The sequence below is a fragment of the Molossus molossus genome, unplaced genomic scaffold (genome assembly GCF_014108415.1).
Source record: "Molossus molossus isolate mMolMol1 unplaced genomic scaffold, mMolMol1.p scaffold_m16_p_11, whole genome shotgun sequence".
Lineage (NCBI taxonomy): Eukaryota > Metazoa > Chordata > Mammalia > Chiroptera > Molossidae > Molossus > Molossus molossus.
Window position 1 is genome coordinate 77,267,475 of NW_023425346.1, and position 288,358 is coordinate 77,555,832.

The following is a 288,358-nucleotide window of genomic DNA, read 5'->3' on the forward strand; positions in this document are numbered from 1 at the left end:
TTTAAGGAGAAATGCCAGATTTCTGGGTGCTGCTTAAGCTCAGTGGACTGGAAGTGCACTTTTTTTTATTTTATTTTTTTATCCTCACCCGAGGACATTTTTCCATTTTTTTTTTTGTTCAGGTAGAGTGGGGGGGGGGCAGAGAGAGAGAGAGAGAAACATTGACGTGAAAGGGACACATCGAGTGGCTGCCACCTGCATAACCATCCAGGGCCGGGGACAAACTGCAACCAAGGTACGCGCCCTTAGCGGGAACCGAACCCGGGTCTCTCATGACCGCAGGCCGATGCTCTAACCGCTGAGCCAAACCGGCCAGGGCTGGAAGTGCACTTTTTGAGCAGCAACCTCTGGAGCGCCAGGCCTAGCTCAGTGCACCAGCGACCGCTCCCATGCTCCTGTCCTTCGGCTACTAGCCAGCCTGTCTCTCCACCATTTATTTACAGTTTCTGAGCAGAGGCAGATACGCATCCACTGTGTTCCCCAAATACGAAGAGCACATATCAAGCTGTCCAACTGGTCCCAAGAAACTTCCTTTAGATTGAGGTGCCCTCCCCAGACCCCATCTTGCCATGCACATTAATGCAAATGGCTCTCTATGAGAGAAAAATAGTAGAGTTAGGCTACTGAGAAACTAGGGAGGGAAGAGACTAAGGAAAAATGCCAGCGAGCCAAAAAGGGACATTTAATTCAGCCTAGGGCCAAATGCCACAATCCCTAGTCCAGCCACACAGCCGCAGCCCTCACTCACTCTGCTGCCCATGCCAGCTCCTCTCTCGCTATTCCAGTCCACTTACCTTGTTGACTAACCTTTCATAAACACTCAACACATATCTATCTGACCAACAGAGGTTGGTCCTAAGCTTAGCAGTTAATTTGCTACAGCAATATAGTATTATACTATATTAGTATAATATAATATAACAAATATAATAAATGTAATATAGAATTATATACTATGCAATAGTACTTTAGGTACAATGTGTACTTTATGAATTAATAAGTACAATGGGTACTTTATGAACCAATAAATACTATGCGTACTTTATGAACCAATAAGTACTATGCGTACTTTATGAACCAATAAGTACTATGTGTACTTTAGGAACGAAGAAGCAATGCTAGCTTTACAAAATCTTTTCTTTCTTTTCCCCCCTCTACTTTCACCATCTTTTTTTCCTGAAAGAGCACATGATTTCTGTACTGAATAGAAAAATTAACTTATCCCGAAGACATTATCTGGGACAAGATCTATATGCTTTTCTCAAATGGATTTTAGATGCTATTATGCAATTAATTTATTCTTAGAAGATACATACTGCAGTATCTGTGGGTGAAGTCTATACCTGCAACTTACCTTAAAAATTGGGGGAGGGGTTTGGGAGAGAAAGCAAATGTGAAAAATGTAAAGTGTGAATAATTATCGAATTGTTAGAGGGTATATGTGTTTATTATAGTATTTTTCAATTATTCTACAGTTCAAAGTAAAAAGATAAAATGTTGGGACAATGCAAATGGATTGCTCACTTGCAACAAAGCACTGAATTGGTCATCAGCAGATTCCTTTCCAAGTCCTGCCTTCGCGTGATGCTCACCGCCCCCTGTACTTGCCTTTTTATGTATGGGTTTTGCCTGTGTTTCCATCTCCAAGTGTCAAGCTGCCAGAATATGATCTCATACTTAGAATTTTTCTCTTTTCCAGTGACATAAACCTAGACACTCAGACATTTTTAAGTGATGATCACAATATTCCCTTATAATTCTTACCTTATAATGAAGGTTAGACTCTTACCTTTAATTGCAAAGTGTTTAAAGCCAGTATGTTTTGTACAGCATTTAATTAGGTGAGCAGTGAATCTACATGGATAATAAGCAAGGTCTGTACTTGGCGAGAAGTTGTAAGGGCAGCTTGAGAAAGGCAGTCCTTGGATCAGCTCTTCCAAAGCAAAGCAGTCACTCTGCAGCTGTTCCAGTAACACACACACACACACACCAAAAATAGCCACCCAAAAAACATGTCAAAATAAGTTAGTAAAGCATCATATTCTGTATCTTGAAGATGCACATTACATTTTAGCATTTAAAAGTTAGCATTGCCAAGTTCTGGCTCCTGGCAATGGACAAATAGCTTCTACTGGACAAACCTTTCCACAGTTAACCACCTATAATTCTGGAAAAAATATTTTTAAACAACGACCTGAAGACTCTGGAGTAGAAATTAGAGTAGAACTGTCATTTGAAAGAAGGGAACGGCACTGGATTACGTTTCCATTTATTAACTTTTTTTTTTTTTTCGCTGAGGGAAGACCCTGACTTCTCTAAAACCACTTGATTGTAACAAATTCCTTGAAAAATACAATTTACCAGGAAGAAACAGATAATTCGAATAGCTCTATATCTTTTGAAGAACTTAGGTTCCTTATCAAAAACTTCCTGGCAAAGGAAACTCCGGGTCCAGATGATCTGCTGGCGAAGTCCATGGAGCACTTGAAAGAAGAAACAGTAGCAGTGTTAAATTCTTTCAGAAAATAGAGGGGACACTTCCCAACAACCTCCTGTGCAGCTAGCTTTTCCCTGATAGTAAAACCTGACAAAACTATGAGAAAAGGAAACGTTCAGACCAATATCTCTTGCGGGCATAGAAACAGAAACCCTTAACAAAATTAGCGGGTCTAATCCAGCAATATATAAAAGGATAATGCATCATCACCCAGGGCAGTACATCCCAGGGGTGCAAAGTTGGTTCAATATTCACAAGTGAATCAATAATTTTATCAGTGGATGCAGAAAAATCATTTGACACAACTTAACAATTTCATTCATGAATTAGGAAGAAACTCAGCAAATTCAACTTCCTCAACCTGAGGAAGACCATATGTGATATATTTAATGATAACATAGTAAATGCGTTTTCTCTATAACAGTGAAAGAACTAAAAATGTGCACCCACACTAATTTACTGGTTTGCAACACTGTGAAATGTATCGAAAATTTAAGGTGCCCTGGCCGGTTTGGCTCAGTGGTTAGAACGTCGGCCTGTGGTCCAGAGAGACCCTGGTTCGGTTCCTGCTAAGGGCACGTACCTCGGTTGCAGTTTGTCCCTGGCCTGGCTGGGTTGTGCGGGTGGCAGCCACTCATTGTGTCCCTTTCATGTCAATGTTTCTCTCTCTCTCTCTCTCTCTCTCTCTCTCTCTCTCCCTCCCTCCCTCCCTCCCACTCTATCTGAACAAAAAAATAGGAAAATGTCCTCAGGTGAGGATAAAAAAAAAAAAAATTAAGGAGTATTTGATGAATTAAGGAATGGATAGATAGAAATGTGATAAAGCAAATATAACAAATTGTTAATTATTGACTCTAGGTGGTAGGTGCATGCATGTTCACTCCGTAATTCTTTCAACTTTTCTGTATGTTTGAAAATGTTCATAAGACCACACTGACGGGGCCCAAGTCCTTCTGATCGAGCCCCACCCCCGCCCCAAAAAAAAGATGACACTGGGGAAATGATATGCAAAGCCCTACATTAAAGAGAACTGTTTAATGTTAACTCTGTGTTTTCCAAACTTCTTTTTCAACAAACCAAAAAACAAAACATGCCCTGGCTGGTTTGGCTCAGTGGTTAGAGTGTCCGCCCATGGACCAAAGAGTCCTGGGTTCTATTCTAGCCGAGGGCACGTACCTTGGTTGCTGTTAGTCCCTGGCCCCAGTTGGGGTTGTGCGGGTGACAACCAATCGATGTGTCTCTCTTGCATAGATGTTTCTCTCTCTCTTCCTCCCTCTCTCCCTCCTGCTCTATCTGAAGATAAATGGAAAAATATCCTCAGGGGGTGATTTAAAACAAAAACAAAAACAATAACAACAACCCTAAGGAAAATGTAATAAACCCTGCAGAAATACTCTGGAAAACATTTCCTATTTAAGTTTTTGAAAAAGAAAGGTGTATTACATTCATTGCTGCATAACAAACCACTTCAAAACACACTGGCTTAAAAGAATGACCATGGCATTTCTCATTGTCTCTCTTCAGGTGGTCTTGCCTAGACTTCTGCCACTGCATAATGGCTAGACCCTGAGGGGAGAGGTCTCTTGAGGTGTGGGAAGATTCTCTGAATGTCACTTCTACATTCCACTGGTTCAAGGAAACCGAAAGGCCAGCCCAGAGTCAAGGAATGAGGAAGGAGACTTACTCTGCTCGTGTGAGGAGCAGCAGGGGCGTACAGGGAGAAGGGGTACCGATGACCCCTTGGAGATTATTTATCACAGAAGAGATTTGGTAGCAAAATTTCCATTTAAAGCGCAGATTGTATGCCTTTTTAAAGATGTTTAAAATTTACGAATGAATAGATGGTTGTTTATCTTACAAAAGCAAGCTTTGGGTTTTGGATTACAGAGCTCTTTGCTAAATAGCAAACCTTAAAGTGCACTGAAGTGTTGACTTGAGGTGGAAAGTATCCTGAATTTAAGAGTCAGAAGATCTAGGTGTGTACTTTGACTGCTATTTACCAGCTGGGGGACTTGGGCAAACACTTAACCTCTCTGAACCTGAATTTCCTTGTTTGTAAAGTAGCATTAATGGTATTTACCTTACTGGATTTTATTTAGAGCCAAAAATGAGACAGAGATCTTCCGTGAGTCCCAGAAGAGTAGTTTCAAGGGAAGGATTTCATGAGTCTTCACTCTAGTACCTGCCATGAATTTCAGTGGGCTGCCCTCCCCAAGACTGCTGCACTGTCCATGTTTCCTATCAACTACCAGTTCTTCCTCTCTACCATCGATATTTTCCCTTTGCCACACAGATCCTGATTTTTCATCATTTCAGCCTGCCAGTGTTGTAATGTGTCAGCGAGATAACCAGAGGCGCACAGCCGAATTGCAAAGGCACACTTCATTACACCGGTGGGCTGGCGGGTACAGCTTCCCCAGATCCTCAGCTCCAGACTCTTCTTGCTCATCTGATTTTAAAGACAGAAGCCCCATCCTCCCTTTGCCCCCCTCCCCCCCAGAGGACCAGTACAATAGTGGGTGTGACAGGGATTACAGAAATCAAAATTAGCATTATTTTATTTTATTTTTTTTTATCCTCACCCGAGGACATTTTTTTCCATTTTTTGTACAGACAGAGTGGGAGGGAGAGAGAGAGAGAGAAACATCGACGTGAAAGGGACACATCGAGTGGCCGCCACCCACACGACCCAACCAGGGCCGGGGACAAACTGCAACCGAGGTACGTGCCCTTAGCGGAACCGAACCCGGGTCTCTCTGGACCGCAGGCCGACGCTCTAACCGCTGAGCCAAACCGGCCAGGGCAAAATTAGCATTATTCACCAGGCTCACAAGTACCTGCAAATACCGATACCAGGAAGATACCAGGAAACTGCAAATGCCACCCAACACGTGGGGCAACTATAATCTTAGGCAAAATTCCTGTACTTCTAGGGGTAATTAACCTATTATTGGAAAAATATTGAGGAAGGTTTATTGATGATAAAAATGGAGTCATTTAGTTGCCTTAGCCAAGGGGCCTACACGAGAATGGAATCTAGTCCCTTAGCCTCGGGGCCCAGGTCATTCTCCACTGGTTTTTCTGACAAGTCAAATTCTTGACTTGACTTAGTTTTTTACGAGGCCATTTATTAAACATGGCCCAAAAGCTAGGAGTAAACATAATATATAGAGAGGGCTGCTGATGGCGGATAATAGAGTTGTAAACCATTTTTCAGATTGTCACCTTTTTCTTTCTTGTTTCTCAATATTTTTCCTAACTAATGATAAGCTTTCTTGAATAATCCCTGAATTATTTGCATAAAAACAGCATTTTTCTCCCAGTGCAACACATAATCCTCCTTCCTTAAGAAATAGGTCTAGCCCTGGCCGGTTTTGCTCAGCGGTTAGAGCGTCTGCCTGCGGTCAGAGAGACCCGGGTTCGGTTCCCGCTAAGGGCATGTACCTCGGTTGCAGTTTTTCCCCGGCCCTGGTCGGTCGTGTGGTGGCAGCCACTCGATGTGTCCCTTTCACGTTGATGTTTCTCTCTCTCTCTCTCTGTTCCTCTCTCTCCCTCCCACTCTGCCTGAACAAAAAAATGAGAAAATGTCCTTGGGTGAGGATAAAAAAAAATAATAATAAAATAAAAAAGAAATAGGTCTAATCCTCTCCTGTTCTGTAGGACCATTTCTAAGTTCCCAGTTCCACTGGGGCCCAGGTCTATAAGGATTTCCCTGAACAGTCATAACCAGAAAAATCAGAGTCCTGATAAGTGTAAGAGTCTTATCTGGAGGGGCCTGAACCGTCCATTTTGCTTTTTGCCCCTCAGCCGGGAATGGTGCTGCCAGATCGGATGCCGTTGACCTTGACAGCCGTCGGTGCAGGCAGGATGACAGTGTATGGTCCCTTGCAGGCTGGAGTTAGGCCCTGAGTGGTGAACTTCTTTACCCATATCGAGTCCCCGGGCTGGAAAGGGTGCACAGGGTCCGAGGTGGGCACAGGCAGGGCATCGCAGACGTGTTTATAGACAGCTGTCTGGGCAGACTGCAGGGCCTGGAAGAATTGTAGGAGGGCAAGGGGGAGCAGAGTGGTCCAGTTTTCACTGGTTTCTAAAGTAAATTTGGTTAAGTTTTCCTTTAAGGTCCTGTTCATGCACCCTATCTGCCCGAAACTCTGTGGGCGGTAAGAACAATTGAGCTTCCAATTTATATCTAACCTTTTAGAGATATCCTATGACCTCTTTGCTATAAAGGGGGGGCACTGTCTGATTCAAGGGTCAGGAGTAGCCTAAACCTGTTACTCCCTTTACTACATCCCAGACTGTTATTCCATTACCATGGGCAAGCTCTTCCTCTCTGTGTCCTGTCTTCCTAATAATATGTATGTTTCTTTCTTTTATCCTTTCTTACATTTTTATTTCCTCTGCGTAATCCTTCTCTTTTTATTTCTTCCCTCTACACAATCCTTCTTTAACTTGCATAGACCCTCTGCGACTTTCCTAGTTTCTCCCCCGACATAAACCTGAGAGCTTGCTCAACCTATCTGCAGTCTGCACATTCCCCAGTTTTTCTTCTCCTCCTCCCTACTCAGACCCACACATACCCTGCTTCCCTCTGCCTCTCCCTTTCCCTGTGACCACACTGGACATTACCTGCCTCTCAGGAGTTCAGTAAGCTTGGTGTAACCTAAATGGGTGGTCTGGTGTAGCTGCTTGACTAAAGTCTGACCTAGAGCCTCTGGGACCAACAACCTCCCATCAGGCAGTGTCCACCATGGCTTGTTTCTGCTCAGCTAAGTCATTTTCTGACCTAGTGTATCTGGAGAAGCCCCACTGGTTTTAGGGCTTCTTCTCAAGCTTCCTGGTGCAGCAGATTTTCCTGTGCCTCTATGAAGTTCCCTCTTTGATGTCCTTCCCAGCCGAGGTTAATAACCCGTATTCCCTGTAGATGGCGCTATGCATGTGTGCTGTAGCAAAGGCATATTAGCTGTCAGGGTAGATGATTACCCACTTTCCCTTGCCCCATTGGGAAGCCTGGATTAGGGCTATGAGTTCAGCCCATTGGGTTGAAGTTCCCCTAATCAAGGACTTTGACAAGACGACACAGTCCAGAGTTACTACTGCTGCCCCAGTTTACCCGATTTCTTCCTGGACATAGCTGCTCCCATTCTTTTCTTGGGAGCTCCTTCCAGGCCCTTAAAGCACAAAATTAATCGCAGCTGCAGCGGAAGACGGTGGGGGAGTCTCTAAGGACTCAGCCTTTCTCGGCTTTCCTGGGGTCTTTCACTACACCTGGCTTCCCCACCTCGTTAGCCTCCTGCACAGGATCAAGGCAGTCTCTAATTAGGGCCCAAAGAGTAGATGTTTGGGCCAGAAACTTGTTCGGGCCTTTAGCTGTATCTCTGCCTCTCAGGCACTGCCCTACCTTTGCCCAGTTTCTCTTGGGGCCCAGCTATGTGCCCTAATCAGAACCTTCCTCAGATCCTTCGCTAAGAATGTTTACTGTGCAACCCAGTGAGGTCTCTTGGGCACTAGGGCCGCTGTCCACGATTAGACTAACTGTAATAAAGTTGAGGGAGACACAGTAGGGAGGCAGATGAGGACAAAAACAAGGGAAGACACACAAGACAGAAACTTTTGCTTCATCCGCCTGGCTGCTCCGGTTCAGACCCTTTCCGAGGAGACCACCATGGCACGTTTGAAATACTCAGGGTCTGGTACTCAGAGAGAAATCGGACAGCATATTTAATAAAGACACTTAAAATCTTTTTTCCACAGGAAAGAAACTTTTAGAACAATGCCTACAGCTACTAGCCTAAATAAATTCATAACAGACAAATAGATTCCAAAATAAATTTATTACTATATAAAAACAAGTCAAGACAAAGAGATGCTACATTTTTCTACAAAATTTAAAAATATTCAGGTTATGTAATATTTTCCCATAAATGTACTGAGATAAAAAGACAAATTCAAATACAGAAATCTTTTCCAGGTACTATATAGGAATAAAGAATAATAGTTTTCTTTCTTCTAGACTTCCCTCTGTGTAGCTCTGAGACATAGCAGTTACAGTTTTCAGTTGTAAACCTGAAAAAGGACATGCCCAGATAGAAATTCTATCATACTGCAACAAAACTAGCATAAAGCTCTACTTCTTCGTTGAGCCTTCAGATTTGGCAGCTGTGGTCAATCAGTATTGCACTGGAATTTCCAACTTTAATTAGGCCGGGAAAAGAGCCTAATTAAAAACAAGGCATCCTCTTCATTTTGTCCTTTAGAAAACAGAAATCACCTGTCAGTATCCCTTCAAAAGTGCAATCGCTGCCTTTAGCATTTAATCGTAAGGTCTGAGATGCTGTTTCTCACCATCACAGCTTACACGAAACCACACAAGGGAAGGAAAGAAAGTACTTTGGAGGGTGGATTCAGTTTGACACAGGGAGCATAGGAAGCTGTACACTTTTGATAACGTTAAAACCAAAACATATACTCATTTGAGTTTCTCAATAAACCCTTTGAGAGAAAAGGCTTTATTGTTGATTTACATGAGTGTTAAATAAAACTCCCCCCCCCTGAAACTAGATTATGGGGTAAACCAAGCCAGATTATCTCTGCAGATGATATAAGCTATAATTATTTGTAGAGATTTCAGTCACGCTTTTGGAATTGATACCTAAGGCTTTCTTCTCCCCTATTCTTTCTGTGGGCTTTTTAATGAGATATTTTGCTGGGGAGATGCTTTAGGTAGGAAATGTTAGCTTTTGAAAGATAAAGGTACAATTATCATTAGAATAGAAAGCCCATTAAAAGAAGTCTCAAACAGAAAGTTTTCCTAGGTATATTTTACTATGCACTGTTTTTATAAAGGCTGAGAAAGAAAAGAAGAAGACCCTATAATATCTGTAAGATTACCCTCACATTAGCCCACAAGAAAGATGAAATAAAGGGCTGAGATGAGGGGTGCTCAAATACTTTGCAATGGAGCAGAATGTTCTAGCCCCAAACCCATTATTAACTTTTCACTAATAACCTCTTACTTGGCCTATATAAAATGGAATGGCAGTTTCAATTTTTGAGGCTGTTACAGATCTCTCCCGCCCAACTCCTGGAATTCTGTGTCCCTCCATGCAATGAAACATCCATTTAGTGTGTGTGTGTGTGTGTGTGAGTGACCATGGAGGTACTCCCAATTAGCACCACAATTGTACCGTGCTCTACTCATATTAAATTGAATTGTGCCACCCTGGCCAGTTTGGCTCAGCGGTTAGAGCGTCAGCTCGCGGACCAAAGAATCGCGGGTTCGATTCCGGCCAAGGTCATGTACCTCAGTTGTGGTTCATCCCCGGCCTTGGTCGGGGGTGTGCGGGAGGCAACCAATCAATGTGTCCCTCTCACATCAAAGTATCTCTCTCTCTCCCCCGCTCCCACTCTATCTGAAGATATTTGAGAAAATATCCTCGGGTGAGGATTAAAAATAATAATAATAATAACTGAATTGTTCTTACTACATGCCAGGCACTGAGCTAGGCACTGACAATCCTCCTGACACTATTGCCAATTTTGGAAATAAAATTACATAAGAAAACAGTGTTTTGGAGAGGGAATTTTGAATGGCTATCCGTGAAGCTTAAAGCATGTGATGAAGTATGTTTAATATTCAATCTATAGAAGTAATTATCAGTTATCCTAAAAGGAAATTCACTAAGCACCAAAAAATTCAGTGTAGTTGGTGTAAAACTGTAAGGTTTTTATCTACATTAAAATGCTCCAGTTTAACATTGACCCCGAAATGAAACCCAAGATTGACCCCAAAATGAAAAAAAAAAAAAAACATTTCAGCCTAGGCCCTACTCCAGGTTTTAATGCGAGCCAGCTCAGAGAGGTCTCCATGCACGAAAGCTGTCAGCTCTGAGTCTCAATTCACTACTGAGAACACAGAGCTCAAGATATCCCCTGAAATCCCACCCAAACCTGGCAGGACCAGAGCCATTGCCCCGAGAAGGGCAGACCACGAGGTGTCTCTCCTATCTTCAAACCCGAGACTGGTCAATAGCTAAGACCATAAAGAACAAAAATCTTAATCGATTATCTTGAAAACTACAAATGTTCTTGCCCAAAACTTTCTTAGTCATCAAGACACAATTTTAAGAACGAGGCATCAAGGTAGGCCACGGCTTGCTGGCCGTGGAAAGGGACCCATGATCTCTTTCCAGGCAGGGCTGGGCCCTTTTTTTTTTTTGGTTAGCTGAGGAATCTGCCTTGGAAGACAAAAGCCAGAAGGTAAACATTAACTACTCCACTGCACTCCAGCAATTGAAATTTATTTAGCGGAGGGTCAAGATAGGTGCAAATTAGTATAAAACAGAATAGAAAAGTGAAGTGGTTAGACTCATGGGCTGAGGAGTCAGACTGGCAGGTTTGGAATCTTAGATCCACCACTTATGACCTTGGGGACAAGTTACTAACCATTCCAAGCTTCAGATCTCTCCTCTACAAAACGAAGATAATAATAGTACCTACCTCATAAGGTTTGTCTGGGGATTGAATGAGCTAATATTTATAAAGTGCTTAGAATAAAGTGCCATCCAACTACTTAAAAAAAAAACACAGAAAGTTTAGAAAAAGTGCTCTTTGAGGTTTGGGAGCAGTTTATACTGCTTAAGAATTCAGGCATATTCTCATTTTAACTAAGTTTGGAATCCAGATCATAAAATATACCAAACCCCGGGAAGCCTGGTACTAAGTTGAGTTTTGGAGAAATTGCCAGGGCTGCTACTTTATCAGATTTACCAACCAACAGACACAGTTTGAGTATCTGTTCTCTGTAAGGCACAGGATGCTTTGGTCCTCAATAAGAGGTAACAGAACCACAGTTCATAGCTGCTATCATTGACCATCTCCTTTCCAATTCAGGTAAATTCACAGGCCTCGATCAATACATACTCTTTCAAGAAATTCTACATTATGATTAAAACAAATATAAACTCTAGGAAGCTCAATCATCTTGTGGCTAAACAGGAGAAGCTAAACCGTAGAACTACTTTTCAAAAGAAGTTACAGGGCTCCATCTCTACAACATCTTACATGGTGGACCTCTGACCGGTCTCATCAAGGGCAATGTTTCTTTTCCTGGCTGCGGCTTCGCTGTTTAACTCTGAATCTGATTTGTCCATGTTGCCAAAGTGTACTGCTGTGGGGCCGTCCACTCCCTCTGGAGCGCCTCCATTCGGCTGGAGAAGGATAGAATTTGGTTCTTTAGGACGTTTCCATTGTGGTCTGGTGACTATCCAAAAAATGAGGGCCCCAAACACCAGAATCAGAAGGCCAAGGGTATTTGTGAAAACACCTTCTGGTGGCAATGTATTGTAGGCAGGATTTTTCCTGAGAGAGAGAGAACGGGGGAGGGTTAGAGTTCAGTTACAAGTAGAGTGAGACAGCAACATGTCAAACAGTTTTGAATTCATCTGCTCAAAGTGCATGCCATTGCAGCTTCCATGCAAATTCCCTTAAAGCTTGATGTTAAGGAGACATTTATGCTGTAATTCACTCAATGGAATAGTATGATACTGTTTAAAAAAATCATTAGTATAAAAATAACATAACATCTACAGCACCTGTATCACTTAAAAAATGAAAAAAGGATGATATAAAACTGTATATACACCATAATTACAATTAATAAACACATGCCTATGAAAAAGATTGTAAAGGCATGCATAATTTCAATAGTTGTTTTAACAGCAGTACAATATGTTGGACTTTTTGGTCCTTCAAGCATTAGTAATGTTACATTGTATTATATAATAGATACAATGTCATATTGTATTTCTATACAATGCTATATTGTATATCATAATAAGTGTTTTAAGACTAAATATTAAAAAAAATTTTTTTCTTATTTTTATCTCTTTTTATCCTCACCCAAGGACATTTTTTGATATTTTGTTCAGATAAAGTGGGAGGGAGAGAGAGAGAGAGAGAAACATCGACATGAAAGGGACACATTGAGTGGCTGCCACCCACACGACTCAACCAGGGCTGGGGACAAACTGCAACCGAGGTACATGCCCTTAGCGGGAACTGAACCCGGGTCTCTCCAGGCCGCAGGCTGATGCTCCAACCACTGAGCCAAACCGACCAGGGCAGTATTTAAAATTTTTAAAGTTTAATATTTAAAAATTTTTATTACATTTTATTACCTCTTTCCAATGAACAAGTATTTAACATTTTATAGCTTCAGTATACAGTTAGGAAAACTATATAACTTACACGGAAAAGATCAGTTTCTCAGTCACTCCCATAAGGGCTGTTGCGATCACTGTTCCAAAGATGAGAAGTCCGGAATAGACGTGTATGGGCATGAGAAGCGCTCGGAGAGAAAGCGGAGCCAAAGGGAGCAGAAAAACGGAAACACCTAGGAGAAGCTAAACACCAAAAAGAGCAAAGGTTACATTTAATTTTAAGTTCTAACTGCAGTAATTTAAAAATTATTATTTTTAAAGCAATATGTGCAAAATGAGAAAACATTTCACATAGAACCAAGGGTGTAAAATGAAAAGTAAGTGTCCCCATTCCAGTTCCGCTACTTAAAGATCATACCTATCATCGCCTGCTGAAGCGTCCTTCCAGAAAATGTCTGTGCCTATATAAACAAATGTGTGTGTGTCTATACATATTTGTTTTGCATCTTGTGTTTTTGGATATCTTTTCATATCAACACATGATTATCTAGTTTTTCTTTGTAATGGCTAATATTCTATTTTAAGAATGTAATAGAATTGATTCAGTTCTTCATTTTTTAATGTTCTTGTTTCCAGTTTTTTGCTATCATTACATTAAGAAGGCTACAGTGAATATTCTGGTACTTACTTGTTTATTTTATTTTATTTTATTTTATTTTATTTTATTTTATTTTATTTATTTTTCCTCACCTGAGGACATTTTTGCATTTATCTTCTGATAGAGCGGAAGGGAGAGAGGGAGGAAGAGAGAGAGAGAAACATCGATGTGAGAGAGACACACAAAGTGGCTGCCACCCACACGACCCCAACCAGGGCCGGGGACAAACCGCAACCGAGGTACGTGCTATTAGCAAAAACAGAACCCGGGTCTCTCTGGTCCGCAGGCCGATGCTCTAACCGCTGAGCCAAACTGGCCAGGGCTTGTTTGTTTGTTTGTTTTTTAAATCAATTTCCTTAAGGTTGCGAAGTAGAAAGAGAAATTAAAAAAATCTTAAGTCACTAAAACCAATTACAATAGGACATGTTTAGTCAGGTCAACCTAAGAAGTTGACAATTTTGTTTATAAGGAAGAAAAGTTGCTTTCATTTCCTTGATAATTAAATCCCTAGCAGAATACTTCTCTGTAGAGAAGCCAGCAAGATTCCTATGTAAAGGGGTCGGTCCATTCATTTAATGTTAAAAATGCCTGAATATATTAGAAATGGTTCAAAAGCCCCCCCAATCCCCCCAACACACACACCCTTGGTGGTTCAGAATGTTCCTAATTCTCCTTTAGAGTCATCACTGGCTTTCAGGTCACTAAATCCAGTGGACAGTTTTCAAACCTTATTTTCCATGACACTCCTCAACCCACTCTTCCCCCTTTAATGTTTCCTTTCTCATCCACCCATTTGCTCAAGCCTGCAAGTAATTCTCTCTCTTACCCCTTATAGCACTGACTTTTCAAATCCCATTAATTCTACCCCCTAAATATCTTTAGAAACTATCCACTTTTCTCACTGCTGCTGTTACTTCTCCAGAACACTATCATTTTTCATCTGAACCTCTGTAAATGCCTTCAAGCTAGTCTCTCTGCATTTACTTTTGTCCAGCCTCCAATTCGTCTTCAGGCAGCCTGACCTCCTTCTTGTTCTTCAAATAAAGCGAACTTTTACCCACATACTATTCCATCCACCTAGAATACTGTTTCCTTTCACCACCAAGCTCACAACTTCAAGTCTTGGTCTGATTTCCTTTATCCCCTCTACCATTTGAGAGCTCTCCCAGAACACTTCATATACAAAATGTCTACCAAGTACTCAATTCCCTGTCTTCCCCTGTAAGCTTCATGAGGGCAGAGATCATATCTCTTTGGGCCCATCCTTGTCTTGTGAAACAATGTATCACCCACAACCTAACAAGGTATCCAATACATAATAGATAATTAACTCTGTTGAATAAGTGATTGGATTCATGAATAGAATTTCACTGACACAAAAGGCATGTTCTCAACCATGAAGGTGCCTATGGTGTATAGTGAAAATGAAAAATGCCATCTTCAGGTTATAAAGGAGCCTACCAAAGATTTATATTTCTAATAACAACAGCTGACCTGCAACATTCCAGTATCTTAAGCCCTAGGCTGAGCCTGTCTATGTATTAGTTAGCTTTCATTCTTATGATGTTGTGAAGAATGTATCAAAATACTTAATTTATAGGTGAGCAATCTATGTCCAGAAAAGCTTAGTAATTTGTCCAGTGCCACCAACTACAAATAGAGGAATTCAATTCAAACTGAGGTCACTCTGATTCCAAGTCTTGAGTTATTAAACACGACCTAATCTGCACCTGAGCAAGGAAAAAGGCAGGGGCCAAATTTCCATTTGCTAAACGACAATCATAAAGTTGTGCAATGACACTTATGAAAAACCCAGTTAGCACACAAATAAAACAGCAGAAGATAAAAATATGGATATTTCAGACAGTAAAAGAGAATCTTGAGACAACTAAAAATGTATTTCATTCACCCAAGTTTAACATTAGGAAGTCTATGAATGTGATTAACTACATTAATAAATTAAAAAAAAAAAAATACTCATCTCAACAGACACAGAAAAGCAGTCAATAAAATTATACATCCATTAATGATTTTAAAAGAAAAACAAAACCTTTTCACAAACTGCAACGGAAAGAAATGTGAAGCATCTCTACTCAGCAGTAAACTACTGAAATATTCTCTTCAAAATAAGAACAAATCAAGGTTCTTATGTCTTTCTATTGTGTACTTCTTAAATACTTCTATATACTTCAATTCCTCTATACTCTTCCATTCTATACTGCACAGAGGAAAATATATATGATAAAACTGGCATTGTAGGTAAGTGGCAGGGACAGGGACAGTTCAATAAGTGGTACTGGGGAAACAGTTTACCCACATGGGGAAAAAAAATGAAGTTGGATCACAATATCACATCATACACTGAAGAAATTCCAGAAGACAAAAGACAAAACTTCAATACTCTTCACAGAAAATCATAAGCGAAATTAAGATTTTCATTCATATTACTGTGATGTAGCCTTTTGGCCATTGGGGGGCGTTTGTCTTAGGCCAGCTCTCACACAGTAGTGCGCACCTAAATCACCTGCAGGGCCTGTGAAAACCCTCTTCTCTGGGCCCCGCCCACAGTTTCTGACCCAGCAGGTCTGGAGTAGAACCTGAGAACCTGTTTTGACTTCAGGGTAGAGAAGGTTTTCATAAACACGTCACCAACGCAAAACATAACACTAGAAGAAAACATGATTAATTTGTTTTAGTAAACTTGAGGACTTCTGTCCTGGCCAGTTTGGCTCAGCGGTTAGAGCGTCGGCCTGCGGTCCGCAGAGACCCGGGTTCGATTCCGCTAAGGGCGCGTACCTCGGTTGTAGTTTGTCCCCGGCCCTGGTTGGGTCATGTGGGAGGCAGCCACTCGACATGACCCTTTCACATCGATGTTTCCTTCTTTCTCCCTCCCTCCCACTCTATCTGAACAAAATATCGAAAAATGTCCTCGGGTGAGGATTAAAAAAAAAAAAAAAAAAGAGAACTTCTAAAAAAATACGAACAAAAGAGAAAACATACAAGCTTCAAACTGAAGATATATGAAAACATATAAATGAAAAGGAATTTTACACAGAGCTCCTCTGAATCTTTACGGAAAAGAAAAAGAAACTCGTATTTTAAATGGACAAAAGACAGGACAGGTGTTTCTCAGATGAGAAATATAAGTAATCAGTGAAATAAACATTAAAACCACAAGAAGACATCATTTTATATGCACTAGTTTGGCAATAATGAAAACGTTAGAAGATGCATGTTGGCAGGGATGTGCCAGATGGGAACTCTTACACAATGCTGGCAGGAACATAATTGGGATCAACCACTTTGGATAACAATTTAGCATTATTTTTTTAGACTGAATCTATAATTCCACTCCCAAGTATACATCCAGAGAAACCTTTGCACATGAGAACCAGGAAAAGTATCAAATAAGGAAATTTGTGGTATAGATATACAATGGAACACAAAAGTAAAAATTAATGAGCTAGCTCTAGCCGGTTTTGATCATCGGTTAGAGCGTCGGCCCGCGGACCGGAGAATCCCAGGTTCGGTTCCCGCTAAGGGCACGTACCTCGGTTGCAGTTTGTCTCGGCCCCGGCTGGGGTCGTGTGGGTGGCAACCACTCGCTGTATCTTTCTCACATTGATGTTTCTCTCTCTCTCTCTTCCCCCCCTCTCCCTTCCACTCTATCTGAAGATACATGCAAAAATGTCCTTGGGGGAGGATTAAAAAAAAAAGAATGAGCTAGATAAAACAATATAACTGAATCAGTACAATGATGAGAAAGGCTGCAAAAGAATTAAAATATAGTTGCATTAAAATGTATGTATTATAAGACTCTAAAAAGTTAAAGCAAAACTAAACAATATGCAGTTTAGAGATTCACAGTATGTGATAAAATTATAAAGAAAAACAGAGTGAGAAAAAAAAATTCAGGAAAATGGTTATTTCTAGGGGTTGAGATAAGTAGAGAGATGTGGGATCAGGGTGGGTAGGGGTTCTGTTTTCCAAATTAGGCTGAATGGTTGAATCATGGGAGTTAATTTTATTATAATACATAACTTCAATATATATATAATAGTTTGTTATTTTAAAAAGTGATCCAGAATCTAGATTGTACAAGTAGAAAAAATTCTACACTTGAAATGCTTTCTAATCCATAGATATACATGAGGACGTGTGAAGACCTTTTGCTCTTTTGGGATGTTTTGGTTTGCTGCTTGCCTCCCCTTCCCCTCCTTCATTTACTGAAACAACCTAGAAGCAGGCTTCGTTTGGCAGGTGAAATTCTGATTTTACACAGTGGCTAGAAACCAAACCCTGTAGCATTAAGGCGAGAGGATCTGATCTTGCCAACCTCTCCCATTCTCTTCGTACTCGGTGACAGGTTTGTTTCTGGGTTGTACCGCAGGGGGAGTGCAAACTGACCTCACCAAGCCGGACGAATGATCGGCACACAATTCGAATTTTGCAGTCGAAGTGCACAGCGGGCTGGTGCAGAGGCCCAAGCAGGCTGCTGCCCTTGCTCCACAGCTTCCTGCTCTCCACCCACAGGGCCAGTTAGGAGAAGCTCCATTTTGAACTCCTTTGGTTCAGAAAAACAAACCACTTCCTCTTTCTACTCTTAAGCTAAGAAATCTGATAAAACACATCCCTGTCAAAAGCATATTTTTATGGCTTGTGTTATTTTTGCAACTAAGAATATGGAGGCAGGAATCTTTGCACAGTAAATCATAAGGACGGGGCTTAGCTCCTAACAAAAGTGAAGAAAGAGAGCTTAGAATTGGTTTCTTCCCATTGGAAAGGGAATGTTTTTTCATTTAATTTCTTCCTGAGCACACCTGGGTGATCTGTTCTGTCACATCTATGGACAAGCAATGCAAATACTTAAAAACAAAGTATTTTATGCAACAACAACAAAAAATTAAAGCTAGAATGTAGTCATTTTCCAGGCATTCTTTCTGCACTAAATTGAATATCACTGTGTCATAGAAAAGGTCCTCATACACACTCGGATTCTTTCTGTTCTCTCTTCTCTTTCCATGAATGCATTTTGTTTTTCCTGTGTTAATAACTTGTTTTTACTAAGGCAGGTCTTCCTTCGCTCCTTTTCAAAATGTTCATGGTTATCCTTGATATCCTTGGATATTTGTTCTGCATAAAATTTAAGACTTCCACTGGGCTAAGAATTAGGGTCATATTAAACATAAATATTAATTGAAGAGGAAAAGATGCTTCTATATTAATTTTTCTCTTTCAGTAACATGGTATTTCTCTTGTCATACCATGCTTTTTTTCCAATAAGATTTTACAGTATTTTACATATTCTACACATAGATTTTATACTCTCATTGGATTCTACTTGTTATTCTAGTATTGGCAAAAGTTATTGGATTGTGCATGGCTATCTTATATCCAGACACCTTTCCAAATTCTCTTATCACTTGTAATCATCTCTTGGGTTTTTAGAAATACATTATATGATCTGCAGACAGAAAAAAATAGTCACAAATTTTTTATTATTTTTTTAAATGTTTAAACTTCAGCTTTAGTGAGGTGTAACTGACGTGAAATTATAAGGTATTTGTAGTGTACTTTATAATGGTTTGATATATGTACACAGTAAGAAGATTCCCTCCACTTGGTTAATTAACACATCTATCACCTCACATATTTATCTTATTTGTCACTGTTAACACAAGTTCTACTGTCTCAACATTTCAGTTATACAATATGGTGCTGTCACCACATTTGACATTAGATACTCAGGCCTTCTGTATCTTACAGCTCCGGTTTGTGTACTTTCCTAACCTCTTCCTGTTCCCTCCACGCCTGTAAGATTCTTACTCCTGCCCTGAAATCTGTTCCTCCCCCAGGCTTCCCACCTCAGAGAATGACTGTTTATCCATTTCACTCAGGCCAAAAAATTGTGTTTATCTCAGCTCTTCTATCCAATCTATATGTAAGTGAGTGATGTTAGTTTTATATCCAGTACTAACTTTGGACATAGGCAAATGGGGGGAATCAGGATTTTGTTTCAGGGGACCCCAATCAAAGTATTTGTTTGGGAAATTTTCTAAATCTCCTTGAAGTGCCTGAGACACACTGAGCTGGCAGTGCCATCTTTGTTGGGTACCACAGTCCCTGTTTCTCTCCTTTGGGGTCTTCTACGCTCCTTTAACTTTCAAACACATGTAGGTTCCATCAGTTGCCTCTAGGAGCTCTGGAACTTGCACCTGTGGAGTTATCCCAGCCCCCATGGCCAGGCCCTGAATCCAGTCTGCTGAGCAGGTCTGTCCATTGGCCTTTGTACTGGACCACCAGGACCAAGCTGCCACACTGACTTGGAGTGAACACCACTCGTGTTGTTCAAGGCTTGAGATATGTTGCAGTTTATGTGTAGGCTCTTGCCATCTGTGTTCTGACCAAGGTGACACCTCTGATCTATACCACCTGGAAATGACAGAGGTGGATGCATCCATCCCTAACCCTGTGTGTCCACACCACTGGGACCCAGGGTGATCACCCACTTCCTCTGCAGTCTCCATGATACACATCAGGCAGGCCTCCTCCAGAGGTGGCTGTACTTATCACTTTCTAGGGCCTTCAGGACTTGTCCTACAGTGCCAACAACTGATGTCCTTTCTTGCCTTCAATTAAGGTGAGGGATCTGTGCTTTCCTGGGCTGGTCTTCAGTCATGCTGGATGACCATTCTTTGCACAAATAAGACCACTTTTATGACTTGTCTTTTCACTTTCTCAACATTGTCTTCTGAAGAACTCAAGTTATTAAATTTAATTTAATAGAATATATTAAATTTTCATTCAAAACTGATTCTTTTCTGTCCTCTCTAAGAAACATTTGCCTTGCCCCAAAATCACGAAGACTATTTTGTTTCCCTCTGAAAGCTTGTTAGTTTCCCCCATAATATTTAGATCTACAGTCCATTTGGAAATGACATTAGTGTCAAGCCGGAGTCAAGATTCATGTTATTTTCATATGGATATGCAGTTGACATCATTTGTTGACATCCTTTCCCCATTGCTTTGCAATGCCCCCTTCACATCATAAACCAAGTCACCACACATATGTGTAGGTTTGGTTTTGGCCTCTATTTCATTGGGCTATTTCTCTATCTTAGCATCAACACCATCCTGTTTTAATTATAGTAGCTTTTCAATAAACCTTGATATATGGGAGTTTAAGTTCTTTGGTGTGCTATTTCAACAAATTTTCTACTATTTATACAGATTTTCTTTCATTATCTTGTACATCAGTGAAAACCTTTGAAACAAAGTTGAACGACAATGGGAGCAAGCATCTATGTCTTATTTATTTTTTAATGGAAATACCTTCAGTATTTCATCGTTTAAGCTGGTGGCTGCTGTTGGATGTCGGTCCAGGTGTTGCTCGTCAGAGCTGCCACTCGAGGTGTGAGAGTGCGCAGTGCACGGGGGCCCATCTAAGAGGAGCCTTTTTCTTCCAGTGTACAGTTTAAAGTATCTGTTCATTGAAGGTCAAAGGCTTAAATAATATGGACCTGATGTCTTTTTTTAGTGATATATTCCAAATGACCTTACTAATTTCTTCTAATGTTATTGGTCTGTTTAGGTTTTCTAAATCTTCTTGAGTCAAATTTGATAGTCTGTATTTGGCAGGAAAGTGACCCTTTTCTCTTTCTTTAAGATTTTAAAGTATATTACCATACATTAAAATTTAATCATCTATCCTAGTTTTTATATCTATGATTATATTTCTTTCTCATTCTGAATGCTGCATATTCCTTTTTTTTTAAACCAGGTTTACGATGGTTTATCTATTTTATTTTAGTTTTTTAAAGAGCCAGTTTTTGTTGTTGTTAATCCTCATTCAAGAATTTTTTTCCATTGATTTTTAGAGACAGGGGAAGGAAGGGAGGTGAGAGAGAGAGAGAGAAAAAGAGAGAAACACTGATGTGAGAGAGACATATCGATTGGTTGTCTCCCACATGCACCCTGACTGGAGCTGGGGATTGAACCTGCAACCCAGGTACACATGCCCTTGACCAGAACTCAAACCTGAGACCCTTTGGTTCACAGGCTGATATTCTAACCACTGAGCAACACCGGCCAGGGCTAAAAAACTAGCTTTTAATTTTATTTATAATTTCTTTTATTTTTTTATTTATAGTTGTGGTAGTCTGAATCAAGACCCTCAATTCCCCAAAAGATGTCTATGCCATAATCCTTGGAAGCTGTGAATATGTTATGTTACTAGCAAAAGACACTTTGCAAGTGTAATTAAGGTTAGAGATCTTATGATTGGGAGATAATCCTGGATTATCGGAGCAGCCCAGTCTAACCACACGAGCCCTTTTATTTTTATTTATTTATTTAAAAAAAATTTTTTTTCTTTCATTCATTTTAGAGAGAGAGGGAGAGAGAGGCAGAAACATCGATGAGAGAGAACATCGATTGGCTGCCTGCTGCACATCCCCCACTGGGGATTTGGCCCACAACCCGGGAATGTGCCCTTATCAGGAATCAAACCGGCAACCATGGGTCAATGCTCAATCACTGAGTCACACCAGCCGGGCCACACAAGCCCTTTTAAAAGCAAGGAACTTTCACACTGGCCGCTTTGGCTCAGTGATTAGAGCGTTGACCTGCGGTCCAGAGAGATGCGGGTTCAGTTCCAGCTAAGGGCGCGTACCTCGGTTGCAGTTTGTCCCCAGCCCTGGTTGGTCGTGCGGGTGGCAACCACTCGATGTATCCCTTTCATGTCGATGTTTCTCTCTCTCTCTCTCTCTCTCTCTCTCACGCCCACTCTATCTGAGCAAAAGGTGGAGGAATGTCCTTGGGTGAGGATAAAAAAAAAAAGAATGTCCTATGGAGATTAACTTCAACATTCAAAAAGTCTTAAGCAGAACAGTGATAAAATGTATGGTAAGAGGTCCTTTTGTAGAGAGGTCATGCATGCATATATTTTAAAATATGCTTTGTGGTTTTATCAATTCACTCCAGTTTTTTACTTCTATGTCTACAGGAAACTAAAGTTCACAGTGATGTCCCAAATAAGGCAGTTGAATATACACTGTACCAACTAAAGAAGGGAAATAACTCAACACAGTTTACAAAGATTTTTCAACAAAGTAGTGAACGCCATAAAGACTTTTAAAATTTAGCTTTACTTTAGTGACCTATAACAGCCAAATCCCCATTACTCTCCTAACTTATGTTTACATAGAGTCCTGTCAAAAGTATGTGTTTTTTGTAAGTGAAGACAGAAGAGAAATAAAATAAGCACTGAGTCTCCAAAATCTAACAAGGAAACAAAGAGATCTAAATTCATCTTTTCACTCATAAAGTTAAACCTAGAAAATAGAAGGGTACATTCCTGGGTTGTGGGCCAAATCCCCAGTGGGGGATGTGCAGCAGGCAGCCAATCGATGTTCTCTCTCATCGATGTTTCTATCTCTCTCTCCCTCTCCCTCCCTCTCTCTCTAAAATCAATGAAAGAAAAAAAAATTTTTTAAATAAAAAAAAAAAAGAAATCCATGGCTCTTGTCTGTGCTAGTTTATTTGGCAACATGACACTTGAAGTCCCAACAACAGCAGCCTAGAAGCTATCAGATGGCAATTTCCCTTTACACATACGCCCATATTTAGAATCTCACATTCAAGCTCAAAGATTGAATTCTGTAGTTCCTGAGCCCCTTCAGGGGAAAATACTTCTAATGGAAACACGAGGAACAAGGATTAGTGGGAATGAGAAGATGATTTCCAACAAAACATCTATGTATAGAAAACATGTACAGTATCTGAACTGCCTTACTTTTTATATCTTGTTTATAAATATACTGAGACACTGACCTGCAACATGTAGAGTATGACAGCTATCAGTCCAACCCAGCTATGCAGGCTGTACATATTGGGGATGTTCTTGCCATTGTGGAAATCAAAAACAGCCACCAGGGAAATAATCGCAAGAACGGCTGCAACGGCGTTCAGCCCTGCATGGATGCCTTTCATCAGGAGCTTGCTGCATTTCCAGGTCCATGGCAGTCTGTATACAATGATGGCTACAGAGAGACAAAAGGGGACACAATGTGGCTCGGGTGTTTTTTGTTTGTTTGTTTTAATCAACACAAGATAAACAGTTTGACACACTGAACACTCCCTTCCATGAAACCCTTTTCTCTTGGTTTCTGCTTCTCCCCTCTTCCCACCTCTCAATGGTTCCTTCTTGGACTCTTTTGCTGGCATCTTTGTTACTCCAAACTTTGAACAAACCCTGGGGCCCCTCGGGCTCAGTGCCAGGGCTTTTCTCCCTCTGCACTCTCCATGGCTGACCTCATTCACTTTCACCGAGACGCCACCTACATGGCAGGGACTCCGAAATATAATCTCCAGCCCAAAACTTGCTTCTGGGCTCCGAATCTACATCATCCAACAGTTTCTTGACATCTCCACATAGATGGCTCCCAGATATCTCAAACTTCACACATCCAAAACTAAATTCTTAATCTTATGACCCGGTTTCTTTATAGAGATGTTTTAGTTTGATAAGAAAAAGGCAGATTAAGGATTAGAAAAATATGCAAAAAGATTTAAATAGACAAAAGAGTATATCCAAGTGGCTAATAAACATAAGAAAGATAGGAACTTCATTATTCAACAGAAAAATGCATTTAACATCAAGTGGGAATACCTCTAACATATCTGAATGGCTGAACACGAAATATACTGACTACTGAGGCGGATGTGAAGCAATCAATACTCTGGTGTCATGCTGATGGGAGCTTAAATGAGAACAATTCGAAAAATGAGCAGTATCTACTTCAGCTAAACTTATGCATACCTTAGAATCCAGCAATTCCATTCCTGGGCATATACACCAAAGAAATATGTTCACCAAAACACATGTACTAGAATATTATTAGTAGCACTCCTTGTAATGATCCAACCTGGAAACTCCCAAAATGCCCATCATCAATAGAATGAATAGATAAATTGTGATATATTCATTAATACCAGGGGATAATATAATACAGCAAATAGAATCATTGATTTATAAATCATTGATTTATAAATAGAACTTCACCCAACCATATAGATCAACCTATAATGTCAATTCCAAGAAACAAGACATGAACAAGTATACAATGTATAATTCTATTTATATGAAGTATAAAAACAGTCAAAACTCATCTCTGCAATAGAAAAGTCAGGATAGTGGTTGCCCTTGTGAGGAAGGGGTATAGCAACCAAAAGAGAATGCACAAGGGATTTCCGCAAATTCTCTTTTCTCAGTGTGGGTGCTGGTTACCCACCTGGATTCATCAAGCTATACATTTATATGTATGCTTTTCTGCATGTAGATTAAACATCAACCAAAAAGATTTTTACAACAGTCTTTTTTTTAAGTGTCCTGGTTTAAACAATGGATGATATGGCCACCTGTACCGGCTTGCAACTGCTTTTTGTGCTGAAGACAATATCCTGCCTCTACCCACCCTCACCCCACCCCTCCAGTCCATGTCAGAGAAAATTCAGATATCTGAAAACATACGGCAGATTGGAAAAGTTTAAAGAATGCTTCCTTGGAAGATGGATTCTATTGTATCAGCAGTGTATTGTGTATATTTCTTAATTCCAAGAAGAAAAAGAAAAGCCTCTTCCCACCAAAGACATTTATAACGTAAACATATGAAACCTCATAAGGTCATAAAGGGGTTATTTAAAATAGTCCATTTTCAGACAGAAACACATCTAACTTACAAAGACAGACATGAGGTCAGCCTGTTTAAAGCTCTCAGCACAGGATGGCAATCTTCCTATTCTTTGTGTCCAACACTTGACAGCCCTCCCCACGAGGACAGTGTTCCTTTCATCTCATCTGAACTCTGAAGGATTGTTGCTTACTAATTTTAGTTCCCACATGCATATCTTATCAGTGTCGATTGATTATATTTCCTTGATGACGTGGAGACTTTTAGATACTCATTTTTATATTCAGTGAATCTTTTCCAACCATTTAATGAAACAGCTTAAAGAGTATACTTTTAAAAACTAGCAAAGCCCCTTCTCATCCCTATTTCATCCTCTCTGAGGGCAGGAAACTACGTCTTGCCGGTATCCTCAGAGCCTAGTATAGCCCTGGGCTCAAAGTATGTAGTTCTTTTTTTGTTTGTTTTTAGGGTTTTGTTTTCTTTATTGATATTAGAGAAAAGGAGGGAGAGGGAGAGAGAGAGAAACATCGATGAGAGAGACCATCAATTGGCTGCCTCCTGCATGCGCCCCACTGGGGATCTGGCCCACAACCTGGGCATGTATGTGCCCTGACCGGCGACCTCTTGGTGCATGAGTCGATGCTCAACCACTCAGCCACACTGGCTGGGCTTTTTTCAGTTTTTATTTATTTTAGAAAGAGAGAAGTGAGAGAGAGAAACAGAGACTAAGAAAGATTTTAGAAAGAGAGAAGTAAGAGAGAGAAATAGAGACAGAGAGGCAGAGAGAGAGAGAGAAACATCAATTTGTTGTTCCACTTATTTATGTATTCACCGGTTGATTCTTGTATGCAACCTGATCAGGGATCGAACCCGCAACCTTGGTGTATGGGGACAATTGTCTAACCAACTGAACTAGCCGACTAGGGCCTCAAAGTATGTAGTTCTGCAAGTAGTTTTTACTCCTACTTTGAGATCATTTTAGATTCAAATGAAGTTGTAAGAAATTGAATACAGCAATCCCATATATTCTGCACCCTGTATCTCCCAGTGGTAACATTTTACATAACTATGACAGAGTATCACCACCAGGAAACTGATATCAATATAATCCACTGAATTTATTCAATTTCACTAGTTTTATTTATGTGTGTGTGTGAGACCCTTAAGAATTTTTTAATCCTCACCTGAGGATATGTTTTTATTAATTTTTTAGAGAGAGAAGAAGGGGGAGAGAGAGAGAGAGAGAGGCATTGATTGGTTGCTGACTGGGAATGGTACTGAAACCTTTTGGTGTACAGACAATGCTCAACCAACTTAGCCACACTGGCTGGGATCCCTTAAGTATTTCTTAAAATGTAAAGCACTTTCTGCAAACGAATCAAAGTCTAGAAATAGAAGTGATGCTCATTCAAACCCCGTGGTTTCCCTTCCTCATGCTTTTTCTCCCTGATGGTTCAGGGGCACACCCTACATGATTGTCTAGTTTTCAGAGAAAGTAGATGCCTCTTCACCCACTGACTTATTCACACATTGGAGCCTTTTGCAATCTGTGTGATTAGGCAAAAAATATGCAATATATGAAGAGTTAATAACACGTCTCCCATGTCTTGGTTTAATTTCTTATTTTACACACACACACACATGCACACACACACAATTGAGCCCTAGCTAGGTGGGAGGCACCATACTAAGTGCTTACATGTTTACATTTTAATTCTCATCTCAATTCTGTGAGAGAGGTATGATTATGATAACAATTGTACAGAGGAGGAAGCTGAGGGACAGATAGGTTAAGAAGCTCAATTAGTGTTTTAAAATTAATATTATGGTCATCATCATTATCATCATCATATCATCCAAGCTCTACCCCTAGGGAGCTTGGAAGGAATCTTAGATGAAGGAACTTGAAAATCTTGTAGATAATACTCAGGATGTGTTTGCTCGAAAAGCAAGTTATGAACAGTAAATCACAACAGCTTTCTCACCAATCTGAATCATATTACATAAAAATTTCCAAAATCTAAACCAATCTCTGATGTTAGAGTCAGGAGTGATTATCATGACTGACAGGCATTACAAGGGTTACTGGTGCGCCTGGAATATTGTTTCATGATCTGGGTTCATGAGTGCGTTCATGTTATAAAAAGACATCACTTATGATTTAAGTACTTTTTTGCATGTATGTGGTTCTTTAATAAAAAGTTTACCTAAAAAATAGTTATTAAAAAATTCAAAGACAACTGTGTTCCCAGTGAAGACTTTTTAACTCTTCTCAAACCTACAGGCATCAGAGAGAAATGTGTCAAATTTCCTTTCCACTGAAATCTACCCCCACTGAGTGTGAAACTTGATTTTCAAATCTTTTGTTTACCCAAATGTTTTCAAATTTGTTGCACACTAGCTTTCCTTCTCCAACAGTAGCATGATGGAGCATAATTTAATCTTTTGTTTATAATTCGGAGTTATCAATTAAACACACTGTCCTATTACTATAAGAGTAAGGGATTCGGCAGGAGGAAAGCTGCCTGCCTCTGATCCAAATGCGTCCAGACGACCATGGATTTTTAGTCCCTGGGTCTAGTTTAGAGTTTTTCTATCTCTTCTTTTATTTATTTATTTGTTTATTTATTTATTTACTTATTTATTTATTTATTTTTAATGATTAGAAAATTCTGTTTTTATTATTTGTGGATAATGATAGTGTCAGTTGTATCATTTCAAACTGTAAAAGACAATGACTAAGTAATTACTAGTTTTTCTGCACAACCATGTCATTACAGATTAGTGAGGTTCATCTCAAATTGTCAGAATCAAGTTCCATTTATGTCTTAGTAAGTTTCTTTTTTTAAAAAAATTAATTATTTTTTTGTTAAAGATATTTCTCCTTTTTTACCCCAATGGCACCCCCTTGCCCACCCCACCCCCGCCCCGTCCCCAGCTTAGTTGTCCATGTCCATTGGTCATGCGTACATGCATATAAGTTCTGTGGTTTATCTTTTCCCACCCCACCCCCACCCCCTCTTCTGAGGGATGTCAGTCTGTGCCCTACTTCCATGTTTCTGGGTCTACTGTATTCCTCAGACTGTTATGTTCATTATATTCCATATATAAGTGAGATCATGTATTATTTGTTTTTTTCTGCTTGGCTTATTTCACTTAGGATAATACTTTCCAGGTCCCTCCATGTCATCTCAAAGGCTAAGAGATCTTTCTTTCTTACCGCTGCATAGTACTCCATGGTGTATATGTACCACTGCTTTTTTATCCATTCATCTACTGATGGACACTTGGGCTGTTTCCAGATCTTAGCTATTGTAAATAGTGCTGCTATGAACATGGGGGTACATATATTCTTCCTGATTGGTGTTTCAGGCTTCTTAGGGTATATTCCTAGAAGTGGGATCACTGAGTCAAATGGAAGTTCAATTTTTAATTTTTTGAGGTAACACCATATTGTTTTCCATAGTGGCTGCACCAGTCTGCATTCCCACCAGCAGTGTATTAGAGTCCTTTTTTCTCCACACCCTCGCCAACACTTGTTGTTTGATGATTTGTTGATGGCAGCCATTCTGACAGGTGTGAGGTGATACCTCATTGTTGTTTTAATTTGCATCTCTCTGATGATTAGTGATGTTGAGCATTTCTTCATATGTCTCTTGGCCATTTGTATGTTCTGTTTGGAAAGGTGTCTATTCAGTTCTTCTGCCCATTTTTTAATTGGGTTCTTTGTCTTCTATTGTTGAGTTGTATGAGCACTCTATATATATTGGAAATTAACCCCTTATCTGATACATCATTGGCAGTGATGTTCTCCCATACAGTGGGTTGCCTTTCCATTTTGATGATTGTTTCTTTTGCTGTGCAGAAACTTTTTAGTTTGATGTAGTCCCATGTGTTCATTTTTTCCTTTGTTTCTGTTGCCTTAGGTGATGTATCAGTGGAAATTCTGCTCCATATGATGTCTGAAATTTTGTTGCCTATATTTTCTTCTAGAATTTTTATGGATTCACGGGTCACATTTAAGTCTTTTATCCATTTTGAGTTTATTTTTGTGTATGGTGTAAGTTGATGGTCTAGTTTCATTTTTTTGCATGTAGCTGTCCAATTTTCCCACCACCATTTATTAAAGAAGCTGTCTTTACTCCACTGTATGCTCTTGCCACCTTTGTCAAATATTAATTGAGCATATTGCCTTGGGTCCATTTCTGGGTTTTCAGTTCTGTTCCACTGGTCTATATGCCTGTTCTTGTGCCAGTACCAGGCTGTTTTGATTACAGTTGCTTTGTAGTATAACCTGATATCTGGTATTGTGATCCCACCTTCTTTTTCAAGATTGCTGTGGGTATTCGGGGTCTTTTTTGGTTCCATATGAACTTTTGAAGTATTTGTTCTAGTTCTGTGAAATATGTCGTTGGTATTTTGATGGGGATTGCATTGAATCTATAGATTGCTTTGGGTAATATGGACATTTTAATGATGTTAATTCTTCCAATCCATGAACAAGGTATGTGCTTCCACTTTTTAATATCTTCCTCTATTTCTTTTTTCAATGTCCTGTAGTTTTCTGCAAATAGGTCCTTTACTTCTTTGGTTAAGTTTATTCCTAGGTATCTTAATTTTTTTGGCGCGATGGTAAATGGGATTGTTATACACAAGAATAAACTCAAAATGGATAAAAGACTTAAATGTGACTCATGAATCCATAAATATTCTAGAATAAAATGTAGGCAACAAAATTTCAGACATCACACGCAGCAGAATTTTCACTGATATAACACCTAAGGCAAGAGAAACAAAGGAAAAAATGAACACCTGGGACTACATCAAGCAAAAAGCTTCTACACAGCAAAAGAAACAACCATCAGAATGGCTTGTAAATTTTTATGTTGGCAAAAACCTTTACATTTGTTCCATCTGAGTGGTGAGCACATCTGTTTATTATTTTTTGTATGGCTGAAAGAACTCATAATAGTTCCAAAGTAAAAACAACAATTTGGTTAGCTTGAAAATCCACAGCAAATTACTCTCAACGACTACACAGATAGCTTATGGAAATCAGGGGCTCTCATGAGTGAGGCACGGAATTCTCAGCATCTATCCAGGCTACAGAAAAGCTCTGCTGGATAGCTGAATTTGCTTCAATGTTGCATTTGCATAAGGTGTTTACATGCTTTAAAAATGTATGAACAACCAAAATGTTGGGGACTTCAGGAGAAAAGGACAGCCTTAACAAATCAGACCAGGCTCTTCAACAAGACTCTCTTCTGAACACTGAGAAAAACTGCCTGGAGAGCAGAATTTAAATATTTCCTGCTTCTTTGGTTTGGCACTTACCTAGACACCATTCCTGAAGTCCAGTGGGAAGAAAGAAAAAGGTCTCATAAGCCCAGGAGGAGGGACATGCTATCAAACAGCTACTTGTGACTGAAACAAGAGTTTTCTGTTAGAGATCCTAGTTGGCAAGACCATTTCCTCCCAGCAAATGAAGGAAAATATGAACACATACAGATGCTCAACTTACGATGGGTTACATCTCAGCAAAGCCCTCATAAGATGAAAATATCGTAATGCATTTAATACATCTAACTTACCAAACATCAGAGCTTAGCCTAGCCTACCTTAAACATGCTCAGAACCCTTTCATTAGCCTACAGTTGGCCAAAATCATCTAACACAAAGCCTATTTTATAATAAAGTGTAGAATATCTCACGTAATTTATTATGTGTATCACTTTTTCATCATCATAAAGTGAAGAATCCTAAGCCAAATCACCACAAGTTTGGGGGCATCTGTATATGTGAGAAACACATTTAAAATCTTTTCAAAAGAAAAATTATGGGTAATGGGACATACTATTGTGAGACGTTTAAAAATATCTGAATGAAGAAAATAAAAATGAAATCAATACCTGTGTATAGTCTTTGGACAATGAAGAGAAAAATATTCAAGAGCAACTTGAATTTGAATTTAATCATTAAAAAATTGCTCAGCTTCTAGGGGCATAATCAACTCAGGAATCTGCGACAATATATATTCTCTAAGATGCAATCTCTGGTTTGACACCAGCTTTTAATCGCGTACCATTACAAAAGCATCTATACAAGCTTGTCTTATAGCAGGCAAGGCATATTCAGTATTTGTCCAAGAGTATGTAGGGAGAGGGCTGCTTGAAGGGAGAGAACTATCCCCAAACATAGAGAACAATTTAACTATGTTTTCTTCTTCTTTTTTTTATGTTTAAATCTTGTGATTCATGAAGGTACGAGCATGTCTGGCTTGTTCACCATCACATCCTGGCATTTAGCACCGGGTCTGGCGCATAGTAGGAATTCAGTGTGTGTTGAATAAATATAAAATGCACTAATTCATTCACTATTCTCCAGCAAATAAGCAGATTATCTTTTCAAATGCAACAATCAAAAACTCAAAGCAATTTGTACTGCTGACCCAAGTGTTAGCTCATAGATCGAATGGCCCTTTCAAATAAAAAGTATTCTGCACTTAGACTCACCTAACAGCTTTAGGTAAGCATTAAGTGAAGCCAAAAAATAAAATCAGAGTAAGTCATTGAGTTTTAAATACATTGGAACTTTAAAGCATTTATAAATTCTGCTTAAACATGGTATGCCCCCTACACTTTCCTTAGCTCTACGAATAAAGTATTATTTTGTCTTCCTTGGTAGAATGGTCAAAGCAGGATTATCAAGCTTTATAACTCATTTCTCTGTGCACCCAAGAGTCTATGACTCTATCCAAAGGACTTCAAGTTTCCATGGAAAAGCAGAGAACCATCTTAAAATAACCTTCCTGAAAAGATTCCTGCAGAGGCCATCAAAGACAAGCTTTGAAACATGCCTGTGCATTCAGCCTGCTTCATAACACGAATATCATGAAAACGAAAACCTTTGGAGAATTAAAATGAAGGAAATGATTTGGATGATTAAGAAGATTTATTTTAGCATCTTAGCATGAGAAGTATCTCTTTGAAGTGACTGAAATCCTCACAAAGATGACTGGTTGGTACCAAATAGTGTATGAAAAGAGAAACATTCAATTAATTGGCTAGACATTTACAAATGTCCACAGATTTTGTGCTTTCAGAAACATTAGATATATTTTCTTGTGCCTTATATCAAAATATTATGACTGATCAGAAATAGTACTGGCTCTGACATCACCTGGTTGTCTGGCATTTGATCTCTAAAATTAAGACTTGGACCTAAAATCCCAGTCAGCTCTAAATATTTAGGGTTCAGGTTTTCAAAAAGAAAATAAAAACTTCGATCTAACAAACTCACACAGGAATAGCTGGTAGACAGGGTTACACAGTGCAGTGTCTGGCATCCAGGAAGGTGCTACACACTCAGTCCTCTTCCTCTATTTAATTTACATGCTGTCCTTGTAGGTATGACCGTTGGTCGAAAGGACTGCCAAACTTTCGATGAATTAGTAAATGTTTATTGAATGCACATTCCGTGTTATGTGATGTTTTACACACCACGAGTACAGTAGTGAAGAAAGCAAAGTCCTTCCCCTCAGGGGGCTTGCATTCCAGTAGGAGAAGACAGACAATAAATAAATAAATAGTTTAATAAGTCAGTGGTCAGAATTTGCGTAGTATTTATTTTGAATTTGGAGTCTATATGATTTTCTGATGAATTGGATGAGAATTATAGAAGAGGAGGAGGAGGAAGAGGAGGAGGAGGAGGAGGAGGAGAGGCAGAGGGGGAGAGGTGGGGGAGGGGGGGAAGAAGAAGAGTCAAGGATGACTGTATAGTTTTGTCAGGAACATCAGATTCTAAATTTTCAACCCTTTTCATCTCATGACACATAAACTACTAAAAGTCTCTGGGGCACCAAAAAAATGTTACATTTTTAGCCAATCTGACAAAAAAATAGGTAGAATTCTGATTGATTTACAAAATAATAATAGACAGTAATTATCTACCGTTTTTGTTCCAAAGTGGCTTTTTAAAAAATCAAGTGCCTAGCCCTGGCCAGTTTGGCTCAGCGGTTAGAGCGTCGGCCTGCGGTACAGAGAGACCCGGGTTCGGTTCCCGCTAAGGGCACGTACCTCGGTTGCAGTTTGTCCCCGGCCCTGGTTGGTTGTGCGGGTGGCAGCCACTCAATGTGTCCCTTCACATTGATGTTTCTCTCTCTCTCTCTTCCTCTCTCTCCCTCCTGCTCTATCTGAACAAAAAATGGAGAAATGTCCTCGGGTGAGGATTAAAAATAAATAAATAAATCAAGTGCCTATACTTTCAAATGAGGATTTCTGGTATCAAGAATTAATCAATCAGATGCAGCCTTATTATGCAATGTGACCAATAAGATGCAACTCTAGTATATGACCTGTATATTTATGGTTCAAGTCAGGGCAGTCACACCGGACGACTATTGCTGTGTTGGCTGTTGTCATTTTTTATTTGACAATCTAAAAAAAAAAAAAAGTCAGTGCCCCTGACCAAATAGTCAGATACTGCATGCTTTAAAAATTATTGGGGGACACTGACTGAAAATGGCTGATCTAGAAGAATGAAGTTGCCATTTGCTGAGGTAGGAAAGCCCATGGGAGGAGTGGTTTTGGGTACATGAGGAAGATTGAGAGTTTAGATTTGGATATGTCTACTTGACATCCAAGTAGAGAGTTTAAGTAAACAGATGAATATTTGGGTCTGGAGTTCAGGGGAGAGGTCCAGGCTGAAGATGAAAATACAGGAGGGTTCAGTGAATAGATGGTATTTAAAGCCATGACCCTGGATGAGTGTATCAAGGAAGAAGTAGTCAAAAGACTGAGCCCTGGACACTCTAACTTTGAGCAATCAGAGAGATGAGAAGGAACTGAAGAGCGTAGCCATTGAGGAGAGAGGAGCCAAGAGAGTCAACTGTCCTGGAAATCAATTGAAGAAAGTGTCCCAAGGAGAACTAAGGGGTCAGTTATGTCAAATGCTGCCTTCTGGTCAAGCCAGATGAGACTGAGACTGACCACTGTAATTAGCAATGTGGAGGCCATTGGTTACTATGTTATGAGCAATTTTGGTGGAGCAGTAGAGTGAACTCCTGACTAGAGTGGGTTTGGGGGAGAATAGGAGAGGAATTGGACACTGCAGATATTGACAAAAAGTTCTGTGGTGAGCCCTGGCCGGTTTGGCTCAGCGGTTAGAGCACCGGCCTGCAGTCCAGAGAGACCCGAGTTCAGTTCCCGCTAAGGGCACGTACCTCGGTTGCAGTTTGTCCCCGGCCCTGGTTGGGTCATGCGGGTGGCAGCCACTCGATGTGTCCTTTTCACTTTGATGTTTCTCTCTCTCTCTCTCTCCCTCCCGCTCTGTCTGAACAAAAAAATGGAAAAATGTCCTCGGGTGAGGATTAAAAAAAAAAAAAAAAAGTTCTGTGGTGAGGCAAGCAGAGAATGGAGGCAGTAGCTGAAGGGGGAATATGGAGTCACAAGTGTGGTTGTTTTTTCAGATGATAGAAATGATAACATGTTGGAAATAATCCATTGGGGGAGAAACTTAATGACGCAGAAGAAAAAAGGACAATTGATGAAGTGATGTCCTTAGAGGAGGCACAGATAGCAATTTAGCAATATTATGAGCTTGAGGCCTTTAGAATAAAGATACATATGTAACATGCTGCCCATTTTTTTGTGATATTGACTTATCAGTGCTTCCCAACTGGCTCAACAGGAGAATGAATCACTGGGGGGAGAGAAGGAACTTTTACTTTAGATGCCACTATTATCATCACACTCGAGTGCTTGTAAAGTTGCATTTTGTTACTAACAGTTTAATGAGGGTACAGAAATAATCGCTCATTCCCTCAACAACCACTGACTGGCCTGCCACGTACCAGTTCTAGGTGTCATTGTAGGTGCTGGGGCTACAACAGTGAACAAAACAATCATGTCTAAAACATTTTTATTAGTCATACTATGAAGAGACCTGCATGCATTTATTTATAACAAAAATGTATTGCCTTGAATTGTCTCTTTATACTTTGTTAAAACCCTTATTTCCCTAATATTGAAAGGTTTTATTATCAATTGTGTCCCCAAGGCTGGTTTTGGAGCAGGTATTTGGGGCACTTTCTCCATTATCTTCTTTGCCAGGTTTTACCCAAGAGCCTTTTCAAGTATATTTAACTGGTCTTGAAATTCGGTCACTTTGAGATACTTTAGTAGGATATCCCAACTGCTTTTTAAGAACTACTCTTACTTTCTTTCTGTTAGTCTTTTAAATGTTCCTTAAGTGTAGTTACATTATCTCACGAAACCAATTTGATATCATTATACTATTCAATTTCTCTTCCTTCAGTTTACACAGTAAAAAGAGTTCTACAAGTGGAAAAGTAAGGAGTATAGAATTGCTGAGACTTCTTTTCGCTAAATTTATAAACTTGAATTTTCCAAGTTTTTCTAAAGAACACATTCCACCTGTTGAACCTTTTCAAAGGCCAACTGCCACTCTGAGAGGGTTCATTTGTGTCAGTCTTCTGTGGCCTTTTCAGGATCTGTTTCTCCGGTTTCCTGGCAGTGGACCGATTTCATGGGAAACATTCCTCCCTGAGAAGCACAAAGCGTCTTCTGAAGTGCTTGCTGAAACTCATCCTCATCTGTCCTCACCAGATTTCCTACTAGCTTACATTTTTATTTTGGTTTAGATATTCTATAGTCTGTCATACTTTATTTTAGAACACAAACATCTTCCAAAATATATGGAGAGAGAGAGAGAGAGAGAGAGAGAGAGGTTTTGTAACTCCAGGTGAGTCTTGCTTTCTTCAGACTTTATATCTGAAAGGTGTTTCAAAGGACTCGTGCTTATTCTCACAAAGTTTAAAATACTGTTTATTGCTTGTATATTGCATTTGTAAAGCATTTTATGCTGAGTGATAACTGTATGTACTCCAGCTTTCATTTCCTTGTCTCTAAATATCTGTGTATCACAGAACTCATTTACACCATGACCATTATTAGAGATCTGAAATATTTCATTTATTGATTTTTAGAGAGAGGAAGGGAAATAAAGGGTTTCACAAAGTATAAAGAGACAATTCAAGGCAACCCAAAACACATTTTTGTTATAAATATATGCATGCAGATCTTTTTATAACTTAAGTAATAAAAATGTTTTAGACATGATTGTTTTGTTCACTCTTGTAGCCCCAGCACTTACAATGACACCCAGAATTGGTACGTGGCAGGCTTGTCAGTGGTTGTTGAGAGAATGAGCTATTATTTCTGTACCCTCATTAAACTGTTAGTAACAAAATGCAACTTTACAAGCACTCATGTGTGATGATAATAGTGGCATCTAAAATAAAAGTTCCCTCTCTCCCCCCAGTAATTCATTCTCCTGTTGAGCCAGTTGGGAAGCACTGATAAGCCAATACCGCAAAAGAATGGGCAGCATATTACATTACAGATACATAGCCCAAACATTTTCTTCCTGAAGCAATGCCACACAGGAAAAAAAGTCTGCTATAACACAATTAGTCTGTAACATGTGTTTCCCTCCTGCCCATAAAGTCTGCTATTTATTCCTAGTCCCTCCACAGGAGCCCTCCTACTGTTGGATGTGAGGAGGTGCAAGTGAGCCAAGATTCCTGAGAACTCAAAAGTACTGTGCATGTGCCTACATGTGTGTAAAGGTTTATGTTCATGTTAGTGAAAAGTATTATGTGGTTAAATGCTTTGCAAATCTGGAATCTAAAGAGTAAACAGGATGGGTAATGTTGACAGTACAAACATTCCAGAACTGATACAAACACAGTAACTAAACTTCAAGAAAACAAGGTTTGCATAAAGCAGATGAAAATTTCCAAAATATCCACGTACACATTCTTCTCCAAAAGTGAGTATAAACACATTAAGTCCAAATTTCAGAGAACTAGAAATTCTTTTAGGAAAACTGTAATGAACTCTAATATGAATGAAGAGTTCCAAAGTATATTTTAGAAGAAGCCTTTTGCTTCTCTAAAAAGAAGTTTTGGCAGAAAATAAGGGTATTTCTATAAAAGCAGGGAAAAACCTTGAAAGTAGGGCCACAGAAAACACAGTATCCCAGTGGGTAAGTTACTTATATATGCCTCAGTTGACTCGTATACAAGAAATAATGCACTTAGTGGGCACACAGAAAGTACTGGATAAATGGAAACTTGTTTTTTACTTTGTTTTTTCTTTGGTAAGTCAGGATACAACTAATACCAATTATGAGGAGAAGCTATTCCACAACCTCTGGAAAGTTTCTTAGTATTAGGAACTGCTCTGAAGACTTGGCGGGAAGAGACGAAGAAACTGTTCCTCCCACTTGGAGCAAACAGAGGTGTTGACAGCTCTGGCCAAACTTAAGGGCTCCTTCAGGAAGAAAAGAGTGCTTCTGATGACAGCAGCTTTGGGACTTGAGTATGTGTTTCTCATTTTAGTTTAATGAGAAATAACTGGGACTTATACAATGCAACAACTCACACCCCAGTGCAAATCGCACACCATGGAAACACGCCGACCACAGCTAGGTTGTTAGTAACGTTGGCCACTACCTCTCAGAGTGGAAGAATGCCCGCTACACCTGCCAAAGGTTGCAGCACAAGTTTTAAACAAAAATCTTTTCTGTAGGAATCAGGTGGGCACTTTTGTTTGCTTGTTTGTGGAAAGTTAAATTTGGTGAAGAAAAGGCAGTCTGCTCAGAGACAAGGCTAGAGGTTCCAGCCGCTCCTCATCACCCCAGTCCACCATGTTCTACCTTTTTCTAAATACTTGCTCTGCCAAGGCCTTAACTTAGTGTTTGGAAAGTGGTTTCAAATAAATGGCACTTGTACCACAAGCTAGAGGTTCCTCCAGCCAAACAACAGCCAAAGGAAACTGTCAGGACCTGGTGAGAAGCACTGTGCTACAATATAAACTGCTACCTGTTGTTGGGTGCCAGGGGAGGATGGGGACCGGGTAGGCAGGCAAAATGGGTGAAGGGGGTCAAAAAGTACAGACTTCCAGTTATAAAATAAATAAGTCTTGGCATGTAATGTACAGCATGGTGACTATGGGTAATGATAACGTACTGTGTATTTGAAAGTTGCTAAGAGAACAGATCTTAAAAGTTCTCATTACAAGAAAAAAATATATAACTATGTGTGGTAATGGATAAGCAACTAGATTTATTGTGGTGATCACTTAGCTATACGTACACACATCGAATCATATTATACACTTAAAACTAAGATAATGTTATGTGTCAATTATGCATCCAAAAAGTAAATAAACGGCCAACCTGAGCCCTTCTTCCTCCGCTCCAGCCTCATGCAAGAGACTGCAGGCCGGGAGCTGGCTCACCGCGCACCGGCCAAACTCCAACGCAGCAAACTTCAGGGACATCCTGGGCAGAGGACTCGCAGCCCCGGACTCCTACGGGCATCTCTAGCCCAGAGGGAGCGATCAGAGCCCAGCAGGAAGTCCCGAAGGGGAACTCTGCGATCTGCAGCCACATAAACAAGTTGGGCTCCGGACTGAACAGCGCAGGCAGGGCCGCGAGAAGGTCTTCTGGAGTCCTGGCAACTCCCGGTTCGCCTGCGTTAATCCTCTAGGAGGAGTGAAACCGGAGCGGAAGCTTCCCTCAGCCCGCTGCCCAGGCCTTGGCGCAGGGCTGGACGTTCCAAGAGGCGGATTCTCACACCTCCCCTCCCGCCGCTGTCTCGCTATCCTCATCTGCAGCCCAGAAGCAAGTTTCGCAAGGGCCTCGCCTAACGGGCGGCTTCGCGCCCCCGACCGCGCAGGGTCGGTCCACAGGGAGCCATTTTCCCGGGGTGTGGACCGCCCATGGCACTCAGGCATCTCTCGTTTCTGATGTCTCCGGGACGCCTCAAGTGCGTCCCAGCCACTCCCGGGAAAGAGTTAACCAAGCGCGGCCGGCGCGCCCCGGGCCAGCTCAGCCTGGCGCCGCTCGCCCAGCCGTCCACCGACGAGCGTCTCGCAGCGAACCCCCCGCCCCGCGTGCCCTGCGCCAGCGCGGCCACTCCCGCGATCGCCCGCGTCTACCGCAGATTCGGCCCTGCACGAAGCCCACCCTCTTCCCTCCCACCGCCGCGGATCCGGAGAGCATTCCACACCCCGCTCCCCCGCCCCGGGACCCCCTGCATCCTCCCTCACTTCCTAGCTCGCTCTGGTCCACCCCACTCGGTGGGATCCGATCAAGGACCCCCGGCCAGCGCCTCCCTTCCAGCTGCCTCCCCGGAGGTGCCCAGTACCGATGCCCTGGATGAAGACGAAGCCAGTGACCACGAGCACCGGGTGCCAGTTAAACTCGGGTTCTCTCGCGTCCCAGCCGAGCCCCTCGCGGTAGTGGAGGACCCAGATGAGGGTGAAGATCACGGACAGGAAGCCGACCAGCAGCGCCGACACCAGCAGCCCCAGAAAGCCCCGGTAGCCTTCCATGGCCATCAGTGCCCCATACTCCGCGTCGCCGCAGCCGCAGGAACTCGGCGAGGCGGCAGCAGCCCCGGGATACTGGTTTCAGGGCGGATCGCGGGCGTCCACTGAGGGCAGTCTCCGCCCAGAAGGAGGGGCTTTCCTGAGGGCCTGCGGGGAATGTGGGGCCTCGAAGGGGTGGGTAGATGGCCCTCCCTCCGAAGAAGGTCCTTCCGCAGGGATCTCCGGCGGCGGCGGCGGAGAACCCTAGCTGCGCGCCGCTGCCCCCGACTCGGCGTCCCAGCTTGCAGAGGGCTCGAACAACCGATCCACTTAGTTTTGAAAGTGGGAGCTCCGATGATTCCATACCCGCCAGTTTCTTTTAACTCTTCCAGTGTCTCTTCCTTACTCGAGGGAGGCTGAACCAGAGCGCAATCCTGGTTAACAGACGAGGAGGGTCCGTTGGGTGGGGTTGTGTGTGTGTGATTTTGGTTTGTAAAGGCTTCTGAGCCCCAGTCCTAGAGGACTGGCCGTCTTTTTTTAAAATATTTTTTTCTTTATTGGTTTGAGAGAGAGGGAGGAAGGGAGAGAGAAAGGAACGTGGATAATTGGCCGCCTCCTGCATGCCCCCCACTGGGGATCTGGCCCACAACCAGGGCATGTGCCCTGACCAGGAATGGAACCGGAGACCTCTTGGTGCATGGGTGGATGCTCACCCCTGAGCCACACTGGCCAGGCTTTGGCCTGGTCGTCTTTGATGCCAAGAATACAAGGAGGAACCTGTGGGATGGAATGGGCTTGGCCCTACCTAGCAAGGAAACTGCTTGCAGTTTTCACTTTAGAGAGGGAAGACAGACAGACACCTCCCTAACCTTGGACTTGCCTATATAGCCTGATAAAAATGGATATGAAAAGTGCCTACCTGCCCAAACCAATCTGGACCAAAGCCCCACCCTGCCCTCCTTCCCAACATTATTATCATCCATTCTCCAATGGACAAGAGAAGCGTTAGTGTTATCTATTGCTAAGGGGGCTCTAGCTGCTAGGACTTGTATATTGCATTTCGGAACGTTCACTTCTAGCCCTCTCCTGCAGCTCATCTCCACGGACTAGTCTTGCCATTTCGAAGGACCTTAGAATGTGTAGAAAGTGTATGGGGCTGATTTTCAATAGAAAAAACAGGTTTTAGGTCAAGAAAGTAGGAGTGCAAAGCCCTGGTAGTGGGCAGGGTTAACAGCTAAGAGTAAGAGGCTGCAGATTTCCACTGTGTCATTATTTTTCCCTTGGTGGAGAGAGAATGAGAGGGAGAATAAGCACATGGAATAGAAGGACCCTTCCCCGCAGTACAAGGCTTTCTGTGGACTGAGCCAGCCTAGGCCTCCACTCTAATCCTTTATCACAACCTGACTGGCCCTGATGTCCAAGGCAGTAAACTTCTCTTCCAGCTCCTGACCACTCTCTACCACCTTCCTGCTTCTAAGTTTGCCTGACCCTATCTCCACCCGGAAACCTCCAGAGTCTGCTATGCCCCCATTTTACACCTCCCCCCACTTCTGTATCCAATGCATGTCTACATCACTTACTGAGATGTGGTATAACCATCTGTTCCTGTGGCTATCTCCACTTTCCAGACTGCCCCTTGAAGGTATTAACTAAGTTATCATTATATTCTCCTCAGGATATGGTAGTTACTCAGTACATGTTTGCTGGGAGATATTTATGGGCGTCAGGAAACTGATGGCACTTTTCAGCTAGGCAGTTTAATAACGAGCAGGACCTAGTATTTACAAAGTTGTGGGCAGGGTGTGGGAAACCACAAGGGTTTTTTCAGTGTCCAGACTTGAAGGGAAGAGAGCTACTGAAGTCCAGAGAGCTAGCACTGTGTAGAGAGGGCAGTCTGACTGGGGCGATGGCCTTGAGCTGAGGGATACAGCTAGCCTGCAGGGACCCCACAGAGAGGAAGGATGGGGTTCGGGAATATTCCAGCCTTACTCTCCTCCCCTCCAATCTCCTGCCCAGTCCGAATGGCTTAATTTAATCAGAAGCCAAAGAGCAGTTGATGTATTCCCAAAGGTCAACCTCCCAGGGCACACAGCAGAGTGGAGAAAGGTAAGAGTAGATCTGTAGGAATAAAAAGAAAGTCACTGAATCTTCCCATTTGATTTTTTCAGACATTTTTGTTTCCTGAGTGCTGCAAATATTTTGTTTAATTTTATGCTGTTTCTCTTCTTTTGGAACACTTAACTAGTAGTTAAAAAAAAAAAAAAAAAGAATAGTTCATTGCTTTTTAGAGAGAGAGAAAATGAGGAGAGAGAGAGCAACATATGAGAGCACATCAATTTGCTGCCTCCCAAACGCCCCCTACCAGGAATGGAGCCCAAAACCCGGGCATGTGCTCTGACCAGGAATCAAACCAGCAACCTCCTGGTGCATGGGATGACACCTAGCCAACTGAGGCACACCCGCCAGGGCTTAGCTAGTAATTTTTAACAACAGAGTCATTGTATCCCTATTCTTTTCTCTACAAGTATCTAGTTTTTGTCCTCAGTTAACTTCTTCATCCCCTTGACCTAACACCTTCACTCCACTCTTGAGTTGATTTCACTCTGCAGCAGCAGCAAATAAGAATCTCTGGCCCTGGCCAGTTTGGCTCAGCGGTTAGAGCGTCGGCCTGCGGTCCTGAGAGACCCGGGTTCGGTTCCCGCTAAGGGCACGTACCTCAGTTGCAGTTTGTCCCCGGCCCTGGTCGGTTGTGCGGGTGGCAGCCACTCGATGTGTTCCTTTCAAATCGATGTTTTTTTCTCTTTCTCTGTTCCTCTCTCTCCCTCCCACTCTACCTGAACAAAAAATGGAAAAATGTCCTTGGGTGAGGATAAAAAAAAAAAAAAAAAAGAATCTCTGGGATGCCAGACTCCATTTACTGAAAGCACGGCCAGATGGCATGATGGCGTTGAATCATCTTGAAGTTACAAGCTAAACTGAGAGAACTTCAACTTTTAAGTTGTCCTTTTAGGACTTAACTTTGATGAAACGTGTCACTTGAAACAGGAAAAATTTATTGTAATGTTAACAACTTTTTAAAAGAATTATTCAGTTAAGAAATTTTCCTTAGGAGATGGTAAACCATGTGTTACCAAAGTACTCAGCTAGACTAGGTAACCTGTCAGCAGTGCTCCCTACGGGATTCCCGATACGTGTGTAGAGGGAGGATGGGAGATGGGGTAGGGCATTGAACAACATAGCCCTCGGACAAAACTGTGATTCTGGAAACATGCACATGTTGACATAGATTTTTATTGTCCCTGATACAGACACTGAATGCAGAGTGAGGAGATGAGGTGCAAAGAGGTGGGAAAAGAATCCGCACCCCACTCATCACGAGACTTGGAACCAGGTGCCCTGTATGCCATCTGTCTGTTCAGCTTCCACACGGTAATGGCATGGATGGCATTGAATCATCTTGAAGTTACAAGCTAAACTGAGAGAACTTCAACTTTTGTAAATTTCTTTTGGTGCACACAGAAGTCCAGTATTCTAATTGTAAAGTATAGTGAGTTGTAAGTTGTACATAGTGGTTTGCTTTGTGGGGTAAATGGGCCATTTTTTTAAACTTCCAAATGTTGGCTGTGTTGGTTGCCCCTCCATTCTCCACCTTTCTCTGCCTTCCCTATACCCTGGCGAGCTCTTTGCCCACTGGTTTCCAGTCGGCTTTGGCCAAAGTGTGGTACTGGAAGGAGATCAGAGAACAGGAAGAAAGAGGGGCTGGCCTACGTCTCCCACTGTGCCTCCGTGCCAGGACAAGGTTTTGCACTGGTTACATCCTTTTAGCCACCGATTTCAAGTGTCCTCTCTTCCACAGCTTCAGCGCTCCCTGGGCCCCGGAACACTAGCGCCCTTGCTTCTACCGGCCTCTGTGAGGTACTGGCCACCTGCCCTTGCCTTGTTGGGTTCTCTTAAGTCTATTTGCACCTTTGTAAATCGTTCCTTTATTAAACTCTCTTCAGTTACAGCCTTTGTGCAAAACAGGTGTTTCCTATAAGACCCTGACAGAGAGAAGTGGAAAAAGACTCTTGCCGAATGCTGTTTCCCTAGCCCCACCTAACTGTGCCTTTTGAAAACACATTTTGAAAGGAGGAGCATAAGAAGTAAGGAAATTACCCTGGCCGATTTGGCTCAGTGGTTAGAGCATCGGCCCTCGGACCAGAGAGTCCCGGGGTTCGGTTCCCGCTAAGGGAACATACCTCAGTTGCAGTTTGTCCCTGGCCCTGGTTGGGGTCGTGTGGGTGGCAACCACTTGGTGTGTCTCTCTCACATCAATGTTTCTCTCTCTCTCTTCCTCTCTCTCTCCCTCCAGCTCTGTCTGAAGATAAATGCAAAAAAAAAAGTAAGGAAATTGCAAGCAGGAGGAATAAGCTCACACATCTTCCTGTCCTCACTTCTACTAGACAAGAGATTTGGGGATTAGAAAGTTGTCCCAGATGTCTAAAATAAAGCTACTTACAGCTGATCCCGGATGACTAAAATAAAATGACTCACAGCTGACACTGTGACTCACGACATAAGCCAAGCTCAAGCAGTGGTCCAAGGCTCCTTTGAAAGCGAGGGATGTGGTTTTGAAATGAACACAGTGGAACTGATGTTAATGGGAGGAACATACATTCTTCATGTGAAACTAGACGGTGCTGTCTTCAGGGACAAAACCCAGTGTCTGCTTGGCTGAGGTGTGCCTGCTCCGAGGGAACTGGCGGGGAGGGGAGCCCCGGCCCGGTGCGTGGAGACCGGCTGTGGAAGCAGCTCTCCCACCTCCCTAACTCAGGAGGCTCTCGGGGTCCGTCCACCCCAGGGGAGCAAGGCTGAAGCAAGGAAAGATTTCATTCGTATCTGGCTATAGCCCAAGGAATCCAGTTTGGACGGAGGCAGGAAGTAACTCTTTTCCTAAGGGAGCAAAATAGCACACAGACTGGGAAGCTGACCGAAGGAGAAGAGGACTCTGGGAGGACATGGGAGTGAGGACAGCACCTTCAGAGGTGGCCAAGCAAAATGCCTAACTCAGCGGAGTGTCTTTCCCGTGCTACCTGCAGGGCTGCAGGAGGGTGGGGGTGAGAACAGGTCAAACCAAGGCATTACTTCTATTCCTTCCATACTGTCGTGTGTTGTAAGATCTACCTGGCCCTTCATTTAATTTTTAACATTGCTTCCATCGCCAACCTGTTTGAGTTGGGTTTGGGGATAACGGGTGAGGCGAGAAGCACTTAGGAAAGCGATTGGTAACTCTTCCTACTCATCCTGCAGCTTCCCGATCATCTGGCATAATAAAGTCAAAGTGATTCATCCTTCCCTTACCGTCTCAGCCCAAACTAGGTGGAATCCAGTCTAGGCAAAGAGCCTGGTCTTTATCCAGGCAAAAAAGAAAGAGGGTTCAGCATGATCCCCCAGTTCCCATCTACCACCCTTACCCCATAGGTTAGCAGGAAACAACCAGGTGAGGAAAAAAATAATGGGGTTTGGTCACATCTAGGTTCTATATATTTTTACAGCCCTCCTGTCCATGCAAACTTATAAACCCTTGTGAAGAGTTGACATTCGTGGAGCCATTTTTACAAAGAGCCAGAACAACCATACCTGACTGTTTGCACGTCTTGCTCCTTGAACCTTTGGAATGCTTGTGCTGAGCAGAATAACCTTTGGACTGGGTCAAACCAACATTGTCTTCCAAACAACTATTAGTAAAACTAAAAGGAAAGCAGACGTGATGATTTTGTGCAGTCTTTCTGAAGATAAAGTCAGTAATTAGCCAAGTGTGGCTCAAGAGCAATTAATTGAGTTTGTTAACACCAATAGAAATTCCTTTCTTCTGTTTGTGTAATTATTTCTCCTCCTTCTTTTTAATTAAAACAAAACAAGACAAAAAAACTCTTGCCTTCACCCTGTAATTGGGACACAATTTGGGTTTCTGCCTGAATCTCTGTCCCCAAATTGCAGTTCTGTGATCTCAAATAAACATTTGTTGCCTCTCACTTTGGCTTTTTCTTCTGTTAACATCCTAGATTAAAATATAAGCTCCTTCAAGGTGAGAATTTGTTGTCTTATTTGCTGTTGTTCTTCCAGGGCCTATGTTCTTAAAATGTGCTGGAATTTGTTTTGAGCAGGTGTAGGATGACACACAGACATGAAAATGCTGGTCGTGAAGGAGGAGGTTATTTTTCAGTATTCACAGTACCCTAGTAACAGGGGACATGCATGCAACACACTGCCACACTGGGAAGGCCCGAAGCGAGGTGATCCTGCCGAGAGAGAGGGGACTGCAGGCAGGCGTCTTTACTGTAGTTTTTGAGGGAAGGAATGAGAGATGCAAGATAAGCATTCAGAACAAGTTTCTAATTGGATATTTTGACTAATTCCAGTGGGCTCTGGGTTATAGGGGTGGTCCTCATTGCTTGGTACCTGGCCATGTAGAGATTGGGGCAGGGGATGGTGTCCCAGACTGTAGAAGTCTCACAAATGGAGATAGGTCGGGGCATGGACTCAGAATTGGTTGGTCAGCATATCAAAGGCATTCTGGCAGGCAAGTTGTTGTCTCTAGGAATTAGTTAACCCTAAAAGGGGCAGTTTTCCCAGTCTACAGACCACAAAATACCAGAGCATCAAGAATATTTTAAAAAAGAAAAGAAAGAAAGAAAATATAGTTATTACAGCCCAGACCAAGTATTGACAGAGGAAAGACTTTTAAAAAACACATTCGTGGATTAACAGACTGACTAGAAGTTTAGATTGGAGAGCCTAAGAAAAAATTAGAGCATTAACAAGGGAAGGAATTCTCTGGAACACTCTCTCATAACCAAGCTTTCTTCTACGTAAACCAAATTTTATACATGTGCTGGACTATTTGGATGGGGCATTGTATTGTGTGAAGAACTGGGTTATACTGTAATTAACGAGTAGTCAAAAACATCATTCACGTTTGGGGAACTTTTATTGGATGATTTTTTGGCTTTGTAATGACAGGAATAAGTGCTTTAATTACAGTTCCCCGTCACTGATGCATCTTTTTAAAGTGCGTTCACAGGCAGAGTGCCTCAGAAATATATTTCCAAAATTTTGGCTCATGAATCTCAAGATTTTATTGCAATATGAAGGAATCATGCATGTCCAAAAGAAGAACTCTGAAAGTAGACCAGAGAGGCTTTTTTTTTTTTTAATAAAAAAATTTTTTAAATCTTTATTGTTGAATGTATTACAGATGTTCCTCATTTTTCCCCCATTGACCCCCTTCTCCCCACTCCCGCCCCCTCCTGCCTTTTCCCACACTGTTGTCTGTGTCCACTGGTTATGCATATAAGTTCTTTGGTTTATTTCTTCTCACCCCCAACCCCCTTCTCTTTGAGGTTTGTCAGTCTAGCAACCAATTTGTTCTTCTTAATCCCTTCACCCATTCCCCCAACCCCCCTCCCATCTGGCAACCAACAAAATGTTCTCTGTATCTATGAGAATGTTTCTCCTCTGCCTGTTCATTTTGTTTGTAGATTCCATTGTCAACAGATATGTATTCATTGCCATTTTGTTTGTTCATATGTTTTATCTTTTTCTTCAAAAAGACCCTTCAACATTTCATATAATAACAGTTTGGTGGTGGTGAACTCCTTTAACTTTTTCTTGTCTGAGAAACTCTTTATATGGCCATCGATTCTAAATGACAACTTTGCAGGATAGAGTAATCTTGGTTGTAGGTTCTTGCTTTTCATCACTCTGAATATTTCTTGCCACTCCCTTCTGGCCTGCAGAGTTTCTTTTGAGAAATCAGCTGACAGTCTTATGGAAATTCCCTTGTAGGTAACTAACTGCTTTTCTCTTGCTGCTTTCAAGATTCTCTCTTTGTCTTGAACCATTTGCATTTTGATGATGCTGTGTTTTGGTGTGGGCCTCTTGGGGTTCATCTTGTTTTGAACTCTCTGTGCTTCCTGGACTTGTATGTCTGTTTCCGTCACCAAGTTAGGGAAGTTTTCTGCCATTATTGTTTCAAATAGGTTTTCGATTTCTTGTTCTCTCTCTCCTCCTTCTGGCACCCCCAAGATGCGAATGTTGGCACGCTTGAAGTTGTCCCAGAGCTTCCTTACACTATCCTCATTTTTTGGATTCTTTTTTCTTTTTGCTGTTCTGATTGGGGATTTTTTGCTTCCTTATATTCCAAATCAATGGTTTGCTTCTTGGCTTTACCCACTCTACTATTGAATCTGTGTAAATTATTCTTTATTTCAGTTAGTGCCTCCTTCATTTCTGACTGTGCATCTTTCATTTCTGACTGGTCTTTTTTATGCTCTTGAGGCCCTCACTAAGTTTGCTGAGGTTCTAAGTTCGTTGGGCATCCTTATAAGCAGTATTTTGAACTCAGCATCTGTTAGGTTGCTTATCTCCATTTCGCTTAGTTCTTTTCCTGGAAATTTTTTCTGTTCTTTCATTATGGCTGCCTCCCTATGTTTGTTTCTATGTTTTACTTAACGAGAGATATGGGGCTAGCTGAGACCAGATGCTGCTCGTTTGAAAGAATTTAGGAAAACCTGAAGCAGGATCCAAGACAGACCAATCCTATGGTGAAGCAACTGGCAACAGCTTGGGTGGACCTGAAAGTTGGGTGGGGCGGGGCCTCAGGGAGTCAGCAGGGTGGGGCTACCAGTGTGAGCCAGGTTGCTGGAGTCCCAGATATGGCAACTGTCTGCCGCCCCAGGGAAGGGCTCACCAAAGGAACAAAGGCCTCTGACAGCACGTCTGTCCTGGAGAAAGCTCCCTCTTCAGCCCTGGCTCCAGTGCCAAACAGCTCAGTTCTTCCCTGTATGTCTCTGGTGCCCCTCAGGCTGCCTCCCCTCCAAGCTTAGAGGGAGAGAGTCCGATAAGTCCGTGTGTGGGCCATTTAAGGAGCTGCCTGGGGCTCCAGCCGCCTCGGCCTCCCTGAGCCTCAGTTCCCACTGGTTTTTCCAGCCAGAAGTGATGGGGATTCTCTTCCTGGCACTGGAACCCTGAGCGGAGCACCTGGTGTGGGACGGGGACCCCCCAGTCCTCAGGGAGGACCTTCCCAGTCGAGGTATCCTCCTGATTTTTATTCGCTACACATGGCAGAGAGGCTTTCTTAATTGGCTAAATAAATTTTATCTGCAAGTAGCTTACACAGACCTCACTAGATCTCAGGGAGCCTTGGTTATCATTTCTGTTAGTAGGTAAAGCTCTTTTTAAAGGGAGCACCCAATGGTATAAATCCAAGTTTTACATCTGTCTCAAAATAATTTAGCTTGGCTTCTGTTATTTTATATGTTGCCTCCAAGCCTAGATCCTTGAGATTTCAGTCAACAGGAAGCAGTTTGGAATAAGAGAATACATGTTGTTTTAGGCCTTCAATCTGCTACTAGCTTGCTGTGTAATTGGACAATTTATAGGGGCCAAAAAGTAGGTGACGGTTTGCTAATCTGTGACAGGATGGCTTCATACTAGATCAGGGTTCTTAACTTTGTCTGTGGCATAGAAACTGAACTGGAAAAAAATTGCACCATTATTTTATTAATTTATAACAGAAATTTCGCAATTTCTTTCATTATAAATGCAAGCCCCGCTAGTATTGCACTGGCTATGACTTTGTCACCAGTACAAACCACTGATATTTTCATCTCCCATTGAGAGTTGTAGCTCTCTCAACTTACCAGTCGTTCTCAGTGCTTCTTCAGAGCAGCAACAGTTATTAGACTGCAGCTAGATCTTAATGCATCAATAATGAAGCATGTGTATACTCTTATATCACAAATTTTCAATGGAATTGGTTTCCTTTGTAATCCTTTTATTTTCATTTTATGCATTTTAAAACAATATTTGGAGGAGAGGTCGATAGCCCTTATTAACCTGTTTTGTTGTTGTTTGCTTGTTTTTTGTTTTCCTTTTTATTGAAATATTTAGTCTGTCAAAGGAGCCCATACACACCATGACCTAAAAGCTAAGGCTTTTTTTTTCTGCCTTTGAATCTGTAGTTTGTACAGTTGAACCCAGAAACTCAGGGGAAGGCTATCAACTAAATCAAACTCACACATCTTACAAAGTACAGCCACCATCCTGTTGTGATAGGAATGTAAAAAACAACACTTGAAAAACTTGATATGTCTCTTGGAAAACCAACCTAGGAAAACCTTAATCTTCTTAATCCAGAGCTATTGCTAAATGCTGAGTTGTCCTGAGCATTGTGCTTCCTTGAGAATACAAAGCCTGTCTCTTGACTGTTTAATCTTCCTTTACTGATGGGCTGGTAGAGGTGTTACATCAGCACAGCCAGGCCAGGCAAGAGTGTCAAACAGATGCTGTTTGTCATGAGTATCCTGCTGCCCCTTCTTTTTATACCTTCCTCTCCTACCTTGGCTCTTCTTCTCAGCACCCATATTTTGTATAAGAATCCCCAACACTCACACTACCACCTACCACCATCAAGGCCTTAGATGGAAACTTACCTTCCTTCACCTTCCACCAATATGGAGTGTTACAGGTCTCTTTCATGCTAAGTATTGATGGTCAATGGTCATATTAACCAATGGACATATTATTATTTCTTAATAATAATTAAGAAAATTATTAATACTTATGGATCACTTGGGATGCACCAGGAATAGTTTTATGAACTCTTCATGTACTTATTAATATAATTCTTACAACAACCCCATTTTATAGATGAGGAGACTGAGCCACATAGAAGGTAGGCAACTTGACAAAAGAAGGAATAAAATTGGAATTCAAAATCTAGTAGTCTGGCTTCAGAGTCCTTACTCATAGACACTATACTAAACTGCCATGATTTAGTTAACAAATTCCTTATTTGTTGACATTGACATTTATGTTATTTAGAGTTTTTTGTTACTAAAAAATTGTCTTCATGAATGTCTTTACATATAAATAAATTTACACGTTTCTGGTTGTTTCTTTAGGACAAATTCCTAAAAGTAAAACTATTAAGTTACTTTTTTTTAAAAACAAATTGCTAAATTATGTCACAGAAGATTGTAGCAATTTGACCAGAATGACACAATCATCCCCTTCACACCACTGCCAATAAAGAATATAACTCTTCTATATTTTAAAAATGTCTGCCAGTCGGATGGACATCACATGATACCTCTTTATAATTTTCACTTTAGAATGCAACATTTTTCATGTATTATTAGTCATTTGTATTTCTACTTTTGTGGTTGTTTATTTCTTTCCTTGACTATTTTCTTTTTTTGTGTGTAATATTTCTTTCCTTATACATTCTTAACATGGTGTTTTGGAAAGATTTAACTCAAAATAATAAATGTTAGTGCTTCACTGAGCACGAAGAGAATGAGATTCCGTAATGTCTGACAATGTTGTAGTGCCATGGGCCCTAGGGAATTATTTGGGTTATTTCCAGTCATCAACAGCATTCTCAGCTCTTTCTACATACCTCTTGGTTTGAGCAGGGGGAACTCTTTCTGTTCTTGTATTTTGTTCTTGGGATTATCAAGCTGCTTTTCTTCTGATTTCAATCCTACTGCAATCAGAAAACGGAAAAAACAATTCCCTACTAAGCACATTTCTCCTCTCAACCTTTCTTTTGGTGTTACTTTTTAGCACACATACTGAGTACTATTACTCATTTTATCTTAAATTACTCTTTTCCACAGAACATCAAATTTGTACTCCGTGAGGGTCTAGTTTCCATGTTTTTCAGAAATCCCTGAGGAGAGGGACACCTACTTGTTTTTTGAAGTTCTCCCCACTTGATAGTTCCTCCATCCAGTTAACAGGTCTATTCCGCTCCCTTAGAAATCCATGCATTTCTCTCCATTTCTAGCCCTGCTACTTTGGCTCCAGCAACCCTCATGTCAAGCCTAGATTCGCGAACAACCTCCAGTTGGTTTTTTGCTTCCACCTCCTCCAGGCATTGCATTTCCTGTATTACATCAAAAGATAATCCTAGACTTTTCGGGTTGATCACTTCATAAATTATATAAATGTCTACTCACTATGTTGTACACCTGAAACTAATACAATATTGTATGTCAATTTTGTATCCAAGAATACAAAGCTGAGCACATGCCCCTGATTAAAAGTCTTTTAATGGCACCGGCTTTAAAAAAACAACCCTCCTTGGCGTGGCATGCTAGGCCGTTCTGATGAAGCCTCACTTATCACCCCAGTCTCTCTCTCTCCTCTCCTCCATCAGTCTCTGCCGCCACCATCCTGAACCAACTATTGTGTCCCCCAAAGGCCCTGCTCTCTTCTTTTTCTTTTTTAATAGGCATATAGTTTTCATATTTTATTACACTTACTTAAATTTCACCATTAAATACTCAGCATATATTGGCCTTATGTCCAGATTTTTGAAATGTAAATATAAATGGATGGATGGCTTTAAAAATGTGATATAATAGACATTGTAAGATACATTAAACAACAAGAAAATCTAGGGTGTGGTAGAATTCTGTCTATCCACATTTATACATTTAGTGGTACAAATAAACTCTATAGGGCCAGGAAAACAAATGTAAAACCATTGGTTGTAATTGGAAGAAAAACCCGTTTAGGACTGAACTGAATGGTCCTTGGTTGCTGACAAAACGATCTCCCTTTGACTTCAGACTTTAGACAACAGAATCTTTGTCAGTACACAAAAACCACTTCATTGTATAAAATCCCCTATTACTCAGGAGAAGCAGTAGCAACAGGATAGGGTAAGGAACTGGCTCATGCCAATTTGGATTGTGGGGTTTTCCAGTCTGAAGTAAGCGAGGCTGGCTAGAGGCTGGAAATCTAGTTGGATGTTGCAGTTTAAGTCTAGGACCTGTCGTTAAGGCAGACCAGCAGGCTAGAAACTCAGTCTAGAAGCAGAATGGTTAGTACATTCCTCAAAATTCCTTGTTTTCCAAACAAGTTCCTAGGATGCTTTCCTCAAACAGGGTCACTTATCGTCTGACCTTTCCTTTGTACACACTGTGGCTGCAGATAACAATTTGGTGGCCACATGACCCCCTTCTGCCTGATGACTTATTCCTGCCTGATTAAATAGTTATAAATCAGAAAAAGCAACTGAAATGGACTCATGAGTCTTTTGCAGGTATAATCATTTTTATTGCCACTCTGAACAAGACATACAGTTCTTAAGTCTATAGTAAAATAATTAAGAAAATGACTGTGGACCTGGCTGGTTTGGCTCAGCAGTTAGAGCATTGGCCTGTGGTCCCGAGAGAGCTGGGTTTGGTCTCCACTAAGGCAGGTGCCTTGGTTGCAGTTAGTCCCTGGCCCTGGTTGGTTGTGTGGGTGGCAGCCACTCGATGTGTCCCTTTCACATCAATGTTTTTCTCTCTCTCTTCGTCTCTCTCCCTCCTACTCTACTTGAACAAAAAATGAAAAAATGCCCTCTGGTGAGGATTAAAAAAAAAGAAAAAGAAAGAAAATGACTGTGAAATGAATGATGAGATTTTTTTTTTTTTGTGCCAAATAATAGTTAATTTATTAGCGAAAAAATTTATAAGAATAATAAAATAACATTGGGGGAGAAAAAGAGGATTGATTAAAATAGTGCAGAGAGAGGAAATCATCCTTTAATCTCAGATCATATTCCTTGCTTTAAATATGCAACGTGCTCACCCCAGCTATGCTGGGAACAAAGAAGTAACATTCCAGTCTCTTGTGGGTTTGGATCCTGTTATGTTTACACTGATGGAAATGTGGGATGCTTAAGTACATTAAGATTTCAAAATCAAGCATCTGCTGAAGGAACAGATTATTTTCTTTTAAATCACTCTGTTCCAGATGGTTGCTTAATATACATTGAATTGAGTATTTCTGAGTTAGATTTGTGGGTCATAGTTTGATCAGTCAAGTGCATCCTATGCATTTTCAGATTGATAGAGGGGAAATATTAATGTAGAAAAAAAGGCCACTTCATTACAATATAGTGATTATTTGAATCAGAAATCTTTCTGCATGCATGGAATGTACAATAAAAAAGTAAGTTAGCTCTGTCTCCCCTGGGCACTTAGCAGCCTACATGGTTAGGTCAGCATTGCTCTGCAGGTAGATTTGGTGTGGTGATTGGCAGCAGCCCAGTGGAAGACTGCAGTGCCCGAGACCACTGCTGCCAAGTGTCTGGCATGAGAGATTTGTGTACAAGGACCTGCGAGACACTGCCTGGGAACCCCCAGGGTGTGGGAGAATACACAATTTCAAAAGGGCCTAAATTCTGTGTGAATTGGGCATGAGCCAACAAAATTGAGCTGTTCCTCAAATGGTACATTGAAAAAGCCAGTCATGGAAATAGATGCTATAAGTAAAAACCCTCAAATTCTTTGTATTTTTCCGTTTCCCCCATTCTTTTAAGCATGTTCAACTCAAATTCATAATAAAGATTAAATAAGGTGCAGATGACTTTTGAATCCTATTTTTAACTTTTCTGTGTTGTTTTTATTTTTATATTGAGATATAATTGACATATATTAATTTTAGGTGTACAATATAATGATTCGATACATGTATATATTGGGAACTGGTTAACACAATAAGTTAGTTAACATCTAACACCTCACATAGTTACAAATTTCCGCATTGTTTTTATATATCTTTTTATAAAAGCTTGTAACTGGATTAAAATTCTTTGTTGATTTTCAGAGAGAGAGGAAGGGAGAGGGAGAGAGAGAGAGAAACATCGATGAGAGAGAACATTGATTGACCACCTCCTGCATGCCCTCCACTGGGGATTTGGCCGACAACCTGAGCATGTGTCCTGACCAGGAATTGAACTGGCGACCTCTTGGTGCATGGGTCGATGCTCTACCAGTGAGCCACATGGGCCTGCCTGTAACTGGATTTTTTAAAAAGTCAATATGTGGAGAGATAGGTGAAGCAAATATTAATTATAGAATCTAGGTGGTGGGTACATGGATTTTTACTGTACAATTCTTTCAGCTTTTCTGCATGTTTGAAAATTTCATAATAAAATATTAGAAAAAGTCAACCTGGTAGGCATTATCTCTTAAAAGGTGAGTTAATCTATATTGTGTTGATATTTTGGACTTGTTGCTAAGATTTTATTTTGTGATTTCTCTGTTTACTATGTAGGGTTGAGAGAAGTTCCTTATGTAGATAAGCTATTGAGACATTATTTATTTTATTTTTTATTTTTAGAGAGTGAGGAAGGGAGAGAGAGAGAGAGATAGGGAGGGAGAGAGGGAGAGAGAAACATCGATCGGTTGCCTCCCAGCTGGAGATCCAGCCCACAACCTAGGTATGTGCCCTGACCGGGAATCAAACCCTCAACCTTCTGGTGGATGGGACGATGCTCCAACTTACTGAGCCATACCTACTGAGACATTTAGAAGGCTAATTTCCTCCTGAAGAAAAGGACTTAACCTGTAATATTACTTTTATCAAAAAAGTGATGGAACGGACGCTGAAAGGTTAAATAACTTGACACTTTCAAAACCGACCTTTGCTCTACAAGCGTGGGGCAAAAGCGACTCCTGCTTGTGGAAAGAAGAGGGAGTCAAGTGTTCCAGCTCCCTGCTACTCCAAGTGTGGTCTGTGGACCAGCTTGTTAGAAATCCGAACTTCAGGCTCCACTGCAGTGCTACGGCATCCGAATCTACATTTTAATAAACTCTTAGGGGATTAGAAGCACATTAAAGTTTGAGATGCTTTATTCTAGGGGAAAAATCATCACATCGAGGAGACTTGCACCATCTAAAGACTACAACCTGGTCAACAGTGACTTTTTCAGATGCTTAGCTAGTACCAGGGACAGGGGTCTGTGCTTTCCCAAGACTCTGTATGACAAACCAGTGTGAGATTTCCTCAAGAACTCTCCTTTTCCCGTGCTTTCTTTGAAAGCTCTGTCCCTAGGAAACTCAGCCCAATCATTCCTGACTAAGCAATCATCATCATTCCCCTCCTAGGGGATGAGACAAGGGTGGAGCTTGAGGGACAAATTTGTCCTAATATTTAAAAATAAGGATTGTGTGATCTATGAGAGACTAAGTCCATTTCCTATACAGATGAAATTAGTTCAATATATTGAGAGTGTCAGGCATACTTTTAGGCCCTCGAGACCTAAAAGTATGCCTCACACAACAGTGAACAAAACAAAGACCAGCGCCCTCTTAAAGTTTATATCCTAGAGTTGGGGATTGAGGGAAAGTAGGCTTCCTCTGAAGAGTGAAGTTAGTATGTTAATCTCCAGGTTTCTGCCAAATACCTGGAGAGAAGGCCAATCTCTCAGAATGGAGCCCAGGTTTGGAGTTGTAAGGCAGTCCCAATATCATATTCGAAGATATAATGGAGTCCAGCTCCCATTCAGTAGGTCACCAGATAGCACTCTCCACGTGGGAACAGATGAGAGGCCAGAGAGGGAGAAATCTGGTCCAAGTCCCTAGTAAGTTATACCTGCTCTTTTGGGCTCAGGGTTTTTGACAGCATGTGATAGGGGACAAGGTTTGTGAACCCAAATTATAAGGTAGGTAGGGTCATTATTTTATAAACCTGGGTAATTTTTTTCTTGCTTGCTTTTTGTATTTTTAAGTTTTAAAAATTGTACAAGGAGTATTTGTTTATTTTGAGAAAACCAAAAAATAAAATATTTACCTATAATCTTACCTTCTATAGATAACTATTGCTATCATTTTACATTGTATATTTCCAGACTTTTTTTTAAATCTTCACCTGAGGAGATTTTTCCATTGACTTTTAGATAGAGTGGGAGGGAGGGAGAGAGAGAGAAACATCGATGTGAGAGAGACACACCGATTGGTTGCCTCCCACATGACCCCAACCAGAGCCAGGGACCAAACTGCATCCGAGGTACATGACCTTGACCGGAATTGAACCCGCCACTCTTTGGTTTGTGGGATGGTGCTCTAACCACTGAGCGAAACCAGCCAGGGCACCAAACATTTTTATGATGTGTATGTACACATATGTACACATATAAAATTTCCATTGAGTTACCTGACAGATTCCATTCACTGCAAATGTATGTTGAATGAGCACAATCAGCATTATAATCAAAATACAACTTTATATGTTATCCTTCACAAGGGTCACCTTTAGAAGTGTGGGAGAGTAATTTCCTGGCCCCTAAATAAAATTTCCAACAGGCCCCATGTCCCTCTTAGATAATACAGTGTCCTACCATCACTTTAAGTTGCAAATCTCAGTTTGGCATTTAGAAATGTTTAAGCCAATATATGAATCAACACTTCAATTTTCATTCAAAGGTAATATTTAATGCCTCCCAGTTGTGGACCTGAGATTGGTTAATGGCCTCACTTCTAAGGAGAAAAACAGTTAATTTTTCTTCCCTTTCTACTCACAGAGGGATGGAGGAGAGAAAAGTTCTTACTTGACAAATACTGTCATAAGCCGTCAACATGTAGAGCTGGATGAAACTCTCTCAAGGGTGCTTTCCTGGATTCTTTGGGGGCTCCCCTGTTGTATCTGTAATTCCCATGTTATTAGGATGCAGTCTGTTCCTTAGCTTCTCTTACCCCTCAGCTTGGGGTTTTCATTCACTTTTCTTGTCAAAGCTCCATCATCTGCCTCCTCTTCCCTGAGGGATGACTCCCTACAGGAATGACCCGCTTGCTCTTGGTCCTGACAAACCGTGGGAGGACAGACTGATTCCAATGCTATAGCAATAGCAGCTCTTTATCCTCTGAAACTAAAGCAGATTACCAGTCACCTCTCTCGAGTTTTAGCAGCAATCCTTTGTAGACAGACTCAGTCCTTTGTGACCCCAAATTCAAGGGGACACAAACCAAGCTCTTCAAGTCCTCCAAATAGATTGAAGTGACAGGCAGTCACCCCTTCTCTCTGGAAAAGGAGACAGCAAACTCTACACAGCTCTGCCCCCAAGAAAACCTCCTTACAAGTCTATCTCCACTTTCACAAACTTTTTTCTATCTGCCTTGTAGGTTTTAGAATTATATAACATATTCTATGCCACGTACTTTGATATTTCTGGCACCACCCTCTATATTTTCACATCTATTGTATCACAGTGCAGGTATTCATTTTCTATAGCGGCTGCAACAAATCAACACATGCTTAGCGGCTTAACCAACACAGATTTACTCATTTATAGTTCTGTGGGAAAGAAGTCTGACGTTGGTCTCGCAGGGCTAAAATCAAGGGGTTGCGGGGTCGTGTTTCTTTCTGGAGGTTCTAGGGAAGAATTCATTTCCCTTCCTTTGCTAGCTTCTATGGGCCACCCGCCTCCCTTGGTTCGTGCCCCTCCTCCATCTTCGTCTCTCTGTGCCTTTCTTCCATCGTCACAGCTCTTTCTCTGATGCTCTCCTTTCGCCTCCCTCTTCACTTTCAAGTGGCCTTAAATGTCTCACCTGGATAATCTGATAATCTTCCTATTTTAAAGTCAGCTGAATACCAACCTTTACTGTGTTTGCAAACTTAATTCTCCTTTGCTATGTAAGGTAACATACTCACAGGTTCTGGGGATTCGGATGTGGACATTTTGGGGAGGTTGTTAGTCTGCCACAATGTCTCATTAAAAACTTTGGCCCTGGCCGGTTTGGCTCAGTGGTTGAGCGTTGGCCTGCGGTACAGAGAGACCCGGGTTCGGTTCCCGCTAAGGGCACGTACCTCGGTTGCAGTTTGTCCCCGGCCCTGGTTAGTCGTGCAGGTGGCAGCCACTCGATGTGTCCCTTTCACATCGATGTTTCTCTCTCTCTTCCTCTCTCTCCCTCCCGCTCTATCTGAACAAAAAAATGGAAAAATGTCCTCGGGTGAGGATTAAAAAAAAAACACTTTGTATTTACACAACCAGGTGCAACAATGTTTGTGCTGTGGACATAGGTTCATGGACATAAACCTTCTTTTACATCCTTTGTAGTATACTATATTCTAATGTGTAGATATATATTTTCAATCATTTCTATATTGTCGGGCAGTTAGGTTGTGTCCTACTCTTCATCACTATTAATAACTGCAATGAAAATCTCGGTAGTTAATTTTTGGCATGCCTTCAATGATGACTTTGTGTTGTGTCAGACTGAGTAAACTGGACTTCCATTTCCCAGATCCTGTTCCCTGCCTGGTTCGGAGTTAATGAGACCTGTAAAATTGCTGTCACACTCACGCTTGGAAGACTGGTGTAGGGTCAGGCACTGTTGCAGCTCATGCGTATTGTCATGATTTACTGGTTTGTGTTGTTAGAGGGGCCAGCAGCCAGGCCTGTAGCAACACCAGTTGGTCCTTCATGGGATAATATCTGGGCCTAACAGATCCAGTTCTCACCAGATCTCCTCTTTCAACTCCTCCAAATCCTGGCCCAGGTGCACGTGCAGCTCTGTAGTAAATGCATTAGACCTGCTCGAGGTCTTCCAGGTCACTGCAGTTGGGTGTTTGGAAGCAGTGAGTAGCAGATGCATGTGCCGGCTCCATCTTATTGGTTTTAGCTCATCCATCCTGTGGGTTCCAGTCTGTCCCCAGTCTCTCCTAAATCACGTGCATCTTCACTTCTTAACTGCTGCCCTGCTGACTGTGCGCCAAAGGGCCACAGTCTTACGTAACCTGCACAAGAGGCTCCCACAGCCGTGTACAGTCTCATCTTTATCCGAATCCCTGTGTAGCACTCATAGTGGTTCTGCTTCTCTGACCAAGCCCTAACGGACACACATTCATAAGTATTTTCTGAGTAAAGATAGTTCATGTTTATGTTTCCTTAAATCGTTCTTTCTTTCTTTTGGGTAAAAATTCTAGTTTATTTTCTACTCTATTAAGAAAAATCAAAATGAGGTATTTTGACCACACTTGCTTTAATGGCAGAGCACTGGGCCACTGGGCCACTGAACAACAGTACCTCAGTGGCAAGAATCCAGGGTAGGTGAAATTCAAGAGAAGGTGGTCAGACCCATTTGCTGAATCACCCCTTGATGACACCCCAAAGTGACAAACCTTTAAATTCTGTTTTTTTTTAAAGGTAGAAATATTTCCTTTATGGTCCATCTTCTTCTTCTTCTTCTTTTTCTTTTATCCTCACCCAAGGACATTTTTTTCCATTTATTTGTTCAGATAGAGTGGGAGGAAGAGAGAGAGAGAGAGAAACATCGACGTGAAAGGGACACATCAAGTGGCTGCCACCTGCACGACCCAACCAGGGCCGGGGACAAACTGCAACCGAGGTATGTGCCCTTAGCGGGAACCGAACCTGGGTCTCTGGACCGCAGGCCGACGCTCTAACTGCTGAGCCAAACTGGCCAGGACAATGGTCCATCTTCTTAAACTAGAATCCCACCTCTGAATTCCTAATGGTTGGTAGACTTTCTCTATTCCAATTGTTTCCCTATACGTACTGGCCAGCCATTTATTTATTTTTTCTGCATTCCCCATGTCTATGTTTGGTCGGCCTGGTGGGACACGTCACCTATGTAAATGGCATCATCTAGGGTTGTACAGCGCATCTGAACAGGTATATGTGGTAGCCCAGAGCAGTTTTAAGTTACCCCAGGTTGCATCTTCCTGTTGCTGACTTGGTCTTTTTTTTTTTTTTTTAAATCCTCACCCAGGGATATTTCTCCATTTATATTCAGACAGAGTGGGAGGGAGGGACAGAGAGAGAGAGAGAGAGAGAGAGAGAGAGAGAGAGAGAGAGAGAGAGAGAAACATTGATGTGAGAGAGCCACATTGATTGGTTGCCTCCCACATGACCATGACCAGGGCCAGGGCCCAAACTGCAACCCACAGTTGTGCCCTTGACTAGAATCAAACCTGAGTCTCTTTGGTCTGTGGGCCAATGTTCCAACTGCTGAGCCAAACCGGCCAAGGCCTGATTTGGTCTTTTTAACTACTGTTTGTGGCCATAGCCTTTGGATACCATGTCCTGTCTGATGGCCAGAAGTCTATCCATCGGTTAGGTCAGTTTCCTCAGTGTATTTCCCTACCTGGTAGGAGATTAACTCTAGGAATCAGCAAATACAGGAATCAATGCATCCTAGACCATTGCAATTAACCTGCCAAGTCCAGGTACACCTGTCTTCCAAGCTACAGCAAAACAGAAATTGCTCCAGGCCCTTGTTCCCATCTCTAAGTAATAAATGTGCATTTAAGGTGTGTTAAGATAATTACTTAAGTCTAAAGTGCTAAAACAATGTTCTAGTAACCTCTTCGCTTCCCTCCTACAACACCATGAAAGCTTTTTTTCGTCTGTACAGTCATAAAAGCCACTGCATTGAGGACTTCACCATGTCTGTCTGTGTGGAAATAGTTTTTATTTGGTATAATCAAGAACTCATGACTTTTTTCTTTTAATTTACGTGACTCGCCCAGGTTACACTCATAAGAAATTCTTTTATGGAAATGTATAATTATCTGGAAGTCCAGCCTTAGCTCTCTGGTTTGGCATAGACGTTGAAAATGAGAATATATCTATGTACTCTGCCCTTAAATAGTTTTCCAAGATAAAACTTAGAGAACTTTACATTGACTCTAGGGTGGTATGGTTTTGGAGGCAAAGATATTTGCCATCACCCTAAAATTTAGGGTGGGAGCCTTTTAAGTAATGTCCTCACAGGCATCAGAATGACTATTTAGTCATCCAGAATTTCTTCTTTGTTACTAATATCCAGCTCCAAAGAATGAAAGGTTATTTTCATTGAATGGTGTCTATCACTGGCACCTTTTGTACATAAACAGTGAATCTTAGAACAGACTGATAATTCTAATATGGTGCTAGAAGCAGACTTACAACACCTTGTATGTCTGAGCTGCTTTTATCTGTTGGACAAGCCACAGTATCTCTTTACAATTCCTCCAATCCTAAAAGAATTTAATCTTTAAAAAATGGTATTCGCCTGTGGCCCAAGTGTTTAAAATGTCTATGAGGTTTTTGAAGGGCAAGTGATAAAGAATACATATATTGTAAATTCAGTAACTTGAGATTAACTGTCAGATTCTCTAATCATAGTGTTAAGGCTATATACTTAGTTTGGATGTATTGAGAAGGAGAATCGTCAAATCCATATGCAGTTTAATCATATATAATTCAACCAGTGGCTCAAGCATAGAAAGTGTAAGAATATATTCCACTGGTCAAATACTTGTAAGTTATCAAGTCCCCAAAGACATAAAAAGTCTTTAAAGTAAAGTGAGTGTGAACTAGCTTTACTTGAAGATATTCTACAGTAGATACTTCAGTGTCCTAAACCCGAAAACCTGGCTGACATTGTGGGAGACCATTTGCCTGGCATCCATCTTGTTAAAGTCTGCTCTGCTGTCTCCAGCCCCAGGGCGGGGTCTCTCTGCGTACAGTGTCTGCATTCCTCTAGATAATTGTTTACTCCATTCTTTGCTTATTTGTTCCACCTGGGGCATTTACTGGAATTTGCTTCAGGTGGGATACTCATTAACTGTTTCACCTGTTTTTCCCCTATATATTATGTGAACTCCCCCTGAATAAACAAGACTTGATCAGAATCCTGTCTTGTCTCCATTTCTCGTGTCTCTTGTCCCTCCTCATCCTCAGTCCCCCTCTAGAGTCCTCGTTGCTCGACCTGTGGGACGGGTCATGACATGAATGTCTTTTTCCCTTGTTTGCTTGCAAAGGAATATACTACTATAAGAAAACAAGACATAGAGTTCATTTCAATTAACAATGTAGTAAGTTAATGATTAGTATTTATATTAGTAATATTTAACTGCATTGAAATTTATGAATGCTAAAGAAGCTAATTTTCTACCATAAAAATATCATTGAAAAGTGCTATTAAATTTATTTATTTTTATCCTCATCCGAGGATATTTTTGCATTTATCTTCAGATAGAGCAAAAGGGAGAGAGGGAGAAAGAGAGAGAGAGAAATATTGATATGAGAGAGACACATCGAGTGGTTGCCACCCACACGACCCCAACCGGGGCCAGGAACAACCTGCAACTGAGGTACAGTGCCCTTAGTGGGAACCGAACCCAGGACTCTCTGGTCCACAGGTGGACGCTCTAACTGCTGAGCCAAACTGGTCAGGGCTTTATTTTTATTTTTTATTAATTAATTTTGTTGCAGATGTTTCTTCTTTTTTGCCCATTGACATCCTCCTACCAACCCTGCTCCCCCCTCCCCAGCATTGTTGTTTATGTCCACTGGTTACACAAAAATGCATATAAGTTCTGTGGTTTATCTCTTCCCTCTGCCCGTCCCCCTCTTCTGAGGTTTGTCAGTCTGTACCCTACTTCTATGTCTCTGGGTTTATTTTGTTCATCAGGTTGTTTTATTCATTATATTCCACAAATAAGTGAGATCATGTGATATTTGTCTTTCTCTGATTGGCTTGTTTCACTTAGGATAATTCTCTCCAGGTCCCTCCATATCTTCTCAAAGGATAAGAGATCTCTCTTTCTTACAGGTGCATGGTATTCCATTGTGTATATATACCACAGCTTTTTTATCCACTCATCTATTAATGGACACTTGAGCAGTTTCTGGATCTAACCAATTGTAAATAGTGCTGCTAACAACATAGGGGTACATATATTCTTTCATATTGGTGTTTCAGACTTCTTAGGGTATATCCTAGAAATGGGGTCACTGGGTCAAATAGCAGTTAAATTTTTAATTTTTTGAGGAAACACCATATTGTTTTCCTTAGTGGCTGCACCAGTCTGCATTCCCACCAGCAGTGTGCTAGAATCCCCTTTTCTCCACACCCTCACCAGCATTTGTTGTTTGATAATTTGTGGATGGCAACCATTCTGGCAGGTGTGAGGTGATACCTCATAGTCATTTTAATTTTCATCTCTGTGATGATTAGTGATGCTGAGCATTTTTTCATATGTCTTTTGGCCATTTGTTGTCCTATTTAGAGAGGTATCTATTTAGGTTCTCTGCTCATTTTTTAATTGGATTCTTTGTCTTCCTTTTGTTGAGTTGTATGAGTAGTTCTCTCTCTCTCTCTCTCTCTATATATATATATATATATATATGTGTATATATATATATATATATATTTCTATTTTGAAAATTACCTGATGTATCGTTTGCAATTATGCTCTCCCATAGAGTGGGTTCTATTTTGATGGTGGTTTCTTTTGCTGTGCAGAAGCTTTTTAGTTTGATGTAGTCCCATGTGTTCATTTTTTCTTTTGTTTCTCTTGCCTTAGGTGTTGTATTAGTGAAAATTCTACTGCTTGTGATGTCTGAAATTTTGTTGCCTACATTTTCTTCTAGGATTTTTATGAATTCACTCGTCACGTTTAAGTCTTTTATCCATTTTGAGTTTATTCTTGTGTATGATGTAAGTTGGTGGTCTAGCTTCATTTTTTTTGCATGTAGCTGTCCAATTTTCCCAACAGCATTTATTGAAGAGGCTGTCTTGACTCCACTGTATGCTCTTGCCACCTTTGTCAAATATTAATTGAGCATATTGTCTTGGGTCAATTCCTGGGTTTTCTGCTCTGTTCCATTGATCTATATGCCTGCTCTTATTCCAGTACCAGGCTGTTTTGATTACAATGGCTTTGTAGTATAACCTGATATACAGTATAGTGATCCCACCTACTTTGTCCTTCTTTTTCAAGACAGCTGTGGGTATTCGGGGTCTTTTTGGGTTCCAAATAAACTTTTGGAGTATTCTAGTTCTGTGACATATGTTGTTGGTATTTTGATGGGGTTGCATTGAATCTATAGATTGCTTTGGGTAGTATGGGTATTTTAATGATATTAATTCTTCCAATCCATGAACAAGGTATTTTTTATATCTTCCTCTATTTCTTTTTTCAATATCCTATAGTTTTCTGCAAATAGGTCCTTTTACTTCTTTGGTTAAGTTTCTTCCTAGGTATCTTAATTTTTTTTGCCACAATGGTAAATGGAATTGTTTTTTTTAGTTTGTCTTTCTGTGAGTTCATTATTGATGTATAAGAATGTCATCAAATTCTTGATGTTAATTTTGTAACCTCCTACTTTGCCTAATTTGTTTATTAAATCTAGTAGATTTTTGATGGAGTCTTTAGGGTTTTCTATGTACAGTATCATGTCATCTGCAAATAATGACAGTTTTACTTCCTCCTTTCCAATTTGGTTCCCTTTTATTTTTTAGTCATGTCTAATTGCTGTGGCTAAGACTTCCAGTACTATGTTAAATAAGAGTGGCAAAATTGGGCATTCCTCTCTTATTTCTGTTCTTAAGGGAAATGCGTTTCGTTTTTGCCTGTTGAGTATGATGTTGGCTATAGGGTTTTTTTGTTGTTTGTTTTTTATCCTCATCCAAGGATATTCTTACATTTATCTTCAGACAGAGCAGGAAGATGAGAGGGAGGAAGAGACAGAGAGAAACATTAATTCGAGAGAGACTCATAGAGTGACCACCCCCCACACAACCCAACCAGGGATGGGACAAACTGCAACTGAGGTATGTGTCCCTAGCGGGAACCAAACCCGGGACTCTCAGGTCTGCGGGCTGACACCCTAACTGCTGACCTAAATGGGCGGCTGTAGGGTTTTCATACATGACCTTTATTATGTTGAGATAGGATTCCTCTATTACCACATTGCTAAGCATTTTTATCAGAAACAGGTGCTGGATTTTGTCAAATGCTTTTTCAGCATCTATTGATATGATCATAAAGTTTTTACCTCTCATTTTGTTTATGTAGTGTATCACATTTATTGATTTGCAAATATTGTACCAGCCTTGCATCTCTGGGATGAATCCCACTGGTCATGAGGAATAATTTTTGTGATGTATTGCTGGATTCAATTTGCTAATATTTTGTTAAGGATTTTAGTATCTATGTTTATCAGGGATATTGGCCTGTAGTTTTCTTTCTTTGTAATGTCTTATTCTGGTTTTGGAATTAGAATTATTTTGGCCTCAAAAAATGAGTTTGGAAGTCTTCCTTATTCTTGGATTTTTTGGAATAGTTTGAAGAGAATGGGTATTAGAGATTCTTTGAATGTTTAATAAAACTCCCCCATGAAGCCATCTGGGCCTGAGATTTTGTTTGCTGGGTGTTTCTTGACTACATCTTCAATTTCCTTAGCTGTTATTGATCTGTTCAAGTTTTCTATCTCTTTCCGGTTCAGTTTTGGGAGACTGTGTGTTTCTAGAAATTTGTCCATTTCACCTAGATTGTCCAATTTGTGGGTGTATAATTGTTCGTAGTATTTTTTAATGATCCTTTGTATTTCTGTGGTGTCAGTTGTTACTTCTCCTCTTTTGTTTCTAATTTTGATTATTTCGGTCCTCTCTTTTTGTTTCTTGGTGAGTCTGGCTAAGGGTACATCACTCTTTTTTTTCTTTATCCTCATCCGAGGACATTTTTCCATTTTTTGTACAGATAGAGTGGGAGGGAGAGAGAGAAAGAGAGAGAGAGGGAAACATCGATGTGAAAGGGACACATCGAGTGGCTGCCACCCGCACCACCAGCCAGGGCCGGGACAAAGTGCAACCGAAGTACATGCCCTTAGCGGGAACCGAACCCGGGTCTCTCCTGACCGCAGACGCTCTGACCGCAGACGCTCTAACCGCTGAGCCAAACCGGCCAGGGCTACATCACTCTTGTTTATCTTTTCAAAGAACCAACTCTTTGTTTCATTGATCTTTTGAATTTTTGTTGTTGTTGTTTCTATGTCGTTTATTTCTGCTCTGACCTTTACTATTTCTTTCCTTCTACTAGCTCTGGGTTTTTCTTTTTGTTTACTTTCTAGTTCCTTAAGTTGTAGGGTTAGAAAGTCAATTAGGGATTTTTCTTGTTTATTGAGGTAGGCCTTTAGTGCTATGAACTTCCCTCTTAGGGCTGTTTTCGCTGCGCCCCATAGATTTTGTGTTACTGTGTGTTTATTTTCATTGGTTTCCAGAAAGTTTTTAATTTCTCCTTTGATCTTCTTGGTAACCCATTTGTTGTTTAATAACATGCTATTTAGCCTCTATGTGTTTGAACATTTTTGCTGTAATTGATTTCTAGTTTCATGCCATTGTGATCTGAGAAGATGCTTGATATGATTTCAATCTTCTTGAATTGTAGAGACTTAGTTTGTGTTCTAACAGTGGTCTATCTTTGAGAATGTCCCATGTGCACTTGAGAAGAATGTGAATTCTCTAGTTTTGGGGTGTAATTCTCTGTAGATATCTATTAAATCAATTTGATCTAGTGTATCATTTAAAGTCTCTGTTTCCTTGTTAATTTTTTCTCTAGAAGATCTATCCAGTGATGTCAGCGGGTTGTTAAAGTCACCTGCTATGATTGTATTGTCGTCGATTTCTTTTTTTGAAGTCCTCCAGAATATTTTTAATATATTTTGGTGCTCCTATATTGGGTTCATATATGTTTATCAAGGTTATATCTTTCTGTTGGATAGATCCTTTCAATATTATGTAGTGGCCTTCTTTGTATCTAGTTCTGGCCTTCATTTTGAAATCTATTTGATCAGATATGAGTATTGCTTTTTTTCCTTTCCGTTTGCTTGCAAAATGTTTTTCCATCCCTTCACTTTCAACCTATGTGAGTGTTTTGTTGTGAGGTGAGTCTCTTGTAAACAACATATATATGAATTATGCTTTCTTATTCATTTAGCTACTCTTTGTGTTTTGATAGGAGAGAGTGGAAGGAAGAGGGAGAGAGAAATAGAAACATTGGTGAGAGAGAATAGCGATTGGCCACCTCCTGCATGCCCCCACGGGGGATTTGGCCCACAACCTGGGCACAGTGCCCTGACTGGAAATTGAACCGGTGATCTCTTGGTGCATGAGTGGATGCTCAACCACTGATCCACACCAGCCAGGCTCCTTTGAACATTTCTTGGAATGTTTGTTTGGTGCTAATATATTCCCTTAGCCTTTTTTCCTTTGGTCTGGGAAGCTCTTTATTTCACCTTCTATTTTGAATGATAGCCTTGCTGGATAGTCTTGGATTCAGATCCCTATTTTTCATTACCTTGATTACTCCATTCTATTCCCTTCTGGCCTGTAGTGTTTCTGCTGAGAAGTCAGCTGATGGCCTTAGGGGGTTCCCTTGTAGGTAACCTGATACTTATCTCTTGCTGCCTTTAGGATTCTCTCTTTGTCTTTAATTTTTGTCATTTTAATTATTAAATGTCTTGGTGTGGGCCTTTTTGGGTTCTTCTTACTTAGGGCTCTCTGTGCTTCTTGAACTTGTATGCCTTTTTCCTTCACCAAGCTATTTTCTGTCACTATTTCTTCAAATATATTCTCTAATTCTTGCTCATTATCTTCTGTCACTCCTATGATGTGGATGTTATGTTTTATATTGTCCCACAGTTCTCTTAGGCTGTCTTTCTGTTTTTGTTTGTTTGTTTGTTTTGTTTTTGGTGGTACATACCCCTAGTGGGAACCAAATCTGGGACTCTCTGATCCACAGGCCGGCACTCAACCGCTGAGCCAAACTGGCCAGGGCTGTCTTTCTGTTTTTTAATTGTTTTGTTTATTTTTTTTAGTTCTGTGATTGGGTCATTTTTTTACCCTGTCTTCTAATTCACCAATCCAGTCCTCAGCTTTCTCTACTCGGCTGGTTATTCCTTCCAATGTGTTCTTTATTTCTGCTATGTCATTCTTCATATCCAATTGGTTGTTTTTCAATGTGTCTATATCTTTACTCACGCTGTTGAGCTTCCTTATGATTATTACTCTAAACTCTCCCTCTGACATCTTGTTCAATTCCTTTTCATTTATTTCATCTTCTGTCAAATTATCTTGTTCTTTCATTTGCAATTTGTTTCTTTATTTCACCATTTTGGCTGTCTCAGTGGGTTTTGGAGCCTGCCAAATTTTCCCTGTGGGTGTTGGTGTTCTGCTGGTTGTGGCTTCTTCTACTGGACATAAATGAATGTGGGAGGACCCACATTAAACGTCACTGTCAGGTCTTACATTCCTGGTAAGATTTGCAAGCCAAGGAATGTTTCAGTTATCCCCTAGTTTTTTGCTTGGAGGCTATTAGTCTCAGTTACTTGATGAGCCTCAATTTGTAGCTGTCAGGTGAATAAAAAAATCTCTCAGGTGTAAGGATTTCCAGTGAGTGGGGCACTTGCTCACTATCAGACACTAGCTGCTAATGGGCCTCAATTTGCATTTCTCTGGTTGGGCCTGGTGTTGTTGAATTCCTGTGGGAAGGGCCATTGCTTCTCCCCCAGGCTCTGAGAAGGGGCTCTTTGAATAATATGGCTACTCTCCTGTGAGGGAGTGCTTCAGTACAGAACCCCTGGCTTCCACCCCTCCAGCTCTCTCTCCAGCCAGGAGCCCTGGACCCTCTCTACACAGTTCCAGTCCAGTCTGTCCTCCCTCTGCTGGAGCCCAAGGTGAGTGGCTGTAGCTGATTTGGTGCTTAAAAAAAAAAACCCCACTTTCTCTGCAGGAAGCACACACAGCTCTCCACTGCTGTCTGTGGGCTCCCAGCCCACCCCCACATGCCTCCACAGTTCTTTGATTTGGCGTCCTCTCTCTGTCCCTGGTTATATGGGTTCTCTCCAGCTGCTCTTCAGTTGGTTTTTCCCAATTATTTGTCTTTATGTTAGTTATAATTCCAGTTTGGTTCTGGGAGATAGTCTGTGTAGCTTTCATTTACTCTGCTGTCATTTTTATCCTCTGTCTCAGGTTTTCCATTTAAAAATGGAGAACAGGCCCTGGCTGGTTTGGCACAGCAGTTAGAGCATTGGCCTGTGGACCAAAGGATCTCAGATTGGATTCCAGTCAAGGGCACGTACCGGGGTTGCAGGTTCGATTCCTGGCCCTGGTTGGGTGCATGTGGGAGGCAACCAGTCCATGTGTCTCTTTCACACCAATGTTCCTCTTTCTCTCCCTCCCTCCCTTCCACTCTATCTAAAAATCAATGGGGAAAATATCCTCAGGTGAGAATTAACAACAAAATTTCTCTTAAATATATGAAAAGGTACTGAATCTCATTCATAGTAAAAAAAAAATAAAATAAAAAGCAAATTAAAATGATGAAATATCATTTCCACCCATCAGATAGAAAAGTATCAGTTTTGTAATGCATTTGGTGAGAATTTGAGAATACAGGCAAGCTCCAATATTTCTGATGGGAGTATAAAGTGATACAACTTCTATTGGAGGGGGGAATGTGAACCAGTAATTCTATCTGTAGAAATTTATAATGCAGATATATTCACATAGGTGTGAAATGACACTGCAACACTGTAATAACAAATGATAAGACATTATCTAAAGGTTTAACACTGGGGAATTGGTTAAATAAATTTCATACAATAGATCATTATGCAGTCTTATAAAGAGGCTATGCCTGGCCAGTGTGGCTCACTGGTTGAGTGTTGACCCATGCACCAAGAGGTCACCAGTTCGATTCCTGGTCAGGGCAACCCAATCCCCAGTGGGGGGCATGCAGGAGGCAGCCAATCAATGTTCTCTCTCATTAATATTTCTATCTCTCTAAAATCCATAAAGAAAAAATTAAAACACAAAAAACAAGAGGCTCTATATGTAGTGATTTGGAGCAATATGCAAAATATATTATTAGAGACTTCTAAATATATTATGATTGATGGAGTGTACAGAGGTACCCTTCTGCTAAGAAACAAATAGATCTTAGATAGGACCCATTTCTTTGAGGCACTGTTGGTCTCTCATGAGATAGGGGAGATCTCTGAAAACTCTGCCCCTCCAAACACCAAAACAAAATCAGAGTTGTCCTGAGGGACATAATGATACTGGTAACACTGCTATCAGGATACTGAGGCTTTGGCCAACACATAGTTGGAAAGAAGGAACCAAGCCAAGAACAGTTTTGTGGTCCTGGGATGGTGTCATCGTTGGCTACAAGCAGAAGCAGAACTGAATCCTCTCTGAAGGAGAGCTTTTCCAGTTTGAGGCTATGGGATTCTCACACATTAAGATCAAGCAATGAGCTGACAATTAAAAAATCATCAAGCTCATGCAAGAGAAGGCAAGGCAAGCCACCTTTAGTGAGAATTTGCATAAAAAAACAAAATATAGCCCTGGCCAGTTTGGCTCAGGGGTTAGAGCGTCGGCCTGCGGTCCGGAGAGACCCGGGTTCGGTTCCTGCTAAGGGCACGTACTTTGGTTGCAGTTTGTCCCCCGGCCCTGGTTTGTCGTGCGGGTGGCAGCCACTCGATGTGTCCCTTCACATCGATGTTTCTCTCTCTCTCTCCCTCCCACTCTATCTATACAAAAAAAAAAGGAAAAATATCCTCGGGTGAGGATTAATATATATATATATATATATATATATATGTAGAATAGCACTGAATAAAATATTTAACAAATAAAGGAATACAACAGTCAGTTCCAGGTAGAATAAAGACCTAGGAAGGAAAGGCTAAACTATAATGTTCTTTAAAAAAATGTAGGAGAGTATCTTCATGGTCCCAGGACAGTTAAGAATTCATAAAAAAGATGTGAAGTATAACAACCATAAAAGATTGATCAATTTAACTACATTATAATTAAGAACTTCTGTTCCTCAAAAGACATTATTATTAGGTATTATTAGAATAAAAAAAGGAAAAGTATAAGAGAAGATATTTGCAATATATGTAATCTGCAAAGCCTAGTAAGCATTACTATTACAAACAGATGAAACAAAGAGCTAAAGAGAAAAATGAGTAAGAGACATTAACAGGTACTATACAAAAGGTGATCTCCAAATGACCAATACAGAGACAAAAAGGAGCTCTACCTTTAGTAATTAGGGAAGTGCAACTTAAAACCACTTATCAGAATGGACAAAAACAAAAACAAAAACAAAGTGTCTGACAATATTAAGTGTTGGAGAGACAATGGAGCAACAGAAACTCAAACACTGATGGTGGGGTTGTAAATTGGTATTTTTTTTCTGGAAAATCATGTGGCATTTAATAGAGTTGAACATGTACATACTCCCTCACTCAACAATTTAAATCTAGATACATACCTTAGAGAAATACATGAATATGTGCATCTGAATGTTTTACAAAAATATTCATGAGGACTTCCGGTCAAGATGGCGGCGTAGGTAAACAGGGTATCGCATCCTCCCACAACCACATCAAAGTTACAACTAAACTACAGAACAACCATCATTCAAAACCACCTAAAATCAAGCTGAATGGAAGTCCTACAACTACGAAATTAAATCAGCAGCCACATCCAGACTGGTAGGAAGGGCGACGGCGCGTCGGGCTGATCCCACACCCACGTGTGGCAGATAAAAATCAGGAGGCTCCCACGGCTGGGAAGGTCCTTCCTGAGGACTGAGGGGTCCCCGTCCCACACCAGGTGCCCCGCTCAGGGTTCCAGTGCCAGGAAGAGAATCCCCATAACTTCTGGCTGGGAAAACCAGCAGGAACTGAGGCTCAGGGAAGCTGAAGCGGCTGGAGCCCCAGGCAGCTCCCTAAAGGGCCCGTGCACGGACTTATCGGACTCTCTCCCTCTAAGCTTGGAGGGGAGGCAGATCCTTAAAGGGCCTGCGCACAGACTTATCGGACTCTCTCCCTCTAAGCTTGGAGGGGAGGCAGCTCAAGGGGCGCCAGAGACATACAGGGAAGAACTGAGCTGTTTGGCACTGGAGCGAGGGCTGGAGAGGGGGTTTTCTCAAGGACAAACGTGCTGTCAGAGGCCTTTGTTCCTTTGGTGAGCCCTTCCCAGGGGCGGCAGACAGTCTCCATATCTGGGACTCCAGCAACCTGGCTCACACTGGTAGCCCCGCCCTTCTGATTCCCTGAGGCCCCGCCCCACCCCACCCAACTTTCAAGCCCACCCAAGCTGTTGCCACTTGCTTAACCATAGGATTGGCCTGTCTTGGATCCTGCTTCAGGTTTTTCCTAAATTCTTTCAAACGAGCAGCATCTGGTCTCAGCGAGCCCCATACCTCTCATTAAGTAATACACTGAAACAAACACAGGGAGGCAGCCAAAATGAGGAGACAAAGAAACAGGTCCCAAATGAAAGAACAGAACAAAACCCCAAGAAAAGAACTAAGCGAAAGGGAGATAAGCAACCTAACAGATACTGAGTTCAAAATACTGCTTATAAGGATGCTCAATGAACTTAGTGAGAACCTCAGTGAACTTAGGGAGGGCCTCAAGAGCATTAAAAAGGACCAGTTAGAAATCCTGGATACACAGTTAGAATTGAAGGAGGCATTAACTGAAATAAAGAATAATTTACACAGCTTCAATAATAGAGTATGTAAATCCAAGGAGCAAACCATCGATTTGGAATATAAGGAAGCAAAAAATCCCCAATCAGAACAGTAAAAAGAAAAAAGAATCCAAAAAAATGAGGATAGTGTAAGGAGCCTCTGGGGCAACATTCGCATCTTGGGGGTGCCGGAAGGAGAAGAGCGAGAACAAGAAATCGAAAACCTGTTTGAAACGATAATGGCAGAAAACTTCCCTAACTTGGTGAAGAAAACAGACATACAAGTCCAGGAAGCACAGAGAGTCCCAAACAAGATGAACCCCAAGAGACCCACACCAAGACACATCATCATCAAAATGCAAAAGGTTCAAGACAAAGAGAGAATCTTAAAAGCAGCAAGAGAAAGGCAGCTAGTTATCTACAAGGGAGTTCCCATTAGGCTGTCAGCTGATTTCTCAAAAGGAACTTTGCAGGTCAGAAGGGAGTGGCAAGAAATATTCAGAGTGATGAAAACCAAGAACTTACAACCAAAATTACTCTATCCTGCAAAGCTGTCATTTAGAATCGATGGACATATAAAAACTTTCCCAGACAAGAAAAAGTTAAAGGAGTTCATCACTACCAAACCATTATTATATGAAATGATGAAGGGTCTTTTTGAAGAAAAATATAAAATGTATGAACAAACAAAATGGCAATGAATACATATCTATCAACAATGGAATCTACAAACAAAGTGAACAGGTAGAACAGAAACATTCTCATAGATACAGAGAACATTTTGTTGGTTGCCAGTTGGGAGGGGGGTTGGGGGAATGGGTGAAAAAGGTGAAGGGATTAAGAAGCACAAATTCATTGCTAGACTGACAAACCTCAAAGGGAAAGGGGTTGGGGTGGGGTGGGAAGAAATAAACCAAAGAACTTATATGCATAACCAATGGACACAGACAATAGTGTGGGAAAAGGTGGGGGGGGGGGGGCGGGAGTGGGGAGGAGGGAGTCAATGGGGGGAAAATGTGGAACATCTGTAATACATTTTACATCCAACAATAAAGATTTGAAAAAGAAAAAAGGAAAAAAAAAATTCATGATGGTACCATTAATAATTTACTTCAAACTGAAAACAATCCAAATGCCCACCAACTGTAGAATGGATAAATTTTTATACAATAATAACACTCACTAAAATGCAATAAAAGGAACAAGTTGGATATACATACAAAAACGTAAATGAATTTTACATACCTAATGTTGAGTAAAAAAGTAGGGCACAAAATAATGTATGCAATGTAATTATAGACAAAGTTCAAAAAGAGGCAAAAATAAGCCCTGTTGTATAGAGATGCATACAAAGGCAGCACATTCATTATAGAAAGCAGGGAAATTGTTGTAAGTCAGGATAATGGTTACATTGTAAGGGAGGGATAGAATTGTGATCAGAAATGCCTAGACATGTGGCTTCTAGGGTGCTGATAATATTCTATTTCTTGACCTGGAGGATGGGTTATGTGGTGTTTGTTTTGTGACTATTTTTAAAAGTATGCTTTTTCCTAAAATGCATGGTATATTTCACAGTTCAATTTTTTAATAAAGAAAACTAGCACTAAGATAAACAAACCATAGGAGACTACCAAGAATGAACAGGCAAATTTGGGAGCAAAGTAGAACTTTTCAAGTACAAATGGAAAATTAAACTAAATTGACCAAATGCTGGACTATAAAGCATGTCTCAACAAATTTCAAAGAATCCTTTTGATATTAAAAGATCATAAAAGGGTATTATAAACAACTTTATAATTATAACTTTGAAAAGTTAGGTGAAAGGGACAGTTTTCTAGCAAAACCCAATTCTCTAAAATTGACACAGGAAGAGAAACCAGATAATCCAATAACCTTTATTTCTTTTTTTATGAGTTCTTCAATAACTTTTAAATAAATTGAATCAGTAATTTTAAAGCCTTCTCAATGAAGAAGAGTTTGCTTCAATTAGTAGTATTTTCTCTTGGTTATTGGTCATTTTTTTTCTGTTTCTTTTACATGTCTAATAATATTTTGTTATATGACAAACCTTGTATGTGTAAAAGAAGAAGGCTCCAGCTAATACCTCTCGTTAATGATGGGTTCCCCCTTTTCTCAGTTAAGTAGACTGAATGAAGGACAGATCACCTCATTCCAATCCATGGTTGAGTTGGGTTTAATTGAGTTTATAAAGTCTTCATTTCTTCAGACTGAAAACCTGTAGTTTTGTCTTTCAGAGGTTTGAACTTAGCTCTTTAGCCTCCAACCACATTGTTATGGGCTAAGTTGTGTACCCCCAAAATTCATATGTTGAAGTCCTTGTTAAACTCACCTAATAATTCAAATATTAATCTGTAGATTTTATTTTCTAAGAATTCAAATAATTCAATGTTATTATTTCCTCTATCTTTAACCCTGTTATTCACTTTTCTTGCCGTATTGTATTGGCTAGGACCTCCAATATGTTCCTGATTTCAGAGTAAACAATTTTAACATTTTACCATTAAGTACTCTGTTTCTTGTAGTATTTTTCATAGATACCTTTTAACAAATTAAAGAAGTTTCCTTTTATCCATAGTTTGCTAAAAGTTTTTTTAGGACTTCATGTAGAGTTTGATCAATGTTTACATATTCAATTCTGATATAGATTCTAAGATGGAAAAAGTTAATAATTGCTCAAAGAGTCATACAAGCTTAGAACACAGTCACTATTTTGCTATCACCTATTATAGTCAATATATAAAACAACAGGTATTAATTTTATTGGATCATGGAGTGTGTATTCACTCATTGTAGGCGCATGTAAAAAATCACATCCCTCTGAACTGTGGGGAAACATGGAAAAGATTACCTCTGGACTGATATGTTGGCAGTACCTTAGTGTTTCCCCATGTCTCCTCTTAGGAGTAGATGAAATCTTACTCCTCCGGCTCTAAGTGAGGCCAGTGGCTGGGGTCTGTTTTTTTCACCAACTCCGACTGGGAATGGGATCCTCACAACACCCCTCATAGCTCTCATGCTCACCCCTCCCAAGGTAGTTGGAAGTCTCACACTTGGGAATAAACTTAGAATCAACTGCCACTTGTTTTCCTGAATATTAGAAGGAGGAATAAGGAATAAGAAAGTAAGTAGTGTTAACATTAAATTCCATTAATTCCAAGGGTACAGATTAAAATAATCAACAGAAATGTAAGAGTTAACCAATGATATGAAAAGATGCTCATCATTGGTCACCAGGGAAATAACAATCAAAACAGTAGTGAAATACCACTTCACACCCACAAGGATTGCTATAATAAAAATGGAAAACAACAATTGTTGATGAGGATATGGAGGAATTGGACCTCTTATACATTGCTATTGGGCATGTAAAATGGTGCAGCTACTGTGAAAAAATTTGGCAGTTCCTCAAAAAGTTAAACATAGAGCTACCACATGATCCAGTAATTCCATGCCTACGTATTTATCAGGAGAGTTGAAAACATGTATCTATACAATAACATGTATGCAAATACTTACAGCAGCATTATTGAGTATAGCTAGAAATTAGAATCAACCCGATATCCAATATCAAAAGATGAAAGAATAAATAAAATGTGTTACATTTAAACAATGAAATATTATTCAGCCATAAAAAGGAATGAAGTACTGATACATGCTACAGCATGGATGAAATTTATAAACATTATGCTGAGTGAGAGAAGCCAGACACAAACGGCCACATTTTGCATGATTCCACTCATACAAAATGTCCAGAATAGGCAAATCCATAGAGACAGAAAATAGATTAGTGGTTGCCAGGGGTTTGGATCAAGGGAGAATAAGAACATCTACTAACGTGCACAGGCTTTCTCTTCAGGGTGACCAATTTTCTCGAATTAGTGGTGATGGTTGCACAACTTTGTGGATATACTAAAAAATACTAAATTGTACACTTTGAGTGGGTGAATTTTATGGTATGTGAGTTATAGCCCAATAAAATTATTATAAAAAATCAATATCCTCCCAAGAACTATTAAAAAAATCAATAAAGCTTAATCTTTTAGAAAGATTAAATAAGTTCTATTATCTGACATTATTGAGATCGGTCAGATAATTGAAAAAGTTAATTAAAAATGAAATCGCTGTATAAAGACGAACATATCCCAGCTGGTGTGGCTCAATGGTTGAGCATTGACCCATGCACCAATAGGTTGCTGGTTCAATTCCTGGTCAGGGCCTATACCCAGGTTGCAGGCCTGATCCCCAGTGGGGGGCATGCAGGAGGCAGCCAGTCAGTGTTCTCTCATCAAATGTTTCTATCTCTCTCTCTCCCTCTCCCTTCCTCTCTCTCCAAAATCAATAAAGAAAAAAAACTATTTTAAAAAAATGTACACAAACTGTAAACATTCTATTCCAACTTAAAACACAAGAGGATACCTTTATTTAACTGTCTTTGACATAAGGCCAAAGCCTTTAATTTAGGTTTGAGTTTGCCGATTGGTGTTCTGTGCCATCTTTCTGGCATTAACCACATTCACTGGGTACAATTTCCAGAATTCGTATTTTTACTTTTATTTTTATTTATTTATTGGGTTAATCCTCACCCAAGGATATTTTTCTATTGATTTTAGATAGAGTGGAAGGGAGGGAGAGAGAGAGAGAGAACCACTGATGTGAGAGACACACATTGATTGGTTGCCTCCTGCATGACCCTGACCAGGGCCCAGGATTAACCTACAACCCAGGTATGTGCCCTTTACCAGGAATCAAACCCAACACACTTCAGTCTGTGGGCCAGTGCTCTAACCGCTGAGCCAAACTGGCCAGGGCCAGAATTAGTATTTTTAAAGCAGACCAGAATTCAAAGACACATATGAAGAAACCTGAGTCCAGAATCCTTCCAATTATTTTCAATTTCCCTCTTTATTGGCACTTGCACACATTCAGATGCTCTTGGCCTCCATCCTCTCTTGCCCCAGGCTAACTGGCCTAAGAGGACCTCATTCATAACATATTGCACTGAGTTCCCCTTGCTTCCTGCCTGTTGAAGTCAAGGTGAATTCTGCCTTGTGCAATCTGGAGATTGAGGAAGTTATGCTCCAGAGGTGAACCTTTGAAGTGGTAAATAGCTTTCTCCCCAACCTGTCCCTCACATACTGCCTAGAGGCACAGTTTATGTGGCTTCTCAGAGGTTGGCCCATGAGATAAAGCATTTTGTTGCACTTAGAGGTGGCCAGCTTGACACCGAATCCTCATATTGAATTTCCCTCTGGATGGACTTCATTCCCCCTGCCCCCGACTCCTGCTGAGATTTCACTCCTTATCAAAGAAGTAGCACATAAGCTTTTGCTTTAGGCTGTTTTGGGGGAGCCCAAAGATCTCTCAATCTTTCATAGCTATTTTGTCCACTCCTTATCGGACAGCGATTTTTAGTGATTTCGCAATTTTGGCATGCTTTGCATTTAATCTTAATAAAAAAGCATTTAATCTTTTGAGTAGGAAAAACAAACAAACAAACAAACAAGCTTCTCTCTCTTTGATATAACAGTATCTCTTGCAGTCTGATAAGCCAGAACTAAATTATCTTTAAGAAGGTCTTCTGTTCTTTTATGTACAGATGCACAAAGCAGGGTCCTCAGAAGCCTCTCCATTCAAAAGATGGTAATACTGAAAAACACTGCCCAGTGTCAGTGAATCCTTGGCATGTGAAGAAAGCTTTCAAAGTCATGAATGAGTCCTGGCTGGTTTGGCTCAGCGGTTAGAGTGTCGGCCTGCAGTCCGGAGAGACCTGGGTTCGGTTCCTGCTAAGGGCACGTACCTTGGTTGCAGTTTGTCCCGGGCCCTGGTTGGGTCGTGTGGGTGGCAACCACTCAATGTGGTCCTTTCACGTCGATGTTTCTCTCTCTCTCTCTTCCTCCTACTCTATCTGTTTTTTTTTTTTTTGTTTTTTTTTGTTTTTTTTTTATCCTCACCTGAGGACATTTTTCCATTTTTTGTACAGACAGAGTGGGAGGGAGAGAGAGGAAGGAGAGAGAGAGAGGGAAACATTGATGTGAAAGGGACACATCGAGTGGCCGCCACCCGCACGACCAACCAGGGCCGGGGACAAACTGCAACCGAGGTACATGCCCTTAGCGGGAACCGAACCCGGGCCTCTCGGGACCACAGGCGGACGCTCTAACCGCCGAGCCAAACCGGCCAGGGCCCTCCTACTCTATCTGAACAAATTATTGAAAAATGTCCTCAGGTGAGGATTTAAAAAAAATAAATAAAATAAAGTCATGAACGAATTAAAAAGGTATCATTACATTAAATATGTGTAAAACAACAGGCTTTTCTTTTTAAAAAGTGCTCACAGTTCATGGATTAATGTAATAAATAAATTATATGATGACAGTAGCACACATAACTGGCAAAAAGAGGTTTAGACAGAAACACAATGCAGGTATACCCATGTGTACGCAGGGAGCAGTCATGAACCTGCAGGCTAATTTTGTTTGGCTTATGCAATGTTTTGAAATCAGACTTAAGGGCCATCATTTATAAATTGGAATATATATTTTTTAAAGTGGAATATTTAACTCGAATTAAGATTTCCACCATTTAAAAAAATCATAAGACCTGGCAACATTGGACTCGTGTAGAAGTGGACCCCAGACAGGTATGAACGCTTGGCCTGCTGAGGGATGTTAAACCTAGGGAACTGACCTTTACGTTACCTTATCTCATAGTAACACTACAAGAATGTACTGGGATTGCTTTGTACTGGTTGTTCCTGCTACAAGGAGAAAGTCGGAGTCTGCAGAACAGGAAAGTATAAAACTCCCCTGACAAGGCAAAATTGAGCAGCTCACACCAGAGGAGCCTCATCCTGCATATGTGGCATCTGTGTGGTTTGCAAAGCCTGTCCTTGGCATGCTTTGCGTTTCTCTGCATGTTGAGGGTTGACTCTATAAATTTCCATACTTTCTGTTACAGAAACATTCCTATCTTGTTTGTTGGTGTTCTACCATCATTCATATTTTTATTTTTATTTGATAATACAGACTGATGCCAGAAGTGGACCTAACATAAAGACCCCAAACCTTAAAATGGTTAGGTTAATTAGAGGGAGACATAGGTAAACTGCAAGAAAAAATACCCTGGAATACCAGGGTAGCAGTAGGATCATCCTTGGCAAAGGGGCAATAAATGGTTGGTGGATGAAAATGAGAAATTGTTTCAATGGCTTGTGTCCATTGCCTCCTTGATTGTGAGAAGTTGGCATACTAATTGAAAAGAAATGACAATATGTAAATAGATTTATAACTTCCTGGCCACTTCTATTAGGGTGACCATGCTCAGAAGAAGCTTGGTTTATGCCTGTTGTCCAGGCATGATTACCAATGTTTTTCACTCTCAAAAGTGTCTGTGTTTGGACAATAAATTGTCTGATCACTCCAACTCTAGCCAAAGTCACAGAGGCACCCGAGACTTTGCAGCAGGAATTCAAATAGGAACCACTGGATCAGGAGTCCAGCTGGTAAGAGAAACTAAGACAAACTCTGGGAATGGGACGTTTGTGATGTTTTATTAGAGGTAGTGGGCCAAGGATCTCTTCAAGGCCACATGAGATTGTCAGTCAGCACACCTTCAAGCAGCTGTTGTGTAATAATTAAGGTTTTAGAAGTGGGAAAGGTTGGGGCTGGAAAATGCTTTAAGTCTCACTGGTCTTATACTCTCTAAAGAGAGGACAGATTACAGAGAGGAAAACGAACTGTGAGAATGGCTTTTAAACTAATTCTTTAACCATGCTTTAGCCAGCCTTTTTGCTCTTACAGAGCTTGAAAAGCTATGCCCTTGAAGCTCATTATTTTCCAAGGAAAAAAATGTTGTTAAAAATATAGGGATTAGCCCTGGCTGTTTTGCGCATTGGTTAGAGCACGGCCCATGGACCAAAGAGTCTCAGGTTCAATTCCAGACAAGAGCACGTACCTAAATAGAAAAATGTCCTCGGGTGAGGATAAAATAAATAAATAAATAAATAAATAAATAAATAAATAAATAAATAAGAGCATGTACCTGAGTTGCAGTTCATTCAGGGCCCTTGTGGGGTCGTGCAGGAGGCAACCAGTCAATGTGTCCTTCTCACGTCGATGTTTCTATTTCTCTCTCTCTCTCCCTCCTTCCCATTCTATCTGAAGATAAATGAAAAAATATTTTTGGGTGAAGATTAAAAGTAAAAAAAAAATAAAAATAAAAAAGCTAAATAAGAAATGATTATCTCCTTGAGCAAATGCCTAACAGAAAATAAAAAATACTTAATTAAACTATAAAACATTTATTGGTAAAAATAATCGGTAAAGAACTATTGGTAAATTTTTTTGGGAAAATTTCATTTGAGAGATCAATTTATAAATGCTTATCATCTGAGCAGATTAAATAGCCTTGTTATGAATCCTTTCACTGGTTGTATCTTTATGAATTTAGTTAACTATGTCATCACTTCTGTGATGGTTCAAGGTTTTAAAGTATATTGAACTAAAATGGGTTCAAAGAAGTAAGTGGGGTCATGCAGATTAATTGATGTTTCTACTTCAGGTATAATCTTTTTTTAAATGTAAGAACTGTGTGGACTGAGATAAGAGAGGGAGAGGCTGGCAACATGCCCAGAGTTCCTCCAAGGTTGGAAGTCCTAACTTGCTAGACTCTGTTTATGAGGATGAAACCTTTGGCAAAAAGCAAAAAAAAAAAAAAGCAAAAAGCAAAAAAAAAAAAAAAAAATCTGGAATTTATGTGTAAGGGCAGAAAGTCATCCAAATGTAATAAACTTGAAACTATTAGTGTGTACCAAAGTACAAATGTGATAAATTTTATGAATTCATTGTTTTTCAAACAATGTGAAAAGTGGAACTACAGAAATTGACTTGAAATTTGGTTGGAAATTTGGAGGTCTCAGGTGGGTTTACCTCAAGAATTCAAGGTTGGTTTAACACTAAAAAGCCAATCAAAGTAACTTACCACATGAACAGTCTGAAATAGAAAAACTACATGATTATCTCAAAATAGATGCAGAAAAAAGATGTGACAGACTCCAACATCGTACATTCAATAAAAACTCACGTAACTAGGACTAGAAGAGAACTTCCTCAAATCCATAAAGGGCATCAATGAACAACCTACAGCTAATATCGTACTTAATGGTGAAAGACTGAATGCTGTTCTCTCTGTGTTGGATACCCATATGCAAACAAAGGAACCAACCAAAACAAACTTTAATCCATGCTTTGCACCACCATACACAAAAATTAACAAAAATTGATTATAATCTAAATGTAAAACCTAAACTAAATGTGTAAAATTAAAAAGATTGACCATACCAAGTGTTGACAAAGATTTGGTGGCAACTGGAACCCTCATATACTGATAATGAGATATATAAAATGGTATAGCCATTTTGGAAAAACAATTTGGAAACTTTTAAAAATGTTAAGCATATACCTAACATATGGTTCAACCATCTCCTCCTTGGTTTTTACCAAACAGAAATAAAGCATAAGTCCATACAAATTTGTCTGCAAATGTTTGTAGGAGCTTTATTTGTAGCCAAAAAATGGAAACAACCTAAATGTACATTAACAGGTAAATGTGCCCAACCGGTGTGTCTCAGTGGTTGAATGTGGACTCATGCACCAAGAGGTTGCCGGTACAAATCTCGGTCAGGGCACCTGGCCAGGTTGTGAGCCTATCCCCAGTGCGGGGCATGCAGGAGTTGGCCAATCGATATTCTCTCATTGATGTTTCTCTCTCTCTCTCCCTCTCCCTTCCTCTCTCTCTGGAATCAATTAAAAAAAATTTAAAAAACAAGAAAAAACACAGGCAAATGTATTACATTGTGGTTATATACAAACAATGGAGTACTACTAAGAAATAAAAAGAAACGAACTATTGATACATCTAACACAGATGATCTCAAAATAAGTATATTGAGTGAAAGAAGCAAAAAAAAAGTACTTACTATGTGATTCCATTTATATAAAATTCTAGAAAACTCAAACTAACCTAAAGTGACTGAAACAGATCAGTGATTGCCTTAGAAAGGGGGGAAAGAGAGGCAGGAGGGAGAGATTATGAAAGAGCAAGGGAAAACTCTTTGGATGTGTTTATTATCTTGATTATGGTGATAGTTTCATGAATGTACACGTCAAAACTTATCAAAACTTTTCACTTTAAATATGTCCATTATACCTCAATAAATTTGTTAATAAAATGTAAAATTTATACATGGAAAATAAATGCATGAGAATGTGCTCACCATCAGTAGTTAATAGGGATATATAATTTAAAACCCCATTGGGATCCAATGTAGTTATCGGGGAAAGGATAAAACTTGTTTAATATGCTTTTATATTAGAGCAGAAACTCCCCTGACTTACAAATTACGTGAACACATAACTTTTAATGAAGATGGTCACATTCTTTTATTACAGTGTTTACTGGAGCCCCTTCTCTCGTGCCATCTCGTGCCGCAGCTCCCCCAGTCACACGGAACAGGCGAACACCTGCTCTTAGGAACCCAGGTTTGTTCTCTCATGTTTGTCTTCATGAAAGGAAACAGGTTCCTTGGTGAGCAATGTATTCCATGTTTGAAAAAGAATAATTCAAGCTGAGTTTTGAGTTATCTTAACTATTATCACATAAAAAGAAGGTTTTCAGCAGTTCTTGATGGGAGGCAGTGTTAAAAAAGGTAAAATGGGTGACCTGAAGGGAGGGCTGCTAGGCACAAGAAGAAACGATCTAAGTATCAACTAGAAAATATTATACACCCACTATAAACAGTAAGATAAAAAAGATAAACCACCACAAATGTTGGAGAAATATGGAGCAACTGGAAGTCTCAGACATTGTTGGAGAAAAGGTCTGGCAGTTTCTTATTAAACTAAACAAACACCTATACTCTAGGACCCAACAATTTCATCCTTAGATATTTACCTAAGAGGAACAAAGACATATGTTCACACACACACAAAAAATTGTACAAGAATATTCACAGCAGCTTTATTCATAATAGTTGTTTTTTTTTTAGTTTCAGCCCAGGTGTCCATCAACAGGAAAATGGAAAAAACAAACAGTGACATATTCATATAAAAGAATACTTGGCAATAAAAAGGAATGGACCACTGATACATGCAACATGAACTAATCTCAAAAACACACTGAGTAAAAGAAGCATTATGCTTTGTATGATATCATTTATATAAAGTTTTAGAATAGGCAAATTTAATCTGTGAGGCAAAATAATCAGAACAGTAGTTACACCTGACAGGTGGAGTGGGATTAACTGGAAAGGGGCATGAGGAAACTTCCTGGGATGACTGCAGTGTTCCAAAATTTTGTAAAGGGTTTGGTTTACACAGGTGTATGCATTTGCAAAAACTCAGCAAATTTATACTTAGCACTCATGCACTTCATTGCATGTAAGTAAACATCAAAAAATTTAAAAACTAAACAACATTAAATTATATTTGATAATGTGTTATTGAAGTATTAGGGAAAAGTATACCAGTGTCTGCAATTTATTTTGAAATGAATCATAAAAGTAGCATGAATAGATAAGTAATAAAATAATGTGGAGGGAAATGTAGAATCCATGTTGGAATTTGGGTATTTACCACAAAATTCTGTCAACTTTGCTATATGTTTGAAAAATTTTCATAATAAAATGATGAGGAAAAGCCCTCAGTCTTATTTTTCTGTAATATATCCTTTGCCTGAAATAAATTATTATTATTTTTTTACAAGCTAGAGATTCTACAGCAACAGAGTGATCAAAAATTAGCCCCTAAAATTCTAAAAGATAAATGATATATATAAATATGGTAAGAAAGGTAAAAAATATATAAAAATTGTTAAAAAGGAAGCCAAGCCGTGGACGGTATTTCCAGTGGTTAGAGCACTGGCTCTCAGACCGACAGGTCGCAGGCTTGATTTCCTGGTCAAGGGCACGTACCTGGGTTGCAGGTTCCATCCCTGGCCCTGGTAGGGGCACATGTGGGAGGCAAGCAATTGATGTGTCTCTCTCACATCAAAGTTTTTCTCTTTCTCTCTCCCTACCTCCCGTCCACTCTCTCTAAAGAAAAGCAATGGAGCCCTGACCAGTTTGGCTCAGTGGTTGGAGCATTGGCCTGCGGACCAGAGAGTCCCAGGTCTGGTTCCCACTAGGGGCACATACCAAAAACAAAAACAATAACAACAAAAAAGAATTTAGCCCTGGCCAGTTTGGCTCAGCGGTTAGAGCATCGGCCTACGGTCCAGAGAGACCTGGGTTCAGTTCCCACTAAGGGCATGTACCTTGGTTGCAGTTTGTCCCCGGCCCTGGTTGGGTTGTGGGGGTGGCAGCCACTCAATGTGCCCCTTTCATGTCGATGTTTCTCTCTCTCTCTCTCTTCCTCTCTCCCCCTCCCACTCTATCTGAACAAAAAATGGAAAAATGTCCTCAGGTGAGGATTAAAAAAAAAAAAAGCAATGTAAAAAATATCCTCAGGTGAAAATTAACAATAAATAAATAAATACATACATAAATAAATACATACATAAATAAAATTAAATTCAATAAAAACGAAGCCAGGTTACATTAAGAGTAATTATTAATACTGGTGTTTATTAATATCACAAACAGGATGAGAGTACCATTCCTTGTACCTTTTTAAAAAATGACTTTTAACCACTGAATGAAGAATCATCTCCTATGTCATTATGTGTGAATAGGCCAACTGTATCTTAGCCAAACTTTGTCCAAAATTTGGATTTCCATCCAATCACCATTAAAAAAAACCCCACTTCCTAAACATTTTTTAATGTATCCAACATTGTAATTGTCAGTATGCTATGTATGGGATAAAATAGCATCCTTTGCCTTTTGAGAGTTTGGGAGAAAATTTGGCATAAGTTTCTGTCTACCAAATCTGGATATTTCCCATCTCTGCACTACTATTTGTTGTGGGACCCTGGGCAAATTAATTTCTGTAATTCTCACTTTCCTCATTTGTATAATGTAGTTCATACCGCATATAGTTTTTTTGAATGTTGAGATTCATTTTGCATGTATCGCAATGGTAAATAGAAAGCACTCAATAAATATAACTTACCATTTTTTTTAAAGTATATACAAGACACAAAACATTCAATTGGTGGAAGAATGGGGAGTGCCTTAATTTGTTTAAATAGAACAATATCATCTGCTCCCTAGGTAGTTCAAATAGTAACTATGATAAGATTTCTTTTGTTTTCTCCTAGCGTTGCGAGAAATGTTTTAGAAAGTAAAAGAACAATAATCTTGCTGCACTGATATTGTGAGAATACAGAATCTTAGATCAAGGAGTGAAATGCTGAAATGCATCTCTGGACCTGTTGAAAGAAGCTACCCTGTTTCACTCAGTCTTGCAATAAACACTCAGAAATGTTACCCCATTATGTTTTATGCCTGGTGCTAGCACACAGCAGAAGTTTCTAACACAGTCAGGAGAGAGGAGGGTTAAGATGGGGCAGGAGGCTAACCACAACTTTCCTCCACCCTAAAAAGAATGACAGTCTCATGCCTGGCTGGTGGCAGAATGAGCAGCTATATGCCACTGGGGGGAGCTGGAAAGCCCCTATTTTCTGGGAAGCATGCTATATTATCTCCTGGTATGTGTGTTATAATTAATTTCCCATATTCTGCTACCTTCTGTATCTTTTGCAGTCTTTTTATCAACCATCCTGTTAACCATCGTGCAGCCGACATTCCCACATAATGTTGCAATTGCCTAAACTAAGTAGTAGCAGCTTGTCCTTGTCCTTTTTTAAAAAAATCCTCAACCAAGGATATTTTCCATTGATTTTTAGATAGAGTGGAAGGGAGGGAGGGAGAGAGAGAGAGATAAAAACATCAGTGAGAGAGACAGAAGTTGGTTGCCTCCAGCACGATCCAGATTAGTGAAGGGGATCGACCCTGCAGCACAAGTACATGCCCTTGACATGAAATCAAACCCAAGACCCTTTGGTCCTCAGGCTGACACTCTAACCGCTGAGCCAAAAACAGGTTAGGGCCATCCTTGTCCTTCCAACTGGGGCACAGCCCTCCCATTTGTTCTAAGGCCCACAATTCCCTACTGTCTTTTACAGTAGTTACATTTCCTGCCTGGCGCACGTGGCATTTGGATCCTGATCTAGTTTGAATTGGGCAGTGGTGAGACATTAGGGGTTTCTTAGTGGTCAGTTCACACCCCACAATAAAAGCAGACCGGAATTTCGGTTCTCAGATGCCTTTATGAGTAGGTGAGTTCCTTTCCAGCATTTCATCAAAAGAAGGCAATAATTTAAAGGAGAATGAGAAACTCAATAAACCTCTTTTTGAAAAAATCTGACAGTATTCAAGTCTTAGGACAGACATCCTTTCCTGACATTCCTGGAAACGAAGAATAGGCTTTATAACTACATCTTTGACCCCACATGGCTCTGCTCTCTTTGTTTTCTCTAATATTTTTAATCTAGTCCCTCTTTTTCAAAATTTAAATTAACTGGGCTGGACTATTTACCTAGTGTCTAATTGAAATTTGGGGCTATATCTAGCATATCGCAACTATTCAATTGCTTTGTAAGTGCATCATGTCTCTAAAATGCTCTGAAAGCTTCAAAAATTAAATGAAATAGTGCTATTAAATGTACATAAGATGAAAATGAGTTTTTCAATTAGTGAATATAAAAGTATTCAAATTTAATATATGAAGATAGTTTTATCATCTTGCTCATGAGGTAATCACTTCTACTTTCCCAAATGATTATAATACATAGGATCTGATTCAGAGGGATTATATTTTTAGCCCACATAAAAATGTTTTCTCTTATTCTAAAATGTTACCAATCTTGACTTCCAGTAAAGATGGTGGCGTAGGTAAATGCGGTATTGCGTCCTCTCACAACCACATCAACGTTACAACTAAACTACAGAACGACCATCATTCAAAACCACCTGAAATCCAGCTGAGTGGAAGTCCTACAACTATGGAATTAAAGAAGAAGCCGCATGGAGACTGGTAGGAGGGGCAGAGGCGGAGGGCTGGTCCCACACCCACGTGTGGCGGATAAAAATCAGGAGGACACCTCAGCTGGGAAAGTCCTTCCTGAGGACTGAGGGGTCCCGGTCCCATACCAGGTGCCCCGCTCAGGGTTCCAGTGCCAGGAAGAGAATCCCCGTAACTTCTGGCTGAAAAAACCAGCGGGAACTGAGGCTCAGGGAGGCTGAGGCTGCTGGAGCCCCAGGCAGCTCCTCCTAAAGGGCCCATGCGTGGACTTACTCAGACAGGTACCCTACAGGCTCCAGTGTGCGGGAGGCAGCTTGAAAGGCACCAGAGACAAGTGAGGAAGAACTGAGTTGTTTAGCATCAGGGTGAGAGCTGGAGGGGTAGCTTTCTACTGGAAAGACGTGCTGGCAGAGGCCATTGTTCCTTTGGAGAGTCCTTTCCCAGGGCAGCAGACAAGCAGCCATATCTGGGACTCCAGCAACCTGGCTCATACTGGTAGTCCCACCCTGGTGACTCCCTGAGGCCCCGCCCCACCCAATTTTCAGGCCCACCCAAGCTGTTGCCAGTTGCTTCACCATAGGATTGGTCTGTCTTGGATCCTGCTTCAGGTTTTCCTAAATTTCTTTCAAACAAGCAGCATCTGGTCTCAGCTAGCCCCATACCTCTCATTAAGTAATACATAGAAACAAACACAGGGAGGCAACCAAAATGAGGAGACAAAGAAACAGGTCCCAAATGAAAGAACAGAACAAAACCCCAATAAAAGAACTAAGCAAAATGGAGATAAGCAACCTAACAGATGCTAAGTTCAAATACTGCTTATTAGGATGCTCAATGAACTTAGTGAGAACCTCAGTGAACTTAGTGAAGGTCTCAAGAGCATAAAACAGGACCAGTCAGAAGTGATGGATACACAGTCAGAAATGAAGGAGGCATTAACTGAAATAAAGAACAATTTACACAGATTCAATAGTAGAGTACGTAAATCCAAGAAGCAAACCATCGACTTGGAATATAAGGAAGCAAAAAACACCCAATCAGAACAGAAAAATGAATCCAAAAAAATGAGGATAGTGTAAGAAGCCTCTGGGATAACTTCAAGCGTGCCAACATTCGCATCTTGGGGGTGCCAGAAGGAGAAGAGAGAGAACAAGAAATTGAAAACCTGTTTGAAACAATAATGGCAGAAAACGTTCCTAACTTGGTGAAGGAAACAGACATACAAGTCCAGGAAGCACAGAGAGTCCCAAACAAGATGAACCCCAAGAGGCCCACACCAAGACACATCATCATCAAAATGCAAAAGGTTCAAGACAAAGAGAGAATCTTAAAAGCAGCAAGAGAAAGGCAGCTAGTTACCTACAAGGGAGTTCCCATAAGACTGTCAGCTGATTTCTCAAAAGAAACTTTGCAGGCCAGAAGGGAGTGGCAAGAAATTTTCAGAGTAATGAAAAGTAAGAACCTACAACCAAGATTAGTCTATCCTGCAAAGCTGTCATTTAGAATCGATGGTCAGATAAAGAGTTTTCCAGAGAAGGAAAAGCTAAAGGAATTCATCACCACCAAACTGTTATTATATGAAATGTTGAAGGGCCTTCCTTTTTTTTTTTTTTTGGTATGTGCCCCTAGTGGGAACCAACCCTGGGACTCTCTGGTCCGCAGGCCAACGCTCCAACCGCTGAACCAAACTAGCCAGGGCTGAAGGGTCTTCTTGAAGAAAAAGATAAAAATATGAAAAACAAAATGGCAATAAATACATATCAATCGACAACTGAATCTACAAACAAAATAAATAAGCAGAACAGAAACATTATCATAGCCCTGGCTGGTTTGGCTCAGCGGTTACAGTGTCGGCTTGCGGTCCAGAGACTCGGGTTCTGTTCCCGCTAAGGGCGCGTACCTCGGTTGCAGTTTGTCCCCGGCCCTGGTTGGGTCATGCAGGTGGCACTTGATGTGTCCCTTTCGCCCTGGCCGGTTTGGCTCAGCGGTTGGAGCGTCGGCCTGAGGTACAGAGATGTGTCCCTTTCATGTCGATGTTTCTGTCTTTCACTCTCCCTCCCACTCTATCTGAACAAAATATTGAAAAATGTCCTCGGGTGAGGATAAAAAAAGAAAGAAAAAAGAAACATTATCATAGATACAGAGAACATTTTGTTGGTTGCCAGATGGGAGAGGGGTTGGGGGAATGGGTGAAAAAGGTGAAGGGATTAAGCAGTACAAATTGGTTGTTATAGTGACTAACCTCAAAAGGAAGAAGGGGCCCTGGCCAGTTTGGCTCAGCGGTTAGAGCGTCCGCCTGTGGTCTGGAGAGACCCGGGTTCGGTTCCCGCTAAGGGCATGTACCTCGGTTGCAGTTTGTCCCCAGCCCTGGTTGGTCGTGCGGGTGGCAGCCACTCGATGTGTCCCTTTCACATCGATGTTTCCCTCTCTCTCTCTTTCTCTCTCTCCCTCCCACTCTGTCTGTACAAAAAATGGAAAAATGTCCTCGGATGAGGATAAAAAAAAAAAAGGAAGAAGGGGTTGGGGGATGGGAATAAATAAACCAAAGAACACATGTATATATGTATATATAACCAATGGACACAGACAACAGTGTGGGGAAAGGCAGGAGGGGGGTGAGAGTGGGGAGGAGGAGGTCAATGGAGGAAAAATAAGGAACATCTGTAATACATTCAACAATAAAGATGAGTTAAAAAAATAAAAATAAAAAAAAATAAAAAAATAAAAAATAAAATGTTACCAATCTTGTTTTCCGTTGCACAAAGAATGGTTTTACGTTTACTCCCTTTATTGCTTTTAAATTTATGGTGCTACTAATTTCTTGCCTTTTATAATAGCTGATACTCCCCAGCCCTTTTGATTATGATTAGCTTGACATTTATCTGCAAACTTCAAGGGCAGAACAGAGCAGAATTTACAACATTCTTCATATGGGATCAAGCCGAAACCAAAGGAAAAACCAAAGGGTTTTTATGTGAATCATCCAAGCTAAAATCCCTTATTTTAACCTTAGATTGGAATCAGCAATGATTTTTACTGCTGTTTTCACTAGTCATTCCTTTGAGGCTGAATCACAAGTGTGCTGAGCATGTGCACTGCTGACAACTGGATTTCTCAAACAGGAAGCACCAAGAAATATTTTCTCCTCTTACTTAGGTTGCTTTTATTTAACATTCTCAAGAATGATTACCTGAGTTCAAGGATCATATTTAGATCAATTCTTACACAGAAGAAAAAATACTCATTTCACAACTAAGATAAAGCCAAAGTTTTTTCTAGCTAAGAAGTTAGTTCCCAAGCTACTCCTAAACTACCTACTCTCCTACAGGGAGCAGAACTGGTATGGCCCAGAATACCTGTTCCTTATTGTATAGGTATGAAAATATTGCCTAAGCAAAACTGGAGGACACACCAAATAAAGTGAACAGTGAAATGACAACATTCTTAATAATTAAGCGCTAAATAGGCTACATATTAGACCAAATTTCACTTAAAGTATACTTGGAATCTTGTACATGAACCTATGATAGAAACACAATCAATGGGAACATTAAGACAAGAGAATAAAACTATAGAAGAAAAATAATTTGTACAAATACAAAACACAGATATATATATAAGATTTTTTTTAAAAACTGTGATGACACATTTTTGGTTCAAAAGTATGCTTTCACATTACAGATCTCATTTCTCATCCTTAAGCAAAGTTTGGTATAGAGGACACAGGATTTCTTTATCTTTTGTATCTTTCTTTTGCTTTTCCCTCCTAGTCTTTTTTTTTTTTTTAATCCTTACTTTTTCCATTTATCTTCAGACAGTGTGGGAAGAAGGGAGAGAGAGGGAGAAAGACGGAGAGAGAGAAACATAGACATGAGAGAGACAAATCAACTGGTTGCCTCCCACATGAGCCCGACCAGGGCCGGGAATCAAACAGCAACCAAGGTATGTGCCCTTGACTGGAATCAAACCCGAGACTCTTTGGTCTGTGGGCTGACGCTCTAACTGCTGGGCCAAATTGGCCAGGGCCCTCCTAGTCTTACAAATTCCATACTATCCTTTAGGAGGCATGTTAAACACCTCCCCCTCAATGACCTTCTCCCCAGTGATTAAATTAAGCTGCTCTCAACATTTTATATTTATACCACCACCTAGCTAAAATCTCTAAAATGCTAGACTTCTTGGGAGAGCATTCTAAAAATCCCTTACATAAAATGAAGTCTTCACCACCCTGTATGTCAAGAGTTTAAAAAAAAAATCACAGTCACCTGAAGTCAATACAAGATCTTTTCTGGAAAATACTGGAAAACTTGGTATGCAGATAATTAAAAGGACAACTGACACAGTTGCTGGAAGTGTTTGGCTAAAAGTCTCATAAGTTACATCTCAAAATTTAAAATCATCTCACTCTTTTTCTCAACTTCTGTTTGTCGTTTCTTTTTCTTCACCAGGGTCACATACCATCTGGTAAACATAGCAGCTGAAGACCCTGCTGGGTTTCTGTTCGATGTGTAGGACCAAGTCTCTGTCAAAGTAGACTTCATGGTTATATGTCTGCAATACAAACACAGTCAAATGGAATCTCCTATTGGAACCATATTCACTACTTGTCACTAAAATGTCACAGCACCTATGCTAGGGATCTTCAAATACACACTTGGAGGCAAAATAGCTGCCAGAAATGGTTTATTTTTTATTACTTGTGGATATGCAGATTACTTATGAGAAAAGCATGACACAAAATGCTGAGAAAGAAAGAAGAGTCCTGGACTTAGATTCTAAGTCCTGAACACCCAGATTCTATTTCCAACATTGCAACTATTTTACCATGTGACAGTGAGCAAGTTGCTAAACCTCTCAAGTTCTCCACTGATAAAACAAGGATTAGATATAAAGTAAAGTCTACTATTTCTTATAACTTTTATATTCTGCAATACTCAGAAGGGTAGACAAATCCTTCCAAGAGTGCAAACCCTACATGCCTAGCTATGTATGGCCTCTGTTAAATAACTTGGGAATTCAATACAGTATACTTTTATTTTTTCAAATACTACCAAACTTTTAAAATAAGAGAAAAACAAAGACTATGGTAAGGAAATAGACAGCATGTCTCAGGAAAAAACAAGAAGCTTTATCTTTAAGACCACTGGTAAGGCGACATCCTCTACTCCCCAGGGGAGGAAGTCTTCAGAAGTACTCATCTTGTCCTGCATGTAGTCCAATAATCTCTTTCATGTGGTCATTGGTCTAGGTGAACTTGGACTGACACAAACATAGTAACAACTGTTTCAATAAACATCACCTATAAAGAAAACCCTTACAACTTTGTATTCCGTGAGCTATACTCACCACATCCCATGACTCCACTAGTGGAATGCTTTTAAGTAAAGTTCCATATTCATTACAGTGGAAATCCAGGTGAGCTTTCCCTTCGGCATCTATCTGAGTAACAGCCACCACAGAAAGCAAATCCAATTCATCTTCATAGTCCACAATTTTGAAAGTCTTGGGAAACAGATGGATAAGGCAGAGGAAAGGAAGGACAAACCCAGTTATTTAGTTAGGAGTATCTCTACATTTGTGGTTCAACTATTGTATTACTTATAAAAAATGTTAGAAAACAGGATGAATGCGTGAGAACATAGGGAGAATTGTGTCTCTACTTATGTGCCTAGTAAAACACCAGTCTCAAGATTTTCAAGACTTAAGCAGTATCCTACAGAATCTGACAAACAGAACCAAATCTATATACATCTCAGCCAAATTATAACTGAAATTCTCTACTATGACAGCAAACCAAATTCAAGAGGCATTCAACGGCTGTCTCTGACATGTGTGTTCGCTGGTTCCCAGACACAGCTAAATATACAGAGCTCAGTTCTGAAACCTGAAGACTGCCCACTGTGTTGGAAGGTTGTTACAACAGAAAAAGCACGTCATTTCAGTAAGAACTTAAAGCCCATCACATACTATTTATGACTCTATTTGTCATCCTTTTTTTTTGAAAAACCCTTCTTGGTTCCCTAAAGAAAGTAAAAATCCAGCCCACACATATGTATATGTACACATATAAAATTTCCATTGAGTTACCTGACAGATTCCATTCACTGCAAATGTATGTTGAATGAGCACAATCAGCATTATAATCAAAATACAACTTTATATGTTATCCTTCACAAGGGTCACCTTTAGAAGTGTGGGAGAGTAATTTCCTGGCCCCTAAATAAAATTTCCAACAGGCCCATGTCCCTCTTAGATAATACAGTGTCCTACTATCACTTTAAGTTGCAAATCTCAGTTTGGCATTTAGAAATGTTTAAGCCGCCCTGGCCAGTTTGGCTCAGCGGTTAGAGCGTCGGCGTGCGGTCCAAAGAGACCCGGGTTTGGTTCCCGCTAAGGGCACGTACTTCGGTTGCAGTTTGTCCCCGGCCCTGGTTGGTCGTGTGGGTGGCAGCCACTCGATGTGTCCCTTCACACTAGTTTGGTTTGTTATCTCTGGCTAAATTAATACTTTTTTTTTTTTTAAGAATAGTTTGATTTTTAGAGAAAGAGGGAGAGGCAGAGATGGAAACATCTATGTGAGAGGACAACATCGACTGGCTACCTCATGTATGCCCCCTACTAGATACTGAGCCTACAACTGAGGCATGTGTCTTTGACCCAGAATTGAACCAGCAACCTCCTGGTGCACGGGACGACGCCCAACCAAGCCACACTGGCCAGGGCTAAAGTAATACCTCTTGTTCTGGGTCGTCATCCAGAAGGTTAAATTTTTTTTTTACCACACGTCCAGAAGCAGTAACAGTGGGTAAGTTTTCATTCTATTAAATGGAGAGAAATAAAAAGATATGACAAGTCCTAGTATATGTAGTTAATAACAAAATTATATTAGCAAATTTGTAAAACTAACCAACCCTTCTTCAACATCCACAATTCTTTCCTCAACTAATAAAATCTGAATCAGATTTCTGATCCTCCAATTAGTAAAAATACTTGTTATAGTAAAGTTTTTAATGGATGAAATACTAAAATAGGCAAAAATAAATACAAAGGTTACAGATTTGCTACTTCACTTGCCCTTCTGATTCTGCTTTAGGAATCATCCCTCTGCATGATTTTCTTCATATTCTTAATTAGTATGCTAAAGGAAAAGACCCCACTGGAGTTAAAGCATGGTATATAGTTTTTAAAGAGTTATATCTACTCCAACTTACTCTAAGTCTGTGCAATTAATTAAACCCAAAGGTAGATAATTCATCAATAAAAACTTAAAGAGAAACCCAGAAAGGAAATAGAAGCAAAAAATAAACTCAATATAATCAACTCTCTTCAAATTTCATATGTACGTGAGGCTAAGACCACCTAGCTATATAGACAAAATGAACAGACTTTTACAAAATTGTGCTGCTCTTTTCAGCCAAACTGAAAGGCAAACACATTTGCATGAAATGTTCTTATATAGAAAGACAGTGATATACAAAGGGTTTTAAAGTACCCCTGACTTACTTTGTTTTCCCTGTTGGCCAAAATGACAAAATCTTCAGAGATCTGATGCTGGGCACTATTATTTTCTACTTCATTTAGCTTTAAAACTCTGAAAAGAGAAAAAAGGATTCCAAGAACCTAAGACTTCAACACACCATCAAAATGCCAAAGTTGAACTACTGAAATAAAACTCAACAAATGAAAATTATAGTAACTACTCCGAGTTAGTTATCCTCTCCTTTTGATTAGTGTAATATTAGCATCCAATCACTCAGGTGTTCATAATCTCTTTCAAATTCAGGGATTTTGTTAAACAGAAAAATGTAGGAACAGTGACAAGAGGTGCTACTGAGGTGGATAACGAAGTATAGTGCTCAGGCTTAAGCCATCTTCCAAATTGGTTTAACGAAAGTTACTTTTTAAAAATCTCATCTCTGCCATCCTACAACAGGCCTTTAACATTTCAACTTTACCAATGGCATTATAGTACTATAGGCATACCTCGTTTTATTGCTCTTCGCTTTATGTGCTTCTCAGATGTTGCATTTTTTAAAACAAACTGAAGGCAAGACCTTCTACCAGCAAAATTATTATGGCTCACTTTATTGCAGTACTTGCTTTATTGCTGTGGTCTGGAACCAAACATGCAACATCTCTGAGGTATGCCTGTAGACATTTGCATTTTTATTTCTGAAGACAGAATGAGATATCAATGAAAAATCCTTGGAGTTAACTATAAGACAGACTGGATTAGCAACTAAGCCTAAACTAAGAGTTTTCATGATAGAGTAATATTTACAAACTGCAACTGATTTAATACTTTCCTTTTTTCTTAGGATTATACTTAAAGATTTGGGTTTTCTGAGAGCAAATGGTCTCCCTGGATCAAGAGAAAACAAAATAATTTGTTCACCACCCACACAAATCTGTTCACAGCACTAACAAGCTTCAAAAGCACCATGTTCTCAAAGCTTGAAGTCTCAAATGCAGGCACAGAACAACAGCAGGGAGAAGCAACTCCTGTGGCTAGGAAGAGCCAGAGGCCTTAGAGTTTGCCCAAGACAGAGATCAGAATAATTTTAAATTACTCAATTAGTTATCTTAACCAGTGTCAATATTTTATGGTGCCTATCTTTAAAAACCTGGCAAAAGGGCACATACTCTTTGTGGACTTTTTCTTAAACTCAAACTGATATTAATAGATGGGTGGCAACGAACATTAAAAGTAAGGTATGAAAGCTGAGAATAGTTTTTAAGACGTTTTGTAAAAGCTCATAATCTTATTCATTAAGTCCAGTCTTCCTCCTTATACTCAATCTGGAAGTAGACCAATTAACATGAAGCATAAGGAATAAAGAAGGCAGACACTGTCCTTCTTATTCAATGAACACTCACTGAGCACCTGGGTCTGTGCTAAGCATTGTGCCCAGTGCTGGTATTACAGGTGTCAGAAAAACAGACTCTTCCCCTGTATTTATGGAGCTTGTGGTTCCAAAGCTAGATATTTAAACAGATATTCACACAAGTAATTAATTAAAATTTCTAAAAGTGCTACAGAGGGAAATTCCATAGTGGGTGCAATGAAAACATGATGGGAGAGCTAATCTAACAAAAATATCAGGAAAAGACTCTGTGAAAAGACATTTAAGCTGGGGCATTAAATATGAATAGAAATTAGGTAGAAGAACAGCTAAAGGAAACAGACTCCAAACAGAGGAAACAGGTCCTCAGCTTTCTGAAAAGAGAGCATGACTGAAGTAAACTGAGTTGGAGGAGGGTCTTTCAGTCCATGCCAAGAAGAACAAAAAGCCATAAAAAGATTAAAGCAGAATTCACACGGTTAATTTTTTGTTTGTTAACATTTCTAAAAAATCACTCTTAGCTGCTAAGAAGAAAACAGACTTAAAGAGTGGAAAAGTGGATTTTGGAGTCCTGTAAGTATGCTATTAAATTTCTGTGGTCCAGGCAACAGTCTGGCCAAGATGGTGACAGTGGCCAAGACCAGAAAGAGGCAGATATAAGAAATATTTAGTAGTAAAATAAACTGCACTGACAGGATAGATGGTATGTGTGTGTGTGTGCACGCGCGCGTGCACGTGTGCATGAACGAGAGAATATGGTTGTGAATTTTCAAGTATATAAACACTGATGAAAGACAAAAAGGTAAGAAAGTGCTTGCTCCACCAGTGTGGCTCAGTGGTTGAGCACCAACCCATGCACCAAGAGGTCGCTGGTTAGATTTCCAGTCAGGGCACATGCCCAGTTTGTGGGCCCAATCCCCAGTGGGGGGCATGTAGGAGGCAGTCAATCGATGTTTTCTCTCATTGATGTTTCTATCTCTCTCTCCCTCTCACCTTCCATTTCCCTCTCTAAAAAAAGAAATCAATAAAGGAAAAGAAAATTAAAAAGAAACTGCCAAGAAGGAGTCCAGATTTCTAACATGACCTTAGAGAGTGGTTTGGGGTAGGATGAACATTTTGGAATTTTGTATACATAATCTTTGAAGCCAAGGTAATATAGAATCCTGGAGAAGAAGAAATGAGTAAGAACAAGAGAGGGTCCAAGCCCTGAGGACATCTGACAAAGTCTAAGTAGAAGAGCATGCAAGTGTACCAAGAAGGGCAGATTACACAGAGAGAGGAACACATTTAGAACTGTGGCGTCAAAGACGCCAAATAAAAAGTATTTCAAGGAAGGAGAGGACAAGTCCTGGAAGATGTGGGTAAACAAAGCAAGACAAAGTTTACTTCAAACGATCTGCTACTTCTCCTGTGGTAAAGGCTCTCACTTAGAACAAAGTGATCCTGGAGAACTAAGACCTGATGAGGATGAGCCAAACTGTCATCTTTCACTTTTATATGATCCATCAAACAACTTATTCAAATGTAGTCTTTACAAACAGTAACGATGAAACTGAAAGGAGTCAAGTCCGGTTTTTGAGATGTCAGTCTCTGAGAAAGCATCCCACAAGCAGCTAAGTATGTCAATCATTGCTCAATAGTTAGCTGGCAAAAAATAAAGATGCCAATAAATGCTACCAAAGGCTACTTTTAATTTAATTTATTATTATTTTTTTTAAATCATTACCTGAGGATATTTTTCCATTTATCTTCAGAAAGAGTAGGAGGGAGGGAGAGAGAGAGAAACATTAATGTGATAGAGCCACACCAACTGGTTGCCTCCCACACGACCCCAACCAGGGCCAGGGACAAACCACAACCGAGGTACATGCCCTTGACCAGAATCGCACCTGTAACTCATAGGTCCATGGACTGACACTCTAACTACTGAGCCAAATCAGCCAGGGAACTACTTTTAATTTTAAAGTAATTAATGAAAATACTCACTTGACCTGATTTGGGCCAACGTGTATTATTCTTCCAGAAGCATCAGGATGAAAATAAATCCAGTCAGATTCTAGAGAACAACACTCCATTTCTTGGATCCCATTTTTAGCCTGAAGTTGGAAAAAAATATTGAAAATAAAGATTAAAATAAAATAAAATATTTTTTCAAATCTAACAGCAGTGATGGATCAGTAAGTCAAAGGTCAAGGAAGAGAAAATATAAACCAGTTGAATTGGGCTGTGTATAAGGGCTGAATTAGGACATTTAACTTGAGAAATCCAGAATATTTAAATTCAGAAATTTTATAGATTGACCCTGTACCATACATTATACCTCACAAATAATAACTTAGTCAAACATATCCCAAGCGCACCTAATTTGTGCCAGGCACTGAGTTAGATGTTTTACAATCATTATTTCATTTGATCTTAACAACATCCAAAGCATATATTGTTATCTTCACTTTCTGGAGGAAAAAACAAAGAGTATAAATCATTTGCTCAATGCTTTGCGCCTACTAAACAGCAGATCTGACTCCAAAGTCCATGGACTTTCCATTCTATAACTCTGCCACAATTATGCTCACAAACTTCTTCCTCACGCTCCCATCCCTAACAAACCGTTGCTCAGAAGAGTGGGTAGCATGAAAATAAACATGCAACCAAATCTAAAATCTCAGACACAGGTCACATGATCTCCTTGGATAAGTCAGATATTAAAATTGAATGCTGAGGAAATGGTCTAACACTGCTTAGCCTTTAATGCAAGCAGGGACATTTATTTCACAGTAATATATTTAGACATTAAAATAAAGATAAAGACACCTTCATGATATGTGACCATATATGTACATAAATGTTTTACCTATATACAGGAGCACTTGGGAACTAATACCAGCATGAATACATTAACTTCACTAGTTTTATCCAAGTCATTTATATTCTTTAATTTCTCCAATTTAAAATGAAATGATACCATCTTTCCTATTTGATATTCATAAACGTTTTTGAAATATTAGTGTATTTATTCCATTAGCACACATTGCCAGCACACTGTTTTAGGTATCACACTAGGCGTTTGTGCCTGACATGAATTTAACATAATCCTTGCCATTAGGAAGCCTGTAATCAAGAGGGGAGGCAGAAAATAAACAAAGAATAAGGCAGTGTAGATAATAAAATAATCAAGTCGTGCGCAGGATATTATCAAGCATCCAACCTAGGTGAGCAGAATTTCAGGACCTAAAAAAAAAAAAGGTTTTTAAACTGAGCCTTAAAGGATGAGCAAAAAATGGGTAGAAAGAAGAGACAGCAAATTTAAAAACACAGAAGTGTTCATCTCTACAGAATTAAATTGAGAAGTGTAGTGTCCAGCCATGAGATGGGAAACGTAGTCTAGGGTACATCACAAGTGCTTTGTACGCCATGCTTTTTAAAAAATTTGAATTTAACACATTTTTTATGTATCAAATTAGAGAATGGCTTTTAATTTTTCAGAACTTAATAAATATCCTAATAGAAATGATGGCATTATTACATTTTACAAGAAAGCCAATGCAATGAAACATCTTGGTTGCAACACTGAAATTAATGTGTCCATGATGGCATTAGCTCTAGATGCTCCTTTAATATGAAACACATACATACTATACACATCTTTCTTTAGGAGACTATTCTCTCTCTCTCTCTTTTTTTTTTTTTATCCTCACTCGAGGTCACTTTACCATTTTTTGTTCAGGGAGAGTGGGAGGGAGAGAGAGGAAGAGAGAGAGAGAAACATCAACATGAAAGGGACAAATCGAGCGGCTGCCACCCACACAACCAACCAGGGCCGGGGACAAACCACAACTGAGGTACACGCCCTTAGCGGGAACCAAACCCGGGTCTCTCTGGACCGCAGGCCGACGCTCCAACCGCTGAACCAAACCGGCCAGGGCTAGAAGACTATTCTCTTTATTGTAATATCTATGACACACAAAAGAAGCATCATCCCTCTGTGTTAAACACTAGGCAGCATTACCAACTTCATAATTTTTATTATTTGTTCAAATGCTACATTTTAAAGCTCAGTTTCATAAAAGGCTTTGAAACATTTTCTGAATTGTTCAGTTTGGATGCATATGTGTTTTTGGGTTATCTACTCTTCTGACTGACAGGTGGGGAGGTAATGGGCATATGCCTTGTTATGTCACTGCAATAAAGCTGGCTGTCAAAAGGATTAAAACTTCCCCTGGATTTGGCAATTATTATGAATATGTTAAAATACAGACTTGACTGACTATATAATCAATTATTATAGAAGGAGAGTATGTGACAGGCATGTTTGACATGGATATTGAAGGTCTCTCTCTCTATACACACACATGCACACAAAAGAATATGTAATATCAGTTCTTATATAAGAATATGTACTAAATGTATAGAATGTAAACTGTGTAAGGTTTGACTGGAAGGAAATGTTAAGTAAAAAGAGATATGAGCCCTGGCCGGTTTGGCTCAGCGGTTAGAGCATTGGCCTGCGGTCTGGAGAGACCCAGGTTCGGTTCCCGCTAAGGGCACGTATCTCGGTTGCAGTTTGTCCCTGGCCCTGGTTGGGTCGTGCAGGTGGCAGCCACTCGATGTGTCCCTTTCACATCGATGTTTCTCTCTCTCTCTCTCTCCCTCCCACTCTATCTGAACAAAATATTGAAAAATGTCCTCAGGTGAGGATAAAAAAAAAAAAAAAAGAGATATGAGAGGTCCTGTTGGCTGAAGGATGTCCTCTGGCTGGGAGGTGAACAATCAAACCAGACTTGTCGTGGCAGGAAACTGCCCCTCCAGAGTCTACTATGAAAGAGGATGTCACTGGGCTGGACCAATCAGGAGCCACCATATAAAATATGTAAATGAAAAAACAGAGGGAACAATGCTCCTGCAAAAAGAAAGCCAGGAGACACTATACCTAGTGTTCCCTGGTGGCCACAACATAAAGGGAAATAGATAAATGAACCCAAGACTGTGCTGATCTTCAGCATGGTAAAAGGTGACCCGTGACTCTAAAAGCCACTGAGTCCAACAGTGACTGATCAATATCCTGAAAGAGATATGAGTGGAATAAGCTGAGTCTGCTTCAGAAAAGTAAGTTCATTTGATATATCTAGAGGTTCCAGAAATAAATCAAACTAGATCAGCAATACGAAACAAAGATGGAATCCCCTGTTTGGTGCACTCATTCTTTTGCACTTACCTCAATCACTGTACTTAATAGACAGCATCTAACTTATCTACATATTTGCTTTCTTTTGAGAGTGTAAGCAACTTGAGGGAAGGAAATGTAGCCTGGCCATGTCTGGCACACAGTAGGCCCCAAATAATGTTTATTAAATGATAAATCAATGCCTAAATCACTTTTTTAAATGAAGAAAAATGGATTTAATGGGTAGACATTTTTATTGTTTTACCATGTACCATTTCTTCCTATTTTGCCATAAACAACTTAAGCAACTTAGAATAGCTTTGAAAGTTCAAAGTGTTTCATGGCTTACATTGTGAACATCAGAATTCTACCTGGTTCTGTTCTGGAAAGCAAACAGCAACAAACCATGAAAAAGCAGAAACAATAACACATTCCAGCAATTTCAGAAGCAGCCTGAAGATATTTCACCAACAATTCCCACCATGAAACTTCAGAGATGTTTTGCATGGGATCCCCTGCTGGGAGACTGGTAAGGAAAAAAAACCCTAAGTAATCTCTGGTACCCTAAGAATTTAAAAATGTTAAGGTTTTTAAATTCTAGGTAGTACATATGAGCCTTTGCTATATTCTTCTGTACTATACATTATTCACAAATTAATACAAACAAAAAAGTTACTCAGGAACGTGAACCTATTAGAGAAACAGAGAAGAAAGAATTTCTGATACTAATTTACTACTAAAAGGTCTGATCATTCATGATTTACCAAGGAATTGTCTTTAAGGGCACAAATATGGAAAACTCCTTTCTGTTTCTTCTTATTAGGTGTGATGATGTAGTGCCAAGGGTGGCCTCCAATCTGAAAGGCGTTCTCCAGGGAGGACACTTCAAAGAGCGGCGATGGCGCGTCTGTAGAGATGGGCAAAATAATTATTAGCTTTCTCTGTTCTGGTAGCCTTGGAATACTCATTAACTGAATTCAACCTTTCTTTGCATGTATCATTATGAGTTTCCATTAATGAAAAATTACTGTGTTCAAGAAAATAAAATACTATTAGGAAAAAGGCTTACTGCTAAGAAAAGAGAGAGCTGGTAGGAAACAATGTTAGGCTATGAGTCAACTTTCTAGACATCTGTTTTGGGGGTATGTATGACCTGCAGCTGAGTGGAGATAAAAAGTGGGCTTAAAGGTGCTTACAATGGCAAAAATGACAAAGTACACTCAATAAAAGCAGCTGCCATTTATTGCACATCTGTTGTGTGCAAGACTGGGTTAAATACTGTTTCCAACTCCCATAACAATCCTACAAGGTAGTTAGGTCTAATAATCCCTTCAAATGTGAGGAAGACATCTTCTATAATCTAGTCTAACGGGTTAAATTTATCAAACTTTACAACAGCAGTCTTGCTTAGGATTTCCAGTGTAGATGTGATATTAGTCACAATGAATGTAACCAGTTAAGATAGACCCTGTCACAATGGAAGGTCTTTTAAAGGATAGCCAATACTACTATATTATCATTAGACAAGTTAACTATGGTAGTTTCGATATATCCGTCAGTCACGGTCTTTTGGAGATTGATGCCATATAAGAAATACAGGTATACCTTGTTTTATTGTGCGTTGCTTTATTGCACTTCACAGGTGCTGTGTTTTTTACAAACTGAAGGCAGGACTCTCCACCAGCAAAAACATTCTGACTGGCTTTATTGTGATACTTGCTTTGATATGGTGGTCTGTAACTGAACTCGCAGTATCTCTGAGGTATGCCTGTACTTGCTTCATTGTGATGGTCTAGAACCAAACCCACAATATCTCTGAGGTGTGCCCATATCTGTGGTGTTTCTTAGCCTTCTTCTTTGATGACAATTAATTTTAGGTAGAGTGTAACAGATTTGCTCTCACAGGAACACATGAGTGGAAGGTACAGCAGTTTTAGAAGATCAGAATTCCTTTTGGGCAGCCTTGTGAAACACCACATGATCTGTTTGGGCACTTGGCCCATCTATGACTCTTCTGTTTACCCCTTTACTTGAGAGTTTAATTTTGGTTTATGAGGCCACTACTGTCAGTAAAGGGGCTTATCTTAGGGAGACCATTTACATGGGTCATGTAATTATAGAAATGTGTCCTTTATTAGGCCTCTTCATAAGCACAACTTACGACAACACACAGGAGGAGAAAGAAGAGACAAGTATAAACATATAAAATATATTTAAAGTGTTTTTTAACCTTTTAAGGGTAATGTTCTTAATAAAGAGGTCTTTTTAAGTAATAAGAAAAATATGAGCACCCCAATAGAAAAATGGACAAAGAATATCAGTAAGTAAAGTATAAAGGAAATCTAAACATATACAATAATATGGTGCCTACCAAATAATAGTGGATGAGGAAAAGAGGAATTATGAAAAGGAAAATATAGTAATGAGAATTTAAATTTGGCATTAAAATTTTAAGTAGATAAGTTGTAGAGAATATAAAAGAGGTTTTCAAAAAAAATTTTTTAATCAATGCAAAAAGATGTAGTTAAAAAGAAATATTTTCCCCAGCAGTTACTAAAAATGGTCCGAAAGTAGCAGGACTCTACTCACCACAGCTCTGATGGGTCCCCATGAACCCTAAGAGCCCAGATTTTGATCTTTAATACTATTCTCAATTTTTTTTTTAATTTATTTTTTTATTTTTTTTATCATCCTCACCCGAGGACATTTTTCCATTCTTTGCTCAGATAGAGTGGAAGGGAGAGAGAGGAACAGAGAGAGAGAGAAACATCGATGTGAAAGGGACACATCGAGTGGTCGCCACCCTCACAACCAACCAGGGCCGGGGACAAGCTGCAACCGAGGTACGCGCCCTTAGCGGGAACCGAACCCGGGTCTCTCCGGACCGCAGGCCGACGCTCTAACCGCTGAGCCAAACTGGCCAGGGCTATTCTCAATTTTTAAAAAGTATCCTAGAAATTTTCAGAGTGTAGCTGGTTCCATAGCTTGTGGTGAGGAAATTTTAGGATAGGTGTAAATCATCCAGTTGTCACAATAAATACTATGTAGAAGGATGTCTGGGTGGTGGTAAAAGAATAAAGAGCTAGCAAAAGAGGCTCCTACTGGCTCGACTGTGAAAATAGTAGTATTTAAAATAATTATGAATTAAAATACTTTGAGTCTGTGAAAGATCAAACAATGATACTTCAAAGGGGAGTTTTAACATAAAGTGTTCAAAATGATTGTTTTATTGTTTATAAAAAGAATAGTTATAAGAGATCATTTTTCTGTAATTTTTAAAATGGGACAGTTGTCACATTGTACACATATGAATATATCTGGGATAAATTCTTAGAAATGAAATTGCTCAAGGAGTAATTTAAAATTTTGATACACACTGACAAAATTGTCTTCCATAAAGGGCCCCAGCTATAAATAAAAGTGCCTCTTCTATACTTCCACCAATCCTGTTATCTAATTTTTTGATATTTCCAAATTTGAAAGCTGTATCTTATAATAATTTTAATTTGCATTCATCTTATCAGTGACATTGGGCTTTGTCCCCCCTCAATGAAAGACCATTTATACTTCCTTTTCTTTTGAACAATATCCTTTGCTCATTTTTTAAATCACTTTTTCTCATTGATCTGTAGAACTCATTACATATTGAGAAAATTAGCCCTTTATAGTATGTTTTGCAAATATGTCCTGTTTGTTGTTTGATTTTTGAGTTCGTTTGTGTTTGTTTTTGTTTTGCTATGTAGAACTTTATTTTTATATAACCAAACTTATCAATCCATTATTTTATGACTCTGAGTTCTGTGTTATACTTAGAAAGGTCTTCCCCGCACTGAAATAACAATCTCCCAAATTTTCTTATAGAACTTTTAAATCTTTGATCCATCTGTTATTTATTTTGGTGTAAAAAGACTACAACTTTGTTTTCACAAGACTACCTATTAAATAATATTATGGATAGGTGGATATTAATATTTATAATATATTAACATTTTAGAGTGAGTCTACAGGTATATGCAACAATAAAAAATAAATCTTGAAAATAATATGCTGGGTAAAAGAAGCCAGACCAAAAAAGTACACATCATATAATCCCATATATATGAGACTCTAGAATATATAAATTTAACCTGTAGTGAAAGAAAGCAGATCACTGATTACCTAATGCTGGAGTTGAGGAGGAAATTGACTGGGAAGGACACGGGAACATTTTGAAGTGAGAAAAGGATTCTAAATCTTGTTTGTAGTGGTTTCATGGTTATATACATTCGGCAGAACTCAAAATGTATAGTTAAAATGAGTGCATTAAAATTATACCTCAACAAAGTTGACTTTTTATTTTGTTTTATTATTTTTTATCCTCACCAGAGGACATTTTTCCATTTTTTTGTTCAGATAGAGTGGGAGGGAGAGAGAGGAAGAGAAAGGAAGAGAGAGAGAGAGAGGGAGAAACATCGAGTGGCTGCCACCCGCACAACCAACCAGGGCCGGGGACTAACTGCCACCGAGGTATGCGCCCTTAGTGGGAACCAAACCCGGGTCTCTTTGGACCACAGGCCAACGCTCTAACCACTGAGACAAATCAGCCAGGGCCAGAGTTGACTTTTTAAAAAGCAAGTTATGAAAGAGTATTTACAGTACGATTTTTGGTTTTTAAACATATAGACATTATATGTCTATAGAAAACACACACTAAGGTGATAACAGTTAACGCTATACAGGACTACGAGTATTTAAATGTTCTATATTTCATTTTCTATTTTTTCTGTAATAAAAATGAACCGCTTTGCATTAAACATGCAAATTTTCTAATAGAACATGCTACTTTTCTTAGCCAGATGTCTGAAAATTATCAATTTTTATGTTTTACAATGACAATTGATTTGATAGATCATGTTTTCAAACATTGTTTTAAAGTTGAGAAAAGTGAGGCCCAGAGAGGTTAGGTAATTTTTCCACTCTCACACCACCAGTTAGTAGCCAGGTTTCACTGTTACTAGGAGCAGACCAGATTCTGACCCCAAATCCAGCCCTCTTTCTACAAACAGGGACCTCTAGCCCACAGCAGTCCTTCACACTCCCTGCTTTGTCTTTGTCTCCTGTTCTTTGTTTTACTAATTTACTGCATTTCAATGAGAACAATGCCACCATTTTAGGAAATTCTTTTCAAAATAACATTTAGCCCTGGCCAGTGTGGCTTAGTATTTAGAGCGGAGGCCCATGCACCCAAGGGTTGAAGGTTCGATTCGCAGTCAAGGGCACGTACTTGGGTTGCAGGTTCAATCCCTAGCCCCTGTCGGGCACGTGTGGGAGGCAACCAATTGATGTGTCTCTCTCTCAGCAATGTTTCTCTCTCCCTCTAACTCCCCCTCTTTCTTTCCTTTTCCCTCCTACTCCCTTCCACTCCCTCTAAAAATCAATAAAAAAATATTCTCAAGTGAGGATTAAATAACATTCTAGTTACCATTAGAACCTGTAGCTTTAACACTCTTAACAGATTGCTGCTGGAGTGTTTGTATTGAATACAAGAAGTATTGCTGGGCTGAGTTTTCACAAAAGTGCCTAATTCAGTTGGTCCAACCATTTAAAAACTTGGGTAACTTTAATTGGTTATATTTAACTCTCAGGTTCTTTTCCTTATTTTATTTTAATTTTTTCCATCACCATTTATACCCCCATACCCTTTATTCCACCTCTACCCCTGACCCCCACAAGCATCACCTGTTGTCTGTGTCCATGAGTTCAGCAGTGTTCATAGTTTATCATTTATTACTAAAAAGAACATCTTTCGAACAATTAAATCAGTTTCTGTTTTTTGATCTGTTGATGATATGATGATAATGGCAGAAAAAAAATGATTGTTTTATTGTCTTATTCTTTTTTTTTTTATCCTCACCCGAGGACATTTTTCCATTTTTTGTACAGACAGAGTGGGAGGGAGAGAGAGGAAGAGAGAGAGAGGGAAACATCGATGTGAAAGGGACACATCGAGTGGCTGCCACCCGCACGACCAACCAGGGCCAGGGACAAACTGCAACCGAGGTACATGCCCTTAGCGGGAACCGAACCCGGGTCTCTCGGACCGCAGGTGGACGCTCTAACCACTGAGCCAAACTGGCCAGGGCTATTGTCTTATTCTAACTGTATCAGAAAACCCTTTAAAGTTTCACCTGAACATATGATGTTTATTAGTTGGAAATAAATGGAAACATCCTCGGTATAATAAGAAATGACTCTTAATGAACTAAGAATAGAAATAAACAGATATCAGGATAATAGAATATATTTTATTTTAAAATTTACTCATGCCCTGGCCGGTTTGGCTCAGTGGTAGAGCATCGGCCTGCGGTCAAGGGAGGCCAGGGTTTGGTTCCCGCTAAGGGCACGTACCTCGGTTGCAGTTTGTCCCTGGCCCTGGTTGAGTCGTGTGGGTGGCAACCACTCGATGTGTCCCTTTCACATCGATGTTTCTCTCTCTCTCTCTCCCTCCCCACTCTATCTGAACAAAAAATTGAAAAATGTCCTCGGGTGAGGATTAAAAAAAAAAATTTACTCGTGATTTTAATATCTTTTTCCAAATATTAAATCATCCTTGTATTCCCAAGATGAACTCTGGTCAGTCACGGTTTATATCTTTTAACATATACTGTTGAATTTGAGTAATATTTAATTTCTTTTTGTTAAACTACTGAATTTGATATGCTAGTTAAATATAGAACATTTTTATTATATTTATAGAATTGTGTATAATTTTCTTTTTTGTGCTTTGTCAGCCATTAAGTATACTTGGGGGGTTCTCTCTGTGTCTAGCACTATGTATAGATTGAATGGTAATTATATTTTACTTAAAAGTTTCTTAGAAGTGGGTAAATTTTATAGAATTGTAAAATAATAAGTGATAAGGGGGAAAAGATAGATTTGCTGCAACTCTTCATTTTGCAGGTAAGGAAATCCAGACTAGAGAGGTTAAGTGACTTGCCAAAGCTCACTGATCTCTGGCCAAGCAAGCCCAGCATCTCTAAGCCTTCAGCAGTTCAATGTATGAATGATAGATTTTTGTTGACACCTGTTCCATAGCAAGGAGTATGCTGTATAAGAGTAAAATGAATTGAGTTTATAATCACATTATAAGAAAAACACTTGGATGATTACAATTAATAATTTACATGACCACTTATTTCTAAAGGTGAAAAAAAATACTATATAGTAGCCATACCTGTGATTTTAATATTACAAGGAATGCCAAAAGGAGCCTCTCCTACAGTTCCAGTAGTCCCACCCCATCTGCATGCACACCCTAAGTCAAGTTTCTGTTGCATGAACTAAAAACAAAACAAAACAAAAATGGTATCTTTAGCACCTACTTATTTGCTGTCTGGAGAGAGAAAAAATAAAATTCACATGTATATGGCAGAAAATATGTTCATTTATTCAAGGGCCTTTGTGTTTATCTTCCCACCCCTCTATTAAAGGTTACTTTATCTCTCTGCATTTCCCATATAGTTTTGTGGAGTAGAAATTTACACGTGTATTACTCTAAAAGCATCTCATTAAAAACATTATACCTCAGTCCAAACCTCAAGTTAATTATAATATGGCAAATTCCAGTTTTCTCTACCTGTTCAGTGATGGCTTGGAAGCTATAGAGTCTGACCAATCCTGAGCTGTACATCACAATCAGTATTCCATGAGATAAGGTAGCATCTGTAACATTCCCGAAAATCTGAGGGAAAAGGTAGATTATCACCTGAGAAAAGACCAGAAGGCCAGTCCTCTGAATGCTCACAGTGGTTTGTGCATTTGCTTAATATTCAGGCTACCATTACAACACTGCTGCCTAGCATCTAAGGCAGTTGTAACTTAGAAACTGGAAACTAAATTGTTATTAGGAATGAGTGGTAAGCCACTGGGGTCTCAGATGGAAGCACTAAGGGGAGATGCAGCAGCATTCATTTGCTTCACAGTTTGTCAGTATCTTTTAGTGACAAATTTTATTCCTCATGGGTATAGGCTTACACTGAGTCCATCTAACTCAAAATGGACATTTACTCTACCATGCATATCCTGTCAGGGACCTATTCTTTATGCTAAAATGTTATTTATAAAGAGACTTAATTTTTTAGATAATTGGAAGAAGAAAGACTGGATTTAAACAGTAATTCTAATAAGAAACAGCCAGCTCCAGATTTTTATCATTACCTTGTTCTTTAATTCTTTAATAGTGTTTAAGTTTTTAGTCATATAAAAATCAAACAAGTTAAAGACCAAACACCTACTGAGTCATTAATTTAGCCAACCTTGAGTAAGACTTTGGTTCATTGTTCCCTTTCCGTTTCTGTGCACTGGACCCTGTCATGATTCTCCATAGAGTTCTGATAAAGAACTTGATCCAATGCCTATTTTAATATTTAACAAAAGCCAACATAGACAAATATTCACAGCAATTAAAGAACTAGAAATTACGTGAAAATGTGTTTCTATTTCTACTCAAGACAAATTACTTAGTAAAGATTTACTACCCCAATAAATAGGTTAAAGTACATTCTAAGCCTAGACACTGGGTAGTCTTATCATGCATGGTACGTGAAAGATACACTTCGATGGCAAGTAGCCACGTTGAAACTAAATCCTCAAATGGCAATCTTGGACATGTGAGAATAAATAGCAACAATTTATGACTTTGTTAAGTATTCCTGTTGTAGGCTGTAATTAGCACACACAATTAGTTAATCTACAAGCACAAAGAGAACAATTATATTTATGAGTTGTGTGTTTTGATTATCTCTTAGAAAGTAAACTATAGTTTGCTTTGATCTTGACTTACTCATGACTTTTTATTCTCTGATCCTCCTTCCCCACTTTGAAGGTAGGTAGGACTTATGTAACACATAGTTTCAAATAACGAGTGAGTGCTATATAATAAAGTAGCCACTCTATTTTAAAATTTGGTTTGTGCCCTGGCCGGTTTGGCTCAGCAGTTGGAGCGTCCGCCTGCGGTCCGGAGAGACCCGGGTTTGGTTCCCGCTAAGGGCATGTACCTCGGTTGCAGTTTGTCCCCGGCCCTGGTTGGTCGTGCGGGTGGCAGCCACTCGATGTGTCTCTTTCACATCGATGTTTCCCTCTCTCTCTCTGCCTCTTTCTCCCTTCCACTCTATCTGTACAAAAAATGGAAAAATGTCCTCGGGTGAGGATAAAAAAAAATAAAATAAAAAAATAAATAAATAAAAAATAAATTAAAAAAATAAAATTTGGTTTGTACTTTGGAGTCAAATTTAGGTTAAAATTTCATCTCCTCCATTTACTACCTGCTTAACTTCCTAGTTGAATACATTAGGTTATAAGGTTGTAAAATGCTCAAACTGTCTGGTACAATACAATTAATAAATAACTAATATTATTCATCAGCCTTTATGCAGTTTAGTATATTATGTTTATTTAATATAAACTTTAAAAAAATACATTCATCTTATTTGCTAATGAATATCAGCGGACCCTCAAGATTTGTCCTCTAATACTTTAGGTGTTTAATTAAAGACTAGTACAACAGACCACAAATAACTACGCACTTAGAATAAGTAACAATTTTTTAAAAAGAAAGTAGGAGACTATTGATTCTTTTACTCAAAGGAAATTTGTCGTTTTTTCCTCTCATATAACCACCGACAAATCAAGAATGGCAACAACAGTAAAACCTAAAACTTAATGAGTTGGAAATTTACATATTTAATTATAAGGCTTGTTTATATATCATACGTTTTATTTAGATCTATACCTTGCAATTAAAATGAGGCATTTTGGTGCAGCTTTTCACCTTTATTTAATGATCATTTTAACAAACTTTGGAGTAGTCCTTTTGAAGAATACCTTACTCCTTTCATAATTTTATAAAATAGTGGTTTGTTAATGACCATAGGTATTTAATATTATCCACATGAAAGGCATAAAATTATGCCAGAAAGATGAAAGGATGATTAGGCTCTCTTCCCATGTCAAATGTTCTCATATATTTTGAAATGAAATAAAGTAGGTCAAGCATTTTACAGGCAGGGGAACCTTTACAATCAAAACACCTAATAAACAAATAATTAAATGATGACATTACATCTTACTGTCAAAATATTAATGTTGCAATTATATCAGAAATGAGTTCTTACCTTTTTGTTGATCTCCAGAATCCCTATGAGTGAAAAAGGTAGAACATGGAACACTGCGAGGTACAGCAAGACAGGCTGTTGAATGCCTGCCTAAAAGGAAAGACTGAAGTTATAGGCAGCTCTCAAGAGTATTTCAGAAACACTCTGTTTTCATGAGTTGAAAACATCCACCTGTCCTAGCATGCAGTTATAGATGTTTTCATGAATTGAAAACATCCATCTATCTACACTGCAAAGTTATTTAAACAGGAAGTCATACATGTTTAAAATATGTCCATGAGCCCTCTAGTCACACATATGCACATTCACACAAAAATTATAAAAGTAAACAGCCCTGCCCAGTTTTGCTCAGTGGTTAGAGCGTCAGCCCGCAGACCAAAGAGTCCTGGGTTCAGTTCCCACTAAGGGCATGTACCTCGGTTGCTGTTCCTTCCCGGCCCCAGTTGGGGTTGTGTGGGTGGCAGCCAGTCGATGTGTCTTTCTCACATCAATGTTTCTCTCTCTCTCTTCTTCCCTCTCTCCCTCCTGCTCTATCTGAAGATAAATGCAAAAATGTCCTCGGGTGAGGATTAAAAAAAAAAAAGTAAACATTACACTAAATATTTCTTAGCAACAAAATATATTTTATATACTGTACAACAAAGACTTTATATATTGAATAACAAGATAGGTATTACATATTGTATATTACTATATTATAAATTTAGATATATTTATATTAATATAACAATTAATATACATTATATTCTAATATATTAAGAACTTATAATACAAATTGGAATTCTAACAATAAATAATCCAATCAAAAGACACATAGTTATCATGGTCATATCATTTGAAAGGAGTATTACACTGACATATCTGGAAGAAAAGAAAAAAGTGACAACAATAAAAGCTTGAGTGATTTCTCTGCTTGAAGAGGATCACTTCCTTAGTTTGAAGAACAAGATCCAGCCAATTTCTTTCTACTATGGAATGTAAAATAATCTGTACTACCCCAGAGTGGCTTAAAGGGAATTCCTTAAATTTGTGGTAAACAACTTTTATAGCATGCTTCAGAAAACAAAGATCATTCATTCTTTCATGACAAATCTGCAGACAGATTCCTAAGGGAAAACAAATTCATTTTACTGGATGTTTAAAAATGTCTACCTGCCGGGCCAATGCTGAGCTTTTGTTCTGAGCTGACTTGACTGCAATGACTTCTTGAGGAGTGTCCCAGCTCAAGTATCTTTTAAAAGAATGAAGCAAAGTTTATTCATGTGTGTGTGTGTTGCGGGGGGGAGTGGTGTTCTTTATACTTCAAATCAAAATATAATAAATATTTTATAAACTTTTTAGTTATTTAAGTTATAAAAGCAATTTATTTTAAAAACAAATAGCTATAAGAATTCCTTACCAATCCTTATATAAATATATTCTTATAAAAAAATATAATTTTAATCCTTCCAGAGTTTTGATAAATAAAAATGATTTGATCTAACAGTATTCCAAACTTAGAAAACAAAATAACCATTCCTGCTTTAAAACGGAAGTTATAAAACACATGAAAAATGTTACTTTTACATTCTGAATACACATACTCCAAAAATTTACATCTAATTTATAAAACTATTAGTTTAATTTTAACAGTTCTTAGATTGTACTAGGCAGGTAATTTAACTGAAACAAATTAGCTTTCAGGAAATCTACCATAAAGTGCATCCTATATTACAATATTTGTAGATGGAAAACACAATAATTTTTTAAAAGTTTATCTGCCAACTACTATAGGTTAGTTACTAATGAGGATACAAAGAAAATTATAAAGGGTCTCTATCCTTAGATCTTCAAATGTAGTCATGTGGAAAAAGAACAGGCTTGGAAATCAAGATCCAGGTATACAATGGAACACTTCATAAAAAAAAAAAAAAGAAAAGAAAAAAGCATTGAATATCCTGGGCCACAAGTCTCAAATTTTTATAACAAAATATTGAATAATAAAGTCACAAAAAATACCTGAATTTGCAATACGAAGCAAGATATATTTTCTCGAGGACTTTCCCCGTCGTTGCTGATATACGAAGTAGCCAGTTATGAGCAGTCAGTGCTATGAGTGAGGATTTATAATCTGATGGATTGGGCAGCAATTCCCCCTTAAAAAATGAGATTTAAAACTGAAAGTACTTAGCCAAAGAGAATAGCTAAAAACTTAAAGAAATAGTCAAATAAGTAAACTAAAGAAGAAATAGTAAATGCTCAAATACACAAATAGAGAATTAAGACAAAGAAAGATAAGATTGTGGGTAATTTTTCTTTTGGTGGTTATTATTTTTTAATTGAATTTATTGGGGTGACATTGGTTAATAAAAGTATATAGGTTTCAGGGATATAATTTGTGGGTAATTATTTTCATCATTAACTTATTAAGTGAGTTTATTAATATAAAGCACTTAAACAGTACCTGAAATAACTTATTACTTATTAATCATTACTTATCATTAAGTATTCAATGAATGTTAATCAATCATCATAATAGTAGGAGTATTACTAATGATACTGCTGTGATAAGGATGGTAACAATAATAAGTTCTTAAAACCATTAAGAATAGCATAGCAATTAAGAGCCATCCCTAGAATAGATGTTTCTTTAAGACTTGTTTTCCTTTTGATGGAAGTCAGAATGGCAAAAGGGCAAATGACCCTATTATTCACTGTGGCTGTACTCTAACTCCAAATGCAAAGCTATAACCCAGAATCAAAGCCACCAGAGACGAACAGAAGATAGACCTGGTTTCTAAGATAACCTAGATCACTAAGGAATTATACACCAAAAAGCAAGAGAGGATAGCTGCTTGGTGTACCTGCCACTAAAGAGCTACCACAAGGTGGAAGTCTAAGGCAGGAAGAGAAAGAAAGTAAAAGGTTCTACTTTGATTTATGGAATAAAAAAGAAGTTCTAAGAGGACAGTTAAAAATAGACAAGTTAAAATTAATCTAGTATTTGCTTAGGATGTAAGTAAACAAACAAAACACATTTAAAGAGGAAGGCATTTTATACATGCTCCCAAAGATTTGTCTTCCCTTTCAAATGTTAGGAAAAGAAATGAGGTATTTTTGTTTTTGTTTTCTTTTAATAAATTTTTTATTCTATGGTGTGCTATATAAGTATCATCTCATGGAGATTTTAAAGTTTTTAACAATGTACTGTGTATACCTTGCCTATTAAAAAAAAAAAAAGAATATGAAGGAGCCTATATAATAGGTTTGAGCTATTTTTCTAAACCAAAAGTTATATTCCACACATTGTCTCAGAAAAGAATGGTGCTAATTTAAATAGTTTCACATCAGTATGTTAAAAACAACACAATATGCTTCTTAATGAAAATCTTGCTTCAAATCAGAACAAAATGTTTAACAAGAAGTGAGACTAGGAATTAGAATACCTGAAACTCTAATTTTATAGAACTGCTCTAAATTTTTGGTGCTTTGTACAGGTGTCTTCAAACTTTTCTCAATTAAGAAACTTGTCATCATCCTGCCTGCACCAATGAAAAGGGACGAAAAAGGCTTTTGATGTTGGGGCACAACAGTTATTTTTAGCTTTCAATAAGGAGTTGGGGAAGAAAACATAGATTTAAAGCTTTCTGATTTTTAAAATGGAGACTTTTATGTACAGAAAATAAGTGTCCAGGAAAAAAGAGCAATAGCTACAGAAAACTATAATTTTGTGTAAAAACTGTGTTTAAAAAAATAATTTTAATAGTACATTCAAAGTATAGCCTTCTTATCCTTTAAACATTATTTTTGGTCACATCTTGGGAGTTCTATTTTTCCTAAAGAACAACCAACCAGATTGAAAGACCTGGTTAATTTGTTGCAGTATTTCCTAAGTGCATTTCTTAGTACACTGATCCCTTGGAAGACTAATATTTAGAAATATACCTTAAAAAAAGTAAGTTCTATGATCATTATTGTAAGTATTATTACTATTTAAAGCTCTGAGAACTAATTCTATAAATTTGTTCAATCTTTTAAACTCAGAATATCCCAAACTTATTTGTCTACAACCCAATTCCTCCAACCTCCTTTAGCAACTATAAAATATTAACATCTGCCTTGGTCAGTTTGGCTCAGCAGTTAGAGTGTTGGCCCAAGGACCAAACATTCATGGGTTTGATTCCAGTCAAGGGCATATACCTAGGTTGTGGTTCGATTCCCAGCCCTGGTCAGGGTCGTGTGGGAGGCAACCAATCAATGTGTCTCTCTCACATCGGTATTTCTCTCTCTTCCTCCTTCCCTCACTCCCATTCTATCTGAAAACCAATGGAAAAATATTCTCAGGTGAGGATTAAAAATAAATAAATAAAATATTAACATCTAATGAAAACCGTGTTCTGAAAAATACACACTGGGCAATGCTGGTCTACTGAAATGAGCTTATAGTATTATTATCATTTATTTTATTGATTTTAGAGAGAAAGAGGGGGAGAGAAAAGAAGGGAGAGAGAAAGAAACATCAATTTGTTTTTCCACCTATTTATACATTCGTTGGTTGATTTTTCATGTGCCCTGATCAGGGATCAAACCTGTAACATTGGTGTATCAGGATGATGCTCTAAACAACTGAGCTATCTGGCCAACGCCTGATAACTTTTTTATTTTAGGATTTTCCTAACAAGACTCCTAGAGGAAAATCATAAGAATCCCCTTTCAGTCACGAAACATAATTGTTGCCCATAACATATAACATAATACGTAACAAAATATTTTGTTTCAGTATAGTAAGTAGAATATTTCTTATACACTAAGAATAACTATAGCCCTGGCCGGTTTGGCTCAGCGGTTAGAGCATCGGCCTGCGGTACAGAGAGACCGGGTTCGGTTCCCGCTAAGGGCACGTACCTGGTTGCAGTTTGTCCCCGGCCCTGGTTGGTCGTGCGGGTGGCAGCCACTCGATGTGTCTCTTTCACATCGATGTTTCTCTCTCTCTCTCTCTTCCTCTCTCTCCCTCCCGCTCTGTCTGAACAAAAAAATGCAAAAATGTCCTGGGTGAGGATAAAAAAAAAAAAAAAAAAGAATAACTATAAACTAGTTTTTATTTCTTATGGAACTTTTAATCAGTGCATAACGTTTTCTAATTTTCAAGATTTACAAATGGTATTGAATTTTTAAAATATATTTATAATATTATCTCAATGAGGAAAAATAATAAAGGATAAACTCTCTTGACTCCTTTCAAGATTCAGGAATCACTATGATATTTAAATTTTATTCCCTTATACAATATATTAACAACAATCAGTTCTAGGCTAAAAATCTTTAGAAATAAATGTCTAAAAACAAATCTTACCACTGGGCATTCCCATAATAAAGCATCCTCTATTTTTTCTGATTTGGAACATTTTGGCATTTCATAAAGTTTTCTTGGCTCTAATGCAACACTGGAAAAAAAGAAAAGAAAAAGAAAAGATTAATGACTATTCATATTGATAACTGAGAGAGTGTCTACTCAGGTTTGAGTGATTTTTTAAAAATTTTATCCAGAGATTTAGACTACCAAAATACAATTTACTAGTTTGCCTTCCTCCTCTTAATTACCTGTTAACATTTTTTCTGATCATAAAATTCATAATACATATTCATAGAAAATAGTCTTTAAAATATTGCCCTGGCTGGTTTGACTCAGCAGTTAGAGCGTCGGCCCGTGGGTTCAATTCCAGTCAAGGGCACGTACCTCGGTTGTAGTTCGTCCCTGGCCCTGGTCAGGTCATGCAGGAAGGCAACCAGTCAATGTGGCTCTATCACATCGATATTTCTCTCTGTCTCTCTCTCTCTCCCTCCCACTCTATCTGATAGTAAGTAGAAAAATATCCTCAGGTGAGGAATTAAAAAAAAATTTATATAAATATATAAATAAAATTTGGCCCAGTTGGTGTAGCTCAGTGGTTGAGTGTCGTCCCATGCACCAAGAGGTCGAGGTCAATTCCTGGTCAGGGGACATACCCAGGCTGTGGGCTCAGTCCCCAGACAGGGGTGTGCAGGAAGCAGTTGATTAATGTTTTTCTCTCATTGATGTTTCTCTCTCTCTCTCCCTCTCCCTCCCCCTTTCTTTAAAAATCAATTTAAAAAACATAAAAGAATACATAATAAAATTTAAATAATTTCTACTGTAAAAATACCAAGAATAATCACACTTAACATTTTAGTTCATTTCCCTCTAGTTTTTCTTTATATACATTTACCTACCTGCAGGTCATTTTCCAAAACAGGATCATGAACATTTACAATGAATATCTCAGTTGAATTCCATGGTGCTCATATTTGTTACTCCAATATTTTTATTTTTATTTTTTAAATGAAAATTAATTAAAGAGTTCCATTATTTTAGAATGAAAATTAGTGGCTAAAAAAAGAAACACCCTTTAAGGTTTGTTTACTCCCAAAATGCCTTTCATAAAGGCTGAACAAATTTATATTTCTGCCAATATTAAACACTATATTTTTTATGTGAAAAATAGTCTCTTACTTTTAGTTTATACTTTTTTGATTACTACTGAAATGTGCTCAGAGATGTTTTCATTTTTTAACTGATGAACTTTAAAATTAAACTACTATTTAGAACTTTGAGGGTAACAATTTTCACCTTTGATGTTCTCTCACTGATTCAAAGGTTTAAATCAAACAGAATTTCACAGGAATGAAAGCAACTTCATACATATATGATTCTAACCTATTGGAAAAACACTCCTGAATGGCATATTAAAGAGCTCCAATACTATTTACCAAACAATGTTACTTCCACTAATGTAATTTTTAAAAAATTAAAACAGATACCTCTAAATTGGGAAAGCTATGAATTGGCATTAAATGATACCAAAAAAATTACTGCTCATTTTGCTAGGTATGATGACATTATGATCATACAAGAAAATGTTCAGATTGCCTCTTCCAACATGATAACATGAGGAGCTCTGAGGGTGTGCTCCCTAGGAAAATTGGTATAAATTATAAAAGGACAACTCTTATGAAGTCTCTGGAAATGGACTTGGGGGCATACAGCAAATGAAGAAATATTTAGTCATGAAAATCTACTAGTCAGTAAGAATAGTGAGTCTGTGGTCATTGAATTAGGATGTGCTCCCTCCTCACTATTCTCAGCTTAGCAAGACAAAAATTCCACTCCAGACTAATACAGCCAAGAGCACAGGGCTCCCTCTACCCCAGCTCCCAGAAGGCTACCTTCCTGAAGGGCAGCATTTATTATCCAGCTCCCAATATTTGTTGCGGGGGCTGAGTCCTGGATGAATAAAGTCAAGAGACAGAGTTCCCTTCTTCTGCCTAGCCCATACTCATGGGACAGAGTTCTTTCTACCTTGGGTGTGGCATGCCTAAAAACACTGGAGTCTAGGTTTGTCTTATCCCATCTCATAAAGCAGTGGTTCCACATGGAGAAAGCAAGAATATCTGAGGATAATGCCTGCTCCAACCTCAAGTGCTCAACTTTTAGAGTAGTCACTCAGAGAGAAGCATGTCAGTTACATCCCCCTACCCCAGCAGCTCCAGAGCCTTGACTCAAAGATTTTGCCTAGGGGAAGAAGCAGGTCAAGAAGCAGATAGCCCCTAGTGACTTCATCTGCAACAGAGTGTGGAAAAGTTCCAGTCTAAGTGCACTCTTAAAACCAATGAAGACTGTGATGAAAGAATGGGAAGAGATTGGTAGATTCACTGGCCATATAGGCTAAACTGTAAGCAGGCTAACTTGCCTGAGAGAACCAGAAAAAGAGCCCTCCTGAGTCAGAACAAATTGAAAGCACTGTCTAAAAAATTATCCTAACTTCTGGTTTCTGGTCCAACATGGAAAGAGCTTGGAAGTCATGCCACCTGTCCTCACTACAAGGGGGAAAAAGTGAACAAACTCTTATATTCATCAAGCAATTGAGGTCACAGGGTAAACTGTAGCTCCCAATGCTAGGAAGTGAGGTAGATACCAAGAATCACATCTTACCAGGAACAAAACCCAGGAGCAAGATGCTGGAGTCAGTACTGGGGAGACAAAAATGAGGATACTAGAGAAAATTTTAGACTCTGACATCTAAAGCTACAGCAAACAACAAACACAGCCTAACTCCTAGCCAGATAAATATAAAACCTCACTCTAAAGACCTATTTGCCACAATTCCTTTTACCTGATACATCACATACAACTTTCAAAAAAATTACAAGACATGCTAAAATACAAAGTTTGAAGAGATAAAGTAAGTATCAAAATCAGACTCAGATATGGTGAACATACTGGAATTTAGAGTGGGAATTTATTGGTAATTTAGAATCTGGAATCAGATTGGGAACTTAAAATAACTATGATCAGTATGCTAAAGGCTCTAGTGGAATAAGCAGATAGCATGCAAGAACAGATGGGTAATAAAGCAGAGGTTTAAAAAAAAAGCCTAAAAAAAAAATCAAAAGGAAATGCTAGAAATCAAAAGTTAGGGTTAACACAAATGAAGAATGTCTTGGATGGGCTCATCAGTAGATAAGACACAGCCAAGGAAAGAACCAGTGAGCTTGAAGATATGTCAACAGAAACTTCCCAAACTATAAAGTAAAAGAAAAAAAAAGTGAGAAAAACAGAACATCCCAAATTGGAGGGTGGGGGGAGCAGAACAGAATATCCAAGAACTATGTGACAACTAGAAAAAATGTAATGTACACATAATGGGAATACCAGAAGGAGAAGAGATAACAAAACAGAAGAAACACTTGAAATAATAATGGCTGAGAATTTTCCAAAATTAATGTTAGATATCAAGTCACAAAATCAGGAAGCTTACAGAATACCAATAATAATAAATACATACCCCCCTCCCCCAAATCTATACTAGGCATATCATATTCTAATTATAGAAAATGAAAAACAAGAAACATCTCAAAAGAAGCTGGGGGGGGGGGGGGAGCACCTTACCTATGGTGGAACAGGATAAGAATTATATTGGATTTCTCTTTAGAAACCATGCAAGCAAATAGAAAATGGAGCGAAATACTGAAAGTAATAAAAGAAAAAACCTCACCAACCAAAATTTTTATATCCCAAGAAATTATCCTTCAAAAGTCAAGGAGAAATAATACTTTCTCAGACAAATAAAAAATGAGGAAACATGCTGCCAGTAGAAGACCTGCCTTATAAGAAATTTTTAAAGAAGTTCTTCAGAGAAAAGAAAAATGATATGGGTCAGAAATTTTTTTTTTTTTATCCTCACCCGAGGACATTTTTCCATTTTTTGTTCAGATAGAGCGGGAGGGAGAGAGAGGAAGAGAAAGAGAGAGAAACATCGGTGTGAAGGGACACATCAAGTGGCTGCCACCCGCACGACCAACCAGGGCCGGGGACAAACTGCAACCGAAGTACATGCCCTTAGCGGGAACCGAACCCGGGTCTCTCTGTACCGCAGGCCAATGCTCCAACTGCTGAGCCCAACCGGCCAGGACTGGGTCAGAAATTTTTAAAGAAGTTCTTCAGAGAAAAGAAAAATGATATGGGTCAGAAACTCAGATCTACATTGAGAAAGGAAGAGTGTTAGAGAAGAAATAAATGAAGGTAAAACAAAATCTTTTATTCTTCTTATTCCTAATAACAGATAAAAACTTGTCAATAATAGCCCTGGCCAGTTTTGCTTAGCAGTAAGAGTGTCCGCCCACGGACTGGAGAGTCCTGGGTTCAGTTTCCACTGAGGGCACGTACCTCAGTTGCGGTTTGTCCCCGGCCCATTGGGGTCATGTGGGTGGCAGCCACTCGATGTGTCTCTCTCACATCAATGTTTCTCTCTCTCTTCCTCCCTTTGTCCCTCCCACTCTATCTGAAGATAAATGCAAAAATGTCCTTGGGTAAGGATAAAAAACAAACAAAAAACTTGTCAATAATAATAGCAACAAGGTAGCCAGTGATTATAACTTATGGATAAGTAAACTGAATGACAGCAATGTTATAAAAGGCAGTTGGGAAGAATTAGAAATACTCTATTATGAGGTAGCTGCATTATCTATGAAGAGGTCCAGTTACCTGAAAGAAATTTAGATTAGATGTAATGTATATTACAAAGTTATAAGGCAATCACTAAAAATTTAAAAAAGAAGTATATTTGATATGCTAAGTAGAGGGAAAATGAATCACATAAAATGCTCAATTAAAACCAGAGGAAGCATAAAAAAAAAAAAAAAAAAAAAGACAAAAAGGGGAATAAAGAACAAAGGCAATGCATAGAAAATAATTACTAATATGGTTAAGTATTAAACCAACTATATCAATAATCACTGTAAATATAAATGGTCTAAATATACCCATTGAAAGACAGAGGCTGTAAGAGTGGATTGAAAAAAACAAGACCCGCCCTGGCCGGTTTGGCTCAGCGGTTGGAGTGTCGGCCTGCGGTACAGAGAGACCCGGGTTCGGTTCCCACTAAGGGCATGTACCTCCGTTGCAGTTTGTCCCCGGCCCTGGTCGGTCGTGCGGGTGGCAGCCACTCGATGTGTCCCTTCGCATCGATGTTTCTCTCTCTCTCTCTTCCTCTCTCTCCCTCCCGCTCTATCTGAACAAAAAATGGAAAAATGTCCTTGGGTGAGGATAAGAAAAAAAAACAAAAAAAACAACACCCAAATGTATGTTGTCTACAAAAAACAAAAAACACTTTAAATATAAAGACATAGATAGGGTAAAAGTAAAGGGATAAAGATACACCATTCAAACACTAATCAAAAGAAAGTTAGACTAACTATATTAATTTCAGACAAGGCAGACTTCAATGAGGAAAATTATTAGGGATAAAGAGTGGCCTTACATAATGGTAAAAGGGGCACTTCTTCAAGACATAAACATCCTTAATATGAATGCATCTAACAACAGAGTATCAAAATGTGTGAGACAAAAACTGATAGGACACAATGAGAAACAGATGAATCCATTATTATAGATGGACATTTCAACACAACCTCTGTGGTAACTAACAAATCCAGCAAGCAGAAAGTCAGTAATAATATATTTGAACTGAACAATACCATCAGTCAACTTCATCTAACTGGCATCTATGGAACTTTATCCAACAGCATCAGAATACACATTCTTCTCAAGCTCACATGAAAAAACCACCAAGATAGACACAATCTGGGCCATAGAATACATTTTAACAAATTTAAAAAACTAAAAAATAATAAAGTATGCTCTCAGACCATAGTGGAATTAAATTAGAAATCAGTAACAGAAAGATAGCTGAAAAATCCCAAATATGTGAAGATTAAACAACACACTATTAAGTAACATGAGTAAAAGAAGAAATCTCAAAATGTAAAAATATTTTGAATAAAATGAAAACAAATATATATCGACATTTGTGGGATGCAGCAAAAACAATGCTTAGAGGGAAATATATAGTTTTAAATGTGCAGGGAGTGGCGGGCAAAAGTAGGTTTACAGTTGCTCATAAAATAATACAATAATTAATAATACAAATAAACTCTGCGTTTTGCATACTCCGGACTGTAAATCTTCTTTTGCCCACCCCTATACATATGAGAAAAGACGAGGAGCTTCTGGGTTGGTGAGCATGTGAAGATTCAGGGAGCATGGAATCTCCATGCCCCTTCCCACATACCTTGCCCTATGCATCTCTTCCACCTGGCTGTTCCTTCTATAACAAACTGGTAATCTAATAAGAGGCCAGTCACAAAAGAATAATTCAATTTCTATGAAACAGATGAATCTATAAAGACAGAAAGTAGATCAGCAGTTGCTTAGGGCTGAGGGTGATGGAGGAATTGAGGTGATAACTAAAAAGTATAGGGTTTCTTTCTGAGGTAATGAAAATGCTCTAAAATTAACTGTAGTGATGGTTGCCTATATGAACCACCAATAGTGCATCAAATTCATATTAATTAAATCTAAATCTCAATGAACCAAAAAATATTGAACTGTATATTTTAAGTGAGTAAATTGTATGATATATGAATTATATCTTAATAAACACATTACCCCTGGCTGGTTTACTCAGCAGTTAGAGCATCAGCCCAAGGACTAATGAGTCATGGGTTGGATTCTGGTCAAAGGCAGGTACCTCGGTTGCAGTTCAGTTCCCAGCCCTCGTGGGGATCGTGCAGGAGGCAACTAATTGATGTGTCTCTCTCACATCGATGTTTCTCTCTCTACCTCTCCCTCCCACTTTGTCTGGAAATAAATGAAAAAATATCCTTGGGTGAGGATTAATAAAAATAAATAAAGACATTAAAAAAGAAAATGCCCATGTTTTAGAGAAGCAAACTTAATATAGCATGATGTTTACGATATGCTTTAAAATTCTTTGCAAAGAGATAAAGGAAAAGGGAGAGGATGGGATAGATAAAAATGTAACAAAATCGTGGCAGCTTTTGAATCTCAATAACAAGTACATGTAAGTTCACTATACTATTCCCTACTTGAACAAATTTGAAAATTTCCTTTTAAGCAATAAAAGGCAAGTATTTCCACAACAAAACATACAATCTTCTCTAAGGCAGCATCTAATTATTAGGTACCTGGCTCTCTTGACTCTGTTATCTTTTAAGCAGAATAAAATACTACACAGTACACTGAGAGCAATTTATCATTTTGTTTGCACTACCAAGTAATTTCACTTTAAATGGTATTTACAAAGATGAAACCTGTAACTTTAGATTTAACAAGATTTTCAAATTACACGCATTTTACCACCTATTTTGGACACATTTTTCCATTCTCCTCTTTCACTAAGCTCTAATGTAGGCATGTGGTTCTATGAAAACTACTGTTAAGATCAACAGTGAGGTGGATTACAGAAAAAAAAAAATCCCAAAATATACCTGCTGACACAGCACCGATAATTATCAAAATATATTCTTCCTCTCTCATAGGCTATAGGTGACTTGGAATGAGTAGTCCAAACATTCTTAAATTTAGTACTTTCCTGAAAGACACAAAGAATTTCGGTTTAGGAAGTAACTCATAAGCCTCTACTGTGCACCAATTTTATGATGGATAGTTACATTTAGGGTTTTCAAAGACATTTCACGTACGTAATTTAAGAACATGTTCAATTCTTCCTCACTGCCTCACTCTCACGTTTTGCTTTAAGTGGGGTAACCGTTTAGAAAGCTTGTTTGTAGGAAGAAACAAGCAGCTCAAAAAACTAAAAGCATCAGGTCGTCCTCTCAATACCTATTTACTTAACCCCTAGGTTCAGGGCATCGATGCCCCTTTCCATCACAAATAACCTTCTTAAAAGGGGGCTCTACCGAATAAAAGCTGCACCCCGGAATGCTTGACCACCTGGCGCCTCGCAGCCCTTCGTCCCGCTCCCCGCCAGCAGGCGGTCACCTGGCACACCAGCGCCCGCAGGATGCCCAGGTTCGTCCTCTGCACCACGCCTGCGTCGCTCGAGAAGAAGCCCAGCGCCCGGCGACTCAGCCGCTGGCACACGTTGGGCTTCCGGGCTGGGCCCATAGGGGCACGGGCCGCGCCGCCGGGCTGGCCCGGCCGAAGAAGGGTGCACCCCTAACTTCCGCGCGGTGCGGCCGGCCGACACCTCGGAATCTAGAGGCTCCCAACTTCCGGAGGGGACTAGGAAAAACTAACACGGGGGCCGGACAGCGGGGCACACGGCAGTGGGGCAAGGAAGACAGCTGTTGCCGCCTGAGCACCAAGGAAAGGGAAGGAAAAGACTCTCCACTTTACGGCCTGTCCCCCACACGCTCTCCGGCTCTGGCCCCGACTGCAGACTGCGTCGCCCCCGTAACGCGCGGCCTGCCGCGGCCGTTCCCTCCTCGGGAAATGTAGTCCCCGGTGTCCTCTGAGGGAGCCGGGCTTGTTCCCAGAACTACAGTTCCCATCAGGCGGCAGGTACCGAGCACCGGCTCCGGCCGCCCGTCCAACCCTCCGCGGCCCCGCCCCGCCCCGCCCCGCCCCGCCCCGCCCCGCCCCGCCCCGCCCCCTCTGACCGGGCGGAGGCTGCGCCGTGGGGCTGGCGCGCCTTTCCGGTGTGCGCGCGGCGCGGCGCGGTGCTGCACCCCCGCCCCCGTGTGCCCCGCACTCAGGCAGCTGTCTCGGGCCGCCCGGGTACCCCCACGCCTCTCAGCCCCTGCCTTTCGCTGGGGGAGGCGCCGTGTCGAGTGCGACCCCCCAAAGCAGCGTCCTGTGCTAAAGGTACGCCCCGCGGCTTTCCCTTCAGGACCAGGTTGGACGATGTGGATGAGGTTAAAGGTTAAAAAGTTCGGGTCTGTAAACCCTGTGTTTTTGTGTCATGAGTTAGTGGTGGAAGATGCTAGGCATTTCCACCAAACTAGGGTGAAATTACTCTTTCCGAGAGCCCCGCCTTTCTGCGGTGTGCGAGGGCACAGGCTGGTTTTGCGATCATTGCTGCATTTTCCTTCCTCCCCGCCCCCCGTAATGGGAATAAAATGTGAACTGTTACATTCTTATTGGACTGCCTAAGATATTCCACGTTGATTCCTTTAAGTAAAACTAAAATAAAATATCTAGCCCTGCCTGCAGAGTCAAAGTTCCCACTGCACTACATGTTCCGCAATCATGCACCAGGTGTGTCCCATTGCTCAGCTTGTGAGTCCCTTGATAGTGCTGTCTTTGCATCTCCCACGTGGACCTGGCCTGCTACCTCGTGTTCAATTCATAGGCGAGGGAGAGATGAATACTTAGTGGGTGCGTTGGGTCACAAGGTATTTAGTAAAAATTTGCCATATCTCTTTTTAACCCTGCTGAATTTCCTTTAGGGCCTGGGCTTTTGCTGATTTTTCATAACTTATTTACAGCATACTGTGGAGTGCTTTGTGTATTTTTAGACAGTGCTATAATAGTTAATTTGGTAATTCATGAATGCAGCTGTCACTGAGAAATCGGGGACTCAGAAGAGATAAGTGGATTTTCTTTGACTGAAATGAAATTCAAATCATTGCTAAATTGATTCCATCATCTCTTTTCTCTCTCCTTCCCCCTGATGGCCACTTGTTTGTTTTCCTGTGGTATTTACCTCACCACCAAGTCACCCAAAGGACAGTTATCCTAGATGCCTTCATTTTCTTCACCCACAACCAAGTCCTTTGGATTCTAACTCTTGTCCATCTCCTCATCATACTGCCTGAGTAATTTAGTCTCATCATTTTATCACATTATGTTATTAACAACTTCCTTTCTGCCTTGAATACTTTCAGTTCCACCCTCTACACTGCTGCCAGAGTGAGTTTCCTAAAGCACAAATCTTCCATTTCTCTATTAAAATCTTTGAGTGGTTCCCAATCACCCAGAGCAGAATTTCTCAAACCCAACTAGATACCCAGGACTCTTTATTGTTAAATTAACCTATTTTCAGAATGTTAAATATATACAAATATAAAACTATATATAAATTTCTTATGTTGTTTCTTTTATGCAACTATAACATATACATAGTTATAAGTTAAATGAAGCAAAACTATAAAAAAATAAATTCAAATGAATACTTATCATTGTTACCAATGAGACTGGTTTTACCAGGCCTAACACACTCTACAAGCGAATGTTTCCTGTCCTCCATGTTGTAACTTCCTTATAGAAAGGCCTGTCCATACTGTCTTTGTGTTGAGAACTCATTCAATGCCCTCACCTCTTTTCTTTATTTAAAATACTGTAAAATGTTCTTTCTTCATTGTCATGATTTCATTTGACCTTCACTTGACAAAATCATTTACATACAGTAGTCCCCATTGCTTTCTCATTAACCTATGCCAGTGACAAATGGTGCCACCTGTTTACCAGTGCACTCCTAAACACAAACGTGAACTGAAATCTTGTGACAGTAATCGATTAAAAGGTGGGCATCCAGGTGATTCAAAGTGTCCTTCTGTTAAGAAATTTTTTTTTTTAGATTTTTAAAATCAAACTGAAAAAAAGTTTCTCTAAGAGAAATCTCTTAGCCTTTAGGCTACATATATGAATCCCTAGGGGTCTGTATGGGTACCTTATAGAACAAAATCTGAATCCCTTAGCGTAGTATACAGAATACTCTATTATCGGCATCTTGCCCACATTTTCAGCCTCATCTCTTTTCCACCCTTCACATTTGCTCTCATGGTCCTAATATGTTGCTCACTTGCTCAAGCCAGCCCTTTACTTTTCAAATTGTCTTTGTCTGGAGCTCCCTTCCTCTCCTTCTCTTATCTGTGTATCTCTAGACTCATCCCAGGTATCACAGCTCCACTCAGACACTTTTCCTGACCTCTACACTTTAGTTATATCCTTGCCCTCTTCTAGCATGTTCTACATATGTTGGTTGTGGCACTATATAAGAATTGTCCTTTGACTTTCCACCATTGTTTTTAGGGTAGTCCATTCATTTATTCAACATACATATGCATTAACTATATTTTAGGCATTGTACTAAGGACACATATGTATGTTGAATGAATGGATCACTCTAAAGACAATGTACAGAATCTTTTATCAGCAATTAAGTACTTTTAACATAGATGCATATTTTGTCTCCCTTTACTCTTTAAATCAATAGGAAACCACAATATTAATAAGAAGAAATAACTTTATAAAAACTTAAATCCCAACAATTCTACCTGTAAAGTAGATGTTTTCCACTTGTTGAAGGTCAAATGGCATGAACAGATGTCCCTAGTTTAGGATTTGGAAATGACTTCTCTTAATTTTGGGCATAGAACAAACATTAGTTCCTTTTATTCCAGTCTGTGTCTATGTGATGTTTACAGAATACTTAACCATCTTTGCCATGATGTTTTATTTTTTAATCCTTATCTGAAGATATATGTATACTTTTAATTGATTTTTTTAAGAGAGAGAGATGAGAGAAACATCAATTGGCTGCCTCCCATAGGAACCCCAACGTGCCCAAACTGAAGATCAAACCCGAAACCTAGGTATGTGCTCTGACTGGGAATCAAACTTGCAACCTTTTTGGTGTACTGGATGATGCTCCAACCAACTGAGCCACTTGGCCAGGGCTGCCATGATATTTTAAAGACAAGGAAAAAGACATATGAAATCAGAAGTTAATAAAATGCTTTCTGTTTATGTGTTTTGTTTAAAGAAGCATAGTATAAACACAAATATATAAACTACTCAAGTTATTAAACTTGATCATTTGTTCAGAGACCAAAAAATCTGAATCAAGGCCATAAGAGGTCATTCATTCAACATGTAATTATTTTCGTACAATGTACTGGGTACTATTTTGGCATAGAGTATAACAGTAAACAGGATTGACAAGGTCCCTACATATTGGGGGAAATAGATAAGAGAATAAATAAATACATTTAAAAAATAAGATTTCAGGTAGTAATAAGTGTAGTGAAGAATGCAAAACAGAGTGATGTGCTTGATAGAGTGGTGGGAGCCCTGCTTTAGCCAAAGTGGTCAGGGAAGACCTCTATGAATATTGGACTTGGAGTTGAACCCTGAATGATGAGAAATAATCAATCTGTAAAGAACTAAAGTGAGAATAGTCCAGATAGAGAGATGCTTGCTTGAATGCAGTGTCCCCAAGGCAATAACAACTTTGGCTTACTTTAAAATGGTCAGAAGGCCAGTGTGGCTTTTCGTTGTGCATGAGCGAGATGAACTTGGAGAGGTAGGCTGGGAATAAGTTATTTCAGATGTAAAGAATTTCATATTTTATTCTGTTATAATGGGAAGCCATCTGAAGGAGAGTGACATGATTTAATTTTTATTATAATAAGATTTCTATGGCTATAGTATACAGGTGTACTGGGGGGAGCAAGAATGGAAGCAAGGAGACAGGTGACTGTTCCATTGGTCCAGGTGAAAGATGATAGTGTTTGGACTGGCGTGCTAGCAGGAGAGATGGAAAGAAGTGAAGAGATTCAGTATATATGTTAGAGGTAAAGGTGACAGGAATTCTAATGTAGTGGGTATTAATGATGAAGAAAAAAAGATTCAAGTAAAGCAGAACCACAAATAAACATCCCCCAATTCCCCAGAACAAATGAAAAACAAAGAGTACTCAAGATGCAGTGTTGCCCTGGCCATTTTGGCTCAGCGATTAGAGTGTCGGCCTGTAGACCAGAGAATCCTGGGTTTGGTTCCCACTAAGGGCATGTATCAAAAAAAAAAAAAAAAAAGAAGATGCAATGTCAATGAAACAGTGCCTAGATTTTATTAACTGTACACATTAGTATTTTAGACATTAATACTAGAGAATGTTAGGATCTGTTCTGTGGCTGGGGCATGTTGGAAGAGGGGAATAAAATCAGGTCCCAGAAGTAGGCAAGGGTCAGATCATGTGGGATCATGATAATCTGATGCAAAAATCATGAGTGATACAACATTCCTTTTAAGAGACAGTTGGGAACAGCATCAAGAACAAGGGTGAAATAGATCAGTTAGCAGGTAATTGTAGTAGTCCAGGTGAGAGTGACTTTTGGAAATTCCAAAATTATTGAGGCTTTTGATCACAAATTTGTTCTTACGTTTTTTTCTATATATATTTTAATTATATTTGTCAGAACATGTAACATGTTTATATATATATAAAATCCAGAAGGATTTAGGTTTAAAGGATTGATAGTAAAGTTTTTTAAAGTATTTTAATTATTCAAAGAATATGTATAATACATAATATATATGTATTATATATTACATAGCATAATATATAAATAATACTTATAAAACAAATACTCATATATCTATCATCAATTTAAAAAAACAAAAACAAAACCAGAACATTTCCTAAAACTTTGACATCTCTTGTGTGCCCCTCCTGGTTCCCAGATCCCTCCTTCCTTTTTATATAAATAAAATATTAAGTTTTTAATGATTTTGAACATTGTATAAATTGAATCATAGTGTATATATGTACTCTTCTACAGATTGCATATTTTTTTTTCCCAGCATTACACTTGACAAGTTACCTTAGTTTATTTCATTTATTTTTACTACGTTGAGTTATTTCATTGTATGAATTTACCACAGGTTATCCATTTTCTCTGGCTGGGCTTTAATGTCTTTCAGGTTTTTATTCCTAGAAAGGTGCTGCTATGTCTTAAACCCGCCTCCTGTTACACTTGTTAAAGTATATTTGTTTTCTATTGCTGTGCAACAAATTACCAAAAACATAGCAGCTTAAACCAATATTACTTATTATCCCTAATTTTTTTTTTCTACATGAATAAAACCATTTGTCCCAGGCCATTTATTGAAGGGTCCGTAAGTTCTCTATAGATCTACAGTGCTAATTCTTGTTGTATATTAAGTTTACATTCATAGTCAGGTCTGTTTCTGGGCTCTGTTTTCCTTCCATTGTTCTGTTTTTCTATCCCTAGCCTAATTTCTGACCAACTTAATAATAAGGGCTGAGAGCTGATAGGGCAAGTCCTCTACTTACTCCTTTTCTTCAGGAGTACCTTTTCTTTTTTTGCAGTTTGCACTTTCATGTATCTTTGAACCAGCTTAAGTGCCACACACACACAAAGAAAAGCACAAAAGCACCTTACTGGGATTTTTATTGGTATAGCATTATATCTGTATATCAACTTGAAGAGAACTGACATCTTTACCATATCAAACTATCCTATGAAGACAATATGTCTCTCCATTTGTTTAGCTCTTTAGTGTCTTTCAATGAAATTTTATAATTTTTTCTTAGAGGATTTCATATTTTGCAACTTCTTATGTACATCATTATATTTTTGGCCAGTGTTATAAATGGTACATTTTAAAATTAGATTTCTAACTATATTTGCTTTGCTAGTATATAAAAATGCAATTGTCTTTTTGTATCTTGATCTTCCATTTAGCAACCTTACTAAACTTTTTTTTTTTATCCTCACCCGAGGACATTTTTCCATTTTTTGTTCAGATAGAGTGGGAGGGAGGGAGAGGAAGAGAGAGCGAGAGAAACATTGATGTGAAAGGGACACATCAAGTGGCTGCCACCCGCACGACCAACCAGGGCCGGGGACAAACTGCAACCGAGGTACGTGCCCTTAGTGGGAACCGAACCTGGGTCTCTCTGGACTGCAGGCTGACACTCTAACCGCTGAGCCAAACCAGCCAGGGCTAAACTTTGTTTTTAATAGTAGTAATTGTCATTTGTAAGGTTTAGGGGATTTTTCTATGAAAATAATCATGTCCTCGGAAACTGTGACTGTTTTGTTACTTCCTTCCCAACTCTTACCTTTTGTTTCTCCTTTTTTTCGTCTAGTGCTGGCCAGGATCTCTAGTGCAGTTGAGTAGAACCAGTGATAATGGACATCCTTGTCTTACTCATGTTTATAAACTTCTAATATTTCACCATTAAGGGTGACATTGTAGGTTTTTGGTAGCCACCCTTTCTCAGATTAAAGAAACTCTCTTCCATCTCTATATTTGCTAAAAGACTTATTTGATTTTTAATCGTGAATGGGTATTGAATCTACTTTCTCTCTTTGCTGAGGTGATCATACCATTGCTTTTCTTTAATCTGGTAATTTAGTGAATTACACAAACATTTTTTCTAGTATTGAACTAAACAAGTTTATTTAGAGAAGTTGTTGTGATGTGTTTGTTTTTGATTTGGGCAGCTGCTAGCTTCAGTTCTTACTCAGCTTTCTAGACCTTCGCTAGCTTTTTTTTTAAATCCTCACTTTAGGACATTTTCCCATTTATCAGATAGAGTAGGAGGGAGGGAGGGAGGGAGGGAAAGAGAGAGAGAGAGAAACATTGATGTGAGAGAGACACACTAATTGGTTGCCTCCTGCATGACCCTGACCAGGGCCAGGGACGGAACCACAACCGAGGTACGTGCCCGTGACCAGAATCGAACCCATGACTCTTTGGTCCGAGGGCCGATGCTCTAACTACTGAGCCAGACTGGCTAGGGCATCTTCACTAGCTTTTGATCTCTGAAGATTTCTCATTCCTTCTTGCTTACTCAGTGATGTACCTAAAATATTTTTTTAAATGTATTTAACCAGCCATTTGAGAGTATTTTATAGCAGAAAGGTTTTTGAAGTGTGAGGTTTACCAAATTATCAGAACTGGAATTATACTTTCTTAATTTTTTTAGTGTAAATGTTTCCATTAATGTAAGATATGATCACTTACTATCCATTGTCTCTGTCTTCTCGCCTCCATGCACAGCCATTTCCCTCCCTGCTGAGAACAAGGGAGCAGTGTTGTATAGTAGAATGAGCATCACACCAGGAATTCAAAGGCATAAGTTATGGTGCCAGCACCACCACTGCGTGAGATCTTGACCAAGCCACTTATTCTGAGTTTCATTCAATCATCTGCTAAGTGGAAACACTCAGGATTGAAGTGAGACTCACAGGAGATTATAAATGTGAACATGTTGTTGTAAGGGGAAAGGAAGAGAAGCAATGATGTCAAGTACATTGTCTATTAGGGAAAAGTAACAGAAACAGGGAGTTTGGGTGGGGAGAGTGTTGATTAGTAGAATTAATTTTTTTAGGGTGGTGAAACTATTTTGTATGATTTTATAATGGTAGATACATGACGCTATGCATTTGTTAAAACCCATAGAGCTTTTCAGCACAAAGAATAAACCTTAGTTTTATGTATGCCAATTAAAAAAAATAATTAAGGGGAAGTGGGGAATTCCAGGATGGAATGCAGACTGTAACAAAAGAATTTTAACTGTATTACAAATGTATGCAATAACCTCACTGAAAGGGGTCAGGGAAAAGGTGCTGACCTAAGTAACTTTGAAAATGAAACTATAAGACTAAAGAAAATAGGAACTGTGCGTATGCACTGTAGTCTAGTTGATAATTTCCCACAGAGGTATGGGTTAACAGTTCTCCAACCACTATACATGTGTTCTTAATAACTGGTTGGTGGATGATGAGAACCAGGTTTCTTACTGTTGAAGTGGGAGGTTATAGACAAGCAAGAGATGAAGGCTAGAATGATCCATCCACATGGTAATGGATTAGAGTTGGAGACATTTGTTTAGCTTACTATATATGCAGATGGATACATAGAGAAACATTTATAGATAAAGACATGTATAGACTTGATTTTGTATACATATATATCCTCTTGCTTTATCAGTTGAGAGGCTTTAGAAGCAACTTGGTAGCAAGGAGCACACCCAGTACCCAGACCATTCTCCCATAAAAGGAACAAATGCTTATCCAGCTGGTGTGGCTCAGTGGCTGAGCATCGACCCATGCACCAAGAGGTCGCCAGTTCAATCCCCGGTCAGGTCACATGCCCAAGTGGTGGGCCCCATCCTCAGTGAGGTGCATGCAGGAGGCAGCCAATCGATGTTCTCAATGATGTTTCTATCTCTCTCTCCCTCTCCTTCTCTCTAAAAATCAATAAAGGAAAAAAAATTACAAAAAAAAAAAAAGGAACAAATGCTCTTTGGAGAAATGGCTGATTCTAAGACTAGGTCAAGGCACATACAGTATGAGCCTGCAACATCTTGTAGTGCCAGAAAGTAAGGAAGTGCTAAAAAACATAATGATGGGAGTATGTCAAAAGGATGTAGGCGCCAACTGAAATAAAGTAGTATTGAGCAACAAAATAAATAAAGCAGTATTGGGTTATAATCCCAAGTTTAAAATAATTATGAGTCTATACTGATATGAACAAATGGTCGAATAAATAAATAAATGGGGAAGAAGAAACAAACCTCCCATGCAAAAGAATTCCAAATAATTTATGTTGTTACTCTGACCTTAACGATGTAAAGCATCATTCACCACTCCTTAAGTGTGGACTGCACCTAGCCATTTCCTTCCAAGGAATACAGTGTGGAAAGACAGGGGAGCAACCTCACAGTGGAGAAGTCTGTCAATCATTATATCAGCCAAGTGATCCAGTTTAACATCAGTGGTAATAAATTATGTTCATACTTTGTACCCTTGACATGACAAGAATGGCAGTTTACGTCTGTGTTTTTCCTCCCTAAGACCCATAACCCCAGTCTAAGCATGAGAAAAACATCTAATGAATATGTATTGAGGAGCATTCTACCAGATACTGGATCAATACTCCTCAAAACTAACTGTCAGAGTCATCAAAAACAAAGTCTGAGAGACTGTTAGAGCTGAAGGGGCCTAAGGAGGCCTGATGACTAAATGTAATGTGGTGCCCTGGATAGAATCCTGGAAGAGAAAAAGGACAGGCAGAAATGAAGGAAGTATGAATAAAGTGTGGACTTAAGTTTCTAGTAATGTATTAATATGGGTTAATTATAATGTGTGCTTATAAGAGATTTTAATAATAGGGGAATTCTGAACTATGTAACTTTTCTATAAATCTAAAACTGTTCTAAAATTAAAAGTGTACTTTAAGAATACAACAGAAATATGAAGACACTGCTGAATAAAGACAGAATAAATAGCTTTAATGGTTAAGAAAATGAACTCAGTTACCAGCCTGTTGGGTCCAGACCTCAGCCTCACTATTTACTATCTGTGTGAACCTGGATATCCTGAGCAACTGGAATTACTTACCCTTTCTGTGCCTCAGTGTACCTATCTGTTAAATGGGTTCTTGGGAGGACTAAGTGAGTTACTGTATGTAAAACACCTAGAGTATGCCTGGCATACATCACTATATAATTCTTTGATTCTATTTATCATTACTACTTTGCTTTTCTCTTTCATTTTGGGGATCTTTGTGATATTAGCTGAATTTCACTGAATCTTTCTTATTCAGCATACTGATTGTTAGCTTGGCACTCCAACAAAACAATACCCATAGTGCTTTGTTCATAAGGGGAAATCATTAAGATGATAAAGATTCAAGGGAAAGCAGGACCAGAACTTGAGGATTTCATGCTGAGTGACTAAGTGAATGCCGAAGCCAAAAGCCTGACAGGATCTACATTTTATGGGCATAGACATGCCACACATTGAAATACTGAAGTTAACTTTATGTGGTTTTCAGGAGATTTCTCACCAAAACACCTACTTCCCTTGCTCCTTTAAACTGATGTTCCTTTAGGACAGAGCACTGCCTCCAGTGCAAACCCCTAGATTTAGAATTCGGCATCTAAAATTTTGGTCATAATTGAAACAAAATGAAATGTATTTTAGAAATATGTCTTAGGCCTTCTACTTCTGTACTAAAATACATACCAACTCTATAGGAAACTCTTTATAGACCAGCAGCACAGGTAGAAGAGTTTCCTGAGTAGGATGTAGAGTTTGGAATTAGAGGCCTGCTTGGAGTGTGGCTGTGTGTGTGTGTGTGTGTGTGTGTGTGTGTGTGAGAGAGAGAGAGAGAGAGAGAGAGAGAGAGAGAGAGATAGATATCAAGGCAAGTCATGTAACCTCTTTAATTCTCATCTCCCACATCTGTAAAATGGTGATAAAAATGCTTGTCTTGCCTTCCTCCCTCGATTATATGGTTGTTGTAAGAATTAGGTGTGAAAATGAGGGCTTTTTTGTAAATTATAAAAACTATACAAATATTATGATTATAGTAATTCCCAGGTTTTCAACCAGAATAAAAACAATAGGACATTAAAGTCCTAGTAAGTGTTGCAGTCATCTGCATACCTTTATTATGTAATAAGGTGAAATCATTTTGAATTTAAAATGCTTTTGAATAGATTTTCATAAGACTTTGGTTTCTAAGATGTTTTTCTTTGGTGTGACAAAGGAAGGCATTGTTTTAATCTAGAATTGTCTCTTGGGAGTGAGGATGAAGTTTGAGGAAATAGTTTCCAAACTCTTCACCGAAATTAGCTATAGAGAGAACACAAAACTGTATCCCTGTGATTTGGGAAGTTGTCTCCTTCAGACACCACCCTCTGTTGTAGAATGGAGCTGACCAGCAGAGGGTGCAAGAGCTTTCCCAGAAGCTAGGCTGGGCAGACCTGACTGGTGCCATCTGCATTTGCTGCCTGATGACTAACAAGTGCTATAAATGAGGAGGTTCTGGCACATCAGAATCACCAAATGGAAAGGGAGAGCAGCCATAACGTCCCACAGCAATGTAACAAGTAGCAAGTACCTGCCATAGTTGGTGAATAGGAAGTTCCTGGGTAACTGGAATTTGACATTCTATTATTGATTATTTGTCCATCTACAGTACATTGTTTTCCATCTACTCCTGCTACTCTTTGCCTTTCCTAATAATATTTTTTCTCTTTCAGGGCTCTTTGCCCTACCTGCTCAGCATCTGCAATTGTCCACCTTAACTGGTCTAACAAATTGGGATCTTTTAAAAGTAACTTAGGGATTTTGGGTCTTGAATCCAGCCATCCACAGCACCCTGTCTGGGTCCCATTAACCAGGCTCTTATAGAATCACATGCCCTCTTTATTCCATATAAATGAGTGACCACCAGAAAAATTTGGAAAACTTTCTAGTGTTTAGTGAAAATATTTTTATGTTTTATGATTCTAAAGATAGTTTGAGTTTACTTAAAAAGAAAGAGAAACATATATTTCAAGATATATTAAGAAGAAAATATAAGGATCTCCTTGAGCCTCTCAATGAAAGATAACTATTGTAAATGCTTCTGGACCTTTTCTATATGCTGGTATGTATTTTATTATTATTTTTTTACGTTTCTATTTTATTTTTTCTATATCTTAATTTTTTGTTTGTTTGTTACTATTAAGAGGTTTATTGATTTTTACTTTTTTTTCCCAACACCATTTATCACCTCTATGCCCTCTTCCACCTCTACCCCTTCCCTCCACCCTGCCATCACCACACTGTTGTCCATGTCCATGAGTATATGTAAATTTTAAAAAGTAAGATCATACTGTCCAGCCTGTGTGGCTCAGTAGATTGAATCCCCCAGACACCAAGAGGTCACTGGTTCGATTCTTGGTCAGGGCACATGCCCAGGTTGTGGGCTTGATCCCCAGTGGGGAGCATGCAGGAGGCAGGTGATTGGTGGTTCTCTCACATCAATTTTCGGTCTCTCTCTCCCTCTCCCTCTAAAATAATATCAATAGAAACATTTTTTTAAATTAAAAAATAAGATCATACTAAAGGTAATCTTTTGTACCTGACTTTTCCCCCACCTAATAAATAATGGATTTCTTTACATATCAGTACATTTAGGTTTTAGCAACATTTTTGTTTGTTTGTTTGTTTGTTTTGTTAATTGTCATCCGAGGATATTTTTCCATTGATATTTAGATAAGGTGGAAGGGAAAGAGGGAGAGAGAGAGAGACATCTATGTGAGAGAGACACATTGATTGATTGTCTCCTGCACGACCTCAGCTGGGGCTGGGAATTGAACCTGCAGCCCAGGTACCTGCCCTTAACTGGGAATCAAACCCTCAACCCTTCTCTCCTTAGGCCGACACTATAACCACTGAGCCAAACTGGCCAGGGCAGGTTTTAGCAACATTTTAAGTGGCTACATAATCTTCTTCATATGGATGTATAATAATTTGGTCAGTCCTCTAAAGAGTATTGGGATTGTTTGGAGTTTTTCATTATAATGTATAAATAGTGCCGTGACAAATACTTAAAGTCTTTCTGATTATATCCTTAGGATGTATTCCTATAAATGGAATTTTCCATAAAACTCTTTAAAAAATTTTCATATGTATTGCCACAGTTCCCTCAGGAAAGGTCTTTCAATGCAGCTTTCCCTGACAGTGTGAGGATGCTTGTTCCTGCACACCACTGACCTTGACATTTCACCTTTGCCAAAATGATGGAAAGCCATTGCACCATTTTTTAAAAAGATGGACTTTCCACCTCAGAAAATTAATCTAAAGCAGTGGTTCTCAAGCTTTTTGTTTTCAGGGCCCCTAGACACTCTGAAAAATTATTCAGGCTCCCCTGAGTTTTGTCATAGTTACCCATATTTACTGTATTAAAAATTAAACTGGATAACAGGAAGATGGTGGCAGGCAGGACCGGAGGGAGGGTGAGTGTGTGATAAAGTGAGTTAGTGTGTGAGAGGGTGTGAGCGGACATGAAGGTGGACGACCAAACTCCTGCAGTGCAGAGATGCAGAGGAGAAGGTTCCTGTGCTGTGGATGGGAGCAGCTGGCTACCACCATAAGCAGCTCTTCAGGGCACTTCTCCCTGGGCCGCGGGGAGGTCCCACCATTTTGGAAGATCCCAGGTCTTCCCTGAGAGGAGGCAATGGGAGCGGCTAGGGCCCAGCAACCTGAGTCCACCAATGCACCTGGCACCATCAGATCAGTGGACATTCTGTGTCAACACAGACTGGTGCACAGTAGTGGAGCTCCCAGGGTGCCGGTTGCAGAAGCTGTGGACAGCCGGGAGCCCAGCACTATCCCCCATAGTAGCAGCCTAATCAGAGTCGAGATATACCCCTCGCAACAGAGGCTGGGAAGCAGATATCCATTCCCAGGCAACAGAAGCACAGACCAACAGCTGAGACCCATCCCCAAAAACTTCAGCAAAAGTTGAGCAGGAGTGGAGCCCCATGGGGCAGCAGCACTCCCCAGCCACCAGCGGCAGGACCTGGGGCTCCACGGAGGCCTGTGCGGACCAGCAGCTCACAAGAGCAGTAGGAAGCCGGAGCCCAAGAGGGACTAGTGTGATCCAGCTGCCCGTGGGTCCTGCAGGATGCTGGGGCACCAGAGAAGCCTTTGTGACCCAGAAGCCCACAAGAGCAGTGGGAAACCGGAGACCGAGAGGGACTAGTGCGATCCAGCTGCCTGCCCAAGGGACCTGCAGGGTGCGGGGGCACCAGAGAGGCCTGTGTGACCCAGGAGGGACTGTACAATCTAGTTACCCGCGGGAACTGCGGGGTGCTGAAGCACCAGAGAGACCTGCGCAACCCAGCAGGGACTGTGCCACCCAGTTACCTGCAGGACCAGCGGGGTGCTTAAGCACCAGAGAGGCCAGTGCAACCCAGCAGCCCATAACATAGGCAAAGAGCCAGGTCCTCAAAGGGACTGTGCCATCCAGTTACCCGCGGGACATGCAGGGTGTGGGGACACCAGAGAGGCCTGTGCGACCCAGCTGCTCACAAGATAGGCATAGAGGATGTGAAAATGGAGGTGGAGTGAAGGGAAGCTACACAGATGATCTTCCAGGACCAAACAGGAATTATAACTAAAATAAAGACAAATCCTTGGAAAAAAGCAACAGAAAAGCAGCAGGACAGGACCATATAACCAGGGACACTGGTAGGATCTGTGGAAGCACGAGAGGGTAGTGGGTTGGGAGCCCAAGAACAGCAGCAGTCTTAGCTGTGAGCAGCGCCCTTGGGGAATAAAGACCAAGCCTGTTCTAGAGTGCAGAGAGCTAGGACAGAGCACTAAAATAGCCACAGCCACTCACCTGGGGGCTACAGCAGAGGGAGGGCAGACTGGACTGGAACTCTGGAGACAATGGAGATTTGGAGGGCACTCAGAGTTTTTGCTGAGTTGATGCCACAAAGGACGGTGGCCAATGTGCTCCTTCCCAGAGCTGTGGGGGAAAAGCAGCAGACCCCCCTCGGAGATTCAGCCTTTCCCAGGTGAGGCAAAGAAATGCAAGTGGAGGCTCGTAACAACCAGCATCTATCCCACCCTCTGGAAATCCTATTATTCAGAACACCAGGGCTACATTCCAAGGCACTGAGTAACAGACTACTAGCCTCCAGGGAAAGCTAAGGGATAACCGAATCTTTCCTGGGATTGCAAATCTACCCAGGAAAGTAAGACTTGACAGTGGTGTTTAACGTAGGCACACCCAGGCCCATCCGAACACAGTACAGGGAGCGACAAACAGCACACCACCAACACACAAAGGGAAAATTTGGCAGACTCCAAAACCCACTGAAATAGCAAAAATGGTGAAACAAAGAAACAAATCCCAAATGAAAGAACATAAGAACTCTATTGAAGATGAGATAAATGAAATGCAGTTAAGCAAATTATCAGAGGTAGAGTTCAGAGCCATGATCTTGACGAACTCAACAGCATGAATAAAGACATCACCACCATGACTAAAGATATAGAAACATTGAAAACCAACCAAATGGAAATGAAGAATGACATAGCAGAAATAAAGAACACATTGGAAGGACTAACCAGGAGAGTAGAGGAAGCTGAGGACTGGATCAGTGAATTAGAAGACAGGGTAGAAAAAATCTACCAATAAGAAAACCAAAAAGAAAAAAGCAATTAAAAAATAAGAAGATAGCTTAAGAGAACTGTGGGACAACTGGAAACGCAATAACATTCACATCATAGGAGTCCCGGAAGAGGAAGAAAATGGGCAAGGGTTAGAGAATATATTTGAAGAAATAGTGACAGAAAACTTTCCTAACTTGGTGAAGGAAGAAGGCATTCAAGTTCAAGAAGCACAGAGAGCCCCAAGTAAGAAGAACCCAAACAGGCTCACACCAAGACACATAGTTATTAAAATGCCAAAAATTAAAGACAAAGAGAGAATCCTAAAGGCAGCAAGAGATAAGTGACAGGTTACCTACAAAGGAACACCCATAAGGCTCTCAGCTGACTTCTCACAAGAAACACTACAGGCCAGAAAGGAGTGGCATGAAGTAATCAAGGTCATGAAAACCAAGGATGTGAATCCAAGACTATTCTATCCAGCAAGGCTATCATTCAAAATAGAAGGTCAAATAAAGAGCGTCTCAGACAAAAAAAGGCTAAGGGAATACATTAGCACCAAACCAGCACTGCAAGATATAGTAAAAGGATTGCTGTAATTAGTACAAGAAATAGGAAGAAAAATAGAACCACACTAAATGAAAATGGCAATAAATAAGTACATGTCAATTATCACCTTAAATGTGAATGGTTTGAATGCTCTGATAAAAAGAAACAGAGTAGCTGATTGGATAAGAAAGCATAACTCACATATATGTTGTTTACAAGAGACCCACCTCACAACAAAAGACTCACATAGGTGGAAAGTGAAGGGATGGAAAAAAATCTTTCAAGCAAATGGAAAGGAAAAACAAGCTGGGGTATCAATACTCATATCGGATAAAGTAGATTTCAAAATGAAGACCATAACCAGAGACAAAGAAGGCCACTACATATATTGAAAGGATCTATCCAACAGGAAGATATAACCTTGGTAAACATATATGCACCCAATATAGGAGCACCAACATATATTAAAAATCTTTTGGAGGACTTCAAAGAAGAAATCGACAGCACTACAATCATAGCAGGGGACTTCAACACCCCGCTGACATCACTGGATAGATCTTCTAGACAAAAAAATTAGCAAGGAAACAGAGACTCTAAATGAAGCACTAGACCAAATGGATTTAATAGATATCTACAGAGAATTACACCCCAAAACTATGGAATTCACATTCTTCTCAAGTGCACATGGGACATTCTCAAAGACAGACCACATGTTAGGGCACAAACTAAATCTCTACAAGTTCAAGAAGATTGACATCATATCAAGCATCTTCTCAGATCACAGTGGCATGAAACTAGAAATCAATTGCAACAAAAGCATGCAAAGACATTTGAAAACATGGAGGCTAAATATTAGCATGTTATTGAACAATGAATGGGTTACCATGGAAATCAAGGAAGAAATTAAAAACTTCCTGGAAACCAATGAAAATGAACACACAACAACATAAAATCTATGGGATGCAGCAAAGGCAGCTCTGAAAGGGAAGTTCATAGCACTACAGGCCTACCTCAAGAAGCAAGAAAAACTTCTAATAGACTATCTAACCTCACAACTTAAAGAATTAGAAAGCAAATAAAAAGAAAACCCCAGAGCAAGTAGAAGGAAGGAAATAGTATAGACCAGAGCAGAATAAATGACATGGACACCAAAAAAACAATTCAAAGGATCAATGAAACAAAGAGCTGGTTCTTTGAAAAGATAAACAAGATTGATGGACCCTTAGCTAGACTCACCAAGAAACAAAGAAAGAGAACCCAAATACAAAATCAGAAATGAAAGAGGAGAAATAATAACTGACACCACAGAAATACAAAGGATCATTAACAAATATTATGAACAATATACAGCAACAAATTCGACAATCTAAGCGAAATGGACAAATTTCTGGAAACACATATTCTCCCAAAACTGAACTGGGAAGAGATAGAAAACTTGCACAGACCAATAACAGCAAAAGAAATTGAAGTTGTAATATAGACTCTCCCAGCAAACAAAAGCCCATGTGCAGACGGCTTCACGGGGTTTGACCAAACATTCAAAGAAGAACTAATACCCATTCTCCTCAAACTATTTTAAAAAATTCAATAAGAAAGAAGACTTCCAAACTCAGTTTATGAGGCCAGCATAATTCTAATTCCAAAACCAGAAAAAGACATTACAAAGAAAGAAAACTACAGGCCAATATCCCTGATGAACATAGACACCAAAATCCTGAACAAAATACTAACAAATTGAATCCAGCAGTACATCACAAAAATTATTCACCATGACCAAGTGGGATTCATCCCAGGGATACAAGGCTGGTACAATATTTGCAAATCAATAAATGTGATACACCACATAAACAAAATGAAAGATAAAAATCATATGATCATTTCAATAGATGCTGAAAAAGCATGTGACAAAATCCAGCATCCATTTCTGATAAAAACGCTCAGCAATGTGGGAATAGAGTGATCATATCTTGACATAATAAAGGCCTTATATGAAAGACCTACAGCCAACATCATAGTCAGTGGGCAAAAACTAAAAACATTTCCTTAAGAACAGGAAGAAGACAAGGATGCACACTTTTGCCACTCTTATTTAACATGGTACTGGAAGTCTTAGCCACAGCAATCAGACAGGAAGAAAACATAAAAGGGATCCAAATTGGAAAGGAGGAAGTGAAACTGTCATTCGCAGATGATATGATACTATATGTAGAAAACCCCAATGACTCCATCAAAAATTTATTAGATGTAATAAATGAATTTGGCAAAGTAGCAGGATACAAAATTATCGTTAAGAAATCAATGACATTCTTATACACCAATGATGAATGCACAGAAAGAGAAACTAAAAAAACAATCCCATTTATCATTGCAGCAAAATAATTAAGATATCTAGGAATAAACTTTTTTTTTTATCCTCACCTGAGGACATTTTTTCATTTTTTGTCCAGGTAGAATGGGAGGGAGAGAGAGAGAGAAAGAGAAACATCGACGTGAAAGGGACACTTCGAGTGGTTGCCACCCAGATGACCCAACCAGGGCCAGGGACATACTGTAACTGAGGTACGTGCCCTTAGCAGAAACCCTGGTGTCTCTGGACCCCAGGCCGACACTCTAACCACTGAGCCAAACCACCAGGGCACCTTGGAATAAACTTAACCAAAGAAATAAAGGACCTATTCGCAGAAAACTACAGGTCATTGAAAAAAGAATTAGAGGAAGATATAAAAAAGTGGAAGCACATACCTTCTTCATGGATTGGAAGAATTAACATCATTAAAATGTCTATACTATTGAAAGCAATCTATAGATTCAATGCAATTCCTATCAAAATACCAACGACATACTTCACAGAACTAGAACAAATAATTCAGTAGTTAATATGGGACTTCCAGTCAAGATGGCGGCATAGGTAAATGCAGTAGCAATATCGTGTCCTCCCACAACCACATCAAAGTTACAACTAAACTACAGAACAATCATCATTCAAAACTGCCTGAAATCGAGCTGAGTGGAGGTCCTACAACTACGAATTAAAAAAGCAGCCACATCGAGACTGGTAGGAGGGGCAGAGTCGGACAGGCTGGTCCCACACACACGTGTGGTGGATACAAATCAGGAGGATACCTCATCTGGGAAGGTCCTCTCTGAGAATTGAGGTGTCCCCAACCCACACAAGGTGCCCCGCTCAGGGTTCCAGTGCCAGGAAGAGAAGTCCCCATAACTTCTGGCTGGAAAAACCAGCAGGAACTGAGGCTCAGGGAGGCTCAGGTGGCTGGAGCCCCAGGCAGCTCCTCTTAAAGGGCTCGTGCATGGACTTACTTGGACTCTCTCCCTCTAAGCTCAGAGGGGAGGCAGCTCGAGGGGCGCCAGGGATATACAGGGAAGAACTGAGATGTTTGGCACTTGAGCGAGGGCTGGAGACGGGGATTTCTCCGGGAAGACGTGCTGTCAGAGTCCTTTGTTCCTTTGGTGAGCCCTTTCCTCACAAGGCCGGCGGACAGCCACCATATCTGGGACTCCAGCAACCTGGCTCATACTAGTTGCCCTCCCTGGTGATTCCCTGAGGCCTGTCCCACCCAACTTTCAGGCCCACCCAAGTTGTTGCCAGTTGCTTCACCATAGGATTGGCCTGTCTTGGATCCTGCTTCAGGTTTTCCTAAATTCTTTCAAACAAGCAGCATCTGGTCTCAGAAAGCCTCATACTTTTTCTTAAGTAATACACAGAAACAAACACAGGATGGCAGCCAGAATGAGGAGACAAAGAAACAGGTCCCAAATGAAAGAACAGAAAAATTTCTTGGAAAAGAACTAAGCGAAATGGAGATAAGCAACCTAACAGATGTTGAGTTCAAAATACTGCTTATAAGGATGCTCAATGAACATAGTGAGAACCTCAGCAAAATTAGTGAGGTCCTCAAGAGCATAAAAAAGGAGTAGTCAGAAATGAAGGATGCACAGTCAGAAATGAATGAGGCACTAACTGAAATAAAGAACAATTTACATAGATTCAATAGTAGAGTAGGTAAAGCCAAGAAGCAAAACATCAATTTGGGATATAAGGAAGCAGAAAATGCCCAATCAGAACAGCAAAAAGAAAGGATCCAAAAAAATGAGGATAGTGTAAGGATCCTCTGGGACAACTTCAAGCATGCCATCATTCACATTTTGGGGGTGCCAGAAGGAGAAGAGAGAGAACAGGAAATCAAAAACCTATTTGAAACAATAATGGCAGAAGACTTCCCTAACTTGGTGAAGGAAACAGACATACTAGTCCAGGAAGCACAGAGAGTCCCAAACAAGATGAACCCCAAGAGGCCCACACCAAGACACATCATCATCAAAATGCAAAAGGTTTAAGACAGAGAATCTTAAAAGCAGCAAGAGAAAAGCAGTTAGTTACCTACAAGGGAGTTTTCATAAGACTGTCAGCTGATTTCTCAAAAGAAACTTTGCAGCCCAGAAGGGAGTGACAATAAATATTCAGAGTGATGAAAAGCAAGAACCTACAACCAAGGTTACTCTATCCTGCTAAGCTGTCATTTAGAATGGATGGCCATATAAAGAGTGTCCCAGACAAGAAAAAGTTAAAGGAGTTCATTACCACAAAACCGTTATTATATGAAATGATGAAGGGTCTTTTTGAAGAAAAAGATAAATTATATGAACAAACAAAATGGCAATGAATACATATCTGTTGACAATGGAATCTACAAACAAAATGAACAGGCAGGACATAAACATTCTCATAGATACAGAGAACATTTTGTTGGTTGACAGATGGGTGGGGGATTGGGGGAATGGGCAAAAAAGGTGAAGGGATTAAGAAAAACAAATTGGTTGCTAGACTCACCTCAAAGAGAACGGGGATGGGGGAGGGGAATAAACCAAAGAATTTATATGCATAACCAATGGACACAGAGAACAGTGTGGGGAAAGGCAGGAGGGGGGTGGGAGTGGGGAGAAGGAGGTCAATGGGGGAAAATGAGGAACATTTGTAATACATTCAACAATAAAGATTTAAAAATAGAAAAAAATTAAAATTAAAATTAAAAATTGAACTTCCATTTGACCCAGTGATCCCACTTCTAGGAATATACCCTAAGAAGCCTAAAACACCAATCAGAAAGAATATATGTACCCCCATGTTCGTAGCAGCACTATTTACAATAGCTAAGATCTGGAAACAGCCCAAATGTCCATCAGTACACAAATGGATGAAAAAGATGTGGTACATATACACAATGGAGTACTATGCAGCTGTAAGAAAGAAAGATCTCTTATCCTTTGAAACAACATGGAGGGACCTTGAACGTATTATCCTAAGCGAAACAAGCCAAGCAGAGAAAGACAGATATCACATGATCTCACTTATTTGTGGAATATAATCCACATAGCAGTCTGAGGAACTGGGTAGTCCCAGAGACGTGTAAGTGGGGTACAGACTGACAGTCCCCAGAAGAGGGAGTAAGGGGGTTAGATAAACCACAGAACTTATATGCATGTATGCATTCACCATGGACATGGACAACAAAGCTGGGGACAGCGGGAGGGGAGAGGGAGGGGGTTATCAATGAGGGGGGAGGGAGAAATATCTGTAACAAAAATAAATTAATTTAAAAAATTAAACTGAAGAAATGATTTTAATATTTATTTATTGTTATTTAACAATAATTGCCCTGGCCAGTTTGGCTCAGCAGTTAGAGCATTGACCTGTGGTCCAGAGAGACCTGAGTTCGGTTCCCACTAAGGGCACATATCCTGGTTGCAGTTTGTCTCCGGCACTGGTTGGGTCATGGGGGAGGCAGCCACTCGATGTGTCCCTTTCATGTTGATGTTTCTCTCTCCCCCTCTTCCTCTCTTTTCCTCCCACTCTATCTGAACAAAAAATGGAAAAATGTCCTCGAGTGAGGATAAAAATAAATAAATAAATAAAAATAAAATAACAATAATCTGCCCTGGCCAGTTTGGCTCAGCATTTGGAGCGTTGGCCCGCGGACCAAAGAGACATAGATTCGATTTCCAGTCAAGGGCACTTACCTTGGTTGCAGTTTTGTTCCTGGCCCTGGTTGCGGTCATGCAGGAGGCAACCAATCAATATCTCTCTCTCACATTGATGTCTCTCTCTCTCTCACTCACTCTATCTGAAGATAAATGGAAAAAATATCCTCAAGTGAGGATTAAAATAACAATAAACCCATGGCATGATAGCATCTGTAACATTTTAATTAAAACTTTTTTCAAAAATATTAGAAGGGTGGCATAAATATTTTTGTAAATCTCTTTAATGTCTGGCCTAAGAGAAGGTGATTGGATTCTTTTTTTTTTAATCCTCATCTGAGGACATTTTTTTCATTTTTTGTTCAGATAGAGCGGGAGGAAGAGAGAGAGAGAAACATCGACGTGAAAGGGACACATCAAGTGGCTGACACCCGCATGACCCAATCAGGGCCGGGGACAAACCGCAACCGAGGTACATGCCCTTAGTGGGAACTGAACCCGGGTCTCTCTGGACCGCAGGCCGATGCTCTAACCGCTGAGCCAAACCAGCCAGGGCGATGATTATTGGATTCTTATATTTGCTTATGTTAAGTCTGTTAATGTTTTGGTTGATGTATTTGAAGAAAGTATAATCTCACACAGAGGTTTAAGTAGTTACAAAGAGGAGGACTAATTTCATAGTCTCTAGATGAGTGTGAATATTCTCCTTTGACACTATACCAAATCCCAATAGGGAGGAGTTTCTTAAAGGTTAACTGCGATACAATATTTGAAATGATATGAGTGAACTTTTCATACTCTGTCTCATTAAAATTCATTGGTCTGTCTTGCACTTTGAACCCATCTTTTGCCTATACATAATTTTGTGATATCATATGTTGGTCACTTGGAAAATATTGATTCATTGATTTATATAGATCTTCCCAATGTTGACACATTTCATTATACAACATCAAAAATACTTTGCCCTGGCCAGTGTGACTCAGCTGGCTGAGCGTTGTTCCACATACTATACACGTGATGGTTGCTGGTTAGATTCTGGGTCAGGGCACATGCCCGGGTTGTGGGCTCAATCCCCAGAAGGGGGCGTGCTGGAGGCAGCCTGTGGATGTTTTTGCTCTGATTCAAGTTTGGTGTCTCTGCCCTGAATCAGATTAAGGTGTCAGCAGTTTTATCCACCATTGCCTATATACCATCAGTTCAAAGGTCACCACAATTAAACAGGCAAATAACATGTTGGTATTATGAAAATAATTCAGACATGTTGCAGATCCTCATAAACTGTCCTACGGGTCTCTGGACCACAACAAGAACCTCTAGTCTAAGGCAGTCATAGAAATCACTTCTCCCAGAGTCTGATTGAAGAATAGTTTGTGACCCAATTCTGGCCGGCAAAATCTGAGAGCAAGTCTGTTGAGGAACTTGTAAGAAAGTCCCCTCATGCCTGAAAAGAAACATGAGAAAGTGACAGCCCTTTTCTTCCTCTGGATGTTGTCGTGTCAGTGTGATGCCTGGAACCACTGCAGCCATTCTGTAATTGGCAAAAGGAACCAGCCTTAGGGTGAAGGTAATGCAGTGAAGAGCAGGATGGAGAAATGGTAGGAACCTGGGTCCTTGATGACATTATGGAACTGCAAAGGAAACCATCTTTAGAACTTGCCCAACCTCTGGACTTCCAGTTATGGAAGATATTAATTCCTTGTTCTTTAAGCCAGATTGAATAGGGTCTTCTGTTATTTGTAGTCAGAAGCATTCCCAATAGACATGTATTATTAGTGTGATGAACATTTTTAAGTTTTAGTAGCCATTTGCATTTCTTTTGTGAATACTTTCTGATGGCATTAGCACATTTTCTACTGGTCATTTCTAATTATTTTCTAAGCATTCCTTACATGTTAATATTAACTCATTGTAGTATTTTGTTGGTATCAGCACCCATGTCTTTTATAGCTTATCTTCCCATGCATTTTTATAAACAATCTTTTAGTTTTTTCCTTTCTTTTTATACTTTATAGCTTTGGTATCATGTTTAAAAGAGTCTTTTCTACCTCACTTTTTTGTAAGTATTCACCTCTATTTTTTCTAGGCCTATTAAGAAGTATTTTGTGTGTGTTGTTAGTTCTCACCCGAGGATATTTTTTCCATTGATTTTTTTAGGGAGTGTGGAAGGGAAGGAGGGAGGGAGAGAGAGAGAGAGAGAAGTGTCAATGTGAGAGAGACACATTGACTGGTTGCCTCCCTGTCTATGGCCATTCCACCCTGAACGTGCCTGAGCTCATCTGATTGGTTGCCTCCTCACATGCCCCCTGACAAGCTCTGGGGATCGAACCTGCAACCCAGGTTCATACCCTTAACTGGAAATTGAACCCGCAACTCCTTAGTGCGCAAGCCAACACTCTAACCACTGAGCAACAGAGGCCAGGACAAGAAGTTTAATTCGTCTGGAATTTATTTTGGTGTTAGGCATAGAACAGGGAGATAACTTTATTTTTTCATTAAGTAGCCCATTTTATTAATACAGTGCTTCGAATAGGCAAACCTTAACCCCCTGATTTGAAATTCAAGCTTTATTACAGATGGAATTCTTTTTTTTTTTTTTTTTATCCTCACCGGAGGACATTTTTCCATTTTTTGTTCAGGTATAGTTGGGGGAGAGAGAGGAACACAGAGAGAGAGAAACATCGATGTGAAAGGGACACATCGAGTGGCTGCCACCCGCACAACCGACCAGGGCCGGGGACAAACCGCAACCGAGGTACGCGCCCTTAGCGGGAACCGAACCCGGGTCTCTCAGGATCGCAGGCCGACGCTCTAACCGCTGAGCCAAACCGGCCAGGGCCAGATGGAATTCTTAATGTATATTTTGACTACTTTCTTTTTTTTTTTTATTATTAATTAATTTTTGTTACAGATGTTTCTCCTTTTTCCCCCCTCTCCCTCCCTCCCTGCCCTTTCCCCAGATTGTTGTCCATGTCCACTGTTCATGCATACATGCATATAAGTTCTGTGGTTTATCTCTCCCCCACCACCCCCCTCTTTAGGGGATTGTCTGTCTGTACCCCACTTCCACGTCTCTGGGACTACCTCATTCCTCAGACTGTTATGTTTATTATATTCCACAAATAAGTGAGATCATATGAAACTTGTCTTTCTCTGTTTGGCTTGTTTCACTTAGGATGATACTTTCAAGGTCCCTCCATGTAGTCTCAAAGGATAAGAGATCTTTCTTTCTTACAGCTGCGTAGTACTCCATTGTGTATATGTACCACAGCTTTTTTATCCATTCGTCTACTGATGGACATTTGGGCTGTTTCCAGATCTTAGTGACTGTAAATAGTGCTGCTACAAACATGGGGGTACATATATTCTTTCTGATTGGTGTTTCAGGCTTCTTAGGGTATATTCCTAGAAGTGGGATCACTGGGTCAAATGGAAGTTCAATTTTTAATTTTTTGAGGTAACACCATATTGTTTTCCATAGTGGCTGCACCAGTCTGCATTCCCACCAGCAGTGCACTAGAGTCCCCTTTTCTCCACACCCTCGCCAACACTTGTTGTTTGATGATTTGTTGATGGCGGCCATTCTGACAGGTGTGAGGTGATACCTCATTGTTGTTTTAATTTGCATCTCTCTGATGATTAGTGATGATGAGCATTTCTTCATATGTTTCTTAGCCATTTGTATGTCCTGTTTGGAGAGGTGTCTATTTAGTTCCTCTGCCCATTTTTTAATTGGATTCTTTGTCTTCCTTTTGTGGAGTTGTATGAGCACTCTATATGTATTGGAAATTAACCCCTTATCTGATATATCATTGACAATTATGCTCTCCCATACAGTGGGTAGCCTTTCCGTTTTGATGATTGTATCTTTAGTTGTGCAGAAGCTTTTGAGTTTGATGTAGTCCCATGTGTTCATTTTCTCCTTTGTTTCTATTGCCTTAGGTGATGTGTCAGTAAAAATTCTGCTGCGTATGATGTCTGAAAATTTGTTGCCTACAGTCTCTTCTAGGATTTTTATGGATTCATGAGTTATATTTAAGTCTTTTATCCATTTTGAGTTTATTCTTGTGTAGGGTTATTTTTACTACTTTCTTGACTTTCTCTTCTGTTCCACTGCTTTCACTGTATATTCTGGCACAATAGACATGGCAAAGACATACTTGCTTTATAGTATATTGTTTTGTTTTGTTTCTATTTATGAATATGTCTTGTATGTTTATTTATTGAATTTATTGGAAGGCATTGGTTAATAAAATTATATAGTTTTCAGGTGTACAATTCTGTAATGCACTACTGTATATCGTATTGTGTGTTCACCACCCCAAGTCAAGACTCCTTTCATCACCACTTATATTTCCTGTATCTTCATCTACCTCCCCCAACACACTTACCTTCTGGTAATCACCATGCTATTGTCTGTGTCTATGAGGTGTTTTTGTTGATGTTGTTGTTTTGCATAATCCCTTTACCTTTTTCACCCAACCTCACCAACACTTGTTTGTTGATTTATTGATGATAGTCATTCTGACAGGTGTAAGGTGATAGGTCATTGTAATTTTGATTTGTATCTGTCTGATGATTAGTGACATTGAGTATCTTTTTTATATTCTATTGGCCATCTGTATGTCTTTTTTTTTTAATCCTCACCCGAGGACATTTTTTTCTATTTTTTGTTCAGATAGAGTGGGAAGGAGAGAGAGGAAGAGAGAGAGAGAAACATTGACGTAAAGACACATCAAGTGGCTGCCACCCGCACGACCAACCAAGGCTGGGGACAAACTGCAACTGAGGTACGTGCCCTTAGCAGGAACCAAACCCAGGTATCTCTGGACTGCAGGCTGACGCTCTAACTGCTGAGCCAAACCGGCCACAGGTGTATGTCCTCTTTAGAGAAGTGTCTATTCAGGTTCTTTGCCTATTTTTAAATTGTGTGTTTGGTTTTACGGTGTTGAATTTTATAAGTTCTTTATACATTTTGGATATTAACCCCTTATCAGATATCTCACTGGCAAATATATTCTCCCATTCGGTAGGTTGTCTTCGAATTTTGTTGATGATTTCCTTTGCTGTGCAAAACTTTTTAGTTTGATGTGGTCCCATTTGTGTTTTTTTTTCTTTTGTTTCTCTTGCCCTAGGAGATATATCAGAAAAAAATATTGCTACAAGAAATGTCCGACATTTTACTGCCTATGTTTTCTTGTAGGATTTTTATAGTATTGAGTCTAACATTTAAATCTTTGATCCATTTTGAGTTTATTCTTGTGCTATGGTGTAAGAAGATGGTCTAGTTTCATTTTTTTTTTGCGCATACCTGTCCAACTTTCCCAATACCATTTATTGAATAGATATCTTGACTTTATTGTGTGTTTTTGCCTTCTTTATCAAATATTAATTGACCACAAAGGTGTTGTTTTATTTCTGGGCTCTCATTTCTGTTTCATTGATCTGTATGTCTGTTTTTATGCCAGTTCCATGCTGCTTTGTCTACTATGGCCTTGTAGTATCGTTTGATATCAAGTAGCATGATTCCTCCAACTTTGTTCTTCTTTCTCAAGATTGCTGTGGCTGTCCGGGGTTTTTTTGTGGTTCCATATAAATTTTTGGAATCTCTGTTCTAGTTCTGTGAAATATGCCATTGGTATCTTGGTAGGAATTTATTTGAATCTATAGATTGCTTGGTTAGTATAGCTATTTTATCTATCTATCTTTCATCTATGTATCTATTTATTTATTTTAATCCTCACCCAAGGATATTTTCTATTTTTCATCAGATAGAGTGGAAGAGAGAGAGAGAGAAAGAGAAACAGAGAGAGAGAGAGAAAGAGAAACATCATTGTGGGAGAGACACATCAACTGGTTGCCTCCCACACGACCCAACCAGGGCTCTTGCCGGGAATCAAACCCGCAACTCTTTGGTCCACGGGCCGACTGACTCTCTAACCGCTGAGCCAAACTGGCCAGGGCAATATGGCTATTTTATTGATGTTAATTCTTTCTATTCATGAACATAGTATATGTTTCCACTTATTTGTATCTTTCTTTAGTTTCTTTCGTCAGTGTCTTATAATTTTTTCAAGAACAAGTCTTTTACAACCTTAAATTTATTCCTAGGTACTTTATTTAATTTTATTTTTTGAGGCAACTGTGAATAGGATTGTTTTTTTAGTTTCTCTTTCTGATTGTTCATTATTGGTATTTAAGGATGCAACTGAGCCCTGGCTGGGTAGCTCAGTTGGTTAGAGCATCATCCCAATATGCCATGGTTGTGAGTTCAATCCCCAGTCAAAGCACATACAAGTGTCAACCGATGAATTAATAAATATGTAGAACAACGAACTGGTGTTCTCTCTCTCTCTCAAATCAATAAAAATAAAAAAATTTAAAAATATAAAAATAGTCCTGGCCGGGTTTGTTCAGTGGTTAGAGCGTTGGCCTGCAGACCAGAGAGTCCGGGTTTGGTTTCCACTAGGGCACGTACCTCGGTTGCAGTTTATCCCCACCCCGGTTGGGGTCGTGTGGGTGGCAACCACTCGCTGTGTCTCTTACATCTGTGTTTCTCTCTCTCTTTCCCCCTCTCTCTCTCCCGCTCTATCTGAAGATGAATGCAAAAATGTCCTCGGGTGAGGATAAAATATATATATATATGTATTTATATATATACGTGTGTGTGTGTGTATGTAATTTTTTGAAGTTTAAAAAAATGCAGCTAATTTTGGGGTATTTATTTTGTATCGTGCTACTTTACTAAATTCATTTGTCAGTTCTAGTAGTTTTTTGGTGATATCTTTAGGTTTTTCTATATACAGTATGATGTCATCTGCAAATAATGACAGCTTTACTTCATTCTTTCCAATTTGGATGCCTTTTGTTTCTCCTTCTTATCTGATTGCTGTGACTAGGACTTCTAGTACTGTGTTGAATAAGAGTGGTGAAAGCAGACATCCCTGTCTTGTTCCCAATTTTAGGGGAAATGCTTTTAGTTTTTGCCCATTGAGTGTGGATTTGTCATATGTGGCCTTTATTACATTGAGGTATGTTCCCTCTATTCCCACTTTTTCTTTCAGGTTTTATTTTTCTTGTGATTGATTTCTAGTTTCATATCATTATGGTCAGAGAAGATGCTTGATATGATTTCAGTCTTCATAAATTTATTGAGGCTTGTCCATGTGAAGAGAGGGCTCTGCATCAGTCGGGTGTTTAAGGGAAAAATGTCCCCGTCCTAGAGCCACACAACTCAGTCTGTCCCAAATTCTGCCAGGAGCCTGATCTCGGCAGTATAGTGCCGCTAAGAGCTGGGAGGATGGGGCTAGTGGATTTCCCATGAAGGGGAGGTGCCAGTCAGGTTCACACAAAAGTGGGGGGAATGGCACTCACCCCCAGGCCACACAACTTAGTCACTCTACACCCAGGCCCAGGCAGCTGACTTCTCACCAGGGCACAAACTCCTCTGGGTAGGACAGCAGGGAGTTCCGAGAGGGGGGGCTATTGTTTTCCCCCAGGCTGGTGCCATATTGAGGAGAGTACTCCACCCAAAAAAGATGGCGAGTACGGTGTGGAAAAGTTACTCAGCACAGGGCTCTGGTGGCTGTCCCTTCAGCTTTCTGCCCAGAGCCACAAACCCCGGTCTCTTCTCATACCACTCTAGTCTGCTCTGCCACACTGGAGGCCAGGGTGAATGGCTACGAATAAGATTTTGTGCACTGGCCCTTTAAGAGGGTGCCTGTATCTCTAAGAGACTCTCATCTCTCCTGGTGGACAGAATCCTCACTGATTTTTCACCATATATTACGTGGGTATCTCTTCCTGGCTCTGGTGCTCTGGGTTGGGAAGCCTGGCTTGGGGTTAAGACCCCAGCTTCTCAGTGGGAACCCCCACAGATGAAATATCCCCCTGGAACCTCAGCCACTCATGGGAACAGGGCCAGCCCTTTTGTATCTCCATCCTTTTCCTACCAGTCTCAATGTGGCTTCTTATGTAAATCCATGGTTATAAGAGTTCTCTTCAGCTAGTCTTCAGTTAGTTAGTTAGGATAATTGTTCTATAATTGTAATTCCAGTTTGGTCCTGGGAGGAGGTGACTGTACCTTCCACCTACTCCATTGCCATCTTGCATCCCTCATAGTATATGGTGATGTCTGGAAGGGCAAGCATGCTCCTACCCCCTTAACCCTATCTCACACAACAAATATCCTCCTTTCCCCTCCAGTATTTTCCTGGTGCTTCTTTCATGTTTAGTCTTCCAGATGAACTTTTAAATTATTTGTTCAAGTTCTCCAAAAACATTTTTTGAATTTTGATTGGAACTGGTTTAATTTTATAGATGATTTTGGCGAGAGTTTATGTTATTACAATATTGAATTACTCCAGAAACCCATGTACTGTCTTCCTACTTATTAAAGTTGTCTTCCATGCCCCTCTGTGGAGTTGTATAGCTTACTGTATATCAGCCCTATACATTCTGCCTATGATTATTCCTAGGTATTTCATATTATTTTTCATAAGAGGGATCTTTTCCCCTGTATATTTTCTATTTTTGCGATCAGTGTATATTTTAAAAACTTAAAATAAGAAAACACATCTAGCTCGTATTTCTAGATAGTTTTGGCTTCTTAAAAAAGAATAAGCAAAAGGGATACTATCATTTGTTGTAGTACAGTTTGAACTGTGTGAACATGATTTATGAGGTTTGACTGTTTAAGACTGTTTAAGGAAACAGAACATACCAGGAGCTATACCTCAATGAATATGATTCTTCCAAGCTGGTTATGTTGGGAGTCTATACATTTATGGCAGCAAGAATAATAACCTACTCTAAAGACAACGAAGGGTATATATCTTAAAGCAAAGAGTTTGCCACCACTGAGGATATGAAAAAGAATCAATAAGCTTGCTATGAGGACATTATCTGAAAATGGAATTTCAAAGATGTTTTACTATTATTAGAGTAAATAGTAATCTCTTAAGGTGACTTGTTTGAAGGGACAAGACTTATTTTGATGTACAAGTCTAGTTTTTAGTTAAACAGCATTGTTTTATAGACATACCTTTTGTTATCAGGTGGCAAAGAGATGTCTGATAGGTATTATGGGGTTTTTTGTTGTTGTTTTAAAATAATCATTTAATCAGATTGTTTTTGTATTAAATAAGATTCAAGTTGCCCCAGGCAGTGTTTCAGCTATTTGGGAAAATGAAATTTGCCAGTTTTCTAAAGCCATTTAAAATAAACAAATTTGTTTTCATTCACATTATGGATTTTTAAAAAAATGTGTGGACTAGCCTGGTATCTTAATCACCATTTGAAATGTTCCTCTAAAAATGTGGTTCTGAGCTCTTACAACTGCCTTACAAATGATCTTAGAAATAAGACTTTTTATAGATCGAAGAGGTTACTAAAGGTTCTCTACATGATGTGGTCCTTGGAGGTTAAGAATATAATGAATATTCTTAATTAATCTTAAGCAATTTGCTGTGGCATTATTAGTCATGCATGGGCTTTCTAAGAAATTCTCAATGTTGACGTAAGAAACATTGAAACCTACAGAGAATTTTTATAAGTTTATTTGAGTCAAAACTGATGACAGTTGCTGGCAAGCAAATCTTAAATGCTTCAGAGATGAACAGTTTTGCAGTTTCTTTCATGCATTTGAAATGAAGGCGGGGACATAAGGAAAATTACATGAAGGTGGGAGAAAGCAAAGTAGGGATTGGATTATAGGATAGTTAACAAGATTATGAGCTCTTTTGAGAGTGGTTACATCTTCAAGGGATATGACTTGTGGCATTTCAAAGGTGTGTTGACCTAGATGCACAAGAACAGTGGACAGGGTTTGCTTATAATTTTTTCAGTCAAGAAGTTGTAGGCCTGGGGCATGACTACCCACCATGACTGTCCAGTTAGGAATTTATGATCAGATCACCCTGTGAAGTTACCTTCCATAGAACCCCTTTTTATCCACATAAAATTTATTGGGGTTTTTTACTTTATATAATTTCTCGGAATAATGTTTTTTATGTGTTAGGTAAAGAACACTTGTATTCTTCTTTTGAGGATGGGGGTGCAGAGAGGAGCAGGCTCCAGGTCAGACTCCCATGCGTGATCTTTCAGTTCTGACCATAGGCAAGTACAAGACTTTTCCTGGAAGGCCTGTGGGGAGAAGGTGCCCTCTCCACCAGAACTGGTACACAGCCAGTGCATTGCAGTGTTCTGGAGGATTGCAGTCAAGAAGGCAGCCATGTTCATATGTATATCTACATTCCAATAAAGTTAATTTGTATATCAGGACCCACAAATGGTGGTGTCTGCAGTGGCCCCGCCAGCCCACACTCAGGAAACACCTGTTAAGGAAACCTAACATACACCAATCACAGTCCTCCCACTCAGTGTTAGCTAGTTTACGGACCTTATCCTAGAAAATAGGACCTGCTAGCCTTATAAGGAAATCTCCGCCCTCCTAGCCAACTATGCCGTTTTCTCATTTCCTCTTCTAAGGCTCTATAAAATTCTTGCTTTTGCCCCAGATCCCTCAGGAAGAATGCTCCATTGCTTGTGAGACACTGTGTTCCCTATGGATGAAAAAGGGGGTTCTATGAAAGCTAACATCACAGGTTGATCTGATAATAAATCCCTAACTGGGCAGGCTGTGGTGGGTAGTCATGCCTTAGGCCTGTAACTTCTTTAGTGAAAGGTTTTAAGCTAAACCTGCCTGTTGTTATTGTGCATCTAGGTTAAGACACCTTTGAAATACCGGAAGTAATACCCCTCCAAGGAGGTATTAACCCATCAATAGAGCACATAATTAGTTGTGTTAATTATCCCATAATCCAATCCCACCCTTGGTTCCCTTACCTACCCACCCCTGCCCCCCGGGTATATGTCATCAGTTTGGCTCAAATAAACTAAAAAATTCTCCACAGTTTGGACATTTCTTATGTTGACACCCCCAATCCATGGATTGGTTTTATTTGAGTAAAGGACATCCAACTTGTACTAAATTGTTTTAGTTTGTCATTTGACGATTCCTAGCCCAGATGACTGCATTCAGAGGACTCCTTATTGGGGGCTCTGTGTAGACACTTTCCCCACATTGGCTCAGTACTGTTCCACTTTTAGCTCTTTCCTTTTCCCTACACCCCAGACCATAGGCTATAAAAAGGCAGGAGTCTTTTTTTCCAGGGCTCCTGAGCAGGGAGACAGTTTCTCCCATCTGAGCTGTATCTACTTGATCCTTACCTGGTGCCATTCCACAGGGAAACATGGAACACTGGTGAGCTCGTGCCTCTTCTGGTCTCTATCTTACACTGTTACAGTAAATAAAAGGCTTGATTGTTACTTTCAGTTTGGCTTTTTGTCCTAATTGGCCACCTCAACACCTGATTGCTCAACAGTGGGGCATGGGAATGGTATTTGTTTCTCATTATTTAGTGTGTGTGTGTTTTCCTTTTTAAGCTTTAAGGGGTGCCCTTTAGGAATGATTGTGGAATTTACTGAATAGTAATTTGACTTTACATTTGTGAAACACTGTGTAGCTTATAAGGTTCTGTGTAAGAACTTTGTGACTTGGGAATTATCTCTTTTACAAATGAACCTATAGGCTCAGGCAAAGTAAATGGCTTCACCAAAAATTGTGATTAGTGGTTAGCTGAGCCAAGATTTGAACTTGAGACTTATTATATTCTGAATATTATTATATTCAGCACTTGCTACCCCCACTTCATTGGTAAATTACTTTTTCACCTTCTTGGGAAGTTCGGACTACTTAGAACTATTTAAATTAAGAAGCATAATGGAAAGTTCTATCCTGTGGTACTCATGAAGCCCCATGGAAATTGTAAGAAGAGCCAGCCTAATGATATCAATAATGTCAACCAAAGTTTATTGAGCACTTACCACGCACCCAGCACTATGCTACAAATATGCTACGTAGATCACCTCCTGTAACCTTCCTATATTTTGAAATAATCTTATTAGCCACATTTTATTGAGGAAATTAAGATTAACAAACAGTTATCTTATCAGAGGTTATGTGGTAGCAAGTGGCAAAGCCTGCATTCAGTTTAGTCTAAACCCTTCACCTCTTCACCTGAGATTGCTTTCCAAGGAGAACTGAGGTGATTCTACCCTTCTTGAGGGTATTTCTGCTATTAAGGAGTAATAAGAGTAGAATGCTCTGGGTAGAATCTTCTAATACTGTATTTCTCAATGTTGAAAAATGTGTAAATATCCATTTAAAGAAAAAAAAATTTCAGACCCCTTGGTTGACTTAAAATATTTTTAGTATACTGTTACATAAATCCAGGTACAAGCTTCTTGTGCATAGAGCTCTTAATCAACTACAAAATCAAAATAAGTAGAGAGATACAACCACAAAGCCAATAAAATTCACATTAACAGTATTATAGTGTGACTGCTGATGTTTTACCAAAACTCAATTGCAGCACTCATTATAATTTATACAAGGTATTGACCAGCACCACACAGGTCCTCTGGACTTCAGCCCATCTGTTCTGTGCTGTGTGATGTGTGTCTTCTCAATTCCCTCACCACTTTTCTCTATTTGAAATACTGCAGGATCTTTTACAGTGTGCTGTCTACTCAGATGCATTCTTTCCATATTACATCTGTGCTATAACTTCTGCCTAACTAAAGCCTACATTCTTTTGAAAGTATGAAAATTTCACTTTTATTTGGAAGTAAAATTTGGACACTTTTATTCCCTAATGTTATATGTCAAAGTTTTCAATCTAATGTCTGTTATGACTTGAATTTATAATAATATATCATTTTGTGCCAGGGCAGCCTTACTGATACTTTCATCCAAACATGACTGGGTAAATCCTGCAAACAGGTACAAGCATCTCCTTTCACCTAGTTTACTAAGGAACCTCTGCAATGAGTAAGAAAGCAGAAGTCCCATTAAGGGCAGAACTCTATTAATCTCATCCATGTGAATTTTTCCTAGAATTTGTAAGGACTGGTTATATGAATGCAACTTAATATCCTTTATCAGCCCACCAAGTCTGATCAATGCCTCCAGAAGTTGCTCTAGCACACGCAAATGTGAAATGCCAGGTGGATGAGCTAAAACAGATTTCATTCTGGTCCAGCATAATGTTTGTAGAGACAACTTCCAGAGTAGTTAGAATAGTATTCCCTTCAGCTATTTTAGATTGAAACAGGTTTAAGATAGATTTTCATGAAATCCCTTAAAGAAATAACTTGTGAGTTCCAGTAGCCTCTTTTTGTGTTGTGCATGAGTACATGGGACCGCCACCTTTAAGGGTGGTCAGGGAGAGCAAACACTGAGTATAGTCCCATTTTGAAGCTGCAGAGTGACTGACGTCACAGTGTGATCAAAGTGTTCTGTTAATGCTTACTGTAATTGTTGTTGTTCTGTTGTTGCTAATAACCTTATTTATACCCTGAAATTATAATCATCCAGAGAAAGATTAAAACAAGATGTACAAGTTGCCTGACCTGTTTGCCTCACAGATGGTCACCCTTGGAGTTCACTGACATTTCCAGGGTTAATTGAAGTTTCAGTTTCCACGCAGTGCATTTGATACTTCAGTGTTTTTTACCTGTTGGCCTTCGCTATCCAACACAGTACAACAATAGCACTTTAATTTGCTCTCATTAATGCTGGCCTCTCAGGTAATGTTAGTGCCACTTTATCGAGATGATACTTGTTTCTCTGAATGAAAACCGTACCAGCTTCCCAGCTGAGAAGAAAAGCTGAACAGTTACAAAGGTAAACACATGAATGTCTCACTAATTTATTTAGTTAAAGGATGCTCAGAACCCAGGATATATTGAAGAGGAGTTAACTTTTAAATGGAGGGCAGGCATTTAGTGTATGTTTTGCAGCAGTTTGAGCTATGTTAAGCGAAGAATCAGGACCACAAACCTTTTTAGGTGCTTTCAACAGTAAATAAAACCCCAAACACCTAACAAGGATTTGTAGAGATTCTTCTTGCCTTCGTATTTTTTCTGCTCTGAACTAGAATAATTTAAATTAAATATCAGCCTTAGCAACAAAAGGACACCAAGACATGCCTAGAAAACTGTTACCCAGGTTTCCCCCTTTTAGATATTCTCAGGTTTTATTCCTGACAAACACTTCATGACCTGAAACTATAATAAGAAGCACTAAGTGCCTGTGGGAAAACTGCATTGTAACAATGTGGCCAATATTCAGACATTTTTTTCATGCAAATGTACTACTTATCTGGGTTATACTGGTCTCATAAAACAAATTGAGAAGTATTCTCTATTTCCTAAAAGAGTCTATGTAAGATTGGTGTTATTTCTTCCTTAAATGTTTGATATTCACTAGTAAAGCTCTCAGGTCTGGGGTTTTCTTCAAAAGAAGATTTTGTTGTTGTTTTGCTTTTTAAAAAATATCTTTTCTTGCCCTGGCCAGTTTGGCTCAGCGGTTAGAGCGTCGGCCTGCGGTCCGGAGAGACCCGGGTTTGGTTCCCGCTAAGGGCACGTACTTCGGTTGCAGTTTGTCCCCGGCCCTGGTTGGTCGTGCGGGTAGCAGCCACTCGATGTGTCCCTTCACATCGATGTTTCTCTCTCTCTCTCTCTCCCTTCCTCTCTCTCCCTCCCACTCTATCTGTACAAAAAATGGAAAGGTGTCCTCGGGTGAGGATAAAAAAAAATATATATATATCTTTTCTTTATTGATTTTAGAGAGAGAGGAAAGGAGAGGGAGAGAGAGAGAGAAACATCAATGAGACAGAACATCGATTGGCCGCCTCCTGCATGCCTCCCACTGGGGATTGGGCCCACAACCTGGACATGCGCCCTGACCAGGAATCGAACCAGCAACCTCTATGTGTGTGGGTCGACGCTTAACTACTGAGCCACATCGGCCGGGCTTGCTTTGCATTTTGTTGTGGTAAAATGTACACAAAGTTTACCATTTTAATCTTTTTTAAGTATACAGTTCAGTGACATTCGCATTGTTGTGCAAACATCACATTTATTCATCTCCAGACCTTCATCTTCCCCAACTAAAGCTCTATACCCATTAAACACTTAACCCCATTCTCCTCCCCACCAGCCCCTGACAACCATCATCTACTTTCTGTCTCTCTGTATTTTCGACTTCTCTAGGAACTTCATGTAAGAGGAATGATACAGTACAACATTTGTCCTTTTGTGGTGGACTCTTTTCACTTAGCATAATGTCTTCAAGGCTTACCCATGTTGTACCACGCAGAATTCCTTCTTTTTAAAGGCTGAATAATATCCATTTTATGTATATATCATGTTTTGTTTATTCATCTTTCAATGGATATTCAGGTTGTTTTTACCTTTGTTCTACGTGAATAATGCTGCTGTAAACATAGTATGCAAATATCTTTTTGAGTCCCTACTTTTACTTCTTTGGGGTATATATCCAAAAGTAGAATTACCAGATCATACAGTAATTCCATGTTTACTATTTTGAGGAATTGTCATACTGTTTTCCAAAGCAGCTGCACCACTTTATATACCCACCAGCAATGCACAAAGGTTCTAAATTCTCCATATCCTTGCCAACACTTACTTTCTGTGTTTTTGTTTTTTATCCTCACCTGAGGACATTTTTGCATTTGTCCTCATATAGAGCGGGAGGGAGAGAGGGAGGAAGAGAAAGAGAGAAACATCTATGTGAGAGAGACACATCAAGTGACTGCCACACACATGACCCCAACTGGGGCTGGGGGCAAACTGCAACAGAAGTATGTGCCCTTAGCAGTAACTGAACCTGAGACTCTCTGGTCCGCGGGCCGGGCCGACACTCTAACCGCTGAGCCAAACCAGCCAGGGCTGTTTTTTTTTTAAATAATAGCCATTCTAATGGATCTGATATTTGTTTTTGTTTTTTTAATTACAAATTTAATTTATTTAATAAATTTAGGGCTATTTAGATTTTTCTCCCTGTACTGTTTTGGTATGTTATTATTGGTAAATTGTGTTTTTCAAGGCATTTGTACTATCTAATAAATGGAATAAAATTGTTCATAGTATCTCCTGATTGGCTCTTTAAAACCTATGGGGTCTCTGGTGATATCCTCTTTCATTCCTGTTGTTAGAAGTGTTTTCTGAAAAAAAAAAAAAATGTTTGAGATCAGTCTTGCCAGAGGTTTATCAGTTGTGTTACTCTTCAAAGAACCAACTTTTGAGCTGGATTTTCCTTGTTTTATCCATTTTCTATTTCATTGATTTCTGCTTTTTTATTATTTCCTTTTTTCTACTTACCTTGCATCTACTTTACTATTTTTCTGCCTTTATATGATTTAAGCTGAGATCATTGATTTGAGATCTTTCTTTCTTTCTAATAGAAGCATTTAAAACCATAAATTTTCCTCTAAACATTGCTTTGGTTACACTTCATAAATTTTGGTATTTTAAGATTTCATTATTTAGTTAAAATTTTTTCTACTTTGCCTTAACATTTACTAACTCATGTAAATCTTTGACCCATAGGTTATTTAGAAATGTGTTGCTTAATTCCCCCCCCCCCCCATTGAATTATTAGATACAGTGGAAGGGAGGTGGGAGGGGGGCAGAGAGAGACAGACAGACAGACAGACATTGATGTGAGACACATCGATTGGTTGCCTTCCACATGACCCCAATCAGGGCCAGGGGTCGAACCTGTAACTGAAGTATATGCCCTTGACTGGGAATCAAACCCGTGACCCTTCAGTCCACAGGCCGACACTCTAACCACTAAGCCAAACTGGCCAGGGGTGTTGCTTAATTTCTAAATATTTAGGAATTTGAGTTTGGGTGAAAAAACAAGAATCAACAATATGCTTCTGTAAGAGAAACACTTAAATGTAAACATACAAATACATTTTTTTAAAAAGATATACTGTATACAACACTGCATACGACAGTTGGTGGGGTTATATTAATATTAGACAAAGTACAGTTCAAGAAAATTACTATTACCAGAGATAAGGAATGATATCTATTAATGAGTCAATTCATCCAAATTATTAACATTTAATATTATGGTCAGAAAGCATACTATGTATGATTTAATACTTTAGAATTTATTGAGGCTTGTTTTATAGCCTAGGATATATGGTCTGCCTTGGCAAATGTTCCATGTTTACTTAAAAAGAATGTGTATACTGCCGTTATTAAATATAGTGTTCTTTCTATAAGTGTCATTTAAGTTGATAATGTTCAAATCTTTCATACCTATTGATTTTTTGATGGTTTGTTTCTGAATGTTGTTGTATTTATTGCTGAGAGACAGATACTAAAATTTCTAAGTGTTACTGTGAATTTGTTAATTTATTCTTTTAAAAAATTCTGTCCATTTTTGTTTCATGTATTTTAAAGCTTTGTTATTATGTACATGCACATTTAGGATTATTATGTCTTGGTGAATTGGGTTATTATTATTAAATGTCCCATTTTAGTTCTTTAATAGTCTTTTTAAAGTCTACTTTGTCTATTAATACAGCTCCACCAATATTTTTCATACAGTATTTACATGCTATCTCTTCTTAATATTTTAATATATTTGTGTCTTTAAAGTGCTGCTCTTATAGACAGTATATAGTTGGGTCTTGCTTTTACATACAAACTGACAGTCTATGTCTTTTAATTAGAATCCATTTACATTGAATGTAATTATTGATATGGTTGGATTTAAATATGCCCCCTTGGTATTTGGTTACTAATCCAATCTGTTTTTATTTCCTCTGTTCTTCCTTTCTTGCCTTCCTTCTGGTGAATGGAATATTTTTAGCTGTATCTCTTTGTATTATTTAAAATGTAAAGGCTACTTACCCATACAGCTTCATTTTGCAAGTAATATCTTAGTTAAATAGATATTCAAATTAGGGTATGCCAAAAGAGAGTTAAGAGAGGATACGTAAACAGAGTGGGACACTCTGGTAGCAGAAACAAACTTTCTCCACCAGGATTCTGGTCAATCTTGCTCTTCTTTTCTTTCCTATCACAAAATGGAACCATGGCCTAGTAAACATTAACCATCATGATAGTCATAACATGAAGAACATTTTCTTCATCCCTGTAGTCAATATAATTGGATAGCTGCCTGTGTGCTGCCACACTCTTCTGTCACTTCCTTCTTCCATCCTGTAAGGATCTTAGGAGCCACCCTGGAAAATATGAAGTAACTTCCTTCCAATTAAATTTATATCCAACAAGTATCATTTTTGTGTAATCAGTCAAACAATTCACGAGCAGGTTGGTGCTGCCCTTTGAAGTTTGCAATTTACTTGAGAAGGCATTTATGTAATTTTATAATTTTATTATGTATTTATATTATATAAATTTATTTATTTATTTATTTATTTATTTATTTAAATTTTTTTTTTTAATCCTCACCCGAGGACATTTTTTTGATATTTTGTTCAGATAGAGTGGAAGGGAAAGAGAGAGAGAGAAACATCGACGTGAAAGGGACACATCGAGTGGTCGCCACCCACACGACCCAATCAGGGCCAGGGACAAACTGCAACCGAGGTACGTGCCCTTAGCGGGAACCGAACCCAGGTCTCTCCAGACCGCAGGCCAACGCTCTAACCGCTGAGCCAAACCGGCCAGGGCTATTATATAAATTTATATATTTATATAATAAAAAGATAAAGAGCAATGCAAGGCTGTGATTGTTACAGATAATTAATAAAATAGAAAAAGATGCTTATGTGGTTAATTAGAAAAACAGCTGCCTAAGCAGGACAAATTGCCACATATTTAGGTCCTGGCCACACTATACTCTCTGTGGGCTGGCATCATGCAAAGCACACACAACTCTGACCTTTTCCTGAATTGGTTAATATCCAGTCTGCTTATGACTTTTTGTCTCCAACTCTCTCTAGAGATTCTTGGTCATTTATAGTAAGAGAAACTCATATATTATTTTTCTCTCTTCCTCCTCTTTATATGGATAGATATAGATAAGTATTACATGATTATTTGAAGGATTGAAATTTCATTTTGATTTGGCTTTTCTGGGTGGAATACATTTATATCATTTTATACTTTTGAGCATGAATTGCCTCTCTAGGTGTAATCAGTTTCTCTTTTCAGCAGGTATTTTATGCGTAGTATTCAGTGCAGAAAGAGAGCTCTAAAAATAATTGTGTGAGTAGGGTTTTGTTAGTTGTACGTGGCACACTGGCAGGAGAAAAGAACAAAGACACATCAGAGGAAAGGTGGAGCATTTAACTTCATTTGTTTCCACCAAGGAGCTTGCATTTAGTGGAGAAGGAAAAACAAACAAGAAACAAGATCAGCACTAGCTATTGAATGTTTCATTTCTCATCACTCAGTCACATTTGAATAGAACCATTACAGTCTTTTTTTGGTGTGTATAACTAAGCCCCCCCTTTTTTGTTCCAAAAGGAAAATCTTGAATTTTATGTTCAAAAACACAATGAGATATTTTTGACATTCTGCAGTTCATTTTGGAATTTGTGGTCTTAAAACCCATTGACTTTCAATAAGGTGGTAAAGGGTGTACAATACATGTCATTTTTATGCCCAATAGCACCTTCGATAGTCTCTAATGTGTATTATGTACACACACCTCACAGCATCTGTTTCTACCTGACAGCTTACAGCATTAGGCTGAATGTTGTGATGAACAACAACTGAATGGGAGTGAAATACCCAGCAGTATTACAATGGATTCTTACTAGAAAAAGTAAGCTCTTTAGAGCTTCTTTTTGATACTTTTTCATAAACATTTTAAACTGATATATTTGCCCATACATAATGAAGATGACATACTGTTTAAATGTTTAAGTTATTCTTCCAGCAATGGGGATAGATTTGGCTAGTCAATTGATGAACTAGAATTAAAGCATGTGTTTTATACAGGGAAATCTATTTTGCAAATGTATTACTGACTATTCTTTTTTGTTTGTTTGTTTGTTAATCCTGAGGATACTTTTCCATTGGTTTTTAGAGAAAGGGGAAAGGAGGGAGGGAGAGAGAGAAACATCAGTGTGTCAATTGGTTGCCTCCCCCATGATCCTGACCAGGGCCAGGGATCAAACCTGCAATTCAGGTATGTGCCCTTGACCGGGAATCAAACCTGAGACCCTTTGGTCTGAGGGCCAGTGCTCTTAACTGCTGAACAAAACCAGCTAGGGCTACTGACTTTTCTTAAAAGTATTTGTATGCGGGGTTATTAGAGTTAAGAATTGCTGGGATAAGCCCTGGCCGGTAGCTCAGTGGTTAGAGCATCGGACTGAAGACCAGAGACTCCTGGGTTTGGTTTCTGCTAAGGGCATGTACCTCAGTTGCAGTTTGTCCCCGGCCCTGGTTGGGGTTGTGCGGGAGGCAACCAGTTCGTGTGTCTCTCTCACATCGATGTTTCCCTCTCTCTCTCTCCCTTCCTCTCTCCCTCCCACTTTGTCTGAAAATTAATGCAAAAAAAAAAAAAAAATCCTTGCGTGAGGATAAAAAAAAAGAAGAAGAATTGCTGGGATAATATCTTAATACAGTATCTCCTTATTTATTTGACTAATTTTATATTATTTAGCTCAGCCCAGGGAATGACACAATGCATTTGTTTTATTATTCTGCTACTGTACTTAGGGTTTTGGTCTAGTGGTCACAGAGTATCCCCTAGAAATAGGTTTTACTAGAATTCCAAAACAAAAATAATGAATCACTTAAGAAAACTTTTTAATACACAAAATCCATATTCTGGGCTTACATGCTTTGGCCGTGTGCTAAAAATTAAATAAGCAAACACCAAACAAGGCAAAGTTGGTCAAGGCCGTGACTTATAAAGAATACCAGCCAATGTTGCACACATAAATATTCTTTTCTGTTCTCTCAGCCTGAAAATACTTGAGGAAAGAAGCTATCATGCCCATCTTTCATGTAAAATTTAGTTTGGCCCTGGCCATTTTGGCTCAGCAGTTAGAGCGTCAGCCCACGGACCAATGAGTCGAGGGTTCAATTCCAGCCAGGGGCACGTATCTCGGTTGTGGTTAGTCCTGGGCCCTGGTTGGGATAGTGTAGGAGGCAACCAGTCTACGTGCCCCTCTCACGTCAATGTTTCTTTCTCTCTCCCTTTCTCTCCCTTCTACTCTATCTGAAGATAAATGGAAAAATATCCTCCGGTGAAGATTTTAAAAAAATTATTATTTAGTTTGCATGTCCTTTTGCAGGTTGTAAACCTTTTGGACCAGTTTTTGGCTATTAGATAAACAATACACTGTTTAATCCATATTGATTAATTAATTGTTTATACTTTTTTAGGTACTGATTATGATGAATGGGATTTGGAGAAATTCTGTTTCCTGTCTAAGGATAAGAAAGGTATCACACAGATACCAAAGTGGTTATCACCCAGTTGCCCCTCTGGGATCAAGGATTTTAACTGACCCAGCCAAAGTTTTTGAACACAACATGTGGTGAGTTATCTTCTTAGGTCTGATATTGTATATAATAAACATCACCTGTGGTATTATTTTCATTTAGTGCCAAGAAAGGATTTTTAATGCTGATCATTTAATTTATGTGGTTGAGGCTAACTGATCCTAACTTAGGAGTTGCCAGTTCTAATTTCTTTGCAAATGGAATAGGAAAAGTGAAACTTCCCAAATGCTTTCCTCAGCTTTGAGGTTCTTGCAGGCCCACCTTGCTTATCCCTGATCTTGATTTGCTAATGTATCACTCTGAGCCCCTTTTCTAGGTAGACTCCTCCTCCTGCCCCACAGGTCCTTCTTCTAAAGAAGTACTTCTTATCAGTCAGCAAATGTGTATTCAGTACTTGCTGCTAACTAAACACCCAGGAAAACACACTGATGTGACCCTAGTCCATGCTTTTAGGAAATCCACCCTCTATTTGGAAAGATAGAAGATATTTATAGGAAATTTGATAATTAGCAAATATAAGGCTGCAAATTTTAAGGTCTCGGCATGTTCTTATAAGCATACAGGTATACATCTTGTAAGAACAACTCAGTAATGCAAAATCACTTCTGTTTTGACATAGTCAGAAAGATTTTTTTTAATTGCAGCTCCACTGAAGTATAATTGACATATAAAGGAAGATTTCTCTAAGTGGGGAAACTGAGATTAGGATATTTATTACATCTCCAGTACCTACTCTAGTGTCTGAGACATAAATATTTGTCAGGAATAATGACCTGGATAGTTAAAGCTGGAGTAAGGGCATTCTAGGTGGGTAGAAAGTCATACAACTCAGAGATAAAGAAGTATAAGGCATAATCAGGAAACAATGAACAGGATAATTTGCCAAAATAAAGGTTCTTCTAGGACACTGGTGAGCAATTAGGTTGGAACGATACAAGCCAAGTGTAGGGGTGGGAACAAGATTGTGCGTGGTCCTGAATGCAGAGCAGAGGGGTAAGGCACAGAGCCACTGAAGAGAAATGACTTTTTACCTATTTTAATAAGTAAATGTATTTGGTAACAGCATATTGCACAGATCAGCAGGTAGAACCACAAGCAGGATGGGGCCAGTGAGAGAAAAATTTCAAAGGAAGAATAAATAGAACTTGATGCTTTTGTAGAATAAAGGAAAGGGAAGCATTAGATTGAAGTTTTGATCCTAGATGACTAATAGAAATAGGGAAATCAAGAGGTAAATTGATTTTTTTTTTTTGGAAGAAAATGGTGAATTTAGTTTTAGATATTTTGAATAGACTTTGTGAGCAGAAAATTCTGGAGGAAATGTCCTGAACACAGACTCTGCTGCTGGGAAGAGGGACAGGGGTCAGGGCTGAAGAAGAGTTGAGCATGATATCTGCAGACAAAATTCTTTTCTGACTACCTACGGGAACAGTGTGTCTAGGGCTAGGAAAGTGATTCGTGGGCTTTTTATGTTTTTTTTCTTTTTTATCCTCACCCGAGAACATTTTTCCATTTTTTGTTCAGGTAGAGTGGGAGGGAGAGAGAGAAAGAGAGAGAGAGAAACATCGACATGAAAGGGACATATCGAGTGGCTGCCACCCGCACAACCAACCAGGGCTGGGGACAAACTGCAACCGAGGTTCGTGCCCCTAGTGGGAACCCGGGTCTCTCTGGACAGCAGGCCGACACTGTAACCGCTGAGCCAAACCGGCCAGGGCGGCTTTTTATGTTTTTATTGCAACAGAATATCAATTATTTTTTTTAATCCTCACCCAGGGACATTTTTCAGTTTATCATCAGATAGAGTGGGAGGGAGGGGGACGGGGGGAGAGAGAGAGAGTGTGAAAGAAACATCTGTGTGAGAGAGACACATCAACTGGTTGCCTCCTGCACTAGCCCGACCAGGGCCAGGGACAAACGCAACCAAGGTACGTGCCCTTGATCAGAATCAAACCCGCAACTCATTGGTCCATGGGCCGATGCTCCCGCTGAGGCAAACTGGCCAGGGTCAGAATATCAATTTTTAAAGGAAGTAGATTGACCATTTATTATTTAGTCTTCTACTGTACAGTATGGTAGCCACTGGACACATGAGGTTATTGAGCACTTAAAACCTGCTTCCTCTGAATTGAGATATGCTGTAACGTTTTGAAGACTTAATACAAAAAAGGTAAAATATATCATTTATAATTTTTATATTATATGTTAAAATTATATCATTTGGGGTATATGGAATTAAATAAATATCTTTAAATTAATATCACTTTTTCTTTAATGTGCCTACTAAAATTTTTTTATTATATTTGTGGCTCACATTATACTTTTTTGGACAGTTGCTGAACTAAAACCATTTTTACTACCATCACCAGTATGGACAGTTATAGTAGACTGTGAGATCATTGCTAGGCAAATAAACCCCTAGAGGATCTTCTGGTCCGAGGCAAGTTCCTCGTTCACCAATTTTGTTTCTTCATTAGATTCCAGTGATTTAGCTGTCTGTATTCTTTTTCCATCTGCTACCACCAACACTTTTGTGCAAGATTCCTGCCTACCCGTTTAAATTCTATTTTGCCATAGGCCATCTGGGAAGCAAGGTCAGCTGGCTCAGTGGACTAGCTCTGGGCTGCTGCACAAGAATCCCTTGGAGAGTTATTATTTCACTAGGTCGAGAGGTATGGCCCAGAAATTTGTGATTTGAAAAAGCTCTTTTAGTAATTCTGTTGAGCAGCCAGGTTTAGGAATCTTTGATCCAGTCTAATGATTTTCAGACTTTTCTTTAGCAGCAGACTTTTTTTTTTCCAAGTGAAGTCTTCACTTGGAATCCCAATATTTAAAAAGGTAAGAGCAAACCTGCCCTGAGCGAAGTGGGCGTGGAGGCCTAGGGCACTGACAGCGTCACCGCCCCTTCCCTCTCCCACTCCTCAGCCCTCGCGCTAGCAGCCAGGAGGACCTTCAGGGTTCTGTTGATCAGTGTGAGAAATCGGGATTGAGTCTTGTCAGACATTCTTCTCCCTAGCAACACCCCACTAGGGGTTTTCCAGCCTGTGCCAGGACACCGCTAGTGACCTCTTTCCAAAGGCAGAGCTACACTGGGACGACGACGAAAGAGGAAAGTAGTTGCTTCACACCAGCTGAAAACCAGAAGGCTGGTTTACTTTCCCCTGCCTTCAAGTCCAGGTGCTGCCCACAAGTTCTTCCTTCCTTCCTGTGTTCTCCTTGATATTTCGGAGTAATGTTTCCTCCCTTGCTGAATTTTCATTTTTTTAAATTCTTTCTAGAAAAACATGTTAATTTTCTCTCAGAGATGTTAGTCAGAATTGTCTATAGTTTGTTTCTCTTTAGCATCTAGTTTAGTTAATAAGGACTATTTATTCTATATATGACCCTTTAAAAATTTTTTTGAGAAAAATAGACCCCTTTTTATTCAGTTTCTAATATCCTAAGAAAGGTTTGCCCTCCTTCTGAATGTTTGTATCACTAGTATTTACATCTGCCTATAGGCTTTAATTTTTTAATAACATAAAATTAATTATTTTAGAGTGAACAGTTCAGTGGTATTAATTACATGCACAGTTTCAGCAGCTTAAACAGTTATTTGGAAAAAGCACTCCTTATTCCATGCTTTTTAAATGTAAGTGTGTAGCACCTTTTCAGGGGAACCCTGAAATTTACAAGAAAGCAAACACTTGTATTATCATATGACTAAATCAGCCAGGCCAGTGGCTTTCAAGCTTTTTGGCATGATCCACAGTTAAAAATATGGCTTACTTCACGGACCAGTACATGTACACATAACATATGCACATATACGAAACAGGAAAAAGTTTCCTGTCCCATTTTTACATGTGAGACATGCACAAATAGACAAATAGTTTCCATTTAGTCTATTCTACTGTTTGTTTGTTTCTCTCTCTTTTGTTATTCCTCACCCAAGGATATTTTTCCATTGATTTTTAGAGAGAGAAAGATTGATATAAGGGAGACACATCTATTGGTTGCCTCCCGCACAACCCTTACTGGGACCAGGGATCAAACCTGCAACCCTTCAGTTTGCAGGCCGACACTCTAAGGGCCATTTCTTTCTCTTTTTAATTGCTGGTTAGACTAACTAAATTGATTTCTCAACTTACTAAGAGTTGTGACTTTTAGTTTAAAACATACTGAACTAAACCATTCTCTGTAGGTCCAAGGCAGGACTTGCATATCGTGAAATGACTTTCTATTATATAACCCATTTGAATAATAGATTGTTTCCAGAATCCCAACTGAGTTCAGATATCAACAGTTTTTCTTATTATATAGTATGCATTTTCTTTATATGATCATTGCATTTATCTCTGATTCTTCTCACCCTGTTTCATGCACAGTTCTTTAATGCAGATAACTATTTTCTTTGTCTAACTTCATTATGACATTTGTCATTAGAGACAGTCTAGTTTGTTTGTTTGTTTGTTTGTTTTCTTAATTGATTTTAGAGAAAGAGGATGGGAGAGGGGAGAGAGAAACATTGATGAGAGAGAGCATCAACTGGCCGCCTCCTGTATGCACCCCACTGGGGATTGGGCCCACAACCTGGGCATGTGCACTGACCAGGAATCAAACCGATGACCTCTTGGTGCTTGGGTTGATACTCAATCACTGAGCCACACCAGCTGGGTGAGATAGTCTAGTTTAGATGTTGAGAGCACAAACTGGCTAGTTGTCTAAACTTGGGAAGTTACTTAATCTATCTGTGCCTCAGTTTCCTCATCTTTAAAATGGGATAATAATAGTAATATCTACCCTCATAGGGTTGCTGTGAGGATTAAATTAGTGGATATCCAATATAAAGTATATACACATAGTAAATAAGCAACACATAGGAATAAGCTATCTATTCCTGGCCTGTGTGGCTCAGTTGGTTGGAGCATAGTCCTATACACTGAAGGGTCATGGGTTTGATTCCCAGTCAGGATATATACCCAGGTTGTGGGTTCTATCCTCAGTTGGCATGAGTACGGGAGGCAACCAACCGATCAATGTTTCTCTCTCACAATGATGTTTCTCTCTCCCTCTTTGTCTTCCTCCCCCTGTCTCTCTCAAATCAGTTTTAAAAAGGAGACCTAAAGGCTTGTAAATAATAAGCATTTATGCAGTCCTTACCTACAGTTCTTAGAGCTAAAATTCAAAATACCGACCATACCAAGTGTTGGTGAGGATGTAGGGGAACTGAAACTTTCTTACACAGCTGATGAGAGTATAAAATGGGAAAACTACTTTGGAAAACAAGATTGGCAGTTTCTTTTTTTTCTTTTTTTCTTTTTCCATTGATTTTTTAGAGCAAGAGGAAGGGAGAAGGAGAAAGAGATAGAAATATCAATGTGAGAGAGAAACATCGAATGACTGCCTCCACGTATCCCCCACTAGGGATCAAGCCCACAACCCGGGCATGTGCCCCAACTGGGAATCAAACCGGGACCTCACAGTCCACGGGATGATGCTGAATCCACTGAGCCACACCAGCTGGGCGCTTGGCAGTTTCTTAAAAAATTAAACATATACCTAATATGATTCAGCCATTCCATATCTATTTACCCTAGAGAAAAACATATGTTCATACAAGTACATATATATTTTTTAATTGATTTTAGGGAGAGAGAGAGAGAAACATCAATGTGAGAAAGAAACATCAATTGCTTTCTGTACATGCCCTGACTGGGGATGGAACCCACAACTTTTTGGTTGCTGTTTGGAACGATGCTCCAACCAACTGAGCCACCTGGCTTTTTATGTGCTATACTCTTATACAACTGGCAGTATAGAACATTTGTTTACACCAGCATCATCACAAACACGTGAGTAATGCATTGCATTCTGACATTACGACAGCTATGATATCACTAGATAATAATTTTTCAGCTCCTTTATAATCTTATGGGACCACCACTGTATATATGATCTGTCATTGACCTAAAGATCCTTATGTGGTGCATGACTGTATTAGCTGATATACCTGTAACACTATATTTCATTCATTCTGAAACTCACATTTTTTTCACCAGTTAACATCTATGAAATCATAATACTTACAATTGGAATTGGAAGTGTTTCTTTTTCTTAGTGATACAGAAAATGATATCTTAGATTTGATAAAATAGAATAATTATAATTTCCAAGTATTTAATCTTAATTGTACACTGTTTTGAGAACTATCATTCTTATGTAACTAAATACAAAAATTGAGAGACAGAAAATTTAAATGATTTTCCACTGCCATACATCAAGGTTAACATCTGAGTATTTGTTGTATTGTTAGAAAAGTGTGATGCCCTTTTGTTTTATGGACAAATGGGTAACAGACAGAAAGTTAATCCAATAGGAAGTACATGTGAGCATATGGGAAAATATACAACCACAAAAAAAATGCAAATTTAACAGTACAGTACCGTTTTTTGTTTTTTTTTAATCCTCACCCAAGGACATTTTTAGAGTGGGAGGGAGAGAGAGGAAGAGAGAGAGAGAGAGAGAAACATCGACGTGAAAGGGGCATATCCAGTGGCTGCCTCCTGCACGACCCAACCAGGACCGGGGACAAACTGCAACCGAGGTATGTGCCCCTAGCGGGAACCAAACCCGGGCCTCTCTAGACCTCAGGCTGACGCTCTAACCACTGAGCCAAACTGGCCATTGCAACAGTACAGTACCTTGTGAGAGAGGGAGAGAGATTTAAGATAACACCAAATCCTGGTAGCACTGTAAATTAATACAGTCTTTTTCAGTTATCTTTTTGGGTTTTTCTTTTGTTTGTTTCATCTTTTATTTTCTCTACTGACTTTATATATTTTTGCATTATTTTTAGATGTTATTCTAGAGCCATAGTTTAAAACATTTTGGTCCCAGGACCCCCTTTACACTTAAATCACTGAGGACCCCAAAGACCTTTTATTTATGTGGATTATATCTATCAGTAGAGTCTATATTAGAAATTAAAACTGAAACATTAAAAGTATTTATTAATTCATTTTAAGGCAACAATAAACCCATTACATATTAACATAAATTACATATTTTAATGAAAATGTCTATTTGTTCGCAAAAATGTAGTGCAAAGAGTGGCATTGTTTTAAATGTTTGCAGGCCTCTTTAATATCTGGCCCAATGGAAAAGCCGGATTCTCATATCTGCTTCTTCATTCAGTCTGCTGTGATATGTTGCTTAGGTTGAATTATCTGCAGAAATTTTAGCCTCACACAGATAAGTACTTGTAAAGAAAGGGAGTTTTTAAGAAGCCTTTTAAGATAATTGTAGGTATTTTTCTTGATATTACACTATCAATATTCTATATTGTAACTACAAAACTACCACTAAATCTCAAGTATGGTGGTCTTGTAGTTGCAATATGAATGTAAAACCATATCCAAAAAACAGTACTAATGAACTTTTGGTACTTTGCTATATGTATTATAATCCATTGGCACACCATGCACTTTGAGTGGATCTTTTTATTTTTTATTTTTATTTATTGTTTTTTTTTTTTGGAGAGAGAGGAAGGGAAACAGAGACAGAGACATCGACCCGTTGTTCAACTCATGTATTCATTCATTGGTTGTCACTTGTATATGCCCTGAGAGGGGATTAATCCGCAACTATGGCACATCAGGATGATACTCCAACTAAGCTACCCGGCCAGGGCAAGTGGATCTTTTACCTGTGCATCATTTTATAACATCATACATGGATAATTTGGAAAAGTTTGGTTCTATATTTTGTGTCACTTTACCAAATGCTGACAATTTCACTATACAATATTTTTAAATCACATTTGTTAATATCACCACTGTTCTCATCATGAAAAGTCTCTGAAGTATTAGAAAGCTATCAAACATGGTTGTGGACATAACTTTTTCAAAATCCTAATTTTTACTCAAAAGCACAAAATTTATCTTTGGCAACAAATCGTAATAGGTTCATTTTATTTACTTTTAAGATTGCTAAGTACTCACATCCGAATAACTATAGTTTGTCTACAATTGCTCTTTCAGGTAAAAATAGAATTCCATGAAAAAAAAAAAAAAAAGGCAGATCACTTAGTTCCCAATGTGAACATTCGTACAAGTACTTTTCTACAAGTCAGTCATCATACTTCAGTATGCAACAGAAGTGCTTCATGCATGCTTCCCATTTTGTCACATAGCATATTAAAAACATGTGTACCTGCTGTGGCCAGTTTGGCTCAGCAGTTAGAGCGTCAGCCCACGGACCAAAGAGTCACCAGTTCGATTCCGGCCAGGAGCACGTACCTCAGTTGCAGTTCAGTCCCCGGCACTGGTCATGTTGTGCGGGAGGCAGCTGATTGATGTGTCCTTCTCACATCAATGTTTCTCTCTTTCCCTCCTCCCATCCCACTATATCTGAAGATATTTGAGAAAATATCCTTGGGTGAGGATTTAAAAAAAGTGCCCAAGGGTCAGCATTTTATAAAATAATTTTTACTTCTTTATCAAGTTCATTCTTCAATGAATTGAATTTTTTAAATGTTTCTTTTGACTTTTTTAGAGAGAGAAAAAGAGAGAAGGAGAGATACATCGATTGGCTGTCTCCTGCATGCCCCGCACTGAGGATCGAGCCTGCAACCCGGGAATGTGCCCTGACTGGGAATCAAACCGGGACCTGTTAGTCCATGGGAGGACGCTCAATCTACTGAGCTACACTGGGCTGAATTGAATTTTTTTAAAAGAAAAATTATTCTTTACCACTCACTGAATGGTAGTATAGAATACAATAAGCACTAGTTCCTCCACTTTTTCATGCTGAGGCATTTGCGGTTTTACCCACCATTGTTTTCATACCATTGGCGCAAATGTCAACACAATGAAAAAGGCAAATAACAATATTATTATAAAGATAGTTTTGCCCTGGCCAGTTTGGCTCAGCAGTTAGAGCATCATCCTGCCAAACCAGAGTCTCGTGTGTTCAATTCCAGTCAAAGGCACGTACCTCAGTTCGGTCCCTGGTCGGGGTCGTGTGGGAGGCAGCCAGTCGATGTGTCTTTCTCTCTCCCTTTCCCACTCTATCTGAAGATAAATGGAAAAAATATCCTAAGGTGACGATTTAAAAAAAAGGAGAAAAAAAGATTTATCTTTATCTTTGTTTTTTGGCAGTTTTCTGTATGTTTATATTGCCTGGGATTTGCTGTGATTCCTGGATTTACTGGTTGCCTTTTTTTTTTTTTTAAATCAAGCTTGGATAAATTTTAGCCAGTATTTCTTCAGTTTTTTTCTTATTCACTCCCTCATCTCAATTTCTGCGTCTTTAATTTATTTGTTTCTTAGACCCATTTATATTATCCTGTAGGTTACGAGACTCATACTTTTTTCCCCCAATATTTTTTCTCTCTGTTCTTTAGTTTTGATAATTTATACACCTTTAAAGTTTTAAGTTTATTCACCCTTTCTTTTTTTGGTATCTGCTAGTTGCTAAGCCTACCCAATTATTTTAGAATTTCATATATTGTATATGGGTTAGTTCTAGAATTTTCTCTTAATAGCTTCCATTTCTCTGCTGAGGTGTCCCCATTTATTCATTTATTCCATCCATCTCTTCCTTTAAATCTTTGAACATATTTTGAAAAGCTGTTTTAAAGTCCTTGCATACTGCTCTGGCTGGTTATTCAGTGGTTGGAACATTGGCCCTCAGACCATAGGGTCACAGGTTCAATTCTCAGTCAAGGGCATGTATCTTGGTTGCAAGTTAGATCCTCAGCCCCAGTCGGGGTCATGCAGGAGGTAACTAATCAATGTGGCTCTCTCACATCAGTGTTTCTCCCTCCTTTCCTTCCACTCTCTCTAAAAATCAGTGGAAAAATATCCTTAGGTGAGGGTTAACAAAAATAAAAATAATCAAGTCCTTGTATACTCATTCCAATATTTGGTTTTTCTCAAAGTTTGTATTTGACTGCCTTTTTCTCTTGATTAGGGATCACATTTTTCTGCTTCTTCACATGCTTATAGTTTTGATTGTATGGTGGTCATTATAATATCTTATATGAATCTGGATTATGTTGTGTTCCTTTAAGGTTGAGGTGTTTTTTGACAAGTAATTAAATTACTGTCAAATATTCTTTTGGTCAGATCATATTTAAATTGAGGTGTTGTTAGGGTGAGACTGTTTTGGTATTGTCCTGAATATAGTATGGCTCTTATTCCTATGGCATGGCCTTTCTGGGGTCTTAACTGCCCATCTGAGGTGTTCAGAAAGGTCTCTTCATTCTGCCCTAGCCAGAATTCTATAGCTCCAAACACTGCACCGCCTATGTCCAGTCCGTTCTCTTTTTTCTCCCATCACCCCCAGAATCCTCTCCACTATGCCCAGTGGCGTCTGTCCTGTGAGTGAATAGCCCACACTAGCTAAAAACCCTAGGAGAACTCTGTTGCAGACTTCAAGGTCCTTCTCCTCTGTCTAGCTTCCTCTTCAATATTCTGCTGTACAAAGTCTCACCATCTTTTCAAGTCACAAAACTGCCACTCAGTGAGACACTCTTCTCTGCTTGGACTCCACCTCTGCACTACAGTCCAAAATGTGTCCCCAGGCAGAAAGCCAGGCTGAAAGTGGAGAATGACCTTTTGTGTTTCTCTTCTTTTAAGGACCACAGTCCTTCATTCTCTGAAATGCCTAAAAACAGTTGCTTTATATATTTTATTCAGTTGTATTATTTATGGCAGACCGGTAAGCTCATTAATAGGTACTCTGTCAGGGCCAAAATCACAAGTCCTATACAGAAGTTTTATATCACAATTATGAAGATTTTGTAGCTATACAGGAAAATGTTTGTGTTTGTATATACACAAATACAGGAAGGGAACTTGAAAAATTAACTGTTAATTTATTAGGATTTTTGTTTTAATCCTCACCCAAGGATATTTTTCCTTTTTTTTTAGATAGAGCGGGAGGGAGGAAGGGAGAGAGAGAGAAGGAGAGAGATGGGGTTTGGGGATCAAGCCTACAACTGAGGCAGGTGCCCTTGACCAGGAATCAAACCCCATGACTCTTCTGTCTGCAGGCTGATGCTCTCACCACTGAGCAAAACAAGGTGGCGCTTATTAGGATATATAAATGACAGGCAAGACTTCTTCTCTTTAAAATTTTCTGTTATTATACCTGTATATTAAATATGACTTTATTATGGAATTAAGGGTTATTGAAATAGTTTTAAGCTGAAACTAATAAATTCTATTTCTTCCCTTTACCTAAAAATATTTTATTTTTATTTATTTTAAAAATATTTTATTGCTTTTTTTTTTAGAGAGAGAGGAAGTGAGAGGGAGAGAGAGAAACATCGATGTGAGAGCGAAACACCACTATTGGCTGCCTGCTGCATACCCCTGGAATTGAACCAGCAACTGTCCAACCAACTGAGCCACACTGGCCGCAACAATATTTTATTTTTCATTCACTAGTTACCTTATACATTTGTTAAAATTGTCTTTAAATTTTTTTGTATAACGAGATTTTTGCATACACAGTAAATGACACAAACAAAACATTCTATCCATATAACTTACTTATGCTGGGTACTTTGGTTTTCATCTGATTGTTAAAATTAAAATAGGAAGGGATACTACATTCAGCAGAATTTTCTATAGGTAGGATTTTCTCAAAAACATTAGTACTCAAGGTAAACAATTGGTATGTGTATAAGTATGTATGTTTTAACTTTTCCAAAGCAAGCCAGATGCACAATTATTTATGCTGTTATAGCCATCAACTTAAAGCTAAAGTAAGGAATCATCATTCAATTGCACCATACGTACAGAGGAATAGGAAATACACGCACAAACAGAGGTCATAAGACTTCTGACTACCACAAAATTATAAGACTGATTCTACCAGTAAGAAATTAAAATCTCTTACTCAAAAATCCTATATTTTATTTTTGAGATTTTTTTTTTTTTCAAATTTAAGTTTTCAAAAAAATGTTAGTATATCTTATATTTTCTACTCATTTCTTCTTTTGGCAGGAGGGTTATTGATTTGAGAGAGACAGCGATTTGTTGTTCTACTTATTCATGCATTCATTGGTTGTTTCTTGTATGTGCCCTGACAGGGGATCAAACCCACCACCTTGGTGTGTTAGGATGACATGCTAACCAAGTAAGCTACCTGGTCAGGGCAATTCTCCTTCTTAACTTTTCTTTCTTTCTTTTTTTTTTTTTTTTATCCTCACCTGAGGACATTTTTCAATTTTTTGTTCAGATAGAGTGGGAAGGAGAGAGAGGAAGAGAGAGAGAGAGAAACATCGATGTGAAAGGGACATATCGAGTGGCTGCCATCCGCACAACCCAACCAGGGCTGAGGACAAACTGCAACCGAGGCACATGCCCTTAGCGGGAACCGAACCTGGGTCTCTCTGGACCGCAGGCTGATGCTCCAACCGCTGAGCCAAACTGCCCAGGGCTTTTTTCTTTTTTAAGAAAACATTGTCTCCTTTTTACTATAAGGATTGCTGGGTTTTTCCCCAAGGGGGATGATGTAAAATGTTAGCGACCATTGTTATATATCTTAAACATGCAGTATTGTTTTTTATGTAAATATAGTTTTAAAAAAAACTAGTTGAAACAGCTTTATAATATAAAGGAAATTTTAAGACAGTTACTTCTTAATTCCACTATTCTAGCATAATTGTTATTTCACCCAATGTGTGTATAACTTTATATAGCTATGATTATAATACATATATACGTATTTTTGGAATCTGCTGTTTTAACCTCATGTTATTTCATAAATGTTTTTTCACATTATTACATAACCTTCATATTTATCATTTTAAATGTTTGTATAATATTCCTTTGAGTTATCATAATTTTTTAATTACCCTATCACTGAGGTTTTTAATTTTTTGCTGTTGTGTTTGGTAGTCCAGGGAATATCATTGTACAGATACTTCTCTATAAAGAACTTCTCTGTTCTTTTGAGTTACTTTGTTACAATAAATTCCCAGAAGTACAATTCATAGGTCAAACAATATAAGGCTTTTTTTTCCCTTGGGTAGTAGTGGTGGTTGTGGTTGTGGTTGCTAAATACCTGATTATTTTCAGTTTGTTTGTTAGTTATTTGTTTCTGTGCTTAAATTATATTGCAATTGTATTTATTACTTATAAACTCGAATGATTCTTATTACTGTCTGTTGGGTTTGGGTATATGTGAATCATACTTTTCTAATATAAAGAACTACCATAAAGCTGCAAGTCTGGAGGAAGTCCCATAAATACAGTAGGAACATTTTATAGGTTTCAGTGGGGATTCTGTAACTGTACAGTGGAAAGTCTGTTCTGTAGTGGCTTAGGGTATAATATTACCCTCACTTAGCAGTTAAGAAAATGAAGCAACATAAAGAACAGTGTAAGGAAGTTAGAGCAATTTAAGAAATAGCTAAACCTATTAAATACTCAGGAAGAGGCAAGATAAACTAACAGCTTAAAACATGCTTAAAGCTGAAAACCACATATACTCTCATTGTCTCAGAGCTTGATTCTTTACAGGTAAATGAATTGTTCTGTTTTCTTTCTTATATGTTGTAGAAACTTACAGATAAGAGACTTGTCCCAGCTTTAATAATACTGTATTTGTTTTCATTCTCATCCAAGGATGTTTTCATTGATTTTAGAAAGAGAGGAAGGGGGAAAGAGAGAGAAATATTGATGTGAGAAAGAAACACTGATCAGTTGCCTCCTGTACAGACCCTGACGGTTATCAAACCCACAACCTATGTATGTGGCCTGGCTGGGAGTCGAACTTGCTACCTTTTTGTGTACAGGATAATGCTCTAGCCAACCAAGTCACCCAGCCAGGACAATAATACGAGTTTTTAAATAAATGACTTGTTGCCTTTAATAATATTCTATATATAGGATGGGGCAAAAGTAGGTTTACAGTTGTGAGTATGTGAAACAGAGTTTATTCTTGTGTTATTTATTATTTGTTGTATTATTTTCCATATGAACAACTGTAAACCTACTTTTGCCCCACCCTGTATATTTACATGTACAGAATACAAAGTATAGTTGCCAGCTCAAAGTTATTTATGGGATTGCTCATATATATTAAAATAAGTCAAAACAAATCTATTCTAATCTTATTCATTTGGTTTTAAATAATTAGGTTTTATTTGAATATGGGTGGTTAAAATTTCATCTGTGAAATTCCGAGTGTTACATTTTCATTTGATTTCCCTGGGGACTTCAGTATACCAGTTTCAGTCCTTAAAAGATAGTAGTTTCTCACCTTTCAGTGGTATATTTATAGACAGGTCACTGGAGTACCCCCTCTCATATCTGATTGCATACACATTACTCAAAATAGTACCAAGCTTATCATCATTCTACCCAAACACATTGTCATTGTTACCCCAAGTTTTCTTAATATTCAGTTTTAAGGCTTTGAAATTATTCCTGACTCTTATTCTACTCCCCACAACATCTAGTTAATCTCCAGGATATAACAGTTATTTTTTCGGTCTCTCTTCTTCCGCTCTTCCTTTCTGGTTTTCATTGCCACCACCTTAGTCCTGGGACTCATTACTCCTAGATCACTGCAACAGCCTTCTAATTGGTCTCCCTTCCTCTAGTCCCTTCCCAGTTAATTGTGCCGCTCACACTACTAAACGGTTCACATTTGAGATCCTCTGATTCCGAACATGCCCAGCTCCTAACTTCATCTGCAGTTACCCAAGAGAAACAATCAAAATGGACTTTTTATTGTTTCTTGTATAAACTGTCCATAGTCCCAACTTCATACACATTTCAGTTAATGTTTATCAGTCACCATAATGATGCACCTGAGTAATTTTATAATTTACCCCTTTCTCCTCAGTGAGATATCTATAAGTCTCATATGATATTGTTAGTGATTTCATTTATTGTTTAGAAAAATGGTTTATTCCAGGAAATCACATCACTCACTATAGTTTTACCCGTTGCAACAAAGGAAATGCAAACTTTGTAATAACGAAACCAGGAAAAAAAATACCACTTTTTGTATAAAGATGCTATTTTTATTCCACAAAAGACATTTTTGTGGCAGCAAATAATATCTCATATAGGCAACATAAATTCTGAAACTAAAAAACACTTAAAGCAAGTACCAGATCTTATGAAGTGACCCTTTTATATGCTATATCAAGTAGTCTATAATTTAAATATAAATGAACCCATTTATAAAAATTAAGGTAGCTAATAAGAAAAGTCTAAAGTTACTTCAAAAACTGAGGATAAATACAAAGTATTTTACAAGTACTATAAAAAGAACATTCAAAAACAATTACAGAATGTCCTGTTCATAAATTAACAAAAAGGCAAATAAATTTAGTCTTAGAGTAAAATACAGTAAACCATACCAGCTTCCAAATAATTATGCATCAAAATAGTGCTTCTGGGACATTTTCAAAAGGTGGCTTGCAACACAACCACATTTAAACAAAGAAACCATAGGCATTCCAGGGTTGTACCAGCATTTATCAGAAGGAACATCTGACACAAAATATATTCAGTTGACATGAAACTAGTTTGTATCATTTGTCTTTGAGTAATCTAGAATGACAGCTGTATCCCCTGCTGCCCTTTTCTTGCCTTCTTCAATTATAAAGCATGTTTTACAATTATTTTATTTTTTGATAGGGATCATATGCAATGGTCAAGAGAGGAAGAAGCAGCAGCCAGAAAAAAAGTGGAGGAAAACTCAGCAGTGCGAGTCCTTCCGGAAGAACAAGGTAAGCCACTAAGTGTAGCTCTTGGAGCCTGGTTTTTCTATTTGACCTTCCATTGATTCCGTTCATGCCTTAGGCTCTTTTTCTCCTAATTTTGTCATTACGTTAAGGAGTTCTTTGCTTTTATCTGTGCCATCTACTTGTTCCGTTTGGGAGAATTCCCAGTTTTTCCAGTATAGCGCTACCAAGCAAATGAAATAAAGTATGTATTCGCCTTGTACTTGCTCTTTTTATAGTCATATTGTTGCTTTTTCTGGGAGATACATGCACATGGGTGGCATTTCAATCAAGATATGAAAACAGAACTTTAAAATTTTCCTCTTGCTCTGAGGCTGTTAGTATGCTGCGTGCATTTCCCTTGTTAGGAATGTCCAACAAATTCAAAAACTTTGAGCAAAGAAGGTAAAGTCATATCAAGATGCTTCTGGTCTTTTAGGATAAATATCAAGTTTCAGGAAGGATTTAAGGTACTTTTGTTGAAGGCCATTGATACTTAGAACTTAATTCTGGTAAGGCCTTGCCAGCCTTCAAAAATAGCTTCCAAAAAATTGATCTATGCTGCCCGGCCAGTGTGGCTCAGTGGTTCAGCGTCGACCCATGCACCAAGAGGTCACCAGTTCAATTTTCAGTCAGGGCACATGCCCAGGTTGTGGGCCTGATTCCCAGTGGGGGATGTGCAGGAAACAGCCAGTTGATGTTCTGTCTCATCGATGTTTCTATCTCGCTCTCCCTTTCCCTTCTTCTCTCTCTAAAATTAATAAAGAAAAAAATATTTTAAAAAGTTAAATAAAAAATTGATTTATGCTACTATCACAAAGACAGAAAATGTGTTGGTGAGGATGTAGAGAAATGAGAACCCTTATGCATTGTTGGTGGAACTGTATAATGTGCAGCTTTATGGAAAGCAGCATGGAAGCTCCTTAAAAATTAAAAATGACACTACCATATATGACCTGGCAACCTCACCTTTGGACATATAGCCAAAAAAAAAAAAAAAAAAAGTGAAAGCAGAGTCCTGAAAGATATTTGCACATCCATGTTCATAGCAACACTATTCACAACAGGCAAAAAATGGAAGCAAATGTCCATTGACAGATAAATGGATAAACAAAAGTAGATACATACAGTAGATTATTATTCAGCCTTAAAAGGGAAGAAAACCCTATCACATTCTATAACCTAGAGGAACCTTGAGGATATTATTATGTGAAGTGAAATAAGCCAGTCACAGAAAGGCACATAGCCCTGGCCGGTTTGGCTCAGCGGTTGGAGCGTCGGCCTGTGGACCAGAGAGACCCGGGTTCGGTTCCTGCTAGGGGCACATACCGCAAAGAAAAAATAAAGAAAGAAAGAAAGAGAGAGAGAGAGAGAGAGAGAGAGAAAGAAAGAAAGGCATATGCTATATAATTCTGCTTACATGTGGTATCAAAAGTAGTCATATTCATGGAAACAGAAAGTAGAATGGTGGTTACCAAGGCCTGGGGGACGGGAAAACATGGAGTTGTTGTTAATGAGTATGAAGTTTCAGATTTGCACGTTGAAAAGGTTCTAGACATCTGTTTCACAACAATGTGAATATACTTAACATTTTCAGACTGTACACTTAAAAATGGTTAAGATGGTAAGTTTTACATTGTGTTTTTTACCACAGATTTTTAAAAAGACTTTTAAAAAGCCAAAAATGGCCTCTGTCCTCACAACATTGCTGGAAACCCACAGACACTTTGCCGAACACCTACACTCTCTAGATATAATTTTTTACCTTCCTTTTAAAAAAATCATTTATTCTTTAACATAACTTGACTCTTTTTTCTTAAAAAAAAAAGTTTGGCTCAGCTGGTGTGGCTCAGTGGTTGAGTGTCGACCCATGCACCAAGAGGTCACTGGTTCAATTTCCAGTCAGGTCACATGCCCGGGTTTCAGGCTCAGTCCCCAGCAGGTGGCATGCAGGAGGCAGCCAATCAGTGTTTCTCTCTCATTGATGTTTTCTCTCTCTTTCTCTCTCTCTCTCTCTCTTCCTCTCCCTAACTCTCTTTTAAAAAAAAAAAAATCAATAAAACATATTTTTAAAAGTTTATTGAAGTACCAAATACAGAAATTCACACAACTTATAAGTGGATTCTCACAAAGCTCAGTGGATTTTCTAAACACTGACATCAAGAAACAGAGTATTAACAGTAACCCAGAAACTTCCTTATGTTCTGTCCCAATTACAATACTTTCCCCAACCCCTCATATCCACAATGGGCAACTGTTATTCTGGCTTCTAACACCATAGGTTAGTTTTAGCAGAACAACTTAGTTCTGGTCATGATCATTTCTCAGTCACTCTTGTAGCAATACCAGTGTACCCATTAGATAGAACAAGTGTCAGGAAACTGTGGCCATGAGTCAAGTCCAGCCCACTGCTGTTTTTATAAATAAAGTTTTATTGGGACACAGACATACTCATTTTTTTAAATGTCTTTATTTATTTTAGAGAGAGAGCGAGAGAGACAAACATCTATGAGAGAGAAACATAGATCAGGCTGCCTCCAGCATGCCCCCTACTGGGGATCAAACCCAAAACCCAGGCATGTGCCCTAACTGGGAATCAAACCAGTGACCTCTTGGTGCACAGGACAACACCCAACCAACTGAGCCACACCAGCCAGGCCAGACATACTCATTTGTTTACATATATTCTATGGCTGCTTTTTTTTTTATCCTCACCCGAGGACATTTCTCCATTTTTTGTTCAGGTAGAGTAGGAGGGGGAGAGAGGAACAGAGAGAGAGAAACATCGACGTGAAGGGACACATCGAGTGGCTGCCACCCGCACGACTGACCAGAGCCGGGAACAAACTGCAACCGAGGTACATGCCCTTAGCGGGAACCGAACCCGGGTCTCTCCGGACCGCAGGCCGACGCTCTAACCTCTAACCGCTGAGCCAAACCGGCCAGGGCTCTATGGCTGCTTTTGAGCTATGTCTAGGAGCTGACTAGTGGCAACCCACATTGTGTAACCCATATGACTACTTACTATCTGGCCCTTTACAGAAAGTTTTTCAACTGCTGAGATACAATTTTCAGGAAAGGTTGATCAACTATCCAGAGACTCCCTAGGGAAAGATGTTTACATTCCTCTGTGTAAGCCAAGCACAGTGAAAGTCTCCAATCCCACTGGTATTTAACTATTGTTCAAGTGATTCCAGTGACTTTAGTCTACAACTGAGGCTCAAGTTTGGAGCAAAGGCAACTGTGGAAACTGAGCTAATGAGACAGCCCTCACTAGCTGCCTTTCACCAGTGAAGCGGACAGTGCTGCCCTGTCCTCTTCGAGCATCATTTGCTATTTTTTAGCGCTTGTTCTCTTTTCTTACTGTAAGTTTGAATGTGTCCTGGAGATTGGACAACAAAGAAGAGTACCTGACCCACAATGGAGGCGTTCTGTTTGCATGAGCTTCCCACCATGCAGCCCAGAGTGGGAGATGGCCAGGGCTTACTGGGGTTGGGTTCGACGGTGCATACCAGTGGCACTTGTGCTCACAGACCAGCCAGCATTGCATTCCTCTGCAGGAACTCTGTCACACTATTTCAGAGGAAGCGTAATTTTGCTTCTTTGCCAGCAGCTGCACAGACATATTTTCCACATTACTCAAGCTTCTGCTAGTGGCCACCTGGATATGACAGAAAGAGTCAAGCCTAAACTGAATTAAAAGTTATCAGTCATCTTAATTCCTTTCCAGGAAGTTAAAAATTATACACAGTATATTTCCTGATAATTTTAAAAACCAAGGATCTTTCTTTCATGCTTTTGAATATTTCTGTTTAGAACATAAATAGAAGAGCAGTGCTGATGATGTTCCCTTACAGTGCTCTGCACGCGGCTGCCTGTTTTGGCCTATTTATGTTAACAATGAACTTGAGTGAAGCTAATGAGAAGGTTATTTTAGGGCCTTGGAAACCGAAGTAAAGGAAAATGACAGTTCCCACAGAACCATAGTGTGACTGAAATAGAAAGGTAGTGACTGGGCTCTCTCTGCAGAAGCAGGAAAAGCAGGCTGAAGAGAACTGATGATACTGCTTTGAAGTATTTGGTTTGCTTATTAGCATGTCCAGTCGCTTTCTGAGCTAGTTTTCTGGCTGCCGCGGAGACATAGAACAAAAGATTCCATTGCAAAATGACTCAAAGTGATGGGGTTTCTTCTGGGTCCTGTCAGCGTCCCCCCGTAACACTGCTCAGTGCGGTGGACTTCATACATGTCAGGGAACAAGGAGAGGGACACACAGTGAGGGTGACCAGTTCATCACACTTAAGCAAGGCTGCACGGAGCAGCAACTGAGGCTACTGTGAGGGTGGCAAAGAAAGAACACTGTTGCCCTGGCCGGTTTGGCTCAGCGGTTAGAGCGTCGGCCTGCGGTCCGGGAGACCCGGGTTTGGTTCCCGCTAAGGGCATGTACCTTGGTTGCAGTTTGTCCCCGGCCCTGGTTGGTTGTGTGGGTGGCAGCCACTCGATGTGTCCCTTTCACATCGATGTTTCCCTCTCTCTCTCTCTTTCTCTCTCTCTCCCTCCCACTCTATCTGTACAAAAAAATGGAAAAATGTCCTCGGGTGAGGATGAAAAAAAAAAGAAAGAACACTGTTGTTCCGGGAAATTGTTGAGTAACAGGACATTGCAGCAACAGTAAATGCCTGCCCAGCCACCTAGTCCGGTGCCTACCGGGGATCATAGCACTGCTGGTCTGCAGAAGCCCTAGATGAAGCTCCTAATTTGATATTTAATGTCTTGATGAATATGGGTCAAGGTGAGTAGATCTGTATGAATGCTCCACTGACCCAAACTTTGTGAAAACCCAAAGGAAGCTCTGACCCAGTTCTCCCAGTGCCTCTGTTAACCACCACCCCTTCTTCCCTAGGAGAGTCCTAAGTCTTTAAAAAAGCCAGTTTTGTTTTGTTTTTTATCACAAAGTATCCCATTTGCAGATTATTATACAGTATGAGCACTATTTATTGATCTTACCTCACTTATTTTAATGCCACTGGAAGCAAATACTAGTTCTCCCATGCTGACCAACTCCCCAGCACATTTCTTTTGCTCCCTCTGTGTATCAGTCTGCCTGTCATTCCCACGTGCCATTTCTCACCTGTTTATTGTCTCAGCTGTTGGTGAGAATTGAAGTCAGGAAACACCCTCACAATTCTGAAAATAAATTATCCATCACAAACGACATGGTCTTTTTTGCCGTGAGATGGTTGGCATTTCATTTTTGTGATTAAAATATATAGCATCCAGGCACTCATTAGCAATATTTCTTTCAATTAGATGCCCAGATTAATGATTTTTAATTTCACATGTCCTTTGGTAATTTCTTTTAAATTTTATTATAGCTCATATTTCCTTTAAAAGCAGGTTAATTCGAGAAATGAGAAAGATTCATTTGGCAGTTTTTGAGTTAACATAATTATATTTTATAATTTTCTAAAAAACATCTCCAGTGTGTTATTTCTCAGCTGGTTATTTAGCAGATGTAATGGGTTTTTAAAACTTAATAAAAACAGCTGCGATTTTTACTCTAAAATATCCTTGTAAATAACTGCTTAGCTAGGATGAGTTATCTATGTCAAGCAAAATAGTAAAAGAATCCCACTGTACTTTACCTTGTGAATTTTTTACCACATGAGAGTATCCCATGGGGCGGGGGAGGGGGGAGTAGTCTGTGCTGATAAATTTAGGATATTGTTTATGTCAGCTTTGGTTGTTTAAAACTTAATACAGTACTCTTAGAGATGTGCTTTTCATTTCATAACTTTAAGAGCTTTCTTTATTAGACAGTGGTGAACTTTATCCGTGACGTGTGGGAATTTCCAACTTTAAGCACTCAGGTATTTGCGTAATTGATGTGCAAAAGTAACTTTAAATTGCTTTTTGTTACCCTGCAACTTAGAATCAATTTTCATAATTCATATTAATCATATCACATATGTCAGATATATAAATAGTTTAATTCATTTTCTTGTGATATTCAGTGTGATTCAGGGTGAATTCTGAGTATTTAAGTATGGTTAGTGTGTCATATTCCTTCTTCCCTTCAGCAGTACTGAATTTAATAAGTGAATAATTGAGAAGTTGCTTCATCTGGCTGTGGTTAAACAGATCACTACATCCCCTTTATTGCCATTGTCAGAGAGCAATTAACTCTGAATTGGCAACCTAGGAATGTGAAAGGAAAAAATGCATCTCCAAGAAAATTGATCATTAATATACCTATTTAGAAGGTCAGTTGGACAAGATGAGAACAGGGCAGATTTCTCTGCACTACATTCTTTTATCATTATTGGCCTGAACTTGAGATAAGTAAACAGCAGGTTGAAACTAAATATTTCACTCATGGTCAAGAAAGTAGCTCTTCCAGATTCCCTGTTATCACCTGTTTGGGAAATTAAATCGTACATTGAAGGTGTTTCCGTTGTCTCATAACCATAATTATTAGTTTGATTGAGTTCCCATGGGCTCTCAGAAGCTGTCACACATTACTGGTAACTATGGAGTTGCCAGGATTGATTGGAAATACTACTGAAAACACAACTTTAAAAAGCAAAAATGAACAAACAAAAAGTTCCAGCCCATTAACCTTTCCCTGTCCCATCCTGGGTGCTGTTCCTGTTTTGTTTCTATGCCTCAAACCCATCTATTCTCAGAGAGCATTTTATGTTGCCATTGCTCATCATAATTTCATCATATCACTATTATGAAGGTTTACTCCAATCAGCATTAATTTTACAATTTAGTTATACTGATTGTAAGTCGTACTGAGGTTTTAATTTTAACTTGATGTTTCATAATGAGAGGAAAGTATAGACTCGAGAAAACAGATTAATTTACATGACTGGACAGCATGGCTGGACCTAGAGGGTGTTATGCTAAGTGAAATAAGCCAGACAGAGAAAGACAAATACCATATGATATCACTTACATGTGAAATCTAAAGAACAGAGTAAATGAATAAACAAAATTGAAACAGACTATAGAGAACAAACTGATGGAGGCCAGAAGGGAGGGGTGTTGTGGGGTGAAATAAATGAAATGATGGGATTAAAAAGTACAAGTTGATAGTTACAGAATAGTCTCAGGGATGTAAGGTAAAGCACAGGGAATAGAGTTAACAATATTGTAATAACTATCTATGGTGCCAGGTTGGCACTTGAATTATCAGAGGGAACACTTTGTAATCTACATGAATGTCTATACTCTGTGCTGTACACCTGAAACTAATACAAAATAGTGTTGAGTGCAAAAAAACAAAAATAAAGTGTCAGCAGAAACCTGAAAGAAAAACAGATTATCAGAGATGTTTTGGAGGGGGTTACTATTGATTTTGTGATAGGAAGGCAATATAGTGGAATGGTGTTAAGAGCATGAGCTTTAAGGTTTGATAGACTTGGTTCAGGTCCCAGCTCTGCTGGACCTTGGGGATTTTTTTTTTATTCCCTCTGATCTTGAATTTCTTTATACATTGGAATAATATGCCTATTTGAGCGGTGTTATTAGGATTAAATGGGAAGAAAAAGCCAAGTAAAGCATTTGACATAGTATCTGGCACATAATCAACACTCATTTTGTGTAATTGTTATTTTTAATGATGTTGTTATTGGTATAATGATTTATGTAATTGTTTGTGTTTATTTCCTCCTAATTCATGAGTAGGAAATACTTGAAAAGGGCTTGAAAGTATTAGCAGACCTTGACTATCATCTTCTAAAACTATTCAGATTATTTTTAAAGATTTAATAGGCAAGGGCTGAATTTAGATGCTTGATATATTTGATATCTGAACCAGAGTCTAGTCACCTACTACAGATTCATTTTTTTATATATTGTAAAAATTAAACAAGTAATACAAGCTCATACTTATGACAACAATCTTATCCAAGATTTTGTAGTTTGTAGAACTGATAATGTTTAATGTTCTCCATAAGTTTATGGAGTTTAATAGAAAAGTACATAGACTTTTTAGAGCTTGAACATAGAGGTAGATTCAACCCCTCATCAAATAAGGAAACTGAGTAGGCAAGTTGAATGAAGAATCAACTAAGATTCTTTATCTTTGTGTAAGGTGTAGATAAAACACTGCAAAAGAAAGAACTACATAATAATCATTAAATTGTTACCATCACTTTAAATTTTCATCTAATTATAATAAATGAATGTAAAATCAATTTTTGAGTTGCACTCAGTGAATAGACTATTCTGTATGAATGTTTTATTTTATTATTGTCTTTTCAATTTTAATTGCTACCTAAGATTACTGTTTTGACCTGTATGGTTTGCTTGGTCATGGTTTGTTGGGTATTTGAGCTATTTCCTACTTTTCCTCTTATAAGTAGCACTGCTATGAATATCTTTTCTTTCAAGTTACTCCCCTACTGACTACCTCCCTACCCCCAATTAATTCCTAGGGGAATATTCTGCAAATTAATCAAGGTATAGCATTACATTCTGTTTACTGATAGTTGGGTTCAAAGTCACTTCACAAGTAGCTTGGTATTGGAAACACAGAGATTTGACTAAATGTAGGTCTTGTTAGGTGGTTGCCTTTCATTAAGCAGAATAACTTTCTACCAGCATTCAGTGAGTTACAAAGAGAGTCTTTAAGATAAAAGTAAGAAGACAAAGTGCAAGAAGACCCTGGGGAAATTAGACAGTTTTCTAATTCCTCCTGAGTCTGACTTTTAGAACGTTGTTTTGTTTTCTTTGTCTATCGGGTACACTCCAATTTTTAAAAGTAAAGATAGGACTGTTGTAAAGATAAATATATAGCATTTTTAGATTAATCATGAATAGGCTTCCATTAGTGCAGATATGAGCATGTCTTGGACTTCATCACATATTCTTTTGTTACAGAGATCTACTTTCATTTCTCAGACCTTAAATACAGATGGGAGTTTCTGTCTTTAAAGCAGTCCTGGTGCCAGATATAGTTCAGCCTTGATGGGAAGGAAGTCTTGTGGCCAAATGGGTGGAGATCCATGGTCCAAGGACATAAAGATAAAAATGGAAAGAAAAGAGAAACGATAAGGGCTTCAGGACAGGGCTCTGTAACAAAGACGAACCTGGCTCTAGGCACTGCTTGTTCTGAGGGTAGGGACTTCTTTAAAATTATGAAAGAAATGAGTTTGTTATTTTTAGTTTAGTTTAATTTATTTTTGGTATATAGTAAGTTCATACAGATCAAAATTCCAATGAAAATTCTCAAACCACTAAGTTCCCCTCTTTTGAAGCAACCATTATTACTAATTAGGTGATTATCCTTCCAGAACTATTCTGTACGTATATACAAGTAAACATGTATACATACATGCATGTATGTTTCTGTGTATGCACACACATATTCTTTTTTTTTTCCTAACCAGTAGTTGCATTATGACATACTGTTCTACACTTTGTTTTTTAAACTAACGTTGAATCTTGAAAATTATTCTATATTATAGGTTTTTTTATTCTTTATATTTTTTTAAATAAAATATTGCTATTTTTTTGTTGTTGTTGTTACAGATATTTCTCCTTTGGGTTTTTTTATTCTTTAAAAGCACTTTTAAAATATCCTGTGTCTACATTGGGTGAAAGAAATTCTTAACCCATGGATTAAACCTAGGGAGTATGCCTGATACAGAATAGTATCCAAGAAATGTTTGTTGGATGAATGAGTGAATAGATTAGTTTATTAATTTAAAGTATAGATAGAAAGAGACAGAAAACTAAGAATTCCCTAAAATTTTGAGACTCGGCCTAACCTTTACCCTGGGATCCACTGAAATCTAAGGAATGACATCACAAAATGCATATCTCTTTTTAAAAGGTATCAGAGCCCTGGGTGGTTTGGCTCAGCGGTTGGAGTGTCGGCTGGTGGACCAAAGAGTCTCGGGTTCAATTCTGGTCAAGGGCACACACCTCAGTTGTGGTTTGGTCCTGGCCCTGGTAGCGGTTGTAGGGGAGGAAACCAGTCAATGTGTCTCTTTCACATCAATGTTTCTCTCTCTCTCTCTCTCTCTCTCTCCCCCTCCCTCCCTTCCTCCTTCCTTCCCTCCCTTCCTCCCATTCTGTCTGAAAATAAATGGAAAAATATCCTCAGGTGAGGATTAAAAAAAAAAAAAGGCATCAGATATAACCAATGAATACAGACAACAGTATGGTGGAGGGAGGGTGGGGGGACGGTGGGAGCGGGGAGGAGGGTAGCAACAGGGGGAAATAGAAAAGACATCTGTAATAAAAAATAAATTAATAAAAAGAAAAATTTAAAAAGGCATCAGAAGCCCTGGCTGATTTGGCTCAGCAGTTAGAGCGTCGGCCTGCGGTCCAGAGAGACCAGGGTTCAGTTCCCACTAAGGGCACATACCTTGGTTACGATTTATCCCCTGCCCCAGTTGGGGTCGTGCGGGAGGCAGCCACTCAATGTGTCCCTTTCATGTCGATGTTTCTCTCTTTCTCTCTTCCTCTCTCTCCCTCCCACTCTACCTGAACAAAAATGGGAAAATGTCCTCAGGAGAAGATAAAAAAAAAAAAGGCATCAGAAATTCTCTTTGAGGCTTCATATTAGGAGATGTCAATAGGAAAAGATGCCTCTGGAGGTGGGGGAAGAATGGAGTTATGGGATGGCCCCTAGACTCCAGGAGTCAGGATATATATGTGTGCCTGGTTCTGCTGTGATGGGACTCTGGGCCCTGGAACAACTGGGTTCATCTATTCTGTGCTGTCTTTCTTCCAGTGCAAAACAAAGGTGTTGGAGTGGATTATTTCAATGTACCATTCCAGCTCCAAGATCACGTCATTTAAAAAAAAAATTTTTTTTTATCCTCACCCGAGAACACTTTTGCATTTATTTTCAGATAGAATAGGAAAGAGTGAGGAAGGAAAAGAGAGAGAGAGAGAGAGAGAGAGAGAGAGAGAGAGAGAGAGAGAGAGAGAAAGAGAAACATCTACGTGAGATAGACACATCGACTGGCTGCTACCTACACGACCTCAACTGGGGTCGGGGACAAATGCAACCGTGGCACCTGCCCTTAGCGGGAACTGAACCTAGGACTCTCTGGTCCGTGGGCCAATGCTCTGACTGCCGAGCCAAACCGGCCATGGGCCAAGATCATGTCATTTATAATACCACAATTTCCTGTCTGATTACCAATTTGCACAGACATCATGTTGAAACTGCATTCCCACAGACAAAAATAAGGTGTCTTTCTCTAAGATAGTAGAAAGCCTTACGGGTTGTTGGCTAGAAATGTGATTATTAAGATTCCAAGATTAGACTGTAGAAAGTAGTTTCCAATGATTATATTCCTCACAAAAACTTATCAGCCAAACTATTGAGACAGAAGCAGATGAACTAAGTACCCCACACATTGACACATTTTTAGAGAATACTCTGTAGTTTTAACCTGTAAGAGTTTTTAAAAATCAGATAATCATAATATGGACGATATTCCATAGTAAATATACTTGTTATAAGGGACAAATAATGTATCTATTAAATATATTTAGTTTTAACTATTAAATATATTTAGTTATTAGAATAATAACTAATAGTAAATGTAAAATTCATAGTAAAATATGTTTTTCTCTTTATTTTAGTTAAGTATGAGAGTGAAGCTAATAAATATTGGGACACATTTTACAAGATTCATAAGAATAAGTTTTTCAAGGATCGCAACTGGCTGTTGAGGGAATTTCCTGAAATTCTTCCAGTTGATCAGAAAACTGAAAAGAAGGCAAAAGAGTTATCATGGGATCATGTAAAAACTGATGCTGCAAACTGTTTCTCAAGAAAGCACTGCCCTACTATGCCTGAAGAAAAAAATGATTATAAGAAATGCTCTGGCTTGTCAGATGGTCAAAGCAAAGAAGAATCTGATTTTTCCAACCCGGACACGGAAGAACACAGAAAAGGACCTCTGCAGACTGAGCTGTTTCCTGGTAGCAACGCCGCTTTCCGAATCCTGGAGGTGCTGTGCTGCGGGCCAAAGACGGGAGGTGGCAAATCATTGTAAAGTGGACATTCATATTATTAATGATCCAGATTTTTTTAGGGAGAAAATTATCAAATATAACTACGTTTTCAGGATACTTTTGAACATAAAAAAATTTAAGGACTCATATCTTTAATCAGTCAGGTTTTAAGTTTGTGATTTTAATTTTTGTTTGTTTTAATTTTTAACTTGAAGGCGTTTTTAAATACCGGTAAAGTTTTGGCCTTAATTTCTATCTCTTTCTGTTATTATTTCATTTTAGGTGAAATAAGTGAGATATATAATTTGCTATAATCTAGTTGTAGACCTTGATTTTCTATTTTTAAAAATAGGCTTTTTCTTCTGATTATAAAAGTAGAATATATTAATTACAGAGAATTTGCTAAAGAGTAGATAAGAGAAATAAAATTATCTATAATCCCACTGTTAACATTTTACTGCCATTTTCTCCTTTTGTTTATACTGTTTTATATAGTTGATCTATACTATACATGTGTTCTGGGGTCTTGCTTTGTTTCTATTTAGCATTATATTATAAGCTGTTGTCCCTATCTTTGAATTCTTTTCTGTAAACATTTTCATGGTTACAAAATATTTTACTATTTGGAGGACTATAATTCTACTTATCTTCTTCACACTATTCAGCATTGAAATTGTTTTCAGGTTTCTACAGCAAGCATCTTTGGGATTCTGCATTTCTTTTATTGTCTTCCGTTAGATTACTAGTTCATAATTTATAAAAATGATTAATACTCTTAATATATTGCCAAATTGTGTGCTTCTTCTACCTTTTTTTTCTTTATTGTTCAATGTATTACAGATGTTCCTCATTTTTCCCCCATTGACCCCCTTCTCCCCACTCCCGACCCCCTTCTCCCCACTCCCGACCCCCTCCCGCCTTTTCCCACACTGTTGTCTGTGTCCATTGGTTATGCATATAAGTTCTTTGGTTTATTTCTTCACCCCCCTCACCCCCTTCCCATTGAGGTTTGTCAGTCTAGCAACCAATTTGTACTTCTTAATCCCTTCACCCATTCTCCCAACTCCCCTCCTGTCTGGCAACCAACAAAATGTTCTCTGTATCTATGAGAATGTTTCTGTTCTGACTGTTCATTTTGTTTGTAGATTCAGTTGTTGACAGATATGTATTAATTGCCATTTTGTTCATATATTTATCTTTTTCTTCAAAAAGACCCTTCATCATTTCATATAATAGCGGTTTGGTAGTGATGAACTCCTTTAACTTTTTCTTGTCTGGGACACTCTTTATATGGCCTTTGATTCTAAATGACAGCTTTGCAGGATAGAGTAATCTTGGTTGTAGGTTCTTGCTTTTCATCACTCTGAATATTTATTGTCACTCCCTTTTTGGCTGCAAAGTTTCTTTTGAGAAATCAGCTGACAGCCTTATGGGAACTTCCTTGTAGGTAACTAACTGCTTTTCTCTTGCTGTTTTTAAGATTCTCTCTTTGTCTTGAACCTTTTGCATTTTGATGATGATCTGTCTTGGTGTGGGCCTCTTGGGGTTCATCTTGTTTGGGACTCTCTGTGCTTCCTGGACTTGTATGTCTGTTTCCTTCACCAAGTTAGGGAAGTTTTCTGCCATTATTTCAAATAGGTTTTTGATTTCTTGTTCTCCTCTTCTCCTTCTAGCACCCCCCAAGATGCGAATGTTGGCACGCTTGAAGTTGTCCCAGAGGCTCCTTACACTATCCTCATTTTTTTGGATTCTTTCTTTTTGCTGTTCTGATTGAGGTTTTTTTGTTTTCTTATATTCCAAACCGATGGATTGCTTCTTGGCTTTACCTACTCTACTATTGAATCTGTAAATTATTCTTTATTTCAGTTAGTGCCTCCTTCATTTCTGACTGGTCCTTTTTTATGCTCTTGAGGCCCTCACTAAGTTCACTGAGATTCTCACTTAGTTCATTGAGCATCCTTATAAGCAGTATTTTGAACTCAGCATCTGTTAGGTTGCTTATCTCCATTTCGCTTAGTTCTTTTCTTGGGGTTTTGTTCTGTTCTTTCCTTTGAGACCTGTTTCTTTGTCTCCTCATTTTGGCTGCCTCCCTGTGTTTGTTTCAGTGTATTACTTAATGAGAGGTATGGGGCTCGCTGAGACCAGATGCTGCTTGTTTGAAAGAATTTAGGAAAAACCTGAAGCAGGATCCAAGACAGGCCAATCCTATGGTTAAGCAAGTGGCAACAGCTTGGGTGGGCCTGAAAGTTGGGTGGGGCAGGGCCTCAGGGAATCACCAGGCCCGGGCAAACAGTGTGAGCCAGGTTGCTGGAGTCCCAGATATGGCGGCTGTCTGCCACCTCAGGAAAGGCTCACCAAAGGAACAAAGGCCTCTGACAGCACGTTTGTCCCGGAGAAACCCCCCTCTCCAGCCCTTGCTCCAGTGCCAAACAGCTCAGTTCTTCCCTGTGTGTCTCTGGTGCTTGTGGACCTGCCTCCCCTCCAAGCTTAGAGGGAGTGAGTCCGATAATGCCGTTCTCAGGCCCTTTAAGAGTTGCTGCCTAGCCCTGGCTGGTTTTGCTCAGTGGTTAGAGCGTTGGCCTGCGGTCCGGAGAGACCCGGGTTCAGTTCCCGCTAAGGGCATGTACCTCGGTTGCGGTTTGTCCCTGGCCCTGGTTGGTCGTGCGGGTGGCAGCCACTCGATGTGTCCCTTTCACGTAGATGTTTCTCTCTCTCTCTTCCTCTCTCTCCCTCCCACTCTGTCTGTACAAAAAATGGAAAAATGTCCTCGAGTGAGGATAAAAAAATAAAGAGTTGCTGCCTGGGGCTCCAGCTGCGTCAGCTTCCCCGATCCTCAGTTCCCACTGGTGTTTCCAGCCAGAAGTTATGGGGATTCTCTTCCTGGTACTGGAACCCTGAGCAGAGCGCCTGGTGCGGGACGGGGACCCCTCAGTCCTCAGGGAGGACCTTCCCAGCTGAGGTGTCCTCCTGATTTTTATCCGCCACATGAGGTGTGGGACCAGCCCCTCCGCCTCCGCCCCTCCTACCAGTCTCTGTGTGGCTGCTGCTTTAATTCCGTAGCTGTAGGACTTCCATTCAGCTCCATGTCAAGCAGTTTTGAAAGACGGTTGTTCTGTAGTTTAGTTGTAACTGACGTGGTTGTGGGAGGACGCGATACCGCCTTTACCTACGCCGTCATCTTGACCGGAAGTCGTGCGTGTGTGTTTTTAATGAGCCCTTTTTCATATTTACTGCAAATGTGTTTTCACAGTGGTCATCTTTTAATTCAGTTTATTTTGGTTTTTAGTATATAAAATTTTTAAGTGTTTTTATAATCAAATTTCTTAGTAGTATTCTTGTGATTTATTCCTTTGCTTTTGCTTTTGAAAACTCTCCTATACCCAGAGGTCCAATAAATTTCTTCTAGTTGTTTTTTTTTTAATAAAAAATCTGACATTGGTGAGGAAAATTTAATGTTGTTTTCATGATACTTGTTTGTTCTCTTGATTTTAGGTTGGCTGCGGTGCTGGAAACAGCGTTTTTCCAATTCTGAACACTTTGCAGTGAGTTTCAAATTTTCTTCTAAAAAATGTTATATGTCTATGGGATGTTGAGGAATTCTGGGAAAATGTTGTCATGTATATGCCAGTAGTGTTCTTGTTCCCATATAAACATTGACTAAGGCAAATTTCAAACGCAGTGTCTTAGTCTTAGGGCCTAATTTCAAGTTTACCCTGAATTACTCTGAAAACAGTGTTTGATAGCCATGGGTTATCCACCAAGGTTGAAGTATCTTTTTTTTTTAATCCTCACCCGAGAATATTTTTCCATTTATTTTCAGATAGAGTGGGAACGAGGGGAGAGAGAGAGAGAAAGAAAGAGAGAGAGAAACATTGATGTGAGAGAGACACACCGATTGGTTGCTTTCCGAACTACCTACATGCCCTTGACCGGAATCAAACCTGCAACTCATTAGTCTACCAGTCAGTGCTCTAACTGATGAGCCAAACCGGCCAGGGCGAAGTATTTTTTTATGCCCACGTTTGTGTGGATGAGTGAATCAGAAAAGAGCAAGAGATTTGATCCTTCCACTAAGCTGTGAATTGCTAACTTAGAGGTTTGCTCCTCGAGGATGACATAGGTGTCATTTTACACACAGAGAATTGAGCTTAAAGCTTATGTTTTAATCCTCATTCTACTTTGTCATTACTTCCAGAGCCACACCCAGGATAAAACCTTTGGATGTCAAATGATTGTCTCTAGACTTGAAATTGTTTGGACATAACAGCAACTAATCCTAAAATTCAAAAAAGAAGTAGATGATAGGGACAGAGATGTTTTTCTGCCTGCCCTTCCCTGTTCTCCACCTCACCTATATATTTTAGTCTCCATAACAAAGAAGACACACCTTATAAAACTTTTCTAACACCTTTTACCTATAGCTGGTCAATCAAGTTATTTTTCTTTTTAAGTTTACACAATAGCTTTTACATTATTTTTCCATTATACAGTCAACATAAGCACATTCCAGAACATTTCCATTAGAGGAAAAGTGGTGGGTGGGGAGGTCACAACCACAGCACTACCCATCATCCCCATTACCCTAACATAGCTGCCGACAGAATTTTTGTTGTAGTTCTTTTCAGTCTTTTCTCTATGCATATTTTCAAAATTTAACAATGCTTTTTTTTAATCCTCACTCAAGGATATTTTTCCATTTTTGTTCAGATAGAGTGGGAGGGAGAGAAAGAGAGAAACATCAATGTGAGAGAGACACATTGACTGGCTGCCTCTCACACTACCCCATCCAGGGCCTGGGACAAACTGAAACTGAGGTACATGCCTTTGACTGGAATCAAACCCGAGACTCATTGGTCCGCGGGCCATCGCTCTAACCGCTGAGCCAAACTGGCCAGGGCAACAATGCTATTTTTCAACATTCAGTATGAAAATATAAAAGCATTCAGAAAAATAAAGAGTATTACACAATGAATCCCCACATTACCCACCCCCTCAATTCAATAATTATTAATGTAATGCCAGTATTGTGACGTTATCTTTTTTTTTTTTTTAAGTTTTTTTTTTTCTTTATTTTTAGAGAGAGAGAAAGGGAGAGGGAAAGAGAGATAGAAACATTGATGAGAGAGGACATCGATTGGCTGCCTCCTGCACGCCCCATACTGGGGTTTTGGCCCACAACCTGGGCATGTGCCCTGACTGGGAATCAAACCAACAACCTCTTGGTGCATAGGTTGACACTCAACCACTGAGCCACACCGGCCAGGCTTGACATTTTATCTTTAAGTATGATGTGTCTTATGATATATCTCCAAAAAAATCAGGACATTCTCCAATGCTATTATAAACCTAACATAATGAATAGTAAGTAATTCCCTAATAGCATCAAATAACAGTTAAAGTGGCCAGGGACAAGTGATGCTGGCGAATTTTCAGTTCTGAATGGCCTTTCTCTTTTTATACTTATTTCCTTGTGTTTTTTTCCCTTTTCCAATTTCTGGACTGAAATTTCCTGTTCTTTTATAGCACATAGCCAGGTTCCTTCACTCCAGTCATCTCCATGCTTATAATACACACATAAATCTACTACATTGGCAGTCGATTATGTGTTACTTTATGACTCATCTCAAGGTATTATTTAGCATGTCATTTCTTTATGTCTTATCTCTCCAACCTGTTTCTATTCCTTGAGGGAGAGAGCATATTTTACCCTAATCTGATTTTCCAGATAGCCTAACAGTACAATATAGATCGTTTGAGCTCAGTATGTATTGACTTATTAATATCTCTGATTCCCCACTTGTTAGTTGTAGTTTTCCCTCTCCACTTCTCCCTTCAATGAATATTTGCAAGCTCTTGCTTCCTCACTCCCTGGCTCTTCTTGTTTGTGTCTTATTTTGCCTCATATCCACATTTCAGAAATCATTGTAGCTCAGTAATCTGAACTAATTAATTCATCTTTACCAGAACCAAACCCTCCACTCTTCAATCAGTGGGCCGACACTCTAACTGCTGAGCCAAACCAGCCAGGGCTAAATAATTCATCTTTAAAAGGCAACGAGTAATTAACCTTCCAAAAGGAAGATAAGACTTTTTTCCCTCACCTAAGAAATTATGCTTTATCACTTTTGGAAAGTACAGGGTTAATGTTTTACATTTTTAGACTATTTTACCATAATTAGGCCTTGGGAATTGAGAAGTCATATCATTCTCCAAGGATCATTTAATTCTTAAACCCGCTGCCAAGAGAGTGCTTGGTGGTGTGGTGGTGGTAGTGATATTTACACCTGCTTGCTGGGAGAAGGGCCAAGGCAGTCAGATGATTTTACAGAAAAGCTCTGGAAAGTCATTGAGTGGTCACAAGACTTCAACTTGGGCTGCTGATGCAGTGGGAATTCAGACTCAGAGGTCATGTTGCCACCGTGGTAGGACAAATGGCAAATGGCCCATGCTTTCCTTTAGCAACTAGACTGTTCAGAGTATCTTTCATAGTGAGCTGGACATGCCAATGTCCAGAGAAGCATTTTGGGTTAAATGGAAGTTTTTACAGAACCCTATTAAGTTCCTAAGTTTTTAAGTTCCTGAAAGGCAGAGAGAGACCTTCCTTTAATAACATGATGATGATAGCAACAGCAACAACATAATAATGACTAACATTTTATTAGGTTCGTACTCTGACTTAGACACCTTTCTAGAAACTTTAATTATATGAATCTATCAATCCTCATAACCACCTTAGGTGCCATATTTATCTCTGTTTTAAAGATGAGGAAACAGCCCTGGCCGGTTGGAATGTCAGCCTGTGGACCAAAGAGTCCCAGGTTTGGTTCCCGCTAAGGTCACGTACCTTGGTTGCAGTTTGTCCCCGGTCCCAGTTGGGGTTGTGTGGGTGGCAACCACTCGATGTGTCTCTCTCACATTGATGTTTCTCTCTCCCTTCCTCCCATTCTATCTGAAGATAAATATAAAAATGTTCTCGGGTGAGGATAAAAAAATAAAGATGAGGAAACAGAGTTACAGAGAGATGATTCAGTGCTGGCTAACTTTTCATAACAAAATTCTAGTCCTCATACTTGAACTTATTTGGAAAGATCTTAAATCAAATGTCAATCCTCAATGCCACAGAACAAATGAGGAATAGGTGAACATAATATTCATCAATGAGTAGCATTTAAGAGTATAATCTGAGCCTGGATGAGATTTTACTAAATGCATATTTGTGCTTATAGTCCATATTTATTTAAAAGTCCTCCTTGCTTGAAATGCTTCCTGAATCAAATTAGAAGTTCTAATTATGTGCTTCAAGACCTGCCTGTAGCACGGCCAGTGTGGCTCAGTGGTTGAGCGTCGACCCATGCACCAAGAGGTCTTTGGTTCAATTCCAAGTCAAGCCACATGCCCAGGTTGTGGGCCAAATCCCCTGAGGGGGGTATGCAGGAGGTGGCCAGTTGATGTTCGCTCTCATCAGTGTTTCTATCTCTCCCTCTCCCTTCCTCTCTCTGTAAAATCAATAAGGAAAAGAAAAACTTAAAAAAAAGATGTGTCTTTTTTTATCATTTAAAAATAATAATAATAAAATAAAAATCAATAAAGAAAAAGACCTGCCTGTATATCCTGCCTCATACGAGTTTGGGCTCTTGGAATCCCACCTCTAAACCCTTAAAGCAATTCCCCTTCTACCCATTTAGCATTGACATCCCCTCCTTCAGAATTCTTAAAATTCACACCTCCAGAAGCCTGCCCTGTCCTCACTCCTATACTAGTTATATAAAACCAGTTACGTCCCCACATAGGTTATAAAATCCACAACAGCCAAGACCATACTGATAATTAACATTTAATGACACACCGATCCCTTTCTGTGATTCAGACATGTACTAAGCAACATGATGCAAGGATAATTGATACCAGCATATGAGAGATGATCAAAAAGGATACTGGCCCACAGAATTCAAAGTATGCACCTGTCCATTAACAACCATCATCCAGCCATTGTTACTGAATTTCAGATAAAGTCCAAATAGAACTTGTCTAAGTTCAGTGGAGGTCAATTAAAATTAATCAAGGTTTTCATATGAGTAAATCTCCCCACCACCCCAGGAAAAAAAAAAGCTAAATTTACTTGCTTTCTATACATTTTATAAATAAACCCACCTGAATCTTGGAGAAATTACATCAAATTCACAAGTTAATAAATGGAAAATCCAGGATTTAAACACAGGTCTATTTGATTCTAAAATGTGTACTCTTATTACACAATTCCATTAGTACTTTGTATTCTAATGCTTGGTACATATATGAGTCTCAATAAAAGTTTGACAATAATTTGAAAAGATAACAAAGAATTAATGTATTAGTGTTTTGTTCTTTAGAAGTTGTATTTACATGGTGGGTGGGTGTGGGTGTGTGGGGGTGTGTGTGTGTGTGTGTGTGTGTGTGTGTTTCTCTGCCCCCTGAGGGCATCAGAGGCCCAGAAGCCAAATGACTTGTATACACAGGAAGAGGAATGAAGCACCAAGGGACACAGGGGTGTGAGGGCCCTTGGAGAAGAGTAGAAGTTACCTAAGCTAAGAGTAGCTGTAGACCATCCTGTTAGAGGCAGAGCAGACAGAGTGGATAGCTGATGGATGACCTTGGAACTTGCCCATGTGAGAGTATGATTTGAGGGTACATAGGCCTTAGTAATGGAGAGCCTTAAAACCAGGACAGGAATTTGAAATTAACCCTGTAATTAATAAGTGTTTGAAACAATGTTGATTCAGAGGCAATATGAAGGAGGCCACCCATAAACCACTACAGAGAACAATATTACAAAGAAGAAATGACAAGCTAAGTGTCAACCAAAATTCTATTAAGGAAATACTTTTTACTAGTTTTAATCTAGTTTACTTTCTTCTGCAGAGTGAACATATCTGGATTCTAGACTTAAATGTTTCTTTTGTTTTCATAGGAATGCTCCAGAGTCCTTTCTTTATTGTTGTGATTTTGCCTCCAGAGCTGTGGAGCTGGTAAAGGTATGCCTTGTGTTTTCTTTAAAGAGAGCCATATAAGAACCTGATTTATTTGCTGTTGAAGTGATTTGGGGGAACAGGAGGGAATGTTTCTGCATCAGATGTTATCTGTGACCATTTTTAACTGAGCTTTTACTGCTTCTGGGAATCATACCATCAGCTGATGTCTAAGATATGACTCTAAAACAATAAAAGTTGTTTTGAACTTTATAACATAGAGTTCAAGGGACTAGTACACCTAGAAAGGGCAACAGCTCCTACAAGGTGATCTTGTTCATATCTATGTCTATAAAGCCTTACACACAGCCTGGCATATAGTAGGCATTCATTAAATTAAAATGGGAGTGGGGGTGGCGGGGAGAGACAATGTCTGAAAAGGCATATATTGCAAATCTAAAATGTCCTAGAAGGTAAGGAAAACAGAGGGGGACCTGGACTTATTTGACCAGTCCCCAAATGCTGGTGAGCATGACCTTAGCAAGAAGAAGTAATGTTAGGAATTGGAAAAGGAAAGGAAATTCTGCGAACAAAAAATGTATAGTAAAAACATGGAACATGATTTCTAATAATAAGAATAATAGTTACTCATTGTAGACAGTTTCTAAAAAACTGAAAAGCCTAAAGGGGAAGATAAAATTTACTTACATTACAATTCCTAGAGTCCTTGTAGGAATCAGTGTTATTAATATTTTGGTATATATCCTTGTTGTACTGATTTTGTAGGTGAAGTGTGTGTGTGTATTTACTCTAATGCAGTCTTTTAAAATACAGTTTACATACCATAAAATTCACTATTTTAAGTATACAATGCAGTGATTTTTAGTGTATTTGCAAGTTTGATCTAGTTTTGATTATTAGCATAGGATATTTATATTTTAAGCCAAAGGAGGCATGGCATCAGCAGTGGCAAAGAGAGCTGAGGAGCAGCTCCATGCCTCAGAAATAACACCGCATCCTCTTCCAGCAACGCTGCCTGCTGACTGGCAGAGAGTGCCCTACTCCACTTAAAATTTTTTTTTCTTTATTGATTTTAGAGAGAGAGGAAGGGAGACAGAGAGAGGAAGGTAGAGGGAGAGAGAGAGATGGAAACATCAATGAAAGAGAACATCGATTAGCTGCCTCCTGCATGCCCCCCACTGGGGATCAGGCCCACAACCTGGGCATGTGCCCTGACCAGGAATCGAACCAGCGACCTCTTTGTGCATGGGTCACCACTCAACCACTGAGCCACACTGGCTGGGCTCCACTTTTGAAATTAAAGAGGGATTGCAAAGAATATTTGTTATCAAGTCCAACTGTTAGACAGTTTTTTATGACAGCTTTTGAAATAAGTTAACAATACTGAATTGGAAATAAACTGCATTCAAATGTATAGAGGAAAGGCACTTGGGAAAAGTAAAAAAAATTGACCTTTTTATTTAAGAACAATACTATTAAGTCTGCTAACTACTTGTATTCCTTGATCATGACAGTCGAATCCGTCCTACAGAGCAGCCCAGTGTTGTGCCTTTGTTCATGATGTTTGTGACGACCGCTCAGCCTACCCTTTTCCAGATGGGATCCTGGACGTCATTCTCCTTGTCTTCGTGCTCTCATCTATTCATCCTGACAGGTGACTGAAGACGAAAGAGCAGAGCAAATGTGTCAAGCCCCTTTATCAGTAGTAGTTTTTAGAACTATCAAAGCAAAAATAACAATTCTTGAATTTATTATTTAGTGTACTATATTATGTATAATATTCAGCCTTTTAAATGCAGTTCTTCCTCTCATCCGACTTTTAGAAAGAAACTGGTCAGATTGCTTCATTAGTTAGCTTTCTGTCACTGTCAGAATGGAGTGAGCACATTCTGGCAAGACACATACCTATTAAAAGTGACAGTGCTTCAAGGAAATTACAAATTTGGAACATCCTAATAGATTCCCAAGAGGAAAATCGCATTCAGTGATCAGAAACAAACATCTTTGATTTAGCACCTTACGGAATGCCTCTGAAGAGGTGGGCTGTGAGTCTATTTGGCTTCACCCAGGTCTGTCAGGGGGCTTTAAAAACATGGATTTGAAGAAGCCCACTAGGGAATTAAGGGTTATCAAGATCTGCCAGATTGACTTTGGACCTTTATAATCTAAGGTTAGCCTTGTGACATTATTTAAATATTTATGACTAAAATTTTTTTGTTCATACACAGTGTTTTGAAACAGTAGACATAGCTTTTCTCCAGAGAAGAAGCATAAAGAGCTATCACCAGCAATTAAAAATAATCACTTTTCTGCCCTGGCCGGTTTGGCTCAGGGGTTAGAGTGTCCGCCTGCGGTCCAAAGACACCCGGGTTCGGTTCCCGCTAAGGGCATGTACCTCGGTTGCAGTTTGTCCCCGGCCCTGGTTGGTCGTGCGGGTGGCAGCCACTCGATGTGTCCCTTTCACATCGATGTTTCCCTCCCTCTCTCTTCCTCTCCCTCCCTCCTGCTCTGTCTGTACAAAAAATGGAAAAAATGTCCTCGGATGAGGACAAAAAATAATAATAATAATCACTTTTCTTAAAATTCTGCCACTTCATATATATTAAGGCACTGGGTTGTCCCTTCATAAAGTTTCTTAAAATTGGGTTTTCTACTATGATAGTAGATCCAGCTCCAGGAAGGAGCCTCTGGTAGGAGATTCAGTCTTGGCATCAGCCACTTTTTGTTCAATGAGTGTGACCCTTTCCCAAAGAAGCTGAGTTACCATGTGTGTCTTTTGCAATTACCAGGTCACTAGGACCTTCACAGTCCTTTTACTTCTCATTCAGAGGTGAGCACTTTGATTACTTGTGGAAAAACAAATTAGATTTCTAAATGAATCTGAACGAAAGATATACTTGCACTTAGTAAGATAGATCAGATTCCATGAAGCTCCTTTTTCCTCCCAGTTTCTATAACCTATTTGTTCCTGCTAATCCATTTAGACGACTGGCATCATTCAGGTACTAGTAGAAAAATGTCATCTACATGCTTTGTTTCATAGTTAAAAGAATGAATAGTCAAAAGGATGGAGTAGGTGGATAGAGAACAAGATTTTCTATTTGACACCCATAACAGGAAATGTTTAAGTTCCAAATAAGACCACAAGAAGACTACTTGAAATTAGTTTAGATTTCTCGTGATTTGAATTAAATGTTGAAGAGAAAGGAAAGCAGATATCTTGGGAAGATTGCTTTTTAGTACAGTTTGTCCATTCTATTTATTTATTATAGAATAAATTCAGATGTGTCATGTCAATAGCCACTTCTTTACATGGAAATGATCTAAAAATAAGATCATTTTCTACTCATTTGAGTAGGAAAAGGGCAACTTTAAGGGAAAAGGCAAGGCAGTATCTTTAATGTCATTTAGGACTGCGATAGTAGATTCAGTCCCAGGAAAGTTCTAGAAAAGTAGCTTCTTGCCAGCTTGGAAAATCCATGCACAAATGAACAGCAGGAAATTCAGCTAGACCTTTAATCTGGGGGTCCCAGATTAAATGGAAATAAACCATAGGAGGCTACAAAAGAAGAGCTAACTGTCCTTCTTGTTATTAAAGTAAAAGAAAGTATAATATATTTATCACAGATCCAAGCATAGAGTAGGCAGGAAATACTCATTTTAAAAAATCTCTTCTTTTCTTTCTCCTCTTCCTTCACCCAGAGATAGGTGAGGACAGCAGAGTTGGCTCAGTCAGGTAAAGAAAGAAAAGAGGACTTTGTCCCATCCTTGTCCTGCCCATCTCACTGCCCGCCCACTCCACCCGCAGTTCTGGCCCTGGCCCTGCACTGTGAGCCAAGGTGCAACGATTAAGGACAGCAGCTCCCAGCAGGTGCCTTTACCCACAACCCCAGACATGGCAGGGTAGTTGGGAAGAAAGGATTTGCAGAAGAAGGTGGCTGCCTTTGGAAATACAGTTGACCTTTGAACAAGGTGGGGATTAAGGGCTACTGACCACCTGCAGAGTTGAAAATCCGAATATAACCTTTGATTCCTCAAAAACTTAACTACTAATAACCTACTGTTGACTAGAAACCTTACTAACAACATAAAGTCAGTTAACATATATTTTGAATGTTATATGCATTCTATACTGTATTCTTACAATAAAGTAAGCTATTGAAAAGAAAATATTGTTAAGAAAATCACAAGGAAGGGAAAATCCATTTACGGTATTGTGTTGTGTTTATTGATACCGTAAGTTTACGTCATCTGTTTATAAGCTAGATGGTCTGTCAGATCTACATCAGTATTATCTTATGTGATGTGATACAAAACACTGTAGATGTTATATATATATTACTAACACTAGATATCAAAAATGAAAAGATACTGTGAAAAATTTATATTTATTTAAATATAAATTTAATAAATGTAAATGCATTGATGATGGAGAAGCAGCAATATGATCGCTTTATGGTAACATAGTGTAATCTGTGGTAGTAAGGAAATCTCCAAAAATGTTTTTAATGTATTTATTAGGAAAAAAGTCCATCTATAAGTGGACCTGCAGTGTTCAAACCCATGTTGTTTAAGGGTCAACTGTATTTGGCTCTCTGTTTTTTTGCATTTTTGTTTCATGCTTGTTGTAGTAATAATTGCAGAAAGAGATTTTTCTCAGTATATAAAACATTTATTCTGAAAGTGAGTTCTTTTAAGGGTTAGATATAGTTTTATATAATTGCCAAAGCCCAAGGATACAAACAGTGTGGGGGGAATAACTGTAATAATATAAACAAGGAAAAATACTTTTCTTTTTCCCTGTCGTGTACTTATGTTCCAGTTTTTTTAAAAGAGTTTTTCATCTAATCATACCACCTCTCTCTGTTGTATTTCTTTCTTGTTTTCAGAGTTATTTTCATTGTCTTATTTATTATCTACTTCCTTCATAACCTGCCATAGTCTGGCTTTTCACCCCATTATTCCACTGAACAGTGTTTTAATCAGAAGGAATGTACAGATGATGTGATCCCAAACCCTCACTTTTAAATAAGAGCATCTCAGAAGCTTTCAGCAGCATGGATGAAGCAGAGACGGCAAGGATTTAGCACACCGGCCCCCTTTTACCACTTTCTGCCCAGGGCAGACATTGCACACTGATTTTGTACTCTGATCATCATTCCCAATGAGCCCAAAAGTTCCTCTCAATACAGCTCTTTAGGCAGCCAGTGTCAAACGCTGGGCATTGATATAAGATCTGAAATCTTTGCCATCTCTCGCCCATAATTGCACATAAGTCCATGAACACTTAACCAAAAATGTTAAGTCAAGAGCAGTCATAAAAGGTTGTATTGGAAAGGGAATGAAATGAGTAGAATAACTTATAAAAGAAAAGTAAAGAGTTCCCAGTATTGAGTTGGGGCTTGCAGTGTGGATAGACTTTAAATAAGCAGAGTGTAAGGCAGCGGTTCTCAACCTGTGGGTCACGACCCCTTTGGGGATTGAATGACCCTTTCACAGGGGTTGCCTAAGACCATCGGAAAACACATATTACCGATGGTCTTAGGAACCGAGATACCGCTCCTCTATCCATCTCCAGGCTGGTCCGCCCACATGCAGATATGCCCACATACGACATGAGGAACTGTATTAAAGGGTTGCAGCATTAGGAAGGTTGGGAACCACTGTAAGGAGAGAATTCTTTGAGGGGAAACCATATGAACAAAATCATGGACTTCCCAGAGCCAAGCATGTAAGTTTGGCTAGAGTTGGTGCTTCAGATTAGGAAGTAGTGGGAAAGAGGATGCAAAAATTAATTGAACAGCCCTGGCTGGTTTGGCTCAGCGGTAGAGTGTCAGCCTGTGGTCAGAGAGACCCGGCTTTGGTTCCCGCTAAGGGCACATGCCTCGGTTGCAGTTTGTCCCCGGCCGCGGTTGGTTGTGCGGGTGGCAGCCACTCGATGTGTCCCTTTCACGTCGATGTTTCTCTCTCTCTCTTCCTCTCTCTCCCTCCCACTCTGTCTGAACAAAAAATGGAAAAATGTCCTCAGGTGAAGATAAAAAAAAAAAAAATTAATGAAACAAAGGCATGATTTGACAAAAACCATCATTTTAAGCAGAACAATCATCAATAATATACAGGAAGAATTGACAGGGAGAATAATAAAGCATGTTAGGAAGCGATTCTGTTTCCAGGCCCCTAGGAGGTGGTAGTTCAGACTAAGGGAGTACCAATGGGAAACAGAAGAGAGAGAAAATATCAAAGATGCCATTGAAAAAAGAAGACAGAATTTGATGACCACATGGTTTTGGAGAGGATAGTGGAAGAAGAGAAAACGGGCTAATGATATCTCTGAGGTGTTACACTTTGATGAATGACGGTACCTTGAACTAAATAAAGAAATCAGGATAAAAGGAGCTACTTTGGAGGAAGGGTGATTTCTGTTGAGATATGTACAATTTTGGATCACTCTGGCATATTCTTTATCCTGCAAGGAAAATGGAGCGACATATGTTTTTGTCTGCCTTGGAACTACTTTAATTTGCTGTAATTATCAAAAATTGTCTGTGGTTTTGTAGTTGAGCTTTGACTTCATACATCAAACTCTGGTCATTTGGGTGATTTCTTGATCCTCTAGGCCTTTTGAATCTGATAATTTAGGAAGTTGGTGTCCTTTTTTCTTTCTGTATAAAATAATTTTTGTTGTTATTGCCCTTATTTTGTGGTTTATATTTCTTTGGCTTTATCAACCTTTTTTTATTTTATCTTTAAGAAAATTAAATGTGTGCCTGGCCAGTGTAGCTCAGTGGTTGAGCGTTGACCCATGCACCAAGAGGTCACCAGTTTAATTACCAGTCAGGGCACACGCCCAGGTTTTGGGCCCAGTCCCCAGTTGGGGGTGTGCAGGAGGCAGCCATTCGATATTCTCTGTCATTGATGTTTCCATCTCTCTCTCCCTCTCCCTTCCTCTTTCTCTAAACAATAAAAAATAATAATAAAGGAAGTTAAATTTGGCATATAAAAGATTTCTGCAAACAGAATATCTTGCTTGTTTTCAAAGGATGCAAGGTGTTGTAAACCAGTTGTCCAAGTTACTGAAACCTGGAGGAATGCTTTTCTTTCGGGATTATGGAAGATACGATAAGACTCAGCTTCGTTTTAAAAGGGGTAATAGTATATTCAGTTTCAAATTATTTTCATGTGTTCTAAAGCATGCCTCATTTGTATTTCATGTCAAGGTGTTGTTGTTAAGGAATACTAAGTTTCTCTTCTCACAATATTCTTTTCAGGGCATTGTTTATCTGAAAACTTTTATGTTCGAGGAGATGGTACCAGAGCATATTTCTTCACGAAAGGTACGCTTATCTATAACCAGAAGTAATTAGCTGTAAAAAAATCTTTTTGGTTATTGTTTGCAGAGAGAACATTCAAAAGCTTTAAAAATGAGGCTTCAGTGGTTGATTAAATATTAGATGTCTTTACATTTTGGTGACTGTACTATTCTACATAAAAGCTTGAAAATGGCCTTTTTGCCTTCTAATCTTTCTCCAGTTGAAACTGCTTTAAATAATCACTTATTCAATCCTTATACCCAAATAAAGGGATTGTCTATTCCATTTTGAAATTACTGTTATCCAGATATGAAAAAAAAATTGATGATGTGCCACAGCCAAAGGAAGGGCTATGATTTTTAGACTCCCTAAAAAATTACTTAGCTCTTGTCAATTTCTCATTTTAAAAAAGTATTTAAGTCCGGCCGGTGTGGCTCAGTGGTTGAGTGTTGACTCATGCACCAAGAAGTCATCCATTCGATTCCCGGTCAGGACACATGCCCAGGTTGTGGGCCCAATCCCCAGAGGGGGACATGCAGGAGGCGGCCAATCGATGTTCTCTCTCATCGATGTTTCTGTCTCTCTCTCCCTCTCACTTCCTCTCTCTCTCTCAAATCAATAAAGGAAAAAAAAAATGTGTTTTTTTTTAAAAGTATTTAAGCCCTGCCACTTTGGCTCAACAGTTAGAGCGTCAGCCCACGGACCAAAATGTCACAGGTTCAATTTCGGTCAAGGGCACGTACCTTGGTTTTGGTTCAGTCCCTGGCCCTGGTCAGGGTCGTGCAGGAGGCATCCAAGCAATGTGTCTCTCTCATATCAATGTCTCTCTCTCTCTCTCTCTTTCTCTCTCTCTCCCCTCCTCCCACTCTATCTGAAAATAAATGGTAAAATGTCCTCGGATGAAGATTTTTTTAAAAAGAAGGTATTTAAAATGCATCCTGTATTCTCCAAACTTATGTGAATACTATTGTAATGTGTCATTTTGGGTCTCTGCAAACCAACAAAAACTTAAACAGTGGGTACCTTTCAAAATTTTAAAAACTGTAACCAATAGTATTGTGTATCTATGCTTTCTGTGCTAACCTGTTTATACTCGATGTATCTGTAAAGTAGAAGAAACCCACTTGATTTCACGTTTCCTTCACCAATTTGCACTAGCGTATTTGCTAATATAAATGACATTTAGATGGTCATATCATTCCATTTAATGTTCCATGTTCCTGACCGTCACCACCCTCCCCCCCCCCAGTCATGTGTCACACATCTGATTGCTATTTTTGTCTTACAGGGGAAGTCCACAGTATGTTCTGCAAGGCTGGGTTAGATGAGAAGCAAAATCTGGTTGATCGTCGCTTACAAGTTAATAGGAAAAAACAAGTGAAAATGCACCGAGTATGGGTTCAAGGCAAATTCCAGAAACCATTACACTTGAGTCAAAAAAGCTCCAGATTGGCATTTCCACTCCTTTCTCATAGCTGAACTCTGTACCACGTTAAGGTGCAAACCAGAGGACAACACTCTTCAAAGACTTCTATAAAATTTTCATTTTTGAAAAGATAATCAGAAGAAGGAAATTTATATATTCTGCTCTTTTGTGTATTTCAAGCACATGTAAGTGGTTTGGAAGAGTGTACCATAGTCTGTGTTTTCAAAATTTAATATGAGCAAGCTTGTTTGGCTTTATGATGTCTGACTATTTTGTTTGTTGCTTGAATTTTATAAGTATTCAATTAAATTACTGTCACAAGTCAGATGATTCTGAGAAGCCATAACCTTTCATTTTTCAGAATTGGAGAAAATCACCTTCTCTATTTATATATTAGTCAAACATATTTTTTAAATATAATTTTTCTTTATTTATTTTAGAGAGAGAGGAAGGTAGAGGGAGAGAGAGATGGAAACATTGATGTGAGAGAACATACACTGGCCGCCTCCTGCATGCCCCCCGCTGGAGATTGGGCCCACAACCTGGGCATGTGTCCTGACCAGGAATCGAACCAGTGACCTCTTGGTGCATGGGTCAATGCTCAACCACTGAGCCACACTGGCTGGGCAGTCAAACACATTTTAACTCCCCTTTGGTATTGTCTAGTAGCAGAGAGGCAGCTTGCCTTGTTCCCAGGGAAAGTCACAAGCCCAGGACAAAGGTATATTGTTTTTTGTTTTGTTGTCTGTTTTCCCAAAAGCTTTTTTATTTAATTCAGAGACTAATGTCCGAAATTAAATTTTATTTTCTCTTCTCTTTTCTAAAACTGGGGAAGTATGACCCGTGCTAACATTATTTTCAGACAAGTGTAGAAGTCATTGTAAGTTCTTTATGACAACTGTTATACCTAAGAAAATTCTTAAATTGTAGCAATTAAAATTTTATTTACCACCCTGGCTGGTTTTGCTCAGCGGTTAGAGCATCAGCCTGCGATCCAGAGAGACCCAGGTTCGGTTCCCGCTAAGGGCATGTACCTCGGCCCTGGTTGGGGTTGTGCGGGAGGCAGCCACTCGATGTGTCCCTTTCATGTCGATGTTTCTCTCTCTCTCTCTCTCTCTCTCTCTCTCTCTCTCTCTCTCTCTGTACCACCCCCCTTCCTCCCTCCCACTCCATCTGAACAAAAATGGAAAAATGTCCTCGGATGAGGATAAAAAATAAAAATAAAAATAAACTTATTTACCACCTTGCCTCAAAAAGGATGTAAATTAACTTGCATATTGCACATCAAAAGAATGGAGTTTCTAAGATTAGTCTTTCATTTGTTACTAAGTATTTATGGAGTTTCTGCGATTGGTTTTTTTATTTGTTACTAAATACTTACATTGTGCTGAATTATATGGAATCATACAATAAATAAAGACCCAGCCCTGTTTTCAGAGAGCATTCCTAGTATCTAGCTGGCAAGCAAAATGTGCACATCCCAAGCCTCTAAATCAAGATTAAAGATAATATCTGAACAAGTATTCACGTAGGGAGCCTAACAGCTAGTGGACTTTGATTATGAGGCACAGAGATCTGGAGGAAATGGACACTCTCTTGAAAGGACCACCATCGGAATAATTCAGTTCCCACTGTCTTTCCTTTTTGAATTTACTTAAATTCAACTTCCTGGAAGAATGTGATTGGTCCAACTTAGGTCATGGATTATCTCATAAAAGGCTGGGGCAGAGCATCTTAATTGATGGTACCACCAGAATGTACAGAATCGAGGAAAGTTCCTCAAAGGAAAATCAAGACACTGTTATTAAAGAAAAGAGGGGAGGGCTGCTGCCCAGTCACAAACAACATGTCACATGGTGGTGGTCTCAGTAGTAACAGTTCCAAAAAGAAAGGTTGTTGTGGGAAGGAATGGGGAAGAATCAGAGTTCTGAAAGGGACTGGGCCTCAGGCTAGTCCTTGTACATAGGCTCTCAGAATATGGTGAGAAAACAAATGTATCTGGGGTGGGACCTTCATAATGAGGAATAGTGGAGAAGAGATAGGGAGGGGTTCAGCTTATAGACAGACTAGAATAGAGGGCACATTGGGTTCCAGTCTGGACTGGAGCCATCTGAGGTTTGTTTCTGTTTCGTCCAAGTCATGGCATGTTATACATGTATTTAGAGAGGGATTGGTTGAGGGGTCATCTATAGAATAAATGCAAGGAGGTCAGAGATCAGGAGCAACAAAGACCACAGAAAGGTTTTTGTGCACACTTGCCTTCGTAGCAAGTTTTCAGAAGTACAATATCAAGGTTTGTTTAAACATGCATCAGTCAGTAAATGTAAACTTTAAAATTTGCCTGAGACTCTTAGTTGTATTTCATAATTAGAGTGTACATTTAAAAGCCAAACTAGTAATGAAAGTATTACATACAACAAGGGCAGTTAGATAAGTTAATGTTGCTATGGGAACCCCAGCAGATCTTGTTTCTCAATTTCAAAATCATGGCCCAAGGTGGTTTTAAAAACAACAGAAGGTAAAATTATTCTCACATTCTCACACATGTAAATTGTACTGTCTCTCTTAGTCCTAAATAGCAGATTCTAGCCAGCCTCTTGACTGGCACAGTAAAATTCAGCTTCATGTCTTTCTATAGTGTATTACAGCATGTAGTTAACCTTTAGAAACTGCAAAAATACATCAACCAGATTTGGACTGGGAGACGCAAACTGTCCTCTTTTGGGCTCTGGCTAGCATAGGCCTCCTATTCCACGTAGCTGTTCAGTAGGGCCATTTCTACCACGGTTTTAAGCTTGGTGGTCAGTCTATCTCGCTTAGCCTACCTGAATCAACCTCCTCCTTCGAGTTTGCTGCTACACAAAATGTAGATTTTTGGCAGAGGGAAAAAAAGTGAGAAAGACCTGATTTGGAATATTGCCTACAGGTATTAAAAAATCATGAAGAGTGGCAAATGTATCTGCTTGAGTATTAATTTAAAGGATTTGATAATTGCATGAAATTTTAATTTTCCCCTTATGTCCATAAAACTAGGACCAGTTAGTTAGGCAGAGTTTGATATTTAAAAATTAATCTTCTGAGGGAGCTAGATTTTAAAAGGACCATTTTCTTTCTAACAGAAAAAGATATGTTCCTTCATCTTCTTAGAATACAGAAACACTGAAATATGCTATATTGAAAATGCACCTTCCATTTTTTTCCATTTCTAAAAATTCACTTTTGAGCATTTTTCAAATGTAAAAATTCTCACACGAAGAACTGTTCGAGGTTGTGAGAAAAGCCAAGGTAACGGTTTCTATTTTTAAAAGTTTTGCATGCAGTATGACACGTGTCATATTGAGACACCCAGTTAATGTTGACTTCTCAGAGCTTATTTGCTGTTTGTCTCAGTTCCATATGCTTCATCTCTAAATTATGAGCGCATTGATGTTTCTATCATTATGCAGTCCAAATCATTCCTGTACTCTAGTTCACATGTAAAAATTCCTCCTGGACATCTGAACCAGTTAGACTGTTAAACTCAGGTAACTTAAATTCTTGCCCGAAAACTCCTATGCTGTATTCCTATGGTTTTTGGACTCACTAAAGCCAAGTTCTGAAGCCTGAATGTGTCTTGCACTGTAACTTCTGATTGGTTTTCGTGTTTATTAAGCTCCTTACAGCTGCAGGTTACTTCACATTTGCATCGCTAATCAACTTTTCAGAACCTCTGCTCCTGTTTCCTGCCTCTTAGTCATCAGTACACGTTTCCCCCACTTGTGAAAGTGCACTGTAAATTCTAAAGCACTGAATATATGTGAGGTATTGTTATTAATAAAAGCATTCACAATCTACAAGGCAGTACTGAGTACTCCAACAACAAAAACCTTTCCAGTGGTTTTATGAGACCTTGTGAGAAAGACAGTAATATGTTGTGGAAAAACATGGCCTCGCGTCAGAGAGGAAGCTCAGGTCCTAGTTCCTATGGAACTGCTTAGCGACCTTTAATTTAGCTCTGAGTGCCAGGTTTTGTGTATACTAACTTTTATTTACTTCATTTAATCCTCCAGTTCCTACGAATTTGTTTTCATTATGACCATGTAACAGAGAAGATGAGGACTGAGATGTTGGGGAACTTGCTCAGTATGTCACCACTAGTCAGTGACAGCCAGTTTGTACCCAGAACTGACTGATCCCAAAACCTGCTCTCATCAGTGCGCTTCTCATGGGGAGGCTCCCGTGCTGCTCAGAGAGCTGCTGGCGAAGAATTTCTCAATAAAATGGGTAATTACAACAATGGATGGGCGTTTGGGTCAGACGGCCTTCAAGGTTACTACAGCTCATTCTAGACCCGGTGACTCTATGAACTAAGTAGGTTCCACTTGTCCACAGTAACAAACTGGGAAGGAAGCGAAGAGAAGGAACTGAGAGGAATGACGAAGCAAAAGCTCTCTATCAGTTCGGTCCAGCATTCCGTATGCTCGACTCTGTTCTCGCCCCGCCACTTCAGCCTTCAGCCTTCGACTGGGCTGCCTTCGAGTAAGCAGAGCTCCCAGTACTTGCATACTCCTCACTTAAAGACAAAAAAATTAGCCCTGGCCGGTTTGGCTCAGCGGTTGGAGCGTTGGCCCCGCGGACAGGAGAGGCCTGGGTTCGGTTCCCGCTAAGGGCACGTGCCTCGGTTGCAGTTTGTCCCCGGCCCTGGTTGGGGTTGTATGGGTGGCAACCACTCGATGTGTCTCTCTCACGTCGATGTTTCTCTCTCTCTTCCTCCCTCTCTCCCTCTCATTCTATCTGAAGATAAATGCAAATAAAAAAAAAGTGTCCTCAGGTGAGGATTAAAAAAAAAAAGAAAAATAATTAGTCTGTAGTCTGTACAGCGGAGGGGAAAGCCTTCAAAGGGTTCAGCTCCGGCATAATCTGAAATGTGAATTCAGGGAGTGTCAGTAACAAAAGACGAGTGAAAACATCTTTATTTAAAACATTGTGTGTATGTTAAAGCCAATTCAAGCATAAAATATTGAGCATCTCTTGGAATATGGTTTGGGATTTGAGAGGCACAAAGGTACCAGCAGGATAGCTTTTGTATAGTTATAAATATGAGTAGAAGTAAAATAACTGTTGCATCTTCATTTATAATGAATCGATATGTGCCCTCACCGCTACAGAGAAGAGTGGATGCCAAAATCTGCCTTTCATTAACATATGCCTTCAGTGACAGGGAAGAGTGTGCAAGACAAATTTTCTTTTTCTTCTGAGTATGAATCAGCAACATGCAGCAACAAGCAAGTAATGATAGTTCTACTGTGAGAGCCGGTAGAGGGTACGAAAAACAGCATCAAGCTGAAAAAAGCAAGTGTGCCTGCAGGACGGCCCAAGGGGCTACAGAGCTCGGCTCCCTCGAGCACCGTCCTGAAATGTCTCAGAGCACAGTCACCCCCCTCTGGCAAGTTGGCTGGCATGAGATCGATGGAGCATATTAAAACCTCCAGATGGTCCAAACAGCCCACCCTCAGCTGCCTCTGCAACTCGTCAGAGGCAAGCTGCAAGGCACCAGTACTTGTCCAAGAGTTTAAACAGCTGCTTGGATTCTCCAGTGCATGTGGTTTCATAACCACTTAACCTTTAGTAAGGAGCAGCGAGAGGCAGGTGAAAGAATAAATACGCATGAACACTTGAAGGAGAGGAAAAATACTATTTCCTCTTTCCTTCTAAGTTTTCTTGGCTAAAACTTACCTCTGTAATAAAAAGAGAATAATAGTAGGAAAACTAACAAAAGTTTTATAACGTGTATGCCTCCTGTATACAGGACAGAGAAAACTTGGGAACCCCCCAAATGGCCAAAGCCATCATCCTACATGCCATCTGCACCTTAGGACAAAAAATGTTTGGTGTGGGAAGCCATTTAAGGGAAAAGCACAGTAAACAAGGGCAAGGTTGTTAGGCAGATTTAAGTTCCTGCCTGCTTCATTGCTGAAAGAATTTCTAGAGAGTTAGAGTCGTCCTTCTCTTCCTGATACAGAAAGGGAGGCACCTTTACAAGTGGAGATTTCCCTTATGGCAATGTCTCTTTAAAAAAGGTAACTTACACTCAGTTTTCAGAGCTTTTCCCACGCCTGCTATTTCTTAAAAATAATCAGCCTAAAGTAATCCTTATGCCAAAGAGGCATATTTGGGGTGACAAATTCTGCTCCCCTTTACATTACATAAGGACATTACATAAGGGGAAAAAGATCAATACTTGAAGAGCACATGGACTTATAGTTACTGATGGTGTCGAGTTAGCTGTGTCCTTGGACTCCTAGTGATCTGCATCTTTACTTTTGATTTTCTCCAGCAGAGAGGCACTAAGTAGAGCCTGGGCCCCAGAAAACATGCATTTCTATCAACTATGACCTACCAAATTAGGTGAGCAATTGATCGCCCTCTGAAAAGCCCAACCATCATCTCTCCTATTTGGGCAGATAGGATTTGGTCCAGAAAAACGATGGGTTTTGTTATCGTTATACAAATTCTTTGGCAGTTTTCAACCCACTGCTCCTTTATGCTACACTTCCTAGCTCACTGCAGAAAAAGCAGAAATTAATCTTTTTTCTCAGATATATATATACATATATATGTGTGTGTGTACATATGTGTGTGTATGTGTATGCAGAGAGAGAGAGAGAGATTATTGGCTTTTTCAAAAAATATAGGGAACAACAATCACCCTGAGTGCCTTAAAATCTTTTTCACTGGGAAAAAGTGCTAAAACCGAGGGACTTTCTGAAAGTAATGATGAGATACCATCGGGACCATTGCATTCGTGTTTTTAAGTGTTACGTGCATGCGTAACATACGCAACGCTAAGCAGCTGGTGCCTCATTTCCCTCACCTCTGGCCTCCCGAGGCGGTCCTGCTGTACAGAGTGTTTGGCGCAGAGAGCGTGATACCTCCTCGTACGTCCCGAGGCATGCCCCACTCCCTCAGGTGAGCAGAGACAGGGTCCCCTCAAGCAGCATTGGACCGAGCACTGAGAATCACCTGAAGGAGCAGGGCTGAAGCTGCCTGCGTCACGTGCTGCATGGAATCCAGGAAATGTCTGTCTCCAAGGGTAATTGCTTTTCCCATTGCTCCTACTTCGTCTTCACAGCCCTCATTTATTTTAATGTATATATTCCACTTTCACCCTCTAGAAGATGTGTTTGCAGGTTTTTTGTTTTGTTTTGTTTTGTTTTAAATCCAAATGAAAGATGAAGCTCAGGATCCAGGAAAGTATTTTTCTCTGAATGTATCCTTTCCATGAATGTATGTACTCCCAATCAACCAGTCTTTCTGAGGTCTCTTCATTTGCAGCTTTGTTTCCTGACAGAACACTTGGGCTCTGGAGATTAGTGAAACAAAGCCTCGTTATAACCATTGTCCACATAAGAAGCGTCCAAACCTGTAGAGAATTTTTATGAGTTTATTTGACTCAGGCTGACGACAACTGCTGGAAAGCAAAACCTCAATGGATTGAGAAAAGGCTCCAGAGAATGAAGTGTTGCATCTTACTTTATACATCACAGTCAAAGAGGAAGACGTGAGGGGGTTACAGGAAATCCACTGGTGATAGATCAGGGAGGCAGGAGAAAGCCAAGTGGGGAAGCCTCTGGGATTGGATAAAAAGAAAAAGGAACAGACATATCCTTCTTTTACATTGGTGGTGCAGGATAATTAACAACAGACACAGCACGTAGAGACAGCCTGCGGGGGGAACAAGGTAACAACGAGGGGTTGGTTCTGTGGTCTCCGCTCGGGTGGGAGACTGTGCCCAGAGAGGTCTGGGGAAAGGAGATTACCCTGACATTCCGAAGGCATGTTACTGTAGATGCGAAAGGATAACAGACAGGCTCAGTTAAGGTAAAGGTTGACCTTTGTCAGGGAAGGTACCGGCCTGAGACAGGACTACCCACCATGACTCATTTTAGTTAGAAAGTTTTCATTTCAGACCATCCTATGTGGTTACTTTCCGTCTGTTTGTAAGGCCGCCCTGCAGCCTCCCCGCCACCCCTGAGCTTGTGAGATCTAGTATGCGGCCCCTTTTGTCCACACCATCCTTGTTTTACTCTCATTTCGTAAATGCTTTCTCTTCCCAACACACTCTCCAGGTGCTTCTTTCTCTTGCCAAATAGTGCAAGGAAATACTTTTGCAGATCTTTTGTTTACTTTAGAAAAAAATCACGGATCCAGGCTTTCCCATTTAGGAGTGCTGCTCATTTCCTGACTGGCCTGTAGAGTTTGGCTCAGTAGCAACTTGGGGATTTGTTTTCTACCCAGAGCGAAAGGAGCTGGGTGCCCAGGAGCCCCATGTTGGAATGAAAATGAAGTTCTGCTCATTCCCTGGATAAAGCAAGCTGACGTTTTCCTCATAGATTTTTTCCCCCCATTCCTCAAATTTTTAATGTTGAGTCAATTAGCTTTGACTTTTTCAAAGACATTTTAATCGGGTTGTTTTTCCTCCGAGTGAATGCAGAATCCGAGCGTGTGTACATGGAAGCGCTCAAGCAGAATGATTCCGTTTGCTGTTTCCACCTTCAATTCGACGCGCTACACGACACACGCAGGCTCCCCCTCCAGTCCCAGCGCCGTTGCCTGGCCCCGTGTCGGGAGCCGGACCGCCAAAGGAATTTGGCTTCAGCTACCTCACTTTCTAGGTCACAAGTCTGCCGAGTTCATGAAATGTTGGTTATTATTCAGTTGAGCATTGTCTTATGTAAGTTTTGTAAATCTTTGGTGTTTTCTTTGGCACATTTATATTAACTTTTATTCTAGGTATGCAAACTGTATCTATGCTAGAATTATGTTCATATATGAACATAAGCTACTCTTGGTTCATCCTACCTTGGGGAATTTATTCATAGTTTGTTACGAGGTGATTAACTTTCCAAAGACACAGGCCTTCTAAACCTAGAGCCTATAATTTTATATATTAATGCATTTTTACATTAAAAGATGTTTGGACTAGAAAAATTCAGTGATAAAAATGGAAAACACTGACTGACAAAGATCTGGGGTAGGTATTGTCTTTCTTTAAAGCCTTAACCTGTAAAATAAAATACCATATGTGGGGAAGGGGAAGACAAAGCTATTTGCATAGACAAAGTCCAGTTGAGGACATGTGCCATGTCAATGTGGTGACAAGGAGTCGGGTCAGTCATTCCTCTATAGCTTAGACTGGCACCACAAGGAAAGACTACCCGCAGAAGCACCACACTCCGGCTTAGAGAAAGCAGGCAGTGTTAACTGGCAGATCAGCCAAATACTGCTCCTGTGACCCAAAGAAAAATACAAGGTCAGAGAAGATTTTGACAAGAGTCACCTGTAACTGAATCTCAGAGAGTTGGACTGGAAGCTTAAATGCCCCCGGCCTAGCTCAAAAAGAGCCCTAACTGAGCCTTGGGAACAGGGAGACTACAGAGGCCATGAGCTTTTTTCTGCTCACCTGAATCATACCACAGAAGCCGCAAGACATTTTGTCCTTAATTCTTTTTAATAAATTATTTATTTATTTTTTTTGTTACAGATATTTTACCTTTTTTACCCCATTGGCACCCCCCTCCCCACCCCATCCCACCCCGCCCCGTCCCCGGCTGAGTTGTCCATGTCCATTGGTCATGCATACATGCATATGAGTTCTGTGGTTTATCTCTTCCCACCCCCCCACCCCCTCTTCTGAGGGATGTCAGTCTGTGCCCTACTTCCATGTTTCTGGGTCTACTGTATTCCTCAGACTGTTATGTTTATTATATTCCGTATATAAGTGAGATCATGTGGTATTTGTCTTTTTCTGCTTGGCTTCTTTCACTTAGGATAATACTTTCCAGGTCCCTCCATGTCGTCTCAAAGGATAAGAGATCTTTCTTTCTTACCGCTGCATAGTACTCCATTGTGTATATGTACCACTGCTTTTTTATCCATTCGTCTACTGATGGACACTTGGGCTGTTTCCAGATCTTAGCTATTGTAAATAGTGCTGCTATGAACATGGGGGTACATATATTCTTCCTGATTGGTGTTTCAGGCTTCTTAGGGTATATTCCTAGAAGTGGGATCACTGGGTCAAATGGAAGTTCAATTTTTAATTTTTTGAGGTAGCACCATATTGTTTTCCATAGCGGCTACACCAGTCTGCATTCCCACCAGCAGTGTACTAGAGTCCCCTTTTCTCCACACCCTCGCCAACATTTGTTGTTTGATGATTTGCTGATGGCGGCCATTCTGACAGGTGTGAGGTGATACCTCATTGTTGTTTTAATTTGCATCTCTCTGATGATTAGTGATGTTGAGCATTTCTTCATATGTCTCTTGGCCATTTGTATGTCCTGTTTGGAGAGGTGTCTATTTAGTTCCTCTGCCCATTTTTTAATTGGGTTCTTTGTCTTCCTTTTGTTGAGTTGTATAAGCACTCTATATATATTGGAAATTAACCCCTTATCTGATACATCATTGGCAATGATGTTCTCCCATACAGTGGGTTGCCTTTCCATTTTGATGATTGTTTCTTTTGCTGTGCAGAAGCTTTTTTGTTTGATGTAGTCCCATGTGTTCATTTTTTCCTTTGTTTCTGTTGCCTTAGGTGATGTATCAGTGAAAATTCTGCTCCGTGTGATGTCCGAAATTTTGTTGCCTACATTTTCTTCTAGAAGTTTTATGGATTCACGGGTCACTTTTAAGTCTTTTATCCATTTTGAGTTTATTCTTGTGTATGGTGTCAGTTGATGGTCTAGTTTCATTTTTTTTGCATGTAGCTGTCCAATTTTCCCAACACCATTTATTAAAGAGGCTGTCTTTACTCCACTGTATGCTCTTGCCACCTTTGTCAAATATTAATTGAGCATATTGCCTTGGGTCCATTTCTGGGTTTTCAGTTCTGTTCCACTGGTCTATATGCCTGTTCTTGTGCCAGTACCAGGCTGTTTTGGCTATAGTCGCTTTGTAGTATAACCTGTCCTTAATTCTTTATAGAAGAGCAAAGATTCACCTTTACCTGATGATTTTTTTATTTTTATTTTTTTATTCCAAAGCTCTTGTGCTTGTTTTCTACCGTGACATGTCACAAAGTATGAGTTTATTAATCTCCAAAAACCTGGAAAGATGGGGCACAGCTTTAGGAGAGACATACCCAGGTGGGAGGGGACACTGACCAAGCCAGAAGATTGCCCACAGTCCCCAGGGTGGCAGAAGAAAGTCTAGCTTGTAGTTTGCAGAAGGGAACAGATTAAATATCAGTATAATAAAGTCACCAAGTGAGTCAAGACCCACTGACCTGTGAGGAAATAAGAGGGCAAGTGAAGGACGCAGGCCAGGACAGCCTACCACACGAGACCTCTGCCCGCAATCACTGCCATCCGGCGACGCTTGAGAGAGGCCCGATGATATCCCTATATTTCCCGACCAAATTTTAAACCAACTGAGAGAGACTAAGGTGTCAACTATGAAGATTAAAATGTGAGTTTAGCTCTGGCCGGTTTGGCTCAGTAGTTAGAGCGTCGGCCTGTGGTCCAGAGAGACCGGGGTTCGGTTCCTGCTAAGGGCATGTACCTCGGCTTCAGTTTGTCCCCGGCCCTGGTTGGGTCGTGTGGGTGGCAGCCACTCGATGTGTCCATTTCACATCGATGTTTCTCTCTCTCTCTCTCTCTTCTTCTCTCTCCCTCCCACTCTATCTGGACAAAAAACAAAAAAATGTCCTCGGGTGAAGATAAAAATAAATAAATAAAATGTGAGTTTAATTACTGATGAAGCTGATATTGTAGAAAATGGTCAGGATGCATGAAAACAACCGCCTCCCTAGCATCGATCACAAGAATCAGCTCACAGCGGGACAGTCACAGGACTCTCTTCATGGGGTAAAGCCGTTTCCAGAGCAGCTGGCTTCCCCAGGGGAGTGAAGGCAGGCTAGATTAGCATGCCTACTTCATCTCTCAGTTCACTTCGTAGGTAAGTCATCCACCTCTCCCAAGAACGAGGAAGGCGGGACTAAAAAGTCCAGGTATTCTTCTACATGGCAAGAAACGGGACCGGGAAGTACCTACATCTCTTCTAAGTGCTGGGTAAAGCACTCCACATGTACCAAAGCGAGAGCCATGAGAAAAGGGACCGAATACTTCATCTCTTTGGCACTTGCTGAGTTGTCTGCTCAGAGGGATCTGTGGTAAGTGGTTCTTCGGCATTTGCCTATGAGTCCATGGCAACTCACCTGATCCATAGGCATCTACCTTGGTAATGAGGGAACATGCAGGGCATGATGACACCTGTACATGGCTGCAATTCTGGGAAAGGTCAACAAAATGAATTTCCAAAGTTACAGCCAGCTACTAATTCTGGGAGCCCCGCTACACTCGAATCTTCACTAGACGCTGAATAAATGGCCAGGAAGTCTAGCAGCTCGCTGAGCACCAATTCTACACTGACTCACAAAACCAGTAGCTTTGGCTCCAGACCAGTGCTTCTCCAACCATCTGAGGGGAAGGAACAGTTGTTGCTTTTTGTTTCGTTTTGCCCATTTCCAACCTGTCACCAATACTTCTGTGAAACACAAGAAAGATGAATTACGAGGAGAGTAAAAGGGGGCACTCCAGTGTCTGGCACTGTTTCCTGGTCTCTGCCCTCTCCCCACAATCTCTCCTTATTGCCTCCCAGTCAGTGCGTTCTAGGTACCGCTCTAGGTCTGGGAATGAAGGAATGGACAGGAACAAGTAAAAGTAGACAACACATAAGCCCGAGATTTTTACTAGATTCAACAAATATAAACTCACTCAGTTTCTCTCCTTACCTTGTCACAGACTGGGAATGAAACAGTTCACAGACCAGCACCTGCCCACAGCCCACACCGTTAGCTGTTCTGCTCTCTAGACCACAGGGAGACTGAAAATCCACATCATAGCATTTATTCTGCTTTGCCTCCTGGACCCTGTTATCTCTCTTCACCTTGGGGTGCACAGTGCCAGGACCTGGGCTATTGCACCTAGAAAATATTTGGTCCAGTTGCTCAATGCTTTTCCCTGGTATCCTTTTCATGCAATTGACCATGTTAAGCATAAGAAAACACCTGACCACCCAGCTCTCACCAGGGCTCCTGGTGGTTATCGTTCCTTTATTTGTTCACTTTTAAAATTTTGGCTTTTGCCCTGGTTGGGTGGCTTGGTTGATTGGAGCATTGTGCCATCCCATACACCAAATAGGTCATGGGTTCAATCCCCATTCTGGGCACACACAGGAGGCAACCAATAGATGTTTCTCTCACATTGATGTTTCTCTCTCTCTCCCTCCCTCCCTCTCTCTCTCTCTCTTTCCCTCCCTCCTTCCCTCTCAAATTAATGGAAATGTCCTTGGGTGTGGATTTTTTTTTAATAACAAATAATAAAATAAAAATAAATAAAAATTTGACTTTTTGTGAATGTATAAATTGGTGCAAAATAGCTTCTTTGCTGACTTAAAATAGAAATGGAAATGATTCTATTCTTTTGTTAAAGTCAAAACTTATGATCTCCCTACCCCCACCCTGACTGACACACACACACCACTGGATAGGCTAAAGAAGGTGTGTTTATTTACCTACAAGAAGAGCACACTAGAAGATAAGAATGATAGCTCCCAGGTAGAAGCAGGTAAAAAGGGGTTCTCAGAGAAAAAATGGGGGTACCCATTTGGATATAAATCTTAGCTTTGCTACTGCTGGTTGTGTAACCTTAAGCAACACACTTAATATCACTGAGCCTTAGTGTCCTCAACGTGCAGATACGTCCACATACAGATACGCCCACATATGAGTACCTGGCATGATATCATCGTGCCAACCCTATCACATACATCCCATACAAATACAGGTGTATGTGACGGGGTTGGCGTCATAATGTACTTATGCAGATCAGTCACACATGGGTAGAAAGCAGCTACTGTGTTGAAAGCAGCAGTATTGGAGGTAAAATGACACTTCATGAATTATAATTACTGGGCAAATGTAAAATCATGTACTGTAAAATCATCAACTACTGCAAAAATATATGTGTGTGTGTGTGTGTGTGTGTGTATCTGTACCATGGGAACTTAATCTGGATGCTGATCGGTCTTTTTATATTCAACTGTGGTTGATATGAATACTGCCCCCTTGTGACAGTAACAGGTATGTAAAAACAACATCACAGAAAATGGTAAATCATAGGAAACTTTAATGAACTGTATTGACTAAACTATGCCATGTATCACCTTTTGTATTATTAAAGCTATTGTTATATATTATTTTTATCAGCAAACCATCCCATGACAATGGACCGTGTAAAGAAGAATGTTAAGAAAAGAAAATATACTGAAGATATTTTACAGTATGGTTTTACCTCAATAATTACAGTAGGAATTGAGAAACCGCAATGTATTATTTGTTGTAAAGTTCTATCAGCTGAATCTATGAAGCCGAACAAACTAAAATGCATTTTGATAGCAAGCATCCAAGCTTTGCTGGCAAGGATACTAACTATTTTAGAAACAAAGCTGATGGACTCAAGAAAGCCAACTTGACACTGGTGGCATGTACCACAAACAAAACGTAGCAGCCATTGAAGTTTCATATTTGGTGGCACTCAGAATCACCAGCGCTATGAAACCTCACACCATTGCTGAGGATTTACTGTTGCCAGCAGCCAAAGACATTGTTCAAGTTATGATCGCAGACAAATTTGTTATGAAATTAAGTGCAATTTCCTTATCTAATGACACTGTCTGCAAAAGAATAGATGACATGTCTGCTGATATTCTTGATCAGGTAATCCAGGAAATTAATACTGCTCCACTTCCAATATATAGCATCCAGCTTGATGAATCTACAGACGTTGCAAACTGTTCACAGTTACTGGTTTATGTGAAGTATATTAATTATGGCCACTTTAAAGATGAGTTTCTTCATAATAATATTTGCATCATAGGAATCCCCAAAGAAGAAGAAAATGAACAAAGGTTAGAGAATATATTCGAAAAAATGGTGACAGAAAACTTCCCTAATTTGGTGAAGGAAGAAGGCACTCAAGTTCAAGAAGCACAGAGAGCCCCAAGTAAGAAAAACCCAAACAAGCCCACACCAAGACACATTGTAATCAAAAGGCTAAAAATTAAAGACAAAGAGAGAATCCTAAAGGCAACAAGAGATAAGTGACAGGTTACCTATAAAGGAACCCTCATAAGGCTCTCAGCTGACTTCCCACAAGAAACACTACAGGCCAGAAGGGAATGGTATGAAGTAATCAAGGTCATGAAAAACAAGGATCTGAATCCAAGACTACTGTACCCAGCAAGGCTGTCATTCAAAATAGGTCAAATAAAGAGCTTCCCAGACCAAAAAAAAAAAAAAGGCTAAGGAAATACGTTAGCACCAAACCAGCACTGCAAAAAATGTTAAAAGGACTGCTGTAATTAGTAGAAGAAGTGGGAAGAAAAATATAACCAAACTAAACAAAAATGGCCATAAATAAGTACATATCAATAATCACCTTAAATGTAAATGGACTGAATGGTCCAATAAAAAGACATAGAGTAGCTGATGGGATAAGAAAGCATGACTCATCTATATGTTGTTTACAAGAGACCCACCTCATAACAAAAGACTCACATAGATTGAAAGTGAAGGGATGGAAAAAAATCTTCCAAGCAAATGAAAAGGAAAAAAAAGCTGGGGTAGCAATACTCATATCTGATAAAATAGATTTCAAAATGAAGGCCATAACTAGAGACAAAGAAGGCCACTACATAATATTGAAAGGATCTATTCAACAGGAAGATATAACCTTGATAAACATATATGCACCCAATATAGGAACACCAACATATATTAAAAATCTTCTGGAGGACTTCAAAGGAGAAATCGACAGCAATACAATCATAGCAGGGGACTTCAACACCCCGTTGACACCACTGGATAGATCCTCTAGACAAAAAAAATTAGCAAGGAAACAGAGACTCTAAATTAAGCATTAGACCAAATGGATTTAATAGATATCTACAGAGAATTACACCCCAAAACTACAGAATTCACATTCTTCTCAAGTGCACATGGGACATTCTCAAAGTTAGACCACATGATAGGACACAAATTAAATCTCTACAAGTTCAAGAAGATTGAAATCATGTCAAGCATCTTCTCAGATCACAATGGCATGAAACTAGAAATCAATTGCAACAAAAATATGCAAAGACATTTGAACACATGGAGGCTAAATAGCATGTTATTAAACGATAAATGGGTTACCATGGAGATCAAGGAAGAAATTAAAAACTTCCTGCAAACCGATGAAATGAACACACAACAATATAAAATCTATGGGATGCAGCGAAAGCAGTTCTGAGAGGGAAGTTCATAGCACTACAGGCCTACCTCAAGAAGCAAGAAAAATTTCTAATAGACTATCTAACCTCACAACTTAAAGAACTAGAAAGCAAACAATAAGAAAACCCCAGAGCAAGTAGAAGGAAGGAAATAGTAAAGATCAGAGCAGAAATAAATGACATAGAGACAAAAAAAAAAAAAATTTAAAGGATCAATGAAACAAAGAGCTGGTCTTTCGAAAAGATAAACAAGATTGATGGACCCTTAGCTAAACTCACCAAGAAACAAAGAAAGAGAACCCAAATACGCAAAATCAGAAATGAAAGAGGAGAAATAACAACTGACACCACAGAAATACAAAAGATCATTAACAGCTACTATGAACAATTATATGGCAACAAATTTGACAATCTAAGCAAAATGGACAAATTTCTAGAAACACACAGTCTCCCAAAACTGGACAAGTAAGAGATAGAAAACTTGAACAGATTAATAACAACTAAGGAAATTGAAGAGTCTTGATTAAGACTCTCCCAGCAAACAAAAGCCCAGGCCTGGATGGCTTCACAAGGGAGTTTTACCGAACATTCAAAAAAGAACTAACACCCATTCTCCTCAAACTATTTCAAAAAATTCAAGAAGAAGAAAGACTTCCAAACTCGTTTTATGAGGCCAGCATAATTCTCATTCCAAAACCAGAAAAAGACACTACAAAGAAAGAAAACTACAGGCCAATATCCCTGATGAACATAGACGCCAACATCCTGAACAAAATACTAGCAAATCAGATCCAGCAATAAATACATCAAAAAAATTATTCACCATGACCAAGTGGGATTCATCCCAGGGATGCAAGGCTGGTACAATATTCACAAATCAATAAATGTGATACACCACATAAACAAAATGAAGAATAAAAACCACATGATCATATCAATAGATGCTAAAAAAAAGCATTCGACAAAATACAGCATCCATTTGATAAAAATACTCAGCAATGTGGGAATAGAGGGATCATATCTCGACATAATAAAGGCCATATATGAAAGACCTACAGCCAACATCATGCTCAATGGGCAGAAACTAAAAGCATTTCCCTTAAGAACAGGAACAAGACAGGGATGTCCACTTTCACCACTCTTATTTAACATAGTACTGGAAGTCTTAGCCACAGCAATCAGACATGAAGAAAAAATAAAAAGGATCCAAATTGGAAAGGATGAAGTGAAACTGTCATTATTTGCAGATGACATGATATTATACATAGAAAACCCTAAAGACTCCATCAAAAATCTACTAGACCTAATAAATGAATTAGGCAAAGTAGCAGGATACAAAATTAATGTCAAGAAATTGATGGCATTCTTATATACCAATGATGAACTCATAGAGAGAGAAACTGAAAATACAACCCCATTTACCATCACAGCAAAAAAATTAAGATACCTAGTAATAAACTTAACCAAAGCAGTAAAGGACCTATTTGCAGAAAACTACAGGACATTGAAAAAAGAAATAGAGGAAGATATAAAAAAGTGGAAGCACAAACCTTGTTCATGGATTGGAAGAATTAACATCATTAAAATGTCCATATTACCCAAAGCAATCTATAGATTCAATGCAATCCCCATCAAAATACCAATGACATATTTCACAGAACTAGAACAAATACTTCAAAAGTTCATATGGAACCAAAAAAGACTCCGAATAGCAACAACAATCTTGAGAAAGAAGGACAAAGCAGGTGGGATCACAGTACCACATATCAGGATATACCAAAAAGCCACTGTAATCAAAACAGCCTGGTACTGGCACAAGAACAGGCAGATAGACCAGTGGAACAGATCAGAGAACCCAGAAATGGACCTAAGGCAATATGCTCAATTAATATTTGACAAAAGTGGCAAGAGCATAAAGTGGAGTAAGGACAGCCTCTTTAATAAATGGTGTTGGGAAAATTGGACAGCTACATGCAGAAAAATGAAACTAGACCATCAACTTACACCATACACAAAAATAAACACAAAATGGATAAAAGACTTAAATGTGACCCATGAATCCATAAAAATTTTAGAAGAAAATGTAGGCAACAAAATTTCAGACATCATACGCAGCAGAATTTTCAGTGATACATCACCTAAGGCAACAGAAACAAAGGAAAAAATGAACACATGGGACTACATCAAACTCAAAATCTTCTGCACATCAAAAGAAACAACCATCAAAATGGAAAGGCAACCCACTGTATGGGAGAACATCATTGCTAATGATACATCAGATAAGGGGGTAATTTACAAAACATATAAAGTACTTATACAACTCAACAAAAGGAAGACAAAGAACCCAATTAAAAAATGGGCAGAGGAACTAAATAGACACCTCTCCAAACAGGACATACAAATGGCCAAGAGACATATGAAGAAATGCTCAACATCACTAATCGTCAGAGAGATGCAAATTAAAACAACAATGAGGTATCACCTCACACCTGTCAGAATGGCCGCCATCAACAAATCATCAAACAACAAGTGTTGGTGAGGGTGTGGAGAAAAGGGGACTCTAATACACTGCTGGTGGGAATGCAGACTGGTGCAGCCACTATGGAAAACACTATGGTGTTACCTCAAAAAATTAAAAATTGAACTGCTATTTGATCCAGTGATACCACTTCTAGGAATATACCCTAAGAAGCCTGAAACACCAATCAGAAAGAATATATGTACCCCCATGTTCATAGCAGCACTATTTACAATAGCTAAGATCTGGAAACAGCCCAAGTGTTTGTTCATCAGTAGATGAATGGATAAAAAAGCAGTGGTACATATACACAGTGGGGTACTATGCAGCTGTAGGAAAGAAAGATCTTTTATCCTTGGAGACAACATGGAGGGACCTGGAAAGTATTATCCTAAGTAAATCAAGCCAAGCAGAATAAGACAAATACCACATGATCTCACTTATTTATGGAATATAATACACATAACAGTCTGAAGCATAGGGTAGACCCAGAAACATGGAAGTAGGGTACAGACTGACAATCCCCAGAAGAAGGGGGGAAGGAGGAGGGAAGAGATAAACCACAGAACTTATATGCATGTACGCATAACCAATGGACATGGACAACAAAGCTGTGGACGGGGCGGGGGGAATGGGGAGGAGGGTGCAATGGGGTAAAAAAGGAGAAACATCTGTAATAATAATAATAATAATAATAATAAAAGAAAAAGCAGAAACTAGAAGAAAAAAAAAACTGAATTTTTGCAAACCTCCTGAAATGACAAGTACTGCATGTGATGTATTTGACACAGTTGGTTCGTTTCTGAAAGAGCATAAGATCTCTTGGGAAAAGGTTTGTGGTGTTTGCACAGATGGTGCTCCAGCTATGCTAGAATGTCAATCTGGATTTCAACGTTTGGTACTGAATGAGTCACCAAAAGTCGTTGGAACTCACTGTGTGATTCATCAACAAATATTAGCAACGAAGACACTGCCACAAGAGTTACAAGAAGTAATGAAAAGCGTCATAAATTCTGTCAATTTTGTAAAGGCGAGCACTTTAAACAGTTGACTGTTTTCACAACTGGGCCATGAGTTGGATGCGCCGAACATTGCTCTGCTATTTCACACTGAAGTGAGATGAATGTCAACAGGAAAAGTTTTAAAACATGTTTTTAGCTTCATGATGAACTCAAAACATTTTTTAATCAGAAAGCAAGACTGCAGTTAGAAGCACTTTTCAGCAATAAAAGTGAACTGCAGAAAATAGCTTACTTGGTTGACATCTTTGCCATCTTGAATGAGTTAAATTTATCACTACAAGGACTAAATGCAACATGCCTTGATTTGTCTGAAAAGATCCACTCATTCCAAATAAAACTTCAGCTTTGGAAAAAAAAATTGGATGAAAATAAAATTTACATGTTACCTACCTTATCTGCTTTCTTTGAGGAACATGACATTGAACCAGACAAAAGGATTACGATGATAATTTCTGTGAAAGAACACTTGCACATGCTTGCAGACGAAATTTCATTGTACTCTACCTGACACCCCATTTGCACTTGCCAGAAGCCCATTTACAGAAAAGTTGAAGATGTTCCTGAGACAGCACAAGAGGAGTTCATTGAACTTATTAACAGCGATGCAGCAAGAACTGATTTCTCTACACTGCCAGTTACAAAATTCTGGGTCAAGTGTTTGCAGTCACATCCCATTCTGTCTGAGACTGTGTTGCACCTTCTTCTTCCATTTCCAACAACATATGTTTGTGAAACAGGGTTTTCCAGCTTGTTGGTTATCAAGTCTAAAAACAGAAGTAGACTTGTTGTGGAAGATGATCTTCACTGTGCTCTTGCAAAGACTACCCCGAGAATTTCTGATCTGGTGAGAAAGAAGCAATCTCAACCTTCTCACTGACATTGGCTTTTTACGCATACTGTCGCAAAATGCTACATACACCATGCTTCAAGACAAAATTTCATTTATTTGTAATTAAAAATAAATATTTCACAATATATAATTACATAGTGTTTTTGTGATTAATCACTATGCTTTAATTCTGTTCAATTTGCAACAATGAAAATACATCTTGCATATCAGATATTTACATTACGATTCATAACAGTAGCAAAATTACAGTTATGAAGTAGTATGGGGGTCACCACAACGTGAGGAACTCTTTTAAAGGGTCACAGCATTAGGAAGATTGAGAACCACTGGGATAGAGCATTGGCTTATGAACCAGAGAGTCCTTGGTTCGGTTCCCGCTAAGGGCACGTACCTCGGTTGTAGTTTGTCCCCGGCCCCGGTTGGCATCATGTGGGTGGCAACCAATCGATATGTCTCTCTCACATTGATGTTTCTCTTTCTCTTTTCCTCCCTCTCTCCCTCCTGCTCTATCTGAAGATAAATGCAAAAATGTCCTCGGGTGAAGATAAAATATATATATATATATATATATATATATATATATATATATATTTACTAATACATTTTTTTAAACAAAGAATCATGATTAAACTTTCATCTCTTTTGAAGAGAGAAAAAGAAATGGACTCTTTCTGCAGTATAAATAAATTAGCCATAAGTAACTGTTCCTAATGTCAACCAATGGTCATTGGCACCAGTTCAATGCCAAAAGAAATCCCCAATTTAGGGTGCAGTGAAGAAGGAAACTTTATTCAATGCAAACAGTGATACAACATGGCTGTGAAAATAGCACCATGGTGCAACAGCTCCGGGGCCAGGCCCCTCTCTGGCTAGAAGCTCTGCTCTGCTCTGCTCCTAGATGGTCTACTCTGCTCCACTCCACAGCAGTCTGCTCCAGCGAGACATCTTCAGTGTTTCAGGTCTAGCCAGGAAATGCAGCCTTCAGGCTTTGGTGGAAAGTACACTCTCCAAACCACAGGGGAGATGGCTTATGTGAACAGGAGTCCTTGCCTCTGGTTCCTGATTAGCTCATCCTCATACAAATGAGGATGCCAAATGCTCAGAGTTTGATTGGTCCAAAGGCACTATCCTAATTGGTCAGAACAGAGCCTCTCTCGTTGGCTGGAGCTGCGCAGCTCTGATTGGGTGAGGAAAGCCTCAGTCCTGTTGATTGAAATAGGATTCCAGGAAGCCTTTGTAAGGGCTGGCTCAGATGGCAGAAATACAGTGCAGGCAGGCAGTTTAGCACAGAGGCTTCTCTGAAGTACAGTTTGCGTGAGAGGCACCTGTGCAGAAATGGCTGCTAGGCTCAGTTTGTTTGTTTTAACTTGAGCCCAGTTAGCCACCAGGAGCCCTTTTTAGTCCTCATAGTTCACATTAATTACGAAGAGTTGAGTGTTCTTATTTCAGAAAGTCATTGCTGTTCCCTTGGCTTATGTTCAATTCAGTTCAAACATTTATCAAGCATCTACTATGTGCCAAAAACTGTGCTGGGCACAGAATATTGGAATGAATAAGACTTGACTCTTGCTGTTTAAATGCCTACAACTTAGAATGGATGCCCATTTATCTGAGATATGGTATCTCCTACTAAAATCTATTGGCTCCAGCTGGACTCCACCATTTTGACTTCCATAGTCTACCCAACCCTATCATATCAATTGACATCCTCATTGATAGACCCTTTTCAAGGTCCTCCATAAACACATCTAGTCATGTGCCACCCAGCAAAAGCCAAACAAAGCATGTGAAACAAGTCCTCAAGGTGTAGCCCCTGCACCACATACCCTCTGGGGTTCAAGGTCACTTTTAATAATGCTGCTCATACCTTTGCACAGATTACCTCCTGTCACAGCATTTAGGGCTTCCACTCCCAATACCTCTCAACACCATTCAGCATCACCACAATCCATCCTACTGGTCACAGCTGAAATGAGTTCTGGGCTGTCTTCAAGGATCTGCAAGGCTCCCCCTAACAGTGCTACGAAGACCCATCCCATGCACCATGCACCATGCACCATGCACCATGCACCTGAGTTGGTCCTCCAAGGAAGGAACCTGACCTGGCTCACCTCTTGCACAATCATCACCTGATCCTTACATAAACTCAAAACTAGCCCTTCAAATGGGTCAAAAACCTAAAAGTCAGACCCACGGACTGGGAGAAAATATTTGCAAATTATTTGATAAGGGATTAGTATCCAGAATATGTCAAAAACTCTTACAACTCAATAATAAAAACCAAACAACAACAACAACAACAACAACAAACTCAACCTGATTAAAAAATAAGCAAAGGACTTAAATAGACATTTCTCCATATACAAATGGCCAGTAAGCATATGAAAAGATGTTCAACATCACTGATCAAAGCCACAAAGGGATAGCACCTCACACCCATAAGGAGAGCTACTACTAAAAAAAAAAACAAAAAAAAACAAGTATTGGCGAGGATGTAGACATATTGGAATATCTGCACAGTGTTGGTGGGAATTAAAATGGTACAACACCAATGGAAAACAGTATAATGGTGTGAGGGTCCAGAACAGCATCATAAGATGGGCCTCAGGGGTCTGCAGATTACTATGAGCTAAAGGCAATACTAGCTTCAGCTCCAGAGAAACTTCTGCTCCCCCACTCCCTTTAACTACCCAGAAGAATTTGAATTAGAGGCCTTGTCCAGAAGAGATTCTCAAAGATCACTTCTTTTGATCTCTCTATAGGGCAGGGCAAACTCCTAATTACTGACTGTCTGCTCTTATCCTGCAATGACCTTTTGAAACCCCTAAGGCATCTTACCACATCCCTAGCTCAGGAAGTCTTATATACCTCAATCCTTCTTTCTATCTCTGACTCTGTCATGCCATGGGGTTCCTAAACAAATAAGATTAATTTTTTTTTTTAATCCTCACCCGAGGACATCTTTTCCAGTTTTTGTTCAGATAGAGTGTGTGTGTGTGTGTGTGGGGGGGGAACATCGGCGTGAAAGGGACACATTGAGTGCTTGCCACCCGCACGACCCAACCAGGGCTGGGGACAAACTGCAACCAAGGTACGTGCCCATAGCGGGAACCGAACCCGGGTCTCTACAGACCGCAGGCCGACGCTCCAACCGCTGAGCCAAACTGGCCAGGGCAATGAGATTAAATTTGATTTTCTCTTGTCAATCTGTCTTCTGTTGGTTTGATTATTTGGCCAGGCAAAAAGAACCAGAAGAGGGAAAGCGAAAATTTTCCCCCTTCCCCACAGTAGTTTCTCAAAAATTAAAAATAGAATTACCGTATGACCCAGAAATCCCACTCTGAATCTATAGCCAAAAGAATTGAAAGCACGGACCAAAGATATTTGTACATCCACATTCATAGCAGCATTATTTGCAATAACCAAAAGTTGGAAGCAACCCAAGTGTCCATCAACCGATGAATGGGTAAACAAAATGAGGTATGGACATGCAAAGGAATATGATTAGTCTTAAAAAGGAAGGAAATTCTGACACTTGCTACAACATGAATGAACCTTGAGGACATTATGCTAAATGAAATAAGCCAGTCACAAAAGAACAAATACGATCCGATTCCACTTATTGAGGTACCTAGAATAGTCAAATTCACAGAGACAGAAAGTAGAATGGCAGGGGCTGGAGGACAGGAGAAATGGGGAATGACTGTTTAATAGGTATAGAGTTTTAATTTTTCAAGATGAAAAAGAGTTCTATGGGTGGGAGGTAATGATGATAGCACAGCGTTAATGAATGCACTTAATGCCACTTTGCTGTACACTAAAAGCGGTTAAGATGGTACATTTTATGTTAGGTGTACTTTGCCACAATGAAAAAAAAATACCTGACTTTCCAAAAGCATGCACTTATTGTCTTCTGTCTCTAGCTCTCTGCTCTTCCCACCCACTTCCTATACACATCATCCTGTTTCCCACCATTCCTCACTCTGCCCAACCCACTTGGACTCAGCCTAGCACTTTGCATGCACTCTCTTTGCCCAGTCCCAGGAGACAGGGCTTAAGTACAAGAGCTCCTGGGCTCCCATCACCACAGTACCTTCTCCCAACTCCCCACCCCCATGTATGGATCATCAAAACCCTTCGCCAAGAAAACCTGGAAAAGGTTCAGTCCTAGCACCAACCCTGGCGGTTGGGAGTGATGGGAAAGTCGAGAGGGCCTTGGGTGTTACAGTCGGCTCTCCCCACACAATGCGCTGGCTAGACATAAGAGAACCCCAGCATTTGTTGACGACCTTAGTTTGGAATTTTAGGCATTACCTTTTTTCCCCCCAGCTCTCCAGCCTCCTGTCTTCTGACCAAAGTATTCATTTCCCTTTTTCTGTTCTTGCATCTCCCTTCAGAGTTCATATTAGTCTTCTTACCTATTAGCTCAGTTTCCCAGCTATTTCAATCCAAATGTCCCCTCCATTGATACCTAAGGTTTGGTCCTAAAGCAGGTCCTTCTGGACAAATGCAACATGTCTAAAAGTCACATATGGCAAACCTGTGAGTTGGGAGCAATACAGAAATGTCCCTGCTACCAATTTCAGTATTTCCTGGGCTTTCAAGAATATTTAGATTTAGTGGACAAGTTAAAATATTGGTGGTATAAAAAAAAGGCCATGTATACTTTCTGTCTTGTCCCTTTTTAAAGAAAAATTTCATTTTGAAATATGTTTTTTATTGATTTTAGAGAGGAAGGGAGAGGGAGAAACACCCATGAGTTCAGCTGCCTCCTGTACACCTCCTATTGGGGATTGAGCTGGCAACCTGGGCACGTGCTCTGGCAGGGAATTGAACCCACGACCTCTTGGTGCATGAGACGGTGCTCAATCCACTAAACCACACCAGGTAAAAGTTCATTATTTTGTTAGTTGCTTATCTCTGCCCACTCTGTTCTGGAACGAACCACCTACCTAAATTTTCGTAGATCTCTTCTGTACTCAAAGGTGACGCAGCATCAGCATCGCCAGGGCGTTTGTTAGAAATTCAGAATCTCAGGCCCCACCCCAGACCTATCAAGTCATCATCTGCATTTTAACACGATCCCGTGGTAATTCATACACACATTAAAACGAGAACTGTTCCAGAAAGTTTCTAACTGCTCCCATTGGTGCAATGGATCTCTACCTGCATTGTCCATTAGAAGCACCTGGGAAGCTCCTAAAACATCCTGATTCTGAGTTCATCCCTCCCTGGGGGGCCTGGGCATTGGTGTGTGTTTGTTCTTTCTTCTCTTGGAGATTTTGATATTTAGCCAGGGCTGAGAACCACTGAGTTAGAGTGTGACTTCAAGGAAAATATCACAGAGAATTCCATGAATTTTGAGCTAGTTTGGAGTTGCAGAAAGCAGGGTCAGAATGTTAAATTTGAATAGGTTTCTTAACCTAAATATATGAGTATTAACTTGAAACTACAGATGGTATGTAGTAAGTGATTTCTCCTTAAAAGACACCTTCTCTTATTCCCTATTTTTCTCTTTTCTAGTTCCTCAATTTTGAGAGTGTCTCGACAGCTGCCTTCTATTACCTGGTGTCCAGGGCTGCCCGCCGGGCCCGGTGAGAGCCCTGCTCCGGTCCCTGCGCTGGGCCCAGAGCAGGTGCCGCTGCTGTGGGGGTTGACCTGATGCTCAGGTGGGCGCTGGTGGGCGGAGCCGGCACTCTTGCGTTGGCTGCTGGTGCTGCTTGTACTCAAAGGTGATGCAGCATATACATAAAATATTCTCCTCCCTCCTTCTAAGTTCTAGCTGGGCTAATGATCAAGTTAACAGAGACAGAACAACAGGAGAAAATCACATGTTAATACGTGCACACGGGGAATGCACGCAAGCATGAAAATCCCAGACAGTGAGGTATAATTGGGTATTTATGTCGTTTTAGGTAAAGGAGAGAAGCAGGGTGGGCAGTGATGGGATTGCAAAGGAGGTGGGCAATTTGCAGGTACTTGAAGAGTGGAGCATATGTGGCAGGCAGATTTTTTTTCTTTATTGATATTAGAGAGGGGGGGGGAAGGGAGAGGGAAAGAGAGATAGAAACATCGATGAGAGAGAGCATCCGTTGGCCGCCTCCTGCATGCCCCCGACTGGGGATTGGGCCCACAACCTGGGCATGTGCCCTGACCGGGAATTGAACCGGCGACCTCTTGGTGCATGGGTGGATGCTCAACCACAGCCGGGTGGCAGGCAGATTCTTGCTTCAATGGGACTCAGGGTGATCTAGCTACCATGCCCCTGCCTGGAGCCCTCCCACCCACCATGCTTAAGAAGGTCAAAAGTTCTTTCTGAGTCTCTGGTTCTTAATATCTAGCTTAAAATCAATATACCAAAAGGCGCAGAACTTCGGTCCCCTTCCGGTTGACATCCCCAGACTCACTATGTTAAAGTCACTCTGCCCAGGCGTGTTTGAGCCCAGTAGTGAGTACATCATGGCCTCAAGTTGTCCTTTTAACACACTCCTTCCACACTAGCCTGTGGGCTTCACATAACGCTGCCCCCACCCCAAAAGGGGAAAAAGGAAAAACTGGAACAATTTTGGTATCCCCACACCAATCTGCAAATTTCAAAATGTCTTTAGCCTCTTCTCATTTGTTTTTGTTTTTCATCTGTCCTTTCAGAAAGCCCGGCCAGAACCTGTCATAATCTAAATGGGTTTAAGGGGACAGACCTTCACCTGCCAGGTGGGTCTCACTTCTCCTCACAGACATGCTTTCCTTTTGCCGTCACAGGGGAGCAGATGAGGGTCTCTCTGCCAACACTTATAGATTCACCCATGTTCTTCACTTCTATCCCAGGAACCAGTTTTTTAGAGGGTTAAATTGATTTTTTAAAGTCAGTGTTAGAAAACATTGTTTTCAAACACTTCAAAGTAAAATTCAATTTAATTGATTTATCAAATCTTAATTGAGTTCCTGCTGTTACCATCCCAGGAAAATGACTAGCAGCTTTCCCATTGTTATTGAAATACACATCTTCTTTATATAAGTATTTTGACATGTTTCGAATGATGTGTACTACACAGTCAAGAATTAGGGCTCTTGCTTTGCATAAAGCTTGTTTCAGGTGGTGAAAGGAGGCACCTGATAGTGCAGGTAAGAAAGTAGAATTGAGCTAAACATTTTTATTGATGTGATATATTTCAAGGTAGGGTCCTAGCAACTTAATTTCTCTGCAACAAATGTACCCTAAACGAGTATGAATCATTTTGGGGTTGGAATTTCTGGCTCCCAATTAAACATGTCATTGAGCAAGTCAATCTTTTTCTGCCTCAGAGTATTTATTTGTAATATTAGGAAGTTATACCAAGATTCAAGTAAGTTCCTTCCAGTTCTGAAAATCAAGAATTCTATGAATTCTCAGCTAAACTATGTATTATCAAAGGGCAAAATCAGCACCTTCTATTTTTTCCCAGCTCCTGGTTTTGCCATCATAGGGAAAACAACAGAAATAAAGACAATTAAAAGTAGAAAAAGCCCTGGCCAGTTTGGCTCAGCGGTTAGAGCGTCGGCCTGCGGTCTGGAGAGACCCGGGTTCGGTTCCCGCTAAGGGCACATACTTCAGTTGCAGTTTGTTCCCGGCCCTGGTTGGTCATGCGGGTGGCAGCCACTCGATGTGTCCCTTCACATCGATGTTTCTGTCTGTCTCTCCCTTCCTCTCTCTCCCTCCCACTCTATCTGTACAAAAAATGGAAAAATATCCTCGGGTGAGGATAAAAAAAAAAAAAGTAGAAAAAAAAGTGGACTTAAAATTGTGCCATTCTAACATCTCAAGTGTTTTCCTTTTATGTTTCTTTCTGATCCTTGAACATATGTCTACATAAGCAAATAAGATAGGTAAAATTTTATACTGACTCACTTCACTTGACATTATGTAACACTTTTATATGACTGTTATCACTCATAATTATAGTTAAAGTGGCTATATAGTATTTCATTTCATTGATGTACTACAATTTACTTAAGTATTTCCTGTATTTGGAAATTTAGATTGCTTTCAGTATTTGATAACAAAGAATGCTGCAGCAGCTTTTTATTCATATGACTCTTCTTTTGAATCACTTTCTAAGAATAAATTCTAGGGATGTGATTACTGAGTTTAATGGAGCCTGTCAATGATTGTTGATAAGTACTGACAAATGACTTTCCTAAAAGTTTATATTGATTTACAGTGTTGCAACGACATCTGAGGGTGACAGTTAACTGCACCCTCACCAAAGGTGTGGCATGAAATGATGCTTAATGTCTGAAGGTACACTTTTTTCATTACTGGCAATCCTGAACATTTCTCCATTTGTGATTGCATTTCATCTTCTGTGAATTGTCTCATTGTGCCCTTTTCCATCTATTTGGCTGCACAACCTTGGATAAGTCACTTAACCTCTCTGTGGCTCCATTTTCTCATCTCCAAACAGGATAATAATAGTGCCTTACTATCGAGCTGTTGTAAGGGTTAAATGGACTTCTAAATGTAAAGCATATAGAACAGTGCCTGACACATAGAAAACCTGCCCCCAAAATGTTAAGATTAGCCCTGGCCAGTTTGGTTCAGCGGTTAGAGCGTCAGCCTACGGTCCAGAGAGACCTGGGTTCGGTTCCTGCTAAGGGCACGTACCTCGATTGCAGTTTGTCCCCGGCCCTGGTTGGGCCCTGCGGGAGGCAGCCACTCGATGTGTCCCTTTCACATCGATGTTTCTCTCTCTCTCTCTCTCTCCTTCCCACTCTATCTGAACAAAAAATGGAAAAATGTCCTCGGGTGAGGATAAAAAAAAAGTTAAAATTAGAGTTACTAGTAGCACTGGTATTAGTTATCTAATAGGATATTAGTGATTGTCTTTACAATTGACATGATTTCTTTTAGTCCTTGTATAAATGTACACATATCTTTAATTAACTTATAAGAGAGCTCTTTATATGATGTAGACATGACTTCTTTAGTCTGGTGAGTTTCATCAAGTATTTTCTCCAGTCCGTTGTTTTAATTTCTGTATTAGTTTTGCATATGTCTGAGTACACGCACGTGCACCCAAGCATATGAGTCTGTACTCACAAGTCCAGAAACACAGTGTCTATGTGAAAGGGGCAGCTCGTAACAATGTTGATTGCAGACAGTGCTCAGAATGGCACACACAGCCCTGTTGAAGAACTATCCAACCAAGTCATTTAGAAAAATAACAAATAAACAAAACCCAAATCAAACTATATATATACATTCACAAAACCCAAACCAAAAACAAATCATGTACATACACACATTTCAAACAAAACTACAGATATTTTAAGCCAGAGAGTTGAAAGGAAGTCAGATGTAGGCCATGGAAATTTCTCTTTGAGAGTAATTGATTCTTTGTGGGCAATTGTCGCCAGCTCGCTGGCATGCTGAGATCTAACTTTGACCGCTGGGGCGGGGCGCAAAAAGGTGGCATCAATAAATTGCTTACGGGAGTGAAAGAATTCATAGAGTTCACCACATCATGGATGGGAGAAATCCTTAGGGGGGCTGACACACAGCTCAGAAGGGCAAGTTTAGCAGCCTTCAAGACTGAAGTTAATCAGCATACAATGAGTGAATTGAAAGAAAAGGATAAAGAGCAATAAATAATAATAATAATAATAATAATAATAATATGAGTAATGGGAGGAGCTGAAGAAGCCCACTGCCCAGATGAGGATTGGAAACTATTTAAACTGGATAATACAGTATGTGTTTTGGCTCTGAGAAAACAGAAGTTGAACTTTTGAGTAGTAATCAAGGACTTGGTCTCAAAGTATTTGCAAATAGTGCTGGTATGGAGAACAGATGCTGACATAATTGCCAATGGGAATCGCAATGTGATAGTTGGAGTGAGAGCCCAAAAGAAACCACAGGGAATTTTTGTGGAAAGCTCAGCATTGAAAATGATTTATGGTTGATTTAAGAAGGAGACAAGGAAAATAAGGCTACAGTGTATCCCATCTGACTGCTGTAGACAAAGGATATAAACAGCCCTTGCTCTCCAACCTCCTGGAAATCGGAGCTCAGCTCATACAGAAAGGCGCCAGAATGTTTGCCTGAGTTAAGTGCACACTTCTTTTTCAGTATCTAAGAATAGTCACCCTCCTTTCCTTTCCCATTACTGTTTGGGTATCCTTAAAAATCCTCACCAGCCAGGAAGCACTGTGGAGCCACGGAAAGAGAGCTGTCGGGTACTTTATCACTTCCTAAGGAGGATCAGAGGAACCTCGCAGGAGGCCCTCAGCTTGAAAGGTGGCAGCTCATTTTGTTACTGTTGTATGTGTCAAGTATTTTTATTCTAGAAGACAGAATTTGGGGGATTCAGAAGAGTCAAGTGAGTCTCCCAAATATCTAACCATGTATGCTACGAAGGCAGGTTGAGGTAGGAAAGATGTGACCATTCCTTAATGCCACCAGCAGTGGTTCTCAGACAGGAAACAAGAACTTTTTTTACTGAATGTATTGGGGTGACATTGGTTATTAAAACTATATAGGTTTCAGGGGCACATACAATACATCATCTTGTTGTAACGTGTCAGCGAGATAACCAGAGACGCACAGCCGAATTGTAAAGGTGCACTTCATTACACCGGCGGGCTGGGGGGTACAGCTTCCCCAGATCCTCGGCACCAGATTCTTCTTGCTCATCAGATATTAAAGACAGAAGCCCCATCCTCCGTTTGCCCCCCCCACTCAGGGGACTGGTACGATAGTGGGTTTGACAGCGATTACAGAAGTCAAAATTAGCATATTCACTGGGCTCATGATTTGCAGTTTCTGCAAATACCTCCCAACACATGGGGCAACTATAACCTTAGGCAAAATTCCTTTACTTCTAGGGGTAATTAACCTATTATTGGAAAAATATGGAGGAAGGTCTATTGATGATAAAAATGGAGTCATTTAGTTGCCTTAGCCAAGGGGCCTACATGAGAATAGAATCTAGTCCCTTAGCCTCGGGGCCCAGGTCAATCTAAGAACTGGAGCTGTGCTACAGGGAGTCTGCATTTTGAAATGGAAAAGACAGACATGCTGGCTAAAGGCAGTGGGTTTTCATGTGGGACACAGACTTGGGGATGTTGATGTTGGGGCCTAAGTCCTCAGAACCACTAGAGAAATGAGGCTCATAAGGACGGCAATGAAAAACAACAGAAGCATCTCCAAAGGGAAGGAACAACAAGTTTTAATATCTGTCCAATGACTGGGCTTTATGCTCGGGACCTGTGACAATTCAGCCAATCAGTGGCCAGATTTAGGTTAATGTAGGAAAATGGATCCAGGTTTTCTCAATGTTTATAGGCATTCTGCTCACACACATGATCTCATTAGCACCCGCCTTTATTTCCTAGTTGAGTTTCCTTTGAAAATTTCTCATGCCAGAGTCTGTGCTAAGATTGCAGAGATCTATCCAAACCTGGACCAGAATAAGCAGGAAGATCCAAGTCCCCTCTAGGTGGTCAGGATGTCCCTCCTGGGTGGAGAGCCAGAGAAGAGCTGATGTAGGCAGGGCAGATGGAAAGGTGAGGTTTCCCCATGTGCTTGCATTGCTTTCTCTACTTGTGTTTTCTTGGCAGAATCCTAATCCCCATTCAGGATCCACTAAATCCCGCTGGTAGAAAGAGCTCTATTTCCATAGCATCTCGTGCACAGCATTAATGATGCATTTACTATGTGTTCTGTTTCGTAATGGTTTCCTTGCCCACCTTTATTACTGGACCACCAACTCCATGATGGTAGGGTCAGCATCTTTTGTCTCTGTCTCTCCAGCCTCAACTCAGTAACTAGAAATGTGCTGTCCAGTATGGTAGCCACCCGCGACATCGGACATTTGCAATATGGCAAGCTCAAACTGAGACACGCCACAGCGTAAAATACATATCAGATTTTGATGTACAAATAAAAGGATGTAAAATAGCTCATGAACAGATTTTATATTGATTATAGATTTAAATGATAATATTTTGGAGGAGTTAAAATATATTATTAAGGTTAATTTTATCTGTGCGGGGTGTTGTTTGTTTGTTTGTTTTTACTACTGGAAAGTTTAAAATTATATATGTGACCCCCATTATATTTTTATTGGACAGAAATGGTCTAGCAGCAGCTTATTCAAGTCACGGTCTTAGCAAGAAAAAAAAAGATATACTCAGTTTGAAGAGATGTTAACAAAAGGACGCTACAGAAGAATGAGCAGGTTAAGGAATCACAAAGGTGGCTAAAGCACCAAGAGACTAGCCACCAAGGGGAGCAGTTAACACTCAGCCTAAAAAAGAAAGACAGGAAATGATGTTACTAGAGCTGGTGAGCACTGGGGGCGCATTCAGAGATCACCTAGCAGGAGCTTCGATTATAAAGGAACCCAGTCACTGCCAGTACCACGAGCCAAGGAGGGAGAGAACCCGCCTTTCATCTGCGGTGCTCCCACTGGTTGAAGGGAATCAAAGGACTGAGAGCAAGGGATGCAGAAGGATGCAGCCCTCAGGAGTCACCTCCACCGCCCAGGACACTACCCAGTGCTGGCAGAAGTGGAGAATAGATCAGAGCAGGAAGGGAGCAGGGGATGAAGAATCACCAACACAGGGCTCAATAAATGTGTTAAATGAATGAAAGACATATAACTAGCCAATGGGGCGAGAATGGAGGATGGTGATAAATTCATTTTTCCCACCTGGGGTCTTTTGCAGCGGTGGTCTTCCAACTGACACTAAGAGTTTAGTGCAATTACTTTAGGGGTTCCACAGACACTTCTTCATGTGTTTTATATTTCCAACTACTTAAAATACTCTGCTAAAATACAACATGCGCACCAAATGTGCTACATATCAAAATTTTGAACACGTTGGAAACAAGTCATTATCAACTTGTGCTGCCAGGTAAATTTGGTTTTGTGCAAGCCTAAAAATAAGAGTCCTTCTGCCTCTTCTGCACTTTTATTTGAATGTCTTAAATGTATCATTAATTAAGAAGGTTTAGGTCTGTATTTATCTTTTATGAAAATTCAGGTCTACACATGTCCCCTTGTATAAAATTGTACACATGAGTATACCATTGCCGCACATGTACACAGCTCAGAGAAATGCCAGGCAAGGTTCGGGCATGTGTGTGTGTCTCATCACATTGTATCATTTCAACCTGTGTTTATGTAAACATGGTATCTTCATATTAAGGAAATGTTACAGTTGCAGATACTGTTAGGAGTTCACCTGGAAATGCATTTCCGGTCATTGCATCTTCTCTGCCCTACGCCTGGAAGATGTTCCTTCAGTTCTTGGCAAGGTTGAGATTAGGATGCTCATCAGTCCTTTTCATCCTTCTCTCCTCTTGCTCTCAGCTCAAATGTTTACTCCTCAGAAAAGGCTTTCCTGACCCCCTAATATCTTAATTAACTTTCCTTCCCATCCCCTTATTTTATTGCCTTCATAGTACTTACCATAATTTGTAACATTTGTTTAATTGTCTCTTCATTGTTTTTTTTTGTCTGTTTCCTTAACAAAAATTTAAATCTTATTTCAGGGACTGGATTCCTACTTAGCATGGGTAGGGAGGACACTATTGTGAGAGCTGTACCTATATTAATTTATCTATGCACAATAACTTGGTAAGCGTCTCTCTACACGCCCCGCCCCCCCCCCCCCCCCCCCCCTTGCAGAGATGAGGAAACAGACCCAGAGAGTTTAAGTAATCTGATGAAGGCTGCATTGCTGTTACGTGGGAAAGCTAGGATTCAAACCCAGGTGTCTGGCTCAGTTCTTTGACTCAGTGGGGGCCTGGGGACACAGCAGCATATTTGCCATTGAAGGCTTCAGACTCCAGGCCCCAACGTGCTAACAATAATACCAGCTAACATGTATCGAAAGCTTCCTATGGTTCTTCGTTCTATGTGAATTATAATTATTATTACAATAACCTTATGGGATAGGTACCACTGTTATCCTCATTTTACAAATGATGAAATTTAAGCCTAGAGATATTAAGTACCTTTCCAAAGATCATACAGCCAAAACAAATGGTAGAATAGGAATTTGAACCTAAACTCCTACCCATGATGCTCCATGGTCTGCCCGGAATCGTGACTGCTCTGTGCCACTCCCTTCCATGTGTGATTGGACATATATTTCTCACCTATAATTCAAAAGAATATGCACCTGCGGAGCACAGCTGTGTTCTCTGGGTGCAGAGCTGGGGGGCAGGTTTATGTAGATGAGTTCATCCTGAGCAGAGGTCACCAGGAAAACTTGTGCTTATTCTAATGTGTCCTTGTGGCCTCTCTACATGCCGTTCTTGTTGGGCCCCCCAAACTGAGGCACTTTAACATTATTATTTCTCTATGAAAAATCTGGGAAACTCACAAATACGTAGACGTTAAACACCACACGCCTGAACAACCAATGGGTCAAAGAAGAAAGCAGAAGCTACTTTGAGATGGATGAAAATAAAGTCACAACATACTAAAACTTATGGGATGTAGCTAAAGCCTCCTATACAGAATACATGTGCGTGTTTATTTCTATCCTCTCCTTCACTTGATTCACTTTCTTATCTATTTAACCAACACAGACTGAGGGCCACCTCTGGGCCAGGCACTGTGCTGAGGTTTGGAGATTCAGGTGAGGAACATAATCACAGCCCCCTAGGGATTAGCTAGGAAGATGGCACAGAGACTGATTATGCCAACTGGTTCCATGCTGAAACACCAGGACGCTGGTTGGCAAGGTCAGAAGAGTGCTGCTGTTTTAGTCTGTTACCACCTGATTTTGTCTTTTATTTTACTCTCGCCCAGCTTCCTCTTGAGGACGTCTTTTCTGGCTATCTCATGGCCCCTTTCTTTCCCTACTTTCTATTATTTACACAGCCAATTCCACATGATATCTTTTGTGGACTTTGTACAATTAATGTTTAAGTCCCCACTACTGGAATCTGGGTATTTAATCTCCCCCATCCGGCCGCCACCTCCAGCTGATGAATGCTCAGGGAATGGGGATTACTTGTAACATTAGCCCAAGGAAAGTTGAATTAGACAGTCATTAGTTCCTCCCCGCTCCCTATTCCCCTGCTCTCCACAGAACTTAGGATCTCTTCCAAAGCTACATAGGAATGATTTTTCCCTGTATTTTCTGAATTCTTCGCTTCACCTCCATTGGCACAGATACTACAAATAGATGCCTCTGACTTCTTTCCTGCTGTCCCTAGAACTGTGGAATGTTGTTTTGAAATTCTTCTTTGGATTTTTATATCCAAATTTATATCCCCAATTTCTAGCATACTGTCTGGCACATAATAGCTGTCCAATATAGATATGTGAAAATAAATCCACAGTGAAAAGAAAGAGAGAAAAAAAGATTATCTTTGCCTGAACAATGTTGCTATATTTACATTTAGGGCTTTACATGTCAGTTTCGCCCTTAATTTATGGAGTGCTCCTAAATATCTGTGGTTAATGTGAATAAAGATTTATATCAATAATGTTACCTTAAATACTTTCTGGTCCAAGTAACTTAAGTAAATAAACTATAAATAGTATTAGAAGAATGTCTATGGAGAAGAAGAGACAATATTGGTGTAGCTCCTGCCTGGGAACCCTTCTTTTAGAATGGGTGTGCCTACCTCTGTTTTATTCCCCTCAAGAGAATCTTGAGTTGAACTTCGGAGATGGCTTTGCACATCAAGTGGGGGTACACGAGTGTGAACATGTGGCTCTGGGATTTTTGTTAATGGAGGCATTTCCTTCCAATTACTTGAAAAATATTTTTCTTTTATATTTTCTATTCTATTGCCACTGCCTCTGTGCTTTCTTCTCATTTCACATTTAAATTCTATAAACCCCCCAGTTCCTGTGGACATGAATAATAAGTGGGCCCAGATCTTATTCTAAAGGGAAGCCAGAGCCAGTGTCCAGACATCAGGAAAGCGTCATCACCCCGAGAACAGTCGTGTTTTCCGGAAGGGCTTTTGTCTGTCTGTGGAGCCCCAGGTGTATGTTTCAGCATTCGACAAGGAAAAAGATTTATGAAACACCTATCTCCTCTTTCCTGGGGAGGGGGAACACGACTGTTTTGCAACATGACTTAGTGTGTGAGTACATCCCAACCCTTAAGGGAAATGAAAAAAGTTCTATCAGAAACCTATGCATGCTAAAATAATATTCACTCAAAATAGGGAATGATTGATTTTTTCCATATGTTCTTATCCTATTTGAATTTAAATTAATTTTGTAGGAGTCATTAACCGTCTCCACAAAATTTGCTGGGTTTGTTCCTAATGCTGGCTTTGGCACACCTGCAGCCAGTGCATGTCTTTATGGTTAATCTGTAAGAACCAAAATTAATTTCAGTGAAACAGCCAAATGGTCCTCCGGAGTCCTTACTCATATGTCTGGTTAGCATTCACCAGGGGCAGAAAACACAGGCTGACAAGAGTGATAGAAATGTTTCAAAGGATCTTTTCTAAGTCCTCTTACTATCTGTTTTTGTTGTTTGTTTGTTTTTTAATTTGCAGGTGCAGAAATTCCATTTGTAATTCTTTGATTCCAAGGGCAATGGGTGTCGTGGGGTCTCAGAATTCGGGACAAGTGGCCAGCTGGGACACGAGATTATGCCTGCAAGTCATGGCAGGTGCGGAAGGAGGGCAAGCAGTTAAAAGTTTGGCCCGCTCTCCTTTTCTCTCTTTTTGTGCATCCTTTTGCTCTTCCAGACGGGTGTACAATTACACGAGCTGAATTCGTTATCTCCCAAAGCTGTGCTGTTGTACATCCAGGAAAAGGACTTGATTACTCAACCCGTGTTTCCAGGAGCCTTATTTGGGTTCTTTTGTGCAGCAGAAGCAAAAGTGCTGAGTGCACCCTCTGTTTGTTTCATAATTTGCCTACGGGGCACATTACCCTTCCTATCACTCTCGTTTCATTACATGGTCTTTCCATTGAGGTTTTAGCATGTCTATGTTTAGAAAACAATAAAAGATGTATAAGATAGAAATATTAGGGCAGAGCAAAAGTGCACTGAGGAGAACTGAGAAGGGCAAGGGACAAGCACAGGTCCCTTTCCTTGACAGGAGCAACCCTGGCACCTAGACTTGATTTTTTCTTATCTTGCCAAGTATTTCACTCTGCAGTACGGAGTCGTTAAGTGTGGAGATGAGGAGAGGAACAGCAGCCAAGGAAGACATAGCTCCAGTACTCCATGTTGTTCTTAGAGTGAGCTTTGCCAGGGCATATGCCAGCCACAATGGGAGAATTCAGGAACCAGTGTCAGCTGCAAAAAGCACGTAGACCTGTCTGGCTCCTTTGTTGGGGTTTTGTCAGCACGTGAGCTGCTGCTGAAGTTGGTGACTTCTTCCCCCACCAGCAGTGGTTTGTATGGCTTTTCTGCAAGCTGTTGCCAAAAGAATAGACTCTGGTTTATCTCTATTCAAATACTGATGCTTTGAAAAAAGTAAATAGAAAAAACGGGAGGGGTGAGAGAAGGGGAGGGAGAGAAAGACAAAGAGGAGCAGGAGAGAAAGACAAGGAAGGAAGGAAGGAAGGAAGGAAGGAAGGAAGGAAGGAAGGAAGGAAGGAAGGAAGAGAGGGAAGAAGGATGAAAGGAAGAAGGACAGAGAGCCTGAAAGCAAGGAAAAAATGGCATTGAGATGGGCTAGTCCCTTGACTTAAACAGTTATAAATACTTCGTCATCCATTATATACGATAGGTTTATTTGATTGTCTGAAGGTTTGGTATATGTTTCTCTACTTCACATACTCTTTAATGCTGTATAGAATATATGAACTTTTACCAATTTATTGATGTATGTATTTACTTACTCATTTTACACCTAGCATAGGGACATACCCAGTTGGGCACTTAAATAGAGGAGTTGCCATAGCTACTAACTTATATTAACAGTAGGATATGCATAAACACTTTCTTTGGTATTAAAAATGAAATGAATAAAGAGAAGAAAAATCTATTTAGAGATATAAAGATATATATATATATATATATATATATATATATGATGTCTGTATAACCTTAAGAAGTTTAATTGAACACATATCTCTTCATTAAAAAGTTCAAAGCCCATGACCATCCGAAGTGAAATGATTAAAAGAAAAGCAGTTGTGTGATGAAGTAGCTACTGTGATGTTACAGTAGCTACTATGATGTTACAGCTACCTTGTTAGACTTTGCCAGGAGACTAGCCCTATCTCAAAACTTCAGCTTCTGGTGTAATAAGAAGGTAACCCTAAAGCGTCCACCCATCTATTGCAAGAATGTTACAGTACTTTTTTCCCAAAACCTCTTTGCCTTTTGGTTTCTAGGCAGAAACTTCTGGATGTAACTCTTCCTTAACTGTTTCCCTCCAGGCCAGGTTCCTGGACTCAACTGAGGAGCGGAAGTGGGTGGTGACTTGAGGGCCACCACTTCTCTTAGCCTCGTGGCCTCCATGCAGACTAGCCAAAACACGATACGGCTAGGAATCCAAAGCCTTGGGTTCTAGTCCTGGCCCAGCCACTCTTATTAGCTGTAGGCAAATTAACTTCATTTTCCTGGACCTCCATTTCTCATGGTGTAAAGAAGTGGACTGTTTTCTCCGGATGCTTCAAAAGACCGCCTTACAGAGTAGCAGGTGACATTTTGGAAAGAGTCAGCCAATCTGGTTAATTATTCAACACACATTTATTTAGCATCTACTATATGCTAGGCACTGTTCTGGGTGGCAGAGATGCTGCCCCGGTGAAGCTCACATTTTAATGGGGGGGTGGGGGCAGGGAGGAATTAATATTAGTCTGTGACTTTGCACAAGTTATTGAGCCCCTCTAAGCAGGTTTTGTTTCAACACATCAGCACTATCGTAACATTTCAAGATTTATCTTAGGATTGAACACAATGGTATTTAAATCACCTATTATACAATAGGGGCTAAATTAACGCTATGTAAATAATACTATATAACAAGCGGGAAAATGCATTTATAATCATATAATACTATCTCAATTTGTATGTGAATTATTATTTTCTCATCGTTTCTCTGTATTCTGGCTTCAAAGTCACAGACTATTACAAAAGTATATTATAGAGTTTATCACTTTCTTCCTCTTTATGTCCTTAAAAGGGACTTCATTTATTAAAGAAATGCTTTTGGAGTACCTCAAATGCATTCAATACTAGGCTGGCACGAGGATATGAAAACCAATGAGACTTTCCAGGCCTTACTTAGGATCATAACGGTAAATACTTGGATTCATCGGCATTCTTAGTTTTGGAGTGCTGTTCTTCTGGAGTTTATATTGGTTATTAACTGTTTAGAAAGAAAGGAAGGAACACAGCCCTCTTTTTGACAAGTGGGTTAAGTTCAAGTTTTACTAGAGAGACTGAAAGCTCTGTCTATAAGACCCCTGGCAATGTCACTCTGTTTGAGATGAAACAGATGATAGGAAACAAGTTTCCTGTAACTGTCCCAGAGTTAAATGTCCAATCTATCAGTATCCTTTGCAACAAGAGAAAATCAGTCAAGTTATTTACTGTATTTAGTCTGTGACTAGCATTGTTACAGATATTTCTGCATAGAAGATAGACATTTCTGTAGAGAGGGTATACATTTTTTAAAAAGAAGATATTTCAGGAGATGTAGATCAGTCTACGATGTGACACCTGTCCTGGAGGCAGGAGGTGAAATGCACATGTTCATTTACTCATTCATTTATTCAAGAAAAGTCTATTTGGTAACCATGGCCTTGAAGGAATTACACCAAGTGCTGGGTCTCCAAGTGGGAGAGCCGACAAAGTGAAAGAATACTTGTTGAGCACCTGTTATGTACCAGACCCTGTTTCTTACTTTGTTTATATCATCTGTTTATTCTCCTACCAACCCTAAAAAAAAAAAATGTAGCATCTTTGGCTTCAAGTGGTTAACTGGGACAAGACAAAGAATAACAACGCACAGTGTGAGAAGCAATGTCAGGAAGGAATAGGCCCAGAGCTGGTAAGCTCAGTAGGGGGAGGGAATGGTTGGCTGTTCCCAGAGGGTAGGAGCAGACTTCACAGAGGTGGTAGCCTTCTAGTTTTTAAGCAGAAACAAGACATGTGAAAGAGATCACTGCTAGGCAGACAGATGACAGACAGACAGACAGAGACAGATAGCACAGACTGACAGCAGGAGCCAGGGACACTCCAGGCTCTCAGAGCACCAAGTTACCCCTCCTTTCCCGAACAGTCACCTATGGTTGTTGCCTCAACTGACAAGACTAATTTCTCTGAGATAATGACACTGGGACACAGATTTCTAGCCCAGTTCATGGGGCCTCTTTGGTAATTCATTCTCCGTGTTCTGAAGAAAGTTGTCCCTTTGCTCCAAGCTCTGTTTCAGTCAGGCGCGGATGTTCGCACTGATGCCGTGCTGGGTCTTGCTTTGTTCTACGTTGATGACATTGAGGAATGAGACGTGGGAAACAAACTGATTCTCGCTGCTATCCCACTATCAAATTTTGACAGTTAAAATGACCTTCTTAAAGAGTTCCTTCTTTCAGTTGGAAGAAATTATAAGATACAAGTTAAACCCTAAGTGTGGAGCCAGATAGATACCATTTCAAACCCCAGATCTACCTCTTATTAGCTGGGTGATCTTGGGCATGGAATCTCTTCATCCAAATTTGGATCACAGGATTGAACCAAACTCTGAGCGGTCTAAATTTGGAGCCCACCAAAGAAAAATTCAGAGGGTTCTTTAACTCAGTTATCACACCGGAAGCACTAAAGCCATAAAGAAAAGAAAAGAAGTCACAGGCTGGTCTCTAACTCATTTGCTCTCTATTGCTTGATTCAGCAAGCTAAACACCGGATGCTAAGGAAATTCTCAGGGTTGTTTTTTTCTTTTAAACAATAAATATTGTATGCAGGCTCCACTGGGTCTTGGAGGATAGTGATTATATTTAGATAACAGCTTTATTGAAGTAACTGAACTTGTAAATAGGTAGGAGGTTGGAACTTTCAACCTACAATATTAATCATAGTAATAATAGATTTTTGGGGTGTTTACTATATGCCAGGCACTATGTTAAGTACATTATTATAAAGTAATACATTCAATCTTACAACCACCCTATGAGGTGGGCAGTATCATCATCTCTGTTTTAAGATAAGAAAACTGAGGCACCGAGAGGGACAGTAGCTTGCCAGGCTGGAGAACCAGGATTTATCCCCAGGCTGTCTGCGCCAGAGTCTGTGCCATAAACTGCTCTCCACTTCTATAAATCAATTTCTTTTTAAAAAATAATATTTTTATTTCTCAATTGCAGTTGACATACAATATTTTATTAGTTTCTGGTGTATACCCCAGTGATTAGACATTGTATAACTTAGTAAGTGATCATACCAATAAATCTCATATCCATCTGACACCATACATAATTATTACAATATTATTGACTATATTCCCTATGCTGTACTTTACATCCCTATGACGATTCTGTAACAACCAATTTGTACTTTTTTTTTTCTTTATTGATTTTAGAGAGAGAGGAAAGGAGAGGGAGAGAGAGATAGAAACATCAATGAGAGAGAACATCGATTGGCCACCTCCTGCATGCCCCCCACTCAGGATTGGGCCCATAACCTGGGCATGTGCCCTGACCAGGAATCGAACCAGTGACCTCCTGGAACATGGGTCAAGGCTCAACCACTGTGCCACACTGGCTGGGCAACCAATTTGTACTTTTTAATCACTTCACTTTTTTCACTCATCCTCCCAACCTTCCTCCCAGTTGGCAACCATCAAAATATTCTCTGAATCTATGAGTTTATATCTGTTCTGCTTGTTTGCTTTTTTGATTTTCAGATACAGTTGTTAATAGATATGTATTTACAGTCGTCCCTTGCCACTTCACACTTTGACTTTCGCAGCTTCAATTTTCGTAGCTTCACTCTATCGCAGTTTTTATACTATATTTGAAAAAACGCGATAGAGTGAAGCTGTGAAGGTCAAAGCATGAAGTGGTGAGGGACAACTGTATATAAATAAAGAATCCACCCCTGGCCGGTTTGGCTCAGCGGTTAGAGCGTCGGCCTGTGGTCCGGAGAAACCCGGGTTCGGTTCCCACTAAGGGCACGTACCTTGGTTGCAGTTTGTCCCCAGCCCTGGTTGGGTCATGCAGGTGGCAACCACTCGATGTGTCCCTTTCACATTGATGTTTCTCTCTCTCTCCCTCCCACTCTATCTGACCAAAAAATGAAAAAATGTCCTCGGGTGAGGATTGAAAAAAAAAATCCTACTTCTCAGAAAGTCACTTATCGTGGTTGAGTCTGGAATTGATTAACCGCGATAAACGAGGGCCAACTGTATTGCCATTTTATTGTTCATCTTTTCTATCTTTCTTCTTCTTCTTCTTAAAGAAGACTCTTTAACGTTTCATGTAATACTGGTTTGATGGTGATAAACACCTTTAGCTTTTCTTGTCTGGGAAGCTTTTTATATATTCTTTGATTCCAAATGATAGCCTTGGTGGGTAGAGTAATCTTGGTTGTAGGTTCTGGCTTTTCATCACTCTGAATATTTCTTGCTCATCCCTTCTGGCCTGCAAAGTTTCTGTTGAGAAATCAGCTGACAGTCTTATGGGAACTCCATTGTAGGTAACTAACTGCTTTTCTTTCTCTGCCTTTAAGATTTTCTTTGTGTTTAACCTTTTGCATTTTAATTATGATGTGTCTTGGTGTGGGGCTCTTTGGGTTCATCTTGTTTGGGGCTCTCTGTGCTTCACTGGACTTGTATGTCTATTTCCTTCACCAGGTTAGAGAATTTTCTGTCATTATTTTCTCAAATAGGTTTTCAACTTCTTGCTCTCTCTTCTCCTTCCAGCACCTCTATAACATGAATGTTGGTGCACCTGAAGTTGTCCCAGAGGCTCCTTATACTATCTTTATATTTTTGGGTTCTTTTTTTTTTTTTTTCTGTTTGCTGTTCTGATTAGGTGTTTTTGGCTTCCTTATATTCCAAATTGCTGATTTGATTCTCAGTATCACTTACTCTATAGTTGATTTCCTGGAAATTATTCTTCATTTCAGTTAGTGTATTCTTCATTTCTTACTGGTTATTTTTGTGTGTGTGGTTTCTTTCTTTTTTTTTTTTTATGCTGTTGATGTTTCACTAAGTTCCAAGAGCTTCTCTTGAGCATCCTTATAACCATTGTTTTGAAATCTATATCTGGTCGTTTGCTTGCCTCCATTTCATTAATTCTTTTTCTGGAGAGTTCTCCTGTTTTTTCATTTGGGACCTGTTTCTTTGGCTACACATTTTGGCTGCTTCTCTATGTTTGTTTCTATGTATTAGGTAGAGCTGAGGTGTCTCTAAGACTTGGTAGAGTGGCATCATGTAGCGGGTGTTCTGTAGAGCCCAGTGGCCCAAGTCACTCAAGTTGGGTGCTCCAGGTATGCCCCATTTGGGCTGTGTGCACTGACTGTCCTGTTGTAGTTGAGCCTTGACTGCTATTTACATCACTAGGAAGGATTCATACCCAGTTCAATCAGCTTTGATGACTGGCCGCAACTACAATGGAGAAACTGCTGTGCAAGAGTTGACCCTACAGGGCAGGACTTGCTTCAGTGGGGCATTGGTGCTCACCAAGTTTTCCCCTTGAGTGTGTTGCTCATAGAGGTGTTAGGGTTGTAATCTGGTATGGTCTGAAGCTATCCACTGGGTGCTCTAGTTCTGGGGCCTCCTGAAAGGTTAGCCACTGCCTGTGCCCAACCTGGGGCCACCCATCACGAGCTACAGAGTGATCTGCAGATAGCTGCTACCTGTACTGGGCTCAGAGGTGCCCAGGAGAGGCCAAACTGTGAACCAAAGCCAGGTGCTGCTAGTGCCAGGCCTGCGGGCACTTAGCAAGACGTACAGGGTACACAGAGGCAAGATGCTGCTGCTGCTGCTGCTTGTTTGATAGATTTTAGTAAAGTCTGAAGCATGAGGCAAGAGATACCAGATACATGGAAAAGCCACTTGAAATGGCTTTGGTGGGCCCAAAAAGTGGGTGGGGTTTGGTCTCAGGAAATCACCAAGGTGGGGCAAACAGTATGAGCCAGGTTAATGGAGACTCAGATATGGCATCTGTCTCTTGGCTTTATAAGGAGAGGGCTCAGCAAAGGAACCTTGGCCTCTGCCAGCACTTTTGTCTGGCAGAACGTTACACTACCACTCCCCCCAGCTCTAGCCCTGATGCCAGAGAATTCAGTTCCTCTCCATATGTCCCTGGTTCCTTTCAAACTGCTTCCCCAGCACTGAAGCTCAGGGGGAGTGAGTCTGAGTAAGTTTGTGCACAAGCCCCTTTAAGAGGAACTTCCTAGGACTCTAGAAGCTCTCCTTCCCATTCAGTCACCATGCCTGCTGGTTTTCACAGCCAGAGTTATGGGGGCATCTCTTCCTGGCTCTGGAACCCTGGGCTGGGAGGCCTGGTTTGGGGCTGGGACCCCTCACTCCTCAAGGGGGACCTCCGAAGATGAGATATCCCTCCTAGTTTTAAAGCAGCACATGTGGGTGTGGGACTATTTCACATCTCCACCCTCCTACCAGTCTCCATGTGGCTTCTTTAATTCTAGGACTGAACGTCCTATTGTGTTCGTATTTCAGGCAGTTCTGAATGATGGTTGTTCCGTAGTTTAGTTGCAATTTTGATGTGGTTGTGGGAGAATGTGAATACCACATTTACCTGTATTGCCATCTTGACCAGAAACCAAGCTAACTTCTTGAAAAATAATTATAATAGCCTTCTGTGTGTTCTAATTATAAAAGTAAGTCATGGTAGAAATTTTTTGAAAATATAGAAAGTGATAAAAAAGCCAAAATTATTCATATTTTTATCACCCAGGAATAATGTTTATTAGTATTTGGGTCTAGTTCCTTTTGGAAATTAAATTACATATATAATTCTCTTTTCAAATAGCATAACATTGCATATAATGTATTAAATTTAATATTAAAATTTGAGCATTTTTCTATATTGGTAAATGCTCTCACAAAACATAGATTTTAATGGCTGCAAATATTCCAATTATCTGGAAGTACCATAATTTATTTTTAAAATCCCATAATGTTAGACCATTAGGTTATTTCTAATATTCCTGAGGCTTCTCTGTTTCTTTCTTGAGGACTCTTTAGCCTTGTTTTTTCAAGAGCTTCATGGAACGTTTGAAGAATGGCTATTCTATTAAAGGGAATTTGTCTACATCCCTCTCACCAACTAAGAGCCTTGAGACATTGAAGACAAGTGAAAATTTTGAAAAGTCTTTTGAGTGTCCAAATTTTCAATGAGAATCCAGAATTTCATTCAATTAAAAAACACTTATGTAATTTTTTCCTAGTTTTATAAATAAAACATATTATTTTGTAAAGAAAGTAGAACATGCAAATGAGCAAATAAAAAAATAAAATCTAATACCACTCAGCTTCATGAATATCGTTGCACACTATACACTATCTTGTTACCTGTTTTACTCAACAACATATAACATCCTTTCACAGTGTACCCATATATCAAATCATCACAATGTATATTTTAAATATTTTCTAGTTTCATTTGTCAATTATACCTCAGTAAAGCTGGGGGAAAAACCACTACCACCAGGTTCCAACCTGCAGTCCTGATCCCTATAGACAGTCACTTTGAATTCATTTATATTTATGTAAACACATATAAAGCACTTTTCCTCCTTACTCATTTTGCCATACCCACCATGGGCTAGTTGCTGTACTTTCAGACAGGCAAAGGGTTCCCCTGTTATCAAGGACTCTGCCTTCTGTTTGAGGAAACAAGAGCCATATTCTTGAGAAAAAGACAAACAAGATAAGGCTGTAAAAAAAGTGACCCAAGATGGTGCTTCCAGTAAGGACATATGTGGGAATAAGGAAATATCCAAACCTAAGCCCTTTATTCTATCTTTAACCCAGCCTATTGTGTTCATTTTTCCCTCTGTCCCTCTAGCTCTAATTGGTTGAAAAAGGGCATAGAGCCCAGCCGATGTGGCTCAGTGGTTGAGCATCAACCCATGCACCAAGAGGTCACCAGTTTGATTCCCGGTCAGGGCACATGCTCAGGTTGTGGGCCCGATCCCCAGGATGGGGCATGCAAGAAGCAACCAATCAATGTTCTCTCTCATCCATGTCTCTCTCTCTCTCTCTCTCTCTCTCTCTCTCTCTCTCTCTCTCCCCCTTCCTCTCTCTCTAAAATCAATAAAGAAAAAAAAAAGGCGTAAGGTTAGTTATGCCCATAGATGATCCCTTAACCCAATGTCTGCCTCTAACTTTTTCAGATGTGTCTACCTCACCCTCTTCCTAATTTATCCAGAAAGGAGAGCCTTATCAAGTTGTATCATAAGCTAAGCCTAAGTTTATTTTAAATGACTGTGTTTAAAATCAGTGAAGACAGGACTCTGATCCACTTCAGTTTTCCCAGACAGACTTTATTAAAAATGCAGTCTTGTTCCCAGAGGAATTGTGAGCCTAGGTATCACTATACTAAGGTTACAGCAAGTGGTAAAAAGATCAGATGAAGTGTAATAATCTTGTATTGTGATCAAACAAATGCTAAAAAAAAGTGAAATAAAAAAGGTTTATTTTGTAAGCTCTCTGAGGGAATAAACAATTTTAGTTGGAACTCCAGCAGCTCTCCTTATTAACTTTAGGTTATTTCTATTTCATCATTCTGAACTCATTTTTATTATAATTATTTACTATAACCCCACAATACATTATTATTATTTTAAAGGGTCAATTATATATTTTTTATTTTTTTTCTTTATTTCTCTTTAGGGAGAGGGAGAGAGGAATGGAAACATCGATGAGAGAGAACATCGATTAGCCACCTCCTGCATGCCCCCAACTGGGGATCAGGCCCGCAACCTGGGCATGTGCCCTGACCAGGAATCAAACTGGCAACCTCTTGGTGCATGGGTCGAAGCTCAACCACTGAGCCACACTGGCTGGGCAAAAGAGTCAATTATATTTTAAAGAGATTTTTTAAAATAACAATTACGCAGCCAGTGTGGTTCAGTGGATTGAGCGTTGTCCCATGGACTGAGAGATTCCAGTTAGATTCTTGGTCAGGGCACATGCCCGGGTAGCAGATTTGATCCCCATTAGGGGCATGCAGGGGGCAGCCGATCAATGTCTCTCTCTCACATCAATGTTTGTATCTCTCTCTCCTTTCCTCTCTCTCTAAAAAAATATATAGATATATAGATATATATATAGATATCGATATATATAGAAACAACAACCACCAAAAATATCTACCCACAGTTATTTCTGGTGCTCTTCTTTCCTTTGGGTAATTCAGATTTCCCTGTGGTATCATTTTCCTTCTGCATGAAGGACTTTCTCTAATATCCCTTATAATGCAAATCTGCTGGTGAAACTCTTTTCAGTTTTTGCGTACAAGGAGAAAGCTTTATTTGGCCTTTCACTTTGAAAGATGTTTCTGCTGGGTATAAAATTCTAGAATGACAGTTTATTTTCCTGTGAGTACTTTAAAGATGTTGCTTCACTGTCTTCTGGCTTACATTTTTTTTTTCTCAGAAGAAATTGACTGATCTACTGTCATTCTTTATGTAATTTATCATTTTTCTGGCTGATTCGAAGACTGTTCTTGTTGTACTGGTTTTAAACAATTTGATTATGATGTGTTTCGGTGTAGTTCTCTTTTTGTTTCTTGTGCTTGGGGTTTGTTGAGCTTCTTGGATTTGTGGGTTTAGAATATTCATCAGATTTTGAAATTTCTAGCTATTATTTCTTCAAAAAAATTTTTGTCTTTCCATCTCTTTCTTCTCTGTTATGAACTGAATTGCCACCCTCTTCTGCAGTTTTTATTTTGAAACTCTACCCCCCAACATGCTATGTATGGAGATAGGGCCTTTAGGAAGTTAATTAAGGTTAAATGAGATTATAAGGGTGAAGCCCTAACCTAATAGCATGGTGTCTTTATAAGAGGAAGAAACATCAAAAAAACAATCTCTCCACACACATGCACAGAGGAAAGATCAAGTGAGGACACATGAGAAGGCAGCTGTCTACAAGCCAGGAAGAGAGAGCTCACCAGAAACCAACCCCAAAGGCACTTTGATCTTGGACTTCTCACCTCCAGAACTGTGAGAAAATAAATTTATGTGGTTTAAGCCAGCAGTTTGTGGTATTTTGTTATGACAGCACTAGAAGACTAATTAATACAATACTACAGAGAGTTCTCATATTACCCACCCCACTCACCTCCTACCTCACATCTAGTTTCCCCTATTATAAATATCTTACTAATGTACCACATATTTGTTATAGTTAGTGAACCAATACTGATCAATTATTATCAGCTAAAGTCCATAGTTTATTCAGATTCATTAAGCCTTCCTTAATATCCTTTTTTTCTGTTACAGGATCCTATTTAGAACACCAAATTATGTCTCCTTAGGTTCTTCTTATCTGTAACATTTTCTCAGACTTTCCCGAGAAAGTTTTAATAACCCTGAAAGTTTTCAGGAGTATAGTAGCCCCTCCTTATCCATAGGGGATATGTTCAAGATCCCCCGTGAATGTCTGAAACCACAGATAGCACCAAACCCTATATATACTATGTTTTTTCCTATACATATATATCTATGAAAAAAGTTTAACCTATGAGTTAGGCACAGTAAGAGACTAACAGCCATAACTAATAATAAAATACAACAATTCTGACCATAGTTGATCTGATAACTGAAATAGCCACTAAGTGACAAGCATGTGGGTAGCTTATACTAAGTGACCTAATAGACAGGTAGCATACATCAAGAGGGTATGCTGGACAAAGGGATGATTCACATCCTGGGCAGGACAGAGCAGGAGAGCTTAAGATTTCATCACACTACTCAGAACAGCACACAATTTAAAACTTATGAATTGTATGTTTCTGGAATTTTACATTTAATATGTTTAGACTAGCTGACCACAGGTAGCTGAAATCTTGGAAACTGAAACACTGGATAAGGGGTGGGGATGGGGCTACTGTTCTGGTTAGGTATATTTTAAGATGCCTCTCTATTGGATTTTATCTGATGTTTTTTTTCCATGATTAGAATAGGGCTATGGGTTTGGCCATACTAAAACAAGACTTCTGATCTCTGGTCTTGATAACCAGTATAGCACAAGGTTTTTCCACTATGGCTACTGGGAACATAAATTATTCCTGGCCTAGGGCAAAATCTGAGATTATCTGTCCGCTCCGTTCCAGGTTTTCCCCTACTTGTGTAAGTTCTTCATTCACATTTCTGGTTAGTGCTTCTATGAGGACTGAAAAGGAACCCTAGTTTTCTGGCGTTCTCCCTCTCTCCGTGTGCGGCTCTCTCCTCCCTGGCACTCGGACCCGTGGATTCCGTCTTGGCCCCTCCAATTCTCAGCTCTGGCTACTCGGCTCAAGGAGGTTGCTGGGCTCTGGTTTTCTCCTCCTTGCGCTGTAGCCTGGAAACTCTCTAAGCACTGAACTAGGGCAATCACAGGGCTCACCTCATTTCTTTCTTTTCTCTATGGAATTACTCTCTGAGGCTTCAGGTATCCGATGTCTGAAAAGCATTACTTCATATTTTGTCTTGTTTCTCAATTTAAAATGGGAGAGTACATCCAGTGTCTCAGCATCATGGCCACATACTAAAGCCAAAGTTACCTTTTTGTTATATTTTGATAAAATATATATAACATAAAACTTACATTTAACCATTTTTTGTATGAAAATGTTCATAGATTTATTCAAAATAGACAGTCCATCAACAAATTGCGATATAATCACACACCAAGGACTGTAACCATTTTAATTGTACAGTTCAGTGGCATCAGGTGCATTCCCATTGTTGCACAACCATCACCACCATCTACCTCCACAACATTTTTACCAGCCCAAACTGAATCCTGTACCCATTAAACAATAACTCCCTATGTCCCCTTCTCCCCAGCCTCTCAATGCCACCATTCAACTCTCTGTCTCCGTGAATCTGATTATTGTAAGTACCTCATAGAAGTAGAATCATACAAAATCTGTCCTTTTGTGTAGATTTCATTTAGCATAATATCCTCAAGGCTCATCCATGTTGTAGCATGTGTCAGAATTGCTGTCCTTTTTAAGGCAGAATAGTGTTCTATTGTAGGTATATATTACATTTTCATTATCCATTTATCTGTTGATGAACATTCAAATTGTTTCCACCCTTTGGCTATTGTGAATAATGCTGCTATGAACTTTGATATAAGTTATGGACTGAATTGTATCTCCCCCAAATTTACATGTTAAAACCCTACCCCTCAGTGTGACTCCATTTGGACATAGGATATTTAGGAAGGCAATTAAGGTTAAATGAGGTCATAAGGATGAGGCCCTGATTTGATAGAACTGATGCCCCTAAAAGAAGAGAAAGAGACACCAGAGATCAGTGTCTCTGTGCCCACAGAGAAGAGGCCATTGAGGATACAGCAGAGGGTAGCTGTCTGTAAGCCAGGAAGAGAGCGCCTACAGAAACCAACCCTGCTGGCACCTTGATCTTGGATTTCTCACCTGCAGGACTGTACACTAATAAATGTCTGTGGTTTAAGCCACCAAGCTTGTAGTATTTTGTTATGGCAGCCTGATCTGTCAAATACAGTGTATAGATATCTGTTCGAGTCCCCGCTTTTCAATTCCAGAAGTGGAATTGATGTTTAATTTTTTGAGGAGTGGCTATATTGTTTCCTACTGTGCATAATTACTTTTTAATCATCTATTTCTATGCTAGAAAGTAAGCACTCAGAGGACAGATTAAGTCTCTTGTATACCTAGGACATAATACATCATAAAACTCAAATATAAAAATAAATATAATTAATTAGCAGTAGTAATAAAAGCTTGAGGCAGCAGTATATTGTAGAATAAACATGAAACTAGAATTTTAGTCATGCCTTTGCTACCAACTCACTATATGACATTGGATAAAATATTAAATCTCTTGGGGGCCTCGGTGTCCTTATTTGAAGATGCAAAAGTTATCCTGAGTGATCTCATGGTCCTTTCATCACTAATATGTCTTGGTCTCTGATTCTAGGTGCTGGGATACGTGGTATCACTAGTTGCGCAGACTTGCAAATACTACTGCTTGTCCACTTGCCTGCTGTTAGGACCGAAGCAAAACGGTATCAGGCTAACATTCCCAATGGGCTGAATTGGGTAGGCTCTTTCCCAGAATGACCAGTGGTAGGGGACACACCGACAATCAGGATAGAAGAGCAATGTAGAGTAATATTCGTTATCAAAACAACAGTCAAGTGCAAGGGCCTTAAGTAGGAGCTGAGGATACCAGGTAGGGGTCAGGAAACGGACTGCAAAGCTAGACTGCAGAGCTGAATGCTGATGGGCTTCACTGCAGCGGCCGCAGCTGATGCTGGGTCCAGAGTGCTGCGATGGGATTCTCTGAATCAGTCTCCCAGGTTGGAAAATGAAGTGCTAATGGCTACTTTCTCTACCACGCAGGCTAGAGATAAATGAAATAGAAACTTCAAAAGTAACCAGGTCTTAATTTTTTTCGCTGAAATAAAAATTTTAAAGTAAAATTCAAGTTAGGGCATGATGTAAAAATTGGTGAATTTTGGTAAAGAGTATATGGGAGTACCTTGTTTTATTCTGGTAACTTTTCTGTAAGTTTGAAATAATATCAAAATAAAAAGTTTCCAGGAAAAAGAGTGAAAACTGCCCTGGCCGGTTTGGCTCTGCGGTTAGAGCATCGGCCCTCAGACCAGAGGATGGAAGGTTCAATTCCCAGTCAAGGGCACATACCAGGGTTGCAGGTTTGATCCCTGGCCCCAGTTAGGGTTGTGTGGGAGGCAGCCAATCTATGTGTCTCTTTCACATTGATATTTTTTTCTCTCTCTCTCCCTCCCTCCCTTCTATTCTAGCTTAAAAAAATCAATGGAGAAATGTCCTCGGGTGAGGATTAACAACAACAAAAAAGAGTGGAAACTTATTTTTATTTTTTTTATCCACACCCGAGGACATGTCTGCATTTATCTTCAGACAGAGCAGAAGGAAAAGGGGAGGGGAGAGAGAGAGAGAGAAACATCGATGTGAGAGAGACATCGACTGACTGCCACCCACATGACCTCAACCAGGGCCAGGGACAAACTGCAACTGAGGCACGTGCCCTTAGAGGGAACCCAGGACTCTCTGGTCTGCGGGCCAGCACTCTAACTGCTGAGCCAAACTGTCCAGGGCGGAAACTTATTTTAAGAAAGAGAATAAGACAGAAGCCAGAGGAGGTACACAGGAGCTTGCCTGCCTACAGGTCCTTTATTTGCCCCTCTTCCTAGAGCAACCCCACTTCTCTAAGCATTAGAGTTGCCATAACTTAATCCACCCCTATGTGGGAAGGGGGATATTTACTTCACTCTGAAAAGAATTTATATGGGAAATTATCCATGGTTCCTTTAGAATTGATTCTGTAGGTGTAGGTGAACAGTTTCTAGGGCAAAACCTCCAAATCATTGTCCCTGAAGTTACATGAAAGTATCAATGTATTAAAATCTAAAACTCTAATTTGACATTAGCCATTCGAGCCCCACACTTTTGAATTTATCAGTTTATCAGAAATCCTCTGATTTTTAGGTAAATTAAGTCATTCTTTTGACTTAATTTTGAAAATACTTTCTTATACCTAGAATAAAAAACTTTTACACCTCAGTAATAAGAAGATAACCAGATTTTTAAAAATAGGCAAAAGATTTGAATAGACATCTCATCAAAGAAGACCATAGCAAATACGTGTTTGAAAAGATGTTCAATACTATTTGTCATTAGGGAAATGCAAATTAAAATGGTAATGAAATTCTACTATACAAGCTCTAAAATGGTTACAGTGAAAAAGACTGACAATACCACCTGTTGCCAAGGATGTGGAACAACCACATTGTTTGTACAGTGTGAGTGGGAATGCAAAATGGTACATCCACTTTGGAAGACAGTTAGACTGTTTCTTATAAAATTAAACATACACTTACCATCAGATCCAAAAATCCCACTTCTGAACATTCACCCAAGAGAAATGAAAACCTCTTTTACCCAAGGACTGGTACATGAATGTTTCTAATAGCTTTAATAGTAACAGTAAAAAACTAGAAATACCTAAATATTCATCAACACGTGAATGAATAACCAATGTGTGCTATATCCATGCAATGGAATAGTACTCAGCAATAAAAAGGGATGTACTACTAATATACACAACAACATAGACGAATCCCCAAAGGGTTATGCTAAGTGAAAAAGCAGCAGACATGAAAGACCACACACTTTGTGCTTCCATTTAACTAACATTATTTTTATTTATTTATTTATTTATTTATTGGTATTAGAGAGAGAGAGGAAGGGAGAGGTAGAGAGAGATAGGAACAACGATGAGAGACAACATCCACTGGCCGCCTCCTGCATGCCCCCTACTGGGGATCAGGCCCACAACCGGCAACCTCTTGGTGCATGGGTTGACATGACGCTCAACCACTGAGCCACACTGGCTGGGCTTAAGTAACATTCTAAAAAAGTCAAAACTAGAGCCCTGGCCGGTTTGGCTCAGCGGTTAGAGCGTCGGCCTGCGGTCCTGAGAGACCCGGGTTCGGTTCCCGCTAAGGGCGCGTACCTCGGTTGCAGTTTGTCCCCAGCCCTGGTCGGTTGTGCAGGTGGCAGCCACTCGATGTGTTCCTTTCACATCGATGTTTCTCTCTCTCTCTCTCTCTCTGTTCCTCTCTCTCCCTCCCACTCTACCTGAGCAAAAAATGGAAAAATGTCCTCGGGTGAGGATAAAAAAAAAAAAAAAAAGTCAAAACTAGAGTTACTGATGCAGATCAGTGGTTGCCTGGTGCCAACAATAGCAAGAGAACTATAAAGGGACAGTTCAGGTTGATGGGAATGTACCTTCATTGTGAGGATAGTTAACAAATATACTTATGAATATTCATTCATTGTACACTTAAATTTTGTGAATTTTTTGTATGTAAATTATACCTGAATAATATTGATTTTTTAACTTTAAATTAAAAAATATCTAATTAGCCCTGGCCGGTTTGGCTCAGCGGTTGGAGCGTTGGCCTGTGGTACAGAGAGACCCAGGTTCGATTCCCGCTAAGGGCATGTACCTAGGTTGCAGTTTGTCCCCGGCCCTGGTTGGGTCATGCGGGTGGCAGCCACTCGATGTGTCCCTTTCACGTTGATGTTTCTCTCTCTCTCTCTCTTCCTCTCCCTCCCTCCCGCTCTGTCTGAACAAAAAATGGAAAAATGTCCTTGAGTGAGGATAAAAAAATATATATATATCTAATTAAATTTACTGAGATAACATTGGTTAATAACATTATGAAAGTTTCAAGTGTACAACTATAATACAACATCTGTATACTCCATTATGTGCTCACCACCCAAACTCTAGTCTTTTGTCAGCATATATTTGACCTCCTTTACCTCCTTCATCCTACTCCCAAAACATCTTCCCCTCTGGTCACCACCATTCTTTTGTTTGTATCTATGAGTTTGTTTGTTCATTTATTGCTTTTTGTTTCATATCCCACAAATGAGTGAAATCATATGATTCTTGTCCTTTTCCATCTGATTTATTTCACTTGGCACGATACTCTCAAGATCCATTCATATTGTTGCAAATGGCAATATTCCATCTTTTTATGCCTAAATTGTATTCTTGTGTGTGTATATATATATATATCATGTCTTCTTTATCCAGTTGTTGGTCAAAGGACACTCAACCTTGTTTCCATGTTTTGGCTATAGTGAACAATGCTGCAAATAAATAAATATGTGTGTGTGTGTGTGTGTATTTTACGAATGTTTTCAAAATTTTCCAGTAGATACCCAGAAAAGGGATTGCTGGGTCTTGTGGCAGCTCTCTTCTTGATTTTTGGAGGAACCTCCATACTGTTTCCATAGTGACTGCAGCTCCCTTTCCCCACATCCTCTCCACACTTGGTATTTCTTGTCCTGTTGGTAATAGCCATTCCAGCAGATGTGAGGTAGTATCTTGTGGTTTTCATTTGTGTTCCCCTTATAGCTAGTGAAGTTGAGCATCTTGTCATATATCTGTAGGCCATCTATATGTCTTTCTTGGAAAAGTGTTCAAATTTAAAATTAAGTCATTCTTTTTTAATTGCTCCAAGTCATTCTTTTTTATCTCTGTGGATATCAGTGTTAAGACCATAATAACCACTATTAGAAATTAGTAATAAATGGCATCAGTTGATAAATGTTTAACATGGGACACTTAGAATGACGTAAATTGCCAATTTAACTTTTTTGGGGATAAATTAAAAATAAGAGAGTGGAGGTGGTTAACATGATGGAGTTTGCTTTGACAGAAGGCTGCTATGGTGCTTTATTTGGTCTAAAATGGAAAGGTGACAAATACGGGAATCATTTTAGTTCAGATGTATCAAATCTCCTTATTATTCTAGAGCAAATATTAGCGGGTTGAATGAATCTCAAGCTGTAGACATTTCTCAGGTCTATTTTTAAACTTCAACTGGCTTTTTCCCAGAAAGAAGAGAAACAGAAATTTACTGGCAATAAAGCCTTTTACCTTTTTTCATTGAATTTCCTGAGACTTAAAAAACTGAAAAATCAGAACAGATGGAACATTATGAAGAGCGTTGCAAAAACAGAATATTTTTCAGAGTACTTAGGAGAAAATAACATGCTCAAAAAGACCTTGTCTTTTTAAAAACTCAGTTGAGTAGAGACAAAGTATCAGATGTAGTAAATATTTGCTTTTCTTTGAAAGAACTGAAAACAATAAAAGCCCAGTCACATTAAATTGTTCTCAAGTTGGTCTGAAAGGCACTAGTCTAAACCATTTCCCTTGGAAAAGAAAGTTTGTAGAATTCTTCTTAGCAATAAGATAGTTGTTTGGTTTGGATAAAGCTTAAGAAAATTGATTAAAATGTTGCTTATTAACATTCACTCTTTTTGTCCTAACCAGAAAATAGTACTTTAGATATCAGAAAAGTTAAACTTTAAACAGTGTAAACTGTCCAAGGGGAAAAGGGTAGCAGAGAAAATTTTAGATATAGTGGCTATGTTTTGCACTCACAAAGATTTCATCATCTTCACTTGTGGACAGATGAGTAAGTATTCGAGCAAGCTGGCTGTCTCTTTGCAACAGGTGTGAGGTGGCCTGTGCACCGGCAAGGGGGAGTGTGGAGGGCTCCAAGGGTTAACTCCAGTTTCCAGTTCACTGTGACGCACTCGTCGCAGACTTACCCAACCACTGAGACCGAGACAATGTAAGGGAACATGTTACAGCAGCCAGGGAAGCACACCCCAAAACTGTCAGTCCCAGGAAAAGGACTGGAGAGGAGATTCACAAATGCAGCAGTGAGGCTTTGCCAAAATGATACAGTTGGCTTGTTGGGGGCGGATTTTAACATCATACTTGACAAATCCTTCCTGAGTTTCAAAGGGAAGAGACAGATAAGTTTCCATTTTGTTATCAATAAAGGTAGCAGGTTGTAAAGGGCTTAAATACCATTTGAAGGGTTTAAATGCCAAAGCAAAATGTAGAGGGAACATGGCAAGTTCTCATAAGGTAAGAAAAAAAATAAAGAAAAAACAGTGCAGTGAAAACAATAAAAGCAAAATCTTCCTTGAGAGTGCATTTCCTTGGCTGAAGATTCAATGTGAATCAAAGAGAAAAAAATAACACTTGATAAGGCCAAATGAAATGGTAACCAACCTTCAGTACTAACGAGATTGTCAAAAGGCCTTTAGATGAGTGATTTGAAGTGTTGGTCTTTTGACACCTGAGGCTGTTTACCAAGCTTTAGAAAATTGGCTAAAATCTCAAAAATGCTTTCCAAATCATGTCATTATGATTCTCTTTATTTCAGGAAAATCCAATTGATGCCTATAGCTCTTAGATGAGGGGGTGACTCAAAAGCATAAGTGTAGTGTTGTAACAAATCCAAAGTGTTTGAAAACCATTGTGACTGTGCCTGATTGTTTGGAATAGCGAGATTTTGCAGAAATTATGACCTAAAAGTAGATGGTCAGTCCTGGCTACAAAGGGCTGCCGGAGGGAAACCAGAGGTCCCAGGAAACCCATTCTGGAGCTCTCCGATCGGGCTCCAGGACCCAGCATGGTGAATGATGTCACTTCCTCCAAGAGATATATTGCTTCAATCATTTGACAAGCTTGCCTCCTCCAGGTCCAAATCTATTCCAGGACCTGGATCTGAGATCGGGAATCTCAAGAAGACTAGGAATTGGACCTGGGCTCTCATGGGGGAGGACTTCTTAAGGGAACTATTTTTTCTTCTTGGCTAAAGAGACATTGAGGAGGAAATGTCTCTTCTTTTTCTGTTTTTTGATGAATAGATTATCTATGGTCTATCATATTCAACAAATATTTTCTCAGCATCTACTATGTTCCAGGCACTGTGGTGGGTGCTGGGGATAAAGTAATTAATGAGATCCTCATGGAGTTTACATTGTAATGGAGGCATCCCAAAACAAACAAGTATACAAATAGATATTTTAATTTTAGATTGTAAATGAACCCTGAGGAAAATAAACAGGCTGACGAGAGAGCGAATGAAAACGTCTCTAATGTGAACAGAGGTCACTTGAGTTAAGAGTGGTCAGGTTACATAGAGCCAAGTCTTTATGGATGAGAAAGAGCTAGTTGCATGGACACAATGACAGGGACTGGAAGAATGTTCCAGGTAGAGAGAACAGCAAGTGTGAAAGGCCACAACGTAGAAAGGAAGGGGTATGCATGTAGTGTGGTCTGAGTCAAGGGAAGAGCAATAGATGATGAGGTTGGAGAGATAAGAAATGAGTTTATTCTAAGAGCTCTAGGAAATCACTGATGGCTTTCAAGCAAAAGAAAAAGACGTGACATCGTTTGGTAAGATCACTGTGACTGCTGTTTGGAGGCTGTATTGGAAGGGCACGAAGGGGTAGCACTGAGACCAGAGGAGTTGCAAGGTGGTGGAACTCTGTGCCAAGGATATCTCTGTATCCCACTGAGAAGGCAGATCCACATCTCTTCCCTTGTGTCTGGGGACTACTTCTACTAATCGAGTAACCACAGAAATGCCCCCGGGACTTCTGAATTTAGACCATAAAAGGCTATGCAGCTTCTACCTTGTCTGCTGAGACATGCTCAATCAACCTACCCTGAGACTGCCCTGCTATGAAGAAGCCTCGTGTGTAAATGTTCCAGTCAACAGCCCCAGCCGAGGTCCCAGCTGACAGCCAGTATCAACCGGCAAATGTGTGAGTGAAGATGTCTCCAGATAACTCCGGCCTCCCACTGTGAAGTCACCCTCAGTCTTTGAATCTTCTTGAGGCTCCAAGATATCTTGGAGTAGAGAGAAGTCATTCCCACTATGCCCTGTCTGAATTCCTGACCTATTAAGATTTGAAATGGTTTGTCACACAGCAGTAGTCACTTGAACACTGGGAGAGGAGCATCTTTGAGGAGAGAAATGAAGAGATCCCAGTGAAACTGAGGGCATGCCAGGGAAACGGTCAAGTAGGGATGGCAAGTAGTTAGTTGGACATGTAAGTGTTAACAGAAACTGGGCTGGAGATATGCAGTTGACAAACAGCTTATGAATTCTATGCATTTTCTCAGGACTGGATGTTCACCTAGGAGATAGGCAGAGAAGAGGAGCTGGTCCAAGACCTCTTTCTGAGCAAATCCAGTAGTTAACAGTAGGAAAGAGGAGGAAGAGCCAGAAAAGAAAATTAAGACAGAGTGCCCAGAGAGAAAAGAGAGAGAGAGAGAGAGAGAGAGAGAGAGAGAGAGAGAGAGAATGGTTTATCACAAAAGCTGAGAGAAGAAATTATTCTAGAACAAAGGGAGTGGTCAACTTAATGGAAAACTACTGAGAAAAGAATGGTCATTAGCTTCAGCAGCAAAGAGATCACTTGTGATTTTGAAAAAGAGCAATTTCCACAGGAGTGGATGGGGCAGAAACACAATGGGGTTTTGATCTCTAAGACAATGAGGAACAGTATATTATTTCAGAAGAAGTTGGATCAGCATTCCATATGCAGCTAGCTTAAGTGCTACTGAAACTGCCCAATTTACCTGCCTAGAGAAACAGCATAATGTCGTAAACAGCATACACTTTGGGCATCAGAACTGGGTTGAAATAGCTATGGGCAAATTATTTAAATTCATTGAGCTTCAGTTTCTTCATCTGTGAAATGAAGATAATGATCCTTCTTCATAGGGTTGTTACAACACGAGATAATATATTAGCACAATAGTAGGCTTAAAGAAGTTTGCTCAATGCTCATTCATTGAAAACACACTTATTGAGTGCCTACTGTGTGCCAGGCCCTGTGCAGGATACAAGGCGGAGAAGTCTCAGTCTGTGATCGCCAGAAAGCAACAGGCTAGTGAGGAGATAAATCTATAAACAATTGCAGTAGAGTAAGATCACTGTGTCACTAGGACTGTGAGGAAGGAGAAAAAGTGTGTCTGAGGGAGTCAAAGAAAGCTTTACAGAGGGAATAGCATTTCGTCTGCGACTTGAAGGCATGGGGAGGGTTTGCCCGGTGAACAAGCTGGGCAGGGCATTCGGAGCAGAGAGAAGAACATCATGTGCAAAGGCTCAGGGATGGGGCTGGCCTGTTCTGGAACTATAGATAGCAGAGTGTTACTGAAGTATAAGCTGCAGAATGGGCAGAGGTGGTGGATAGCAGGTGGTGAGGAATGAGGCCAGGCTGGTAAGAAGGAAGAGGAGGATGAAGAGCCTCACTTATCATTTGGGGAAGTTTAGATTTTATCCTGAAGGGATAAGGAACCACTGTAGTACTTGGCATAAGGCAGTGTCAAAAGCTTTCTTATGTGTGGAAGATGGACTGAGAGTTTTCTTTGCTCTGTAAAATGGTGCCACCCGCTGCTGTGGCTCACTGGTTGAGCATCGACCCATGCACCAAGAGGTTGCCAGTTCTATTCCCAGTCAGGGCACATGCCCAGGTTGTAGGCTCAATCCCCAGTGGGGGGCATGCAAGAGGCGGCCAATCGATGTTCTCTCTCATTGATGTTTCTATCTCTCTCTCTCTCCCCCTTCCTCTCTCTAAAATCAATAAAGGAAAAAAAATATTTTAAATGGTGCCTCTGACTAATGCTGGACATGTGCCATGATTTGTTTTTCTATTTGTGACAGTGACTATTCTCATTCTCTTGTACAGAGCAACTCGTAGGCCAATCAGATAGATTAGAGAATCCAGAAAGGAACTATACTAGAGAAAAGACTATTAGCTTTCCATTCTTTCTGTAAGAATGATGTTAACGCCATAAGAAGTGGTAAGCAACGAGCATATAGCAAAAAGGAGGAGGAAAAGGTATTAAAGAGATGTAATAAATTTAATATTGATATGATGACATCTAATTTTTGTGACATTCGTGGTATTTGTAGTTTTATAAATTTGTGATTTGGTATGTTTTCTTTCTCATTCTAAATTTATTTTTGTATCTACTTTTGTATCACTGATTTGAGAAATACATTATTTTTCTTAAAGAAAGTTTTAAAAATTGAATATGCTTTAGACTCCACAAAACCTAGATAAACCACTGAGAGCTGCATTAAGCTTTATTGGTTTCCCTAAGCCTGCCTGCAGCTTGGTAAATAGTCATTTTATTCAACTCTCCTCTAGTTCTCAGGTTAAGCGGGCCATCTGTTTCTAGAGCCATGGCTGATACACAATGTTCATGTTAGTTATAACCTTTGTCCATCATTTATACATTATACCCTTTATTTATTTTTAATTCTCACTCAAGGATATATTTCCATTGATTTTTAGATAGAGTGAGAAGGAGGGAGGGAGGGAGAGAGAGAGAGGGAAAACATCGATTTGAGAGAGACACATCAATTGGTTGCCTTCTGCACTACCCTGACCAGGGCTGGGGATCAAACCTGCAACCCAAGTGCGTGTCCTTGACCAGGAATAGAACCCTTGATTCTTTGGTCAGAGGGCCGACGCTCTAACTGCTGAGCCAAACTGGCTAGGGCTATACATTATATTCTTTTGTATGTATTAAGAACTTCACAATAATAAAAAAGGATATATGACATATCCTTATATCTATATTTATCTATCTGCTGTGTGTGTGTGTGTGTGTGTATGTGTTTGTGTCAATTCCATGTAAAGATTATTTATAGACTAAGTATTTGTTCACAGTGCTCCATGCAGGGGCAAAGGGACAGAGATTAGATGAGTAACTACTGTCATTTTAGCCCCCCTTTTTATTGTTGAATCCATTTCATGTTATGTATTTATTTCTCAAATAAAATTCTGGATTCATATTTGTTCAAACTAATTAACTAGGTATTTTTTTGATGGGGGACAAAATGTAGAGTTGGGTTAATCTACACGTTTTGTTTTTGTTTTTTCAATGTTCTACATCCACCCGAAGTTTCCCTGTTCTCAGAAACTTCTGGGACTGATGACTAGGCCCTAAAGAATAGAATAGCTTAATGTTGACCATCACTCTATTCAGATCCACCTTTGTCATAAAATATTCCCTGGGGCATTCCCTATGAGGAAAGATTACATTGCTAGAGGACCGTTTTTAGTTTTATTCATTTTTGCGGCTCTCCCTAGTGTTCCACAGTAACTTTCAGGCATAACTTGAAATGCACACATTTTTTCACACATCTCCCCAGCCATACAGCTGACCCTCTTATGAAGCAGGAACACGTGTCCTGGGAACCTGGAAATGCCAAATCTATCCCACCCCAATCCAACTGATTGAAGCCAAACCCCAATTCCTGGGCAGGGAAATTTGCCAGGAGTGGGGTCTGCAGCCCTGAATGACTTCCCAAGGATTTCCCTCACATACTCCACGCATACAGAAGACTAGAGAGATATCTGGATTCATCCTAAAGGAAGGGAAGTCTGATGGGTGGGAGCCTGTTGGACACCCACACCTCTCGTTGCAGAGTAGCCTGCCTCTTGGCCTCCTGGGACAGAGGCCCCGGAACCAGGGAGACAGCTGGGTTTTGGGATATTCTGCTAAGGAAGGGAGGGAAGGGGCACCCCTTGCTATGCAAACATATCCCCACAAACTCAGGAAAGGAAGAATGGAGAAATCTGGCTTTCAAAGTTGAACCTGTTTTTTGTTGTTGTTTTGGTTTGGTTTGGTTTTTGGTCCTTACTATCTTCTGCCAGCAGTTTATCTGTTCTAGTCACCAAATGCCTCAGGACAAGTAAGGATTTCTGAAACATGATAGCTAACAGTACTTTGGATGTCTCTTCCCTACACAAAGGATTTTATCATGGCCAGGAAAGTTTTTACCCTCCGCCAATCAAAATACTTTATATTCCCCATCTGCCTCAAATTCTTTTAATAAGACAGTCTTTTATTCAACAATTAGAGATAAGGTGGACTTCCCCGGTGGGGCATATAAGTTTAAATATGCAGGAAGGTTGTTATGGGATCGCCCTAGAAAAATCCCTTATATTGGAGCCTGAAGACCCTCTGGTACCTCATTGTAAAAATTCTTTCTTCTCAAAACAACAACAACAAAACCTTTCTTCTCAAGGGAAGCAGATGGAATTAACAGGCTGCTACATTTGTCTGTTGTGCTTAAGCAATGAATCTCTTTGTCCTTTCTCAGAAGATAGGCTTTATATCTTGTCAAGGGACAAGAACATCTGCAGATACCCTACTTGTTTAGGAATCATGCTGGCTCTTTATGTTTCTATAAAATAAAACAAAGAAACCTGCCTGCAGTGACTCAAATGAGATAAGAGAATTGTAATTGGAAGACCCCAGGGTCTTTAAGTTCTGCCTTGAAGAAATACAAAAGATGGCCCTGGCTGGTTTGGCTCAGCTAGATCATTGGCCTGCGGGTTTGATTCCGGTCAAGGGCACAAACCTCGGTTGTGGTTCAATCCCAGCCCTGGTCTCTCTCACATCGATGTTTCTCTTTCTCTCCTACTCTATCTGAAGATAAAAATGGAAAAAAGTATCCTTGAGTGAGGATTTTAAAAAAAGAAAAAGAAATACAAAAGCTCTACCTCTACACTACAGCCTCCACCCCTTCCTGACACCTTGGATCACTTGCAAAGACTTGGCTATAAGAGAACAGGACAAACTCCATAAAAGACCTACCAGTTTCTGGGCCGAAACCATTATGATGAAAGGAATCTCAGCTTCAAAAAGTCAAGAGTCTGGATGCAATACAAGTAATGCCTAACACTGATTTTTTTTTTTTAAATAACTGACTTTTTTTTTTTTAGCCTTAATTTTTATTGAGGTATATTTGACTCACAATGTAACAGGTGATTGAAGTGCACAATTTTGATAAGTTTTGACATGTGTATATAACCCATGAAATCATTACCACACGATACTTTAAATATCCATCACCCCCAAAGTTTCTTTGTGCCCTTTTGTAATTCCTTCCTCTTGTACCTCCCATCTTCTTATCCACCAGAAAATCACCAATCTGTTTTTTTCTTAATATATTTTTATTAATATTTTTTAGAGAGAGAGGGAGAAAGAGACAGAAACAGTGATGTGAGAGAGAAACATCGATCGGCTGCCTCCTAAACACCCCTTACTGGGGATCGAGCCTGCAACCTGGGCATGTGCCCTGACCAGGAATGGAACCAGGACCTCTCAGTCCATGGGACAACGCTCAATTCACTGAGCCACACTGGCCAGGGTTGTTTGCACTTTGAACTACACTTTACCCTCTGTCTATTTCAAGTTTCTGTCAGGGGAGAGAGGGCCTGCTTCTGTCTCCTCTGGGACTAGAAAATCAGTCTCTCACATAGATGTCTCTCTCTCTCTCCCCCCTCCCCACTCTCACTCTTTCTAAAAATCAATGAAATACCAATAACATATTTCACAGAACTAGAACAAATACTCCAAAAGTTTATATGGAACCAAAAAAGACCCCGAATAGCCACAGCAATCTTGAAAAAGAAGAACAAAATAGGAGGGATCACAATAGCGGATATCAGGTTATACTACAAAGCTACTGTAATCAAAACAGTCTGGTATTGGCATAAGAACAGGCAGATAGATCAATGGAACAGAGCAGAAAACCCAGAAATTGACCCAAGACAATAAGCTCAATTAATATTTGACCAAGGTTGCCCTGGCCAGTTTGGCTCAGCGGTTAGAGCATCGGCCTGTGGTCCAGAGAGACCCGGGTTCAGTTCCCACTAAGGGGCACATACCTTGGTTGCAGTTTGTCCCCAGCCCTGGTTGGTCGTGCAGGTGGCAGCCACTCGATGTGTCCCTTTTGCGTGGATGTTTCTCTCTCTCTCTCTCTTCCTCTCTCTCCCTCCCACTCTATCTGAACAAAAAATGGAAAAAGGTCCTCGGGTGAGGATAAAAATTTAAAAAAACAAATATTTGACAAAGGTGCCAGGAGAATACAGTGGACTAAAGACAGCCTCTTCAGTAAATGGTGTTGGGAAAATTGGACAGCTACATGCGAAAAAAAAAAATAATGAAGCTAGACCACCAACTTACACCATACACAAGAATAAACTCAAAATGGATAAAAGACTTAAATGTGACTCATGAATCCATAAATATTCTAGAATAAAATGTAGGCAACAAAATTTCAGACATCATACGCAACAGAATTTTCACTGATACATCACCTAAGGCAATAGAAACAAAGGAGAAAATGAACACACAGGACTACATCAAACTCAAAAGCTTCTGCACAGCAAAAGAAACAACCACCAAAATGTAAAGGCAACCCACTCTATGGGAGAGCATAATTGCCAACGATACATCAGATAAGGGGTTAATTTCCAAAATATATAGAGTGCTCATACAACTCAACGAAAGGAAGACAAAGAACCCAATTAAAACATGGGCAGAGGAACTAAATAGACACCTCTCCAAACAGGACACACAAATGGCTGAGACTTATGAAGAAATGCTCAACCTCACTAATCATCAGAGAGATGCAAATTAAAACAACAATGAGGTATCACCTCACACCTGTCAGAATGTCCACCATCAACAAATCATCAAACAACAAGTATTGGCGAGGGTGTGGAGAAAAGGGGACTCTAGTACACTGCTGGTGGGAATGCAGACTGGTGCAGCCACGATGGAAAACACTATGGTGTTGCCTCAAAAATTAAAAATTGAACTTCCATTTGACCCAGTGATCCCACTTCTAGGAATATACCTTAAGAAGCCTGAAACACCAATCAGAAAGAATATATGTACCCCCATGTTTGTAGCAGCACTATTTACAATAGCTAAGATCTGGAAACAGCCCAAATGTCCATAGTAGACGAATGGATCAAAAAGCTGTGGTATATATACACAATGGAGTACTATGCAGCTGTAAGAAAGAAAGATCTCTTATCCTTTGAGATGACATGGAGGGACCTGGAAAGTATTATCCTAAGCGAAACAAGCCAAACAGAGAAAGACAAGTATCATATGATCTCACTTATTTGTGGAATATAATGAACATAACAGTCTGAGGAATAGGATAGTCCCAGAGACATGGAAGTGAGGTACAGACTTACAATCCCCAGAAGAGGGGGTGGGGGAGAGATAAACCACAGAAGTTATATGCCTGTATGCATGAACAAGGGACAGGGACAACAAAGCTGGGGATAAGGTGGGGAGGGATGGGGGAGGGGGAATCAGTGGGGGGAAAAGGAGAAACATCTGTAACAAAAATAAATAAATTAATAAAATAAGAATTTTGTAATGGTATATCTCCATTTTCCTTCCCAATACTTCTGCTATTTTTTCTTATGTTTTACTCATGCATGTTATAATCCCACAGTACACTGTTATTATTTTTGTCTACACTATAAATTATCTTTTCAAGATATTTAAATGATAAGAAAAACAAATCTTACATATTTTTCTGTGTAGTTATCATTTTCATTGCTCTTTATTCTTCTCTATATCCATATTTCCAGCTGGAATTATTTTCTTCTGTTTTAAAGATTTCCTTTAACATTTCTTGCAGTGCAGGTGTGTTAGTGATGAATTCCTTCAGCTTTTGTATATCTGATGAAGTCTTTGTCCCACCCTCCTCTTTGAAAGATATTTTTGCTGAGTATACATTTCTAGGGGAAACTTTGTCTTTCAGTATTATAAAAATGTTGCTCCACTGTCTTATCCTTGGATTTCTTCCTATGAGGAATTTTCTGCCATTCTTATCTTTGCTGTTATGTACATAACATGTCTTCTTTTCTTTGGCTGCTTTTAAGATTTTCTCTTCATTACTGATTTTGGGTAATTTGGTTATGATATGTCTTAGTATAGTTTTTTATTTTTATTTTTTTCATGTTTCTTGTGCTTAGAATTGACTGAACTTCTTTTTTCAAAAAAACACTTTATATTTTAAATTTATTTTATTTAAAAATGTTTTAATGTTGCCCTGGCTGGTTTAGCTCAGTGGTTAGAGCGTTGGCCCGCTGACCAGAGAGTCTGGGTTCGGTTCTCGCTAAGGGCATGTACCTCGGTTGCAGTTTGTCCCTAGCCCCCGTTGGGGTCATGTGAGTGGCAGCCAGTTGATGTGTCTTTCTCACATCGATGTTTTTCTCTCTCTCTTCCTTCCTCTCTCCTTCCCACTCCATCTGAAGATAAATGCAAAAATGTCCTCAGGTAAGGATAAAAAAATAAAAATTTTTTAAATTATTGCAGAAGTTTCTCCTCCGGCCCCCCACCTTTGCCCACCTCCACCCTCCCCCACCTACCCCTTCCTTGGTCTTCACAAATTATTGTCTGTGTTGATGGGATATGCATATATATTCTTTAGCTATTTCCTTCATGTTCTTTACCCAGTCACCGCTATCCCCTCCCTTTGGGCACTGGCCAGTCTGTTTCATGTACTCATGCTTCTGGCTCCATTTTCTTCATCAGTTTATTTTGTTCATTAGATTCCACATGTTAGTGAGATCATATGGTATTTCTGTTTCTCTGACTGGGTTACTTTTCTTAGCATAATACTCTCCAGATCCATCCATGCTATCACAAAGGGTAAGACTTCCTTCCTTTTAAAAAAAAAAAAAAAAAATGTTTCTATTGATTTTTTTTTTTTTAGAGAGAGACATCGATCTATTGCCTCCTGCATAACCCCCACTGGGGATCGAGCCCACAACCCAGGCATGTGCCCTGACCAGGAATCGAACCGGGACCTCTCAGTCCATGGGACAATACTCAATCCACTGAGCCACACCAGCCAGGCTAAACTTCCTTCAGTTTTACAGCCACAAATTATTCCATTGCATAAATGTACCACAGCTTTTTTATCCATTCATTGAGCTTCTTAGATCTGTGGGTTTATAGTTTTCATCAAAATTGGAATATTTTCAGGTATTATTTCTTCAAATACTTTTCCTGTCCACCTCCACCTGGGAACACCAATTATTTATATATTAGCATGCTTGACATCCCACAGCTCACTGATGCTCTATTCATTTATTTTTAAGTCCTCTTTTTACTGTTTTATTTTTTAAATCATTTCCATTGCTACGTATTAAAGTTTACCAATCTTCTGCCATTAATCCCACCAATGTAGTTTTCATCTCAGATATTATAGTTTTTACCTCTAGAAAGTTGATTCCCCCCCACACACACATCTCTACTTAACTTTTTGAATGTATGAAATATAATAACAAAGGTTTTAATGTCCTTGTCACTAATTCTTATGTCTGTTTCCGTTTCAATTGGTTGATTTTTGTTCTCGTTCTGGGTTGTATTTTCCTGCTTCTTTGCATGTAAGTAGTCTAGTAGTCTCCAGATTTCTGTGTTGTTATGGTGAAAGGAATCAAAGTAAATTCTGGCCCAGAGAAAGGAGGCAAATCCTAAATCCAAGTGGGAAAGACTGGTAGCAGCTCACCTTTGGTGCAGAGAATTTAGCAAGGGAAGGAGGGAGAAATGGAGCATGTCATGACACTGGAACGAGGTTCCCAATCACTGAGGCCCATTTCTCTTTTGTCAAAAACAATCTCTGGATCCAGGAAGGCATGTCAAATACTGGAATGCCAGCTGGGATACTTCCCATGGAGAAAAAGAGTTTATTCAAAAGGAAACAATTCTCAGGGGAAATGGTAGAGGAGAAACAAGGGAGGAGCAAGTCATTTTGACACTGACTTGCTATTAGATAGAACATTAGGTTTTTAGGGAATTCCCCACATTATATGGGTTTCACATCCTCATCACTGCAGAAGCCAGACACTTGTTGTCTCAGACTCCCTGTAGCTGTAGGTAACATAGACATGTGATCTGGGATCCACCGATCATATCTACCTACACCAGACTTTGAATCAAAAGCTTGTGTGCAAGTAGCAGGCAATGGCTGAATCCATTCTGCTAAGATGGAAAGTGTAACGTGTTACAGAGGCAGCCATGCCAAGGCTCCTAGCAGTCCTGTCCAGTGCCTGGTGTTAGGAATATTAGCAGCTCCTTGGAGTAGTAAAGTAGAGTCTCCCTGAACTCTATTGTAAGATGGGTCATACGATATCATTCATTTTTATTTTTTGTCCAACTATTTTAAAATGTGACAATTATTCTTAGCTTGCAGGCCATACAGAACTAAGTGGCCCGCCTTGTTTGCTGACCTCTGCAAAAACATTCCTTTGTGCACACAATGTGATTTTGTGAATTTCCTTCCCATGTTGCCCCCAACACAATGTGTTGCATGGCTCTCTAGCCCTCTTGGAGACTCTGTGTATGCTCTAATATGCTTTAATACAGTGATTAGCAAACCTTTTCTGTAAAGGCATAGTGAATTACTGTGGACCGAATTGTGTCCCCCTCAGAGTCCATATATCGAAGGCCTAACCCCCACTGCGATGATATTTGGAGATGGGACTTTGGGAGGTAATTAGGTTTAGATGAGGTCATGAGGGTGGAGACTAAATTAAGGCCCTTTGTAAGAAGAGATACAAGAGAGCTTGCTATTCCTCTTTTTTTGCCAAGTGAGGGCACAGCAAGAAGGCAACTTTCTGCATCCCAAGGGGAGAACCCTCACCGGAAATTGACCATGCTGGCACCTTGATCTTGGACTTTCAGTCTCCAGAAGTGTGAAAAGATGTCTGTTGTTTAAGCCACTCAGTCAGTGGTATTTCGTTATGGCAGCCCAAGCTGACTAAGACATGAGTGAATGTTTTAGGCTGTGCAGGTCATACAGTCTTTGCCACAGCTATTCAGTTCTGCCAAAGTACCATGAAAGCTGCTAGAGACAACATGGAAACAGGTGAGTGGGACTGCACACCAACAGCATTTTATTTATGGACACTGAAATTTGAATTTCATATAATTTTCATGGGTCATACAATATCATTCATTTTTATTTTCTTGTCCAACTATTTTAAAATGTGACAATTATTCTTAGCTTGCAGGCCATACAGAACTAAGTGGCCCGCCTCGTTTGCTGACCTCCGCAAAAACATTCCTTTGTGCTCAAACGACTTACTGTTGGTTTCTATTTGCAACTAAAAATCCTGACTAATACATTTAGTCTGTGCCTGTTTCAGGAGATGCTGATTCTTAAGCTTCTGAGATAGACAAACACCCATTCTGCTTTTCTTCACCTGCCAAAAAGGAATTTTCTACGTAAACCCACAGGTCACCTGCTGCAATTTTTAGCAACTCCTTGCACTGTGTATTGTTTTCCTGGAGTCTTCTCATGAGGGAGGGTTTTAAATAGTTTTTTGTTTTCTTCTCCAGTGGATCACCCTGCTCTGGAGGGCTCTTGCTCACCTGAGTGGGCTATTTGTCTCGTGGTCACCTGCGACCCGTGACTGTGGCAGACGCAGCTCCGCAGCCATAGCCGTAGCTCAGCCCTTCTACAGCTGACAGGAACCGTATGTGAAATGAGACACACAGAGATGACTGTCAAATAAATCAGGCTGCAGGATGAGAGCAGCTCATTCCCTGGACTCATCCGTAAGGTAGATTTAGGAAACTCCCACACCATTCTGGGAGCTCAAACTGACCCAAGTCGACTGACATCTAGACTCTGTCCCTTTTTCCCAGGTGCTTTCCTACAAGGCCCAGACTCTGTTTGCATTTTCAGATAGATTACCTTATAAAAAATACGATGCTTAGCAACAGAAATGGATTACAACTATATTTAGCCAAACCAAAGCTGTATAAAAATGGACTGGACAATAATGATTGACACAGTTGGCAATTCCTCTTGTCCTTTACTGACAGTATCATCTGGTTTATAGTCTGATGTGAGAAGAGTCTCGTCAGGCCGAGGTGATTTGGTTTGTCAGGGGAACAATGAGAAAGCAGAGGCTTAGAAAAGGAAGGCTCTCTCTGCCTTCTCCTCGGTTACAAGTCTGGAATTTATAGAATTCCTGCCTACACTCTGGACTTCCTCTACCTTTCAATATCAGACCTTCAATTTTAGTTTTGAAATTATCATAATTAAGTCATAAGAACAGAAAGCAAGTCAGTGTTTTGGGGAACCTGGAAGAAGGCACCTAAGACTGAGAGGAAAACTGGACTTTCTGAACATCGACAGTGGTAAATCACGCTGACGGTATGTACCCTTGACATGATGTGATAAGAAGGGCACTTCACCTCTGTGGTCTTCCTCCCCCAAACCCAGGACCCCAGTTTAGTCATGAGAAAAACATCAGAAAAATCTGAGTTGAGTAACATTCTACAAAATACCTGGCCAGTGCTTCCCTAAAGGTCATCAAAAACAAGGAAAGGCTGAGGAACTGCCAGCGCCAAGAAGAAGCTAAGGAGACATGTCCGTTCACTATAATGTGGTCTCCTGAATGAAACCCTCAGTCAGGAAGGACATTGGGCATAAACTGAGGAACTATCAATAAATTATGGACTTCGGTTTTTAGTTGATTAATTGCAACAAATGTACTAATGTAAGATGTTAGACAGGGGAAACTGGTATGGGTATATGGGAGCTCTTTGCACTACGCAATAATTCTGCAAATCTAAAACTGTTTTAAAATAAGCCCTGGCCGGTTGGGCTCAGCAGGTAGAGTATCGGCCTGTGGACCAAAGAGTCGTGGGTTTGATTCTGGTCAAGGGCACGTACCTAGGCTGTGGTTCGGTCCCTAGCCCTGGTCCGGTCATGCAGGAGGCAATCAGTCGATGTGTCCCTCTCACGTCAATGTTTCTCTCTCTCTCCCTCCCCCTGCCCCCATCTCCCACTCTATCTGAAAATAAATGAAAAAATATCCTCAGGTGAGGATTAAAAAAAAAATTTTTTTTAATAAATAAAATAAAAATCTATTGCCCAGCCGGTGTGGCTCAGTGGTTGAGCATTGTCCCACGCACTGAGAGGTCGCTGGTTCAATTCCCAGCCAGGACACATGCCCAGGTTGTAAGCTCAACCCCCAGTATGGGGCATGCTGAAGGTGGCCAATCGCTGTTTCTCTCTCATTGATGTTTCTGTATCTTTCCCTTTCTCCCTTCCTCTCTATCTAATAAAATCAATAAAAATGTATTTAAAAAATAAAAATAAATCAAAAGCTTATTTAAAAGAAAAATAAAACTAGACCTTTTGCTACACTTATTCCCTACCACCCCTCACCCCCCCCCCACCCCCATCACCAGACAGAAAGAGCAATCACCATTCGCCCTGAGCTCAATCTGCAGTTCATTATCTGAGGCTGGGTAATAGAGGGTGCAAACGATCAGCCAAACATTTTTTGAACTGAGTCTAGACAAAAACTGGAATTAAAGCCATGTACACAAAAGAATAACTTCCCAAAGCATTTTGTTATTTGTCAGTGTGGATAGACCATAATCTGTGAGAAGCTCCAAGATGGAATCCGACCTTTTATTTTTAACACAACAGATGAACTCTCAGTGGTTGCCTGCAATAACTACAATCATTGCCTATAGACAGCACCTCTTCCAAATTAAGGAACGTTCCTTGAAGTTCTCATTAAATGCACATTACTGTTTGGGGGTTGATATCCTGGGAGCTATGATTTTTCAAGTTACTCTTTACAGAGTTGAGTTCTTATATGAAGCAGAAGCATTATGTAGAAACTGAAATGCATTCTGCAGAGTAGGTTTGTTATTCAGTACAAATATCTCCTCTGGGAATTGTACTAGAGAAAGACTCTCTGATCACTGCTCCAGGGCTGTGATTTTAGCAGTAATCACTCCCCTTAAGATAGCCTTACAGAGGTCATTCTTAAACAGAGAGGACAGATGATTGATGATCTTGTCACTGCCCTTCACAGTCTAAGCTGGCCATAGAAAAAGGATGAACCTCTTAATTTGCCTTTTTAGCTGTAAAACAAGTGAGGGGCTTGAAAGGCCCCTTCTGCCACCTTCAGGTCCTGTTTGCAGAGTCTGGGGCTGCCTTGACTGAAGCAGCTGCCTCCAGTCATTTTAATGCTGGTCTTGACCTTTCTGCTCTTCATAAGATTTGAGTTATGCTTCTGCACCTTGATCTCTGCTTTTCTTTGCTTTCACAATATAGATTTATTAGAGAAAGAAGAGAAAGACCTAGGACTCGATTTCAACATTGTCAGCTTTGCCATTACACCACTTTGTTCCTGGACAGAGCACTCTGGCTCTCCGTGCCTCAGTTTCCTAAGCTATAAAATTGGATTCAATAGATGTACCCCAATTATTTCAGTGTTATTATGAAATTCAATGATCATAACAGATGTCACCATTTTTTTAAAAGTTTAAAATGCTAGACAAAATTATATTTAAATACTAAAAAGAGCCCTGGCCGGTTTGGCTCAGCGGTTAGAGCGTCCGCCTGCGGTCCGGAGAGACCCGGGTTCGGTTCCCGCTAAGGGCATGTACCTTGGTTGCAGTTTGTCCCCGGCCCTGGTTGGTCGTGCGGGTGGCAGCCACTTGATGTGTCCCTTTCACATCGATGTTTCCCTCTCTCTCTCTTCCTCTCTCTCCCTCCCACACTGTCTGTACAAAAAATGGAAAAATGTCCTCGGATGAGGATTAAAAAAAATAATAAAATAAAAAAAAATAAATACTAAAAAGAACTACTCAAAATTTCAAAGTGCCTGTCAAGCCCCCTAAAATAGCAGTTCACTTGTGACCAAGGTGTCAGAGCTACAGTTTGGTCACAAGTTTCACACACTTCTGACTGATTGAAGCAAAAAGAAAAAACATTTATACACACACACACACACACACACACACACACATATCCATGTCTATATATTAAAGCATGAGAGAAAGAAATTTTTTGAAACAATGTTGAGTAATTCCCAGGCTTGAAAATGGGTAAGAATACAGAGAGCAGGAAGCAGCTAGAATCATGATCAAAAGCATGTCTCAGCACTGATGCTGCTACTGATGCCAACTATCCCATCTCGCCCCTACAAAAAAAAAAAAAAAAGTATTCTCTGCAATATACAGTTGACCATTAAACAGTGTGAGAGTTAGGGGCACCCTCCCACTCCATGCAGTCAAAGATCAATTTATAACTTTCAATTCCCCCAAAACTTAAGTAGCCTATTGTTGACCAGAACCTTACCAAAAACATAGTCGATCAACACATATTTTAATTATATACTGTATTCTTACAATAAAGTAAAGTAGAAAAAGAAAATGTTATTTAGAAAG

General features: G+C 39.7%; 3 protein-coding genes across 7 annotated transcripts; 1 reads left to right on the forward strand and 2 right to left on the reverse strand.

Annotated features, from left to right (window-relative positions):
* Positions 1–8,355: 8,355 nt before the first annotated feature.
* On the reverse strand, positions 8,356–39,491 carry LOC118625484 (cytochrome b reductase 1). Of its 2 annotated transcripts, XM_036254531.1 has the most exons (5): positions 39,239–39,491; positions 23,147–23,355; positions 12,746–12,900; positions 11,561–11,857; positions 8,356–8,748 (listed from the first exon to the last, which is right to left on the reverse strand). In XM_036254531.1, exons 1-5 carry the CDS (start codon positions 39,429–39,431, stop codon positions 8,739–8,741), a joined length of 864 nt encoding a protein of 287 aa, XP_036110424.1. In that variant the 5' UTR covers positions 39,432–39,491; the 3' UTR covers positions 8,356–8,738. The 2 variants fall into 2 exon arrangements, with proteins under 2 accessions (XP_036110424.1, XP_036110425.1); XM_036254532.1 differs by lacking the exon at positions 8,356–8,748 and having other exon boundaries at positions 11,072–11,857.
* Positions 39,492–91,813: 52,322 nt separating this feature from the next.
* On the reverse strand, positions 91,814–125,187 carry DCAF17 (DDB1 and CUL4 associated factor 17). 3 transcript variants are annotated; one of them, XM_036255011.1, is made up of 14 exons: positions 125,062–125,187; positions 124,548–124,651; positions 117,037–117,127; positions 113,703–113,839; positions 112,857–112,935; positions 111,705–111,794; positions 109,169–109,273; positions 108,767–108,872; positions 102,318–102,460; positions 98,379–98,488; positions 95,053–95,140; positions 94,284–94,367; positions 92,896–93,051; positions 91,814–92,100 (listed from the first exon to the last, which is right to left on the reverse strand). In XM_036255011.1, exons 1-14 carry the CDS (start codon positions 125,185–125,187, stop codon positions 91,963–91,965), a joined length of 1,557 nt encoding a protein of 518 aa, XP_036110904.1. In that variant the 3' UTR covers positions 91,814–91,962. The 3 variants fall into 3 exon arrangements, with proteins under 3 accessions (XP_036110904.1, XP_036110905.1, XP_036110906.1); XM_036255012.1 differs by lacking the exon at positions 94,284–94,367; XM_036255013.1 differs by lacking the exons at positions 124,548–124,651; positions 125,062–125,187 and adding an exon at positions 123,329–123,414 and having other exon boundaries at positions 109,169–109,297.
* Positions 125,188–125,864: 677 nt separating this feature from the next.
* METTL8 (methyltransferase like 8) lies at positions 125,865–214,510 on the forward strand. 2 transcript variants are annotated; one of them, XM_036255022.1, is made up of 10 exons: positions 125,865–125,886; positions 168,543–168,697; positions 184,313–184,404; positions 196,010–196,380; positions 199,877–199,926; positions 205,332–205,395; positions 206,865–207,004; positions 212,390–212,496; positions 212,619–212,684; positions 213,949–214,510. In XM_036255022.1, the coding sequence occupies exons 2-10, from the start codon at positions 168,552–168,554 to the stop codon at positions 214,137–214,139; spliced, it is 1,227 nt and encodes a 408-aa protein (XP_036110915.1). In that variant the 5' UTR covers positions 125,865–125,886; positions 168,543–168,551; the 3' UTR covers positions 214,140–214,510. The 2 variants fall into 2 exon arrangements, with proteins under 2 accessions (XP_036110915.1, XP_036110916.1); XM_036255023.1 differs by lacking the exon at positions 125,865–125,886 and adding an exon at positions 165,776–165,788.
* Positions 214,511–288,358: the final 73,848 nt, after the last annotated feature.

Bases quoted from the DNA above. Each gene is read 5' to 3' on its own strand.
- LOC118625484 (XM_036254531.1), bottom strand. From the start codon at position 39,431: ATGGCCATGGAAGGCTACCGGGGCTTTCTGGGGCTGCTGGTGTCGGCG. The intron at 23,356-39,238 runs GTACTGGGCACC...GTCTCTCTGTAG, and splicing joins CGTCTTCATCCAGGGCATCG to CCATCATTGTATACAGACTG. The intron at 11,858-12,745 runs GTAAGTTATATA...TCTCTCTCTCAG, and splicing joins GAGAAACTGATCTTTTCCGT to GAAAAATCCTGCCTACAATA.
- DCAF17 (XM_036255011.1), bottom strand. From the start codon at position 125,187: ATGGGCCCAGCCCGGAAGCCCAACGTGTGCCAGCGGCTGAGTCGCCGG. The intron at 95,141-98,378 runs GTGAGTATTTTC...TTCTCTTTTCAG, and splicing joins GTTGGCCCAAATCAGGTCAA to AGTTTTAAAGCTAAATGAAG. The intron at 94,368-95,052 runs GTAAGTCAGGGG...TCCATTTAATAG, and splicing joins TGGCCAACAGGGAAAACAAA to AATGAAAACTTACCCACTGT.
- METTL8 (XM_036255022.1), top strand. From the start codon at position 168,552: ATGATGAATGGGATTTGGAGAAATTCTGTTTCCTGTCTAAGGATAAGA. The intron at 207,005-212,389 runs GTGACTGAAGAC...TTGTTTTCAAAG, and splicing joins TCATCTATTCATCCTGACAG to GATGCAAGGTGTTGTAAACC. The intron at 212,685-213,948 runs GTACGCTTATCT...TTTGTCTTACAG, and splicing joins AGCATATTTCTTCACGAAAG to GGGAAGTCCACAGTATGTTC.